The sequence below is a fragment of the Equus asinus genome, chromosome 6 (assembly GCF_041296235.1).
Source record: "Equus asinus isolate D_3611 breed Donkey chromosome 6, EquAss-T2T_v2, whole genome shotgun sequence".
NCBI lineage: Eukaryota > Metazoa > Chordata > Mammalia > Perissodactyla > Equidae > Equus > Equus asinus.
Window position 1 is genome coordinate 12,663,154 of NC_091795.1, and position 288,358 is coordinate 12,951,511.

Here is a 288,358-nt window from a genome sequence, read left to right on the forward strand (position 1 = left end):
ACATTCTCACCGGAATCTGGGATTGCCATTAGTTTGTATTTTAGTTCTAAATAGGTGTCTAGTGTAAGCTCCCTGTAGTTTTAATTTGTGTTTCCTACTGGCTAATAATGTTGAATATCATTTCATGCAGTTATTTGCCAGCCATATATCCTCTTTGGTGAAATGTCTCTTTAAGTCTCGTGCCCATTTTCCAATTGGATGGTATGTGTTTTTATTGTCGAGTGTTCTTTATGTATTCTAGATGTGAGCTCTCTATAAAATATATGGTTTGCAAACATTATCTCCCATTCTGAAGCTTGTATTTTCATCCTCTTAAGAGGTTTTTTTGCAGACAAAAGTTTGTAATATTGATGGAGTTCAACTTATCACTTTTTCTTTCATGAATGGCACTAAGAACTCTTCAGGCAGCCCTAAGTCCCAAAGACTGTCTCCCGTGTTTTTCTTCCAAAAGCGCTGTTTTTTATGTTTTACATGGAAGTTCATGGTACATTTTAAGTTAAATTTTGTATAAGTAGTGTGGTTGAGATCAAAAATCTTTTTTTACCTATGGATGTCGTGTTTCCTCAGCACTATTTGTCGAAAAGCCAATCCTTTCTTCATTGCATTGATTTTGCATCTTTGTAAAAAATCAGCTGGGCGTCATTCTGTGAATCAGTTCCTGGGTTCTCCACTCTGTTCCACTGATCTAGTTGTCTATTTCTCTGCCAATATTACACTGTCTTGATGATCTATATAGAAAGTCTTAAAATCAGGTAGAGCTACTTTTCCCACATTATACATCTTTTTCCCTAAAATTATTTTTGCTGTTCTAGCTCATTATCTTTCCATATACATTTTAGAATAAGCTTGTCTATATCCACAAAAACATTTTCCTGGGATTTTTATGCAATTGCATTAAACCTGTAAATAAATTTGGGGAGAGTTGTCATCTTTACTATGTTGATGGCTTCCAATCCATGAATATGGCACATCTATTTATTTAGATCTTTGATTTCTTTCATTAGTACTTTGCAGTTTTCAGCATACAATTTCTCCACATGACTTGTTAGATTTGCATCTAAGTATTTCTATTTGTTTTGAGAGATTGTAGATGGTATTGTTTTTAATTTTGTTTCTACGTGGTCATTGCTAGTATATAGAAATACGATTGATTTTTGTATGTTGATCTTGTATCCTGTGACCTTGCTGATCTCACTTATTAGTTCTAGTAGTTTTTAAACTGGAAATCCAATATCTTTAATAGTTATAAGGCTATTCAAATGATCTACTTTCTATTGAGTGAGTTTTTGGTAATTTATGCTGTTCAAGGAATTGGTTCGTTTCATCTAAGATGTTGAATTAATGTGTGTAGAGTTTTCTTAGTAGTCCCGTATTATCCTGTTACTCACTACTAAATCTGTATTGATGTTTCATTTATGATATTGGTAATGACCATCTCTTTTTTTTCTTGTTAAAGATTGCCTATTTCATAGATCTTTTCAGAGAAACAGCTGTTTGTTTCATGGACTGTTTTCTATTGTTTTTGTTTTCAATTTCATTGACTTCCTGCCTTATCTTTAGTATTTCCTCTTGTCTGCTTGCTTTGGGTTTACTTTGCTCTTCTACTTCTAGCTTCTCAAGTTAGCAATTTAGATCATTGATTTGAAAATCTTTTCTTTAAACCAACTATTTAGTGCTATAGATTTCTTTCCCAGCACTGCTTTAACTGTCACACATATTTTGTTTTCATTTTTGTTAAAATGTATTTTCTAAAATTTCTGAAACTGTCTCTGACACTAGATTATTTAGAAGTGTGTTAAATTCTAAATGTTTTGAGATTTTTCTGTTATCTTCTGTTACTGAGTTCTAGTTTGATTTTATTATGGTCAGAAAACATACTCTTTCTGATTTCAATTCTTTTCGATCTGTTGAAGTTTAGTTTATGGCCCATGATAGGACCTATCTTGGGAAATCTTCCATGGGCACTTGAAAAGATTGTGTGTTCTGCTGTTACTGGCTGGAATGTTCTATACATATTGATCAACCTGATGGTTGATAGTGTTTAGTTATTCTATATCCTTCTTGAATTTCTGTGTATTAGTTATATCTATTTCTGGTGGAAGAAGGTGTTGAAATCCACAACTTATATATAAACTGTGGGTTTGTCTGTTTATCTTTTCAGCTCTATCAAATTTTGCTTCAAGTATTTTGAGGCTCTGGTTTTTCAGTGAATACACATTTAGAATCCTCTTGTCTTCCAGGTGCATTGATCCTTTTATCGTTCTGTAATGTGCCTACATCTTTGTCCCTAGTTACTTTCTTTGCTCTGAAGCCTATTATATCTGATACTAACATAGCTACTCTTTCTTTAATTCTTGCATGATACATCATTTTCCATTATTTTACTTTCACCTTTTTTTTTTTTTTTGTATTTTAAGTTTCTTTTAAATAGCATATGGTTGGGCCATGATTTTTTATCCACTCTGTCAATTCCTATCTTACAACTGATATAATTAGACCGTTTACACTTAAGGCAGTCATTGATGTTAGGGCTTTTGTCTGCCATTTTATTGCTTATTGTTTGGGTCCTCTGTTTCTCTTTTCTTCCCTTCCCATGGGTTAAAGATATTTTTAAGGATTCTATCCTGACTTATTTGTAGTGATTTTGAGAGTATTATTTTGTATAGTTTTCTTGGTGGTTGTTCTGGTTTGTGGGAAAACTTTTAACTACAAATTCAGTCTCTTTAGTAGATATAGGACTACTCAGGTTGTTCTGTTTCTTCCTGAGTTTTGGTAGTTTTTGTCTCTCAAAAAACCGTTGCATTTCATCTAAGTTGTCAAATTTATGGTCATCGAGTTAGTCATAGGACATTTTCATTATGCTTCTAACGTTGGCAAGGTCCTTAGTGATATCTTCTATTTATTGATATTAATAGTTTGTATCTCATTCTTTTTCTTGGCCAGTGTAGCTAGAGGTCTATCAATTTTACTGATTTTTTGTTATTCTATATCTTTCTTGAATTTCTGTGTATTAATTATATCTATTTCGGGGTGGGGAGAAGTGTTGAAATCCTCAACTTATACATAGTTGTCGCTTTGTCTGTTTCTCTTTTCAGCTCCATCAAATTTTGCTTCCGTTATTTTGAGGCTCTGGTTTTTCAGTGCATACACATTTAGAATGAGCTTGCCTTCCAGTTTTTTTTGTTTCATTGATTATTTTTCTACTCTTTTCCTGTTCTTAATTTTACTGATTTCTGCTTCTATCCTTATTATTTCCTTCCTTTTGCACGCTATGGGTTTAATTTGCTCTTATTTTTCTAGTTCATTAGGGTGGAAGACACTATTCTAATGTAAGCATTACTACTATACATTTTTTTCTCTAAACATTGCTTTAGCAAAACCCATTCATGATTTAAAACACTCAACAAGTGGGAATAAAGGGAAACTCGTCCAACTTGATGATGAACTCTACAAATTCACAGACACCATACTTAATGGTAAAAAGGCCGAACACGTTCCCCCTAAGATCAGGGACGAGGCGAGGATGTTCGCTCTCACCTCTTATTTGACAGAGTACTGGAAGCTCTAACCACTGCAATAAGACTGTAAAAAGAAAGAGAAGACATACAGATTCCAAAGGAAGAAATAAACCTGTCTCTATTTGCAGAGAACATGGTTGTCCACATAGAAACCTCAGGGAATCTACGCTATCACCTTCTAGAAGTAGTGAGTTGAGAGAGGATGCAGGATACAAGACAAACACACAAACATCAATCACACTTCTACGTACAAAAAGTAAGTCTGCAGAACCCAAACTTAAAAATACAACATCGTTAACAATGAGACACTACTATGCACCTGTTAGAACGGCTAATATTCAAGACCAAATGCTGACAAAAATGTGGAGCAAGAGGAACTCTAATTCATTGCTGGTGGGAATGCAAAACGGTACAATCACTCTAGCAAACAGTCTGGCAGTTTTCTACAAGCTAAATATACCCTGCACATACAATCCAGCCATCACTCTCTCTGGCGTTTACCTAAACGAGCTGAAAACTTATCTTCACACAAAAATTTGCACACAAAGGTTTATAGCAACTTTATTCATAATTGCCAAAAGTTGGAAGCAACTCAAATGTCCTTCAATAGGGGAATGGATAAACAAACGGTGGTACGTCCACTCAATGGAATAAAAAGAAATGAGTTATCAAGCCGTAAAAAGACATCGAGGAATCTTAAATTGCTAAGTGAAAGAAGCTAGCCTTAAAAGGCTATATACCATATGATTCCAACTCTAAGAGTCTGGAAAAAGCAAAACTATAGCAACCGTAAAAAGATCAGTGGTTGCAAGAAGTTCAGGGGCGTCAAGGAAACTCAAATTTTTCCCTGCTCTGTGCATGTCTGTGAAGGCACCAGAGGTATTGATTTTAAGGTCACTAATAAATTTTAGCATGTGGACAACTTCACAAATATGGAAACTGAAAATAATGACGATGGACTGTAATTTATCCTCTTCTTCAGGTTGCTTTTAAGATTTCCTCTTTATCTGGTTTTCAATAGGTTCATAAAGATATGTCTAGTTGTGTTTCTCTTCCTGCTCCCAGCTTACAGAACTTCTTCAATTTGTCACTTAAAGTCTGTATCAATTTGGAAACATCATTGTCTGCAATCTCTTCAAATACTGCTTCTGCCCCATTTTCACTTTCCATTTCTTCTGGGACTCCAGTCTCCACGTTAGACTTTTACACTACGTCCCATATGTCTCTTATGCTCTTTTTTGTATTTTCCATGCCTTCTCTCTCTCATTCATTCTAGGTCTTTTTCTATTGACCTAACTTCCAGATTACTAATCCTCTATTTTGCTGTCTCTAACCTGCCGTTAGAGGCTTAACTCATCTGTGGAATTATTTTTTGGTTGTGGTGAAGTTTTTTAGTATTTTTAAAAAACTATTTTATTTTAAAAAATAACAAAATTTACCATCTTAGCCCTTTAAGTGTACCATTCAATAGTGTTAAGTACATTCACATTGTTGCGCAACCAATCTCCAGAACTCTCTTCATCTTGCAAAACTGAAACTCTGTACCCATTGGACAACAACTTCCCACTTCCTTCTCCCCCCAGCTCCTGGCAACCACTGCCTCTATGAACTTGTCTACTCTGGGTACCTCATCTAAGTGAAACCATACAGTGTATGTCTTTTTGTAACTGGCTTATTTCACTTAGAGTAATGTCCTTAAGGATCATCCATATTACAACACATTTCAGAATCTCCTTCCTTTTTAATGCTAGGTAATATTCCATTGTATGTACACACCACATTTACTTATCCTTTCATCCATCAGTGGACACTGGGTTGCTTCCACCTTTTGGCTGTTGTAAATAATGCTGCTATGAACATGTGTGTACAAATATCTCTTTGAGACCTTGCTTTCAATTCTTTTGGGTGTATACTCAGAAGTGGAATTGCTGGATCAAGATAATTCAATTTTTAATTTTGGAGGGGAACTGTCATATTGTTTTCCACAGCAGCTGCATCATTTTACATTCACACCAACAATGCACAAGTGTTCCAGTTTCTCCACATCCTTGTCATCTTACTATTTTGTAATAGCAGGCATCCTGATGGGTGTGAAGTGGTATCACATTGTGGTTTGATTTCATATCCCAGTATCAAACACCATTGTTTGATCTGTTCTAATCACAGTTGTACTTCTACTTTGAGTGTTTCCCTGATGAATAGTGACGTTGAGCATCTTTTCATGTGCTTATTGACCATTTGTGCATATTCTTTGGAGAAATATCAAGTCTTCTGCCCACTTTTTAACTGGAGTTTTTTGCTTTTGTTCCGTTATAGGAGTTCTTTATATATTCTGGATATATACTCCTCACCAGATATATGATTTACAAATATTTCCTCACATTCTGTAGGTTGTCTTTTCACACCCATGGAGTTCTTAACAGTGGTTTCTGTTATCGCATTTCCATTTGATTCTATTTTATTGATTCCAGTTCTCTGCAGAAATTTTCAATCTTCTCATCTATTTTATTGAACATGATCATTAAACGCTCCAATGTAACTCCAATATATGCATTACCTGTAGGTTCTTTCTAAAATTAATATTTTTTTCCTGGTTTGGTTTCTATTTTGCTATTTCTTAGAATGTCTGATAATTTACTGCATGCTGGACACTGTATATAAAAACTTGTAGACAAAATTTGAGGTTCACTAATGTTATCTTCCTCCATGGGGAATATATTTTGTTTTCTGCGGTTAGAGCAGTTAGAGTAGAGGCAAATCGCCTTAATCGGTATGGGACTGGACTGATTCAAATTTGAGTTTCACTCTTTGGGGAAGGCTGGTCTTTTCCTGGTTTGCTCTTAATCCTAGAGTGCAGCCTTTCCATGGAACCAATAGGAAGGCCGAGGTGTTCACCAGGGCTTTTCCTGCTTAGGGCGCCACTACCTGAAATTTTTGCCTCCCCAGACTCATGAGACTGCCAAAAGCTCTGCTTAGTTCCCCAGCTTCTTAGCTTGTTGGACCCCTGCTGCTTATGAATCAGCAAATGTCTGAGGAGAAAATTGGTTGCAATTTTCTCTCTTCTTTACTATTTTTAGCATCTTTATACATTAGGGATAGTTTTTGTGTTATAAGTTGCAAACATTTTTCTCAATTTTACTTTTCTAAATTATTTTTTTACACTGGATAGGCATTTTCTTTTAATGTATTTAACAATCAATCTTTCCCCTTATTTCACATGGATTTTGAGTCAGGTAAAGCTTCGTCAATCCTGGTTACAGAGTAATTTGCTTATATTTACTTGTAGTATTGGTATAGCTTTTTTTTTTTTTACCATTTCATTTTCTTATTTCACTGGATTTATTCTGATGTGCAGTGTGACGAACAAACCTGATTTTATCTTTTTTTTCTTAAAGATTTATTTTCCTTTTTCTCCCCAAAGCCCCCCAGTACATAGCTGTGCATTTTCAGTTGTGGGTCCTTCTAGTTGTGGCATGTGAGATGCCACCTCAGCATGGCTTGATGAGCAGTGCCATGTCCCGCGCCCAGGATTCCAACCGGCGAAACCCTGGGCCACCAAAGTGGAGCACACGAACTTTACCACTGGGCCACGGGGCCGGTGCCCGGCTTTTATCTTTTTCTGTATGGTTATCTTGATTCCTCATAACACTTTTAAAACCTCAGCTTATCCTCATGATTTGAGATGATGTCTTTATCATATACTAAATTTGTGTATGTAATTGGCACTATGGATTTTGTTTTATTTCATTAGTCTGTTTATTCATGCACAAATGCCACACTGTTTTAATGATAGAGACTTCATAATTTTTTTAAATGCTTTTTTATTTATCTACTTAAATATTTATTAACTCCTTGTTAAGAAAAACAAGGCTTTGGGACTGGCCCGGTGGCACAGCAGTTAAGTTCATATCTTCTGCTTCGGTGGCCCGGGATTTGCTGGTTCAGATCCCAGGTGTGGACATGGCACCGCTTGGCAAAGCCATGCTGTGCTAGGCGTCCCACATATAAAAAAAAGTAGAGAAAGATGGACACAGATGTTAGCTCAGGGCCAGTCTTCCTCAGCAAAAACAGGAGAATTGGCAGCAGTTGGCTCAGGGCTAATCTTTCTCAAAAACAAAAAAGAAAGAAAAAGAAAAACAATGCTTTGCCTAATTTACCCCTCATTTCTGATTCCTCTCCCCAGATCTTCAGAAGTGTAGATTTTTATTCTTCTATTGGTTGCATTTTAAATTTAATGATTAATTTTTAAAAATCAAATTTAGTGAGGTATAATTTACATACAATAAAAAGTAACATTTTAAATGTACATTTTGATGAGTTTTGACAAAATTATATACCCATGTAACTACCAGCACAAGAGAAATAAACAACATGTAAACATCAATATTTTGGTTGCATCAAATTTAGTCAGTGTGTTAATTCCTCCTGGAGTATGATGACTGCCCTTTACCACTCTTTTCCATCTTCTACCTCTCAAATTCTGCCTCTGTAATTTTTCTTTTTCACAATTTCACACCTAATAATGTCTGAATTCTGTTCTGTTACTATAGTTGTCTTCCATGCATTGTCTATGGGTTGATTCTGAAATTTGAAAAAATACAGTGTTTACATTATGCCAACTCAAGTGTTATCCTCTGCTAGTCCAACATGGCAAGAACTACTTCTCCTCCTTTACAGTCAAATGTTATGAGCTCTTTACCACTGAAAGGAGGGTATTTCTGGTATCTGGGTCAAACAGACTCTTTTTCTGTGCTCTTATTGCTGAAACCATGGTTCATATTTTAACCATGGTTTTCCCAAGTAGAATATTTTTCCTAGAACCCTGAAGTCCCTTTAAAGAAAGATGTCTTCATCTTACCTTCCAAGTCACCCAGGCTTTCCCTGACAGTACCTATATGACACAGTCCACTTTTCTTAGACACACCCCTTGTGGGCCATCACAACTTCCTGCTCTGGCCTGGACTGGTTGCTATCTAGGACTGCCAGCCAGTTCTCATTCTGGGACTTCTCTTCACTGGTCACTGCCCTTCTCCTGTGTGGGTTATACTAATTGCTCTCTGTATTTCATTTCCTTCTCTTTCTTGTTTTCCTTCCTTATTTTCTTGAAGCATACCCTTGAGTAATTTCCTCAGAAAGGGTACGTGAGCAGAAAAAGTTTAGGTCTCTGTCTTTCTGAAGATGTCTCTTATTTGTTCCATCTCTCATATTTGATTGACAGTTTGCCTAGGAATAAAACTACATATTAACATAAATTTCCCAGAATTGTGAAGGTATTGTTCCATTGTCTTATGTCATTTGATTGTTGCTAATGTGAGGATCTCTATCAATATGATTCGCATTCTTTGGTACTTGAAGGTTTCCCCCTCTGGAAGCATCTAGGATTTTGCCTTTATCTTTGGTGTTCTGAATACTCGTAAGTCCTTTTTCATTTATTGCATTTTTTTTCAATTATCCATGTAGTAGTCTCTTTCAGTCTGAAGTCTGGTGACTTTATTTGACTCTGGGACATTTTTTCCTATTGTTTTGTTCCCCACTTTCACTAACTCTGACATCACAGGAATTCCTGTTAGGTGAGTGTTCTACCTGGGGGATTGACTGTCTCATTTTTTCTGTCTTTTTAATGAAAGTGTTTGACATTGTCTTTCTTCTTACTTCCTAATTTTTCTTGCCTTTGACTTTCAGTGTGTGTACTGATTTGTTTTTTCATTTTAGCAATCACACTTGTTTCTTTTTTATGTGCAGGCAAAGGACCAGGTAATGATAGAACAGCATGTTACAGACCACTGAGAACATCTAGAAATGCTATAAAAAACAGAAATCAAATCAGTTTGAAAGCATTAGAGAGCGGTTAACGCAGGCAGGCCTTAAAGGGGCATGATGCTATAGAGAAGGAATTGCAGACAGGTGAGCCCAGTATTCCGTAGTGCTTCTACCCTTGAGGGATTTGCTCATCTGAAAGTGGTGTAGGTCCAAGAGCAGGAAATAGCAGCTAAGAGGCTGGGAAGTTGAGTTGAGCTTTCGCGAGTGTCTTAGTAACTGGAGAGACAAAATGTAGATGTCGGGGCTACGAAAGCAGCCAAGATTTGGGAGTCTAAGATCCCAGAGAAACAAGGAACATTGAGATGAACTCAACAGGAGCAGACATCTCATAGAAAGAGAAACACAAAGGGCTCTGAAACTCGTGACAACATGCTCAACCTTCTTTACAGTAAGAGGAACGCAAGTGAAACTATGTTGAGAGACAATGTCTAAGTTTAACAATCTACTCTGTTGGTGAAGCCATGGGGAAATCAACAGTCTCATACAGCACTGGTGGGAACGCAAAATGGTACAACTCCTCCAGAGGGGGAACTTGGTATTATTTAGAGAAATTACATATTCATTGACCATTTGACTCAGAAATCCTTCTAGGAATCTATTCCAAAGATACACTGGTGAAAATTCAAACAAGACATGTGCACAAGGTTATTCACTGAAGGATTTTAGGGGCTGGTGGAATGAGCGATGGCCCATGCACACAATGGGACACTATGCAGCTGTCAATAGCAATATGGAAAGAGAGATCAGCTGCTGGGACCAGGGCGGATTGGCAGCAAGGGGACAGGAGGTGGCTTTCTGGGGAAATGGACGTGGATTTCTGGGGAAACTGGATTGTGGCGATGGTTGCATTACTGTATAAATATACTAAAACTCGCCGAATTGTAACTTTCAGATGGGTGAAATTTTTGGTATGTAAATTACACCTCAAGAAAGTATTCTAAAAAATGAAAAATATCTTTATACGTGGCTGTGGAGGGATCTTTGGGATAACTAAATGAAAAAAGCACGGTGGAGAAAAGTGAGGTGGACAAGAGGTGAATACCAATACACAAACACACTTGCTTTTATAATATATATATATATATATTTTTTCTTTAATGGAAGGATAAACCAAAAACTAATAAAAATAGTAACATAAAAGGAAAGGGGGAACTTGGGTGAAGGAGGGAGGGAAGCTTGAATGCTCTGAATAGATTTTATTTTGTAGATTTGACTTAGAACAAGGTAATAATCTACACAATTATAAAACAAAGTTAAATTTTAAAAGCAATCCCTAAAAATCCAAAGCAAAATGAAAAACCAAGCTGGTGGCACGACCACTCTGAGGGAAAACAACAAAAATGAAACCTACCTACAAACCTTAAATAGTTTTTACGTCATTGGTGACAGTGTTGACATTCTTCTGAGCCTTTGGTGTACACACTGTAGCAAATGAATGACATTGTTGGTGCCATCTAGAAGGAGGACTTTCAGGATGGGGCAAAGGAGATAAAGATGATGAGAACAAAGAGTTTAAAGAAAAATTCTATCGTCCTGAATTTCAGTATAGATTCATGATGCATTTTCTCTCATTAAAAAAAAAAAATTCTTTTCATTGAAAAGACTTAGAAAACTCAGATCTCTTGGAGAAATGGGGAGATTCCAGGGTTTGGGTAGAAAATGAACAAAATGAGTCTGGAACTTGTAATACCAGAAAGCACAACTATCAGAGACCACTACAGACGTGTTTAAAATACTCAATTGGAACCAACTCAAATAGGCACCTATTGACCAAAGCTGGAACCGTTTGAGCATCAATAATCCTGACTTTAAGAAAAAATGATATATCAACCATTTATGTGTTAAATTTACAGAGATTCTGATTCGAAGATACTGTTAAAAATCATTGAGACAATCAGAGAAATTTGAATACTGAATGATAGTTGAAGAAATTAAGGAATTTTTGTTGGCTTTTTAGGTGTGATAATGACTTAGCAGATTTGGAACTGGATACTGAAACATTCATGGATCAAATGATATGACATCTGTGACTGCTTCAACATAATCTATGATGAAAGCAGAGTGGAAGAATAAAGAGATGGCCTTATATGGATTACAGGTGGAGCAGAGTGGTGGATACATAGGGGTACATCTTTCTACTATTTTTGTATAAATATAACTTTTTCATAATAAAGTTTTAAAAATGTTTTAAGCCTAGCTTATTATTTATTTAGACATTGCACAGTAGATATGAATTTAATCCACAACATTCAGGGCAAAGAATGACATTTTTTGTTGCTGTTTTGTTTTGTTTGGTGAGGAAGATTCACCGAGCTAACATCCATTGCCAATCTTCCTCTATTTTGTATGTGGGACACCTCCACAGCATGGCTGATGAGTGGAGTAGGTCCTCATGCCTGGGATCCAAACCTGCAAACCCTGGGCTGCTGAAGTGCAGCCTGCAGAATTTTAACCACTGGGCCACGGGGCCAGCCCCTGACATATTATTTTTAAAGTCAGATCCAATCCTCTCTAAGACCCCAGTGGTTAAAATGTTGGGAAATTCAAGCTAAATCATGTCTGGGGGATGGCTTCTCAGTAGGATTGTATGAGAATCTTTGAAGCTTATGTGTCATCTGATAACAGGAGATGCGTCTCGAGTCTTTGGCCCAAGGAGACATTCACTGTTCAAGCCTATGGAGTCTCAGTCACCCGGGAATCTTTGTCTCTACCTCCTTCACCCTCGGTTTCTGGCACTCACTTCTCGTGACACTTCCCCTTTTCAGAGGTGCCCTCACCTGAAGGGCCTGAACAGATCTCCACTCGCAGACCCCTTTTCACCCCTCTGCTTCCCCGGCTTCCAGAAGCTCACCTTCTCACCTTGGTTGCACCCTGTATTACTTGCTCAGGCTGCCACAACAAACAACCACAGACGGTGGGGCTTCCACGGCAGAAATTTATTTTCTCACAGGTCTGGAGGCTGAAGTCCAAGATGAAAGTACTGGCAGATATGATTGCTCCTGAGGTCTCTCCTTGGCTTGCAGACGGTCACCTTCTCACTGTGACCTCACATGGCCTTTTGTTGGTGTGGGCACTCAATGTCTCTTCCTCTTCTTAGAAGGACACTCATCCCATTGGATTAGGGCTCGGCCCTGACGACTTCCTTTAACCGTAATTACCCCTAAAAAGGCCTTGTGTCCAAGTACAGTCACATTGGGGGTTAGGGGTTCAACAGATGATTTTTGGGGGACACAATTCAGTCCACACAGAACCCTCTTGTGTCCCTCTCCACCAAACTTCCGCAGTGGGCCTGGACTCTTAAACAGAATCTTGGCAGTGCGGTTGTCTTCCAGGTGCCCGGCAACTTATATTGGCCCTGAAATGCTAACCCATCACTGACCCGGAGGGAAGGGGGCGGCCCAGGCCTGGCTGCCCTGGGTGAGAAGATCCATTGGAGCCCTTTTCGTATTTCTCACACTGCAAGAGCAAAACAGACATTCCGTCAATGAAAGCACAGAGGGAAAATAAGCCACAGGATGGTGACAGATTCAGGCGTCCATCTCTGATGCCTTTTCATTAAGGGACTTTCTAATGAGGCTTAAGAGGTGTGGGCAAGAGACAGCCTCTCTCCCCTCTGGTCTGAACCATCTCCTCTGGGAGTTCTCTGAGCTTCTCTATGTGATGTTGGAACTTGGCTCAGATTACTGTGCTGATCTTATGCATTTTCCAGAGTTCTTAATCTTCCTATTTTTACCATCAATTTCTATAGAACAGTGGTTCTCCAAGCGTGGCCCCAGACCAAGAGCATCAGCACCACTTGGACATTGGTTGGAAATGCAGATTCTCTGGCCCCACCTCCGACTCTTGGATCAGAAACTCCGGCAATAAGGCTAAGCAGTCTGCGTTTGACAAGCCCTCTAGGTGAACCGACCCATGTCCAAGGCTTGGAACCACTCATCTACACGACTCTTGCCATTCCTCTCTGAGGCCGGCCGCCCTCTCCTTGGCATCCCCCAGGGTTCTCCCCACGCTGTGGGGAAGCCGCTGTCTTTTTACTTCCTTATAATGAACTTCCTTTTGGAATCTGAGCTACAATTAGATCCTCTTCTTTCACTTTTTGCAATAATCCCGGCATGTAACACAGTGACTCGAAGCACAGTACTTCATAAATATGTACTGAATGGGTGAATTATTTAGTGCATACAACTATAAAACTTATTTTGATGCAGACGCTTCATGTTCAGTTTTATGTAAAACTGTTTTTATGTAGAACATATTTTTAGGTTAAAAGTATGCTAAACTTGTATAGTTGATGTTGGGGGAACGTTGTCTTAAGAGTTTGGTCCTACACGATGAGCCCTTACTTCTGGCAGATTCCAGGATGAGCACTCTTATGTTACACCCAGTTCACAAGAACAAGGGCTTCAACAGAAATAAGGCAGCAGAAGCACCTGCAGCTCGTTCTCGAGAACTGTGCCAGAGCAATAAGAGCATACATTCTAAAAAAGGGGCTGTGGTTCAACACAAGGGAAATTCTGGCCTGGACTGTTAGGAGACATTTGCCTATACTGCATTTTCTCGACAGCATGGATGATTCAAGGACGGAACACTCTTAAAATCTTGTCAGTGACTAGGTTATGAGTACGCCATGAGTGCATCAAGTTACAAAGCTGCCATTCCGTTTCTCGGTTTCTCCCACATGGGTCCCACTCTTTCATGGATCACACAAGGGCAGCGAAAACTGTGTGGATGTGAGGAGGAATGGGTTTTCCCAACTGCACGTCTCTGACAAACTCATTTCTCAGCAGAATGAGGTACTAGTTGCTCTTGTCACCCGACTCAAGAGTTTCCTGACTGAACACGTTCCCAGGCACTGGACAGGACATTCTGTCTAAAACGCTGACCTGTCCTGGGAACAGCAGCCACCCAGCTGCACAGATCCTACAGCACGCGACTTCCTGTGGGGTGTGTGAAAACCCTCAGCTGACAGCATTCTTCCTCGAGGCCTTAGGAAATGAAGGCAACACCGAGGCTGGAAGACTCAATGTCGGAGCATGCCCTGTCAGTCTCACAGGGAAGAATGTGGTTTTCCTATGCATCAGGCATTGCCACATTGGTCCCTTGATATTTGCCAATTATGTGGTCTGCCTTTCTTGGACTCTCTCACATTTACTTCAATAGAACCAGCGAACAAAAGCTTTGTAAATGAAAAAAAAATCAATTTTCTATAATCCAGGATTGTTGATGAAAATAAGAATGAATAAATCAGAATCCCACCCACCTACCCCCATCCCAGTTAACATAACAGTGGAAATTTGCCTTAAAAAATTAAAGCGATTTTCAAACTATTTTTTAAAAAATCAATCAAAATAATGCCCACTGAGGTATAGAAAAACCAAATTTGTAGACCAACAGACTAGGTCCTAACCCTCCCTTGTTCCTTTCATACTTTCTAGGATGACCCCTAGCAGGTCACTGAACTTTTAGGAGCTTTAGTATAATGTAGCAACAATATTTACCTCACAAGATTCTACAGTGGATTAACGGTGCTCAGGTATATAAAGCCTCTAGCACTGCGCCATTCAAAATGGCAGCCACTAGCCATATGTGGCTAAAGAGAACTCAAAATACTGCTAGTCAGAACTGAGATGTGCTATGTGAAATACATACCAGATTTCAAAGTCTTAGTATGAAAAAAAGAACGCAAACTACTCTATTGTTTAAAATAAATTATCCGTTGAAATTATATTTTGGAATATACCGAGTTAAATAAAACATATTATGAAAATGTGCACAATTAGGTGCATATCTTACACTAGAGACCAACAAAACAGTAGTTTGTGTTGCCAAGTTTAACTTATTTTTGTGCATATCTTAAAACCTTCTGCTTTTACCCAAGTCATTAAAAAGTATCCCCGAATTGCTGGCTTCATACACTTGTTAGGTTCATTTCTTGCAAGGTTAGCTGTTTAAAAATTGCAATCATATACTTGTCGGGAATTATGTCTATATTAGAGAACTAAAAATGAAAAATAAATTTGAGACTGACGTTGACAGAAGTTATCCAAAAACTCCAATAGCAAGGCAGTATCAGTTCTCATTGTTTGATCCTTGAAGAATACTCTAAATTCAAACTTAATATCTACACCAATACTTCTTTTCTCTGCTTTACAGATTAGCATCCCATTGTTTAAATAAGGGTGGAAATCTGAGGCAGACTTGGATCTGGGAACATGCAATCATTTGTCTTTCGTAATACAGAAAGCTCTCAGGACCAAACGGAGCAATTTCCCCTGGTCTCAGATGCAGCAGACCTGCCCATTTCCTGTGGTGGGAAAGTCTGCAGGCGTCCTACTTAGTGGCTGTAGGGTTCACTGCGGACCCAGCCACGTTACTGGGAAAGAGGAATCAAATACAGTGAGCCTTCCAGAGGCCCGGAAGGGGAGCTCTGTGGAGCAGTGAACACATCAATGTGTCCTGGAGGAAGTTCCCAGCTATGCCATTGCCTATTCCATTTCTGCTGCAGACACAGTAACTCCTCAGATTACTGCCGAAATATCTATTTGCTCAAAAATTCAGCTTAAATTTAAAAATTCATCCACTTTGTATGTGGATTCATAAATGCTCTCAAATGGCTCATATTTACCAGCCTTGTTTACATCTAGTCCCAACAAACCTCAAGGGACCCCCTCTACGTCCCAACATGGACAGCCTCAAGGACATAGACCTGGCCAATCATGTAAGTTGCCCATTTCATTCTCCTGGACAATTTCAAATGCGCCCTTCATACTCGAGGCAGATTCCGCCTATGGGTACAAACCACTTGTCCTAGCTCTACCACCTGGCGTCTTACAGAGCAGCCCCTCCTGCATTTGATCTCTCTCCAAATAAAGTCAGCAAGTGGGTACCACAAGTCCTCTCTTCTATAGGCTGAGAGGCTATGTGTAACAGCTCTTACTACACGCCTGGCGCATGGCAAATACACACCAAGTATTTGCTATTACCATCATTAATAACCACAAACTATGATGGATTAGTTGAACAATCTTTAGAAGTTTACATAATTACTTCTCCTAATATTTTTGGTACTATCTGGAGCCCTTCCCAGTGGAGAACCTCCTTTGCCATGGCTGCAGATGGTCTACGTCCCAGGACGAGTGTGGCCAACCGAGTGTGACCTCACTAGAATGCAGGTACCATCTTCTCTCACTTCACAGTTTTATCCAATCAGTGCAAACTCACAGCAGCTCTTTACCGAGTGGGACCTCACTAGAATGCAGGTACCATCTTCTCTCACTTCACAGTTTTATCCAATCAGTGCAAACTCACAGCAGCTCTTTCGGCAGCCAACTGCTGTTTTAGCTAACAGGTGTAGATCTTTGTCACCTGCATCGTTACTAAAGGCTCTGCTTTAACATCTGGAACACACTAAGCACCACGTTCAAAGCTGCCCCTGTAGACAGCTCCTCTGCATTTCCCGAGGAGGACCATACCTCAAGACTGCTCAGCACCCAGTGGTTGCTCAATTTGTTAGACCAAAATGCCACCAATTTCCCAGAAGTTTACTAGCGTCCACACTTACTCAACCATGTACCCTGCAAAGGAAGACTGAGGGACAATTAGAAGGCCTTCCAGGAGGCAGTAATGAGGAAATGTCCTTGATGCCAGTAAGATACGCATGGGGTCCCAACAGGACAAGGCCCTTCAGAAATGTGACAGTTGTACGTATTTGCCCAGGATGAGAAAAGGATCTGGCTCAACAAGACCAGCTTTTATGGTCCTTAAGTTACAGGGACAACCTGAGCACCAATTTAGGCCTTGGATACAAGCGAGTACGCCGACCAGTCCCAACCTTCCCTGGGGTTGGAGGCTTGCTCTCCACTGGCAGGCAGAGCCTGTGCCTGCAGACATGGCAGCTGTGCTTCTGGAGCAGTTTCCCATTCCAAAACTTGACCATCCTGCACCTGACCTGTGATGCACCTGATGTTTAGCATCAAGATCTCCTTTAGGGAGGGGATCACTGGGTTCCCAAGAACTCAAACTAAAAACACATCTCAGGAGGAATCCATTTCTGGGGTTGCTTGTCAGGCTGTTTCCTCTGTGGGGTGGAAGGTTAATTCTGCAGCTTTCATTTGAGCCTGGGACCTAGCTGGCCATCAGTGAGGTGCTTGGTCCTAAAGCTGGAGGAAGGCACCAGGGACAAAGATTAAGAACCAAGGATGCCAATAAAAAGGAACAAAGTACTGATAACAAGCTACAACATGGATGAACCCCAAAACACTCAGCTAAATCAAAGACACCAGTCGTGAACGACACACATTTTATGATTCCATTTTATATAAAATGCCAGAAGAGGGAAATAGATATGGAGAGAAAGTAGATAGGCATTTGCCTAAAGCTTAGGGGGATGGGGAGGTGCGGGACTAAGAGGCTAACAGCAAAGGGGTGTGGGCTATCTTCTTGGGGTAGTAAAAATGTTTAAACATTGATTGTGGTGCTGAGGCACGTCTCTGAAGAGACTCAAGGTCACTGAGCTGTCTACTTTAAATGAGAGAATTGTATAGCATGTAAATTCTACCTCAATAAAGCTGCTTGAAGAGGAATCAAGTAAGTATTTAATATTTACTGTGGGAAAGTTGTTTCATCTTGGTTTCTAAGGTTTATGGTTATGTCCAACTTGCAAACAGTTTAAGGAAGGAGCAGAATTAGCTTGCTCAAGCTCTGCCTACATCTCTCCGCAGAACTCCTGAGGCATGCTGCCAGAATTTTACAACTGAGACCAAAATAGAAGTAAGACTTTATCATTCCATGCTGCACCATCAAATTCAAATTTCCTATAACCAAGCAAACTAGGAGACAGGACTTAGGCATCAAGGGTCCTGCACTGTCATTACAGCAAGCCACGCTGCAGCCGCGGGGACCGCTGCTACCAGGGCCTGTTCCTGGCCCAGCCCGAGCGAAGTTCCACACCCCTCCTGGGGCCCAGTGCACGTCCTCACAAGCCCCACCCAGCATGGAGTGCTGGTTTTCCCCTGGATGAACATCAGGGTTTTAATTTCATGCTACTTAAGCAAACAACCGGGAATTTCTGAGAGCTGCTCAGTGCCAGCAACATGTTTGGTCGTTTCTGAGGAGCGGAGAGGTTAGGATTTAATAAACGGTTGAACATGAGAACCAACTTCAGCTCATGTGCAGGCTCTGTATTCAGATGGAAGCAAAGAATGGACAAAACCATACCACGTCCAGTCAGGGGGGAACAGGAGAGAATAAAAGAGGCTGTACCTGTACGCACAGGGAAGTTAGGCAAGGCAGAGGCAAACATGGAAGATTCTGAAACACGGAGAGAATATGATTAACCCTAAGATGAAGAGAGAGGGAGACCAGCTATAAGAACCTAGTGTTTGAGCACCTGATACTTCTCCTTTAAGAAAATCCAACAAATACTTTTCCCAACTTTTAATTCCTTAACCATTTTACTTTATAAAATACAACATCTACTATAAAATACAACACCTACTTCTTAAATGAAGCATGGACATTATATATTTTTTAAAGTCACAGACGGCAGAGAAAGCAGTAATTTCACTGCCCCCTTGAACATGACACCAAAACACAGAGCTGGTGTCAGTTACTGGGCTGATCTTATTCTGGTTGTTTCCTGTAAGTGGAATCTCACCCAACGGAGGGAAGGTTGGAACAGGAGGAATGAACGACGGTCCCAAGACAGTTAACTAGCACTTGCCCAGATTTTTATTCCTAATCATCTACCAGCTGCAACAAACATCAAGTAGGAAGAGAAAAAACTTACTCATTTTGGTGGCCTAGATATTTAGGATTTTATTTTCACCTTTAAGTAAATAACATCTTTCTATTTGAAGCACAGGGAGCTAGTTTATTAACATACTTAACGGATGAGAACGTAGCGTGTCCACCCGTCTGCAACCCCGGAGGCTTGGGCAAGGTGCTGAGCGGAGGACACAGCCCCAGATCTGTCCAATGGGAGTCATTCCTGCCGGGCCTATGGGGACTCAAGGGGGCCCACCCCAAGGACTTAGCGACAATGACCTTACACTGAAGGAGCTCCAACAATTAGGCCTAAGTTAGTAATTATGTGCCGATTTGAAAAAGGGCTACTTTCATTATCCTATTAGGTACAGATATCCTGCTGTTTTATGTTTTGATCCAATTCAGACTTGAAAAGTAAAACCTTATTTCTTCCTGAAGGATCAACTTACTCTGTTTCTGGCTTCAGGAACATGGTGATCAAGAGCTCACCACCAATTTCCTTCTGAGATCTTGGTGATCCCCGTCACAGGAGATGGCGGGACAGGGGAGCCGCCCACTCGAGCCGGGGCTGCACTGCAGAGGGAGGTACACACGAAATACGGATCCTCATGGGAAGGAAACATTCTGAAGGATCAGAATATATTTGAAACTCATGCCACATAAGATAGGTGTCATTTTTACTTTATTTAAGGAAAAAAGGGGGAGGAGGAGGGACAACAGTAATTTTCATAATACACAGAAGACAAATTAGCACTGAAAAAAAGAAGGCTGTGTACTTGCCACCAGTCTGCTTTGCAGCTCTATGATTAGTAAATTTAATGCAGTTTGTCGTTTTTATTACTGTTTAGCAAATTTATAATTGGCAAAATTAGGGATTATGAATCACCATAAGTGGACTACAACTAAGACAAAAACCTAAAAAACCCATAAAAAAATCACTTAAAAATAAACCATAAATATGTGATGCACATTAGTGTAACAAAACCATTTTTGTAAACATTTTCTCCAACATAACATGTGCATGAGAAAAAAGTAAAAACACTGCACTCAATACAGAGTTACTCTGACTTAAATACAGAAAGGTATTACTTATTAAAGCTTTGACTAAACCTAGAGACACATCTGTGTTTTGAAGAGCACTGCTATACTAGTTTCCAATGTTCCATATTTAATGGTATCATCGTAATACTGTTTTCCTCTGTAATTCTGCCATCTTGGCACTTCTGTGAAGTCACTACCCTGTTAAAAGAATCATCCCTTCTGTGGAAGAATGAAATCTCAACAAGTCACAATCTTGTACAAAGAAACCTAATTGGGCGCCTGCTTCAAGCTGCAGCACACAGTCTGGCTAACAAGGGTGAGGCGAGGAAGGAAGGACACCACAGCCAGGGACAGCACACGCCAGGAGCCTGCGCCAGGACAAACGGTGCTCCGACCTCAGTACATGATGCCCAGCAATGGACTCGATTCCGTTCAACTCAAACACCCAGAGATACCAGGTGGGGCCTGGTACTGTGCACGTGGGACAGGACCATTCTGACCTGAGCACAGACTCCATCACTTCATAAGGGAAAGCCAGTCTTTGTCAAGTTCTAAATACTCAGTAACTTCAATGACATACCACTTGCATTATTTGTGAAACACATCTTGACTTAGAGACACTGAGCTTCAAGTCTGTGGATAATTAAGATCATGATACCTCGTTCTTTTTTATTTTTTCCACTCTGGTATCAGAAGTTCAGTATTTTTCCAAAGAAACCTGCCCAACTTTTACCTCTCTCTAAAGCCGTGGAGGGGCTACAATCGATCAAGCCATCCAATTCTTTCTCCTCTTGGCATGCACACGTGTTCACTGGCACATGCCATCTCACTTGCAAAGCCAAACATGTTAGGAAATCGCCAGCAGAAATCTGATTTTTGATTGAAGTCCTACGGTGATGGAATCTGGCCTATCTCAGAAGTCCCTTCTCCAAAGGTGGCATTAACTCTTCAATCTTCTTTATGTTAACTACAAATTTGTAGGAAAAATCTAGTTCTTTCTGCTTTGGACATGAGCACTACTCTAAAGTCACACACATGGGAAAACCATTTCCACGGCCTTGTCCTTCCAAAAGAGAGGAAAGCTTTCTCAGCTTATCTTGTCTTTGTGGGTATGCACAACCAGCTGTCATTTATGCATTTCTGAGGGTATGTATTTTTCACTAGATTTTTGTAATTCAAAAGAGAGCCTTTGGCAAAAATGCTGAACCAGGAGGAAGAGAATGACAGCATTTAAAACGGATGCTAAGAGGGATGACAATGCTGGGCAAAGCCTTGGCAAATAGGTGCAAATTACTACATTTTTGGGCGGAAAATTCCCCACTTTCATGTTATAAAAGAAAATTAACTACAAAGGAGGATTAAACCTATGAAACACCAAGCTTCTGTCTGGTGAACAAAGTTTAAAGTAGCCATCACACAACATTCCCAACTCAGAACTCAACAAGAGGAAAGCAAGACAGGAGAACCAGGACACTGGGCATTGCTCCTGTACCAAGAGATTAACGTCCTCAGAGGAATTGAGTGACCATGAAGCCATGAAACAAATTATTACCCAAGACATTTATTACAAATGTCATGAACATATTCATAAAGTAAAACTGGTTTAAAAAACAGAGAGAGAACAAGAGAGCAAGTGAGCAAACAAGAAAAGCCAGGGCTTTGATATTATACCTAAAACACAGGAAGATGCTGTCTTATGAATAAGCAGTATTAACTACATTCTTAAAATAGTTTTAGTGCATTGCATTTTTAAAAAAGGGAAATATCCCCACCCCCAAGAAAAGGTTCCTGCAACACTGAACAGTTTGTGTGACTATTCTAATATGACCACCTGTCTGCTACCAAACCCCCAACGGAGAACAATGAGGCCCCTTGTGTTGTAGGCTACGCTGCCCATCAGCCACTAATGGTGAATATGGTGAAAACAAAGCATTCTGCTCTCTCAACTTAGAAAGCAGGCTGCATTAATCAGCATGATAAAGCCATATGGCTATTTCTTGTCTTCAGGGACAATTTCTCTTGTGCCTACTGAGACCTGTGACAAAAGAACAGTTACACTTCAATCTGATAGTTTTGGTATTAAGATTAAATTAAACATTAATGTCTTTCTCCAAAAACATATAAACTAAACCACCTCTTAATGCATTAAAAACAATGAGGTAGGCAAAAAAATAAATGTGGTTGAAAAAAAATTTTTTTCCTCTGTTAAGTGCAGACTATGGTGAAACTGGTGTCGCACTTCCAGGTTTAAACAAAAATTAAACCTTTAACTGAGGCAGTGCTAATACTGTCACACAACAAAGTTCTGGCCATTAGACAAATGCACACATTTTCTTTTTCCTTTTTTTTTTTAAGAACCCTCTGCACATGATTTAGGCAAAACCTGGTACACAGAAAAATGACTGAGTTCTTGACCAAGCCAAAAAAAAAAAAAACTCCAAAGAAACAAAATGGGGCGCCCTTAACCCACCCCACCCCACCTCCCAAGCCCCACCCACAAAAAAGTTCTCCTAGTGACTGTGTCTTTCACATTTTATAAATAGTAACTTCTTAAACCTGCACCTTCTTCTTTGTCCACATATTGTCACATTACAAAAAAGAAATGTCAATTAAATACATTGTTAATGTTACTATATTAAATCTGCTCTCTGCTTCAGCACACTGCTTGTTAGACCACCACTTCACACCTCCTTGTGCCCACTTCCAACACCAGCGGCATGGTCATAGTCTCCGCCTTCAGACACCCATGTGACAGAGTCGTTCAGAGACAAGGAATTCTGGAGCTGAAGGAAAGGTGTTTGCTTTCTGGTCTGATGCTCAATCTCAAACACTGATAGCACCTGAGGGTAGAATCTGAACAGCACCAGCTGCATTGCAGCCTTGATTTATTTTTGAGTAAGGAAAAGAAGAGAATGGGGATAAACTGGTAAGAAAGAAGCAGGAAGGAAAGGAGAAAAAGAACCCCACACGTGGTGTCTGCATCCACAGCTGTCCTGGACTGCACCGGTGCAGCTCCGAGCTCCAGTTGCAAGGAATTCCAAGTTCTCAGGATCTTGAAGACTCTGGGGGCCGGCAATCCTCATCACACTGCTTCTACCAGCTCAGAAGAGAAGTCCTGCCTAACGTCATGAAATAAACCTGACTGCTGCCACCAGACCGAACAGAGGCGAAGAATACCTACAAAGGCAAAAGAGAGAGGGAGCGGTCAGGAAACACAGCACAGCCAGCGGAGCAACGCTTCCTGCGGGTCCTGGGCGGGCAGCCCAGAGCCCCCAACAACCTGGACGCCTCCAAATGCAGGACGCTTAAAAGCCCAAAGGCCCTTTTCAAAAGAAAATCTGGGATGATGTCATTTTATCATTTACAAGGAGTGATCACCTGTAGCCAATTTTTATTATAAATGAGAAGGCTAAGTAGGTGAGTAACTCCTTGTACACACTGCCATATTGTGAGAACGCAAAGAAAAAAAGTGACGTTTCTGAAACTGGGTTATTTCTTTTTATCTCACTGCTAATACCTGCTACACAATAAATGTGTTTGGAAAACTCAATGAGGAACGGGGAGGACCTCAGCAACCCAATTTTCCTCTTAAAAAATTAAGCTAAATATATCATTTATTTGATATGACTTTATAGCCAAAGTAACATAAGTTACTTTTGTACCTGCTGTTAATAAACCTTAAGGGATATGAGATCATGGATGATAAAAATATTTAAATGCCTAAAGTTCAAAGAATATTACAGTTATGGCTACAATACATACTTAGGAAAAGATAAGCCAAAAGGCTGGCAAAATCCTGGATTAGCTCTAAGGTTGTATGGGTTTTCAAGGTAAAAGATTTGGGAGATACTATGTAGCAAAAAAAAAAAAGTCAACTCTAACAGTAAATGAGCTATAGGATTGCAGAAGAAAGTGGGTCAGTGGTGACCCGGCTTTTGTGTTGAGTACGTAGGTGGGCAGGCAAGAGGACCAGCTGCAAGAAAAGATGCAAAGCTTTTCTTTGTCACGATGAATTTTTAAATTTAATCTGAGAAGTCGACCTGCAGGCAGGTTACTAGGATGTTTAACATATTTTATCATGAAGCAAGAGGTGGAAATATTCTTAAGAGGCAAGTTTCTAAGGTTGTAGTGGGCTGCGTCAGGTAGTTAGACATGTTTTTATCCAAGTGGACAGAAGAGAGAGAAAAAGCTGGGCTTCGCAATGATCTGTTCCACCCCTGACGTCCTTTTCAAAGCAGGCCGGGATGGACAACACCCCTGGTCATCGATCTGCTCTGTCCAAGGCCAGTTTTGGGGAGGGACTCCTGGGGAGCGAGTAGGCCCTGGAGAACACAAGGACGTGGCCAGATTGAAAAACAAAGGCTTCAACTGGGGCTTTGCTGCCCTGAGGTCTCAGCTGCAGGAGGTGCTCAAGCTTCTGCATAAAATGATTTATACTGTTAGGCATTTCTGACCTGCAACTATGAAGTTATTTCACTACTCAAAAGGCAGACTAACAAGTGGTATGTTTCTGATACCCATCAGGGCAAAGGAAACTTACTGCACTCAAACTTGCAGGGGTGCTTCCTTCTAATCACAAGAGATCCCATCTATCTAAATTGGCAGTTTTAACCCTCCCTAGCCCTAAATCAAACATAGCCTAGACAGGTCACCAAATGGGGTTAAAAAAGAAAAACCCAAGATAGGACGATTTCTGTAGAGATAAGTATCTCCACCCCCTCACAGCAAAATCAAAATAAAACATACCTCAACCCTCATTAAACAGGCCTAAAAAGAAGTTCCTTGATGAATTTACTTTGGAATCTATCAAAATCCCAAAGAAAAGTTTCACTAAACTCCATGGAAAATAAACCATTGTTCAAAGATGATAGCACGTAAAAAGAATCTATAAGGAACCATTACCTTGTCATTGCGTTCACACAAGAATTTTAGTCTTTGAGCCCTTTTGTGCATAAACACACCATCCAAGTGACCAGTTTCCACAGATCGGATCTCTATGGCCTTTTCTCCCCAGCCCATCGTCTGATTGGATCGAATATATGCTTTTAGAGAGGGGAAAAACACATAGTGTTAGATACGGAAACTGCTATGAAAAGATGCTGCTTATGTGCCCCCCCCGCCCCCCGCCAAACATCTAACATTTAAGGATTTTTGTTTTGAACTTCACCTTTGCAACCTTTTGCTCTATCCTGGGAAGTGGCAGTTTGTGTCAACGGGTGACTCTATTAACTCCCAAGGTACATCACGCTTATCTTGAGCAACGAACCACTGAATCTACAGTTAAGAGCTCTGATTTTCATCACACCAGTCACGAAGGAAGGTAGGAACAAGTAAAGAAAGTGGACGAGACAGTGACCTAACAGCAATAAAATCAGAATAGGCTGGGGATACCAACATAAAGCCACGGACGCTTCAGATGCCAGCCTTCATTGCTGACGCACGCCTCAAGATTAAGAGGCTGTTTCCAGCTGTGGCTCTGCCACTCACAAGAGCAAATCACTTACCTTTCTCTGCGTCCCTTGACTTTCCACAAGTGAGTTAACAACACCACCTGTCCTATTTTCCCTGGACGTCTTAAGGATTAAATGAAGGATTGTGAACGACAGGGTTTTAAGAGATATTAAATAAATACTTGGATTTTGTTGTGAAATAGACTATGGTCAGTCCCATAGTCTACAATCTAACTTTTCACAATCTAGTGCCAACCACTCTGGTAAATCGCCAAAAGGTCTGAAGAGCACAGAAAATTAGTGTGATGAATATATGCCGTTTCAGAGGCGGCTCCACTCTTCTAAGTGCTCCCTCTTCCTGTGAGTGGTGCGTACCTACAGATGTTGGCATCTCTCCCCACTGCAGAACCACATCCTTGGTGATTCTTCCATAGGTGTTCACATAAACCCCTTCATCTTCATAGCACACCAAGAGCTCCATTCCATCTGTGTTGGGGAGGATGATGATTGCATGGGGTTTGATGCTACATTGGATCTAGAGAAGAGGAACAAAGTGCAGGGAAGCATGTTTGTGGCTATTGCTATCCCCACAAAAGTGCTCAATCAGACTGTCTTGGTGAAAGCTCTGGTTCATATTCCTGGTGACATATACAGCAATTCGACAACATTTTGGAAAATACATGAGCTATACATTCCAAAGTCTACCTTGTAAGGTCACAAACTCCACTAGTTCACATTTTGTGAGGCCCTTGGAACATAATTGAATTGTGGGCTCCAAGTAAGAAATTATGTTCCTTAAACCACTCCCAACCCAGGGATGTTCTGATCTGCCAGCAATTGCCCCAAATCCATCCCGTGTTAGTCAAAGCCAGGGCTAAGAGGTTCTCAGGAAGGCTTCACAGAGCCAGGAGAGTGGATTTCCACTTGTTTCAGAGCATGGAACTATTGAAAATGACACATCATTTAAATACTCACCCCCACACCATGGGGAAGTAAGAAATCCCTGCTTGTGTTAGTTCACTAAGCAGAGTAAAGAAAAAAGTCAAAACAAAATGAAGCCAGTCAACCAACCATAGAGTGTGGGTTCTTTCTTACGTGTGTTGGTAGATAAATGTCATAGACTGATCCTGAATCCACATCAACAGCATGGAATCCAGCACAGGATCCATAGATCACTTTCAATCTCTGGCCTTCCTCAACAGTGAGATCCACCAGTAACGGCTTATGTACCAATTCTCCAAATGACTACAAAGAAGTAACCAAGAGAGAAGCAGTAAGATGAAGTAGAACTTATTTCTAATACTAGATCAAACTAGAGAAGCCAGACCCTAGGTACTCAGTTATTCAATTACTAAGCCTCCCTGGCAACAACTATAAGCAAAAATACCCTATAAAACAAGTCTGTAATACAGTAAGATTTGTCTCTTAACCAGTATCTGGAAGACTATCCTTCCAGAAGCATGTCCCAAACTCCCCCTACCTAGCCCAGGAATTCTGCTCTGTCACTTACAGTTCTGTTGTCTTGGTGAGAAAAACATCTAACGTGAAATAATGAGGACTTTCTGTAGCATTGAGTCAACTATTCAAATGCAGATGACGGAAAGAGAGCCTCGAGGAGCTGTAGGAGTCACATACTGAGAACTGGATCAGTATGATCAGCAGTCACTACTCGAGCTGTATAGACTGGTACTTTAATTTTCTGACTAGAATGATATGGTGACGAAAGGCTGTAACGTATTGTAAGAGCCTGGATGGCCTATTAGCATACTGGAGGGCCTCAGTTCTTCACTAATATCAACACCTACAGCTCACAAGACAGATTGAAATAAGATATTTATAAAAGCAAACAGAACAGTACCTGGTACATAAAGGATATTAAGACCAGAACTCAGAGGATAATTGTAATTTTACAACCAATTATTTTTAGTCAATAATATGTGGGCTTATTTTTTAAGCAAATATTGTAACCCCATCTATCCTGTTTTACTGGGGAACCGGCAATAAGCAATCTAAATATGTCAATTTTCCAACTAATTGAAGTTTACCCTTATAAAATAGATCAAAACTATTTTAAAAAATTAGTAAATAGAATCATTTCGGATGAAAAATTCTTAATTTCTTGCCCTGCACTAAAACATCCCCAGGGGCTATGCTTAAGGTTTTGTGTCTAATATTAGAAGTGATGTTAAGTTATTTATAATACCTAATGTCATGGTAATATCACTTTTAATTAAAAATTTAATTATAAATTTAATTATAAATTTGTATCTAGTGTGAACTCTAGAATTATAAAAAGAAAAATAACTTCTAATATTTTTCTAAAACAATAATGGTATATTATACACACTGTTAACTTACTTTTTTTTTTTTTTAAAGATTTTATTTTTTTCCTTTTTCTCCCCAGTGCCCCCTGGTACATAGTTGCATATCTTCATTGTGGGTCCTTCTAGCTGTGGCATGTGGGACGCTGCCTCAGCGTGGTCTGATGAGCAGTGCCATGTCCGCGCCCAGGATTCAAACCAACGAAACACTGGGCCGCCTGCAGCGGAGCGCACGAACTTAACCACTCGGCCACGGGGCCAGCCCCTGTTAACTTACTTTTTTAATGTGTAATACACATTCCTTGTGTCATGAAGAATTTCTGTAGTTTAGTTTTTAATTAGTACTCTATTGAACAGATATACCATAAAGCTGCCTATTACTGGATAATTTCTGGTTATCAAAAATATCCCTAAATCTTTACACACATCTGTGATTTTAAGTAGAAGGTCAAGGTCTGCTTTTTAAGTGGAGGCAGTGTTATTTTGTCTTTTCCTCTGTTACCACATTGCCACATCCATCAAAGCGCCTGCCCAACATTCAGCTCTCTCGTTCCTATGCTGGGAGAGTGCAGAAAGCAGACAGCTTAGGCTTATTACATTAGAAATGGCCTCTCTTACGATAAGGCTCTACACTATGTTAGTACATAGCTTGTAAAGGATCAGGTGTAACTGTGCAGAGTTTTTAACCTTCTTCGCTGGCTCTTGGTCACAGCATGCGCAGCTGATGCTACTTTTAAGTGCACTTGATACTGTTACCTTAAAGGCCATAAATTTATGATATGGCTTGGGTGCCCACGCATAGACTTCCACAGAACTCTTCAAAGCAATTACCAGAAATTTGATTCTTTCATATTTTACTGAAAAAACAAACATAAAACAAGAGAAGCACAGGTCAGTACCAACATGGAACTCTATGTTCTTCTACGGGTCTTCTGCAAACTTAATAAATACGCCTTCTATTATTTCACCCAAACCAACAGGAGAAAAATGTTGAGAGAGATCATGCCTCACAGTTTCCTTTTCCAATTCTCTCATGTATAATCCAGGCTGTCCCCATCTTTCTTGATGTTCCGTTGGACTCAACTCCAATACGCTGGTTCCCATCAATGAGTACTTTCACCAATGTTCCTAACCTTCTCAGCTTGCAAGTATTTAATAATCAAGACCGTGCCAGTGACACCACCCTAAAGTCTCAAGGGCACAGTACTATAGTACTTCAGAAGGACGTGATTCATCAGCCAATAGGCTCAAGTCACAGCAAGAGGTCCAATCTCCCACGTGGCTTTTCTTGAGTCCTGCACAGGGCTACAGACTGAGGAACACAGAAGGCTATACCACAATACTCACTGACTGAGTGTGACCTCTATCTGTTTCTGTGGACAAGACCAAGCCCAACTTCAAACCACTTCCTGATCTAGAGGTAGTGACTGTGAGAACTCCACCTGAAGTTCTGTATGAAAAGAGCAGTAGCAAAGGAAATCTCTCTTCAACTATATATACATTTTAAAAGATGTCCCCTTACACAGCTGTTTTGACTGTCTTATAGCCAGGCCACTCTGCTTGAAAACATGCTCTGTGGGACCCTGACCACACAGGACTTACTGGTCTGGTGCAAACCCACTGGTTTCTTTCTAAGCTATCTAATAGCACACTACTACTTGATTCTTCCTTTGTACACGAGAGATGGCTTGTTAACTTGATAATTCTCGTTAAATTCCATATATTGTCACTCTTCAAATAAACCATTGACATTAAGATTAAGACACAAAGGATTATAAGAGGTTGTCCAAACAAGGACTGTTTAATAGAATTTTCTGTGATAATGGAAAGGTTTTATATCTGTGCTGCTAATATGATGACCACTAGTAGTTGCATGTGGCTAGAGGACACTTGGAACATACTGGTGCTATTGAGGAACTAAATTTTAAAGTTTATTTCATGTTAATTAATTTAAACGTAAATTTAAATAGCCCCCTGTTCTTGATAGCAACCACACTGTACAGCACAGGTCTTGATAAACTTCAAATAGTTTTCTAAAAGCATAACGATAACAAAGAATGGCATTACACACTCGTCTCTGTAAGAATGACAGGCCTGAGGACCACTGTTTCCTTTGGATGAAAAGCCCAAGATGGTCTAAGACATCTGCCTCTAGCTCCCCCTGTAGTATAATCTACTCATGACCATTTCAGATCTTATGAACTCTTTGATTAAAGTCAGCCTTAGATGATTTTAGTTACACTTCAACAGATAAAAATATTTCACATAAACACAACACAGAAAATCCTAACCCCCAAATCTACACCAAGGAGACAGTACTACTTTCCAGTATCACTCAGAATCATTCCAATACTGTGGTGGCTCCTGCAGTCATCATTAACCAATGAGCTGAGGGTTACGAACAGATCAGATAAACAAGGAGACAACGTCAAGGACTGTAATAGCCCTGGGAGCAGAGGAACTGACTCTAGTATATGCTACGTACCTTCATAAACATAGAAAAAAGAAAACATATTAGCAGAAATCAACTTTCAATAGGCCCCTTATGTTCATCAGTCTTAAGTACACACAGACCATTTGGTATTGTTCTCAACTACCCATTTCAAATTCCATTAGAATATACCATCTCTCCCATAAAACTTTAATTTGGCTAAGCTCCATTATTTCTTCTTTATTTCTAACATTAGTATCAGAATTTTGGGGTTTTCTCATACACAAAGAAATCTGTTTTGGGCACTGGCCCTGTGGCCTATTGGTTCAGTGTGGCATGCTCTGCTTTGGCAGCCCAGGTTCAGTTCCCGAGCATGGACCTACACCACTTGTCAGCAGCCATGCTGTAGAAGCGACCCACATAAAAAATAGAAAAAGACTGTGGCACAGATGTTAGCTCAGGGCAAATCTTCCTCAGCAAAAAAAAAAAAAGTTTTGGTTTTATTCTTTCAACATCTTATTTCACAAGAACTACAGCATGCATGCCAAAAAGAAAACAACAGCACAGTTGCCATGAAACACTCACTAGCCAGCTAGATACATTCACTAGTAAAGAGCACAGGAGCTTTGCACAGTGCAGTTAATTTAAAACAACACGCAACAGCTCTTTAGGCAAACTCTCAAACATTCTATCAGTGACTGGCAAGGACCCAGAGGCCTCATCCTCAAAATGGAGAATAAACCTGGAGCACAAAGTAGGAATCCACCAGCCAACTTTCCTCTGGCAAGACGTCTTTAACAAGGTTATTCAAACAACACCTTAGAGAAGAATGCGGACTGTCAAAGAGAGACTCTCACAGGACAAACTATGAGGACGAGACAGAGGGAGGACCGAGTGCGCAGCAGGATGAACTCTGTTATGCCTAAAGGTGCACCATGAGTCTAGACGAGACTTCAGGATTAGCAGAAGACGCCTTAGAAACATCACAACAGAAATGAGCTACATGTATCAGACACAAGTTTATTATTAAAAGCTTCAAAGAATATGTAAATTTTAAATGGAAACTAATTAAACCCTGGAGGGAAAAAAACCCTTATGAGCCTCCTGGAACTTACCAACTTTATAGTGCACACACCCTTCCAAGTCCCCCACGGTTGTCCATCCCTGCTTCTTCTCGACTTCTGGATCGTTGTGAAGTATTTTATTTCTTAACCAGGACAAATAGTAGACACGTAATTTATCCTTTTTGCCTAGCAAAACAAATACAAATACTTCACATACATATTCAAAAGCACCTATCATCAGTAATAACAATAGTAACCAAAAGAAACTTCAATAAATAAATATAATGCCCCTAAGGGAACCATTTTGTATCAGAGTTTTACCAGAAACTCAATTCAAGCTATTCAGATGGACTTTGAAAACCCCTATAGACTTATCACCAAGTGTAGGCCTGAGCTAGAAGGGAAGATTTTAGAAGAATAAGGAACTCATATAGATGTACAGTATCAGTAAGACACACAACACACGTGCACAACAATACAACCAACAGAGTTTCTAAGATACTTTCACAATATTATGTCATCTGATTCTCAAAAACCCTCCAGTGTAGCTATTATTTCCCATTTGATAGCACAGAAGGGTTGAACAAATCACCCAATGCAGGGACTCAAATCGAGCAAAAGGCAAGCCACAAACTGGAGATGTATGCAGTTGACAGAGCTGACGGACTCACATCCAGAATAGGTAAAGAACGCCTATAAATCAATTAGAAGAGGGACAATCCAATGGAAAACTAGGCAAGCAACTAGAACAGGTAAAAGAAGTTATACATAAGATACATAAAAAGGTACTTGCTCTCAATAGTCAACAGTAAATGCATATTAAAACCATAAGGAGATACAATTTTATACACCTATCAGAGTGCCTAGAATTAAAGAGTGATGATACCCAAAACTAGAAGAGGTATGGCACAATTAGAAACTCCAGAGACTAGTGTTGTAACTGTTAGAACCACTTTGAAAAGCCTGGCACTATTAAAGTAGGATATCCGTATACTCTACTTATGATCCAGTAATTTCTCTCCTAATAAGAATGTGTGTGTATGAGCCCCAAATACATGAACAGGAATGCTCATAGCAGCAATGTTCATATTAGCCCCAAACTGAAAACAACGCAAATGTTTATCAACAGTGGAATAAGTAAAGAAATTGTAGTGTAGTCACACATAGGAATGAAAAACAAACTACAGCTACAAGCAACAAAAAAATGATGTTGAGCAAAAGAAATCAGACACATCAACAAGCTGAAGAAGAAAAGTCCTATGATCACATCAGTAGACGCAGAAAAAGTATCTGACAAAACCCAACACCCATTTCATGATAAAATCTCTCAGCAAACAGGAATAGAGGAGAATTGCCTCAATGTGATAAAGAACAACTACAGAAAACTTAGAACTAACATCATACTTAATGATGAGAAACTAGATACTTCCCCCCGAAGATGGGGAACAAAGGGAGGATGTCCCCTCTCATTACTCCCATTACAATGCAATAAGATAAGAAAAAAAAAAAGAAAAGGTATACAGATTGAGAAGGAATAAATAAAACTATCTTTGTTTGCACAAGACATGATTGTCAAGGTAGAAAATGCTGAAGAACTGGCAAAAAATCCCTGGAACTAATAAGTGATTATAGCAAGGTTGCAAGATACAAAGATAACAGACAAAAGTCCATTGCTTTCCTATATACTAACAACAAGAAATTAGAAATTAAAAACAGTACAATTTGCAGTAGCACTAAAAGAAAAAAGTGAAATACTTAGTTATAAATCTAACAAAATAGCCCTGTGCAACATCCCGACAAGGAAAACTACAAAGCTATGAAGAAATCAAAGGTGATGTAATAAACGGAGAGATATTCAACGATCATGAATAAGACGACTCAGTATTGTTAAGACGTCAGGTCTACCCAACTTGATCTATAGATTCAACGTAATCCCAAACAAAACCGTAGCAAGTTATTTTATGCATATTGATAAACTGATTCTAAAGTTTATATGGAAAGGCAAGAGCCAGACAAGCCAATACAACATTGAAACAGATGAACAAATTTGGAGGACTGACGCTATCTGACTTCAAGATTTACTGGAAAGCTATAGCAATCAAGATAGCATCGTATTAGCAAAAGACAAATAGATGAATGAAACAAAATAGAGAGCCCAGACATAGACCCACACAACTGTAATGAACTAATCTTTGACAAAGGAACAACAGCAATTCAATGGAGAAAGAACAGTCTTTTCAATGAATGTTGCTCGAACTGGACATCCACAGGCAAAAGAAAGTGAATTTATACACAGACTTGGAACCTTTCACAAAAATCAACTCAAAATGGATCATAGACCTAAACATAAAATGCAAAGCTGTAAAGCTTCTAGAAGGTAACATAGGAGAAAATCTAGGTACAATCTCCTTGGATTTGGCAATGACTTTTTAGATGTAACACCAAAAGCACGATAAATGAAAGAAAAGATTGGTGTCAGACCTCATTAAAATTAAAAACTTCTGTTCTGCAGAAGACACTGTTAAGAGAATGAACAGATAAGCAACAGACTGGGAGAAAATATTTGCAGAACACCTATCCGATAAAGGACTTGTATCCAAAATATACAAAGAACTCTTACAACACAACAAAAGGGAAACAAACCACCCAATTATAAAACAGGCAAAAGACCTTAACAGATACGTCATAAAGAAGACATGCAGATGGCAAACAAGCATATGAAAAGATGCTCAACATCGTATGTCATCAGGGAATTTCAAATTAAAGGAATAATGAGATACCACCACACTAACCCAAAACACTGACACCACCAAATGGTGATGAGGACGTGCAGCACAAGGACTCTCATTCACTGCTTGTAGGAAGGCAAAATGATACAGCCACTTCGGAAGACTGGTCGGCAATTTCTTACAAAACTAAATGTAGTCTTACTTTACGTTCCAGCAATTACACTCCCAGGTATTTACAAATATATGAGTTGAAAACTTATGACTACACAAAAAGCTGAACACAAATGTTTGTAGCAGCTTTATTCATAACTGCTAAAACCTGGAAGCAAACAAGAAGTCTTTCAACAAGTGAATGGATAAACAAACTGGTACGCCCATACAATGGAACACTATTCAAGCAATAACAAGAAGTGAGCTATCAAGTCATGAAAAGACATGGAGGAAGCTTAAATGCATACTGCTAAGGAAAGAAGCCAGTGTGAAAAGGCGACATACTACGTAATTCCAACTATGACATTCTGAAAAAGGCAACATACAGACAGTAAGAAAGCTCAGTTGTTGACAGGGCCTTTGGGGGAAGGATGAGCAGGTGGAGCACAGTGGATTTTTAGGGCAGTGAAATTAGTCCCTGTGATTCTGTAATGGTGGATAACTACACGATTGGCAGAACCGTGCAACAGAAAGAGTGAATGTCAATGTAAACTATGGACTTTAATTAACAATAGTTTATTAATACTGATTCATCAATTGTAACAATGTACTACACTAAGGAAAGCTAACAGGGGAAACTGGGGGAGAGGGGTAACATGGGCATTGCCTATACGTTCTGCTCACTTTTTCTCTAAACCTAAAACTACTGTAGAAAGAAGGCAGCCAGATACAAAAGAACACTTTCCATTTCACCATTTATATGAATTCAGTTCAATGAAGGCAAAGCCAGCCTAAGGTGTTCCAAGTGAGGACAGTGCTTCCCTCTGGGGAGGAGGGGACAGTGACCGGGAGGCAGTGGGCAGGCAGCCCGGGGTGGCTTCTGCGGTGCTGGGACTGCTCCACTTCTTCACCAGGACGGGGGCTACATAGGGGACGGATTCTAACTGTGACAGTTCACTGAGCATCTCTGGACTTTCTGTATTACATTTTATACTTCAATCATTTTAAGTTCTTAAGAATTTTTGAGTGTGGGAAAATACTCAAGATAATACGTTAAGTAGAACAAAGACCACATAGTTTTATGTATAGTGTTTTATTCTCGTAACGTGAGATACATTTATAGAAAAGAGGAGAAGGAAATATAAGAAAATGTTAACAAGAGTTATCTCTGAGATGGGGGTAACACTTTGTTTTATTCTTCCTAAATTTTTTCTATTTTTGAAGCTTCCTACAGTTGACATGTGTTACTTTTATGATTGTGAAAACCAATAAAAGCTACTAAAGGGAAAAGAATACAGAAAAGAGACCAATACATTGTCACTGGTATCAGCTGATTATTGATACCCAGGAATCATCTTGCTCACTGGATCACAAAATGAAATTTAAACCATTTTTAGCTGCAGATTTATTTTTCCTCCAATTTTAAACCCTACTCCCATCAACACTCAAGTTTTAAATGGTTTTCTCATTTAAGTATGAGACGGTGAAATTTCTGCATTTCAACAAATGTCTTTACTTACAACCAAAAGCCTATTTGAAGACCAAAATAACTGCAAGAAATCTGTTACATATAAACTAAGAAGCTTGACTTAGCAAATAATTAAATCAAAATTGCTGCTGGTAATTATAAGACCTATTTAAAATCTTACAATTTTGCATAATCTTTGACCCTAGCAATACAAATTATTAGTAAATTGTGATCTATGCAACATGTTCAGTAAGCTACAAAGATAATTTGTGAAAAATGTTTATGTGAGAGGGATAAAAGAGGGTAAACTGAAAGACTTACAACAGAAGATGAGTAAGTAAATTTTAGTACATTTATACAAAGACACATCCTGTAGGCACATATAATGGGTATCATGGTGGAATGCTCAATGACATGGCAAGAGCAGGCTACATGGTCTAGACAAACAGGACTGGACAGGATCCACCCTAATTGCAGGACAGTGGTTACCACAGGCGGGTGGATAGGGAGGGGATGCTAACTGTATGTATGACAGTGTATTTAACTAAAGACATGTGCTAAAACCAGCTAGTCAGTATGTGGGTATCATATTATTCTCTCATTATTATTCTATGTTTGAAATACTGCAGAACCATTTTTATGCAGATTTCCCCCCAAGTGTGTATTTTAAGTGTGCATACGTTTAAAAGATTAGAAGTTAAAAACTGGAAAGTAATAGATGTTGTCTCTGAATGATTTCCTTTTATTTCTCCTACTTGCTTTTCTGCAGTAGTTTCTTACTTTCTATAATGAACATACACTATAAAATTTATACTAAAAAAATGCTCTTTCTAAAAAGAAACTTTAAGTGTTAACTGACGTAAGGAGAAAACAGAACACAATACTTCTGCCACCATGGCAAAGAATCATCCCTTTTGCATGAAAGAGTCCTGTGGGAGGAAGTGGACAACACAAACCTACACACTGGATGAGCGAAAGTAAACCCACCAGCAACAGAGGGGAGCGTGTGGGTCATGTGGGAGATCTGTCAATCACAAAGTGCACGGTCCTATGCTTTTCAAGTCTTTTTTTTGGGTCAGGAAGATTGTCTCTGAGCTAACATCTGTGCCAACCTTCCTCTCTTTTTTATGTGGGATGCCGCCACAGCATGGCTTGATGAGCGTGTGTAGGTCTGCGCCCAGGATCTGAACCCATGAACCCTGGGCTGGCGAAGGAGACCGTGTGAACTTAACCACTCTGCCACCGGGCCAGCCCCAAGACTGCTCTTTAGAGGAGCCATTGGTTACGTGTGCATGTGTGGATCACATCCGAATACATTTTTCTATTGTACTATTTTATTTTATTTATTTATTTTTTTTTTGAGGAAGATTAGCCCTGAGCTAACTACTGCCAGTCCTCCTCTTTTTTGCTGAGGAAGCCTGGCCCTGAGCTAACATCCGTGCCCAACTTCCTCTACTTTATATGTGGGACGCCTACCACAGCATGACGTGCCAAGTGGTGCCATGTCCGCACCCAGGATCCGAACCGGCGAACCCTGGGCCGCTGAGAAGCGGAACATGCGCACTTAACCGCTGTGCCACCGGGCCGGCCCCATCTATTGCATTATTTTAAAATCACGCTACGGCTGTATCTCATTCAGCCACTACGTTAGAAAACGAGCTAACTGAAGTTTAGTGCTGGGAAGTACGATGTTTTTAAACAGTGCTATAATCCTGCTTTACTAAACAAATACTTACCAGATATTGTCACCAAGACATTCAAGCCTTCAAGGACATCCATTTGTTGAAATCGTCTTCGGTTGATCAGAGGATATACCTTCCCTTGGCCACTTCTGTCCAGCAGCATCAGGCCACTCTCTGTCCCCACCAACAAATTCACTCCTGTTTCAAGAACACAGACAAGCCTAAATTTTACTCTGTGCTTGGAAAACAGCCTCGCTATATGGAAAGGACAACACCTTTCTGGACAAGAGTGGTTTCCTTAACTCACCCACAAAAAGAAATCCTTAGTACCGTCAGAGGTTGAAGTAACCGAACTGCAGCAATCACCACAGAGGAGTAACGGTGAACTAGTTACTTAGATATAAAAAAGGATGTAAGGGGGAAAACGAGCAAGTCTCATCCCCTCCATGTCCTCCCTGATCCCCCAGTTTCCAGTTCTTCCTCAGTTTCCCCCACAACGTGTTGAGCTCGCCATCTCCTTGGTATTACAGATTCTACATCTCATTAGCCACATGAGACACCAGCACAAACCTTCATCTGACACCATGATCTCTTTATCTTATCCCTTATCATCTCTGTCTTTATCTTCACCAGCAAACTTCCGGAATGAGCTATATATAGCCCACTTAAATCCTTAACAGTTTATGACTGATCTGGCTTTATCACTCAGTTTAAAGTTCTCTTAAAGACCATTCTCCATCATCAAGAAAGAAACAACTGCACTCTGCCCTCTGTCCCTCAGTTTTTCAGGAATATTAAAATATTGTAACCCCCCCCCAGGACGCATCCTGGCTGCTATGTGCCGCCACGATCTTCCCACTCTCTCCAGCTGCGTTTGGTCTCCTTCCTTGTTCCCACGCACCCTCTCTGCTTCTTAACTACAGACCTCTCCCTTGCTGTCTGTCTGCTGGAGGACTACCTCAGAACCATCACTCCTAATTCCATACCCCATCCTCCCTGCTTTTCTACCTGCTATAAATTTCTACTTCACCTCTGTCATTTCTATCAACAGCAGCCCCTCTCCCACAACTGCTCTGTAAGACTAGCTACACTAACCAGCAAACCCTGAGGAGACCTCCGTCCTTTCCCTTTCCTCTGCTCTCACCCTCCTTCAGACCCTGGCCACCTTGTAATTGATGGATAGAGACCTTAACTGAGGTTGTTCCAACAGTCTCCTTCCACTTTCTTATGACTGCACACCAAAACAAGCCTCATCTTCCTACAATATATACTGAGTCATACTGTATCTTCAAAAACTACACACTCTATATAGAGGAGCATAAAAATGCCTCGTTAACATTCAAAACTCTCTGCCCCTTGAGCCAACTTACTTCTCCCTCCCTATCATTCACTTACTGCCCCAAATGCATAATTCCTTGAAAAAATGTAAAACGTGTAAGGAAATCCTCATGAATTCTACGGATACACAACTACAGTTTCTAATAGTGTGACCTGACAAAAGTCCCCCATGGAACATCCATTAGGCATACAATGCAAGTTTGTGTCTGGCCCTTGTAGAAACAGCGTACGTGCTACAGGAGCAGCCCAGGGCATGCTGCCCCACAGATGCCACCACCAAATCACAGGTGCATTCTGGAGACGTTCTCTTAGAGCCTGATATGCCACAAAATAACTTAAGAAAATGTGAGGGAAACCTCTGGAATTTTGGGGAAAAGGAGAAAACCTGAACATTCCCTACTCATCTAGAGTGATACTTAAACAAAACCCGCAAAATATGATCATTTGTACAATATAAGGAAAAAGACTTATAAATGCATATGGCTTCCTCTATCATCTGTAATTAAGATCTAGACCAGCCTTATCCAATAGAACTTTCTACTGTGATGTTCAATAGCCAATGGACTACATATGGCGACGGAGCACTTGAAATGTAGCTAGTGCAACGGAGGAACTGAATTTTCTATTATAATTCATTTAAATTTAAATAGTCACATGAAGCCAATGGCTACCATAACAGCCAGTGCAGCCATGGATGATCCTGGTATTTTATTAATCAGGCAACATCACTGCTTTGAATTAGCACTCATGGCCTTACACTTTGTAAGGCTTCAACAAGCCATTATGCTCTTACAAAAAAGAAGTTCTTCTTTAATAAATATATCACACCCATCAAATAATGACAATGCTAAGGGAAAAAAATCACTGTCCAGTTTAAAAACAGATGATCAGTGTAAAAGAAATAAATGGTTATGCAATGCTCCACTCATTTTCATATAATTTTACTTCTGAGTTGGCCATTTTGCCATGACTACCTCCCTATCAAGGTAGAATTTATTTGGACATTATTCTTAGTGTTTTCTCTCCATATACTTAGGTGAGAATTCTAAATAGCTTTAAAGTTGCTTGCAGCAGAAAAAAACAAAACATTAACTGATCCAGCTGCTGCCAGACAAAGAGTCCGTTCCAAAGGTTTCATTTCATAAAAATATTTCAATATTTTCCTGGTCAATCTTCAAGATCAAGTAACTAAAAAAATCTAAGTCAAGAAGCTGGTAAGAACTATGCAAAATATGAGCCTTGTGAAATCTTTCTATTATGTGGCTTCCAAAAATAAATAGCATTCAAACATCAATCAAGATTTAACAGTAAGAAAGAATGAAAGAATAAAAGACAAAGCTTAAAAAAATCTCTTCATATACATAAAAACTGCAGATATTTTGGCACTTACACCCTACCTTCTAATTCTCCATCATATGTTTTCAAGCACTGTGTAATTTTGTAAAGTACTGAGAACTAGCAGTCGAAGGAATGTAGACAGTCACTGGAAAATAACCACCTTGGAAATTACAGGCCCATGAACAAAATTAAGTTGCACGTTGCAATCATTTTTTATAAATATACTTTTAAACCTTTCAATTGTTAGACATAATTAACATTTATAACGCTAATTGTTCAAACGTAAGCTGTCCTAGGAATTGGAATTGTACTCACAGGAATCCGGTGTAGGCTGGTGGGAAAATGGCTAAGCCCTCTCTAACACGTGATGTAAGATTTCCTTTAAATCCTATGATCAATTCTGATAGTACAGGAAAAGCTCTGCGCTAAGTGCAGACAATTCATTATGAACACAAGAATGGAAACAACCATGTTCAAAGGATGTGTTAAAATAATCCTGGCTGCAAACAGGGGGAACTGCCTTATTAAAAAAATTTAATAATTACGTAGCAATTTACAGAACAAAAATCAGATATATGAGGTGATTTAAAAAAATGCTTGCTGCAAGCGTTTTCTAGGAAGGCACACAAAAAACTAACCTACCTAACGTTGGTCAGCAGAACATAAATGCGCCAATTTTTGTCATCTCAAAACACTATAGTGTCCTCTGAATTTTCTCCTCTTGTTGAGTTATCGATCTAAAAGTACATGTTTTAACTTTTCTGGGTCTAAGTCTTTAAGAGGCTTATTTTTAAACTTAACTTAAAAGATAACTCATGATAGCTATCACAAGCAATGTAAGGAAATCCACCACCGATGTGCCCCTAGCCGAGGAGCGACTCAAATACATGGATTTATAGAGATGTATTTCAACTTTAAGTCATCTTCTTATCTCTTCTGTAACATAATGATAAAATGGAAGCTGCACTGCATTTTCAAAAACATAGGCTCAAGATACGCTGTTTTTCTCAGAGGTATTGGAGAGGTTAACTAGGAAAAATAAGGCTTTTAATTTTCAAAAAATCAGTTAATGTCACCTAGAATGGGACCAGAACTTTGCAGGACATTAGAGGATACAAAATAAGTGTAAGACTGCTACCAAGTGCAAACATTCTGGATAAAAATTACTCGACCAGATTCCAAAGAAGTCACATATTTAACACATTCCTACACTGAATACCACCATTTTTGATGATGTAAACACCTCCAAGAAAGGCCTTTAATATGAATGAAAATGATGGAACTCAGCTCCCTGAAATGACCACAACTGACATGCACTGAGCACGGGAGCATGTCATGACCACATTGTGACCCCAGCAATCCCCCAAACGACTCTGGCTGCCTCCACCTTGGAGGTTAAAAAAGCAACGGCCTCGACTCATGACGGGGTTTAAACTCCTCAGTAGTGAGAAGGACAGAAATCCCAATCTTAGGAAATAAAAGAGAAAGCAGGTGTGTGTGCCATGGTAGAGAGAACTCCTCCAAAACCCTGGGAGAGAGGCTGAGCAGGAGCTTACGAGAGGGGCAAGAGAGAAGTCAATGGACAGATGCACGTCCAAAGGGTGGACGAGGAGGAAATTCTATCATGTAACAGGCTCCTCCTTCAATGACAAGGAATATTTGGAGGTTCGGAAGACGAATGCCAAAGCCCTCCCGCCAGCCTCAGCTGCTTTGGGCAATGTCAGTGGCTGAGAATGAGGGGGCTGAAGTGGGTGAGGAGAGGAAAGCTAATGCAGTCCCTGTGGGGAATACAGAGGCTGTCGTTGACATTCACGGAATAATCATGTTGAGGAGGATGTGCCATGGACTCAAACCAATGAGTGGACTCCATGTCTCCATTTATACTTGCAATGTCAAGGGATAAAGAAACTTTTCTGAGCAGAAACAGGATCCCTGTTAAAAATAGCCAATTTCAGGGTTCAGGGAGGAGGAGAACAAAAACAAAGTGTGGGACTGGAAGACAAGGTAAGGCCAAGAGAGCATCTACCTGTGGGAATGAGGAAGGTGATGGACCAGGGATGAAGCAGCATCTACCTACGGGAGTGAGGAAAGTGATGGACCAGGGTTGATAGAAAGGCAAGTCTCAGAAGGTAAGATGGCAAGGCTCTGTGTATGACACACTCTCCATGAATATCCTCACATGGTGAATTAAGTTCCGAAGATGCTACACCAACACTGCAGGTATTCAATAGGTAAAGTCACCTCAACAGGCACCTTGTGCAGACTCTTGGCCAGTGGGAGATTGCTTTTAAAAGCTTCATTTAGATGTTAGACCCAAGTGACAAAGATCAAAGAAAAAAATGTTAAACTGAAACATTTCAAGAAAAGCAATTCAACACATTTCTTCTTTCTCCCTATAAAAATGGATCAAATCAAATGTCTTTCTCATCTTATTTTTCTCCTTTACATGAAGAAATGGAGATTAGTCATTGTTTCCAATACCTGATGGCTGAAACAAGGGCAGGCATGCATGTGTACCTGCATGATTCTATAGGACAAGGTACAAGGATGGGCATCATAGACGCCTTCCATCTTATCCGTCAACAACTTTTCAAAAAATCCCCACACTATCCAAAATAGTAGTTCTCTAAGAGACCAGTCCACTCTTCAGAATAAAAATAAAAGGGTCAGAGTAGCCATTAAGATACCTACCCCATAAGGCAGCACACAGAATCTCAGAGTTAAATCTCTTCTTATATTTACGAATCTCTGGGGTGTCACTCTGTGGCCTAGTGTTGGTGGGATTCACATTGACCACTGAGCCCTTCCGGGTAGGATCTTGCCTTATGGCCTCCGGTCTCATTCCATCACACGAGAATCCCACTAAAACACAGTAGACTTGAAATTATTTTCTGTATACACAAACACTGCGCCTCTCTCCCTCCCCCACTACACCTCAAGTAAATATTCACATGTCATAACCACCTCTTTGTCAAGGAATAGAAATTTGTAAGAAATGTATATGGAAAAGGAAATCAACTGTGCAGCTCATTGCAAATAAGGCGATGCAAGCAGGATGGACGTTCCTGTATCAAGTTTGTGCCTGCAACAACCGCCATGCCATGCCTAAGCCACCAGAAAGAGCAGCGCAAAGTGACCCAGTCCTGTCTGTCAGCTGCTTTCTTGCTGCTGCTTTACTTACCCACAGAAGTCACTGTTGTCCCACTAGATGGAGAAATCTGTAGTAATCTGGGGTCTATAAAAGGTGTAAAGGAGGAGGAAGATTTGTGTTTCTGGAGTGTGCTACTAGCGGACTGAGTCTGCAATGTAAATTTCAATTTTATTAATACAAACGACATTAAAAAGATGAACATCAAACATTTCAATCCACTGCTATACTGCACTGTTTCCCAAGACAAAGCCCTGCATCTCCTGCATTATTCCCCAAAATGCTCTCGAGGGTGCCTCTGCGTGTGCACAACACACCCCAACAACGAGCTGTTTCACCTGGAACCAATGAAAGAGCTACATCTCTTTTCGGAAATATTGCTCATCTAAGACAGGAATGCTGCAAACTACCAATCAAGTCTACACTTCACGCTCTTAGCTTTTTATTTTTACTAATTATAATGAAGACTCCTAAAAGAGGTTTGACATTTCTTGATCTCAATTCATTAATTGCTGAATTTACTCTCCCGCACAAAAAAGTCCAATTAATCTATGTTAGAATATTGGCAAATCTTAATTTTATATTATTTATTTCAAAGCGAGCCTCTTGCCAGAAAGCTACAGAAGCTTTGGCTACATCGTTTCAGGTGCATCATCATTAAAACCATATCAAACAGGGGCTCATTAGTGAAAGGTGCAAACGACAAAATAAGGCACATCCTTTTGCTCTTTTAGGAGCACTAGTGTTTTGGTTAATAATGTAATTTAAGATAAAAAAACACAAAGAAAGTGAAACAAATTGTTAAGTGGAAATGTAATGACAATTAAAAACAAAACAAACAGAAAAATAAACTTGCCAGTTTAGTGAGTTAAGGGTTATAGTAAATACTGTACATCAGAGCAAAATGGAGCAAGGTTTAAATATAAATATAAGGAGGAATGTGAGTGGAGGTGGGATATATCACTGGAGGAAAAAGAACATGTCTGATCAAGCGCTTTCGTCCTGCCCCATTTCACCTGGGGCAGGTGAGAGTCACCACATCCTGGGGCCCGTGCCCTCTGAAGCGAAGGCTCTCTCCTCCCACCCGACTTGGCTGCCTGATGGCAGGCTTCCTGCCCTGCCTCGATCCAGCCGATGGCCAATCTGATGCGAAGCCTGCCTTGGAAGCAGAAGCCTGCCTTGGAAGCAGTCGCCTTGCCCCTGCTCCTCATGGGGAGAGGATTATCCTGATTCGTTCTAGCGAGGGAACCAAAACAAGAGCAGGGGGCGGGCGAGCAGTTAAATGTTTACACTGAGAAGGTGCCATTTTCCACCTCCTTCAACTGTCAGACAAATGCATTTAGACTAAACCTCCCATGAAATCAAACCACTTGTTTAATTAAGTATAGGGTGCTCACGGGGGCCTCTGTCACTGCACTGGGGGCATAACCCTGTTCCAAAGAGCAAAGAATCATCCAACTGCACCCAGACTGAGCACTGCACCACGCCTTCGGACCAGCACACGATTTCCCATTCCAAATTTTAAATTACAAGCATGTTCAGACATTTGCCTTTCCTGCTTAACATCCTAATTTTCTAGGCTTCCCCGAAAAGCATTTGGCTTCTTCTTAAATTGACTGACTGTGAATCTCAAGGAAAGAAACCCTTTTAACAGGGTTGGCAAAAACAAGTAAGAGTAACCAACCAACACTACTCCCACACCCCAAAAAACAAAAACCAATGCAATAAACGATCCAGGGGATTCCTGTACAGGGTAACAGATTTGTCCAGACAAGGCCATGTCTGCTTAACCAAATTTTTCTCTATTTTATTTATTGGATGAAAAGAACGAAAAAGGTAGATTCCACAAATGACTACAAAAATTTCATGCCAGATACATAATGGATCTGAGAACACAGCAATCATTTTATTTAGACTTTCAAAAAATAAACTGAATAAAGAAAGCCATGCAACTACACTTATCTAGAGAAAAGTAAATAGTGAACTGGCAAGTTTGAAGGGAAATTGACCTAGGGTTAAGGGATTTGTATGCAGATCTGGAACATGTTACTTGGGGGTTGGGGAGAAAGGTAGGTGACAGAAGAAAGCAGGTGGGCAGGGAAGGGGTGACGGGTGGTGAAAAGGTCTCCTCTGCAAACTAGCTACTAGGCAGTGCTGGTCTAACCCTAGGAAAGCAGCCAGCTGTGGTGCGAGACATACCTCATTAGTAGTGAGCTTGTCCTGGGGTGTCTGTGGGGACATGGTGGGTGTCGGCTGGCTGGAGGATGGGGAGGAAGAGGTGGAGGAAGTGGAGGAGGAATGGCTTTGCTGTAAGAGATCTGGCAAGAGGTGAATGCGACCGGCAAAGCCATTGCTCTCATGATGGCTGGCACGCTTTTGGTCAACTGCACTCTGCAGAAAAAACAGGCACACTGGTCTTGCTCAAGCGCTGCTGAAATTGCCTATGACCCTACTGACAACTGACTTTGTTCAAGGTGCTGTGTTGACTTTTCAAACTGTTAATTATCCAGGAAAGACCGGAGGAAATTAGCCTGAACTGCTCACACTTCCTTGCCAAATGCTTAAGTTGAGCTAACAGGTTTCAAAGTACCTCATCTGGTGGCTGCAGGACTCAAGCAGTGTTTCACCTGCTACACTAGCCGCTGTTGTCAAAACCACCATTCGTGTTTTTCTTTTTAAATTTTTCTGTCTAAAGCTTTAGAAAGTACCCTGTCGCTTCTTTGAATCGTGGTCTTTTCCATGTTCTTCCCACATTCCATCTGAATGCATTGCCAGGGCATGAAACACACTCATGAAGAAGTCCAAAATACTAGATAGATGCCCTGTTCTATTTAAATGAAAACATAACTTTTCTTATATCTAAGCTAAGAAATGAACAGAGCTGTAAAACTTAGTAATCCAAACTGAGCACATCCAGGTGGTACACATTTAATCTTCAACATGTGAGAAACTAACATGTTGGAACACACACGGGCGCTCCCAACCCTCTGCTCCAAGAGGCCCTCCCTGCCACTGCAGCGAGGCTCGCCCGCTCTTCGGCAGTCCTGCCTGACTCGTCGCTCCCCCTGCAGGACTGCGGACTCTCAGAGTGGAGAGCTTCTCTGCTACGGCCTGGGACCGGCCTCCCTGCTCTGTGAGCCTGCTGAAGGACTCCCTGTGACTCTTCTACTGCTCAGACAGACTGTGAGACTCAGCGTGGTGCTTGAATGAGGGCTGCCGCAAAACATGCAGAGGAGCAGCAATGTGGGGTGGAGACTGCTGGCTACCTTCTTGGCATGCAGCGCAGACCTGCCTCCCTAGCCCCACTCTACCCTCGGGGTCTTGTTAACATGAAAACAGATGATGATGTAGAAACAGCATGAGTGAGTGAATGAGCAAGTGGGTTAATGACTACAGGAGAAGCTCAGCCTCTAACAGAGAGAAGACACAGGTACCTGGCGGACGATTAGAGTGCCCTCCTTGGATGGGGTCATGGCTGGTTCACTCTCTACATCCTCATGGACAATCATGGTTTTCACAGATTCCGTTTCACCATTGCTCAAATTCAGAGATGACCTATTCAGACAAAATGCCAAAGTGAAGCGTCATAATCCCAGGTGTCAAGGACATCCTGCTTAGATTTCTCACCTTCTCACAGTCCTAAAACGAGATTAGGCTACAGGCATAAAGTTTCCTCAAGGAAAGCAAATGCTTAGCTTTTACCCTTCAACAAAGAATTCTCTGCCAGTGCGGTTCTTTTCTGAGCAAAAATATGAGGATGGACGCTTATGCTTAATTAAAGTAGTAAAACTGAACTTTCCCTTCTATCATGTTACCAAATTTAAAAAAATAATAAAATACACATTAGGGTACTGGGGAGGAGCACTGACACGCATGCACACAAACGAAGAGGAGGAGGAGAAACATAAAGGCTGCCTGCTGCTGAATCCACGGTAACCAAACGTTCAAGACAACCAAGTAAACTGGTAGACTGGATGAACTCAACGGTAAATCTGTTCACAGAATCATGACCGGTTGAGAAAAAACTGTCTGGTTCCAAGTGGAAAGAAGGCCCAGTGGGGACACTCTCATCCTCTAAAATACACCCGGGACTGACGCGGCTCTGGTGTCCTCCGGTCCAGAGCTGGGCTCCTCGGCGCCCTCCTGCTCCACGTCATCGTCCTCCTCGTCTGTCGTCCCCGACTCCTCACTGGAGGAGGAGTAGTCGGTCACTTTGTGCGGTGGGCGCACATCTTCCACTGCTCGGAGCTCTTTGGCCAGTGCGGTCAAATCCTAATCCACGGGACAGAAAAGAGAGTCAGGCACAGGGGAAAGAGGGCAGAAACAGCAGACAACAACAAGTTCTTCGTCTAACTCCTGACAGACAGCCACGACGGCAGCTCTGTCAACTGTTTTGTAGAGTATTTGCCAGCATCCTATGAAGGTGAGCTCTTAAAGCTCTTGACAGAAAAGACTCAAAGAAAAGCAAAAATATAGACAAAAAATAGAAAACACCAAAAAAACCCATCAAAGATGTTGTATACAGTTCAAATCTCACAATAAAAACATAATAATCTGCTTATGATAGGCTGATAGTGGGTTTTTTCCAACTAAAAGATAAAAGTCCAGATCGACACGTGTGCAGATAGATCCTTGGAGTTTATCACAGAGATAAAGGCCTGTACGACAAAGTCTTCTTTTAAGGAGATTATCCGGAAAGCAAGATTCTAGTTAAATAGGGCTGATTAAAGTACTTATTTGGTGAAGTTTTTATTTTTAACTCCAACTTTTATTTTTAAAAATTTCAAATCTACAGAAAAGTGAAAGAGTGAAGTGAGCACCAGTACACCATTCATATCTTGCTTCACTGCTTGCTAACAACTTGCCAGATTCATTTTAAAAAGTTCATGACATCTGAAGAAAGGGGTAACAGCACGTGCTGTTGTGGGCAGGCGGCCAGGCAGCCCTCCATCGCTGCCTCGTCACACTGCCAACAAATGCGAACAACAGAGAGAAAAGAAATCCACAAAGCGATTATTCAAAAAGGGCTTCATTTCCTTTCACTCTTCTACACTGAGATATTTTAAAACTCAATCAATTATCCAAATGTAATTGCAAGCGTGATTATTATTTACATTCTACATTTTCATATAGAAGTCCAAAGTATATCTTTCTCTACTTGGCAATTGTATTTAGAAGTAAGGACTCTTTAAAAAGCAGGCTATGTAGCCATTTTTCCTTTTCCTTTGTACTACTTCCAATAGAGCTTTCCTCTCCACAGTTAAGAAAGCTGTTTTCTTTGAGCTTCAATCTCTGAAATACCAAGTGCTAGACCTTGAGCCTTGCTAACAATATCACGATTACAGTGGTGGTTTTTTAAAGAAGTTATTTTAAAAAGTTGTATTTAATAATGATTAAGAAACACATGCAGAAATTTTGTGTTTTAACAAAGATGAAGCTAAAGTTTAGGGTTTTTTAATTCTAGAAAAGAAGCAAAAGGCAAGCTGAGGAAGGAAAAGGAATGTAGATGGAACACGAGCTACGTTTCAAAGGCAGTTAGAATGCTGCTCTGACACGGAATTTTCAAGAGATGGGGCTTACCACTTCACCCTTCGGTCCAGCAGCAGTTTGATCGAGTCAGAGAGGTCATCGATGATGAAGAGCGCACAGCACAAGGGAGAAAGAAGGGGAGACAGGGAAGTACAGAAATCAATCCAAGCAGGAAATCAAAATTCCAACAGGCTTGAAACCCGACAATGTATACAGTTCCATGGTCAGTTAAGGCAACATGGATTAAAGAAGAAGGAGAAACAGTCACAACTGCTACCCCAGGTATCAAAAAGCAGAATTTAAGTAACAGGTGAGTTTAGGAAAGTGATGTAAAAAACTTATTCTAAAAGCCAGTATTGTGCATGCCCAACTCATCAAGAATACATAAAGGTTATTGTTAAGCAAAGAGATAAAAAGGCTTTTCTTTCTCTTGTATTTTTTTTAAATGACAAGGTTGGGGCACAAATGTGTCTGATGTTTATAGCACTCCTTCTAATTCCTCACAACTGTGAGGGGCCCCACAGAAAGGACTGCAGGCTCTCAACCACACGTTTTTATAGAAAGATCTGACTCGAGCTTGAAATAGGTAAAACTGATTTTGTGCAATTCTTACAGCAGGCTTAAGAGGTCTAAAAACTTCTTTTTTATCTTCAGGTTTTTTTGCTGCATTTTCAAGGCGCTGAGATGGAGAGCCTTCAGATTTGGACGATGCTGTTCAAAAGAGACAGAAAGGCAGACACATATAAACATAAAGATGTGTGAGAGACAGAGATAGATAAAGCTGGTCGAGCCCATCTGGCCTTCTGTTCCCCCTCACCCTTGCCCACTTGTGTTAGCCTCACTCATGGCCAGGTCTCCATACGCAGGTCTGAACTCCAGGGTTTCTGACTCCTTACTTGGAATCTCCAGCAGCGTTTCTGACTCCTCTCTTTTAGAATGCTCCCTCATCACACACTCTATTTAACATGTGTTCACAATACCTTGTTATGGTATGTCAGTAAGACAGTAGAGGGAATTTTCACTAATCTGTTTTTATAAGTAGGATAAAATAACCAACATTGATGGCAATATTGATGGAGTCTATACTGAAAGAAGTGGGTTCAAATCTCAGCTCAGACATTTAGCTAACGATCTTGGATGAGTTACTTAATCTCACTAAATTGCAGTTACTTTAATCTGAAAATGGAGACACAATGTATCTATCTATTTCATGGGTTATTATAAGGATTAAATGAGACAATGTATGTAAAGTGCTCACAATGCTAGGCATGTGCAAGCTCTCAAAAGTTAGCTCTTTATTATTAAAATTATGAGGATGATTAGTGTCATGAGCAACCTATACTCAAACATTGTTTTGTGATTATGCAGCTGTGTAAAAACCACAGGTCTTTTTACAGGACTGAAAAGGATTTCCAATATCCTAATCATAGCCTAATATCGTTTACAGGGAAAGAGAAAAAAAGAAAGGCATCCTACATCTCACTCTGAAGCGCTCCCCGGAACCACTCTGAGACCCAGGGTGGGACCCAGGCTGGGATCCTGAGTTGCTGGACCCCGAGGAGCTGCCACTGCCAGGCCTGGGCACCAGCTTCTCCACTCTCTCCCACAGCAGCCTGGGCTCAATACTGCTGTTAGGAAAGAAGAGGAGAGAACAGCTAATGCATTATTCCAAGGTGTAGTATCAAATAATAAACACACGCATGGTGTGTGCATCAATGTCTCTGAAACGTAGGTATGATGAGAAAAACAACCCACAAACAGCATTTAACATAAAATTCTCCAAAAGTTATAATGACATTATTCATGAATTTTATCTAAGATACCTTAACAAACCAAAAATGCTAAATGATGTTCTACCATTAGTAGACCCAAAATCTTTATGAGGTGTGAGAGGAAATGCTACTGTTTGGTCTAGAAGTGTCGTTATTTCTGTCACAGCTACAAAATCAGTTTCTTACTATCAAAAATTCCCCTTATATAATTACACACAAAATTATACTGTTTCCAGGCTGCTGCTCTCACCCATCCGTCACTGCTCTCAAGAATTGACACTTATGCATATACTCCTTTGCATGAGCTGTTAGAAATACGACAGGGAACATGGGCTCAATGCATCCCCACATGGACACACCCAGGTAAGAATTAATGCGCAGACTCAGTTACAGAACATCCACAGTCCGCCCTGATCATCTGAGGACTGAGAAGGCGCTCTGCCGCTCCCGAGCTCTCATTTACCTCACTGCTTCAAGTTACACCAAGGTTCCATGTGCAAAAGGCTAACTTCAGACGTTTAGTGACGATCAAGACACAAAACATTCAACATAATGATCTTTGTGTCCTCTAGAATGGTGCTAGTCAACGGAACTTAGTGAGATGATGGAAATGTCCTAGAGCTGAGCTGTATATGGCAGCCACCAGCTACATGTGGCTACTGAGCACCTGAAATGTGGCTACGACAGTTAAGGACATTTTTCATTTCGTTTAATTTCAATTCCATTAAATTCAAGTTTAAGTAGCATCATGTGGCTAACAGCTACTGTATAGGACAGAATCGCTCTAGACCCTAAAATTTTCTTTGGTTAATTCACTGTTTACTGCAGACTCTAAGTCAACCACTGACTCTCTCCTTAGTAGCCTGGTGGTGATTTCCACACCACTCCCAAGGCCCCGGCACCTCCTGCAGATAGTAAGCTCCCTTAGGTTACAACTCTCTGAGGACCTCTCTCCCGCTCCCTGCTGCTCCTTCCACTTACTCTTACAGACAGGGAGTTTTCACTTTAAAACTGCCACAATACACAATCAGATTTACACTCTCCTTTCACTACACATCAATTTCATGTTATTCATGTTAACGGAATTTATGGCAGTTTTTCTTTTATAAACTGATAATCTCTTTGACCCAGAACTCCCACGTTTACGAAAACAGACGACAAAGGGCTGCAGGAGACCATGCAGGAAGCCTGCTCTTTAGCTGCGCTCTTCTTTTACCTGGTGGAGTTTCTCTGACCCGCTTGGCTGTTTTGCTGCCCACTGCCCTGCAGTGGGGAATCCCGACGGGATAGAACAGGGGATCGAGACGTTGTTCTCACAGGGACCTTGGGGTAGAAAACATAGAAATTAAACTACTGAACATATGAGAAGGAGAAAAAAGATTTCCCTACCAAAATATATTTTCAAAGCAGTCCTAATCACGTCACTGGCCTTACTACTACCGACCTACCCCCGTCCCTGATCCTCCTCCGCCCTTCCACCAATACAACAGAAAGAGAAAATTCAGTCTAAGGCATCAAAGGCCAGGATGGACAGCCCTCCTACGCTTCTGTAACATTTAAACGATGTTTGCACTGAAGCCTGGTGGCAGGGGACATACAAAGCATTGTGCTGAGATAATGTGAGAATCAGGAAAATAAGCTCAAAGAAACCAAACAATGGTCTACAAATGAATCAGCAGGAAACAAAGACTGATAAGAAGCAAGAAAATATTTAGAGGAAGTAAATTCCAAGTGGAGGAAAAAAAAACTAAAATGCACCTTTTTGTTTAATTTCATCATTAAGTAATTACCAAAAACAAACAAAAAAAACCCAAATTTTTAAAAATCCAAATAAAAACAAAAATCCCTCAATTTAAAAAGAAAAAGTAATTTCGTTTGACATTTTTATGCTAATTTTTTTCCTTATAAAAATAATTCGTAGCTTCTGTATAAACTTACAAGACAACAGCTAAAATACATTTTAATTCTGTTTGTCCTAAAAGCACATTCTTTACAGACTTACTCTCACATCATTTTGTTACCTCGTGTTTAAGTACAGAGTTAACACCAACAATGACAAGCTAACTGGCCAATGGCTGACGGTAACTGCCTTACTACGGAACTCTCTCCCCGCTGTAAAAAGTTCCTTAGAAATTCATTGCCCCTTAATTCTGGTGAAGTCACCATACCCTTAATTAAGATAAATAATTTTTTAAAAAATAACAAAAAGGAAAAAGAAGCACACGTCTGTCTTTCTGCTTCTTACCCTTGGAGGCACCTCGTCACTGTCTGATCTAGACCAAGCCTTTTGGGTGGGGTCAGGTACCTCCGACTTAGAGTCAGAACTCTGACTTAGCACCTCACTGCGGGAAGGTGGACATGGGTCCTGAGAGCGAAGATGGTGGTGTGCAAATTTGGGAGGAGAAGGGTCACTGAAGGAATGGGATCGCGAGACAGGGGAAACATTGTTCTTGAGAGATGCCAGGTGGGACCACTGTACCTTACAAGAAAACAAAACACAAAACATTCAATGCGTTCTGCATAAAATGCTTTTCTGGTCAATACCAAATCCAAAGCAGGAACTGGGGGAATGCAAACTGGGGAGGTACAGTATTAGGTAAGCCAAGCAGTAAAACAGTTAGACTTTTAAGTGAAGAAATGGCCTGGGGAAAACAATATGTAGAAAAGAACAAATGTACATTTACAAGGAAAACTCTTTTAATATCCAGACAAACATTACAGATAGCAGTAAACATGAAGATTAAAAACAACAGAAGAAGCCTTATAGCCTTCCTATCCTGAAAGGGGGGACAACGTGCCACATGCACATCCATGTCAAAGCAGAGACTGGACAGGCAGAGAGGGAGAAAAACCACAAGGCAGACATAGCCATACATGCAAACCTCTGTCTCCATCCTCACGTTACCTGGCAGTGTAAGATTTCAGACCAAGTAACAACAAAACAACACATTTAATGAGCAAAGACAAACCCCTCATGTTTTGACAGACTGCAACAGTACAACTTAAAAGCAATCAACTTTTCAAACACACCAACAATTTTCCTTCTTTCTTCTGCCAAGTCTTAAAACACTCAAACCCTACATGTCTCCAGAAGTCTTCATACTAGATATGAAAAAAAGCACTTTGAATTTCTTAGAAATATTCAGTACTACGATTCCCTAAATTGACTGCTGCTGGGGTATTCCTTCTACTGACAATTATAGAAATACGACAATTACTTGTCAACTGAGTTTATCTGGTTGCTCTAAAACTGGGAAAACAATCTCTGAAATAATCTGGATTTTCTTTAAATTAATTTTATCTTTCAAAAATAACTGTCCAATACTGCAATTTCCATAATTCTAGCTATATACTTATTACATCAACGTATTGAATGAAAAATGGAAGTACCAAATCATAATGGGTTCAACCTTTCCAAATGCAAGATTCAGAATTAGTGCCAGGTCTATGATTTCTAGGTCAGGGTTATTATTCCAGTTATTGGTATATGCCCGGACCTCTAAAATGTTTAAAATTTTCAGAGGGAAAAGCATGTAATAACTGAAAGTATTATCTGTAACTGCAACGAAAAGTGGGCTTTAAAATAGATTCCTACATGAAAAAAAGAATGTTGTCATACCTCTATTTTTCAGCCAAAACTCAGTTTAGATAGAAAGAGGAGGAGGGAGACTATTTCCAGGCACTACGTTAATTAACTAATATAAAAAGTAGGCTACCTAATTCAGGAATTCCTATTTTCTAAACTGCTGTGGCCAAATAGATAAAGATTTTCTGTTTATGGTTGTTTAACTTTCAGAATAAAAACTTTAATCCTGGACTCTTCGTACAAGTGTCACCGAACCTATTCCTGGGCCCTCTTCCCGCCCCTCCCCCGTACCCTGCTCTCCTCTGCTTCCTTGTCTTTCCATTCCCCACTCTCTAGAATTGCCGGTTTGCTTGTGGGCCAGCTCTTCTGCGAATCAAGCCGCTGCCGACGCCATGTAAATACTCTCTCCTCCCACACCCTTTGTTTAGGTCCTGGTTTTGTTTTTTTTTTTTAATTCCTCCATACTGGGATTATTTATTGTAAAGTACATTCAAATCCTCATTTGAATTTGTTTTTTAGAACACCACAGGTACTTCTATCACAAGAATATGAACTTTTGTCCCCCAACACAAGCAAACATCAGTGACAAGTAACCTCCAGCTTAATAACTTGCTCCCAATATTCTGGATTAACAACTGCAAGGAGCAAAACATCTAAAAGTCAATTACTTTCAGTGAGAGAGTGGGAATTAGTGTCTTAAGGACCTGTAAGATCTTTGATATGGGTAATCTCTGCTATCTAGTTTCTTCTCCAGAGAGCAGACGGTTCTCTCTTAACCACACAGCACTCAGCCCAGAGGTGCTCCCTCACCTAGACAGGGCAGAATGCTGTGGCCAACCCAATAAGAGGCCATGATCTTTACCCTGACCTACTTCAGGGAAATCCACACCTAACCCATTGAATCACAACCTTTTTTGGATCTTGAACTTGTTGAGAATCTGGTAAAAGGCCCTTTTCCCAGAAAAATATGTACATTTTGACAAACTAAAAAATTCCACATGGAATTTCAGGGCAGTCCCTGGCTCTCTAAGGCCCACACATGGAACTGGCCAGGAGCCAAGGACCACAGGCTAAGAAAAGGTTCTGGTTCTCCCTCTATACACTTGTGATACTAACTTCCTGAAAACTAAACTGAAAAATCTTTGTACGAGAGTAAGCAGGCACTTGTTTGGAACATCTGAGTTAGGAAGGGCAAAAAGTTAGACTAAAAGGAGAAATCACTGCATCTAGACATTCTTACTAAGTATAACAAAAATCTTCACCAAAAAAATCCTATTCTTCCCTATCAACTCAGCGTACGTTCTCTTTAAGTTGGTCTAAAATCACTCCTGCTAGTCTCTTCTCTTCCTAAATGCGGTAACCAACCAAACTGAGTATCACAAGCAGGCCCGTGGCTCAGCGAGCTCTTGCGTGAGTCTCAACCCGCGGCCAGCTGGCTGTTGCTACCTGTGGCTCGGCTGGTCTCTGCAGGGCAGGATGCACAGACTCGGAGTTGCCATTGGAAAAGGACTCTGATCTGGAAGGCACTGGTGGCTCCAATACTCTGCCTGTCTGCTTAGACTGGGCTTCAGGGGAGCTGTGATTAGTTTTCCTAAATCTATCTTCCACCTGCATCAGAGAATTGAAGATACAACTCAGTGTTAGTAGGGGAAAAGCGGAGATACTGAAGAAAGCCTGAAAGTGGAAGGACTCCAAAGAGAATTCTCTGCTTTCTTCAACTACAAGAAAAGAGAGGAGTAGATTAAAAAGGGAGGAGGCAAATAAAGCAGGACTAGGATTCGATTCAGGATAAAGAAACACTTATGGAGACAAAAATTAAGAGTCAGCCTTTAAAATCTCCTCCTGGCAAGAATTCTAGGATTGTACATGAAGATAAACAAGGAAAAAAAAATTAACCTGTCACAACCAACTACACCAACAGATTAAAAGATCATCGGAAATCCAAAACACATTTTATTCCACCAAAAATAAAGACATTCCAGAACAAGTAGAACACTTGTTCTGAGAATCTGCTCAGTGTGAGGGCCGAACACAGTGGAAGGGTGCCACCTAGAGGCCAGGATTCAACATCCTCTGGAGGCCAACCAGCTCGCTCGCTATCTTCCTGGTGAATTCCCGAACGTTACTGCTTCGCCACATCCTTACTAAGGCTCTGGGTAGCCCAAATGCACTAATTCAGTAACAAATCATGATCAGTGAAAAGCCAGTAAATCGGGCCATAGGCACACTTCATCCTCATGGCAGTTTTGGAAAATTAGTTACCCAGGCCGCCATCCCCCTCATTTACATTTTAAACAACGATTCCACCATCTCCCTTTCTATTTATCTTAGTGTTCAACCGATCTGAGATTTGTTAACACAGGCACACTGGTCCTTTATAGAAAAGACACTAAGTAGATAAGAGACCATGGGCCAGCCCCTTAACGTCTCTCAAGCTCCATTTCTCAGCTAGGAAACCAAGAGGGCGGCTCATCAGGTGACCTCCAGGCCCCCCTCTAGCATTAACATCATACAGTTCTTAAGAGTCCTGAAACCACTTTCCAGGGAACAGTCCACAGGATGGATGTCTAGGCAACACAGGGAAGGAGATACCTCTCGAGCTCTGTCAGCGGGTTCGTAGTGGGGCTTGGGCTCTGGAGCGTGATAGCTGGGCTTGCTCCTTTCCTGCTGCGGTGGTGGCGGCTGCTGCGGGTGCGGCCTCCTGTGGTCATGCTGTAGAGACAGGAGATATGCTTGTTCTTGTTGCAACTGCCTCTGGAGCCTCTCTGCCTGCCGGTGCTCCTCCATCTCCCGCCATCGGCACTCCTTGGAGAGGGAGAGAACACTAAATCTACGGGACACTGGAGAGCTCGCCCCCTCTCTGGATTCATTCTCAACTTCTTTTAAAGACAATGTTTCTTCCCCCCTTGTTTTATAACAAAGCAAAATGGCTGGGATTTTAAATAGCATATTACCTGTGGAAAAATCTGACAGCTTGTTGCTAACCATAATATCACTGGACAGGGTAAGAGAGAATTCCATTACATGTTGGTTTCGGTGGTTTCAAAAGATACTTAGAGTATCCCAGGTAAAAATCCCATGGCGTGTGCTTTGAACCTCAGCCCTTAGCATTCTAGTTGGTTCAGTGAATGCCAAGTTCTGTTCAAAACCTTGTCTATCTACCAAATGAGAACAGTGAACTCATTAATGGGAAATAAATAAAAGCCACCTCGAAATGTGCCCAAAGCAGTCTGACCACAGAGGACGTCTCGATTTGAGCCTGTCGGCCCACGACACTAACCAAAATGGTCTGGTGATCACCACAGCTATGCCCAACTCAGGGGAGGGACAGATGAACGAGTGCTGACACTACAGAACAAGACAGACGCGGGGCGTTACCAGTAACATGGCCTGCTCCTGGAGCAGCTGCTGCTGAAGGATTTCCAAGTGCCGCTGCTCCTCTTCTAGCTGTCGCCTGATATACTCCTGTCACACAGAAATCACCCAGCAATCAATTTATCCCAAAGGAGAGCATCAGAAGCACCTGAATGGAGCACCGAGAACCACCTGCCCCATCATCTTTAGTGGTAATTCACTCAGTGATGAATATCTAAAAAATCTATGCTAAGGTTTTTCCCAAGGACTTCAAATTGGCCACTAAGATCTAAAGAGTCTCATAAACAATGACATGCACTCTAATGATATACTTAAAGGTATTCAGAGCTTTTCTGTTAGAACACAGCTGTTATATACAAATGCAGCGTTTTAATGGACCATGATATTCCTCTTAAGCATGGTAGATGCCAGGGAAATCAAGAGTTTAATCAGATAGGTAACCAGAGGGCTCTCATTAATAAATGTCTGGTTATTAGTCATTATTTATAACAAGCATGGATTGCCAATTTTTTAACCCAAAACCTGTTTAATATTAAAATAAAACAAACATGACTTGTGTTTCCTCTGATGATACAGAAGGGACTTAGAATGATTACTTTCTGAAAGCCATGGTCTGGGAACACCAGACTCAGGCCACTTCTCACAAATGAACAGGCCCAGACTCTTCATGATGAGGCTGTGTGTGTGTGTGTCAGAGAGAGAGAAAGAAGAGGGGGTGAGGATGATTTGTTCTCAGTGAGAAGAGGATAAACCTCTGTAACAATGAAAACAGGTAAACACATCCAAAATATGTAAAGAGGAAAAATCCAACCTTCAAGTTACATGCATATTTCATGGGCTAGGAAATCAAGAAACCTTATCTATGACCTCTAGCAGGCCCTCAATTTCTCATTTTCCAGTCTCCTCGTTTGAGAAATGAGTATCAGGAATATTTTCTCCCAACACTCAGGACGTTTTGTGAGGCTCAAATATGAGAAAGATAGATATAAGATAACTTCAAAAAGTACGAACATCTGACAAACAAAAAGAAGTTTCCTTGCTTTTCAGCAGAGGAAAAAGCCAACTACTCTAGAAGGGGAACAGACTAAGGAGTCTATGAGAAATTTGCTTCTGAAATTCAGATTATTCCTTTACGGTGTCTACTGCTGACCATCCACTTGAACCATAGCACACACCTTAAAATAAAAACAGCCATATATCCAGGCTGAGCAGTTTTAACCAATAATTCTGGTTGAGAGAATGCTGAATAAGAGAAATCATGACATACAAATTTCCTTGGAAACCTTTATCTTACAGAGCAAATTTTGCCAAAAAAAGTCAGTCTGGGGAAAAGCATATCCATAAGGCCATTGGCAAAGGTACCCTGATTCCAACCTGGGCTCAAGTCCCATGTATTTAGGTCTAACCCTCCAGGACACAAGTTGTGCCAAGAGCTGCCCTAGCATGGTGTGTGGTCTTCCCCAGCAATGGCAGAGAAAGGAATCTGACTCCCAACTCATCTCTTCTTTGAACTACACAGAATTAAACCATAATTTGAAAGATCAAGTTAGTACACTCATTTATTTTCTGCCTTCAAAACACGGGGACAACCAGAAAATTCACATTTATCCAAATCACAGAAGTCCCAACATACAGTCACTGAACACACAGAACACAAATATACATGTACACAAACAGGTACACTTCTGCAGAAATGACATGTTTCTTACAACACTGTTTTAACACAGGGAACAATTACTTTAAGGAATAGGGAAAGTAGAATAAAACTGATTTTTGATGCTATTTTCTTTAAAAGAAGAGGTGAAGAATACTTGCTATACACAAAAGCTAATAACTGCCATCAGAACATTAAAAATTAAGTATTACTTTCACACCCTCCTCTTGCAATCAAACAGTGAGAATTATCCCTGGATGATTTCATTTTTAAAAGCTTACAGGCTTTCTCCTCTTCGCAGTCCCAAAGCAGAAATTAGAACATAAACAAAACAAAACAAAACACATCATAGTTAACTGGTCAATAATGTCAAAAAGGTATAAAGAGTATCACTTAAATTTCTAGGAAAAACTGGTAAGTATGCAGACCCAAGTCTCAGAAAACCCAAGGCATATGATTAGTATCAAGCGTAGTAGATTAACTAACCATATTTGGAAGTTAATACCATTGTTTATAAATATTTTAAGTATGAATTTCAAGTATCATTTAAATTGGTCCCCATGCATATCTTTCTTCTTTATTCAGAGTTCATAATGAAGAATGATCAATTCAAAGACACGAAAGGCGAAGAAGCTAGTGATGGCATTCGCACTGACAATACAGACAACAAAAAACAGTCGGTTTTCATTTGGTGGTTCAGGAAAAAAAGAGATTTCTAAAGACAACTCTATCTGGCATTAATAAAATGCTATGAATATTACTAAAACCTGATCCTTTTTTGGCAAAACAAAACAGTGTTACTCATTTTTCTAATGTCACACATGTATATACTGAATTATATGCAAATATATATTATAATATTCATTTAGCCACTGGATACTTCAAACATTTCTCATAAGTAATTTCTTATGGCTGGTTTTTAATTTCATTAAAAAAGGGTTACCTATCATCCAGATATTTGGGGTTAGAAGCATGTAAGCCAAACCCGAGAAGCCACATTCAGAGATCTTCTAGGTGTCCTACTGTTTGGAGATCACTTAGCTTGTTTCTGATTTATATATCCCTTTGTAAAGCCAAGAGACTGGATCTACCGGCGTGCTTCCAACTGTGTTTCAGCATTTTTAAACCTCTAAAGTCCTGAATACATATGTGCACGCAAATGGGCATATACTTTTTGCTCCCAACCTCCCAACTCTACAAAGTACCAAACTTCACAAATTCAGGGTTGGAAGACTGTTTGTGAACTAACCTGTTCTCTTTCAACTCTTCTTTTTTCTTCTTCTGCCCGTCTCCTCTCTTCTTCTTCTTTACGCCTTCTCTCCAATTCCTCTAGACGCCTCTTCTCTTCTTGTTCTCGCCTTCGCTGTTCACGTTCCTGCTGCCGTCTAGCTTCACGCTCTCTCCTTTGTTGCTGCATAAGTACAGACATACAATCAGCAGGCATCTTCTGGCTACAGCTCTCACGACAGTCTGCCCACCAGTTTCAGGTAGATGCAAAGGAGGCAGAGTTCATGGACCCATCTCTACTGGCCAATTATTTCCACGGGGCCCCCGAGGCCCATAAAGACTAGCTTCCTCAAAAGTACTGGTCAAAGGTGCTGCATTTCTGTGACTCCTTACCAAGTTTAGTTTCATTCTGAGGTCAGTTATTCCCCATTCTTCATTGTACCACAGCAATTAGCAGACAGGGAATTCTTTATCCTTGGGTATCACTAACAGAGTTACCCAAGGCCCTTAAGACAGAAGAGAAAGGAATAAAGGAGAACAGAAATAGGGCAAAGAAAAGAGAGGGATAATTATCAACAGGAAAAAAAAGAAGCACACACCAAGAAAAGAGGAATTAACATCAACAAAAATAAAACATGCCATTATTATTACTATGAATATAAAAATCTGCCATTGAGCACATACTTATTATGTGTCTAGCACTGTGCTAAGTATTTGATATTCTTCATTCCATTTACTTTACCTAATATAATTCTCATAACAAGCCTAGGAAGTAGGTATTTCATTCCCACCCTACAGATGAAAAAACAGGTTCAGAAAAGTTAAATGACTTGCCAAGCGTCACTCAGCTGGCAAGCCCCCAGCTGGAAGGGCCCCTCTACCTCTAAAGCCTATACTATTAATCAGACACCATCCTGTATCCCAGCAACAGGTGCAAAAGATGATACTGAATCAGGAGACCTGCTCTGACAGCCTTTCCTAATCCAGGCTGCTTGATGTAACTCCACAACATAAAGCCGTGCGACACACTGGACACTCATCTGGCTGCTTGTCTCATCCAGTCCCAGACATCCGTCTGTCAATAAAGCACTCATGCAGTGCAGGGCATAAAATTAACCAGTTCTTCCCATGAATATGAAAAACACAGGCCTCTGAGACTGGCGCTGTCCAACGGAGCTCGCCCGCATGATAAAATGTTCCATCTCAGCACTGTTCAGAACAGTAGCCGTTAGACACATACTGCTGCTGAGCACCTGAGATGTGACCAGTATGACCGAGGCACTGAGTTTTTAATTTTATTTCATTGACGTTCATTTAAATTTAAATAGTCACACGTGGCTAGCGGGTCCTGTATTGGATGGCACAGCTCTGGGGAATACAACAGTCATCAAATTTCTCAAGATACAGGAAGCCGATACTATTACCGCAAAGTTTAATGTGACACTGAGATTATTAAACAAACAAGAAAGTTTGGGGTAAAGCTATTGGGATATTAGACACAAATATTTATAATGGGTATACAAAGTAGGTTATTTATTACAGTTTAAGTATTCCTTCTGGGCCTTCCCCCCACTCTTGACTAACATTCAATCTGAAGGTAGACACTTAAAAACGGCTTCCTGGGAAACGTAAAGAAATGTCTCACATGCGGAATAACTGAGAGAAACGACTACTTGGTATCTGGTCTCTCTCAGCTGAGTGCTACATCACCATTATGCTCAATGACATTTTGAGCCAGTTTTGGATCCCACCTCCTGTCTTACTCCGTTTTTGTGTTTTCCCATTGTCTACCTTTAGAATTCAGTGCACAGTACTCATAAGTTTCCCACGGGATGGGGTCATAAAAAGAGCTGAGTTCCTGTCCTGATGTTTAGAAACTACAACTTAAACGGCCGAGGTCTCTTTATTAAATCCCAACACCAACACTGTCCCCATATGATGCACGTGCTGCCTGTCGCTTGCTGGCCTAATGTCTTTACACTTCTTTTTTTAAGTTTTAAGAAAAGAGAAAAATAAGACACTAGAGTCTGTTCAAAACCAAATCTAGGGAGAACAACTGAGAGCAACTGTCTGTGCACCAAAGGCCTGGAAAGCTGGGGCTTTCTGCGCTGATGCCACCATCTTCCACCATGGGTGGTGTGCGCCCAGGGCCAGGAGGGAGCGTGCACAGGCACCTGCCCTCCACCCTCGGAGGAAGGCGGCTTTTCCGTATAAAAACTAGCTACCGGGAAAGAAAACAAAGAAAACCACCTTCCCCACCCCCCCGGGCCTCCGTAACAACCTTACACAGAAACCTGAGAATCACACCCAAGCAGTGTTACTGGAGCCTTTCCTCTTCAAAGCAAAGTAAGCTCAGATCTTTTAGTTTGTATCTTTTGTTTTTTCTATACAGGAGCAAAAAGAACAGACTGGATTTCCCCCGTACATCACTTACAATAAGTGTACAATAGCTAAGAACATGACCATTTCTCTAACACTGGTAATAAAATCATTACATTTTGCAATTGGGAAACATAGGTTTCTTTGCTTTAAGTAGAAATTATTTAATTCCTTCAGCTATTCCTGACTAGCCACGTTTTCCAAAGGAAAACATCTTTTGAACTTTTTTGTTGAGTAAAAATACATTAAAAATAAGATAAAACAAAAAGCCTTCTGATACACCTGAAGCTGAAATGCCAAGTAGAGTCTCTCAGTCAATCAGTTTTAAAGCTTAAACCACAGGAGCGTTCTCCCTGAAGAGGTGACCACGGAAGCTTCTGTCCTGAGGGGCGAGCGTCGCTTCCTATTCCACCATTTTTACTGAGACACTCAGCGCCGCCTAACTTCTAAGGAACCACCACCAGTATCTCCAGAGAGGACTCTTTGCAATACCCTGGGAATCCTCCCAATACCCTGCCTGGGCTGAGGAGAGGGTGTAGGAAGAGGAGGTGGTGTTTGTAATGAGCGTGGCTGCCGGCCCTGTGGGGCCTAGTGAGGCGAGCACGCCCGCAGTCCCACGGACTGGTGTGCGGATTTCCACTTCACGCCCCTGTCTTCAGTACCTCTCCCTCCACACACTCAGTTGCGCCTGATCTCTCCACGTCTCCGTCTCTGCCTTAGCTTTGTCTAGGCCTCCACGTCGGCGCCTGCCGAGGAGGGGGCACAGCAGCCTGGCCGCACAGGAGGGGGGCTGAGTGCTGCACAGACACACCTTAGCCCCACTTGTTACCTCCCATTCCTGCCTCCCTTCCAGGACGGGCAGTACAGTCTTCACCCTTCATGCACTACCGAACTTCCACAAGTTGGTTTCCTTTCCTGTTCTCCCTGGTCTTGTTGTTTACACCATTTTTGTTTCTTCAGGCATTTCACTGGGATTTCTCAATGAAAGTGAGGTAAGCATCAAGTTGTTTGTGTTCAACTGTTTTCCAAAGTCAAAATAATTAAATTATTATGTAATTATTTAATTACAATAATTAAAAATTATTATAGTAAGTCATAAAATAACATGATTAAATAACATTAAGCAAACATCTCACTAACAGGCACCGGCTACCACTGAGGCCTCTGAAAGACGACTTCTCCGTTTCCTGTGTAAGTACACGCTCCTGGTTACTTGATTGACACACAAAAAAGGACCATAAGCTCCTTGAGAGTAGGAATCATGCTTCACTCATCTTTTCCCCCCTGTAGTAAATATCACAATAAATCCCTTTTTTAGTTACATCTAAGCCTCACACCCAGCACATGACGTCCAAGCCAAAAGTGCTGTGATCTGATCTGATCTCCAAACAGCATTTAGAGTAACGAAAGGCTAAAGAATCCACTCATGTCTCCAGGGCCTACACGGTCCAACCACATCACAGAGTCATCTCATCTCTGCAAGGTTACCTAGTAAGTACGGAAAGGCTCAACAGGAAGTCTTCCACTTGGATAGTGCCTCACACTTTACACAACACACTCTCTATGCTTCAGGACACAAGGCCCTTTACAGTCCTTTACGGTGGCACTGGAACTCAAATGAGAGATCTCGGGCCAAAGGTCCACTTAAGAATGGCATAAATCTCAAGAACAAGCCCTTTCTTCCTCGAGATACACCTAGGACTACAAATGTCTGATTCATCTACTTGAGAAATATCTATTAGGCACCATGGGCACACAAAGATGAGTTAGACACAGCCCCTCTCCCCCTATTCTTGTAGGTAAGATAAGTCATGTACTTTTATTTTTTTGAGGAAGATTAGCTCTGAGCTAACATTCGCTGCCAATGCTCCTCCCTTTTTTAATTTTTGCTGAGGAAGATTGGCCCTGAGCTAACATCCATGCCCATCTTCCTCTATTTTATATGTGGGACGCCTGCCACAGCATGGCTTAATGAGCGGTGTGTGGGTCCGCACCCAGGATCTGAACCTGTGAACCCCAGGCCACTGAAGGGGAGCACGCGAACTTAACCACTGCACCACCAGGCTGGACCCCCAGTCATATACTTTTAAAAACTCCACAAGACAATGTGGAAAGTAGTAAGTTTACTAGAACTAGTCAACTAAGCAAGTCCTGGTTGGGAGACCAACAGCCAAGGCAAGAGCAAGGCAGTTACCAATCCCTCCTCCACATTATGCTCTAATACTTGAAATTGTAAACTGGACCAAGAGCAAGAACTTAAGCTACCAACCATCAAAACCGCTACGGTCAGAACAGGCCCTCAATTGCGGGGGTGAGCTGGAGGAGTTAAAGAAAGCTCTTAGTAAACACATCTTAATAGATGATGAATGTGAAAAGCTGGCCTCCTGCAAGAGAACCTCAAAAGAAAATGGACAAAAATAAAACACATAGACCATCACCCATCAACTACGTCCCATCAGTCCCTACTGGATTAACCTCATGCCTGTGATTTCAAATCACGAAACCCAAGAGACTCTAACGAGTGTGCCTTTCCAGGCTCACCCTGCTAAGAATATAAACATGATATAATCCTTTGAAATGTTTGCAAACTAATGTCATCGTTATTTCCTTAAATCATTCTTTCTTTAAAAACAAAGTCAAACAAATTGAAAACTGCATGATGCTGTAAAGTGATTTCCAAACCTGTCAAATTAAAAAGAGATTTCCTTATTACCTACATTTCTCCAAGCACGCCTGAGTAAACATGCACTTTTCCAACTACGCTTTAATTACCGTTAAGTTCCCTTTCTAGTTTGGTACTTAAAAGCAGTGCTTTCATCTCACAATTCTAGAAACCTTTCTAAGCAGGTCATACTGATAATAGTGAGGTCCATTTAAACACACTCCACTGGGCTTACTGGTTTTAGTAGAAACTGACTTTAATAAACCAGTCTATTCTTCAGATTCAGCTCTTTCCAAGAACTTCTGAGGTCACGTTACTGCACACACACCACTGACTCAAGTGTTTTAAGTGCAAGTTCAGATGAAGCCTTAGTAGAGAAACTGTTTGCTTCTCCCCAAAGACAGCTCTTCCTCATCTTTAGGTAAGAAATAACGTTGAATAAAATTCTTACAAAATCTTAACTATAAGTACAACCAGATACTACACTGGGATGCCAAAAGAACGTTTAAGACCTTAGGAGTTCCGCAAGACAAGACAGCTACCCTCTGCAAAGCAATGGAGCTGCCGACTTCACAGAAGCCAGGCCCGGCCGCAGGGGTCCTCGCCACCCTGACGCCATCATCACCGCATGCACTAAGTTGCAACTATAAGAAGGCAGCACTGTGCTAACATGTACTCTTGATGATAGATACTAGTATCTGCCAAACAAAGGCCTTTGTGTAGGCAAAGAAGTGTGAGGAAACGGTTCCCATTTCTTTAAAATGCATGGGAACATGCTGGGGTGAAGGAGTTCACTGTGTCTTCCTTCTAAGATCTCAGAGCCAAGAAATCCACAACAAACACATGTACGGTTTACTAATTTTTTTCTTAGAAACTTCTGTTTTCCTAGTGTTACAATTTAGCTTCAGTACCAATCCAGGTTCACACAGAAAATAGTTCTTCTCTTGCTTTCCTTTGTTTGCAATTTCTTCCACTCACCTCTCTAAACTTTTAGTCACTATGGAATTTGTAGAAATGAAAGAAATGAATGTAGCCATGTGCCTTCTTGGTGAGAAAAGGCAAAGAAAAGACACCACTGGGGAGCACACTAACAAGAGTGGGGACACACTCACTCAAAGGAAGCAGAAGCCCAAACCACAAAGTGGCAAGTGCAACTCCAGGGCTAAAAACTCTGAAAGGAGAGATGGTAAAGTAGGAGATTATTTTTAAAAACCTTCAGGAAGATTCTGAGATGGGGATGCCTTGAACATCCTATCAGAAGTCTCCAAGAACAGAGAGGGAGAGCCAGGGACTAGCCTGGAAGTGACGTCCGTGACTGGATCTGAGGGCAAGTGTCTAAGTCTACTGAGCACCAGCACCACAGCCATCTTTGCAAAAGGGGAGACTGGGAGGAGAGGGGAAGGGTTCTTCCTTTTCCTTTTTTAAGAAAAGGTTAAGTTCTAACCTTAAAAGAAAAGTTTAATTTTGACTCCTATCTATAGTAAAAAGATCATTTTCGCATGGTTTAAAAAACAAGAATGTGAGGGGCTGGCCCACGGCGTAGCAGTTAAATTCATGCGCTCTGCTTTGGCAGCCCAGAGTTTGCAGGTTCAGATCCCGGGCATAGACCTACTGCTCATCAAGCCATGCTGCAGTGGCATCCCACATAAAGTAGAGGAAGTTTGGCACAGATGTTATCTCAGTGACAATCTTCCTTAAGCAAAAAGAGGAGGACTGGCAACAGACGTTATCTCAGGACCAATCTTCCTCACCAAAAAAAGAAGAAGAAGAATGTGCTGTTGTTATGATGGCACTTTAGGCTTGCCAAAAACAAATCTTCACTAAGAAATTCTCTCTTCTTTTGAAGTTTACTAAAGTAGCACACCAAACCACAGACAAATATATCTTGTTTTTACCAATAATTTGACAGTACCCATGAGGTCAAAATGAAGAAGTACCGACTAGGAGACAGGAAACTTAGTTAAATATGTAACACGTCCAAAAACATATCCAGAGTACACCAACTAACATAGTAATCAACTTAGATTACATGTCATTCAATATTTTTATTAAACTTAGATGAAGAACGAGAAGACACGCTAATCAAATACGTGGATGTCACGGGAGCAGGGAAAACAGTTAATAGGTACCAAATCAAGATTCAATGAAAACAGAACACAAAACCAGGAGGATAAAGTGACAACACAATTAAATTTGGGGGGTGGGGGGGCAGAAAAAATGGAGAATGAGTAAGAACAGAATGGGTGAAAAAGCTGTCTTGTGTACAATTTCATTGAAAAAAATTAGTGAGAGGCAAAGTTCTACACGAGCCCAAGGTGTGAGGAGGCATCTATAATACAGTGACGGTCAAACTTCCGACGCGGGGAGATCGCTATCCTACACGGTTCTGAACCTGGATGCCTCCCTCAGAGCAAGCTGAGAAAACGTGGAGCGAGTCGAGGAGAGAGAGACTGAGGGGCACACTCAGACGTCTGAAGAGCCATGAGGGCAGGCGGAGGAGATGAAATGACCAGTAAGAACCTGGGCTGCATGGGCTCAGCATTCTTCCCTTTTTGTCCTGGGAGCGTCCAGAAGAAACAAGGAAAATGGAAAAAACAAACATAAACCTCATTTTCAGCAAAACTGGGAGAAAGATTCGAAAATACCTTCAAGGACTTTCAAGATCTCCATTTCACACAGAAGACAAGGAGGAGGAAGCAGAGAAAAACAAAGGAGAGAGATCCGAGCAGCAGCAAATTCCAAAGAGCACGAAAGGCAGGGGGGAGTGTCCACACACAGACTGCTCTTAAAGACAAGGACCTTCAGGAACAGCGTTCAGAAACAGGAGCGGGGTGGCAGGAGGAGTCCCGAGCCCCCGGGCCTGGTGGTGGCAGTTGCAAAGAAAGGAATATCTGCACCGTGTCTCCCACAACCTTGACTTTTGGACTATTTTTTTTGCCAATTGTTATCTCCTTTCAGCTTTAACTGTCATTCATCTTAGGAGCGAGGCTGACCATCTTTATCTACTTCGTCTGTTAATAACAAAAGGAATGCTGTTCCCCGAACAGTTCTGACTGAATCTGTAATGGCAATAGAGGGTACAAACCACTCATGGCTCAAATACTCCCCAGCGACCTTCTGGGAGCCAGAGTGCAAACAACGCCCAATTACCCAGGCTAGTAAAAAGGAGATCATGAAGAATCCAGATCAGTGGATTCTACTCATGCAAACGTTCCCCGTTTCAGTACCCAGCTCCATCTTTCCTGATGAAGAGGTTCAAAGAAGTGACTCTGGGTTTGAACTTTTACTGAGAAGCTGAAATTAAAAGGCTAATTGAATCAAGGGAAGTGAAAGTTCTCATTTAGCAGGCATCCCTAATTCTCTTGCCTCTACTTAGCTAATGAAACAAAATGGCTTTAAAACTTCAGTTCCTCACCTAGAGCCATTCACTTTGCAATTCTCACTCCCTACCGGGTACAGACAGGAAAATGGACGCTCACCTCACTGCCACTTGGCCTGAAAGCAGTTTCCATGGCCTGTGTTACAAATGAGCTCTAGCTGACCTGGTCCTTGGCACTTCCAAGTTATAAACCACCAAACCAACCTGTACTACATGCTTAAGGAAAGTAGAACCCAGGGCTAGAAGGACAATGGAGAATACTGCATAAAGAAACAACCAGAAACAGCCAAAGCCTCAGAACTTAAGCATTCTCATTAAGTCCAAATGGCCAACATGCAACTGGAACAAACCTCAGTACCCACTCGGGGTTCCAGTCATGTTCAAAGAGCACTGAGAACAGTCTTAAAAACAGCACAAAAAGAGTTTGCAAATAAACCGCAAAAAGAGTTCCATGAACAGCAGTGCTGTCCCTACAGAGGAGGGTGATGCTTTCCTCCACGAGTCCTGGCTGAATGTTTCTAGTCTCCTTAGTTAGACAGGGACTGGTTTTCTAAACTAGGGGCAAACTAGAGTTTTTAAAATTTAGACTACAAACACACAAAACGACACAAAGATTCCCCCCATGATGTGCTCTTAAGTAACTTGGGTGCCAGCGCGTGTTGTTGTTTAAATTAAACTCTACTGTACAGTATCAGTCCAGGGCTTTGTGAGTGCTCTGGGTTCCTTTTCTGGCCAGAAAGACAAAGGTGAAACGATAAGGTGCATGAATTAAGTGAAATGGAAACTATTATAAATGAAAAATTTGGAGCTGTGAAATACATAGCAAAAGGCAACCAGAAAAGACAATTAGCAGACTCTTTTGAATCCCAAGTAAAATACAGGGAGATAATGTTTCTGTGAAGTAAAAATGAAAAGCTGTGCGTTTGCACAGTATCAACATTGACATTATTGATGAGGTCAATGAGCAGGCAGCACAAAACCCATTTCCCCCCCACAGGACCTAACTAAGCCCACACCAACAACTAGATTCCAGAACAGCATTTGTTCTACGCCCAAGATACTTCTTTTCTTCATCCCTTACTCTTAAGTGTACCTAAAGTTAAGGCATTTATAAAAAATATCTGAAGTTAAGGCACTTGTAGAAAAACGTTTTTCCTGTGAAAATTTTGAAGTTTCAGAAAAATAGGTACACATCAACTTGAACCTACAGGCCACGAGTGGAAAAGCAATCAGGCCAAGTCTGCACCGGCCAACCAGACCCACAGTGGGACCGGCCCTCGCAGGCCAGGAGGAGGCCGTCTTTGGGGCCCTGCCGCTCCTCAGCTAACACAACGTGAGGACGAGGAACTGGGGGGCAGGTCCTTAAAGTTTTTACAAGCAAAGAAAACCTTTCTAAGACCTCCAGGAAGGTGAAGGCTTGCCAGTCCGAGAGCACCCGCTTTCCCTCAGAAGCTACTTGAAGAGCTGCGCCGGGGGAGGGTGTTACCTCAGGAGGATACTGAGAATGTTCCTCTGAGGGTCCAGCCACCAATGGGAATAAAGACAGAGAAAACCAACTTGGACATGGTCCTTTTTACCTCTTCTAGCCGCCGCCTCTGTTCCTTCTGCTGCTCGATCCGTTTCTGCCTCTCGGCCAGCAGCTGCCTTTTGTATTCTTCCTGCTCGCGGAGCTGCTGCTCCTGCAGGAGCTGTTGTCTCCGAAGAGCCTCCGAACGTTCCTTGTTCTCCTGCTGCAGTCTCAAGAAATCCCGCCGCAGAGTCGATTCACCAGGCACGTTGACAATGGAACTGTGGGAGAAAGGGGGCTTTCAGGGCGCGTCAGGTCCCCTAACTGAGATGGCAGCCCCAGCTCGCCACTCCATGTCCACAGTCACTCTCCTACCGAGTGCGCCCACTCGGGGATTCAGCTAATAATCCGCGGGAATAACTACATTTACAAATTAACAGTACTGTATCTTCTTTTATCCACTTCATAAATATCTTCAAAGTCTGTCCTGGATGTCTGCTGGACAAGACATCTCTACTTAGGATTCGCACATCAACTCAAACTGTCAAACGAGAAGCTGAAATCACCGTCTCCCACGTCATTAGTCCCTCTCTGATCACCGATTTCCTATCAGTAAAAGCACCATCATGTTCCCGGCCTGCCAGGACAGAAAGCTCAGAGCAATCTTCAGGACTCACCGTTCCTTCCTCTTCATCTGGTCCGCCAGTCTTGTCATGTATTCCCTCCTACTTTACTTTCAGGGTCAGCAGCTGAGCCCACGTGGGCCCCACGCATTAGCCACTGCACGCTCGTTAAACAGCATCATTCCTAGCTGCTCCCCCTGCTGAGTCACTTCTCCACTTCCAAGAACACCCAGAGTAAGGTGGGAAATAAATCTCCTTAAATCGCCTCTGTCATTATACCACGCTCCTACCCAAAAACAACTACATGGCTCATGAAACCAGTTCAAATTACTCTAAAATTTTTAGTCTCAAAGGGATTCAAATTTTCTCCTATGCAAGAAGAAACAGGTATTATAGTTTTTTCAATAAATTCTCATCTCTTGACATGCTGTCTTCAAACTCCCATTCTCTGCACATGGGTCCCCACAGGCCTTTCCCTACTCCCCTCCCTCTCCTGTTCAGTCAGTTACGTGGAGCTGCAGCATGAACGACGGCAGGCAAGGCCGTCAGCAAAATTTTAAATTCCTGACTAATTAGTTACCATGAGGTTCACACTACCAAATCTTCAACCTTCCACTTCACTGTACCTCGGGGAGCCAGAGATAACCAAAACATAGACTACAAAATGGGGCTGGCCCCGTGGCCGATTGGTTAAGTTCGCATGCTCTGCTTCAGCGGCCCAGGGTTTGGCGGGCCCGGACCCTGGGGACGGACATGGCACCGCTCATCACACCACACTGAGGCGGCGTCCCACATGGCACAACCAGAGGCACTCATAACTAGAATATACAACTATGTACTGGGGGGCTTTGGGGAGAAGAAAAGAAGAAGAAAAAGATTGGCAATAGTTGTTAGCTCAGGTGCCAATCTTAAAAAAAAAAAAAAAAAAGACTATAAAATGGATCAGGACAGAATATACCCTAATAGAGGAAATGAAAGGCTGGAAACCACACTTGTGGGAAAACCAAAACAAACAAACACGTTTTGGGTAGCACTGAAATGTTTTTCAATGGAGGCCCCACTGGCCGATGAGCAGGCCTGTTCTATATACCACAAGACATTAACCATCCATGCTTCCTGGAGCAACAAATGCCAGCGGCAAGCTCCCCATCCCCAGGACCCAACCAAACAACTGTGGGAGGGGAAACAATGCAATCCTGGTAAAGAACCGCTGGGAAAGGGGATCCACAGGGGGAAAATGTTTATAGGAATCTTTCAAAGAAAAAAAGAATGCAAGATATTAAGGCACTTTCGAAATAATTTAAGCTTCCTTCATACTACACAAGGATCTTCTGAAACCCTGGCATCAACAGGAAACTTCATAAAGAGGGAGCTGACCAGTGGCTTTCCCATTACCTTGGCTCTCCCTCCTGTTCAGGCACTTCCTCCTCTTCTTCCTCACTCCCACTGTACTCATATTCCGTTTCATCTATAAAGAAAAGGACAAGATGAATGGGACAGCTCACAAATCATGACACGTGCATGTACAGGCAAGCATCTCCAAGCGCATTACAGCAGAAACTAAACAATACGTTCCTTGTGAAAATAACACACGTACAGAGGACTTGGGGGAAGGAGGAGTGTGACAGCAAATTCCCACAGTAAATGGTGGCAATGTCCTGGGCTGGGCTCACTCTCCATGGAAGAGCAGATTCCACTGCATTCAAGACAATTCCTTACGGGATGAACTGCTAACGGGGTGCAGGGCTGTGAGAGGGGCTCCAGAGTCCTTGACACACAAAAGCGGCCCAAGGGCGTAAGCAAATTCAGAAAGTCACCTCGGTGCCAAAATTCAAAAGAAAGAGATTTAACTGCCCCAACTAGCTAAGGCAACGGAAAGAATTTTTTTTTCTGCTTTATCTCCCCAACCACCCCCTGTACACAGATGTATATCTTAGTTGCAGGTCCTTCTAGTTGTGGGATCAACTGAAATAATTTATTTGGTTATTTTTAGCACTCGGGGATCCACAGAGTGGAGTAGAGAGAAAAGTCCGCTGGACTGACAAAAAGTGAAACATTAGGTAGGTACTTAGAGCAGAAAAAACAAAATCAAATGTTCCCACAAATTATAAAGGTGAAGCCGGGAAAAACTGATGAAACCACACAGCAAGAGACAAAAGTTGCTCTACTTAGACCAGACTAAGCAAAAGTCTCAACATGAATAACTTTTCTTCACTTCAACAGGTTTTATACCATTTTCCCAAAAGTAACAGTCCATTTTGTTAAGCCCGGCACTTTAACGTCAGCACCTGACTTTCAGTAAGCAATTTCACTCCAGAGCAATCAAAAGTAGAAAGTTTGAAGAAGACATTTCTAAAACAAAGTCTATTCACAAATAAAAATACATTTCTAACATTTTGCAGAGATATATAAATTGAAAACCAGTTTACCAGTAAGAAAAACAGGTCTGAGAACTTAAAATATGGTTCAGGACAAATTCATCACAACCTCTCTCCCCCTCCCCCATATATATACACATATATATGTGACTTTAGTTCTTTTCTAGGCTAGACAATCAAAACTCTAATTTTAAAGATCATATAGATACATGCTGGCTTCCAAGGGAAACTGCAAACTGAATAATCTTTGGAATCTTTTAAACAGGTACTCTGCTACATTTAAAATATCGTACTGTGAACTACTAGCTATTGACGAGAGGCTGAAGGTATGGGGAAAGTGGATGTAAGGAGGAAAAAAAGACAGCACTGTGACTTGTAGATAAGAGAAACGAAGGTCAAGTGCTCCACTGTTATCATCTGTACAAGGTGGAGGATGAGGAATATGTGAGGCGCTCCAGGTTAACCACCGAGGAAACGCCTGGCGCAGTGCAGATGTCCCATGACTGCTGGCTACTATTAGCAAAGTAATGCGGAAATGATCCAATGTACAAATAGCTTTTTTTAAAAAAATAAAAAAGGTCTCATTTCACTTTCAAACTTTAGCGCACTTCGTTACAACTGCATAGCTTAACATACAAAACTTAATTACTTTGATGACGGAATATATCAGAGGGCAAAGGATTTATTGTAAACACCAGCGATGATTTAACTCAGAGTACCAAAGTCGTGTTAAGACTCAAATAAACATGTGAAAAGCTCAGTATAGGTCTCCAAAGATGACTGACTTTTACTGCCTTGAACTTACTTCTTAGCTGCTTCTTTGTCTCTGAAATTTCATTGTCAAAAAAATTCACTAATGGGATGGCAGTTAGCCAAATCTTGTTCTGTAAAGTTACTGTAAGAAGTCACAAAACAGAAAGATCAATGTGAGCTGGAGAAGCAGCTTTAGCGAGGACAGTGATGAACCTTGCTGGACAGAAGGAAACAGAGGGCACTCCAGGCAGGCGAATGCGGAACATGTAAAGACATGAAACCAATACTGGGAACAGAAAGGAACCCGAAGTGACTCTCCTCAGAGCACATCCATGTGGAGCAGTCGGCTCACGCGCGTGGCCCAGGCCGGACCACAGCACCTGCAGCAGCAGTGAGTGCTAAGAAAGCCTGGGGCTCTGGAGCAGGAGAGTAACACGACGCACATGCTAATGACAACGTTCACAGCTGGTGCTCGATAAACCCAGAGTGACACATACAAACACAACGTCCACCATGAAGTAAAAAGCGTAGCGACAAAGATGTCTCCAGAAGAGGACAGGAAAAACGTCCCGCCACGCTGACCGGCCGTGGTGCCTGTCTAACAGCGTCAGCTTGATGACATACCACACAGCTCAGGTGAGCTCCGCCCGGAGCCAGGCTGGAGCCTGTGCACAGCAGACACACTACTCCAGCACTGGCCAGACGGGCACAAGCCCATGGCTGGGAAAGGAGTAACCTATTCCACTTGGCAAAAACCTAAAAAAAATATTATTTGAAGATGAAAATAAAAACCGGTTTAATACCTTTCTCTCCTCTCTTCTTTCTGGTCCGGTCTATATGGTCCTTAAGCTGGATTCTAACTTGCCTTTCGTTTGGCTGATCCCTTATAAAAGGATGTTTCAAAAGCTGCTCTGTGGAGGGCCGCTGCATGTAATTCTTCACCAGGCACCCTTCTATAAAACTAAAAAATTTCTTTGACCTATAAGAGGAAGCAAAAAAAGATCATCAAATTTCTACCACAAAGAGCAAAGCTCTAGAATATCAGTAACTTATAAGCCTACAAACAAAGAAGAGCTTCAGAATTCACTGTGAACATTCTAAAAGGCATAGGAATATGCTAAGGAACATAAATAGGAACTCAGGGCCACTGGGGATCAGAAGCATTACTTAAACACGGTTTACGAGTCATACCACATCGCTGACAACATACCACAAATAGAGAGCTAGGAAGGGACGAGATCTAAATGAATTGGGTTTAAATCTAATATTGCTTATTAATCATTTAATCATGAGGTGGAGGAAGCAAGAGGATTGAGGGAGGTTTCTCCTGAAACAAGGGCAGACAGAGGATAGATGACTGGAACCTAGGAGACAAGGACAGACAAAGAGATAAGGAGCCAGTCAGTGACCAAACGCCAGGGGCTCTTGACCTGTTAACATGACATTTCAATCAGAGATCACACTGGTTTAGCTATCAGTTCTCCAGGCTTAATGTACAGGGGTAGAAATTACAGTTTGGAGAGGGGCATGACTCGGTCACCAACATTTACCCTGCGAGGCTCTTTCACTCTCGCCTGTTCCTCCATGCCCGGTCCATGACGATCGATCTCTAGCTTTAGCCGAGACACTCTTACCCACTCAATACGGTAGTATCTTGAGTCTCGGCTCAGGAATCGTCTCTTTTGCTAAGCCTTTCCTGGCAACACTCCACCACCACGTGCCCCCAACTAGGAGCCCTTCTTCTGGGGTTGTCTGCATTTAGCAGACTGTACACTCCATGTTTCTGTCCCCCCTGCTCGTTTGAAATGGTACAGGTTCCTACTTTTCAATTTGTCAGCAATGCCCAACACTAAGCATGGCAGACAACAATAGGAATGTAATAAATTTTTGTTGAATGAATGAGTTATTCAGTCTTTAAAGATGTGATGTAGAAAATTAGTTCAGTTTTTTCCAATTACTTCACTGCTTTTAAGAACGATTTCTATAGTCGTCTATTTCCATTCAAACTTACTATTTTTTCAATTCAACAAATATTTATGTATCAATGATTTACATTCGTTTATGCTAGGCTCTATAAGAAACAGACATAGGAAATAAAGTGGAGGAAATTTATGTACACACAATAGCAGATGTATAATCAAACTCAGGAAGGAAAAAGAACAACTGTTAACAGTAGGTGAGACAGCAAGAAAAAGTAGGTTGATGGGAGAGAGAAGACATCATTCCAGAGTGAAAGGACAAACATGAACAAAGGTAGGAAAGTATCAGGGAAGGATGAATTGTTTACTAATGCTAGCACGACAAGTAGAAAAGAATGGAAGACTCAGTCAGGGTCAGCTCTGAGAAGGGCATCAGAGTCACTCAAAGAAGCTGTTCCTGTATTCTGTGGTTAGTGAGGAACGTGGCGGACTCTACACACAGCTGTAGTTGAATGCTCTAACACACAGATTCCCAAACCCCACTGCCCACAAGGATCATTTTGGGAGCTTATTAAAAATACAAATACCTGGATCACTCTTCAGACCTAACAAGCCAGAAACTGAGGTTGGGGCCCTAAATTAAAAGATTCCAAAGGGATTCTCATGTACCATGACTACAGATGAACATTTGGGAATTAATGATCTACATATATTCTTTTAAAAAGTTCTGCTGGAAGAGAGTTCACTGATCATCTTTTGAAAGCCACTTCTCCAAAAACAGTAGTAGAAATTTACACCTGGTGGACAGGAAGACAGCAATCACAAAGGAAGAAGAACTATGCATTCATCTTGTTCCTTGAGAATACTTTGGTAAAACGGGAATAATGCTGTAAACAGATGAAAATGCATCTAATCAAGTTTAGTGAGACAAAGTTTGGTGTATTGTCATCTGCATCTGTCTCTCTGCATCACTGTGCTATGCACAGAGTGCTTAATCCAAAACCTCGAGTAGTGGACAGAATAATTGGAGTGGGCCAGTTGTAAATTCTGAGGTACCCTGAAGAATAAAGCATAAACCCCCTTTAATAAACTCCAACCGGAATAATGGAGTATTGTTCAGCATAATTCAAAGTGTTACCCAAGGCCCACAGTTACTCCTTGGTGATGTCCATTATATGCATTTGGTTCCCTAGGGTTGGCCACCCATGGATGCCCAGAGTTTTATGTGTTAATACAGAAGACCAACTGGGGCTAAAAGCTTAGCAACTGTACAGCTTTATAGAACCTCTCCAAGAAATGCTAAGTGGTATTAGACAACCTCAGTTCTCTAGAGTTGAATGTGGTTAAAGACACTATAAAAAAGAATGAGAAAAATCTTACCAGCGGACAAAGGTGGAGAAAGGACGGTGAAACGTGTTAGGGGAAAGGGAGAGGGAGAAACAGGGAAGAGTATGAAAGAAACTCTAGTGAAAATTTGTGTGAGCATGTATATACCCGTAGACGGGGGAAGAAAACTGAAGAACATCAGAAGATGAGCAACCAAGAAGAAAAGAGTAGATACAACAGCTAAAACACGAAATCCAGATAGAAGGCTTAAAATTGAGATCTTCTGCGTATTTCAAAATTAGAGCCAAGAACCTAAAAGGAGACAACATTAATCGGAAAACTAGTGAGAATAGTTTCAGAACGGGAAAAAAAACCCACAGTACGTAGACATTAATAAGACAGATGAGCCCAGGGAAATAGGAACAGAAAAAGGAGCAAGGGCCCCCATCCATGAGGAGACTGGGTGCAAACAAGAACAGATAGAAAAGGACTCAGAAAAAAGTTCAAGAGGGAACAAGTGGGCAAAATTCTCAGGCAAAAAACAAAGCACTGCCCTCTAAAGATTTTAAAACTAAACCACACCAGCATTTCCCACACTGCTGCAATGCTTGAGGCTTTGGACAGTGACGGTTATCATCATCTCCCTCTTTGGACAGTGACGGTTATCATCATCTCCCTCCATGGATATTATTTTTTTTAATTTTTTTTTAGGAAGATTAGCCCTGAGCTAACATCCACCGCCAATCCTCCTCTTTTGCTGAGGAAGACTGGTCCTGAGCTAACATCCATGCCCATCTTCCTCTACTTTATATGTGGGACGGCTGCAACAGAATGGCTTGCCAAGTGGTGCCATGTCCGCACCCGGGATCCAAACCAGTGAACCCCGGGCCGCCAAAGCGGAACGTGTACACTTAACCGCTGTGCCACCAGGCTGGCCCCCGTGAATGTCAGTTTTTGTTTAGCAAATCTATGAGGGCTGCAGGAAGAAGGGAAGGTGGCAGCCCAGAGAGGACCATTCCTTTAATGTGTTCTTCTGGAATGAAAAGGGGTAAGTCTGACTTCAATATTTTGCAGTAATTACAGTAAATGCCTCCATTAATTTTAAAATCCTATTTCACCTGAGGAACTGGAAGTAAATACAGCTTTGCTTTTTTAAGGTGAAAATGTTTAGAAATACATTACACATAAAAGTGTGTTTAGATATTCAAATGGAACTTTTTTCTTTAACCATGTTATGGTGTTTCATATGGTCACCTGTCACTATTTTGTAATTCAAAGAGAATTATCAAGAAAAAAACATTAAAAAAAATCAATACACTTTTTCACTGGTGTTTTGGGGCACTGGCTCTTGTGTTCTTCTGGAGTTAGAATGGCCAGAATTTTGTCTCAGAGTAAAACTAAAAGGAAACAATTAAAAAAAAAAAGGAAAACAACAACAACAAAAAAAACCATACATGCTTACCATTTTTTTGACTTCAGCCGGGGAGGAGGGTTTCTGGGAATGAGAAACAGTGCTCTCATTGGATGCATGTCACAGAGAGCTGGGGAGAGGAGACGGGCAGATCAGTATGGCACTTATGTTACTCATGCTCCATTTCTAGGGCTCACTCATAATATCCAACGCTCTGCCCAGCATCTGACTGCTGTGCCGTATCATGTCAAGCAGTTTAGACATCTAGTTACGAATCCTAGGGCATACTTTGAATTTCCCATTTAGCAAAATATAAGGAGGATGAGAGCAACAAGAAGAATACACAATTTCAAATAGACATTGAAAAGTTCTCATAAATCAAAGATAAATACTGATTCAAAGCCTTTAAAGGAGTTAACAGCTTAAGTTTCTAAACCATCGATAAGATTACAATGAAGATCATTTTATTTTCAGAGGGTTGTAGTGGGGATTATATTAGACCCGACCTGTAACGGCCTTCCCACTATGCCTGGAACACTGTGCACGCACAGGCTGGCCCTCCAGCAATGTTAATTGTTCACTGTTATAGCTAGTACTACTAGGAAAGAGCAACAATGTGAGAGTAAAGTGGAACTGTTTAACTCTGTGCAATTACTGTTTATATTCCTATCACTTGCCCAATAAAGACATGTTGGGTGCACACGTACACATTAGTATGTCACAACAGGCAATGTGCATTTTCATGTGTTTGTTTACCTTCTCGAGAATCTTACAAGGCAGCTGGGAAATGGGGGCCCAAGAAGACAATGCTATTCCCATTGTGAAAGAAAGCTGAGACAAAGTATCAGGCAGTACTTCCCTGTCTCAGTTCCTCAGGGGAAACACGCGGGAACATAGGTGTTCAAGACAGACATCCATTTCTGCATTTCAAACTAATTTTTAGCTGTTGGTAATTTTTTTCATTCATTCAACAAATATTTATTGAGCAGTAACTATGCACCAGACAGTTATACATTCTTTGTGGGTTTTTTTTAGGAGGACCAGCAGAAAACGCTGCTTTTTTCCTTTGTTCTCTGCAATTCTACCCCTGTCCCTGATCAAAAATCGACTGTATGAAGTTGTCATTGATTTAATCCAAAGAAGTGAAATTTCATAGGTAACACACACAAAAATTATTATACAAATAAAAAGTTACACCTCTATATGTGAAGTCAAACACAGGTAAAATTAAAATTTCAAAGTTGAGGACCACTTTCACTGAATATTAAGTTTAAATTGTAAAAGTAAAAATTACTGCCTCTTACGTGATGTCAGCCTAATTTCAGGACACATATCTGAACACAACTTAAATAAAAGATAATGTGCCTATTGACCTCATTGAGAGCTCTAAAAGGAATAGTGGATGCCAAGAATTCCTTTTATATCTAAAATGTCACTGTATTTATGATTCCTTCATCTAAATGCCCCACCAGGAATGGCTGTATGTATGAAACTGTTCTTTTTGAAGCCTTGAAACTAGGCATAAGGTACATATAATAACTGGGCTAAAAAGGAAAAAATGCTACTTACGGGGAGCACCTTCTGCCATCTCAATGGCCGTAATGCCACAAGACCAAAGGTCACTCTGCAAAAATAAAACAGTATGTTACGAGTACTGTATTAGCTATAAAACCACTAACTTACCATTGCTGGTTATTCATGCAAATGATATAAAAGTGTTCTTTGTTGTATAAACTGAAAGGAAGTTTGCAGGATATTAAAAGCACAAACACATTTCTAAGAATGCATTCCAAACGAATGAATGCATAATAAAATAAAGATAAAATTGATTTGTTCACTAGAACCTTTCACTCATCTATGAACGAACTGGAAACGGTCCATGTAAAAGCTTCTCTCTGTCTACCACATGCTCCGCTCTTCAATGTGCTTCTCCATTTCTTTACAAATAGTCAACAATTTAGACGCCTGGCTCAGATTTATATTCATTTATATGTTCACTTCTCCAATTTAATTGTTAAAAGTTGAAAGGCTTAGAAAGTACCCTTTATAGAAGGTCCACAAGTGAACTGCTCCAACCTAGCCTAGTCCACAACTCTGAATCACGCTGCTGAGCCTCCGCACTCTCCCCTGGAACTTAATCAGGGGCGAGCAATACAAGAAGGGCAAGGGATAAGCAAAGTGCACGGACTCTTTCCTTTCTGATTCCCCTGAAATATGAATTTTAAAATTTGAATTTTAACTTACAGCCCACTCAAATATAAGTTCCACAAGGGCAGGCATTTTTGTCTCTTTTATTCACCTTTGAATCTCTGGAATTGTGATTAGCATGTGGTAGGCACTCAATAAACATTGGCTGATGAACGAATAAATACTTATCACCCATTTCTTAAAATCCAAACAAGATTTTTTTGAAAGCAGATAATGGATGGTTATTGTCATTAGCATTCTTTTGTTTATATGCTATCCTAATGAAGGAATTAAAATTGCTCAGTTTAAGGGTTTTCTAAATAACCTATAAGTATTTTACAGAGTTCAAACGCATGTTTGATTATTAGAATAAGGATAAGCCCATGAGTTTCTCCCTTACTCTTAAGGAGTTTTCTATGCTGTAGGAGCACAAAGGAGGGGTTCACCACCTTAACCCAGTGACAAATCTTAGCAGCATCAGTGGTGAGAAAAGCAGATGTTCTGTGCCCCCACAGGTGATACAACATGAACCACATCCATCTCCTCTGAGGTGACCTTGCTAAGAAGGTTTTTCTTGGTACTGAGCCTCTCCAGTTTATAGGGAACAAGCTAAATGACGTTACAAAGATCGTAAAGTTAAATTCAGAAATGGTAAGATAAATCTGGAGGGTACACCAATGCCTCTTCAGCAAGTCAGTGTCATGAAAAAAAAAAAGGGGAGAGGGGATATTTTCAATTAAAAGATACTCGGGGCTGGCCCCGTGGCCGAGTGGTTAAGTTCGCGCACTCCGCTGCAGCCGGCCCAATGTTTCGTTGGTTCGAATCCTGGGCGCGGACATGGCACTGCTCATTCAGACCACGCTGAGGCGGTGTCCCACATGCCACAGCTAGAAGGACCCACAACGAAGAATATACAACTATGTACTGGGGGGCTTTGGGGACAAAAAAGGAAAAAAATAAAATCTTTAAAAAAAAAAAAAAAAATTAAAAGATACTCAATGGCCAAACAACAAAATACAATGTTTTATCCTATACAGAATACTAATTTGGACAAATCAAGTGTAAACTAGCTGAGTCTAATTACAGACTTTGCATTAAGGAAATATTTTTAATTTACTTAGGTATGATAATATTTTGGGTATGCTGGAAAACGCTTTCAAATTTTGGAGATATGTAATGATGTATTAAAGAGTGAAAAGTCAAAGTCTATAATCTATTTTAAAATACTTAAGTATATAAAAAAATAAAATTCCTCTGCACCATAGGCTTAAATTGAGTTTCACTAATTTGGTATTTGCAATAAATACTGAAATACACTAGAGAGTGTTAAGATATGTACTCAATTTGGAATATCATTAAGGTACATTAACCACTTTGAATCATTTAATTAAGGCAAGGGAATTTTTTTTAAAGATAGTTTTTGTAAACATATTCAACCTGAATTCAACTTGATCAAACATGGATTTTACATTGAGACCAAAAGAGCGCATTATTGATACAAGTCCCTAGAGGTCACTCTAATAACTTACATATATTTGTGTACCAAATTATAGCTGCAAAGCCCTTTACCAACACTTTACAGCTTCACATAGATGAAGCTATGATTCTGACAATATTTTCAGAAGAATAAATATCTAATTATAATACATTCTTCAAGTTAAATGGGAGAGCAAGCAGGGCAAAAGCATTTAATTTCCCCCATGCACAATGAAGTGAGCTGCACCACCCTGAAAGCAGTATACTGCTTAGTAAGGGGAACAGAGGTGGTACAGAGTGGACCAAAAAAAGACAGCATCTAAATACTATCCTGGCAAATTTGTACCTGCAACAGGGTGCATGTCATCCTCACTGAAAAAGCGAGAAGGGATAAGTGGTGTGTGGTTTGTAATCAAAGCCCCCATCCCTCAGGAATGTCAGGAACCCGGTCAAGGCCCAGCCAGCAGGCGCCTCTTACTCTGTAATCATAGGTGGCATCTGGGTTCTCGTCACAGGCGATGACCTCAGGAGCCATCCAGTAGGGGGTGCCTATGAAGGTATTTCTCCTCCCAACCGTCCTGTCCAGCTGAGCACTCACACCAAAATCAACTGTGGGAGGAAGAGAAAGGAAGGAAAAGGGAAACAAAATTAACAGACACACACACACGACAAAGAAACGTGAGGAGGCCGTGTCTTCAGAGCAAACTGAAACAGCGACCCTCCATGGACACAACCTCCTCCAGGCCACCACCGTTGATAAGGAGTACCCCTTCCAGAGCAAGGCCACCAAGACAGCAAGATCCTCCACCAGTCTGGAAGCTCCTGGGAAGCCTGGCCCTGGCCACGCGCCTGAGCTTCCCCGACAGCACCACCAGAGGGACTTCTGGACAAGCAGGGATCGTCAGTGCTTTCAGGAACATGTCTGCCACAAACAAGATCATGTCAGAGAAAGCCCCAAGTTCAAGAGAACTGACTGAGACCCATGTGACTCAGCTTCCAAAGCAGCACTAACCACAGAAAGAGAAGAAACCACAAAGGTTTTCTGGCAAGAACACAGCACTGAATTAAATAAAGAGAATCAAGCTAAATCACAAAGACACTAAGAAACACCCCCAAAGTACCTGAGACACCTACTGACATTTCAAAGGGACTCCTCCATCCCACCCCATTGATGATGGTGGTGGTCTCAGCAAAGTCCAAGGACGGGAGGCAGAGCTGGCAAGAAGACCACCATTTCTAATGAGTGCTTGCCACACCATCACTACACGCACGGCCATCACCCCCAGCAGGGGCGCACAACTGTGGAGGAGCTCATGCGCAAGAGCTTACAGAGGGCTGAGATCACCCGCAGGGTCAGAGGTTCAATGTGTGTATGCAGAACATGCTCTGAAAACCACCTGGCCTGGAAGTGGGCCACGTGTGAATGCTCCTGAGACAAAGACACACAGGCCAGGCAGTCAGGGCGGTTCACGGCAACTTGGACAGCAGCAGGACCGATCACCAGGGGATTCCCGAGGGTCTACCCTAGGCTAGCACCATGGGGGTCAATGCAGGGAACACACAAGCTTGCTGAGTCGTTAGGGATGAGAACAATTTGAGTGCCTCCTATCTGAGCTTTGAGGGGATTTTCCAGCTGGGCAGACTACTCCTCCACAGACACCAACAACTGCGGGCAGGACGCCAGAAAGCAATGATGAAGATTGTATTTTTAAAGCGTAACTACTGCGCCTAAGATTTTTGAGAGGTGGACTAGGTTCTTATAAGCATAAAGAACTTTGTGTGTGTGTGATACCTTAGTAGAAGAAAACTCACTGCTAATTCTGTTTAAACATTTGACAGAACCATTATATGAAAATGGGGTGGGAATATGATCAGATCCAGGTAAGGGAAACAAGAAATATAAAAGAACCAGTGTAAAATCATCTCCAGGAAGATCCCATGGGTTCCATCTACCCATCCATGCGTAAGTTTACTGGGTACCTACTACCTTCAAGGTACTCTGCTAGGCACAGGGTAAGAACACTTTGGTAAGTAAAACAATCCTACTAGCTGCATTCCCAGAACTTATACTCTGATAAAGGAGTCAGAAATATAAGTAAACAAACAGCTATATAATTATAAATTGTGATCAGTATTTTGGAGGAAACAAGCAGTGGGACACCCAATACAGATCAGAGGGTCAGAGAAGACCTCTGAGGATGAGGAAAAAATTGAAACTTTGAAACTGGGGGCAAGTGTTCCTAATGGAGAAGAGGAGGTACAAAGGCCCTGAGGCAATTATCAACAAAGTTAAAAATGAGTGACTGAGAAAGAAGGGAGAAGTGAGGAGGGTCACAAAATGAGGCTGGAAAGTAGCAGGGGCCACGGCTTTTTATGGGCCATGCTAAGAAATGTGGATTTATTCAAAGTGAAATAGGAAGCCATTAATGGTCTTTAAGCAGGAAAGTGACAAGATCTGATTTAAACATCATTCTGTCTACTATATGGAGAACAGAGCAGAGGGGAGGAGCAAGGGCTAAGGGAGATGGGAGCCAGGCTAAGCAATAAGCCCAGCTCCCACTTCTTAAATAGAACAGAAACAGAAAACATGGGTAAGAGACTGAACTTTTAGCTAAATGCAAATGGGGCAGGGGCACTGCTGGTCTGCACAGGGCAAGTATTGGATTCCGTGGCACATTCATCACATACCCAGTTTCACCTCTGCATTCTCGGTCAGCAGTACATTCTGGCCCTTGATGTCCCGGTGAATCACGTGATGGATGTGAAGATGTGCCAGTCCCTGAATAGGAAAGACACATCCGAATTTTAGGTCTTTGTCACTGTAAGTAAATAGCCACAAACACACCTTGTATAACTAAGTGCACACGCATGCCAAAAGTTTTTGTGAACGATTTTTAGAATATATAATTTAATCTTAGTGCATTTCCAGCAAGACATCACCAATAATACCACACAGGCAGGAAAGAGCACTCACGCCCCCATTCCAGCGGGTTAGGTCCCCCACGTGAGCAACTTTACCACTTTCTAGCTGCTCCCCGAAGACACACTTCAGATTACCATCTGCAGTTTCTCCGCTGTAATTTGTGCTATTTGTGTACAGGGTGGTTCCTTTCCCACGCTACACGTCTGTCTTTCAGTGGGTGACCCCGAGGGTATATTTGAACTAGACACATCCCAGAGGAAAAGCGAAGGGCTAGAGCAGGGTTTCAAGTTCGGCTTTGGAACACCGCCTAGTTGCCCCCCCCACCCCGCACAGAGACAAAGTGCTGACTGCTGATCAACCCCACTCCACCCCAAGTGTAAAACACTTCTGCCATCCAAAGAGCTTTATGGTCAAATAAAACACCCTTCTTTCCTAAGGAAATAAACCCGACTGGGCATATAGCACTTTTGATGACCTTCTATCTGGAATGAAGCCCAAGAAAGTGCGTGTCTCTTATGAGAGGTGCTAGAAGAACAAAAACACATTTTGCATCCAAATACAGTCTGACGACAAAAATGCACCATTCTCACAACTTATTAACTTGTTCCATCTTCAGCTAGAGAAGCCAGATCTATAGCCTGCCTCCTTAAAAGCAACCTACTTACTGTGAAATGCCTCAACTCAAAAAAAGCAGATTAGAAATAAGGGGATTGTTTGATTTTTGTAGGATTTTATTGTTATTAGTTTGTAGGATATGAGTTGAATATAACAGTTGGTCTAGAACACCAATTTTTCTAACACAGGGGGTTTCTAAACAATCATCTACTGGTCTGCCTGTGAAACAGAACAGAGCTGATGTGATGACTGTTTATTCTTCCACCGCACAGGATGTGCAGGGTTATGCCACAAAGCACTGACTAGGGGAAAAAGTACCAAAAATATACGGTATCTTAGGGCTATAGTTAGGAAGAAAAGTCCCTCCTTTCAGCATGGTATAACTTTGAAAAGCAAAAGAAGAGACCAGAACATGTAGCTTCCCTAATTCTTCCATAATGCCTACTTTCACTACCTCAGTTCATTGTTTACTCTCTAGCTTTCACAAACCCCCTTCTCACACTTGACAGGATTATCTTAGCAAATATGCATATCCACATCTTCTCCAATGTGACCCGCAGGCTCCCTTGTTCCTGAGGAGCAGTAAACAGTAATGTCCACCCCGTCCCACTGCCCTAGGACTGCTGCTTCTGCACGAGAACCTGCGGAAGGGGCGGCGAACAGCTCCTGAACCACGGTAACCTGAGGTGCGCCTGTCCTCAACAATGACTACATTTTCCCTAGATGAAGTACCTAGGAGGGAGGGAGGAGATGTGTGTGTGCATTACTACTCCCACGCCAAAAGTTAAGCCACAATTACTCCTGATTAGCAGAGACGAGTCCAAATACACAGTAAATACCCATCCTAGAGCAATGAATCTACGTTTCAAACCTGGGAAATACTGTTCCTATAACTCTGTCTCATTCACAACAAAGGAGCAAAGGCTGTCCTTCAGTACTGGTTATAAAAGGCTCTGAGTGCCCATACTGAATATGAAATATGGGTTTCTACCAAAATGCATAAACTGCAACATACTCTGAACATGCAAGGGGGCTGGAATGAACATGCTGGCTTTGTTGGTAAACCTTTCGGTCTCAAGGGTTTCACTGGGCCGGCCCAAGAGGGCTTTTCTACTGGTGTCTGAGGCCTACATGCTCAAGACTCTCAACCTTTTGAGGATCTTAACATAGCAGCATCTGAACCTAACATCTACCAAAAAGTCAGGACAAGTCTTCCCACTACAGAAATGAGCTGCGCCCAGCCATGTCTTGGAGAACCGAGGTTATCGGCTGGGGGCGGCTGCCTCCCTTTCCCAGGAGAGCTCATCTCCTTCCCACTGCTTTCTCTTTACCAAAACTGACCCTTAGTAACTCCCATGATAAACACACACTAGCATATAATACACTGACTCTTCCAGACCATTCTAGATGAAACGTAAATAAAGGAAACTCTCATTTCAGGTACCCACTCAGATGGAAAATATCTGCTACATCTCAAAAAGATGTCCATTAAGCTACTATATTTAAGTCAATCAGGCGCTTTAAACAACCTGGGCTTCTTTTAAACGTTGCCTGAGACCAGTGGTGGTAAAACAGCTAAATATACTTATTGCATACGACAGGTAAACAACGCTGCCTGTGTACATAAAAACATGTATAATTGCCTTTGATGGCTGAAATACATTTGACACCTAGGACATTTATAGTCATGCACTGCACAATGATGTTTTGGTCAACAACAGACCACATATGTGATGGTGGTCTCATAAGATGAGCACCATATAGCCTAGGTGTGTAGCAGCCTATACCTTCTAGGTTTGTCTAAGTGCACACGATGATGTTCGCACAATGACAAAATCGCCTAACAATGCATTTCTCAGAACGCATCCCGTCGTTAAACGATGCATGACTGTATACTGAAACTTAGTTCTTTGCTTGAGAACTAAGCTACAATTCCCTACACTGGAATTATATATAGGAAAGGCATGTGTCAGTGTACGTTTAGAAGAGAGAATGACAATTAACATTTACTGAGAATTAGTCATGTACTCACTCGTTACATTAAATGATTCATATACAATAACTCACTTAATTCTCATAATAACGGTGGTGATTCCTTCATAGGATTGGTACCTAAATTTTGCAGATAAAGAAAATAAGTTCTGAAAGTTGACTTTGCCAGGGATGTGTAGGAGAGAAGTAGCAGAGGCAGGCCTCAAAACCAAGTCTGACCAACTCCAGCGTCCACACTCTTAGCCACTTCTCTCTCCTGCCTGCCACGCTAACAGTCTTAAGTTATGAATATAACAAATACATCTTTCCATTAATTCACCTCTATCACAGCAGTGTAGGCCAAGATACCTAGTTTCCCATTGTTAGGGTCTGTTTCCTATAACAATCATAAAAAGATAGGATCCTGATATTTCAATAATGAAATTTGAGTATGACCATAAAAAGACGGTTCTACACCTCACCTCCTACAACTAGCTGCCTTAAGGGAATTGCCTATTTTCAAGGGCTTCATAAAATAATAAAAAAGAAATTAAAACCTATCTCTATGAATTCTACATGGCATTTTTCAAACCTACAGTTGTCTATGAAACTTAAATATAAAACTTGGGGCAAATTTACCCATAAATGAAAAATAAAGTAACAATATATTTTTTCATTAGTGAGGGAAGCATAAGAATTAAACTCCAGTTTAACTCCATAGTCTTTATTTTTAAAATATGTTGTGTAAATGAAATCCAACCAAATAATTTAAGTGCGTAATTTGGCAGTAGAGAGAAAAACCGTGATGGTTGACCAAAGGACAGAGGCCCCCTGGCCACTCACACGCACTTCTCAAATAGTAAATATTAAAACCCTCTGCCCGTGCTGTCAGGATGGCTCTACTACTAGAAGGAATTATTTAGAAGCTGCTAAAACAGTAGTTCAGAAACTTACTCTTAAGATCATAAGCCAGCTTTCCAACTGGCTGGAAATAACATTAAACATTAGAACTTTTCCTCAAAAATATTACAACAGATTTTAACAGTTAACGCCAAAGTCCACAAAACGATTTTGAAAGCCAGCATTCAGCACCATCAATATTGATTTAAAAGCTTAGACACAGGATTCCTATAAAAGCAATAGTTAGAGATTATTTCTTTTCGCCTCCACTCTGATTTTCTTTTTAATGCCTGGAGGATGAATTCAGGGAAATACAGAAAAACCATTTTTTGTTTAAGTCTACTTTCTTTAGGTGCTTGCCAGAGTCAAAACTGTGATGCAGCTTAAACTATCAAAGCTAACTAGCCATACAGAGCCCCTGGATGCCACAAAAAGAATAATCTGTACAGTTACAACTAATGCCGAGAAACACCTGTGACTAGGGTGAAAACAGAAACACAAGACTACGTGTGGGGCACCAAAGCGGCGCCCTCTCCTTACCCTCAGTATCTCTCTGGAGATGTAAGCTATCCAGTCTTCCTTCAGCGTGTTCCCTTTGGTGTTCTTCACGAGGTCTGTAATGGACCCAGCCCCACAGAACTCCATCACAAGCTATAGGGCAGACAAGACACTGTGACTAACACATCCCGGCAGCTAGTGAGAGCATACAGATTCAGTACACACCCCAGAGAAGTCGGGAGAGCAGCCCAAGCCCTTCCACCTTTCCTAAAGACACGAGCACATGATCATTCTGGAGGCATCCAAATTACTGAGCGCTCATTTCACCATCCAGCTTGTCCACTATGTCTATTCACTCCCGGAGACTGAGAGTCTGAGATTTTACAGCACATCACCCACGTGGAGGCTCTGAAGTGCTCCTTCTCCCTCATAAACACACGCCTATGGGAGGACCATTTTGTTCTTAATTAATGCCCAACTATCAGAAATCTGATAGAAATACTCTCTAACATTCTTCTTCATTTGCCAGTCAAAGATGTCCTATTTTTCACACACTGTCATTCTCAAATTATTTTATGTTAACTAAGTTTAGTACAAAAGAGAAATGCTATTTTTAAGCAGTACATAATTTTTAAAAATATTATCATTTATAATATCTAAATGAACAATATGAACACAAGTATATTTTTTAAAGTGCCTAGAAGACAAATTGAACTTTCTAAAATTTTAACTACGCTTGGATTTGGGCAATGAAGATAAAGGTAATTGTTTCCCTTTTACCTTCTTAATTTTGCAGATTTTCTACAATGGCTTTTAAAAAAATTTTAAGTACTAATCTATCTTCCAGCTTTATAAGTTCAGCACCTTTGGCACAACTGATGTGATAACCACAGATCTGACAGTATCTCAGTGTCATCATCTTGAATAGAAACGTGTTCAACAGAGATGAAGCTGAATGTTTCAATTCTAGAAATTTCTCTAGAATTTACGGTTTTTAATTAACCATTATCATTAATATTATTAACAAATTACTGACGTAAGTTGGCATCCTTGTGATTTGTCCCTCACTTCCAAGTGGTAGCTGAGCTTCCATGTTTTCCATAAATAAAAGCTTTTATTCTATTGCTTTTATTTTCAAGCTTCTAATTTCCTTGCTGTTTGGTTATACTCCTTTTAAAACATGACATTTGACTCCTGAAACACAAAGTTAACTCTTTCCATACAATGTGAAATCAACATGAAAATAAACACTCAGTACACCTTCAACCAAGAGGGCCAAGGAAGGTCCCTAACACTAACTCCTTTTTCTTTGCCTTTCTCTCCCCTCCCTCTGGAAGGTCCTGAATGCTCTTTTAATATAACCAGAGAAAACCCCCAAAACACTCAGGAAACATTTGCCTACCCAGAGTTGGTCATCATGTCCTGGAGGGCTCTTTTTAATAAAAGCACCGTAGTATGTTGCAATATTTCTATGATGAGAATATTTCTTCAGCATATTTATCTCCAGTTTGATTTCCTCCTCTTCATCCTTAAGAAAAAATAAAAATAAAAATAAAATGTGTGGCTTTTGAATGACATACATCATTTTATTTTCCCCACACAGGCAATAATAGAAATGTCCAGTCCCTCCAGTAAGGTAGAGAGAGACATTCATTTCATCCTTATGCCAAGAACTGGGAACTTTAACGCGACTCATTGTTGGAAAGGTGATTACAAGCTATGCAAGAAATGCATGAAGTATAAAAGGTAAAGACGAATAGAGGAAGCAGCAGGAAGCACAGAGCATTTGGGATCCCAGCTATTCCACTATGTGACCTCAGGGAATTTGCTCCACTTCTCTGGGCCTCAATTTGCTCACCTGTAAAAATGGGGGGAGAAGACTTACTGTTACTATTTCAACTAATTACCAGGAAAGGTGGTTTCTTGTCTGGAAAACATCTGTCAACAGAAATCCTCTGGGAGACCCGAGGCAGAGAAGGCTCACCTCTAACAGCCTCACACAAGAGCAGCGCCCTCTGGCGAGGCCTGGGCAGGGGAATGGACCACAGACCGGCCGGTGGGCCCTGGATGGCGGCGTGCTCCACGAGAAGCTGCTACCCGAAGAGACTCAGGTGAGTCCAGCAAGCCCCAGTAACAAAACATCACTCGGTGACAGCGGGCTGCTTCAGACTTGGCTCATCCCCCAGCCTCCTGCTTTATTAAAATAAGATAAGCAGAGGAAGAAACACAGAGTTTGTGTGAGAAGATCAGAAGGGGAATGAAGGAAACAGATGGTGACACAGGTCTGGAAAACAAAAATAAGCTGCCCTCGTGAAGGCTGAAGGCTGCCAGTCTGTGGCTTTCTCGCTCCCACACCCCTGGGAGAAGCAGCACCCGCACGGGCATCCTGTCCCTTGCTGCATAAACACAGCACAAAGAGAGGATGCTGCCAAACTACCTGTAAAGAGTGATGCTGAGGAAGACTTAGAGGCAGCATGAGAATGAGGGAAAAGCAGAATTAAAGGGAGAAAAAAGAGAAAATGTGCAGGAAAAGAGACTGTCAGGCTTGGTTAGGAAAGCAGTGTTCGAGGCAAGACAAAGAGCATCTTTGAGAAAAATGTGATAAGCAGATCTCTAGAATTCCCTTTACTACATACATTTTCAAAAGGAAACGATGACTGGCTCCTAACACTTCCTGACTTCCCTACAGTGACATCCTCATTCCACATCTGACTGCTCTTCCCTCTCCAGGAAAGGCTGAGGGCTTCTGAGCAGTCTAGGCGCGCATGTGTACACACACAGGAAAAAGAGACTGCGCTGTCAGTGTGCAGGTGTGCGGGCACACACACCATGGGAGGGGAATAAGGAAGACGTTAACAGAGAAGAGAAGGTGAAGCGAGCGCACAGGACACACGCACACACACGCACACTGAAGAAACCTGCTGTTGCAGCCTAGCATCTTCAAAACCTGCGCATAAGGCCTCACAGGCCTAAAGTAAGTTTGGTTTACAAACACTGTTCTTTAAGACAAAGGCAGCAACACCATTCACTATGTTAATATTAATGATGAGACCAAATAAAACAAGAAATCGTCTTTTAAAATACAAGCCTTAGTTGTACATTACTGCTTTAGAAACCAAACAGATAACAAAAAATGTAATCATCTTAGAACAGTGATTCTCCAGGTGGTGGTGCCCAGCCTGGCCCCGAGACGTAAGTATTAGAACGTCAGCCCACATTCTGCAGGCACAGTTGTCATGGGACTTTGGCAGAGGATGACCGCAAACAGAGCACAGTCACATGGCCAAGTACAGTCTATACAATGGTCTGTGTAATAATTCTCATTCAAACCCTGTATATACGAAAATCACACCAAATGAGTATCATTTCAATCTGTGATTTAAACATGGGCGTGTTTAAAGTAGTAATAAAAAATGAGATATAGGATAACTATCTTAATTCTAAACAAAGTGAGTGATTAGCCTGGCTAGTATTACAGGATAACACACTTCTACTTGGAACCTTTCTTCACAGGAACTTTAAAATACTAAAATGTAAAACAGAAGGCACAAGGAGGCATGCCCCAAAGAGAACTGGAAAGCCCAGTTCATCAAAAGCTTTATCTTATGCTGTTTCCACACGATCACATTCGTGCTCATCGTGTGTAGTGACCACAACGTGCTGGGACAGGGCACACGGAGCCTGCTCTTTCTTGAGTCGGTCCCGACAGTTATCTGCGGGTCCTGAGCAGCCCGGGACAGGCCTAATGAGGCTTGTCAAGACTTACAGGTTCCTAACAAAAACCGACACGTGCCTATGGTCATAAACATGCTGCTGTTAGAAAGGCACGTGGTGTTACTCCTGGGACGAGGCCCACAGTTTAACATATTGGGCCCCGAAAAGTCAAACAGACCACTTTCCATACACTGGACTGCAACCAGGTGTTTACAGAGTGAACTAAAGGTTTGATTTTTTCCTTTTGTCCCAAATCAGTAAACCAACAAGGACCTGGGGTATAAGGACTACACAGAAACACAAAGAACAATGTTGAACTAAATAGGGAAAAATGAAAATATTGATTTTAATTTTGTTTTTTGCTAAGAGCAGCGAATCACTTTGCGTCCTATTGGATGGCACAGACTCCGCTGTATGGATTGGTCCCGAACTCCAGCCCTCGCCCTCCTCAGATTCGCTACATTCCTCCAAGGGTCATTATTCCCTATGATCCTGCCAGTACTTCTCACTTCTTGACAGAAAGCAAATGCTACCTACAATTCTCCCGTGAGAAGTTTCTTGAGGTAGAGTTAAGGATCATGACATATTTTGACTAGTTTCAATATTTTTTTTCTTTTAGTGACACAAACCAATGTCTTCTAGAACCTAACTTGTTCACCACTCTTTATAAAAAGAATCAAGAGCTTCCACAGGCACTTGATGTTTTTAGAGCCCATTGAGTTAAAATCCTTATGCATGTTATACATTTAAAAATTCTTATAGGCTTAAATTCAGTACTGTACACTGGTGTGAAGAACACTTACTCTGCATATTGGTAAACACTGCTGGCTGATTATCATGGCACAATGTACTTCCCTGAAATCTAAGATGTGCTAGATAGAGACACACAATTACTTTACATAATGAAATTATGATTCACCATCAACCATAAGACACACATCGTTACATCCTTGAAATTGGGCTGCATATTAGAATCAACGAAATATTATAATAACTTAAATACAATCAAGTTTGGCAATACCTTTTCTAATATGACTGAACCATCCAAATAGCTTCCAGAAATACAGTAATCAGATCAATGCTGCTTACCAGAATTATTTCCGAGGTCTTAAGTAGCCAAATCCTGGAAGCGTATGAAACTGAACTACAAAAGATACTGAGAGGAAAGCATACTGTCCTCTCAAATTACTTTTTAGGATAAAATTCATATATACTTGAACATTCCTCTCCTGCTTCTATGATTTTAAAATAGGTAACTATTACACGTCTTATAAAATAAAAAGGGATTTAGCAGCACTAATTGTCCTTTATTGTCTAATTAAGAGTGCCCACCTTGGAGAAAAAGCATCAGAAGTGCAGAATCTGCCAACGGCTTTGGGCCAACTACAACTGGAACTCCAATTATGACTGATGTTTATAATACAGTGTTTTATGTTGTCTTTAGGGTACAGTAATAATGAACCAACTTCTGAGTTCAAATCTCCCTTTGGTCATTAAAAAACAAGTTTGGTGGTCTCCCTCTAACATTTAAATACATACACATCACACCCACCACCACCACCAAAAACAAATACCTCCTCTAACCTGAGAAGATACAGCAGAAACAGACCTGGCAGCAGGCTATAACTGAAATTTAAAAACAACGATAAATCCCACATATGAAAAGAAAGTGGAATTGGCAAAACCACATCACACAAGTTTTTATATCCCATGTGTCTAGGCCAAGTTCAAATGACTTTGCCCTTCACTCTCCTCTTTAGGAGGCCACAATCATATACAAATAAAAAAAAATTAAGGGTAACAACAGAGGAGAGAGGACCTTTTGCTAAGAAAGGGAAGGCTCCCTCCTGGTTTTCTCCAAAGATGAGGCAGCTGCTAGCCTCTACTTAGTGATTTAATGCAGCTGATGCCAATTAGCATTTTGGATTCCAACCAGTGGGAGCGAACTCCCATAGAAAAGGTCTTTGTCTCAGGCTGGGATATGACTGGGCCAGGAGTCTTCTGTTGCCTTCCTTGGCTGCTAGGGGATGGGGGAGGGGAGAACATCTGAATAGTAATTTTCAAAAGCAGCTATGGGTTTGTAAATGAGTCATATGACAAGCCCTGCTCACTCTACCACCTGAACATACAATATTATTAGTGGGGGTTTTTTTGTAATGACTCCTTAAAATGTTGTTTAAACTCTTGTTACCTAAATTCTCTATCCTTCAACTGATGGCAGTAACTACGTAAGGAGACAGGCCAACCTTAAGTAAGCTACCTGGGAGGATCCAAGAGGATTGGGAAATGTTCTGAACTACATCATCTTTGTTCCCAGCATACTCTTTACAGAATCAAGTCTAATCACTCAGAGTTGAACAAAAAAGGAAGGGCGATTCATTACTCACTCTATCTTTGTTAGTTGAAGAGAGGACTGACAAAATGAGATATGCAAATATCTCTGGCACATTTCACCACTAAAATGTATAGATGAATATACACTTAGAATGAAAATACAGTCATGTGTCACTTAGCAATGGGATATGTTTTGCCTTAAGTTGCCTTGACAGTTGCCTTGTCAAGCTCCAATCTACAGGACACAATACCATGGGAACGAGTGGCTTCGATATTGTAACTGGAAATAGTTCATGTTACTACTCAATTTTAGAATCCACCCATCTTCCTCCTCCATTAGGAAATTAGTTACACACACAGAGTACTTGCTACTGGGGACCCTAAATAAAGCAAGGACCTGAAACCTAGATCCTGACTGAAATGAAAAGCAGATCTACCAGGTAAGGGCCAGTGTGACCAAAATCAAATCCTCCACCAAAACACTTGATTGTAATTGAAGGAAACTAGAATATGTCACCCCAAAATATGCTTCTTTGACATGAGGATTATTTTGAACTAAAAGCACCTGAAAAACAGCAGGTGCAAGAAGGGTGCTCTGACCTCCCCTTTTTTTCCTGAAAGCAAGAGATAAAACTCCCCTGTGAAAGATGTTCTTCCTGTATCAGTTGGAAAAAACATTCTTATCAGAGACTGGGAGTCAAGGCCAAGAGAATTCTGCACAAGCAAACCTTGTTAAAATAACTCTTAGCTCCCTTTAGCCTCCGCATATATTTTATTTGCTCTTCCACAATTGCCTCTCTTTGTCCAACCTACTGTAAAAGCATTTGGGTTTGCCACTTCTTTGGCTCAACCATTTTTCTTGTGAAGGCTCCTGCGTATATATGAAATATACACATTAACAAACTTCTGTTTGTTTTCCTATCTAATTTGTCTTGTTACAGAGCCCCTGGTCAAGAACTAGAAGGGTAGAAAGATTTCCTCCCTACATAATCAAACTTGAAATCATATTATGAGACCAAAAGAAGATCAGTAATCCAAAATATTTAGAAGGGAACAAAATAATATGTTCTTGACATCAACATTTTGCCATTCAAACACAAGCATGCAAGAATATTTAGATAACTACATACATGTTTTAATGAGTATACAGAAAGAAAAAAGAAGAAGATATGTTACCAAAGATTATCTCTGAGTTATAGATACTTTCTTCTTTACCTTAACTCATTTTCTACAATTGATATGTACTATTTTTCTAATTAGGAAAAAAAACTTAAGAGTTTAGGATAAAGGAGTTAGCTCCATAAGAATTCAAAATGAGTTTCTTTCTGGCAACTCATATGGTCCAGCTCCCTGTCTCCCTGGACTGAGGGTCCTCAGCCCGTCCTTGCCATTCTCGAGTCACTGCCCATCTCCCTGCTTTCCACCAACGGTTAGCTGTGCAGGGAGGTTGAAGAACTAGAAGCTTACTGGCTAATCTGCCTTCTGCTGAGCCAGTGGCACCACAGAGCTCTGGCTTTCATGGTCATTTCTTCCTGTTTGCTAAATGGTACCCATCCAGACCCATAACTTCTTGAGATTGGAAATTTCCAAGCTACAGTTTTTCCTGGAGCAAAGGAGAAGGTAAATGGAGCCCAGGATCACCCATCATGCTGTCTTCACTTCCCGCCCTGCCAGAGGATCCCTTAAAGAGAATCTTGCCTCAGTCCACTCCTATCCTGCCCTAAGCCAGTGGCAAACCCCATGAAGTTTCCCATAGTGCAAGCAGGGAAAGAATACTTGCACAGTGAATAGTCTTGCTTAAAACCTTAAAATCAGGCCCAAGTGAGGAATGGCAACAAGGGACAGGGCTCTGAAGAAGGTATGAATGTGGTAAACAGCATATGTTTGTGCGTTTCTTCTGAATCCATTTGTGTGCTCACATGCACAAGAGCTCCTGCTTACAAATCTGACATGGCAAGTCAGACAAAGCTGAGCTCCGGAAAAAGTCTTCAATTAAAAAGAATGAAGTGGGGGCCGGCCGGGTGGCGCAGCAGTTAAGTTCACACATTCCGTTTCAGTGGCCCGGAGTTCGCCGGTTAAGATCCCCCGTGTGGACCTATGCACTGCTTGTCAAGCCATGCTGTGGCAGGCATCACATAAAATAGAGGAAGATGGGCACAGGTGTTAGCTCAGGACCAGTCTTCCTCAGCAAAAAGAGGAGGATTGGCGGCAGATATTAGCTCAGGGCTAATCTTCCTCAAAAAAAAAGACCAGATTTACTCTCCCATGTGAACTAAAATTAAACAAATGAAAAACTTTTAAGACACTGGCCATCAAGGAATGAAGGAGAGTGACGCCTGAGATGGGAACTGTGAGGAAAGCCCTACAATTGCCCAAGCATACTGCCTTGAGAGATTTTCCCAGCTGCAGCAAAGGGAGAGGAAACCCAATCAGAGCCCAGAAGAGTCTGAGAGTTGGGGATACAGAGCTGAGAAGCTGGGGAGTCCAGGGCAGCTAGAAGCTTGCAGGACAGAAGACCAGAGATGAGAGAGCTGCAGAGAAAGGACGAGTGAGCTCTGGAGATGAGATGCCCCTTGAATACTCTGCAGGCACGGCTCCACACATCCTCATTAGGAAACTACCTGAGGTCAGGGAGAGAACCCCCAAAAGGAGCAGGGGGAGCCACACCCCGTGCTCACAAGGACAGGGAATAGTGCCTGCTGCACTGGCCAAACTGGAAAATCTCACCACTCACGGGAATTTGGGTACAGCCTTCAGGAGGCTCCTGCCTCAACAGTGGGGCAGAATCAGCCCTAGATTAAATTCTGATCTGATCCCAACAAACAAATCTTACAAGGATGAAACCGTTTCCAAGTAACTAACTGCATCCCAGAGCAAGGCTCAAGAAAATTATAAGAATATAAAATATCCAATACCCAATAAGTAAAACTCACACATCTGGCATCCAATTAAAAATTACCAGGCCTGCAAGGAGCAGGACAGCAGAAACAAATACGGGGCAGGGAGATCAACCAGAACTGACACAGATGACAAACGTAGCGGACAACTCTAGACCCCCTATCCCTGTGCCTGCGCCTCAGGAGGCAGTCCCCACCACACGCTTCGGGCACTGGCCTCTGAAGCAAGGTGACACTCGGTGTGTTTCATGTGGTCCACTAAATGAGAACCCAGAGCATTTAGAAAGCAACAAAGTGGATTTACAAATGTTCCAATTCCTCAACCAGGGTGGCAAAGTAAAAACGCCACACATCACACAGACCATCTGCTCCACTTTCTCATCACTAAAAGAATATAATCATAATTTTTTTAAAAAACTTAAATCACTCATAGGAAAAAACCTGAACGAAGCTAATGTGCAAAATCACCCTACTTTTGATGAGATCGTTAAAACAATTTTTGTTTGATCTCAACTGCTATCAGGAAGCTATTAGAGCTTATGCCTGAATCAGAATCAAAAGTACAGAAGCTGCCAGAGTGAAGCAAGCAACTACTCTTTAGAGCACACGTGGAGAAGTGCTCACCGCCAGGTTAGCGGCACACAGTGTCTAACGGTCAGTATTTACCTAGCTCAGTGAGTTTCTAATTCTGACCTTGAGGATATTTAGCGGCCATGCAAAGATTCTTGGAATGTCTCATAGTTTTACCATACTCTTTCTCTCACTCTTCCTGTCTGCCCCACTTCCCCCTAATTCATAAACTACCCTAATTTCTGCTTATATTACCCTGACATGTTTCATGATACACCACAGCAAGCAAGTGAAAAAAGGAAAAAGAAGAAATCAACCAATGATCACCTAGAGAAAGGCAATAAAATCTTCCCTCGGCAAACTCTCTTTCAAATGTCATAGTGTTACACCAAAAACTTCCACCCTGGCTCTTGGTGCTTGCCGCATAACTGGAATTTGCTATGGTGTGCCAATTATGGCAACAAGGAGATAAGCTGTAGTTTAAATGTATGCACACTGCCATTTTGTTACTCTCAAATAATTCTCTTCATTCTGGATAATTGGCATTTCTGGAGAGAAATCCCCCTCTTTGTTCTGAAATGGACGTCTCCACTCAAATACAACTGAGTGACCTCTGAACATATTTCACATGCCTGGAGAAGTCTCTGGAAGATTCTCATGGAAACCACAAATGAAGAACCATTCCCTCAGCTCTGAGTATTCAAAGATGCTTTCCACAGAAGTCATTCAAGAAGACATGACTAAGTTTCACATATCTTTGCATAAAACAGAAAACAGAATCAAGATATTCCAACTCCTGACAGACACGCACATTTAAGAGATTTTAGGTGACAAACTCACGTAAGAGCCTTCATTTGGCAGTGTCACGTGGCGTCTACTCGATATTCTGGGGAGGGGATTTAGCACGCAAGTGTAGACCACTCCAACACTTCTTTTCTCACTACTGTGGCGCAGAGGAAAGCTATAGGATGGCACCAGCAATAGTGACTGCAGTAATTAAACCTCACCTGCTTATTTTTCAATTCCAAGTAGGAAAATAACTTAAAATCTTTCCCTCCCAATTTTCTCTACTTTTTAGAAACATCAATCATGTGAAGAGAGAAAATGAGAGGACTACAGAATCAGAAGCTTCAACGTCCCAACAGGAAACCTACCCCACGGAATCCGCCTATGAGGGATCTGGTTCTACAGGGCACCATCTGCACTAGACCAGATATGTAAACTGACCTCCTATCACTTAAAAAAACCCAGAAGAGAAGTTTTGTTCTGAAACCAAACCAGTATATTCGGCTACAGCCCACTGGGTCATTGGGCCTTCTTGGGAAAAGTCCTGTTGGATGGTTTACACTCTGCCACAGAAATTCATCAAGATGTGTCCCCTGCCCCCAAGCTGGAGAAACCCTCTCCTCTCCAAAAGCCTCCCTCCACCTCTGCACCACAGCCATGCCAACCGCACATCTCAAGCTCCAGAAGAACCCAGAAAGGCAAACAGAAACATTCAGTAGCATAAAGTCACATGCTCTGCAGACAGACAGGTACTGTCTTTCACAGCACACATCGTCCTACAATGATTAGTTCAAAATCTATCTTCTCTATGAGAACATAAGCCCCAGGAAGGCAGGGACTTCTATCTTGTTCATCTCCGTACCCCTGACAGTGCCCACCACACTAGATGTGTACAACTGTTTACAGCTGGATGCTGGTAAGATAGGTGATCTTCAAGAAAAGAAAAAGAAAGTAAATCCTTGAGCCTCAGTTTCCTTACAGGCAAGACGAGGAAGCTCTAATCCATTCTCGGCCCATGAGTCACAATCTAGAGAGGGTGAATGAAAAACTTAGGTAACATGCAAAGACCCTCATAGTACCAAGCACATAGTAGGTACTCAAATATGATGTTTGGAAAATGAACTATAATTATCTTTAGCTTTATAAACTGAGCCTTTAATACAATTCTGAACACAAAGAATTCCTGAAGCAGCCCTGGTAAACTCGGACCACGTGACTCTGGCGTCACTTGCCCTCTGGGAGCAAGGACGTGGACAGGCAATCAGCACACATTATGCCAGGCTTATCAACTCACTGCTGTGATGGGCTAAGAAGACCAAAGCAAGGATGCCAGCCATCCATTAAACCAACAGCCAGCCACCAAAACCGTCAACACCACCGTAACCTATTCCTTCCTGGCTGCTATAGTGAGGTTAGCTGTGTCGCTGAAGAATAACTAGCAATTGCGTCCTGAACTATATATGCTGTTACCGCTGCTCACACAAAGACTTAGTGATAAACTGCGGGCGCTCCTCTTGGAAAAATGTGAAAAGATGCCAAAAATTCAGATGCCAAAAAGATTGGAGGGGACAGACAACCAATTATCTTCAATACGTGAATCAATTAGAAATAGGAAGATTCGTTGCTGAGAGTGATGTTAATGAACTGTATTCTGAAGCCTTAAGGAATGTTATCGCTCCCACGGGCTCCTACTCACTCTGCTGCTACAGCTTCATTTCTAGTGTCTTCATTCTGAGACGTGCTCTGAACACAATACATATTGCTGCTGATAGTACTATTTGTCTTTTATCAGAAAATAATTTTTCTTTTGAATATGATTTTAAAAGATACACAAGGGTTATTGTTTAAAATGTGAATTTTATTGCATGCAGGAATTAAAAACTATTTTCCAGAAAATAAATCTTTAATTTTAGAGTGGAAGGCAATAATATAGGATTAAAGTAACCCAATTTAAACAGGCAAACAAAAATAAAGTTTCCACGCATTTTGCAGACACCAGTCCATATCCTGTCTTAACCTTGCCCCTTTTACCTCCTGCAGTCCCCCATTGCCCAATCAGCAGCCAGCCAGCTGCAGAGCAATTATGGAAAGAAAGGAAAGGTGTAAATTTCTTTTTTTACATCACCAAAAAGATAAGTGATTAGCAAACTTTTTGTTATTAATCACTTTATATAAAACTTCAGGGCAGTCTACTACCTACTACATTTCACAAAATTGTAAGAACCCATATTGGCATAAAAACAGCTCATTAACTTGAGATCATATCCCTTAATCCATTTTTCCTCCTTCTATACACACACACACACACACAGAGCAAGACAATAAACTGCAGGCTCGAGTCCCTGGAAGAGAGATCTGAAAGGCAGGCCTGGGGACACTACAGATGCCATCCGTCTGGCAACAGTCAAACAATGCCACTCCCTCAAGAACAACGCTACCCTCCCTTACAGTCCTCCCTGCATTCTGAATGACTACGAAGCAAAACACATGGAGAGAGCTTGTGTGGTGCCTCCTGAGTCAGGCTGGCCAAGTCGCAGTAATTGTTTTAAAAGTGGAATTCGCACAGAGGGCAAGAAAAAGGAACACAAACTACCCCAAGCCTACAGTCAAGGTAACAGGGGGCTGGATTTCTGCACAAAAGGAAAGGAAAAAGGAAGGAAGGAAAGTAAACCATCACTATCGCGAACACACATACCATGGTATCTCCTTCTCTGAGAGTACATTCTGATTTATAGAGGCCAAAATGCAAACCTCTTAGTTACACGTTCAAACAAATTCCTCCAGAGAAGACCTGAAAGGTCACTCACCAACCCAAACTCATAAACCCAAAGCAGGATATTATCATGTTGGAACCTGTCCAACTCATCCACCTCCAACCAGCAACACAATCCACCAAATTTACCATCTGCCATGACCCGAAAAATGAAGGCTGAGAAGCTGCTATGTCACTTTTCTTGACAGCCTTTTAGCAAGAATCCCGTCGCTGCAGATGCCCATCCACTGATGCACGTGCATTCAACCAGCATTCTGAGAGCCCTCTTCTTAACAGACACTGTGCAGGTGCTGGAAAGAGCGAACGCAGGAACAGGACTCGGAGATGGATGGCTGGTGACAGAGTCAGGAAAGGGCAACTAACTAGCTGCCCTGGAGAGCGAGGAAAGACCTCCTGAGGTGCATGTGGGCAGATCTTACAGAGTAAGGGGGCTGGGAAGAGCCAGAATAAAAGAAATCCAGACGAGAGGAATCAGGCAGTATACAGGATGAAGCAAGAACACTCAGAGGCCAGCACAACTACTTTCACACTCCTAGAGCCTAGACTAAGTTATCAATAAAACAAAACAAGTCTGTAAGAGAAATCAAGAAAATTCCCTTTTCCTGACAGGCTCAGCACAAACTGGCAACCTCACGAGTCCATCAACAGTGCTCGTTCACTGTGCATGGATGTTTACACACTTGTGTAAATGCAATGGGTAGTCTTTCTATTGAGTACTAAGCTTCGTGCCAAAGACCGGCACACAAGAGTACTGCATCCTGTGTGTGCAGAATTAATCAGGTTGATCCATCTATCTAACTAGAGCACAGATACAGAACAGGGAGAAAGACTGAGTTTAAAATTGAAGGTTGGGGCCGGCCCGGTAGTGCAGCAGTTAAGTGCACACGTTCTGCTTTGGTGGCTTGGGGTTCGCAGGTTTGGATCCCGGGTGCGGACATGGCATCGCTTGGCAAGCCATGCTGTGGTAGGTGTCCTACATATAAAGTAGGGGAAGATGGGCACGGATGTTAGCTCAGGGCCAGTGTTCCTCAGCAAAAAGAGGAGGAATGGTAGATGTTAGCTCAAGGCTGACCTTCCTCAAAAAAAATTAAATAAATAAAATCTAAGGTTCTCTAAGGCTTACAATTTTAAAAAGAAAACCTCAAAATCAAAGGAAAGAAAAAGAAATGTCTCTTAAGAGTCCAGAGTAAATAAAAGTTAACTTGGGGCTTGCTATTCAGAGCTAAGATCCCCTCAATGGTTAATTTTAACTGACAACAATGATATCCTTAATTACTTAGGGGAAAAAAATCATAAAATCTTAGGAATATAATAAATAAATTCTGGAGACCTTTGGGTTTTTTTGTTTGTGGTTTTTTTGAAGAAGAAGAAGAAGAAGAAGATTAGCCCTGAGCTAACTACTGCCAATCCTCTTCTTTTTGCTGAGGAAGACTGGCCCTGAGCTAACATCTATGCCCATCTTCCCCTACTTTATATGTAGGACGCCTACCACAGCATGGCTTTTGCCAAGTTGTGCCATGTCCGCACCCGGGATCCGAACTGGCGAACCCTGGGCCACCAACATGGAACATGCACACTTAAATGCTGAGCCACCGGGCCGGCCTGACCTTTGAGTTTTTAAATGGTATTGTGAACTTTTTCAGATATTATAAATACAAGTGTCAATCCAGATAAAGCACTTCCCTACAAGTGCCAGTGCAAGAGCTATGGAGGTTAATTACATATTAATTATGTGTATAAATTATCATATGTATAAATTCATAATATATAATATAAATATAATAAATTAATGTACACATTAAATATCTATATAAAGAGAAAACCCCACAGTGGTACTATGGAATCTTCCCTAAACAGTCCTTCTAAAAATGTACAGGAGCTGCTAAGAAATGCATCTCAGACACAGGAATTCTTGTGAGCTTTGAATCAAACTAAATTCACTGATTGATTGGCCAATGTCTTCACTGATGTTTTTGCTACCTGTTATACCAAAATGGCCATTTCTTAAACTTAGAATGAAGAAAATTAGCATGCATTCATTGGCACTGGACTAAGTGATTTATAGGTACACGATAAGACAATGATACTTTCAAATCACTGAAATCTTCAAGTCTGCACAGAAAACCATTTGGGCTCGTGAGTCACTTGTGTCTTCTATATCTATATATATTGGCATTATTCCATTATGCACCAAATAATTTTCATATAGTTGCAAGACAAGAGAACTGCATTCTTAGACCAGATGTTTTTGGGTGTTGGTGCCGCCAAGTATACATGGAAACCCCACAGCTGTGTCCATCGATCACAGACATGATGTCACAGTCCAGCTTACAGACAGGCTGGCAGCCGGCTATCTTCCCTTCCACACAAATGCAGCAACAGATGCTGAAGATGATATGTAAACAAATACTGAGACTGAACCAACTCAATTAAGCAACTGATGGAAGATTTAAGTTGAGTATCAGTAGAAATACACAAAATCTATCAAAGAGGTTTCAAACAGTATATCAGTTTCAAACAGTCACAGACTTTTTGTAAGTCATATACTACTTCCATTCCCTAACTTCAGTTTTCTCTATATTCAGATGAGTTGAAATAATAAAGGTAATGACAAATATCTTGTCATTTAAGGAGCATGTGTCAAGGAAAATATTAAGTAACAACTAATTATGTACAGTGTCAATTAGTGTCCACCTTTCAAGATCTTGTAGGCCAACTGGAAAAACAATAAAAACAAAAAGTGCTTCTAGTTACACAGTATTATGAAGTGACTTCAACTGGCCTGTTGTGCAGCAGTTTACCAATCTGAAGGCCACACTGCCCAAACAAAGCATACGGACAGAAGAAGTAACCACTACAGCAACAGAAAGAGTGTGAACACACTATTAACAAGCTTAAAGGCGGGAGAGTATTGTGAGGCGGTTATCAGTTATACAAAGTCTACGTTTGAGACTAGACAAGGCTACAGTAATTAAGCCAACATAACAGAATTATGAAAGGCGTTTTTAACTTTTTATTTCTCTATATTTTCTCCCTAGAATATCTACATTTCATTAATTAAAAAAACAAAAACAATACTCCAGAAGTCATTTAAACTTTTTGTTTCAACAGCTATAATTTATATACCATAAAACTCACCATTATAAGTGTACTAAACTTTTCTTGGGAGAAGGAGGAGATAAATTTTAATTTTCTTACCATCGAGATAAGCAGAAATAACCAGTAAGATTCAAAGGCCCCAAAGACCTCGTACTTCTAAGCTATCATGACAAGAGCAGTTAAGAAAACATTCACCATCTGTGATGACCTCAGCGTTACCCGAAGCAGCACCAGCTATGAATTTTGCTGTTATCAGGACCAAGGGTAGGGCCCAGCCACGGGCTCCACGGGTTAAGAGAAGATGCAGAGTCCTCGCATCTGCACGAGGCCAGCAATCGCTCGCGACGAGCTCCCTGGCCACAACCCCCACACATAACATACCCACACTATACAGTACTCATCTCTAGTTATCCCCAACCCCACCAGCAAAGTAAGGGGAAATGAGTATCTGCTTCCCATCCTCCTAGCAAGGAAAACAAAAACACACAGAGGAAAATAACTAGAACTGGTGGTCACTAGTAAGGCAGTGGGCTTATCTTGAGGAAAATAACAACTCACTTTGTGGAATTCATTATGAAGAAGCATCTCTGGTCATCAGTGTCACCACTTTCTTGTTCCTTTTGTCTCTGGAATCACTAAACGAAATTGGCAGTTACCCTAACATTCTCCCTACACACAGATATCCTGAAACCACGGTATATTAGAAAGCACTTAGACAAACATAGCAAGACATGACGTTAGTCAATCTACTCAAACTATCATAAGGAAGCGCCATGTCTGGTTAAAAGAAAGGCGAGGGGAGAAGATGAGAAAAGGCTGCCGGCGCGGTGTGAGCAGCGCCGCTCCGCGTGTGCCGAATCACACACATCCATCAGGTCAGTCAGCGCACCGTCCTCACAGACTCAGACGGACGCCGCTGCTTCACCCTGCAGCTCCAAACAGTAACCTCTTCTTCCTCAACAGCCTTCTCTTCCTTTCCCTTTTTGAACAAAAACATCTGTGCGGTCATTTTCCAAGTATATTGTTTTAAGGAGGAACAAATAATCAGGGAGTCTTCTGTAGTTGAAGCCTCAGTGGAAAAAATCCAGCATCTTCAGTAATGAACAACAGTGAGAGGAGACGCCAAGCTGCCGAGTCCCGCAGGCACACTGAAAGTGGAACAGCGACAAAGAAGGTGTCCACCCTTCCCTTGTACAAACACCTTCTCTCACTCCTTCACAAGAAGTGTTCACCAAGGGGCCTCATGGGAAGGTGATTCATCATCAGGAAATACCAGAAAATGACAGATTCCCTCAACCTAACAGTTACGACTGTTACTGTGGCTCTCCTAGTTAAGACAAAATGTCAGACCAAAGACTTGGTTGTTCTAAAACATCCCTGTCATTGGAAACAAGAAAGCAGACCCTGCGAGAGGTCTCAGGGAAGGTCTGTGAGGTACCACGGTGAGAGGGGAGCACGGGCCGGTGAGTGGCGCAGGGTGGGGCAAGAACACAGGCTTGCTTGGAATTTTATTTGTTTGGTTCCATTTCTCCCTCCGTAGTTCACTCCAAACCTCTAACACCTTAAGGGAGGAGGGGGAGGACACGCTGCCCGTGCAGCAGGCTCAGCAGGAAAGCTAACTAGTGGCACAAACAGGATGAAAACTCAACAGCAGTGTGACATCACTGCTAAGATGCGTGCCACACAAGAATCCCCCAGGGCGCTGCGTAAAAACTCTTTGCTGAAGGCCAGTAACAGTGGGAAAAGCTCTGAAGCCAACGAAGATGGGAGTTCTGAAAGAAGTTCCTAAGTAATACTTTAATCGTCAAAAGTTAGCAACATTACCTACTCTTTCTCATGACTCTGGCAGTTAAGCAAATAAAATTAAATCAGCAAAGAAATATTTAATCATGCCCAAAACACGAGAAATAAAGGGAAGGTTTTCCCTAAAACATGCACCTCAGTACCTCTTATCCATTAAATGAGAAGTTCCTACACTCAGCACATTTCCTTCTACTTCTGCAGCAATTCAGCTCAGCACCTAGCAGACAGTGCTAGGCTGCATGGCCAGCTCTGCACTCTACAGGAGAGAGGCACTCACCTGGAAGCTAGTAGGACACGAGAGGATACTAAAAGCAATGAGAATAAATAAACTCTCTCTATATGCAGCAATATGAATGGATCTCACAAACCCAATGTTAAGTGAAAGAAGCCAGGCATAAGAGTACCATATGGTTCCATTTACATCAAGTATAAACGAAGCGAAAATAATCTATCAGGTTAGAAGTTAGGATGGTGGTTACTCTTGGCAGGAGGAGTTAGTGACTGGAAGGTGGCACCAAGGGCACTCCTAGGGTGCTGGCGATGCTCTGTTTCTTGATCTAGGTGCTGGTTCACTTGTAGGGTGTGTTAAGTTTTTGGCAATTTACTGAACTTATAATTTGTGCACTTTTCTATATACATGTTAAACTTCACATACAGACAAAGCTAAGTAGACACAGATACCCTTGAGAAGTGGTTTCTTCCAAACCTGTCGGCTCTGTTGCTACACCACAGATATGTTTAGGAGAGACAAAAAAAGTGCCTGAGAACGTCTAGACATAAGCGAGGGTAAAGGAGAACTGGCACAGGGTCCCCAGGCCAGGAGAAAAGCCCCCGGGACTCCAGGGCCCCATCAGATCAGAGCAGCAGTCTGGGCTCGGAGGAAGTTTCCATCTAGTCAGGGCCTGCCCTGTGCATCAGAGTGGGAGACCAATTCGGAGCCAGGAGATCGATTCCTTTCACCTCACCATGGTTTTAAATAAAAGAGAAATAATTTAATGATTCTAAAGATCATTTGAAACCTCTAACACATACTGCACTACATACAATGGCCAAGGTTCCCAGAGCCAAGTGTGAACCCGTAAAAGTTAACAATTAAACAAACAGGAGCTTTGGGGCAGGATGACGGTCAAAATATAACTCGGGCTTCGTCGTGCCGTGTTAGTGTGCAGAGTTAAAATCTACGGGATAGAGTCTAGGCCATGGCACAGCCGAGCCGTCATGGGGCACTAACGGGGAATGACGGGAAGAGAGAGCCCAGCTGCCTGCACTGCATAAGGGCCATCTCTGGATTCACAGTGCACCCACAACGTTGCAGATGTGCAAGCTGACAGCTGAGCCCATCAACCAGCTGGCTCTCTAAACCTGTTTTAGAGCAATCTCACTAAAGTCAACCCTCTTGTCTATAGGGTTAGTACAAAAATCAGAATAATTAGAAGATAGGGATTCTGTCACTACAGATTTCTCACTTTCCTTCTCTCAGAATGCGACGCTGATGCGAGACGGAGGGGTAAGGTTTCTCCAATTAAACAATCAAAGCTCTTATTCTAAAAGCTCTTTCATTGTCGTATAAACTTAAGATACTGTGTATGTTCTTACGATAGATTTTCACTGGACATCAAGAGACTAATAAAGTGAGCAATTCCAGTAAGTTTTATCATATGGGCAGTTTAGTTTAGGCTATGAATTTATACTCAGGTCCCATAATTACTGGAAGTTACTGGAATTATATTTAGAAAAACATGGGTAGGAGTACTAATGAAATCCTTTAAAAGGCTTTCCCATTTAAAAAGGTGAAGTGTTTCAATGGAATGGGCATAGGATATTTGAAACCTTTTCTTTCCAACTGGACCGCTTCACCATTTACCACATTTCAAAGGGTATCTCATCGTACCTAATTTAAAGATTACTAAAAATTTAATTTTCAAATTGTTTCATGAACAAAAACACCTGTGCATATACACACATGATCACACAAACCATCAACCAACCATTATAACTTCTTTGAGCTTTGGGTTCTTCACATATACAAAGAAAGAAGGAGCACTCTAGCAGACTTCCAATATGCCTTCCAGCACTCATAGTACACATTCATTCAGCAAATATTCATGAAATGCCTTCTATGCACCAGATACTGCATTGGTGCTTGGGACGATGCATCGCAAAAAACAGACAAAGATCCCTGTCATCATGGAGCATTCCTGGGGAAAAGGGGATGAGTGGAACAACGGTAGAGGCAGGTGATACACACTAAGTATAATAAATAAGCCAGTTACATACTGTGGTATAGAAATGAAAAGTGGAGAACAAGGTAAGAACATTAGGAGTAAGAAGTTACCATTCATCGTGTCAAGGCATGAAGGTGGTGAGGGAGCAAGCCACACAGTCATGAGGGAGTAGCATTCCAGAGGAGGGCACAAACAAGGGAGAGATCTTCAGGCAGGAGACCCTGGCAGGCCGGAGGAACAGTGAGCAGGCCTGTGTGGTGAGAATGAGGGTGGGGGGAGTAGGGGAGGAGGTCTGAGAAACAACAGAGTGGGAAGCCAGTCAAGTAGGGTGCTGTAAGAACCTGGGCTTTTACTCTAAGTAGGGAACAAGGAAAGGTTCTGATCTGACTTTGTTTCAAAAGGATCACTGAGCTGCTGTTCTGAGAAAAGACTAGAGAACAAGCAAGGAAGCAGGAAGAAGCGTCAGGAGCTCCTGTAGACATCTAGGCAAGAGAAGATGGCAGTTGAAACCAGAGTGGTAGGTATGAGCAGTAGAGATTGTGGTGAGATGCGGTCAGATTCATGTGTGTGATATTTTCTTACAGATTCACAGACTATTACAACTTGCTGTGAATTTCAAATAACAAAAGCAGAGAAAGGAGTATAACTCACTTGCACCTATAATCCAGACTGTCAACTGCTAACTGGTGGCCTACTCCCCTCACTGGCCAAGATTATTTTGACACAAATTGGATACTGTGTGAAGGTAGCACTAACAGGATTTCCTAACAGACGAGATGAGTGGCATCCGATAGAAAGAAGAGTAGTCACAGAGAACTCCAAGGCTTTTCTGACCTGAGCAAATAGCAGGTTGGAGTTGCCACCAAGTGAGAAAGGGCAAGGCTGCAGGTGGAACAGGTTTATGGGGGAAGACTAGCAACTCACATGAGATATGCTCACTTTGGGTTATCAGACATCCAACTAGGGATGCTGAACAGGCAGATGATAAACAAATGCAGGGTTCAGGAGAAGAGTCTGGTCCCAAGGCCTGAGACTGCGATCCCTAGAAAGGCCTGCCTGTAAGGTTGGCCCTCGGCTTGCACCTAGAACTCGGATTTTGGGAGGGTTTCCAACACTCCAAGACCTGATCAGAGCGACTCTCTGCTCCTAGACTGTTTGGACAACCAATGTGGTTTATGCTGCACACCTACTTTCTTGGTGGGAGTCTGAAATTTTGGGAACATCAGAGTACTTATGTGACCAGCTCCAAATAAAAACTCCGGGCACTGAGTTTCTAATGAGCTTCCCTGGTCAACAACATTTCACATGTGTGGTGACAACTCACTGCTGGAGGAATTAAGCATGTCCTATATGACCCCACTGGGATAGGACTCCTGGGAGTTTGTGCCAGAGTTCCTTCGGACTTCATCCCTGTGCCTTCTCCCTTTGCTGATTTTGCCTGTGTCCTTCCACTGTCTTACAAATCACAGCTAAGGGTACAACTACATGCTAAGTCTTCTGAGTCCTCCTGGTGAATCAGTGAACCCGAGTATGGCCTTGAGAACCTGCAATGCACATCCTTTTCAATAAATTTGCTGGGAATGGAAGCAAGAAAGGCGGTGTCAGGATGACAAACAAAATTTTGCATTTATAGCCCAAAAAAAAAAGAACCACCTGGGAGGGAGAGGGGATGAGACTGTTACAGAACAGTGTCCATATTTGAAAAAAATAGCAGTTTAGGTTAGACAAAATTTTTTTTATTCAACTATTTATTTTACTTAGAAAAATGCTTTGATTCATGAAGGGATGGAATGAAACTAAGAAATTGTGGAAGCTTTGCCTGGAGAGTGCTCATTAACAATTACAACGAGCATCCTTTCACAGCAAGTTTTATTTTACCAAGAGATCAAGAATAGCTCCTTCTAGAGCAGAACTAATCTTTTTATTCCACCCCAGATCTTAGAACAGTATGTATTAAAAACAGTAAGTGTTCAGTAATTGTTTAAATGAATGAATTAGTGCAACTTAATGAATAGCATTTTTTTTAAAAAACCTGCAAACCATGGTTGACATTTGCCATTTCTAGCTCCAATGAACCAAAACTGCATCTGCAAAGCAATTAGAACTTGGTTATATTTTCAGTATGAATGAATGATACTATTTTTCTCTATTCCTTTTTAATTAAAACTATTGCACAAAGCAATAGAGAAAATGTATGATTATAAAGTAATATAATAAAAAATATACTAACATATACATAATAAAATAAGGGTGGACTAATTTTATCAAGGGGATCTATATATATATTTTTTACCAATGCTCCAAACACTTTTGGAAATCCTCCTTTAAAATTGTCAGGACCTGCTTTAGAAACAATATATACAAGGAGAGCACCACCCACGTGCAGGGCTGTCACCAGCCTGGAAGGGCTAGGAGGACCCTGAAGAGTTCCTCCCCACAGAGTTTATGATCTAGTACAGAATAACACAAGCATGAAATGAACATGTGGACTTATCCTCTAGCTAGTCATTAAAACAGCTCACAGGGCAGGAGAAAAGTAGTTGCCAAGGACCAGACAGTGATGGCCACAACCAGAGGAGACAAAGAAGTGACCCGATGCAGAAGCCTGGAGGGATGAAAGACAGAGGAGCGGCGCCCGGGAGAGGTCATGAGAACAGCTGTTAGGGAGGGCACGGCACCCGGGGGTGCTAAAAAGTCTTTAGGAAAAGCGTTATTTTATTCTAATATCTTTAATGAGGAGAAAGGAACAAAGAAACCCTCATTTACCATGTAAAAATTAATGTGCTGGACACTTCACATTCATTATATAATTTTAATTTTGACAAAAGCGTATGAGGTAGGAATTATTATTCCATGTTACAGATGAGGAAACTGAAGCTTTATTAAATTTAATTCTAGGTCGTGGTCTAACAAAGAGTATTAATACTGTCTTGGGGTAAAAGCCAGGACACAACTATTAAATAATGAAGCCAACTTTCTATGAGACTCATAAACTATAAATTCACCTTAAAAATATTTATAGGCCTCAAATTTATGTTCACAGGAAAGAGGAAAAAAAAAGATAAATCATTTTTATTATTTCAGTGACAATTCTAAAAACAAAACCCAGAAATGTACTCTCTTTCTAACCACTAATAATTTTAAAGGGCTCCTTTATTTTCTTTCCTAGAGGGATGAAATTTAAGTATGAAGAGCAGATCTTACTATTATTTACTTATGATTAACGTATAACATCTACGATTATTTTTAATATTTTTTATTACAAAAAGTTGAGAAAGCTATAAAACACGATCATATCATCAACAGTCCTCAATTGCAATAATATATTATAGTTTTCTTAGACAATGAAACCAATAATGTCTATCTGTTACATGTTTCTCCAAATATCCACCAAAAATAGTACAACTTGCTGAATTCATACAAGATTTGAGTACCCACAATTCACAGGGCGGTGCAACTTGTTACGTGCCACAACATTACAACCCAACTACAGAATACCACTGCTCTGCTCCTAGAATGAACTAGAAGACATCACGGTGCAATGAAAACACTGGGATGCTAGTCTCGCAACGCACTACAGAACTTTGGGCAGGTCAATCACCTTTCGGAACATTAACTGCTGTCATCCATAAATAAAATGAAGGCTTTCAACAAGAAAAACATAAAATGTCTGAGGTATACAGCTAACTTAGTCTTAACTTTCCTCTGCTTACTTATTAAATAGACAAGAATAAACCAGGAGAATTTTATTTTGTAAATTCCCAGTTGCACTCTTAAATTAGAATGAATTAATTCAAAATAGAAACACATTCTATTCCTGCCAAAAACAAAAAAACTAACCCTTTAAAAAATGTCACTGTCACATCATCCCCAGCATACTTATTTTTAAAACCCTTCAACAGGTGCCTCTTTGTTGAGCAGTTTAACCTTACCCTGATTTAACTTTCCATTACTTTGGAGAAAAGAAGGAGAAATGGATCAGAGAAAGAGAAGCAAGCTTTACAATCAGAAAAGCTTGGGTCTGAGCCCCAGCCTGTGTCCTCTCATCTAGAGAGAGGGGATGACCACAGCTGTCTCAAAGGCGGCTGCACGAACTCAAGCCACTGCCTGTACCCTACCCAGCGCCATGCCTGGCACAGTCCTTAAAAACACAGAAGTGTTGGGGCTGGCCCCGTGGCCGAGTGGTTAAGTTCGCGCGCTCTGCTGCAGGCGGCCCAGTGTTTCGTCGGTTCGAATCCTGGGCGCGGACATGGCACTGCTCGTCAGACCACGCTGAGGCAGCGTCCCACATGCCACAACTAGAGGAACCCACAACGAAGAATACACAACTATGTACCGGGGGGCTTTGGGGAGAAAAAGGAAAAAATAAAATCTTTAAAAAAAAAAAAAAAAAAAAACACAGAAGTGCACTCCAGCCACGCTACACTTTCCCAGCTAGCAGGGCTTCTTCATCACTGAAGACTAATTCTAATATCTAGTGAACTTTTTAAAAAAGGAAAATATTAGAAATAGGACAAAGCTTACTCCTATAAAAAGTCGTTTATCTGACTCTATACCAGGTGTTCTCAATGGGGGTGATATCACCACCACCCCCACAGGGATGAAAAGTGGTTCCTGGAGGTGGGGGTGGGGGGGAATTACCACTTTTATGTATAAAGCATAAAGATATACACACAGTACCTGAACATATATATATATACACACACAGATTATAAAATTTCATAGGGGTGATGAGGAAAAAAGATCTTAAAAGGCTTCTTAGGAAGGTGATAACGAAAATAAGGTAGAGAAACACTGCTGTATGCCATGAGGATTCAGTGGAACTATTCCAAAAATCATTGCCATACTTTTTCATTAAAATAAATCAAAATTTAATCAATTTCTAACTGATTTTAAGAGCTTTTCTTCAAGGACTTCTCTTGTATCAATATTTTTTAAAAATACAGAGGTACAACTTGTCACCTTTACTCTACAGAAAGGGAGAAAGAAAACAATCCAAATTAGGAATCTGAAATCTAAGATCAAGACCATTTAAATGAAGTTAGACACTATCTCAGGTAAGAAGACGTCAGATAAGGAGAGGTAGCATCCAGCAGCCTTGGCTCACCAGTTTCTCTCTCAGTCGCTAAGAGAGAGAAGGCAGTTTGTTAAGAAGGGTAAAAAGCAGAAGAAGATAAGGCGAGAAAGAATATTTGGGGGCAGGGAGGACAGAGGACGGTTGTCAAACACAGACAGCTGAGCGTGGTCTCCTGTTCTCCCCGACAACCCTGCCTGAGCCTGCACTGAGGCAGCCAGAGCCATGGAAGGGCGGGGACAAAGTGCCACCAGCTGCCTGAAATGGAAGAAGCCTGTACCAAGCTGTAAGGCCTGCAGCATTTAAGTGGCCTCTGAGGAACAAGAGGATGGAACAACAGGTCACAGACCACAAAGATCTCTCCCTCCCTTCCTTTTGTTCTTATTTTCAGTCTAGACAAGAACAGCACATTCATTACATTGTGCCGCCCTCCAAGTGAAAAGTGGTGAAATGGTTCAGCCTCACAGGGCCTTGCTTTGTCACTGGAGTAAGCCTGTTTTGTCCCCTCTCGTCAGAGCATGAACTCCCAGAGAGGAAGAAATTTGTCCCCCTCTTTCGTGGACCTAGCTCAGCTGGCTCAAACACCTGCCCCCAGATGTGATACACACTGCTTAGCAAGGGATCGTCTCTTCTGTCGTTCTTGTCTCTCCAATTTGATGATAGACAGAGGACAGGTTTTTACTGCCTGTTCTAGGCAAGGCCAAGTTTCTACACTGCTTTTATTCTCACATAACTAGAAGCACAGTGCAAAGAATATGGAGGGTAATCAATAAAATCTGCTAACTGGCTTCCTACACCCCAATGGGCATCAGGGCCAGCATCCTCTTGCCCTCCAAGGAATAGGCCACAATTACCAATCACAAACATTTTGATTGTAAGACTAAAAGAAAGTCTGCTCTGGCTAATCTGCTAAAAACAAACTTCAGAATGAAGAAAAAGAGTCAAGATCCATCCATTCTCTAAGGTCCAAATCAAATCAGCTCTCTCAGGAAGCCTACTTAGAACCTGATGTTCGAAACTGTTAATTCTTTCAAAGGTTCAGTAAGCTGAGAATCAAAGATCTGGGTTCTAATCTCTGAGATCTAACTAGCAATGTAGTCCTGAGGAGGAAGTGTCAGTGTCTCTGAACTGGAATTCTTCACTCGTCGACATGAGGGGGCAGCTTCTTTCCTAAGGTTCCATTAAAGACAGGGTTTTCAAACTTGAGAGTACAGCAGAGTCCCCTGGAGGGCTTGTTAAAACCCAGACTGCTGGGCCCCAGCCCAGGATTTCTAATGCAGTCGTCTGGGATGGAACCTGAGACACTGTACTTCCAGCAAGCTCCCAAGTGCCACTGTGGGTCCAGAGACCACATTTTGAGAACCTACTACTTTATCTCCATCCTATGCCAGAAGGCCGAGCGGAGGAAAGACCATGGACCAGCCAGAGATGGCTGGACTGAACGCAGCTCCTCCACTCTGTGGTGATGAACCGCAGTTTAACAGCATTCCACAGAGCACCATTTCATCTCTGTTCAACAACAACCACCGCATGCTAAGTTTGCCTCTATTCTCTCTGCATTCATCAAAGAAATATTTAGGTCCACTCTGCCCAAAGCACTAACAAACACAACTAAGGGCACTGAGACTGCACGGCAACATTCGGGCACCAGGTGGCCCATCATCCAGATGATCTAGCCTAAGCTTTTTAAAATTCCTCATCAAAATGTACACCTATTTATATAGTTTTGACTTGTGAACCAGGTAAATGATTTACACATCCAAAAATTAAATTTAATCAGGATAAAAAGAAACCCTATTAAATGAATTAAAATAGAAACTGAATCTAGCTACATATCAAATTAATAAACCATACGGAGAAAAGGATTACTTCAAGTAACTTCTGAACCCAGCACACTGACTGTAGATCCCTAACAGATATATTCTACGACAAAAGAACTTCAGAGAAATCTTAAACCTCCCTCCATGTCTCCTGTTAAATGATAACATTGTTACTGTAGTCGAGATGACTTTATGTTCACTGAAAGGAAATAAGTAAATTTAAAAAAAGTTTAAAAAGCAAGTAAATAAATGTATTATTTTACTAGGAAGAAGATTCTTCAGTCTAGGAGAAAAGAGAAGGAAATATAAAATATACTAGATAAAAGAAATTAAGGAAAAACTGATTGTTGAAAGATACATTTCCATGCTCTGGCTGCTGAAAGGGTCTGGAAGCAACAAGACCTCAGCGGCAACGAGCACACTCGGCACCCAGGTACTGGTTTCCAAATACATCTCCCACTGAAAGGAACCAAGGCTCCCCAGAGGAATGGACTCCACACTCACGCAGGTGAGCTCCAAATATCCACTTGTGCTAAAAAGTAATGGAGTCACGTCAAAGGGCTACAGAAGCCAGTCTGAAAGAGCTCCCATGGCCAAATTTGGCACAATTTGTTTATATTATTATAATAATAATAATAACGACAGCAGCTTTAACTGAGGGAAAGACATTGACTACATAAAATTACCCATGTCTATAGCAATAGCCAGAAAAAGAGAGAAGACAAAGAAGGGTGGGAGCAGGTAAGAAAGCAAATTCTTCTTTGTAGACTAACGCTAACTAATAAATATAGAAGGTAAAATCTGAAACTCATCATTTCACAGTAATAAGTAACTCAGCCAAGGATCATCAAATGAATGCCAAAACCATTGGTTAAAAAAGTGTTGGTGAGGGGCTGGCCCGGTGGCACAGTAGTTAAGTTTGCACATTCCGCCTCAGCAGCCCAGGGTCCACTGGTCCAGATCCCCAGGTGTGGACCTACGCGCCTCCTGTCAAGCCATGCTGTGGCAGGCATCTCACATATAAAATAGGAAGATGGGCACAGATGTTAGCTCAGGGCTAGTCTTCCTCAAAAAAAACAAAAAAGTGTTGGTGAACAGAATATTCACAGTGCCAAAGTACCACCCTCGAGATTATTTACAAAGTGCAAAGCTAACAGTGCATCTTTATAGCAGAGAACTCTAGCAGTCACCTCTTTAATCAAAAGACCAAATTTGGCTTCACTAATAGTGGGACAACTGGAATGAATGTGGCCCTTGCTGTGATGCAATATGAAGTACCTAATACCACCAATGAGGTGGTCTTTCTTGCCAAAAACTATTTAATCTGCGTCTAATTAAGCCTCTCAACCTAATTTCCAGTTATAGGAAATATAGCAGGGAGGAATAAATTAAAGCACAACACGAGGAAACTATCAGACAAATCCAGAACGTGGGATATTTTATAAAACAATTGGCTAGATTCTTCCAAAAGTCAATTTCTTAAGGAAAAAAAACAAAAACAGTCGGGGCGCAAAGAGGGTGCAGAGGAAATGATCTAGATGAAAAGTGAGTTAAAAGATAATCAAACGTACTGCAAAAACCTCGACTGGACTATGACTTGAAAAAATGGTTATAAAAATATTCTTGGCACAACTGAGGATATCGGAATATAGATGAACATTAGGTAAAATTCTGGAATTATTAATTAATTCTCCTGGGTGGGATCATCATTATGCAGAAGACTGTCTTTATTTTAAGAGGAGCATACTCAGGTATTTACCAGTGAAGTGTCATGGGGTGCCAACAATACACATGCACAAAATGTTACCAACTAGTGAATCTCAGCGAAGGGCAGAGAGTGTTCATTCTTTCAACAGTTCTGCAATTATGAACATTTTCATAATAAAAAGTTTGGGGGAAATTATTAAAGTTAAAGCATAAAATTTAATTCTGAGACAAATCTTACTCATAGAGTTTATGGACCCCAAGTTGAGAATTACTTCCTGATTTCACTTATTTACCTTTTTACCTTCCAAAGTGTTAACTCAGAATAATGGGACACCCCAAAACTGCAGAAACAAACTATCAGTTCCTCATGTATAACAGCAATAATGCAAGTTTGACATTAAGACACAAAGAGTGAAATGAAGGGGCTATCAAGAATTCAAACTACCAATTCAGGTATCCTTCAAAACACACCACACACACACACACACACACACACACACACACACAAATGAGTGTATGTCACACTGGGAAATCTGAATAAGCTCTGCGGACTGTATCAATCACAGTTTCCAGGGGCCTGCCTTGGTGCTAAGCCATGCAAGCAGACACAGTGTAACGGTGCAGTCTCATCTGCTATAATCTAACACGGAGGTGCACGTCAAATCCTTAGCTTGTGAAAGCAATCACTGCCTTGCTTTGTTTTATGCATGGACTTTAGTTTAATACTGTACTACACTAATACAAGATGTCACCACTACAGAAAACTGGGTGCAGGGTATATGGGACTACCATATATGCTTTTCTGAAAATTCATTTGAATCTGTAATTATTTCAAAAACAAGAACAACACATTATAGATCTCATGTGATGGTCTCGTCCAGTGTGAACCTATTCTTAACCTGCTCCTTAAACTCTTCCTACAACCAATCAGATAAATGACAAGCTTTTTTTAAAAAGAACCCTGCAGGAGATGGTCCTGTAGCACAGTGGTTAAGTTTCATGTGTTTCACTTTGGTGGCCCAGGTTTGTGGGTTCAGATCCGAGGCGTGGACCTATACCACTCATCAGCCATGCTGTGGTGGTGACCCACATATAAAGTGGAGGAAGACTAGCTCAGGGCTAATCTTCCTCAAGCAAAAAAAAAAAAAAAGAGGATTGGCAACAGATGTTAGCTCAGCGCTAATCTTCCTCAGGGGGGAACAAAAAAGCCCTGCAAAACTGTAAAGATTGGTTAAAGTCCAAGAAGAAATATACAGACCTGTACATCTCTTGCAAATAAATGCCTCCCTTCCAGACCCCTTAGCTTCCTACATAGTCCCTGCCACCTCATCCTAGGGTGAAATCTGAATTCTCAGTTGGCTTTATTTTCCGGGGTCACATAATCAAATAAAAGTAGGTGAAGTGGACTTAGTGCAGCCAGCCTAGAGCAATTCATTCAGGGCTGCCCATAATTGACGTCTGGGGGGAAGAGCAGCCACACCATTTATCTTCCCACACCTGCTGCTCTTCTGGCCTTCTGAGCCTGAGGAAGACCTAGCAGCCTGGTAACTGCCCCTCAACTTCACCTAAAGAATAGGCTCGAGAGTTAAGACGAGTCTGTGATTTTCCCAAGAATAAGCATTCACACCTTTTTGCTCCTAAGACGAAATTGAGCAGAAGTCAAAAACCAGGCAGAATCCTGCTCTCCTCAACAGAATCCTCTCTCCAACAGACCTTCCTGCTGGAGTTGAAACCAGAAACATCAGTTCCAAATTCTCCCTCATGCCAGCATGGTCCCTCCTGCTCCCGGGTCCCACCCAGGCCAATGCCTACAACTTTACAAGAGCTGAGACGCCCTTGATGTGAGGGGTAGGCAAGCACATGTTTTCCGGGGTGGCAGCTGCAAAACGCCCTCTATTCCTAATCGACCCCTGCTCTCGTCCTGACTATGCCCCCAGCTACAGCACAGAGGTCACACAATGTTGAGGACACTGTATGAAAAGAGCACACAAGAAACATTACTGAGAGGCCAACACGGTCAATGGTTGATTGGGTTTGTATTTGTTCTGAAGACTCACCATATGGTTTTCATTTTACTTGAACACATGGGTTTTGCATAATTATTTTTAAAGGAGTCCTGAAAATGCATTTGTCCAACATTGCCTGATTTTTCCAGCAAGGAAATACCTTTGGTATACAACTCAACAAAAGTGGAATACAAAAGCACCTATTATACAAATAGATATCCATTTTATAGCTATGCTCATAGAGAGATGATTGAAAGGAAATACACCAAAGCACCAACAACGGTTATTTTAAGGTGGTGGAAGTGGAAGGATTTAACTTTTTAAAGTATTTTTCCATATTTTACACTTTTTTAAAACAGTGATCATATATTGCACACTTATAATCAGAGCCAGGTTTAGATGAAGACGACCTCTATAGAGAAGACAAACGTCATTTAGATTCCATTTGAGATGTGAAAGGGAACAGTCTGGCTAGCCACAACAGCTGTGTCAGCCAGGGCAGCACAGGCTGAAGTGAGGAGAGAAACTCAACTCTCAGGACTTCCAAATGCTTCACAAAATTCCAAAAGATTACATTTAAAATGGCATCCACAAGTCTGCCAGTAAATAAGTCAGGAAGTGTGCTAATAAATGTCAAAGAATGCAGGCTCTAGCTGTATCATTTCCCAATGCAGCACCAGCAAAATGCAGAGCAGCATTAACGGGGACTCGGTAGGAAGGTGCCGCTGATCATTCCATTCACAGGAGGCACTTCAAAAATAACTCGACTATTGTATTTAAATTACAGCAAGTTAGAATTCGCTGCTCCTTAACTACTCTTTAAAAGAACCCTAAAAATAATATTTAACTGAAGCATCTAGTTTCCCACTGAGTTGGACACCAAGAGAGGATCACTACAACACAACAGAATAGTCCATATCACAGTATGTTACAAGAATCTTTTGGCCATTCAACCAAGCAATGGTACTTTTTCATTAGAAAGTCTCCATTATCTCATTGACAGAGAAAAGAGAGCAGTCATCTCATAAAATGTCACATCTTCGAATGCTTGCATAAAGCTCTATCAGTTGTCCTGTGGTCCAGAGACAACAATGGTTGGTAATTCTTACTGACAAAAGTGCACAGTGGAGATGAGCGGGTTCTCAGAGACCAAGGAGAGGACAGGGCAGCAGAGACATCTCTCCATTACTCAACTGTAGACCTGAGATCAGTTTAGCCATCATCTCCCTCGACAGACCCCAGATTTGGGGAGATTACGGCTTGACTTAAAGATATCCCAAATCTCCGAGGCTGCTGCTTAACCCTCTCTAGGATCTGTTGATATATGATGGTAAGTCTTATTCGTCATTAGGCAAGTTAGAAGCAACTATGAAAGTACAAAGTAAAATTTCAGATGAAAATAATTTAAAATTAGATGGATTTAGTTCATTATAATCTATGGCTATTTTTTTTTAAAGATTTTATTTTTTTTCCTTTTTCTCCCCAAAGCCCCCCAGTACATAGTTGTATATTCTTCGTTGTGGGTCCTTCTAGTTGTGGCATGTGGGATGCTGCCTCAGCGTGGTTTGATGAGCAGTGCCATGTCCACGCCCAGGATTTGAACCAATGAAACACTGGGCCGCCTGCAGCGGAGCGCGAGAACTTAACCACTCGGCCACCAGGCCAGCCCCTCTATGGCTATTTTTTAAATATTAAATATGGATTCACACATATATGTTCATGCACGCACACAGGCACACATACACTTTTTGTCTGAGTTCATCTCTCCTGTTTCCCAACTAAAGCTACACAGTAAATCCTCATGTGACCATTTCGAGAACTATTTTTTGCTACTAAATTTGCCAACAATCTGCTCAGCATTCTAGCAGATGTTTCTGCTTTCAAACCTCTGGGAACTTGGCTGGATCTGCTTTCTTTCCTCATGTTAAAAATAAAAGAAATGGCCCAAATGTGGCCTAATACCCTAGAGAAGCTTTTCCCCACCCCACACCCCTCAGTCTCCCTGCTCATGTGACCTCCATGATCCCTTCTCAAATCTTTTCTTTCCCATTAGAGAAGATGTTTCCAATTATGGTCCATTATGTTGCCAAGGATGACATCACTCAGATGTGCTTTTTTTTTTTAAAGAAAATGCTACTGATTCTTAGTTACTTGGGGACCATCTGCAACAATTTAAGCCAACTAGTTGACTGGACCTTATGAACCTACAATGTCACAGGAGGGCAATTTGTTCAAGATCGATTCTCCAAACAGAATAATACTCTTACATTGGGGGTTAGAGGGACAGGGGGATCCTTGTCTCTTATCTAATGATTTCTTTAAAAACATCTGTGGTCCAACCTTACCTCAGTGACATCCATAACTTTGATGGCCGCCAGCTGACCTGTTTTAACATGTCGACCCTGAAAAACAGAGAAAAGAACAATAATCAGCACCACTGTTTCACACAATCACTGAAACGGAACGGCTCAAGTTTCAAACCATCATCTCTTCTATACTTCTTCCCAAAAGTGATGATAAAATAGAATATGGTTTGTAATACCATGAACCACACTTAATAAACAAAACTATTAGCAGAACAAATGAATTTTGATAAAGCATCAATTCTCTCTTTCTTTCCCAAGTTTAACTGATGCATCACTACCCCTTTAAGCAACTTAAATGTTTTCTTCTACACATCAGGTTGACCACTCTTTCTTAAACATTCCACCTAAAGGAAATGACCCCAAAAAAACTCTAGATATTTATTGTCAAAAATGGATAATAGTCATTTTTCCCTGGTGTACTCTCAATATCCATTACTTGACTTTAAAAGAGTTACACTGAGAGTATTCTCCGACGCTTTCTTGAAGTCCCAATGAAGGGAAGAGGGAGAATAATTAGCCAGAATAAAGGGAGTGTACAGAGACTGGGGTGACAGAGCGCCTGCACGTGGTAACAGAGGGCACGCACGTGCATACTTTCTCACAGTCACATTGTAACTCCTGACCTAGGATCTAAAGATCTGTTATCCATTTATATCCCTAGGTATTTCAAACAAATTTGATGTCATTTCTCTTCTCATCCAGATGAGGAGTATTGGATTTAATTCTTGTCAGTCTAGTTCCTCTCTATCCACTCTTTGCAATGCTCTGCTGGTCATTTCTCATGCAAGTAACAAAGAGCTACCCAGATACCCTAAGCATGATCTACTACTTAAGGACCATGAAAAATGGTCCTTCTGCAACCCATTAAAACAGAAAGAACGTTCCCATAGTTTCCAAGAGCCTGCATCCCTTGCGGTCTCATGATGAAAAGAGTTATGAACTTTAGAACATGAAACCTGAGGAAAGCTCTCCACATACTCCGGAAAGGTTATGCAGGAACTCAAGTTACAACTTGGACTAAACAGCTCCATGAAAATGACACTGTATTACAATTACGTCTCAATTATGTGTGGTTGTAGTGAGATGGAGTATAGCAATGGGCCAGCAGTTCACAAGCAGGAACCGTGCACCAACTTACCCTACAGGAAACTAAGACAAATAAAATCCACAGGACAAGCAGCTAAAGAGACCTTTCTACAACTCTCTACAGACACCACCACCTCCCTCCACTGTCTCCAACGTGAACTACCTTCCTAGTCTTCAAAAGTGCTGCCATGTGAGTGTGGGCATAACTCTCACATCACATATATCACAGTTCAAACAGTCTAAGCCTCCGCGTCTGAGGCAGGTAGGGCTATCCCACATTGGTCCGTGTGCCAAGGAACTCTGCCCTCCTGCCCTGTCAGTTATTTCCCAGCTACCATTCCACAAGTATGCTTTTCTAGAATGCCCAGCCTCAACAGACCTCAACTGCCACCTCAGTGCACCATCATCACCCCGTCTAACATCTCCACGGAGCCCTGGTGAACAGTTTGGCACTCTTTCTGCATTCACAGCTGGGTAACCCACAATCCTGAAAGAGTTGTCCACTCTATATGTTACCACACAGCACGCTAAACAAGCTAAGAAGCCATGTGAAATCTATACGCGCTCCATCGCGGGGATGCATAGAGTAGAATACAACTCTTGTGTCAGGAAAATAGTAATTTGTGAACACTCTAAGGGCTCCCATATTTCTGTTTCTTACTGCCATTTTTTACTACTTGTCTGTCCAAAATTCAGTATCCTTTGATGGTGTCCACCTCTGAACTGCTCATTTAAAATTTCTACCTGTGTGTATTATAGGCCCTGTAACCTCAGCTTTCTTTTAGCTTTGTAACCCACAGCTCTGTGCTAAGCATTAATAGACGGGAAACGGAGCTATCCTTCATGTCTTGGGCGTTGGCAGGATCCTACAGCTACAGATAGTGATCCAGAGCATGGACTCTGGTGTAAGACTTGTATTCATACTTCACCTCTTCCACTCGGTAACTGAGACCTGGGCACACAACAGTGTCTCAGTCTCCCGCCTGTCAAAGACAGGGTAATAGCAGTGCCCACTTCAAAAGTTTATTATGAAGAATAACCGAGGTGCAAAGAACAGTGCATGGCACATGGTCAGGCACAACTCTGGTAATAAAATACACTGGATCTTGTTCCCCTCAACTGATGACAGAAAATTAATTTATTAGCACAGTATCAAGCAATCCCCATGACTATGACTGGTAACACAATCATGAAGCCAAATTATGATTTACCCGAATCCAAGAACAAAGAGTAGAATTTAAGAGGACAGAGTATTAAGTAATCCTTCAATACCTTCCACGTAAGGGACACAAAGATCATCCCCCTTTGTACCCTGTCAGCCCTCAAATATGGAAACACATACCTATTACTCTTCCTGCAGTGAAGTTACTTCCAAATTACTAAAGCAAATTTCTTGGTGACAGAACCAAGTGATGCGAGAAAGTCACGAGATTTCTCTCTTTTCAAGAGATAAGCAGTATTGTGTTGGGAATGTGTTAGGTGAGATGGGGGGGGGTCTTCTGAGTATCTGATATGGTAACACTTAAGATTCCTATATATCAAGAAAAATCCATGAGTCTATGAAAAAACTCTCCAGATGGCTATATAACAGCAGCATCTTCCTTTGTTCCCTCTATGCCTGAACTCAAGACCACAAGTGTATTCTCAAGACTTTGCAGTTTGGCAGTGGCATAAAAGCTGAGGGTTGTGAATTCACTCAGTATTTGTTTTATATAGAAGATAATTTTCTCTTACTCAGGGGTTATAGAATCAGGACCTAACAACTAATCAATTATTTTTGTGTCAGAGGACAGACCACGCAAAGGCATTAGTCTTCATTCACACATATTAGGTCTTCCAAAATTATGTCCATTTTAGATTTAAATCAGGAAACGGTCTAAGAATTCTGCCTCCCTCCTTTCCGAGAAACAAGACAACATACTGGAAGAAATGATCTGGTATTCAGGCAGCCTTGGGCTCTGATTCCGCCGCTGCCACCTCATTACTGTACTTCCTTGAGAAAGTTGCTTAACTTCTACGAGCTTCTCAAGATCGCTGTAGGATCCACTGTGTTAAGGCACCTCAAGTCTTTCTAGAACGAGACAGGTGATAAACAAAGTGCAGAGTACATAAAGCCCTGGCCATCATACCTGGCGTATGGGGGGCCCTCGGATGAGAGTCTTCTCTCTCCACTCCCATGAGAAGCCAATGCATTCCCAAGCCTTTCTCCCTAATTCAGCTTGCAACTACCTCAAACTCAGTCGATTTCCGCCCGTTCGCATTTTCAAAAGGCATGGCCAATATGGGGTGGGGGTGAAGTAATGTACTTCTCTAATTATTTAAAAAGAATGAAAATCTCTAAATTTGAAACGTACAAAAGTAATTATCTGCTGAGATGGGCCATCTTTGTGTAAAGGAACCAAAATTGCCAGCGAAACAGCCTGAGGGAAGAAACCTAAAGCTGGGACTGAATGTACTGAATGTTAATATGCGTGTAATCTTGTGCTAAAGCAGTTACATGGAGAGTTTTTTGACAGGATAGAAATTTGTCTGTGATTTACTCAACACTACCCAAGAGACACTATATTAATGACTCACCTCTCAAAGTGAGTTCGAGCTTAAGTCTGTGAAAGCCAGGTGCCCCAACCCATGAGGGAGGCTCCATCTATGCTCCCTTGGCATCGCTTCAGCTGGAACAAACAGCCCTCCTTCATATGGCCTCAGTAGTTAAGTGAAGAGAAAATACACACAATTGTAACCAACTGCACTGTGCTAGGGACCCAAGGACCCAGGAAAGGCATCGTTTACTGCGGTCTGAGATCTCTACTGTATCGTTCCATTTTGACCTCTGCGCTTGTCTCTTAAAGGCTGCTTCATGCAGTCTGCTCACAATAGATGAACAAGATGACACCCTCCTTCACCTGACTCTGGACCCAGCATGCCGGATCACTGAAATGCCTGACCTGCACATGGAGAGACGTGAAACTTAATATTAATAGGACCTTTCTTTCCACTGGATCATCCACTCTTAAAACACCTCAGTAAATGACTTGGTCAGTATTAAATATACATACCTAACATCCAGTTACGAACTTGACTCTCTTGTCCCACTGCCTACATTTTGGATTTGGCGTCCCATACAGGCTTATAAACTGCCAGAAGGCAGAGATGAAAGGCCTATGGCTTGCTTTATTTATGAAGCACCACGTAAACATTACTGCACTTATGAGACATCCAATGATGAAAAGCACCCAAATACTATTCCCAGCTATTTTCTCGATAGATCCCGAAAAATCCTGTGAGGGCAGCAAAGCAGGTCCTCATCCTATTCCACAGACAAAGAACTTTGATGGAAATTTATTATTCAGTTATCACCCACGGCAGCAGGATCCGCTTGCCACAATGATTTCTTTCCACATGCAAGAGATGGACTCCCACTGTTCCCACCAACTTGACAAATTCCTGCTACTGAAGTCTCTTGTTTTTAAGGAAACAGCTTAAATTATTTCCCCTCAATGCTCTCAAAATGTTAGCAGACAGAGCATGATTTAGAATTAAAATGGTTACTGCAATTGATATTACTTCACGCAAAGTTAGACGGGCTCACACTACCCAGAACTGTCCCGCTCAGCACAGTAACCGTCATGGCACTTGATTCATGCTTAGTCTTTAAATGAGGAAAATGCGTTTCTTCTTTTAAAAGGAAAACTTAAACAATTCTTGGCAGATGTCCAAGCTAAGGAAAATACCCTAATTTTCAACTCTCCTTCACATTTCTTACAGAGTCAAAATTGCCACCCTGTATTTGTAAATATGAATTACCTTTGACACACATTCCAAGAAAAAAAAATCGCACCACATGGTTGTAAAATGCAGGGCAGTGTGGTAGCCTGTCTACCTGTCTCTGATGAAGTCTGTCCCTGACGCCCAGAGAGGAGCCCAGCAGGAGAAGGAACAGCATTTAAGGGAAGCTTTTAAATCCCAAGAGAAAAAGATGGCAATGTTCCTATCTTCCTAAATTTTCTACTATCACCAAGTTCTAGCTCACTAACTCAGGTTGCACAATCTTTACCTAGAACCCCAATAACTCCATTAAAATAAAAGTGATGAATAAGTATGTTCATTGAGAGGCAAGTTCTGGTGGTCTCATTCACAAGAAGAAACTTAGACAGGGTGCGAATGAATCAAAGAAATGAAAGATAGAGCCCTTAACTTAGGACTCCAATCCTAAGGGACAGTCCTGTCCCTGTTCAACACCAATTACTCAATCAAAAGGTTTGACCACTCCTCCTCCAACCTTCCCTCGCATATCCTCACTATTACAGGGTACCACCAGCTCATCCCTTAACGAGGAAGGGCAGTGCAACTTGACAGTACCTCTTCTGCTCATAGTACTTTCTATTGAAATCTCCCCTTTCTTCACCAAATCATAAAGCTTTTGTGCTCACTCAGCCTGAGAGAGAGTGGACAGAATATTAGAGAAGAAATTCCATTAACTTTATAACACTATGTAAGGTGAGTAATCACAATTTAGGAATGACAAATATTTTCTTCCCTCAACAACCCAGGAGTGCACACTGAGAGCCTGAACTCCAGCAAGCACAGCCCTTGTGACACCTGGGGAGCATTCCAGTCCTGGAGATAAGGCAGTGAGAGGAGGACACAGGCACCATGATGTCCTCACTCCTGGGACATTAAGCGAACAAAGCGCTTTGTATGCATTATCATTTACTCCTCACACAACCCAACACATCTTTCATTATGCCCTTTTACAGACGGAGAAATTGAAGCTTTGAGAAGGTTAAGATAACCAGCTCAAGATTCACACCCAGACTTGTTCCCTACACCAAATTGTGGACTTTAAAATAGAAACGACCAAAAATGTCCTTTTTAATCAACTTACATAGGGACTGCCAAGTATACTATTCTACAACATAAATCAACATGGCAATACAGTAACCAATAATAAGAACTTATTTCCAGTCCTTGGGCTTTTCTCTCCTATGATAAATCAGAAAAAGTCAAGGAAAGAACATCTCAAAGAAGTTCTTTAGGGTATCTGAAGACATGTGTGAGCACATTCAGAGGCCCTCATCCATGACTTTCTGAAACCGATAATGTGCTTTTGTTTCTTCCTTCCTTTATCTCATCATAAATTTTCTTTCAATAAATGTTGGAGATCAGAATGCTTTTCCTTTCTGCTGAGTTTAATCTAAAACAAAAACTTTAGAGATTAACTGCCTGCAATTGGCTTTCTATTTGCTTAAGCAAAGCCCATCAATGCAAATCTCAGCAAGCTGAAGACACTACATTTAACCAGTGCCCAGGACACACCATGCACTGCCTAGGGGATAAAACACCACACCTGCCTTCAGGGAGCTTATACTTTAGAGGAGTCTAAAATAAAATTCACAAGAAGGAGCATTACATGGTGGCAGAGAAACAGCGTACTCTCTAGCAGAAACACTTAGGAAACAGGACAGGGTGAAACCAATTGCTCTGCTTTGGCATGAAATGCTGAAGGCGCTGTTAAAGCGAACATCACTGTGGGGCTAGCAGTGTAGACCCACCAAGGAGGCTGCGGCAGGGCCTTCAAAGATTGTCTTGATAGCCTTGAAGATTATCAAAGGACAGGATGTGGATCCCTTCAGATCTGAGCTGCAAATAATCCCTACCAAACCACAGAAAGGACAGGTATGCAGGTATGAACAGGCCAGGAGAAAAGGGGAGAACTCAATGATTCACCCAGGACTAGAAGCTGTGTCACAAAACTGCCGTCACCTCTCTCCAGACATGTAAGGACAACAGGAGCTCATCATACACTGCACCTGCCCAAGAAGATGCCAGTCTGCCACTAAGTAGGAAGAGGGCATTCCATCGTGACATGGTGTGTGTGTTTGCTGCAGAAGGGGCAATGATCTGGCTGTTCCTCATTCCCATCCAACTTGAAAGTTTTGTCCCTTTATCTTAACGATTTTCTTAGTGGTGTTTTGCTGTTTTGGAGATGTGATATTTTGGATGTGGCGGGGGTGGGGGGGCGTGGTTAAGTTTTTCTATTACGCAAGTTCAGTTACTGACTTTCACCCATGATCTGCAGACTTCCAGGCTTTACCCCATCCAAACAGGAGAATTCCTTAAGTGAGCTACAGAAATCCATGACTTTTTAATTCAGTTTCTGGTGATTCTTATGCATTCTCAAGTTTGGAAACCACTTCTCCAAGGTTTTATTAAAAAGCCCAAATTCGATCCTTCACATGCCTTTTGGACTATATAGTATTTATTACAATCATATATGCACTCATTGTCTTAGCTGGGGCTTTTGGTATATGAAGGTTAGATTTGTAACAAGTAAATTCTAACAAATGTCAATTATGTCAATTATGTTTATCATAAAGACATGTAACTTATGTTCTGAAATGTTCAAGAGTTGAAAGGACCGGCAAGCCCAGTTTAACACAACAGGTGATTTTACAGATGAGAAAGTAAACCCAGAGAGCTATAAGGACACATATTCAGTGGCTATGCCAAACCTGGTGTGTCAACTCTCTCCCCAGGATAGCTCATTCATGTCACTCATCATTTAACTTAAAAATTCCAACAGGGGAAAGGAAATGAACAGCCAGAGCACAGAGGATTTTTAGGGCAGGGAAAATACTTTGCACCATACTATAATGATAGATACACATCATTATACATTTGTCCAGACTCTTGGAACGCATAACACCAAGAGTGAACCCTAAATGTAAAATTCCAACTTTGAGTGATTATGATGTGTCAATGCAGGTTTATCAATTTTAACAAATGTACCACACTCCGGTGGGGTATGCTGATAATGGGGGAGGTTATGCATATATGGGAGGCAAGGCGTATATGGGAAATCTCTGTACCTTCCTCTCAATTTTGCTATGAATCTAAAACTACTCTGAAAAAATTGTCTTCAAACAAAATGTTTTTAATTACAATCCACTCCCCTGTAAATTTCCTTATTTTTAAGAGCAAATATGGAACCTACAGGACCATGTGGGAAAAGGCACGGGCTAGGCCCTGGGCAATCCACTGACCACTCTTTCTAAGGTTCTACATCCATCTACCCCAAAGGCAAAGGCCAGCTTAAGTGATCCTGCACTGTAATCCCCAAAACCACAGGCCCCACTTGTGAGTGAGTGCTCTCTTCCAGGAAGCGTCTGCGAAAAAACCAGAATTCAAGCAAAGCGGGAGGGCATATTACCCAGACAGCACTCCGGGAGCCATCTAAGATAAGGAACCACATAATTACCTTGGGAGAGAGACGGCTCAGAGCACTTCAGGAAACACCGCCGCCTCCTCAACAGCTCCTCACAACAGAGCAGGAATAACGGCAACGCGACCCGGCTGACACACTCCTCTAAAGCCCAAACCAAGGTGAGGGGAGCAGGCTCATATTTCTGCACATTTTACTTCTGCAACTACTATTTCTTACTATAATCAACATCTGTTTGTCTACCTCCTCCTCTCTCCCATGCTCAGGGCTGTGGATGAGCAGGAAGAGAGAAGCAGCACAGGAACATGTAAGTGTTATGAGATCAGTCACGACTTGCAATTTAATAAGACAGTGCTTGTATTCCCTGAAGTTTAAAATTAAAGGCCTCAATATAGAATTATGCCGTTCTCAGGTTGGAGCTACCTTATTTGGAACAACACTCCCTTTAAGGAAAATTATGCTTCAATAGCAAAGAATGTGTACACTTAACTTCTCTTAAGAATAAAACAGTCAAAACAGACAGCATGGTAAAGACTAACTACCTACTGCCCAAACTTCTCTTAAGAATAAAAAAACAGTCAAAACAGCATGGTAAAGACTAACTACCTAGTGCCCAGCGCCCAATAAATGAGTCATTTTGCATAGTTGAGTTAGCAGACAGCTAAAAGTAAAGTAATTTATGCACTACATCTTTTTTCTTTAAGAGACCAATCTGGATGGAAATCTTTCTAAACCCTGAAACCTTGAGTACATTAAAGGTGCTTTTCTTAATGTCTCAGGGAAATCATTATGAACATCAATTACTATCCTGTCCTTGCAATTAGGTGACAGCCTCAGGGAACATTACATCAGGCAGTAATATTCTGACTCCTACAAGAAAGGGCCCAGTCATCTGGGCTCTGCACACTGGTTGCATCACTTTCAGCTGTGTTCTAGAACAGACCCCGGGGGGGGGGGGGGGGGGGTGGTGAGGAGACGGCCAGACAGCAAGCTAAGTTCCAGTTAGGTGAGCTATCACTGTAGCAAAAACCACCTTTATGTTGAGAAGTGGAGAAAAAGTGGATGAACACGTAAGTGAAAGGTGCAAGGGAAGAAATGCTGCCATGGGATGGTGCCCCTTTCAAGGGAGGCAGCAGCCCTGCTGTATGGTAACCATGTGAGCCGGTGTCTGGACTACAGTATCAAGCATGAGGAATTACATTTTAGGAAGGAGACAGGCAAATTAAAAAGCACCAACAGTAAAGGATCTGGAAAATACAAGGAAGGGAAAATATTAGCATATCTATTCTTATATTAATAGTAAAAGAAAAGGCACTGGCAAGTCTTCATATCACCTTCATGTCACCCGAAACAACGGAGAATTCAGATTCTGCAAGCAGCTATCACTCATTTGCAATTGCCTTTTCCTCTACTCACTTGAAAAACCCAACTGACTCTGATTCTGCAATTTTTGTTTAAAATAACAAAAGAACGTTTAATAGCACGTAAAACTCCAAATCCTTTACTACAGGCAAACATACGTATAAAGTTATTCTTCTACCTTAGCCACTACAAGATAAGGCTATGCGGGATCAGAATGTGTCTCCCACCCCAAAGTGTGTCTCTTTAGATTGATTTTTAAGAACAAAGATTCTGAAAGAAACTTTGACCTTCCTCCAAACTGCCTAAAAGAACGCAGGATAGAAGCCCTGTTCCAGGATAGGCCATCACCATAGATAACTCTGGGTATTGGGAAAACAGGAGAGTCCTTGCTACGCCCATTTTTATCAGAGTTCTCTCTCTCAGGTCACATTGTCCATAGATGGCCCAGCAAACACATCTGCATTTCCATCTCCCTGTGAATTGCCTTCCTCGCCTCTGAGGTCCCAAACCACTACCCCCAACATCCTCCTCTGTCTTTAGCTAAGATGGTATTTAAGGTGGTGGCTCCAGCCATTCTGGTGAGTTGCTCAGTTTTCCTGAGTTTCTCCCATGTATACATGTTATAAAGCTCTGTTTGATTTTCTCCTGTTACTCTGTCTCATGTCAATTTAATTCTTAGATCAGCCAGAAGGACCTAGAGGGCAGAGGAAATTGTCTTTCTCCCCTACAAGGCATACCACATTCAAAGGCTGAAGTAATCTGGTAATACTAGACTTGAAATTCAATCATATGCCTCTGTCAAGATACATTAAAATACTATACACCTGAAGGTAATTTAAGTCAGCACTGGATAAAAGACAACTGACCAATGGAGATACACACACAACTCATAAAACACACATTCCCCACTTCACTGCGCTCACAGCAAGAACTGCACATAAAATATATTTTTTCATATTTATATATTGACTGTCTGAAGCTCCTAAAGATAGTGAGTTGACCTTTCTCCGCTTTTCTCTATTATATTTCCATGATTAAAATTTCTGTTAAGATTTTTAAAGTAGAAAACTAAAAAACTACTTTTTCATTAGTTCTTTTACTTCACATATTAAGATACTTAAATACTGCACAATGGTGCCCACAGGGGCCGCCACGGGACTCAGGAGCCCTGGATCAGGAGCTCAGTTCCACCATACACTAGGAGAGCTCCCTCAGGCCAGTTACTTCACCAGATTGTCTAGACATCATTTTCTTACTCTGTACAATGGTGACAAAACAACCCTCTGCAGTAGGTCCTGTTAACCATAAAAAACACACACCAAGGTAGCAGACCTGGCCCTAGCAGACAGCATCATGACTGGGAGTGCAGGGAGTGCAACAGAGGCACCAACAGGGAAGGACGGGCACAACTTACCACAGGTCTGCTATCCGAGAGACCAGCTTTAAAAGCAGTAGAGAGAGAGTCCTCCCCGGTCAAACCTGCCTAAGTTCAAAACTACCCTGAGTGGCTCCGTGATTCCCTCCAATGTGAGATATCACCAAGGGGGGAGGGAGGAGATAAACCTAGTTATACAAACACAATCACAAAATAATAGATGTCTATTCATTCAGATTTCAAACAAAATATATAACCAGAATTTTTCTCGAGACCTCATACAAATTAAAACCACCTGTAACTACTAATAGACATGTTTTCTTATTCACTTAAAACCAATTCATATACCACGTTACATTGTTTTTTACTATTGTAAGATTAATGATCCATGTAAATCTATAATATAATTCTCACTCTGAACTCCTCACTTCAGCCTTCACTTATAAATATGTAAGGTAACCACAGGCCCCTACTGCAAAGCAGGGAAACCTCTCTTTATTTTTTTTATATATAGTTTTAACTTTTGAGTTTCTCCATGAAGAGGTAAGAAAGAATCAAGGAAGGGAGCCAGGGCCTCGTGACTGCCCAGCTGGGGAACCCAGTGTTAGAACCCAACATAATCCACAGGGTAAACTACACCACCCACTGTGAAGCCAGAGCAGACACAGAACTGGAACCAAGAGTCCTACGATCCTCTGATTCCACCTATGAATACAAAACACAGTGAATTTTAATAAAAAGTTTGTTTATTCTAACGGCTAAACATTTGCCCAGAGCAAAAGATGAAACACACAATTCCGAGGGTTCCCTTCGTCCTCCTCTCAGCACTCACTAACCCCTCTCCCACCAAGAAGTTTTCCTACCTTTCTCCCTCGGGACTTCACAGTACACTCTATTTTTAGAATTATACCCACGGTGTAATTTCAATATTGAAATATCATTTAAAGTATCACTAAAGCACTCAAACTGAACTCTTCTCACTGGCTTAGAGAAAAACGTGAGAAGTTCAGAGACAAATCAAAAGGCAAGAGACCAGGTGATGCAAAGGATGAGATTCCCCTCTGGATGCACCCAGGGGCCTTCCTACTCATCACCAACCCGACCTTCAATTAAGGTTTTCAAATTGTTCTTTCCTTTTTCTCAGCACCTTAAGAAGTTGACCCTAAAATAACACTGCCTTGAACATGGATATATTTACAGTATTTATATAAAGTCAAACTGTAAGCAAGTTGGTGTCTCCCTGAACAATTTCTAAATGCAAGTATAATCTGGTTTTTGAACCTAACCTACTTCTGCTGTTGTGTCCTCGGCACTGGCACCGTTTAAGGGTATAATTCTTCCCTGGCATGTGGTCTTGAAGGGCAGTACTTGTTTTCCTTCTGGTTTTCAAAGTCTGTACACAACTCTTAATTTGCCTGTGCTGAATATTCATAAGATATTTCATTCATTATTTATAATTCCACTATTTTTCCTTTAAAAGGAGGTGAAAGAGTTGTTCTGTATACAACTCTTAATTTGCCTGTGCTGAACCATAAGACATCTCATTCATTACTCATAATTCCCCTATTCCTACTAAAAAAGAGGTGAAAGAGAAAACCCGCCTGTAGAGTTTCCCTTTGCGGCTCCATCTGATAGTACTCTCACCGGAAATGATGCGTCCACGCCATCGAGTGAAGTTTTCAAAGTCAAAGCATCCTCATGCAAACTAATATCAAGTCCATATAAAAGTTAACTTGGTCAAAATAAAAAAAGATAATCGATGTCTTAAAAGGTATTTCCATTAAAAAAAATCTGAAAAAGAAAATTCTCTCCCCAAAGCATCCCTTGTTAAAAATCATGATCTACTACAAAGAACTACATTATAAAAACAGAAGAGTTTCCCTCAGTGTTACATAACATTTCTTCTTGAGTTGTACACACTCATTACAGCTTTCTCACAGTAAGAATCACAATGAAAGACTTTGTGAATAAGTAAATAAAATAAAAGAACAGTTTTATAACTGTACTAAGGCTTAAATAAACCTAGTGGAGCCAATAAAGTCAGTGTTCTAACCACCTTCCCGGACCACTCTGTAAGATGAGGCCGTGCAGGGATCACATTACATAACTGAATGAAGTGACAGTGTGATGAAATGCATGCTTCCCTCTACTTTTGTCTCCTCTTTTGCTCCTCCTTCCTGCCAACAAATAAACCCCTCTCCCACCCTACAAAGAAAAGAGGATAAAGAAGCACCCACTGGGTGTCCATTCTTTCAACAACTATTTTTAATATTTACTTAGTTTTGTGCCTTGCACACACAAGCGCACTACTACTTTAATATGTAAACCAGCAAGTTCTCACAACAACCTTACAGAGAAGACAAGCATCCCTACTTTACAGAGAGGAAGTGAAGGTTCCATGAGATTAAAAAACTAGCCTCAAGTCACAGAGCTAGAAAGAGGGAAGATGGAATTCTAGCTCAGATGAGTCTGCCTTCAAAGCTCCAGGTACCTGAATCCCTGATGTGGATTTGTACATTTCCTTACAGGCCCCAGGGACTGAAAGCTAAAGATGTGCATTCCAGAACCTGTCCCAGCCCACTCAGCAACTGACGACAGCGGGCCGGTGGGAGTCAGGTTGCAAAACCTTTGAGTAAGAAGCACTTCGGGTCGGTCGGGATGGTAGGTCTCTTCATACAAGTTCATCTGCTTCCCTGCCTGCCCCTCGGGCAAGGGGATACTTCAGTGGGCTGTTTTATGAAAGGCCTCTCCTCTTAACCCTACCTCCACCTTTCAGTCAACCCCTGACTTGTTCCACAGCCTCAGCTGTCGCAACCAAGGCACCTTAAGAAACCTGAGAGCTCCCAAGAAACCACCCCTAAGCGCTGGTGCTACCCCCACAAACACTTCCTATCCAGCGCCCACCCTGCAGAACTCCTAAGGACGGTTATTGGGGTCTAGGCAAAGCTGGGGCTCTTAGTACAAAAGAGCACCACTCAGAAAATGATACAACAGAGAAAGAACTAAGAGTTTGCAACTGCCTGGGGGAGCAGAAGCCGTGGCCCCACACAGTGTGCTGGCCAAGCAAATCAGGGAGAAGCCATCGAGAGCACTTACAAATCTCAGTAATTGCCTAATTAGCTCTGGCTTTCAACAGACTTAACTGGGATGGCAGGAAAAAGGCCCAGTGTCACTCTTTCTTCCCAGGAACAGAAAGTCTGCCTTGCGGATCAGCCCAATCCCACCAGGTCCCTTTCATCAAACCCCTGATGAGAAAAAGTCTGTCAATGGGCTTGCTGCTCCAGGGAAGTCACCCTCTTCAACCTACAACCACAAGCATCCGAAATTACCAGACGGAACGGTAGGTAGAAAGAGAACACAGAATTCAAACTCTTGAAGCCACAAATACACCAAAATTTAACCTCCTAAAATAAACTCATGACATTAAAAGTAAAAAGAGGGGCCGGCCCAGTGGCAGAGCAGTTAAGTTCACGTGCTCTGCTTCGGCGGCCGGGGTTCACTGGGTCAGATCCCAGGTGCAGACCTACATGCTATTTATCAAGACAAGCTGTGGAGGCATCCCACATATAAAATAGAGGAAGATGGGCACAGATATTAGCTCAGGGCCAATCTTCCTCAGCAAAAGAGGATTGGTAGCAGATGTTAGCTCAGGGCTAATCTTCCTCAAAAAAAAGGTAAAAAGAAATTTTGATCATCTGAGTCAACCGCTCACTCTGCCATTAAACATTTTTATGACCTTGAATGAACTGCTCAACTTCTCAGGAGTGTGGCCATCTCACTATAAAACGTTCCCAGCTCTGAGGTCTACCACCAGGCCAGCACTTTGATTCACCAGGTGCTGCTTTACACACCAGGTGCTTTGTACACACCTGCACAAAGCAGATGAAGTCTGTGCTCTCATTCTACAAGAGGAACACAGCAATAAACAGGTGAAGACACTTGCTGCTGTTGTGAATACATCCTGATGGTCTGGGGGAAAAAACAAAAGCTACAGGGAAAAACCTAGTAGAGCAAAGAGGAGAGGGAGTGCCAGGCTGGGAGAGGCTGCTATTTTATACTGGGTGGTCAGGGAGCCCTCTCTGGTACCCTATCATTTGGGCAGAAAGCTGAAGGAGGCGGTGAATGACTTGCCCTGCAGGGCCTCGCGAGCCAGAATTCATCTACACAAAAGCTCACAGGCGCCACGGGGTGCGCTGCACTCCCACCGCCTTGGCCAGGGCATCATCCTCTGCAGCTTGGTTCTAGTCAGCCTCAACAATGGTGACTTGCTCCGCTCCCTCTTGTCACAGCAGACACAGCGCCCCAGCGTGTCTCTGTGAAAACAGGCACGGCCCAGCACACATCAAGAGCAGGACTCCTCTGGGCAAGCCAAGCCACTCTCAACACTGACCACTGCCTCATGCAAAGCTCAAGCTTGGGTTATAGAGAGGGGGCTGCAAGAGGAAAACCAGAGGCTCTGGCCAAAAAAAGCTACAAGATTTCTTCAAGATTCACCACCTGACGACATGGCTTCTCTTCAGCAAAATTCCTCCTCTAGGTTGAAGTCTGAGGCCTCTATTGACAGAGCCAGGCTACAATGTTCGAACCAAGCATTGAAACAAAGTCTCCCTTTCTTCTGTAAAGACAACAGTCAGAGGGGAAAAAATGTATTTAATTGACAAATAAATCCCTAAATTTCTGGTGCACATCGCTGCATATTAATATTTGGTGAGCAGCACCTTGGCCTGTGAGCTCACAAAACTCAGTGAATAATGACAAAAGCCTATGAATGGACCACATTAAAAATAGCCTCTGTGTGTTGTCTTGTCATGGCTGCACTGCACCCATTTCGGATTACCCTGGCATCTTATTAAGGCAATTCTGGTGAGTTCAAAGGCCAGTAACCATGCTAACAGCGAGGTTCTTCTCCCTGGCAATTCCTTGACTAAACTGGACATCACCTTTCCTACAGTGGTTTGTATGTGTGTGACGAGGGGCAGAGGGTGTTGCTTTTTGTCTCTTTTTTAATTGAACATTTCAAAAATTAAGAGACCGCCCGTTGTTTCTCTTGAAAAACAGATTTGTTAAAGCTGGGTCCCTACGCCCAAGGAAACAATGTGTGAAGCTGAGCTGAGCAGAGGCTGCCGCCCTTGGACCGGCAGGAGCCCTCCAGCAATCCCCACGCCTCTCGCCTCTAGGAATACTCACATAGTATTGTATACGGCCCACTGGCACGGGCCAAGTGTCCTGGATCAGGGGCTATAGCTGACAATTAGTTACGGGAAGAGATTTTTGTTATCCGTGCTGGTTGTTTTTCCTTTTGTGTATAAGTACACATGCTTGGGCCTCACCCAGATCTACTGGATCAAAATCCCTAGCAGCGGGGCCTGAGCATCCGTATTTTGTCATCTGCCCTAAATAATTCAGAATAGCTGCAACTATGGCCCCATGAGGAATAATGTCAGAAAGACTCCAGTATGCACCACCAAAACCCACGTTCTCAATAAGAAATGAAAAATCCCCCAAAACACCATCACCCTGGATCGCACGTTATAATAAGTGAAGGCCCATACTGTAGCTGATAAATGCATGGCTGTTATCTCCTGGACATGTAAAACAAACCAGTGCAGCCCGATGGCGTGGAGAAGCCCAGGAGCAGACGCCACCTAACACTCCAACAGAAATACCAACTGGTAACCGACCAGCCGAGCACCCCGCCTCCTTCCCCTGCACTGAGGTGACCACAGCCATTTATCATCCAAACAGGACAGTTGAGAATGAACGAGGCATGGTAATAACTATGCCAGGACAGCAGGTGTGAACCAGGACTGCCTCGGGCAAACAGAAGGATGGTCACCCTCCCTTCACTGCGCTTCAAGAATTTTTGTTTTAAGGAGAGGAAAAAAAACACTACCCAGATGGCGAATCATTAATTATTAGATTCTAAGTTAGAGGCAAGGAAACTAACACCCCCAGCACCTAGGCTACTGCCTGCACAGAGCAGGTCCTCAGTAAATCGGCTTTTCTTCTTTTAAGGAAGATTAGCCCTGAGCTAACATCCACCACCAATATTTTTTTTGAGGAAGGCTGGCCCTGAGCTAACATCCGTGCCCATCTTCCTCTACTTTATATGTGAGACACCTGCCACAGCATGGTTTGACAAGTCGTGCCTAGGTCCGCAGCCGGGATCCAAACCGGCAAATCCCAGGCCACGGAAGCAGACCACGCAAACTTAACCCGGACTGGCCCCAGTAAACGGTTTTCCAATGAATAATCAGGAGGCCAATGAAGACCAAGTTATGAGTGTAGGTGCAGACACTCGCAGGATGAATCTATTCAGTGATTTGTAAACACAACCTTTACAAACAGTCTCTAACAGAAGGCACAACCTTCAAATCTCTCGGGTGAGCTCTCCTCAGAGGCTTCCTGGCAAGTCCACCAGAGGACTCTCCCACTTCAACAGACCATCCAGGAGCAAACTCGGTGATACACAAATTCTTCACAAGAAATACAATCAAATGGAGGAGGCCAATGACCCAAGAGCTGACGCACTTCTGAGGGGCAGAGTTCTCCCCGACCTGCCTCTTGGGTAGACAAGGCTCGCCCTTTTCTGGGGCCAGGTGCCCCACGTTGTTCTTTACAGATAAACCAGTTGCCCCCAGGAGCTTACCCTCCAAAGCTGTACCTGACAACAGCCCTGGAAAGCCATGCAACAACAACATGCAGGAAGCCTGAAGAGTTAAGACTGATGAAGGAAGTCCTGAAATACGACCACAAAACCCATGAATGCCAACAACCATCGTCCAGACCTTTTTTTAAAAAAAGAAAAGAAAAGAGGAAACCCTAGTTCATTAGAACTAAGCAAAATCGAAATATGATAAAACGAGCAACGAGACGTAGGATGGCCACACACCATCGCTGACTCCCGGGGGAGGCCTGGAGCCTGCTGACAGTAAACTCCAGGCCCCTGGAGAAGCCCTGGGGGCTGCCCAGACTCCGCCGCACCTGTGTCCCTCCACAGCCCTTCCTGGGTCCCACCAAGGAGTGCTGCCTAGGAAGAGTGTGAGTCTCTTCAGCACACAGACTGAACTCAAAATCTGAACTGAAAGGCACAGCACGAGGGGGTTCTGGGGGATGACGGACTGTTCCACGTCTGACTGTGGTTACACGAACCTATACATGTGTTAAAATTCACAGACATGGGGGCTGGCCCCGTGGCCGAGTGGTTAAGTTCGCGCACTCCACTGCAGGCAGCCCAGTGTTTCGTTGGTTCCAATCCTGAGCGCAGACATGGCACTGCTCATCAAACCACGCTGAGGCAGCGTCCCACATGCCACAACTAGAAGGACCCACAACGAAGAATATACAACTATGTACCGGGGGGGCTTTGGGGAGAAAAAGGAAAAAAAAAAATACAATCTTAAAAAAAAAATTCACAGACGTGTACACCAGTACAAAAGTCAACTTTACTTCATGATGGTTTTTAAAATAAAATTAAAAAACTGAAGGGAAGCAGGAATGATTCAAAACCCAGGACACCTCTGGGCCCTTTGGCCTCTCTTCCTGTTTGCTCAGTGAGGGGCCTTTCACACAGACACATCCGCTGAGGGATTTTGCTTTGTTGGCACTGTCTTTGCTCCCTCCCCCTCCTGGCCCTCACTTTTCCTATTCTTATGACATTGTCATGCAACAAAGTTGTGATTCAGCGTCTGGGTGTGGGCAAATATCAAAGCCAGGACAGGTATAATTCCTACCCCAGGTCACCAAGGGCCCATTAGGACAGAGGATCACAAAAAAAGGAGTCTCAGATTCTGCAGCATTGACAAAGCACTACTCTGCCCCAAAGTGAAGGTGTACTCAGTTTCTGAAAACCCAGTGCAAAAAAACTGAACCTTGCCGACCCAGATACAGCAAAGCAGAGTAAACACACAAAGCAGTGAGCAGTGTTAGCAACCTGGGGAGCCCAACCCCCTCCTCAGCACCTACAGCTCAGAGTGAAGACAAGGACAGAGAAAGGATGTGTGTGGGAAGCCCCGCACAGGGCCAGGCACATGCCAAGATAAAGAAACATTAATTATCACGATTGCCCGAGCAATTCTCTGCATTATATGAAACCGATGAAACACTGTGCCACATGAATGCCAACAGGACTTCATTCACTAGTTTTGTTTCATACACTTTTTTGTTTTGTGTATTTCATCACACATTTTTGTTTCATACACTTTTCCCATCTAGCGCTGAAAGTTCGAGACTAGGGGCCAACTGAGAAAACTTTTCTTTCTCGTCCTTTCTTGGATGGAGACACACAAAACAATCTCATCCCGATCTTTGGAAGGGGAGTCACAACAGTCCACAATTCAAAAGGAACAAAATTCATTTAGAGACAAATATTTCTATAGCTATGCCTCTTCTCAGTCAGTAGGTGTGTTCCTAAAGCTGGTACTTAGAGTAAAGAATTTTTTGCGACATTCACTACAGTTCAAAGAAATTTTATTAGGTATCCTTTTTTTGAGGAAGATTAGCCCTGAGCTAACTGCTGGCAATCCTCCTCTTTTTGCTGAGGAAGACTGGCCCTGAGCCAACCTCCATGCCCATCTTCCTCTACTTTATATGTGGGATGCCTGACACAGCATGGCTTGCCAAGCGGTGCCATGTCCACACCCGGGATCCAAACCGGCAAACCCCGGGCCGCCAAAGCAGAATGGGTGCACTTAACTGCTGAGCCACCAGGCCGGCCCCTGGGTGTCCTGTTTTATGCATGTGAACTACAACTTCAGATACAGAGTATGTTTAAAATGGGGGACACCTGACTCTAAGCCCAGGGGAGACAATTTGCACTCTCAGGGAATAAAAAAACATGGAATTTGTTTCCAAATGATTTTCAGGGGTTTGAGATGCTGAGTACAAATGTGTGGGCCTCTCCCCCAGTCCTCTCCATCAGGGGTCACACCAAAGCAGAGGCCAAACGCCACACTGCTTATTTGGGCAATGTCCTTGAACACACACTTGGCCAACAGAACTATGAACCCCAGCAGAGCAATCACACAGCACAGGGACGGCAGGTCTCGCCGGAGGCCTCGCCTTACCAGGCTGAGGGAAACATGAAAGGCCCACAGAAAAGCCCTGCTGACCCACATGGACCACAGTGTCAGGACCACCAGCAATCAGCTTTCCAAACCATCAATCATGCAGCAACATACTGCGTTTCACTCTTAGAACTCTAGTAAATTACGTAGAGATTTTGCTTCTACTTAAAGAATGACAGTGAGTGGGGTCAGTCAGGCATCTTCTCATTATAGTTTCCAATTCTTCAAATGATCGTGTCCATCCTGAAATACTGTGCCTCTCAAATCACCATGTGAATGAGGGAACAGAAATGGTGGGTCTGGCCTCATTAACCGGAGCCACAGCACAGCTAAACTACTCGTCTGCCATCTGCACAGCCTCCGTGCAGTTTCAAATACAGAGGGAGGAATGAAATTCAGGCAAAGAGGTCAAGGGCTAGGAACAATGGTAGGTGGAAAAATGCTCCCCCTTCTTTCCAGCAGGAACATGAAACTAAGTGAAGATTGAGCAGCTGGCTCAGAGGAAAACATGGCTTACACAACTCAACAGCACGAAAGGGATGGTTCAGGGATGTTTAAATAAGACCTGGGCCTAAGTGTAAGTGATACAGCAAAGGGATGTAACTTACCAAAACGGCCACGCCATCTCCTCATCTCACTGCAGATCCTAGGGCTCCAGAAAAAGTTCTCCCCACTAAGTTAATCATGACTCCAGGAAGGAGCAAGGTTTGCTTTTGCTCCCTTCCCCATTTTGCTCACCCAATTCAGTATCAGCATCTCCTCCTTAGTGTAGATCAAAGACTTTCCAGATATTAGGAATGACTCCTCCACCATGCTCCAGCCTGGGGATAGGTTCAGAGCTTCGGGTCTTAAACACGCCAAAGAGAAAACCAGCTTGGAAAGCTCAGTGTGATAACATTAAGACCTCCTATTTATGTGAATATGGTGACATAGCCAACTACTATTTAATCACTTTTTAAAGATATTTTTTCTAGTTGTTTAACAATAGTAAACCCCTGCCACAATGCTGTAAGTGGGGCTCAAATATTCAATCTTGAAAGATGCAGTTACAAAAATAAGAATGAACAAAATATAACGTTTTGTGAAATTTAGACCTAAAACATATTTTTTAACCGTCACCTTTGAGGGCTTCCAACTACATACATGTTAACACCTTGTTAATATGAAATAAACAGCCAGCACCTTTCTAAAGGACAAAACTTATCTGTTGAAGGAGAACAAGTGATATGATACACCAACAGTCACTAAGAGATGTGAATGAAGCTAGTTCATCCTCCTGGTAAATTAGTTTACGGAATATAATTTTGCTGATAAATTAATAAAAGCCAGAAAACTTTATCTCACTGATACCAATCAGTTGTTAGAGTTGTCAGTCATCCCCTATTTCCTTCCAGACACTCCTTTAAATATACAATCCCCAAATGGCTCAAAATCATGACGCAAAATCTCAACACATTTCTTGATGAGTATAATACCACAATCACACTATATTACTAATATTCAAGCATGAAAACTCCATTCCTTTCAATATAATGTAGAAGCACAGAGCACAAAATCTTGATTTTCCCACCCTACCCCACTCCCATTAACTTATCCTTATTTCTTCTCAAAATTCTATCCGCCGCGACCATCCTCCCCTTCAGTTAAGAACAGACTCAAGCGTCTGTAAGCACCGGAGGGCAGGGACCTTACCTTGCTGAATTTTCACTATACAACTCCAGCACCCAGCGCATACTCAGTAAATATTTGCTAAAAGAAGCTGAAACTCACTCTACTTTTTGTTTAAAAGATAACACAAGAACAAACAAGACTTTAAATATACTAACATTCTCTGTATCTCAAGCCCACTGGTCAATTTTAGAGGAAACAGATCAAAATCTTACTGAAAAGGACAAAGGATACCCCTCAATTGGATGCGGAAATGCAAACAGAAAGTCACTTTAGGATATTAAAATATCACTATGATCATGATGCAAGATAATCACATACTTAGAGAGGCAGCTTAAGTAATTGCAATAATAAGCCACGTGTGAAGAAGCACACACATAACAACTAAGAAAAAAATAAAGAAAACCTGTTTCAATTAGCTACTCCAAAAAAGTCTGAAATCCAGTCTTTTATTGGAACCATACTGCTTTATAGTAAGCTGCCAAATCAAAAAGGTGGTTTTGTGGGAAAGTAAGAAAAAGGAAAAAAAGTAAATCTGAGTGCAAGCAACAGAATATTACAGCTCGTTCCAACCTAGTCATTGGCCAGCCAAGCTATCCCAGTGATTACTAAAACCAATTTCCCACCTGATTAAAGGCCAAGGTGACCTGCCATGCAGCGCATGGTGAGGACAGCGCCACCCGGCAGGGAGCACCTCTGTCTGCGAGACCAGGCTGGAGCCAGCAGCCCAGGAACTCTGCCTGGGGATAAAAACACCTTTGGAGATGCTTCTTCACGCGAAATGCTTAGTTCTGGCATTCCTCCCCGAGCTCTGAGGGTTCAAAGACAAGGTCACTGTGGAGACAACCCATTACAGTACAAGTGAAAGCCAAAGACAGGCCAAAGCAAGCTGCCCAAGGAGAACCTCAGCATCCAAAACAGAGCCACCTCCTTCTGAATTCCAAACTGAAGAGCTTCTGAAAAACCAGACTTGGGGGAGAAGTCATCACTATTTTAAATTTTAAAAATTTCTATAAAAACCAGGTTAAATTATAGGAGCTCTCCACCCAACTCCCAGGGAGTCACTTGTTTGCAGAGTAGCATGGTTCTTGGTTGAGTCTTCCTACAGGAGTCTCCCAGATCTGTCCCTGTGGCCTTGTCTCACCAGACTGGCTCACTTCCCCATTGTTCCACCCAGCCATCCCCTTTTATCATCAACAAACCTCTCCAGTGGAAAGAAGTTGCCTCAACCTATGCAACCGGAGAGAGTTTGAAAGAATTATTTCCTAACACAGGAAACAAAGGGAAATGAGCTTAGAGATCCTGAAGCCGGAAACAAGTTAGGAAAAAACATGAAATGCTTAAATTTTTTTTTTAAGAAAACTTTGAAATGAAAAAGAAAAAAACACCCAGTTCTTAGACAATAAGGCTCTAAACCTGATTATGGCTAGAAATTGGAGGCTTAAGGTTAATCTCCTTCAAAGCTACTCAATCAATTCAAATTGCATGTAGATTTATACTGCTGAGAAGTAAGTAACTTTAAAGAGACTGGAGCCACAACCCAAAGACTATGTGAGCCAGGCGCTGCTCCAGGCCTCCAGGGCCTTCCCGCAGTCCAACTTTAAGACATTTATGATAATTCTTATCATTATGCAAAAATCACAACAACTTTCCTAATTTACAAACCTCACATGTGACTTCCTTCCCACTAAGCCTGTGTGACCACAACCAGCTTCCCTCCTGTCCAGCCCCTACTCACTCAAAAGGGGAGGAACGACCAGTCCAGTAACTTCACTTTTCTGTAATTTCAAAGACTCTTAGAGCATAAGGGCCGGGTGCTCACCTTAGTTTAATGTATTGGGTAAGGGAGAAAGTTTTCCCAGAAGAAGTGGAGGGTAAAAAGGGCCCACTGCCCTTGGTGACAGCAAAGATGGGTCTGGGAGGCAGCCTGCAGGGCCAGTGCCAGAGCCAAGAGCTATCAAGAGCATTTACCAGCACTTCCCCAGCCTCCACAGCCTCCCCATGCCTTGGAGTAGGGCGTGCAATCTTTCATTACCAAAGATTAAACAAGGGGCCGGCCCAGGAGCGCAGTGGTCAAGTGCGCACGTTCCACTTTGGCGGCTTGGGGTTCGCCAGTTTGGATCCCGGGTGCACGCATGGCACAACTTGGCAAGCCATGCTGTGGTAGGCGTCCCACATATAAAGTAGAGGAAAATGGGCACGGATGTTAGCTCAGGGCCAGTCTTCCTCAGCAAAAAAGAGGAGGATCGGCAGCAGATGTCAGCTCATGGCTAATCTTCCTCAAAAAGAAAAAATTAAATTAAAAATTAAGCCAAAAAGAAGCAAAAAGTTGCTATGGAAAAGAAAAACCTTTAGAAGAATTCACGTGAGTCTACATTTTAAAATAGAGCCTGTAGAGTAACTGCCTCAAAAATGAAAATACTCTTTTTTAACTTTTAATTGTGAAATTTCTAAACATATAGAAAAGTGGAAGGAATGGTCCTAAATATAATGAATATCTAATTGTCTAATACCTAGCGTCAACATTTGTTAACATTTTCACATATTTATCTGTTCTCTTAATAAGACAGATTTCCCCACTGAACCATTTCAAAATAAGTTGTAGATGTCAGAAGACCTCATTTCTAAATACAGGTAAGGGGGCCGGCCCAGCAGCCAAGTGGTTAGGTTCATGTGCTCCACTATGGCGGCCCAGAGTTTGCCGGTTCATATCCTGGGTGCAGACCTACACACCACTCATCAAGCCACACTGTGGCAGCATCCTACATAAAAGAACTAGAATGACCTACAAATAGGATAAACAACTATGTACTGGGGTTTGGGGAGAAGAAAAAAGAAGGAAGATTGGCAACAGATGTTAGCTCAGGGCCAATCTTCCTTGCCCCCCTTCCCCCCCCAAAAAAGCATACAAGAGATTACTTAAAAATAAATGAAGTAAGTATAGGTAAGAGTATCCTCTCGCCCTTATCATACGCCATTATCATACACCATTATCATAGAACCTAGAAAAACAACAATCCCCATATTATCCAATACCCAGTCCACATTCAAATATTCCTAATGCCCTCTCCCCATTTTTTAGCTCATTTCTACAATCCCTCCGCTCACCCCTTTGATAGCCATGGCATTGACCTTTTGAAGAAACTAGGCCAGCTGCCTCCTAGAAGGTTCTCATTTTAGATTTATCTGATTATTCTTTTATATTACTCGTGTTGTTAACTTGTTCCTCTATCCCCATTCTACCTTACTTAGATTCTGATTAACATTTTTTTGGAACAATAGCTCATGGATAACACTTTACACTTCTACAGAATTGCAAGGGATTACACAATGTCAGCTTGTCCAACTATTTGTAATCCTAAATTTGATCACTTAAGTAGTGAAATAAATATTTTAATCTGAAATTACTTCACTTAAAAGCATTTAGGATCTCTACAGACATTATCAGTAAGGGAGAATGCAGGAGAAAGAAAAGGAGAATAATTAACAAAAATAAGGCAAATAGATAAGCCAAAATACGGAAGAGGTCAGGGTCTTGATTTACTTCAACTAAATTAGCCTCAGTTACGAGTGACAAACGTGACCAGAAAGTGAAGGGTTTGTAGTATTCAGGTACAATCTGCTTTAGAAAAACCTAAGAGCTTTAAAGCAGACACAATTATTAGGTGATTACTAACAGTGCAAAACTACCCACATAACTAATTCCTCAGGGACCATTAAAATATGTTTTAAAATGCATTTTGTATGGCATACCATGTTCCAAGTCAACACATACTTTCCAAACCCGCCTGTCCATATATATTTTCACACAATGGGTCATTATAACATCCCCAGGGAGGTAAGCAGGGCAGGAATGTTCTCATGCTCATTTTACCAATGGGAATCTGAGCTCCAAGACAAAGATTCAGCGGATCACAGTGTCAAACTAAGTGTTAAAACTCAGGTTAAATTCCAAGTCATCTGACACTCAGTATAATGACCTTTCTAATAAAATGAGTTATGATTTAACGCAAGGTTCAATTTGGGTGCAATTTTTCAGAAACTCCTTTATGTGTGTGTTTCTGAAAAATACTACAGTGCAATGCTATCCAGGCACAACGTTCGTGGTTTATCTATGTAAGGTACAGTTTTATCCATATACACATACACATGTACAATATACGGTTCTTCTAGTCTTGGTGTTCCTTTACTTGAGTAAACAGTATTTATAAAATGTTAAATCCTCTTTACGGAACACAGAGCTCCCACATAAGTAAATTTGTATCACTATAGCCCCAAAGAATAAAAGATGTGACAGTGCTGCTGTAATCAATTCCTATTTGCTCAGGCAAAACAGCCCAGCCTCTCTGCGTCCAGCTCTCTCCAGCCCTCTCTCCACCTACAACCTGATGCTGGCACACTCTGCCTGGCACTGATTTTTTTTAAGCCAGATTATGTGTTAAATATAGCAAGAGTTCTTTTTAAGTTAAGGGAGTTCCCAAAATCAGAAAATAACCCTATTTTATACAGAAATATAAGAATTCTATTAATTCCTCTCCTTTGCTTCTCATAGAAATTTTGATAAGACATTTCTCAAGTTAGTTCGCCTCACTAGCTGCTGGAGTCCACCCACTCCAAGGCCTCCTCTGCCAAAACTACTGGTGGATTTAAACTCTTCTCAAAATGGTTACTTTACCCACATCTTCTTTAGCTAGAGGATGCAAAGACGGACTTGTACATTTCACATTCTTCTAACAACTATGGTCATTTTTTCAATCTAAAAGAAATTAATTGAAAATTTACAAGCCCACCAATTTGGCCACCAAAACCTACTGCTCCCTACACTGCCAGGCAACCCACCCAGGTTACACAACTAGTAAGTTCCAACCCAGCCGTCTGAGGCTACAGTCTGGGCCCTTAGCCACTATACTACTCTGGCTTCACATTCACATCCCCAGGAGATGGACAGACAGGCTGCCATGAGAAACTCATCTCGCTACCTATCAATTGTTGATTAGATCTCACGTTTCCACAAATGGCAGCCACTCAAATTCTCCACAACACCCCAGCCCCCACCAGCCCAAAACAGCTGCTGGAAACTAGCAGAAAGCAGACTATTGCTTTCCATAATCCTTTCTTCTCTCAGTTCCAGTGACACCCACAAAGGGAGGGCCAACCACTGAAAAGCCAAGGAGGAGGGGATTTTTACCAAGTCAGAGGGAGCCTCACAGCCCTCTGCTAGCCCCAGTGAGACAACAGTAAAGCTTTGTGCAACACACGCTTGGGGGGTTTCTTCACAGCAATTTAGAATGAGGAAATCCCGTTTGCTGCCAGACTTTTGTTAAAGAGCTCCCATTTAGAAGGCCATGCCCTTAATAATCTTCCCCTGTGCCACTTTAGCTGTTTTACCTCCACAAGAGCTGACAACTCAGCAGATGGTATCAAAAGTACTTCTGTACTCAGGCCTGAATGGGAGTATGAGGGCCTGGGCCGGACAGAGGTTCTATTCAGAAGGACCTCCTTTGAAAACTCCTCTGACATTCTAAAGCCCAGGAATTCAAGTCACTGCGAGGGAAAACCTCCACATCCCAAAGGGTACGGGGGCAGGGGACACGACCAACTGTGCTACCTGTGCCAGTCGTGGATCTGTCACCACGTGAAGCCAGGCTAGACTTAGCATTTTATCAAGGTGTGGCAATTTGCCAGACTCCATATTCTCTCAGTGAGGAGGATCTCTTCCAGGCGCATAAAATGAGGCACCTCTCGGTACGGGCTACACGATTCCTGATGCAAGGGTCATCACCTGAATCCTAACACCATTTACTGATTGCTTAACTGAAAGTCAATCCATTCTCCATACCCTTTCTAGTCCTGAAAACAACCTTACTTGGCAGGCACTCCTGGCCCAATTTTTTCAGCCAAGGAAACAGGTTGAGAGGGGTTAATTACCCTGCCCAGGCATACAGACCCACTGAGCTGCTGACCTGAGGGTCAACCCAGGTCTCTGCATCACAGTCTGTCTCCTTGCTGCTCTCCAGCCACGCTTCCTCCGTCACCTACCTTTCCCTAGGACGATGGCATGCGCAGGCCCTGGCTCTGTGCAGGTGCTGCACGCAACCTGGTGACGGAGGGGGGATCAGAGCTGAACAGAGGATTAAAGCGCTGCTTCCTCCTCAGAGCTCTGATGCTCACTGTAATTTATCTGTCTACAAAACAGGAGGATCTCGAGCAAAAAGGCTGACTCTCTTGCTCATTTCTATACCCCCAGCACCCAGCATGATGCCAGACACACAAAGCACACTGGATCTACGTTTGCTGGGTGCTGGGCCCAGGCAAAATCTCAGGCAAGTCACTGGAAAAGGTCCAGCATCATCACTGTCTACATAATCTACACAGCCATAAAAGAAAGAAAGAGGAGGAAAAAATGTCTAATACTAGCAAACTTCAAAACCTTATTTTATATAATCTTAAATATGAAATAACACCTGATTTATACCAAAACCAAGTGAAAAGTACCTTTAACTTCTACAGCAAGTTCATCAAACACAAACGCTTCACTTTAAAACTCTAGTGATTATTGCTTAAACACTACTTTGTTCCCAGAGAACTTACAATCCCAAAGACAAAAAGTCCACTGGTTGGATTCAAGCCAGTCTTTATTATGCAACTGCCAACAAGTTAAAAGACCCAGTTTTGAGCTTAAAAAAAGAGAAATTTTGTATTATTCTAACAAAGAGTATTTTACATCTGCCTCTCCACCGCTTTTATTTTTTCAGTAGAACATCTTCTCTAGTTCATGTACAGATGTCTCGGCATGCCCAGGAGCCAGCTTAAGAACCCAGATAGTATGAAAACCCAGAAATTTCTTAAAGGCCTAAGTGAAAGAGTCTAATTTTTTTTAACAAAGGAATTAAAGAAAAAGCTCAGTTAATTTTCACTTATATTCCAGCTCCCCTTCACAAACAAACCCTTCCTCCTAGTTGGAGAATTCAGGACAGCAAACTCAAAGGAAATGCCAAAGAGATGGTGTCATACCAAACTCCTTAAGGAAAAGGGAAATAGATAAGACCTCTTTCTAGAAGAAAAATGCCCAAGGAAACAAACTTTATTCAAATAGAGAGAAGCCTAACCTAATTTTATAAGCCGTTACGATCTACTAAACACTAAAACAAGAACTCTAAAATCTCTAAAGTGAAAACGGCAATCCTTTTTCACAGTGTCAAACTCCCAAGAGAGATCAATTTAACTGCAAGACAAAATGTCCCGTGAAGTGTTGTGTGATTATTTCCAATGCTTATATTTCTGACCTCTGCCAAACTTCTCAAGGGTTTTCTCTCCTTTCTTCAGGCCACATTTTTCCTCTTAAGAGGATGAGCATCTACAGCAAAACTGGGAGAATTTTAGTAAATAATGAACTTTGTCCTTGATCACTGACCTGATCTCAGCCATAAACAAACGCAGAATAAGATGTCCCTGACAATGTTCAATATGTCCCTCTGCAGCACCCCTTTTCAAACAAAGGATATAAAATAGTTAGTTACTACAATTTTGACACACAAATATATCTCTGATTTATCATCCTCCAAGAATAGAGGGCTCCATGACTATATTCATTACTATAAAAACTTATGTTTAAAGTTTTGCTTTCCCATGAAGCCTGTATTATATGATCTATGAATACTACTATACATCTGATGTACTGAAAAAAATTTTTGGACTGGGTCCAAGTCTTGATTTCTACCATCTGCAAGCTAAAGATTATTTTTCTGTAGATCCAATCTATTCACTTACTCTTATTTACTTATTATTTACCAGTAAGGCATTGTCACATTTTATAGAGAGACAAAGACAGAGACATAAACAAAGATTATATGTAGTATTTTTAAAAACTTGTACAAAGTATTCTGCAGTTACCAACAGAGGGTGATCTAAAAATAATAAGGTTAATATATCATTATTTCAAAAGGCATTTGTAATTATTTCAATGCATTTTTAATGGCACTGTAATCATATAAAACAAAGTCCCGGGGCTCTTCATGCTGTAAGTTTTCCAAAGGAAAGAAGTTCCCCTCCTGTTTATCCCTTACCCCAAAGGGAGACACACATACTTCTGAAGAGGTCTCAAGAGTTGAATGAGATCTTAAAAGTTCAACAAACCCTGTGCCGCTGCACTCTAAATGAGGTAAAATGGGAGAAGAAATAGCAGCGGCATCAAGGACCTTACCCAAACACAACCCACCAAATAAATACCTGGGTGGACATTTTTCAGAGCAGAGCAGGATAATTCATTTGTAAGGGATGCAGGCCATTTGATAATAAAATGCACCTGGGGTAAAGATGAACTGGGACCCAGAAAATACAAACTAGATTCTGATCCTGTCAATAACCACCTCTTTATCCCTGACTTTCCACAGTATTTTTCAACTGCCATGAGGCAAGTGCTGTTATTCCCAGCTGCAAAATAGGAGCAGTTTGGACTAGATAGCATCTACTCAGCTCCCGGATTCCCTCCTGGCTTGATTAGATTTTTACTAAGGCTCACATTGAAATCTTACAGGACTAAGCAGCAGCACTTGAGGTGCCATGGTTTCATTAAAATCAAGGTGTCTCCATGACTTCCTGAAACACCGCTGACTCAGAAATAGGTAAAGGTGGTGTGCATTCCTCTGCTTATAACTTAGGCTGAACCTGCGCATCCCTTTCTCCTCAAAACTGTTCACTCTAGCAAGCCTACTTTAAACCTCATCAACACAACGACACTACCTTTCCTCACCCCACCCCAACCAAAAACAAACTAAACAAAATCTCCAAGGCAAGCAAAACCCAGGAAATTACTTTTATGTGCCCCAAAAGCCTAGGCACATAATCCAACTCAGCACAGTAAAAAGAAAGCGAATCCACACCCCACTCCCACCCCCTCACCATGTGTAATTCTAGCCCTGGCACCAAGAAGGCACACTACCAAATCCACCTCACAGCACAGCGAGGAGAAAAGCAATGCCAGGTGGAATTGCTTCATGTCTGCCTCAGTCAACGAACTAAGGAAGAGCGCCAAGAATTGTTACTTCATGCATGCACTTACGGTTCAAAGCTCCAAGGTGTCCGTAAGGACAAATATTTTTCCTTCCAACAAAAAATGCTGAGTTGTATTTTAATACCTCTTTCCTACTATAGAAAAGGGGTCTAAGTTAAGAACGTGCTAAAATCAAATCCTTCTCAAAGATTAGTGACAAAGCTCACAGATTTAAGGGACACAATTAAGTTTTACGTGCTTTCATATCACTCTCCTGATAAATTTAAAGAATCTGCCTCAAAAAAAGCAAATTGATCTATAAGAAGGTCTAAATTAAAAATAAACACTTTATTTCTTATTTAGAAATAAACACTTTATCTAAAACTGTTGAAAAGGAAAACTAGAAGGGTGATGCAAAGAAAATGTGTCTGGAAAACTCATTAGCTGAAAGTCTAGTCCTAGAGCCACAGACTCTGCTAACATACAACTTGGATAAAGTGAGCAGAAGACTGGCCCACAAAAAAAGGAAAATAATTCAGAGAACGGGTAACGCAAGATTTCACGCTACGAATAGTTTCCCTGCAATACACAGAAATATGACAAAAGCTTCTACAGACAGATATTCACTTACTAAAGTCATCTAGTAAAAGAAAAGGCAGTAAACACAGGCACTTGTTCGTACAAACCGCAAAAGAGCCTGAGACACAGGCCCAGATCAGCTCTCAATTTCAAGGACAGAAACGGTCTACCCTGTTTAATGGAGAAATTTAAGAGGCAGATGAGGAGGAACTGAGGAAGAAGAGATTAATGAAAAAAAAGAAAACAAAAAGTGGGTAGCTGGGAGAGAAAGAGACAGAGAGACCAAAAACTTTTAATTTGTACACACAGAGAAGATACTCAAAGCATCATCTTTTGGAGTTTCTGTTCCTTCAACAGTTGTCTCTGGCCGCCTACTAATAATATGAGTAAAGTTTTCCTTCCACAAGAGTCTGACTTGGGGACGGGGATAATTGGAGATGTGCACAGGGCAAGGAATGGAGAATAAACAAGTATGAAAGGAGCGGGAAGCTGGGCCAGCCTTTCCCTTCGCTCTGTCTAAGCAGTTATTTATGCCCCAGCACCCGTCATGTGAATTCAGCGTCTGCAGAACACACAAAGGGCCTTTACCAGGAAGTTCACAAGAAAACCTTTAAGAATTTCAGCCTAGAATACAAGAAGTTTTCACTCTGCCTAGAAAAAAAGAGGAAAAGATATCAAAACAGCAAATAAAATTTAAAAAAGCATTCACAAACCGTGACACTCTCTTACTCATTAGTGACTCCCAATCCAGAAAAGGAGGTCAATTGCTCATTAAGTTTTCTTAGCTAACACAATACTCCAAAGGGAGCAGCTGCTCATATCCATAAGCGTTTCACTACCTCAACAGGTTCACCTGAGTAGTAAACAGTCACCTTAAATTCTTCCTGGAGCAAGGCATAAATAAATGAAAACTTACCCACGCCACCTTAGTTCTCTATCTTGAGACTCACTGGGTTTTGCAGCCATTATAAACAGTATCCCGGACCTCTCCCCTCATCCTCACGTTCTCCTCCTTCCATCTCCGTACCTTTCCCTCATAAGACTTCAGAAACCAAAAAAATCATCAGGCTTTCCCTTTCCAGCAAGGAGCTCTTGAGGACTGAGAAGTTGTGACACTTTTAGTACAAGCCAATATGCCACCATACACTCTTCTGGGCTTTGTTTTAATTCACTCCGCTCAGTGAAAACTTCACTAAGCACCAACAATGCTTTCTCCCAACTCAGAGCCTCCAATGTACTGTGACTAGAACCATGTCTTAACCTACACTAGAAAGGGATTTCCCACACAACAGGGCAGCAACCAGATCCTGACTCTGGTCAGAGACATGAAAACTCATTTAGCGCTAGAGATGCCCTGCAGATTCTCTCTCCCCGTGAAAGCATTTCACATTCACACAAACAGAAGATGCCAACAGTGTCAGATGTTAACATCTGAAAAACAAACACAATTAATTCTTTGATTGAGCCTTCCCAACTAACAGAAAGAAAACAAAGTGCCATATACCCTTGGCTGGTCAATTATCCCCTCCTCTTGGTTTCACTGGAAATAGGAACTAATAATAAAGACACCCCCCACCCAAGGGCTGCAGTCCACCCTTCTGGGGGCTGTGCTTCAACGGCTCCTGCAAGGCCCAGAGAAAAATCCCCAAGCAGCAGGAGCTAAGATGCCCACAGTAACATTTTGCCTCAAGCTTCTGTGGTTTAAAGAGTTAAACCATCTTGGTATGAATGGTCCTTAACTCTTTAAACCACAAAAGGTTGACGTAACTGTTTAAAAGGTGCAGAAATGATTAAATCCAAAGGAATCACCAAAATCCCATAGCGTGTTAGTAATTTCTATAATTGAGTATTGCTTGAAACAAACGGATAATCTTTCAGACTGGAGCTTGGAAATGTTTTCACTGGGTGTCTAGAGTCATGCATTTGGATTAAACAAAACTCAGTGGATCCTTGCAGACAAAACTGTTTGGAAGGATAATACAGAGAAGTGCCAAAAGCGGTGCACAAACTTGCTAAAATCCATATCACTGTTTCATAAATCAGAGCTAGATGGGACCTTAGGATACCAGTGCCTTGATTTCCCAGACTCCAGGACCTCAATAAAAAGATGAATATCTACCCCATTTTTCTAAGTCCTCCAGGGAATGCATTTTCCAGTCTCCTGTAAGCAGCACAATGAGAATGTTTATGTTCAAAATGCCAAAGGCACATTTCAAAAACTTTTATTTCAAACAAAGACTGTCTTTGAAAAATCGTTTGGGGGGGTGCACTGTAGAAAGTGATTTAACTGTTTTAATCAAAGGCAAATTTGAGAAGGCTTTTAAGCTCAGGAAGGAAGTCAAATCATAGGTCAGCCACACTGACTACCTCTATACAATCTCGGGCAAATAGTAAAAGCATCTCTAAACTTCAATTTCATCATCTAAAAAGTGGAAACAATGGTACTTGTCTCATGGCAGTCATCTGAAGGGTTAGAGAGAGTGTGAGTACAAGTACACTGCACTCCCAGAGCTAGGTGAAGTAACCCCTGGCATGCATGAAACACACAATAAGCACTGGCTATGGTATCATCATCATTCACTTTGCAGCAAGCACAGAGCTGGCACTGTCCTACGGTCTGCTGCTACCCTCGAATGCCATGACTCTGGAAGGCTGCCGACACTCCCTGCAGTTGGAGCCTGGCACCAGTAAAGAACAGGACTGGGTGTCCTGAGACCGACGTGGTTTCCTAAGTGAATGTGGGGCAGTGGCCGGCAGTGATAATGATGTGGACACGGCTGGTGAAACACTTAGTGCAGTTCAGTGGGATGAGCTTGAATTCCAACTCAGCACACCTTCAAGCTGTACGACTACAGACAGCTAACTAACCTTGCTAAGCCTCCAGTTTGCTCTTCAGCTAAATGGGTATATTACATTATCTGAATTAGTCCTTGCAGGTGAAAGGACTAGCACAGTGCCTGGCTCAGTGCACCATAAATATCATCCTTTCTTTCCTTCCTCTTTTATCTTGTAACTTCCTAAGTGCCTTCTGGCATAAGGCGTAAACTTGTCAACTGTGATAATCAGAAAATGGGCTGGGTTTTATATGAATAAGGACATGAGAAAATGTAGGTTGACATAGGGAGTGGCATTCTCTCCAGAGCCAAAAATCAAACAACACACAGTTGGACTAATGAGATAGAGATAATGCCAGCTTCCAGATAAGAACATGAATCCCTGAGAAACTAACTGTTCAATAAAAGACAAGCTAGTGCACGGTGAACACAGCCTAAGAAATTTCAACCTGTGTGGCTGTGGGATTCCTAAGCATTTTATTTTTACTGACTTTAGAGCAACCTTTCATTCACAGATCAAGGTTTCAATACCTTGGAGCGACTTCATTTACCCTCGGACATATCATAAAATTTCCAACTTCAATGTAAAATTAATTTTAATCCACTTTACAACCCTGGAAGGAAGGGAGGCTCAGAAGAAAAAGATAATGAAATCAAACGGAAGGGAACACCATAAAAGTTGGAAAGTGCTGTTCTCCAGCACCCTCAGGGAACATCCCCATGGCTCACTCTCCAGACCCTGAGGTCACCTGTCCTGTGAGGAGGCAGTAAACAGCCCTGAGAAGGAAACACTGACTAAGCGCTGACACCTCCCCCTGTGCTAGCTCCTTTGTGACCAGACTGAGGTAGCACCCAGTACAAATGGACAGCAACCCAAGGGTATAAGCACCTGTGATACACACCGGCCACACCACTGTCAAGATTCATACATCTGAGGGTGTTAAACGTTCAGTGTATGAAAAGGCAATTTAAAGGGCACTTCTTAAATAAGTTATAAATGTGCCCCCCCTGCTCTATTCTACCCCTTCATTGCCCAAATTTCACCCAACTCCAGCCTAACCCAGTTTGGAGAAGCTAGGTAAGAAAATACATTTTTAAAAAACAACAAAAGACGCTGGGAAAAAAAAAAGGATGACTTGCCTATTCCATTGACCATTTCTCCCATGTTCTCCAAGCAGGGACACGAAAAAGAAAGGAACACGCTTTGAGAAGTGCGCATCACAGAAGTACCAGGCCAGGGAGCCCATGCTTAAAGGACAAGAGTCAGAAGAACAGACGCTTTGGGTGATGTCCTGACCACAGTCCACTCAAGCCAGACAAATGGTACCCTCCCCCAACTCCACCAAACCACAGGTTATTCCTCAGAAATATGCTTTGTACCTGTGCTACTTAAAGACTTAAAAACACAACACATGAACACAACCCATACATATAACTGCTGATACTGCCAGGCCCGGACCCAGAGGGAATCACTGTGCTTTTGTGACAATGAAGAGAACTACCAGACCACCACTACCACAAACCCCAGGATAGGCAAGAGGCTGGCTACAGATAACAATGATCACTTTCACACATCGATGCTCCTTACACAGCTCCTCCACTTGATGTCCCTTGCATCCCTTGGTCATCCTTGAGAGGCACACAAGTCAAGTGTTTTCATCTTCACCGTGTCCAATGTACAAACTGAGACTTATGAGGTTGTCATTTACCCCAAGACTCCCAAGACAAGAACCTGGCCCACAGATGCCTGGCCCAGTCCTGTCACACTGGTGGGGCCTTCCCACAGGCTACCAGCACAGCCCTCCATCTATGCAGATACTTCACAAACAACTGTCTGCAGACTTCTGACAAGAAAACCCTTTTACAGAAGCGGATTTAGCTCTACAGATTGCAGCATTTTCACTTCAAAGCACAACTTTTATGACCTCAACACAACTCTCCCAGGCTAGAACTCTCCTTGAAGCTGTGAATATTTTTTCCCCAAGTTGTACATCAAGTCTCAAACCAACAACAACAAAAGTCTACAAAAAGAAGTCCGTCCAACAGCTAAAACTAACTGGCCTGCCATTTAGGAAAAGAGGAACCTTCCAAAGTGACCCAGACAGAAGTAAGAGACTGACTAGGACTGAGCAACCTTGAGAACTCCAGCAACACCTCCATTTTAACAGCAGCTTACACAGAAACTTCAGATGCATGCCAACACTGGGCACCCGACCAGGATAACACACACACATTCCACGGGTGCTGATACTCATCAAAGCTTCCAGATTCTGCTTCTAGTCATTTTTATCTAGAGCTGCCTGTAGTCAGGCCCCTAACTAAGGGCAATTCACCTGTCTTTTAATAAAAGTCAGTCCCAGTTTCAGTTTCAGCCCCTCCTACCAGACTCTCGACCTACATGTCATGTAATCATTGAGTTTGAAGTTGTCTAACGTCCGTTTTCCGTACCAAACTATCTGTTCCAATTGTTAACTTAGATTTGAATAGCTGGAGACAGAGTGCCTTGCACTCAGCGGTCCTCAATAAGTATCTGCTGAATGACACCCCCTCTGGGCTTTGGTCTGAGCCCCATCTTGCAGATGAGCCATGTCAGACTCCAGGAGTTCAGCTCTACGTTTTCTCTTATCACCAAGCTGGGACTTGGAAGCAGCACTGGGAAGCCGGAGAAAATCTGTCTTGTCCAACTATTCTGCCTCTCAGTTGTACAAAAATAAAAGGGGAAGAGCATTTCTACAAAGTTGGTAGCCTTTTATTATATTCTACTTAAACTTTACCAATTTCTGAAGTCTGTTTTCTCGTTTCCTTTTTTAGATGACTTCATGCCCCTTTACCTGATAAGAACGTTTACGTGTACAACTGCAGAACACTGAATTCTTTGCAGAAATGCTAATTCACCACTGAAACACTGTTATTAAAACTCTGTCATACTTTCCAACACACCGACAGGGAGGTGCAAGTGGCAGACAAACCCAACGGGAAGAGCTACCTCCCGCGGCAGCAGGCATCAGCGTCAGCCCAGAGCCGCTCCCAGGCTGCGGGCCTGGAGGAAGCGAAAGGAAAAGATCAAAGGGCAGAGGGCTTACAGCAGAAGAGACCAGCCCTGGACCCCTCCGCTCACTGAGACCATCCTGCTGACACTTGCTTCTCTTCATTCCCTACTTCTAAAACCAGTCTCATGTATTCCAAGTTCAGAGTCAAGAAACAGTAAAAAAAAATTAAGTGAACACATGAAACCTCTTCAATAAATTCATCATCTGATAGTAAATAACTCTGATTTCAAACCCAAAGCAGAACAGTGGGAACTGTTCCACATACAGTACCCACCAACTTTCTCTGGAAAACCCCATAAAATACTAAGATACTGTTTTACACCAAAGACTCGGGTGTGGCTGCTCCTTTGAACTATGTGATCTGGAAAACACACTATAATATACCCAAGATATCAACGTACTAAAAAGACATTAAAAGTCCTCATGCTTCTCTGAAGGAAATCACTCTACCCTCAGCTTTGATAGGACTATTAATCACCGCTCCAGTTTCTTGAGTGCATCCAAAGCATCTTCCCACTAGAATAACAAATGCAAGCAATTCACCTCCTTAGTGTTTCCAGTCACTTTCAAAGGCTGCTGTGAAATTCACCAAGCCCACTTCTTGTACCTGAGTGAACACAACCAGTACTGAAACGACATTTTGGGAATTTTGTGTTTGTTGGTTTGTTTGTTCATTTCCTCAGACAACTTTCCTAATCCCTTATTGAAGGCTGAGAAGGAAAACAACTCCCTTGGAAGGAAGAAGAGACAAATAAGGCTGTTGGAACATGGCATCGAATCTTCTATCCCAACTGAGCTGCTTTAATTTGCGCTCACCTGCAGTGCAGACCTTCTCTAATTAGAAGGTGGGAAATCTGTTCCTTTAAAGAAGTCTTTAATTACTCCACCCTTGGAATGCCCCCCCCCCCTGCTATGGGAACCAGGGTCATATCCCTTCCCTCCCCTTCTCAAACCTGGCACAAACAAACTCCAACCTCGTCCCAGGTGTGTACACAAAAGCAGCCCCAGGACAAGCCTTACGACTTCTCCCCTAGTCTCATCCTAACCTCTCACAGTTAACTCTATCTTTGGATGCCAACCTCAAAAAGGGTTTGAGGAAAAAAGGGTGGGCACATAAGGGTATTATGTTTTGTTTACCTAAGGTAGTTGCTAATAACCCTTTGAGTAAAACCTGTATTCCTCAATATTGCCTATGTTAGCAACAATACACTCTATGCTAGAAATCTCAGGTTCTATAAAGAACTGGAGAAAGAAAAAAAACAAGATGAGATGGATCTAAAAATAGAAATTCCCAGAGAAAAAGGGTAAAAATACTTAAGGAAACAGGTCCTCATTTGGCCTAAAAATTTTTTCCCCAAAGGTCTGCACTGCTCTCAGATGTGAAATGTAATTCAGTTTTAATATGATTTTAAGTCTCCTTAAATAAATATTTATAGTTAAAGGCACAGTCCAAAATGTACAAGATCCCCAAAACAGCATTTTTATAGCAAGCTCTCATCCTGCAATGAGAAACGTAATCCCACAAAATTAAAATTCCAGAGGACAGGATGTAGAAATCAGCTCCCTGGGTGTGATTCAGGTGTGAGCAGCATGAATATAACATACATTACTGTGGCAGATCAACCAATTAAGCCACAATAAAAGCCACTTCTTAGACTTAGAAAATAGGAAGTTTCTCACAAGTGCTCTAAAACAATAAAAAAATTTGAAGTACATTTCTCACAAGTGCTCTAAAGCAATGAAAACTGTATTCATTCATCACAACTAGAGTAAACATATCAGCATACACTTTTATTTAAAAAGAAAAAAAAAATCAAAGGACACATGAAAATGGGATTTCAAATACTCTAGTATGAGTGTAGGTGACCGGCAGCAACAAAGGCAAAGAAACCAGGTGGGGGCCAATACAAGTAAGACTATGAGGAGCAGACCCACTTAAAAGGAAAAAAAGGGGCCAGCCGGGTGGCACGGTGGTTAAGTTTGTACATTCTGCTTCGGTGGCCCCGGGTTCTCCGGTTCAGATCCTGGGTGCAGACATGTGGCACCACTTGGCAAGCCATGCTGTGGTAGATGTCCCACATATAAAGTAGAGGAAGATTGGCACAGATGTTACCTAAAGCCAGTCTTCCTCAACAAAAAGAGGAGGATTGGCAGCAGATGTTAGCTCAGGGCTAATCTTCCTCAAAAAAAAAAAGTAGGCAACAAAATAAAAGTGGGCAGAGGGTTTATTTACACTCTAGGGCTGTTTCCCAAGCTATTGGCTCCAGAAATCAATTTAAAAGGTAGTTTTAACCAGACTTTAGCACACAGGTGTTCAGCTGGGCACTTAGCTATGGATGGCTAAGTGTCTGCACACATTCTATGCTCATGTCTGGAATGCGCTTCAGACCCAGTACTCTAAAAAGCCTGGTGTGCATGTGTATATGTGTGTGTGCACGCACGTGTGTTTGGCATTTCAAATGTAGACACATCAGAGAGTTACATATGCAGTGAGAAAAAGCTCAGAACTCACGGCCCAAAGATAGCTATGCAATATAGCAGAAATTCAGGATTCATAGTCAGAAGACGTGGGTTCTATTACTTTTGTTTTTTACCTGGGGGCAAATGATACTATGCACTGTGTGTGTGAAACAACCACAGAGCAACCACTCTGCTTAAGTAGTACTATTTGGGGGGAAAGAAGGCAGTAGTATTGGGGTGGGGGGATATTTTCACTTTTTTCTATCTTTTAATATTTCTCTGATTCAATCTATTTAATAATATGAAATCTTATTATAGAAGAAATATTGTGATACCTAATCTAGAAACACAGGCTGCATATGCTGTATTTCATCTTTGAAAAAGATGCAAATAACCAAAAGAACATATCATCAAATGCTTTTTCAACAAATCAAGTCCCAATGCCACTATTATATCTAGGTTCAACTCTTGGTTTCACACTATTTAAACCTGCTATAGTGGCTACTCATCCAGTGAAATAGTAAAATATTAAAAAGGTACTACTGCACTATCAATAAAGTGAAATTAAAATTTTCTACCCCCGTATAGATGACGAAAGTACCTAGAAGTCTTCCCACCATAAAAGCTACTAAATAAACCTCTGGTGCTCAAAGAATTGCTCTCTGGGAAACTGACTACTCAGAATAACTCATTTCTTGCCTTTTTCAAATGCTTACGGAGGTTCAGAACCACATGCTAAGAACTGCACTCAAGTTTTAAACCACCCAACTTTATTCTCAGGAAGAGATCAGCAAAGAGCAGATGACCAGAAATGCCCCTGTGCCCCTGGTCTTCAAAGTGAGGCAAGAGGCAGCAGGCCTCTGCGAGGGGAGGGGAGGCCCACCGGCCAAGGCTCTGCCACGAGGTGCACTAGCACCCACTCCCCGTGCACCCCCAGCCCAAGGAGGGGGCCACGGCCCAGCTCAGGCCTCCTCACTCCTCACAGAAAGCTACACCTCCCAGGGGCGGGAGACATCAGCACCCTCTGGTGTTGGTCAAAAGACAGGCTCTGCAAATCTAACATCTACAGTTCAGTAACACAAAGAAAACTAAACTAAATTTCATTGAGTGATAAAAAGATGAAATGCTCTGAATCTGCTCTGGCAATTTCAGGAGCCACTTCAAGACCTCTATGTTCTTTTGTTCCAATATGCTAAGACAAATTCCACTGACAAATTTTACACAGTCTAACAGCCAGATTCTTCATAGGTCTTAGCAGAGTGGCAAAGAAAAAAAGAGCCAGAAACACCTTAAGAAACACAGGCAGTCCCTTCCCCTTCCTCGAGGTTTTCTTCTTTCAAGTATTATCCATTTCTGAGAGTGGTTTAAAATGGGGGGTGTTGTTATCCCTGGTAGAAACGGTTATCCTGTCCAGTGGCAGGGTAGAGTAGAAAGAAAGGGTCAGAGCATCTTGTCAGGCAAATGCCAAGTCCCCAGGAAGAGCTCAACATGCAGTCCTGTCACATGGCAGGGAACAGACACACAGTTGTTGGAAAGGATCACTGCTGCTGAGAGCTGGGGCCTTAACAAACACTAGATCCAAAAACAACCCAATCAACACTATTCCTTACTACAAGTCACTGACTGAGACAAAGTCCACAGTTCTCCTACAAAGAACTCTTTGTTTTGTCGCTTTCACCATCTTAGGAATACTGCTGACCAAATGAAAACCCTAAAAGAGCCTCTCAGATCAGTATACACATTTTGGAGGCACGTGACCTTACAGCCCTAAAAATTAAGGCAGCCTTCCCTTTACAACTGTCCCTAAGATACGCTAACAGCAGGTTACTACAGATCACCACCACGCATCCCTAAGACTCGTCGAATTTGACAAAGATGGAGTTTACCTTGCTCTAGTCTTACCAGCCCACTCAGGCAGAACACTTGAGGCCAAGTTAAAACTGAATGTAAACAGATTTCTATTTTTAAGAATCTATCTAAGTGAGTAAAAACTCCTTTAAAAAAATGGGAGCGGGATGCTGGGCTGGAGGAAAGCCTCTCGTTTCACTTTAGATTTAAAATCTGGCTTCTAAAATATAACTTACATACTACGGGGGTAAAGGTGGAAGCTAGTTCTCACCACCCCACTCATGGAGACTAATAATTCCTAAGACTTCCTTCACCCATTTCAGAAGATACAATTCGCAGCGGCACATCTGTGTGCCCTAAGAAGTCAGTAAGTGTCCCCTCTCTTTTACCTGCCTAACCCTAACGTCTCCCCATCAGTCAGAATCTCTTACAATGAAACCACTGCAGGAAGAAGGCTGGTGAGCAAGGCCGCTGAGCACGCCCAGCGCCAGCTGCTCAAAGACAACCAGGGCCAGGACATCTCCCCGAAAAGAAGGCAGGGGCGGAGGAAACGGGGAAGGAGTACTCAACTGCTTTAGCTCTCACTCACTTTATTCAGGCCAAACTTAGCACTAAATTAAAGGGGGTTTCACTCTCTTTGGCACACACTTATTTATCATAAACATCCTTGAGGGAGGGCGAAGACAGAGACAGAGAGAAGAAAGCAAAGGGCCGGCGAGGGTGGGCAGGTGGAACCCAGGACTAGGAAAGAAACAATTATTGTAAAGGCTTAAGGAAACAGCAGCAGTCCGAAGAGGTCCCTGAAGAGAAGAGGCACTCCCTAGGTCACCTGTCAGCTTCCAGTCCACAGCTCCACGGGCTTGGGCTGCGGCCTCCTCAGTCTGCCAAAAATAATCAAGGCCAGAACCTGTCCGTACCGGCCTGCAAGGCGTCCAAACGAAATCCCACATGCCCAGAAGTGAGGGCTGAGACTCACCGCTGGGCGGCACCTCAAGAGTCAGGCTGAGCCCAGCCCAAGAGTGCAGGACTTGGAAGGATACTTAATAACCTTCCTACTGCCCAGATGGCAAACCCACTGGGGCAAGAGAGGCCCTGAGCCATTTCAGCAACTCCCCTATGCATTTGGTAACATTCTTTTCCAAGCCAAAGATCAATACAAACAGCACGCTTTTCACTTCGAGCCCTGGCTGCACCACCCACACGTTTACTCATCTGTTTACACGTCTGTCTCCCTCCAAACAAAGACTGTAAACTCCTTAAAGACCGGCAGACCGACGCTCATCTCCGTATCCCTACCACCAGCACAGCAGTGGCAGCACTTACTAAGGCCCCTAAGACAAACATCTGGCACGCAGTATTATTTTATGCAATCCGCACAACCCTATTAGTTACTACCACCGGCCCCATTTTTCAACTAAGGACACTGAGATTCAGAAAAATAACTTTCACAATGGCCCATAGCTAGTAAAGGCTAGAAGAGGAACAGCCGACCCAAAGCCAACACTGGTAACCACTAGGCCAGGCGTTCTCAAACTTTTTAGTCTCAGGATCTCTCTACACTCATAAAAAGTAAAAACTCCAAAGAGCTTTTGTTTAGGTGACTTACATCAATATTTACCACATTAGAAATTAAAACTGAGTAATTAAAGTAGGGGAGGAGGGAGAGAAACAGTCAAACTCCCTTGACCTAACTTAGCAAACAGGCAAGGGATCCCTCATTAACATGGAATCTGTGATACACGTGCTCAAGGCAGGAAAAGATCCACGGCCCTCCACACTTCCCCTTATAAAATGAAGGAGAATCAAAATTACAAAGTTTATAATAGAATAGTGTCGAGTCCTCAAGCCACAAAGTTGGATTTGACTCTCAGATCCTTCTTTTTTTAAAATGCTCTTGATGATCTTAGATGGGAGAAATAACCTCAAGGCCTCAGTCTCAACATGTGTGGCTATGGGAATAACAACTAACGTGGGTATTTTCAGGGTAGAACACTCAGTACGGGGCCCGGCTCAAAAACCCTCAAATGCTGACGGTAATCGCTGCTGTTATTATTAGCTAGAGAAAAGGAGAGAAGGACTAAGGAGAGAATTTTCCACTTCCACAAAACTTAGCAAGGTTTTCTGAACAGACATGTTTCCTTCCTTTACTCTAAAAATAAGGTTCTTTTCAAAGCAAATAAGAGAAGGGGCTTTGCTTATGCTGACAATGCAAACCGAGAAGACGAAAACCCATCTTCAAATATTTCTTTTCCCATTTGAATGTCAACATCCCTTTCTGTCTTCACAGCAAGCTTGGAGAGAACAGTTACTGCAGACAGCAAGGCCAAAAGGCACGGCTTCAAGTCTGGATTCTGCTAGAGATAGTAAATGACCTTAATTGTGTGGAGCTTCGATTCATACAATAAATTAGAGGCACAAGACAATAAAGGAGGCCTTAGATTATGATGGTTAGGGGAAAGTAAATTAAGGTGATACAAATCACCTCTGAAGCCAAAGACCTAGGCAGGTGCTCCACAGAAGGCTCAGAAGTGTTTTCCATCCTCCCAGGATGTCCGTGGCCTGGGGCCCACAATCCACACACAGCAAAGGAAGGCCGGAGCCTCAGTCGAAAGGAGGGAGGAGAGGAGTGCCCCTGCTAACAGGAGAGTCAGAGGCCACTCTCCACCGACAGGTTAAGAAGCAGAAGGCACTGGGACAGTGCCAAGGCTGTTCTCGCAATACTTCCACCCTTGACTTCTCCAATAAAGCTGGCCAAACAAGGAACTGACAAGTCTCATCTACCTGAGTAAATTCTGAACTCGCTTCTGGAGTTTAGAGAGTCACTGGAAGTTCTCCTACCCGCATGTTGTAAAGGAAACAAGTTTTCAGAGTCAGCTTTCTTTACTTATTTTTTTAACCTTTCTCTAGTCAACAGAGTTTAGGAAAAGTACATCTATACAATAAACTCTAATTCAGTAACGCATAGAGTGCTCAGCTGAGAAGGGAGGGAGCAAACTCCAGGGAACTGAAATTACAACCACTAAGGACGGCAAAGCACAGCACAGCAACTATTACAGAAGCATCCTCTGCTTTATATTTCTTAAGTTGTACTGAACTATTACAAAAGTAAACGGGGAGAAAACCTGCAAAATCAAACGACAGTTCAGGGGAAAAACACTTTAGCACTCCTGTCCATGGAGAAGATAACGTTTTCATTTATATCCTATATGAAATGTCTTCATAAATGTTTTCCCTTTTGGGTCATCCATGCTGTAACTTAAGGCAAAAGGAATGACACCCGGCCAACAGAAGCAACAGCACTGATAAGTACAGGGAGAGTCCTGGGGGCTGGATTTGGTGCCACACAGAAATCTATACCCCTCACTGACATTTTTAAAAGGCACTACCATCCTCATTGAATGTGTCTGTTTATTTACAGAACATCAACTATGTGCAAGGAAGAAGAGTACTATGTTGAACGCCAGCGTTACTCGAGCAGTCAACTGCAGATACAGGTGAAACCTGTCACGGGCCTACTAGAGTGGCTTCAGCGCCTTCCCTGCCGACAGACCCTGCACCATCTCTAAGCCACGATCCTGCCACCCAGGAACGACAACGTAACCGGAGACAACATGATAACAAGAACAAGAAGGCAACTGCCCTCCCAGAGGTTCCGAGGAATATGACAGCCAGCAGCAATCACCTACATGTGTCACTTCATGAATACACTCTTACTTAATCCTGACAAAGATTCTCTTCTTGACTAAACTCCAGCCAGGTTCCTCTGAGCCCTCTTCTCAACTAGGCCTTAAACCTTGGCCTAGAAAGACTTGAACACACACACAGTTTCTAACAGCCCAAGGCCACATCCCTACCATGACCCTAGCCCCCTTAAAGCTTGAGAAAACTCAAACTGCCAAAAGAATTGACTGTTCCAGCCAATGCTTGAATGAAGACAGGCCCCGTCTCCCAGGGTCGTGGGAGGGCAGGAGCTTAACTCCAATAAGTACTAGTTAGCAAGCCCAGACGGGTTTCACGTGGACCAACCCCTACTTCCCTGCCTCACTGAGGCCTCGCTCACCCCACTCCCTTCCTCATTCTCCCTTTAAAATGCTCAGTCACTTCTGCACAAATCGAGGTTGAGTTCAGTTCATGCCTCACTCTTTTCCCTACTTCACCAGTTATTACAGATTAAAATCCATCCTTACCACTTCAGTGTCCGGCTTTGTTGAAACAGGCACTATTGTGATTAGCCCTAATTTACAGCTGAAAACATGGGTTGTTAGGTTCAGTCACTTTCCCAAGGTCATCACCCATTTGGTGGCAGCCCAGGCAGACAGTGATCTTTCCACCACTGGTACTTCCCTTTAAACCACATCGGCCCAAGGACAGGAGAACCTGGAAACAAGGCAGAGCAACAGGGCCAAGAAAGAAAAGGGAGGTCAAAGACACTGCAATAAGACAGTGCCTCAGTCTAGGTCCCCAGGGCCCTTCAAAAGCACAGAAGACTCGTGGGGGAATAAGACAGATTCAAGATGTCTACAAAAAAAAAAAAATCACTGAACCGAAAAAGCCTTCTGCAGATCATTATCCTATTTCTTTCACTCCACAAATCTCAAAGCACTAAATAGCCTCCCAGAGGCAACTACTATCAATTTCCTTCAGCTGAAACTGACTTTAATTGCCCTGTATAAAAAAAGACATCCTACTGCTTTTTAAAAGAAATCTGCATGTAAGTTACTTCTAGTATTGAATGAAGGCATCTCCTTCTCAGTATACTGAGCATAACACACTTTTATCCCTCAGGTTCCTGTGTTCATTAAGAGTCCAAGTGAGTTTCTGGTCAGGAGCTGTTTTTCTAATTTCTTTTGTTCAACGGATTAAGAGAGGATCCAAGTTTAAGTAGATACTCCTTGGTGTTTGAAGTATCCCAGTCTTTATCTGGGAATGTATTTTAGTAACTTCAAGGAAGAAAAAGTTAAAAAGGGCTTTCTCATTTTTTAAAAATTTATTTATGGGGGGGTGGGGGCGCGCCAAGGTGGCTGTCACTGTTGGCTTCTAGGCCCACCTCCCCTAGTAGGGAGAAGGCAGTAGAGACAACATGGCCCAGAAGTGAGGTCTGAGTCAAACCCTGGTTCAGGCACAGTTCTGCCACCTATGAGGCACGCGACGTTGGCATGGAAGGTAACCTCCCTGAATTTCCTATCTCCAGAGCCTGACACAGAGCAGGAGATCAAAAATATCAATTCATGGCATTCCTTTCCATTTCCATTCATTCCTAGCAAACTTGAAAAAAAGGGTAGAGAAGGTTAACAAGACAGAAATATAAATGGGGGCTGGCCCCGTGGTGTAGCGATCAAGTTCGCATGCTCCACTTCAGTGGCCCGGGTTCACAGGTTCAGGTCTCGGGCATGGAGCTACTCTACTCATCGGCCTTGCTGTGGCAGCGACCCACAGACAAAGCAGAGGAATTCTGGCACAGATGTTAGCTCAGGGCTAATCTTCCTCAAGCAAAAAAAGAAGAAGATTGGCAATGAATGTCAGCTTGTGGCAAATCTTCCTCACCAAAAACAAACAAAAAAAGAAATCTAAATGAAGGAGCAAGAAGGGAGGAGAGAGGAGAGAGAAAACGCATAATTTGGGCCTGAATGATAGTGAGTAACCAGAAAATGACAGCTTTTCTCCTTTTTAAACTTTCTTTCATCTGAGTCACCTGTTCCAGACACAGGCTCCTGGCCTTGAGCAATTCAAAAGGAGTGGCAGAGAAAGGAAAAGAAACGCCCATTATCTGTAATGTGTGCACTCATCAGCGTGTTTAATAAAACATGAAGCTGCCCGACATCCAGACTACTCCAGACCTGTCTTTTTTCCACATATTACCACTGAACATTTCCCAATCTTATACTCAGATCCATCAGAGAGACAACAATAAGTAGTAGGGAAAAAAACCTCACCTTAGGTAAGTCCTAACTAACTTAAGTAATCTGGAACAACAATATACATTCCTAAGTTCTTTGGAACCATGTAACCAACCTAATTTAATCCAAGAATTAAAAAGAGGGCACAACCCTCATTACCAAATAAGGGTGACAACTTCTCACTGCAGAGTAAATCAACAGCCTGGGCCCCACTTTCCCATCACCCAGAAACTAAATACCATTCAGTGTCTGACCAACAGAAATACACACACCCCAGAGAAGAGAAAAAGCACTAATGTCAGAAGGGCAGCCCTTCCAGGTGACAGATAATTTTACAAGACTACATTTTATTAGCAGCTTTATCATCTGTGTTTCACGGATTTGTCATAATGACTAACTTTTCATAATCAAAACTCCAAATTGCCAAATAGCCCCTTTTTCCTGTGTGTGGACAGCTCATGATAGCGCAGCAAGCACGTACTACTGTGAAAGTAAAAATGAGCTGTCACAAGAGGAGGGAGGGCAAAAGAGGGAGAGGAAAGGAAGAGAGGAATTGGTTAGCCTTCTGATACCAGAGCTTTCATTACTTTTAATGGATATGTTTCTAAAGTGTTTTTTCAGTCAACAAACCTTCATTCACCAAGTACCTACCAGGTGCCAAGTACTGTCAGTGTCAGAGCCCTAACTGTGCAGCCCTCACAGAGTGTACATCCTAGCAGGAGGGACCAACAATTCATCAGAGTAAATGTGAGGAGGCTGACAAAGCTAGAACAGGGTCCGAAGGGACACACTGCAAAGGGGTTTATCTTATATAGGACAATCAGAAAAAACACACTGAATATGACTTTTCTGAATGATGGAGGGTCTACAACAGAATGAGTTACTACAATGCACCAGAGCTGAATTCAAAACACATCAAGAGCAGTCGTGAGCCAGGCACACACTGGTGATCCTTCTCTAGCACTCATCAAAGATTATACAAACCAATGTAAAAATCAACTGTGCCAAGTGCTATGACAGCAAGAGACAGTGCTAAAAGTGCCTATTATTTGTGACAAGACATCAGCTGGTTACATCAGGGAGGGACTTCCAGAAGCCTTACGTGCCTGGCAGGTGGGAGTGGGACAAGAAGCAGCAGCTGACAGAAGGCCAGTATGATGGCAACACAAAGATGAAGGGGTATCATGGCACCTTGGTGGGGCCTGGACCAGACCTAGACCAAGTTAGGGAGTGGACCAGCCTGGACCTAAAGTCATATTAAAGAGTTTGGCCTTTATCCTATGAGCACTGGGCAACCACTGAAGGAGGGTGACATGATCAGGTTCTCATTTTGAACAGGTCATTTGAACTATAACGAAGAGATCAGATGTAGAGAGACCGGTTAGGATGAAGGCTATTGCCAGGGACTATGTGAAAACAAGTTAGAAAGAATTCTGACTGCAGCAGCAGCAGCTCTAGAATTTTCAGCTTTAAAAGTATTTGATGGCAACTTGCTTTTGGTGGAATAAAACACCTGTAAATGGTAGACTTCTGAGAAGTGTAACAGGGAGAACATCATTAGTAAATAGAAGGTTGAAAAAGTGGACTGCAGAAGCAGCATCACTCATCCCAAGAGATCTGTCAGCGACCATTCAAAGCTGCTCAGAGACTTTAGTGTCACTATCACAACTTGACCTGTCCAGCCAGAACTCACTGATCATATTCAGGCAACTCTCAAATTTACACCCTTCTATCTACCTCCATTTCTACTTCCACTTCTGGCTCCTATTCCAACAGCATCCCTCTCCTGCTTCAAACTCTCCTTGTAGCTTCAGGATGAAGCCTGAATTCCCTGGCTTGACGCACAGGTCCTCCTATGGGCCAGCTGGCCCCTGGCTGCCTGCCTTTTTGCCTTGGTCCTGTCCCTCCCCCAGCAGATGACAGAGAAGAGTAATTAATTTAGTGTATTCTAGGAAATGTTTACTCCAAAACCTAGAGACTTTTCATTTCATCTCAGCAGGAAACCCTGGCACAAAAATAAAGCAGGTAGTGCCGAGCTGCTGCCCTGGCTGGGCTGTTCAAGAAGCCTTTTGCTCAGACACTGTCCGAGAAATAAAATAAAGCAGGTAGGGCCGAGCTGCTGCCCTGGCTGGGCTGTTCAAGAAGCCTTTTGCTCAGACACTGTCCGAGAAATAAAGACCTTCGCCCTCTGACAAGTACAGAGATGAAAATAAACAAGGCTGGCCCTGGCAAAAATTATTACTCTGAAATGTTTGCCACGGGTGACCCTATGCGTCCCTGCAAAACTGTCCCCCACGTCCCTCTCGACTCCCCCTTTCTGCCCTAGAACCTTCCCGCTTTGCAGCCTAACCCCTCCTTGCCATCTTAACAGGGTCTCATTCATACAGCAACTGGAATTCACTACACTGGACAATCTGCATCTTAAGCCTTTACCTTATATAAAAGGAAAACAAAGGGCTTTGGTGCCGAAGGAAAAAATCTTAAGTTCTAGCCAGTGAGAGGGGAGGTGGTATAATTTCGTCTTCTCTCTTTTTCTGAACAACACCCTGCCCACAAACACAAGTCAAAACATAAGCTAACTGGGCTGAGCCCCTTCTGGCTCCCACCACCCTCTTTCCTCCAGGTCCAGAGATGCTGAAGTCATCTCATCGGCAGTATCTGTTCTAAGAATCTTGAATGCGAAGGAACTCTGAGCCCATGTTCTCAGGAGCCTTCTCTTCTCCATAACCACCCCAGCTTCAGCTCCAGCCAGACCACAGTGTGGAGACCATGCTGCTCCCTGGACAGCACGACCAGTGCACAGACCCAGAACCTCTCCCTAGGAAGCAGGACGAGAGGGCAGGCAGGGAAGAAGAGTTGGCCGCACAGAGTCACAGCAGCCAGCCCTCCAGCTGCAAGGCCATGGGAGCATGGGGAAGGCAAGCCAGTCCTCAGAAAGCAACACCCAGGTCCTTGAGTTGGCCAGTGTTGCACAGGTGAAGGTATAACAACCAAACACTGTCCACCTGGCAAACTAATGATGGATGAACTGGTGCATGATTACACAAAAGAATGGAAATGAAAAAATATATATATATATAAATCTTGGCTTGCCATTATAAATAAGGCTAATTGCAATCTTTTAAGTAAACTACCTGATATTTGTACTAAATTACCACTCAGCATAATAGCCATCATATAGATACTTAACGTGACTCAGATTTATCTTGTAAATTTTTTGATAGGTTTTTTTAATACAATAGTAAACTTTGTACATGTAACAATCAGCTGCTACGATGTAAAAGAAAAAACAAGGAAGTGGAGGTGGGCATAACATTTTACGAGCTCATTTTTTTCATTTTGCACAGATTTTCAGGCTAGTAATTTCAATATTTCAATCTTCTCTCTTATTAAAGAAACTATAGCATGATTCCCTATATAATGGATAACGAATCTCCTCACTCACAGGATCTCTCTTCTACCAACAGTCTCAATAATAACAAAGGAAAAAAGATAAAGAAATTCTTACCAGACACCTTTGAGGGCAAGAGGTCTTTCAGAACTCCTTTTAAGTTCTTAAAAGTCCTTTTGGCATCCCAGTCTAGTGTCTGGTTAAACTTGCAGTTAGATTTTGTAAGAAGTTTCTTCAGTAAACATTATTTATCGCCTAAAGATGGGGAAGAGCTGTCTTTGGGGAGAAGCAAGTTTCTCTAAGGCTTCATCTGAACTTGCACTTAAAGAGCCCAAGAGTCAGTGGTGTGTGTGCAGTAACGTGACCTCGGAAGTTCTTGGAAAGAGCTGAATGTGAGGAACAGACTGGGCAAATTTATGAAACGCCGCCACATGCCACACGCTGTGCCAGGTCCGTCCTTTAGTCTGCAGCCCTCTGAGGCCAGTATTACCATTCCCAGGCTGCAGTTCAGGAATAAAGCTCCAGGAGGCTAGTGACGTTTTTAAGGTCACATAGTGGGTTTGTGAAAGAAATGGAAGTGGCTTAGAAACATCGCTCCAAATCTTTGCTCTTTCTATAGCAGAGCTCATCACTTGTCCAGGGGACTGGCCATCCTAGAGCTGGTGAGCCCTGAACAGACTACTAAGTACTGATCACTACCACAGGCTGGCATCGTGCAAGGGCACCTGCCTGTGCGCCTTTCATCTCCAAAGTAAAGCCTGATGGGCAGGGCATTATTATCTCTATTTTTAACGGAAGAAAAATGAAAGTTCAAGGAATGTCTATGGAACTTGTCCAAGGTTTCCAAGCTAGTACGGTGGAAAGGATAGTCAAATCTCGGTCTGTCTGGCTCCAGAACTCCTGTTCTTCCCACTGCCCCATGAGCTCTCCGTACATTTGCCCTTTGGCCTGATAAGGTGAGAGCCACAGGGCTGACAGGCCAACCACCTACACCTCCCCGACTCCTCTCTTCTCCCTCAACATCAGAGTACCTGCTCCTGCTCCTACAACAACCGTCAACACCTAATGCCTAGTCCTCATCCCTCTACTGCCAGCCTTCAAAGAGACCCAAGTCCTAATTCAAGACTTGACACCAACTTGCTGGGTGACCTCATGAAAGCAGTTTAACCCCCCATGAGGCTAATGGACCAGATGGCCATGAGTGTCTTCTACAAGCCTTAGGCTCAGTGGTTTCCTGACATCCCTTTCCTTTCATCATTCCTCTAAAGAGTAAGGCCTTTCCTGACCATCCCTGACTGTCACCAGCAAGAGTCACTTCCTCCCTCAATCAAAGAGGGTCAGGTACAACCGTGCAGATGCCGAATACGCCGGGGCAGGGGCACGCTGAAAGCCTGTGAGGACAGAGCTGGCTTTCAGATCCCTGGGGCTCACTGAGTGGGGTATTTCACCACACAAGCATCCATCAGTTCCGATCCACAGTCCCGAAAGAAAGTCACCCGAAAGGCTTCTCTGGGATGCTGTACGGCTGACTCAGAGGTCACAAGACACAAGGCCCCGGGCAGGGAAGACCGATGGCTGCTAAATCCTAAACAAACCAAGGATGATGGCTCTAAGAGACTGCACTTTCGCCTTTCCCCACCCAGCAGCGTGTAAGGGGTGGGGGTGGGGGGGGAGACAACTAAGGGCTGATGGCAATCACTCTACAACACCCAGGAAGGACAGACCACCCTCTGCTTTGTTTCAACACAGCCAGAGAAGGGGGAAATGCAGTTGCATGGGGTTGGGAGGGGACAGGAGACTAGGCAGAGGAAAACTCCCCCTGAATTGTATAACATCCCACTTCTGAGTAGCTAAACTTTAAACATTACTAATCTCAAGACGGTAAAACCACTTTTTCTGAGATGGTTGGCCTGCCATTTTCCCTTCAGCCCCACCCAACACAAGCCCATCCTGATTACACTCCTGAGGGGTAATCAGCTCTCAAAGGAATAAAATCAACATAAAACAAATAAATCCTGGAAAGTTTATGAAGGAAGGGTGTGTGGGTTACTTCAGCCCCAGGGCCACAGTAAATTACACACCAGCTACTTACGTGGGCTTTCCGACCCCATTTCATCTCCCACTGAGTTGAAAATTAATAATAAATTATATTAAAGTCGACACCTACTCCGGCAATGCCGGTTTTACCATACATGTTACCACAGAAACTAGCAGAACCAGCTTCCCCTCCCCAATTCTGAAGCGTATTCAAAATGAAGGGGAGGAGTCACTACATTCTTAAGTCACAGAAGATTACGGGACTTGGAATAATTTTCCAGTCATTTCTGGAGGAAGGGAAGAAAGGTGAAATCCACCAAAAGGAACCAAAACTTACTGCATTTCAAAGGAATCTCGAGTGAAAAAAAAAAAACAGGAACAAGGTGCAACGTCAGGTTCATGTTCAAAATCCTTTCCTTTCCCCCAGCCTCCATACGTCATTTCATTTGTAAAAGAGGTTATTTTCTGTTCTATGCTTTATAATTTTAAAAAACTTACTGTCCCATTCAAATCAATGTAAATGTACTCTTCAACATATTTCTGAGTTGAAGTGAATCGACAGGAATTAAGTTCTAATAAGTTATGATATCTTTCAGGGGAAAAAAAGTAACTTCAACCATACTAGAACCATTTCAATTCATTCTGAATATTACTGGAACAGCCCCTACTGAAGCCATGTCCAGTGCTCATGGGCACTTGTCCCACCAGAATCCTGGAGTCAGCGATCAGGAGTCTGTGACACGCAACAGTGACCCCCTGGGACCACAAAGGATAAGCCAGCAGGACCAGCTCCTTCCCCCACCTAATCTTCTTAAACAAGGACTTCTCTGCAGTTGTACTGACCAGCCATGAGTTTTACTCCTGCTCTCTTATGCTATAAACCAACATATGGTCTAAAAGACTGTTCCCCCCATCATTAAAAAGTGGAGGAAAGAGAAGGGTGGGCCCTTCAGTCATGGACAGCTGGCCTACTATTCAACTTTGCACACCCCTCTACCCCAGACTCAATATTATATCATCACAAAATCTCTCACAAACAGAGGAAAAACAAGAAAAGTAGTTTTAAACTATGACCCTAATCCCCAAATAAACCATCTACCAAACTGTTCTATAATATCACACCAGTGGAAATCTGCAGAATGCCATGCAACCACTTCAAATGATAAGGAAGACTAACAAGAACCATGAAAAAATGTTGCAGATGCAAAGTACATGAAGAAAGCACAATCCAAACCAAATAAGCCTTTCCTCTTTTGCCTACCCTAGGTCCACACACACTTTAAAGGGCGAGTCCCCTGGATCCAGTCCAGCTCCCAGTCTGTGTCTCCCCAGGGAAGACGTGCCAGGACATCCACAAAGGCCTGTGGAGCTGTGGGAGGAGAAACAAGGACAGGTTCCGGACACCTCTGTCAGTCATCTTCTGCATACCATCTAAGGCTGAGGCATGCAGGAAATGTCCTCAACACTAGTTAAGATAACCCTCAAGCCAGGAAACACCATGAGTACCAAAAGAGAGTAAGGCAATGGAGGAGACAGGAGCTGGGACTTCATGAAAGACACCTGTGACTTGGAGTGACAGGGAACACTAGTGGAGGAGGTGGTGTTGGGTTTTCAGTGGGGCTGCGGAGCAGCCAAACAAAGGTGGGTAAGAGAAAGTCATCTTGATAGGTGTAGGCACAGTGCAGCCCTGGGCCAGGGTAGAACAGAACAAAATGCGGATCGCAGCACAAAGAACAATGTGTGGCAACGTGGCTGGATTTCATTTCCATAGAAACGTCTATCCAGTCATTAAAAAGTTTTTTTTTAACCATTTCCCACTTTTGCTAAAAGGAACCTAGCATCTCCCAGTTCATTAGCTTTCAAACCATCTTGACTGCAACCTATCACAAAAAATACATTTAAAACCACCACTCAATACATACATAACACACATTTTTAATCAAAATAAAGGGTTCTAAACGTTCCACGAAACACTCACCCTGAGAATATGTGATGCACTCTTTTCTATTCAACTAAAAGAAAGATAACAGTCTTAACCAACTAAATTGGTTGCACCACCCACTAATGGGCTGTACCCCATAACTAGAGAAACATAGTTGTACTTTGCCATTTTATGGGAAGCAAGCAGAAACTGAGGACAAGACATTATAAGCCTTTATACTAAACAAATACTAAACAAAAATATTTTCTGAATGCAATGTCTCCTATGTCAAACAGAGTATTTTCAGAGAAAATCCTGAAGAAAAAAGGGGTAGAGAGAGAGGGATACAAACGTAAAATCAACAAATCATTTTTTGAGCCATAACGCTTGAGTTGCTTCTGCTTTCATCTGTTGCTTCATTTTTAGTACCTTCACAGATTCCTAAGAGCATTTGTGCAACACTCATCAGTTTTCTTCATGTCACAGATTGATTTATTTCTTAATTTTGCCAGATTTTCAAATATGAATCACTTTTTTCACATACAAGATACAGAAGAATGCAGAGCAGTGGTCTCCAAACATGGCTGCACGTTAAAATCAACAGGTGGATTTGTTTTTAAAAATATCGTGCCTGGGCCCCACTCCAGATTAATCAACAGGGCCGTGGAAACAGCTGAGTTTTTAAAAACTCCCAGGTATGATGGTGATGTTCTATACTTTGATAGAGGGTTTGAGTTAAACAGGTGTTTGCACTGTCTTCTACTACAAACTCAAAACTCATTAAGATTTGTGCATTTCATTACATGTAAATTTTCCCTAAAAGGAAAAAAAAAACTGTAAGCAAACACTGCACTCCCTTTAATGATATGCAAGCTAAAATCTTTCACTGATTTCAGCAACTTATTTTGAAATGCCTTAAAAATAAAACAGCTACATACTATATAATTCCAATATACGACATTCTGGAAAAGGTAAAACTTTAAAAAAGTGAAAAGAGTGCCAGCTCTGACAGCCTAGCAGTAAAGTTTAGCGAACTCCGCTTTGGCAGCCCAGGTCCAGTTTCCAGGTGGAGAACCACACCACTCATCTGTCAGCAGCCATGCTGTGGTGGTGGCTCACGCAGAAGAACTAGAAGGACTTACAACCAGAATATACAACTATGTACTGGGGCTTTGGGGAGGGGAAAAAAAAAAAAGAGAGAGCAAAGAAGACTGGAAACAGCTGTTAGCTCAGAGAGAATCTTTCCCAGCAAAAGATAAAAAAGAAGTGAAAAGATCAGTGCTTGCCAGGGGCTGCAGGCAGGAGGAAAGAACAGGCAGAGCACAGAGGATTTAAGGGCAGTGAAAACTCTCCGTATGATCCTATAATGGTGGATACATGTCATTATACTTTGTCCAAACCCACAGAACGTACACCAAGAGTGAACCCCAATTTAAATAATGGACTCTGGGTGATAAGGACGTGTCCATACAGGTTCATCAACTGTAACAAATGAACCACTTTGGGGGGATGTTGACAACAAGGGAGGCTATGGATGTGTGGGGGCAGCAGGTATGGTACATATCTGTATCTTCTTTTAATTTTGTTGTGAGCATAAAACTGAGCAAAAAAAATAAGAAAATAAAGTCTTTAAAAAATATGATGTACTGATGGATGGACAGGTAGATAATTATGTCAGAAAGTAAATATAATAAAATGTTCATTAAAAAATCTAGGAGGTGGATATACATGGGTATACATTTTTATAGTTTTAACTTTTCTGTAAGTTTTAAATTTTTCATAATAAATATTGGGAGGAAAGCTCCCCAGGTGATAATATAGAGACATCACCTCAAAGTGTGGACCCTGAATCAGCAGCTTCCACAGAGGCCATTAGCTGGTTAGAAACGCAGACTCTCAGTCCCACTACTCCAGACCTACTCGACCAGACGCTGGGGGTAGAGCCCAGCAATCTGGGCCTAACAAGCGCTCCACGGGAGGAGAACCACTGATCATGACCTTGCTACCTGCTGCCACAGTCAGTTCTTCTGAATCAAAAGCCCAACAGTGTTCTAGACTGGGAAATCAGGAGATTATCTGGGCAGTAATCTTAAAGTTACCAACTCTGAGTGTTTCCTCAGTTATTAAATGAGAGCAAGTGGAACCTGACAATCTTCTCGCTCTTTGGTTCCACACATTTTCGACATGGAGTCCGAAACGTGCTCTTTATTTGGTCTCACCGTTGTCTTTTCATTTTACAATTTTTAGCACAAGAGCTAACTGCCAAATCAACAAACAATTAAGTGCTTCCTATTTCTTTCATTTTTATATCAATCTATGCCTGCAAAAAAAAATTTAGAATCTAAAACCCAGGCCATTTATTTTGCAAGCTGTCTGACAAAAATATTTACTTCAATAAAATAAATAAAATTGGCTTTATCTTTAAGGAGCTCCACAATTATAATCAAAAGACAACCTTACTGACTATACAAGGTTCTTTATACTTCTGGGTATTTTGAGATAACAATATTTGTTGAAACAATATTTTTTTGTCAACTCTCACAGGACCTTTAAAATACACGCCACTGAGTTATACAGAAATAAATCCTTTTCTTTTTGAAAATGGTAGCTATTCTGTTTGTGCTTCTATAGATCATTTGCAGACTATTCGAACATATATTATTAGAACGTCATGAGAGGATGGGACTGAATTCCTCTTCTGTCTCACGTAAAACAACCAGGCCACACCAATCACAGGAACGTTCTGCTCTTCCCCATGTAGTTTAAGGAACACGTTCCATAACTCTGTCCACTAAGCCCCTTTAACTCCAAAATAAACTTATTTGTGTTCTAAGTAAACCTGAAGGCTTGATGATGGCACTGAAAGCATCAGCTGGGCCAACTGCAGAGCGGAAAAGTGGACAGAAGACGCTAACAACCACTAAAGGCCCACAACTCACTCAAAAATGATTAGCTAACTAAATATTTCAGATATTTAACTAAAACCAAGGGAGCTTTTTTTGAGGAAGATTAGCCCTGAGTTAACATCTGCCACCAACCCTCCTCTTTTTGCTGAGGAAGACCGCCCCTGAGCTAACATCCGTGCCCATCTTCCTCTACTTTATATGTGGGATGCCTGCCACAGCATGGCGTGCCAAGCGTTGCCACGTCCGCACCCGGGATCTGAACCGGTGACCCCTGGGCCGCAGAGAAGCGGAACGTGCGCACTTAACCGCTGCGCCACCGGGCCGGCCCCACTAATGGGTTTTTAGTCAACAATAAAATCAAAATTTAAAAACTAAAGAGGAAAGGCTCATAAAGTAGCTAATTGCTGGTAGTTCTCTGTGGCAAAGCACCCCTAACCACCTGTCTACCCACAACAGACCACGTAATCTGTGACAGTGAAGCGATGGTTACAGCAGGGTTTAAACCCCACACTAATTCAAGAGTTTTCATAATTCCTTCAAAGTCCTTGAATCACCAGACATAAACGCAATCCCCAAAGACCCTTTATAATTCCGAATCCTCAAACATAATAAAGAGGTTTCAAAACTCTTAAATTTGCAACTCTGGAACATATAAATGGATGTGATTGGTTTATCTTCATAGTCAAAGTGTAAGAGATGAAATGGCCAAATGAGTTATCTCAAGCCAGAGTCCCAGTTAATTCTAACAGCAACACCCAAAGCTGAGGAAGGTGTGAAGTTAAAAAAGGACAGGTCAAAGATTCCCTACACAGGTCACTGGACAGTCAGTGGACTCATCAAGACACTTCACTTTTATCCAGACTTCCACAAGAAGAAATATGAGGTGGGCACCAAGAAGCAAGTTATAAGGAGAAGCCAAGATTGAAAAAGATGAAATCCACAACATAAACTACAAGTCCTGCAGAATGCCGAATGCCATCCGCGAATGCACACGACCACAGGTGTCCTGGCTCCACCCCAAATCATCAACCGCAAGTGCCACCCACCAGAGTTTTCCTTTCACACCCAACAGTGTTGAGACGCTGATTTTGGCATAGGAGCACTATGTGAGAGAATGTCTCTTTCCACGTTATGTTGTCTTCGAAGCAAAATGGCAATGAGTAGTTTTTTCTCCAACCTTACACTGGGTAACACACCCAACAGCTCTCGTGTGCTTGCAGAGGCTGAGGCACAGGCTGAGGAAAAAGTCCGATTACCCGAGAAATCTAATTCAAGTAAGTCTTGGATGAGATGAGCATGGCACATACCTCGCCATTTACCTTTTGTGACTACAGAACAAACACAACAGGCAAGAGTAAACCGTTTCAAAAACTAAAACTTTTTTTTTTGCTTACCTTTTTAGTCTGGAAAACTTCAAACACACCACCAAAGTGGAGAGTGTAGTGGAATGAAGCCCTGTGCATCTATCACCAGCTTTAATAATTATCAACGCATGGGCAACCTTATTGCATCTTTAATCCTACCGCCTCCCTTCTTGCGCTGGGCTATTTTGAAGTAAATCCCAGACACGTGTCATTTCATATGCAAATACTTCACTGTGTATAAGAAGCAAATGCCCTTGAAACTAGTATTTCCCAAACCTGGCTGTGGAGAGTCATTTGCAGAGCTTTAAAAAAAATAGCATTTCTGGGCCTCAGCCATAGGCCTGGGTAGGATACTGGAATCAGTGTGTTAACTGTCATCTCTTAGGTTAAATCTTGCACAGTTGGGAGAAAACTATTCCATAAATTCTAGACTTGAAGCTGACTTTGTTTCATTCTCTACCAAAGGAGAATCTTCTGAATGTGGAAAACGTGGCAGAAATACCAAACCAAGAAACCGATTTAGACAGAAAACACTGTCTGGGGACATCCTGTGAGTGGAACCTACAAATCTCAATCACCTTCTAATGAATCCTGGTACTAGAGGTTTCAAAGGGCTGCCTTTTGAAAGCACTCAAAATTTGAGATGAATGGGCTCACACTGGCCCACCCCTTCCTTTTGTGGAAAAGCAATCTGAGGCCCAAAGAGATGAAATGACCAGCTCAAGATAACTGAGCCTATCGCTGCAGCACTGAAGGAAATCCCTCCTGGTCCCTCAAGGCTCTGTCACTCACTGAGCCTGGTCATGGCTTTGTCGTTTTCCTAGTCCCCTAAGACCGTTCCAGTGTCCAGAGCCTGGCAAGCAAGTGTAACGCTACACTGCACACCGGTTGGACAGCACCAACACTGGGTCGATTCCTAAGCACCGCTGTTTTTAAATAGGTCGTTATCAAACCGGAACACACCCATAGGTATCACGTCAAACACAAAGAGATGTGTCAAACATGAAAACAACACTGAAAGGACCAAGGATGCTCAGTCTAAAGCTAAGAAGCCTGAGGGAAAATGAGTGAGGTCTTCATTATCTGGCTGGTCATCACTCACTAGGGCAGAAACTGTAGGGAAGAAAATGCCAGCCAACATTTCTAACTGTGAGTGATGTAAATAATGGTAGCCCTGAGCTCCTGTCCCCAGGAGTTTGCAAGGGACAAGGACAAAGGACTGGCCAGAGATGCTGTGCTGTGGGAATCAGGGAGATTCCTGAATGTGGGCAGGAGGAAGCACAGACTAGTTAACCTACAGCTCCTTCTCCAAGTCCATGATCAAGAGCTCACTTAATTCTGCCAGGCCAGCTTATGGTTTCTTCTCAATTTCTCTTAACAAAGGTAAGAGAACAAAACGAGGCTGGCGACAAAGAATTTAAAAATCAGTAGTTACACCTTTGAACCTTCAAAAGACCATTTCCAAGCTCCTTAAGGGGAAATCTACAGCCTCTGTTTACCAGGTGACTGACCCAGGGTCTCAGCTACACAAGGGGAGAGGGCTTTCTTAAGCCTAACCTCAGAGAACAGCAACAGTGACTCTAAGAGTTTTCCGGCGGTTGTGCAAAAAGCACATTATAATCTGCTCTATCCACATTCTGTACTTATCCAAAGCCTATTCTTACTTTTACTATATACAATTAAACATCTTCAGCAACTCTCTCTTATATTTACTACACGTATTTACAAAACACATTACTAGTGTATTAGTTTATACAAGATGTTTGTATTATATGCAAAAAAAATTAGGGGAAACATCCTCAGACAAGATGCTGTACACACCAACTACAGTGTCAATGTTTGATATATGCAGGATCAACTCAACCATGTGTGATTCTGCAGAACATGGAGACGTGGGTAAGAAACACAGATGATCCTGAAACCCTTGTAGGCCTTACCTCAACAGCCTTCCTCCAAAAACAGTGCAGGCATCCCCTAGGGAACTTCCTCTAGTAAAGTCACATCTGTGAGAAAAAGTCTTTACAAACCATGAAAATTAAAGACAAACTCCCAAAGGAAGAAGCTCCAACATAATACCTAGTTGAAAATTTTTAGCCAGTCCAAAAAATCAATAGTAATTCACGACCTTTCCATTCTGGAGATGGAAGTGAAAATAAAAAAAAAGAATTTGATTTACCTTTTTCTCTCAAATATAAAACTAGCTAAAGAGCAAATTTCCACAAGCAAGTGAACCTGTGTTCCGCAAAACAGGGTTACCGTAAACGAAGATAAAAGGAACAAAAGCAAGGAGAGGTAAAGATGCACATGGACTTCCAAACTCATCTTCCCGCAGAGCCTCAGGGCAGAAACTGAGCAATTCCAGCAGATGGATTCTGACCAAGCTCAGCGGTTTAGAAGCACAAATGCACATCACAATAATCTGGGGAAATTTTGAAACTCCCACTGCCTAGGTGGCACCCCCAGACAATCAAGTCTGAGTCTCTGGGGTTTCAGCACGGTGACCAACTCCTTCTTAGCTCCTCAGGTGACATCGATGCAGACAAGGATACTGGTTTAGGGTGAGGCTTTAAAGCTCCCCAAGGAGATTCCCAGCTGCACAAGGGTTGAGAACCTCAGCTCCTGGCTTCTCCTTCAGATTCCTATGACTGCTATCTCTCTCTTGCTGGAAACAGTAGTCAGGTGCTTCAGGGCCACAAGGAGGTCTCAGCAGGACCTCTGTTTACCGGGTGCAGCAAGAGTTAAGGAACAAAACGAGCCAAAGAAGCTGCCATCAGCTAAAGGCAGACCTACTACTGTCTTGCTGACTTCTACTGGTTTTTGAGGGAAAAGGAGAAGGCGAGAAGGGCTCTGCCTGCTGGGCGATTGCCAGGGAAAGCTGAAGGAAGCATCACCCCAGCTTTATGACGACTCTTGTATTTTATACAAATTACCACGAAAAACAAAAGATGAAAAACAACACAACACCCCCATTCTTCACGCCCAGCTCAAAGACAATGCGCATCCAGATTACTTCCTGGGGCCTTTCTTCCCTACTTCACGAAGTCGAAGTCCGGCAGCCTCCTCTCAGGAACCAGTTTTTCACTGGCCTAGAGGGAAACAGCGCCCTTCGCCAAAGCCGTTCAGACGTGGATGCTGGATTCTCAAGGCTGTTTTAGGGATTACTTGTATATCAATGTCTCCCCTGACGTATTGAAACCTTCCGGGTTTTATTTATTTTTTTTTTACCTCAGAGCCTACTAACATATTCTAGAATGGAAATTAAATTTCAAAGGCATATTTACAAAACAGGAATGTTATTTCTGCACTTTTTAGATGACCGAGAGATCTGAGTTAACACTAGTAAAACTCCTAGGAGCAGTGCTAAAGGCAATTCAGCTAGAGTAGTGCTTTTAAAGGACAAATTTTTAAATGTGGTTTAATTTATTAATGTGACGCATAGAAAACTCGAGCATTAAAAATGTTCTCTAAAGATCAACCTGATGCAAGAAACTGCAAAAATATATCAATTCTCCAAAAGCCAGAAATTCAGCAATAATTTCACTTGCTTTCCACATTAAATTAAAGCCTAATACAGATAAGTCTAGTAACTATTCCCATATTAGGAAAAGAGTAACAGAAGATTACTGAATTGATTAGCTTAAATATCTGAATTTTCAGAAAGCACAATCTAAAACTCAAAGGAAAATGATAAAAAGAGTAATGTTTATTACAGTGCCTGCACAGTAAAATGCGCTCAGTAAAAGCGTATTTTTAAAAAATGAGTAAGAGGAGAGAAAGCCAGAGTGTCAACAAGTCATTTCAGGCAAAAATGTAAAGGTCCATTTGGCAGTCTACTACAGAGCTGACAAATATCTTAAGCCGTTGGGTCCCTCCATCTCTCTGGGTCCTTGGGGCTTTTTCTAGGCAAAATGCGGGCAGGTGAAGCACAGGTTCTCTGAAGTTCTTTCCAAAACTACCATTCTACGATTCCAAGACTTCAACAGAGAAACCACTGGCCTCACCCACTATCCCCTCAAAAGACCGCACACAAGTACAACTGTGATATACAAATCCCTCCCCAGACCAATTTTGTTCCTTACTCCTTTCTCAACAGTACTTTAAATCTTCAAGCTCTTTCTACTTTCCATCCTTTGATGCCCCTTTTGGAACTTCCTTATTCTCACAATCAGGCTTTTGAATTTTCTATTCCAACAATGACTAGTCCTCTGCCTGTTTTCCTAGGAACAAGAGAAAGCATGTAATCAAGAAGCAAAAAGCATGCCTAAAAGTCCTTCTTGAGTTATCCACTTGATTATATTTACACCTGCCCATTTTCTCCCTCTCTCAACTCCCAACAGAACTGTCGTCTGAAAGGCCTGCCACTGTTTTGGTCTGCAACCTTCTCCACAACACCACAATGGCATCATCTATTTTCACTAGAAACTTACTGCCATGGCTTGCATACCATCCCTGGCCCCTGACCTACACCATGATGGCCTCACCCAGAAACCTTGGCGTCCATGTGCTCATTCCTTTATTCACTCACTCTCTCACTTACTTTTGAGCCAGGAAGTGCGCTACAAACACAAACAGAATATGAGAATCATAATCAGTTTCTTATTCTAACTTTTGTCATGTCACCAAATCATCAAATATGGTGGGAGGGGTAGCACTCCACTGCACTGCCTTCAACCCAGACAGACAGAAAGCTCTCGAGGCTGAGGCAGGGGAACCCCCAGACCTCTGTGACCCTGGACCTGACCAGGCCACATCTGTAACCTAAGCAGCCAGATGCATAGTCTCTAACAGCCTTCCCTACATAAACATCCTGTGGTTCTCAGAGATTAGAATCCCAACTGAAAGTGACAGCGCATTCACAAAATCAATTTTGACACATACCCAAGACACTTTACACCACACAGATAAAACATAATCCTTGCCCAAATAAGCCACCCTAACAGACACGCTCCAATGAAATGTCTAAATCAGCTGCTAACTACCCACACTTCTTGCTCTAACTTCTTTGCCCACCTGGGTCCTCAGTATTCAAAGTGTAAAATTGATTTACATCACCTGGGAGCATATGAGAAATGCATGATCTCAGGCCCCACCGCAGAGCTGCTGAATCAGAACCGGCATGTTAAAAAGTGCCCCAGCTGATCCAGGTGTACATTCAAGTCTGAGAAGCACTGAACTAGGCACAGAAAACTAGGCAAAAAGGAAAACTTGCGGGCTGCCCTCATTTGCCTCTCAACCCCACCTATAATTGCCACCTGCTCCCGCTTCCCATTGTCATCCAGGGCCCCAAGCCCTCCTAGCTTCTCTCTTCCTAGTCACATCTTGTCTGTGAACTCGACTGTTGGCCAGACTGCGACCCAGGGTATTGACAGGTTAAGTGCTAAACTGGAAAGTCAAGACTGAAAGTCCTCAAGATCTGGTTTCTCCACTGCTTACCAGCTACGTGACTTTAGGCAAATTACTTAACCTCTCTATGCATACGTAAAATAAGGATAAAAGTGAGGAAATGTATATAAAAGATCTCATGGAGTCAGTACTCAGGTTGGCGATCATGTTTTCAACGTATCCTAGAGAGGATCCTAGGATCCTACCCGAGAGCGCTCTACTAATTCAAACAAAGCATGTTGGTTCCAAAACTCCCACAAATCAGTCCAGCCCTCAACGTCAGCATTTTTTCCTCTTCTGAGTCTTCACCTCTCCATTTCCATTAATTTATATAATCACATTATCAAAGGCTAATGAGTTCTCACTGAGCTTAGCACATCTTGATTCTTTTCTAAACCCACCATAATCACTGTGTGTGGAATACCCTCAACTGTCAAACAAATGGCTTGTGCGCTGTAGACAGATACCCCAGACATTCCCCATGTACCCAACCCAGTGAAGCTAAAAATCACCTGGTAATGGAGCCCATGTCAACTTTTCCTCTAACGAGAAGAGGCTACCAATTTTAAAAATAACTGATTAATTCAAGCTGAGAGTTTGTTCTTTTCCCTACATATAAAGAAATTAACAGTTACCGTATGAGAGCCTTAACCTCAGGCACTTAACCCTCAAATCTCACCATCTGTTTTCTTCTGCCTAAGAACGGAAACTCATCTTCAAACTTCATCTTTTGACACATAAGCAGCAGATACAATCTGGTGAGTTTACCTGGAGACAATCTCATTTCTCCTTCTAACCAACACTTTAGGGAAGGAAACAAAGTTCGCTTACTCTCCTAAACAACCAACGAGGAGCCTGCAGACTGAAAGCTTCCTCTGGCCCGTGCCCCACTCTCATTTCCTGCTGAGCCAAGAAAAGCAGTTCTAGTGCTGCCATCAGGGAATCCAGGCACTCGAACGCCTAAACCAAAGCAACTGACGACATACGTATATTTTACTATTATCACCCTATCCAAATAGATAGATTAAAAAATCCTACTTGTAAAACAGGACATGTGGTAACACCACAACTAATGATGATTAGACTTTTTTTGTAAAATGAAGATACTAAAAAAGATCAGCATTATATCTCCACCTCAATCCCCAAAAACAGAATCTTGCACAATATCCAAAACCTTTTTAATATTCCTTAATGAAGAACAAAAGGAAGAGAAAGAAAGAAGTGAGATGTGACAAAGAAAACAGTGGTCAAAGGAAAGGACAGGGTGTTTGAAGTCTGCCAGCCCGTCTCACAGCGCGCGGCTCCCGGGGAGCGGGCAGGTGACTGCAGCTGCCTGAAGGTCCCGGGGGGAAACCAGCAACCACCACGCAGAACCTGCGCCAGGCCAAACTGCTCACCCACAGAACTGCCAGCAAGCAAAACGACGGCTGCTTTAAGCCATTACAGTCTTGGGGGCGGTGTGTCACCCAGAAAAGGCCAACTGATATGTTTATTTTCCGTCTTCTTAAACTCCATGAAAGCACGAGCTGTGTCTCTTTGCCAATTCTGTATCTCCACCACCTACAATCGAGTCTGTAGAATTTTTGCGTTGAATAAAATATGCTATCTGAACAGACGACCACATATATTTCATTTTAAACAATGAAATTCTTAATTTATCAGTTAATAAATCTTCAGTACTTAAGAACACAGTTATTTTTTGTCTCTACTGTGAAGAAAATTTCATAGTATTGTCATGGATTGAACTGTGTCCCCTCTCCCCAAAAAATGTGTATGTCGAAGCCCTAGCCCCCCATACCTCAGAATGTGACTGTATTTGGAGACAGGACCTTTTAAAGAGTTGATTAAGGGGACCAGCCCAGTGACGCAGTGGTTAAACATGCACGTTCCACTTTGGCCGCCTGGGGTTCACCAGTTCAGATCCCGAGTGCAGACATGGCACAGCTGGGCAAGCCATGCTGTGGCAGGCGCCCCACATATAAAGTAGAGGAAGATGGGCAGGGATGTTAGCTCAGGGCCAGTCTTCCTCAGCAAAAGGAGGAGGACTGGCAGCAGATGTTAGCTCAGGGCTAATCTTCCTCAAAAAAAAAAAAAAAAAGAGTTGATTAAGTTAAACTGAGGTTGTTCGGATTGACTGGTATCCTTACAGGAGGAGAAAATTTGGACACATCAAGTCACCAGGGATGCACCTGCAGGGAGGAAAGACCACTCGAGGGCATAGCAAGGCAGCAGCAATCTATCTGCAAGCCAAGGAGAGAGGCCTCAGGAGGACCCAAACCTGCCAACACCTTGATGTTGGACTTCCAGCCACTAGTACGGTGAGAAATCAATTTCTGTGGTTTAAGGCCCCCGGTCTGTGGCATTCTGGTAGAGGAGCTCAAGCAAAGCAACACAGGTGTGGAGTTCACACACATTTGTTCTCGTGGTCCCATATTTTTACCACAATCTCTGAAAAATGAAAAATTATTGAGGGATTCACAGAAGAAATGTTGGATGGCAAGTAATCTTTTGAACTGATTTTTAAGTAGGAGGAGGTCGGTTTCGGGCCCACGTCTGTGACTGATGAGCTCTGTGATTTTGGAAGGGGCCTGCAGCCTCTGCAGAACAGACCTCAGATCTACTCTTTCATCGGAGTCTGAACCAGATAATCGTCAAGCCTCCTCCCAGCCCTAAGGTTTAATGAGCACACGTGGAAATAACGATCGGGATGTGCAGAGGAGTTCTGCAAATGACTGAAGGAGGAGTTTTACTTGCCATTTTCATCCAGCATTGGTTGATGCCAGTGTTGAACTGCACAGAAAGAACCGTTTTCCCATAGTTTGTTTATGAAACAGAAGACAGAGTTCTTATGATTAGTTATCTAAGACAGTCGTAGAATATATTTTTTATACTCTTTTTTGGAGGAGAGGAGCTTTCTTCAAAGAAGCTCTTTTGAAATAAAAGACGATTATGTCTCTCAAGTATAAATATGTTGCATAGAGATGGCATAATTTTCTCAGAGTTAAAGTTCATTTCTCAACAGAAATTTCTTCATACATAGAGAAAACGCATTTTAGCAAAATCTTCCTTTCCTGTAATTCAGAACAAGTTGCCTGAATGAAATCTGTGTTCTGGGTAGTTCCTCTTTTGCTTATAAACAAGCAGTTGAAAAAGTTAAATGAAAACTATGTTTTGAGTATGAGAATAATCAAAGTTAAACTCCACCTGACAAGACTTGATTATCTAGCATTTATGTGGTACCGTCAGGCTTCCAAAGTGCATTCAAGTCCCCTTGTTTCTTGAACGCTCTGGATTAGATCAAGATTTATCTGTATCGTGTGAGCGAGCTTCTTAAAGATAGTGAACAACCTGCTCTTGTCACAAGGCCAGCTGAGTTTCCAGACTGTAATTGGAATGGAAAGCTCCCTGGGTATTTGTTACTCTTCCTGAGGTCAGGGTGATGGGAGATTAGGAACTTTGTCATTTATCATTGTCAAACTGGAATACTGTGTGAGCAAAGCACATTTTTCCTCTTAGATGAAGTATTTTAAGCATAGCAAAGATTTTGGTTTAACAGAAATTTTTGATTAATCAACTCTTGAAGTTCAAGGCAAACTATTTCTTAGTGGTTCAGGGCCAGAGTCTTTGATCCCCCTAGACTTTTTACAGTGAAATTTTTATAAGAAATGGCAAAACAATCTAGTAAAGCTATTCTGCATCTAGATATCGTGACTTGGTTCCCTGTCCTTAGATCTTTTATTTGTTCCTCTTCTGTGCTACCTGGTACTTAACTTATAGGGATATTAGATTCTGAAAGAATCAGAGACATTATTAAATTATTCTCTAATGCATTTGCAGGGGGAAGAGGATTCAGGAATATCTCTAGACACTGTCTCACAAATATGGGGGAGTGTGTCTACTGTCATATGTACATATGTATGAACAGATATTAGTCTGCAAAATAGTAGGGCTTTTAATCATGAGAGGAGTAAGTTCCAATTCACAAAACTTTTGGCAACTGCAAAAAAAGCTTCTCCGGAAGTACATGCTAGAGTCAGTCATTAGTAAAAAGATTAGTAACGTCAATAGGTTCTTCTGAAGAACGAAGTTGGAGGAGTCACACGTCCCAATTTCAAAACTTACTACAAACCTACAGCAATCAAGATAGCATGGTATGGGACACAGGATAAACACAGAGATCAGTGGAATAGGGTTAAGAGTCCAGAAGTTTCAAAAAGAATAAAAAGTTCAGAAGCTCTCATATTTAAGATCAATTGGTTTTCAACAAGTGCCCCAAGGCAACTGAATGGGAAAAGAATAGTGCTTTCAACAAATGGTGCTAGGAGTCCTGGATAGCCCCCATGCAAATGAAGGAAGCTGCACTCCTACTCAACATCATCTATAAAAATTAATTCAACATGGGTCAAAGAACTAAATAAGAGCTAAAACCATAAAACTTAGAAGAGAACACAGGAATAAATCTTTATAACCTTGGCTTAGGCAGGGGTTTCTTAGAAAAGCACAAGTAACAAAAGAAACAGATAAGTTGGACTTCATCAAAACTAAAAGCTTTTGTGCTTCAAAGTACACCATCAAGAAAGTGAAAAGTCATGAGCCAGCCCTGCTGGCCCAGTGGTTAAAGTTCAGCGTGCTCCCATTTGGCAGCCCAGGTTCGGTTCCTAGGTGCAGAACCACACCACTCGTCTGTCAGTAGCCATGCTGTGGCAGCAGCTCACACAGAAAAACTAGAAAGACTCACAACTAGAATATACAACTATATACTGGGGTTGGGCTTTGGGGAGGGGGAAAAAGAAAAACAAAAGAGGAAGGAAGGTTGGCAACAGATGTCAGCTGGGGGCAAATCTTTCCCAGCAAAACAGAAAGTGAAAAGTCAACCCACAGAATGGGACAAAAATTTTGCAAGACATATATATATTTGGCAAAAGACTTGAATCTAGAATACATAAAGATCTCTTACAACTCAAAAATTATTAAAAAACAAACATAATTTAAAAATGGGCAAAGGCTCTGGATAACATTTCTCCAAAGAAGATATTCAAATGGCCAACGAGCATATGAAAAGATGCTCGACATCATTAGTCATCAGAGAAATGCAAATCAAAACCACTAAAATAAAATATCACTATGATGGTTATAATCAAAAAGACACATAACTACAGGTATTGGCAAAGACGTGGAGAAAATGAAATCTTCATACACTGCTGGTAGGAATGTAAAATGGTAGAGCTGCTTTGGAAAACAGTCTAGCAGGTATACCAAAGGTGAGACACAGAGTTACCCTACGGCCAGGCAGTTCTACTCCTACATACATACTCAAGAGAATGGGAGCACAGTCCACACAAAAACTTGGACACAAATGTTCAGAGCAGGGCTATTCCCAATAGCCCAAAAGTAGAAACAACCCACATGCCCATCAACTGATTAACACACAAAATGTGGTATATCCATAGAATGGAATATTACTCTGCAACAGAAAGAAATGAAGTACCAACACACACAACATGGATGAACCTTGAAAACATGCTAAGTGAAATGAGCCAGTCATAAAACACGTATTGTTTGATTCCTTTTACATGAAGAGGCAAATCCGGAGACACAGAAAGCAGATGAGTGGTAGCCCACCGCTGAGGTGAGGGAAGCGAGAGAGGCAGTGACAGGAAGACTGGGGTATGGGGTTTCTTTTCTGGAGTGATGAGTATGTTCTAAAATGTGACTATGACTGCAGAACTCTAGGAATATACTAAAAGCCACTGAACTGTAGACTGTAAATGGGTGAATGCTATGGTGTTTGAATTACTTCTCAATAAACTATTTTTAAAAAACGGTGTTTTTACAATCCAAGGTTTTTCTCCTCCTATTCCCCACCACGCTCATCAAAAAGGGAGGAGGGTTGTTTTCAGTTTGCCGTGTTGCTGATGTCTCATAACGAATGAATGGTGAATAAAGAAGAAAGACTGGATATACTATTAGACTTCTACTTCTTGCCAAGACGGAGTAAACAGGGCTGGATTTACCCTCCCACTTGAAACAACCAAAACAAATCCATACAAAATTTACGAAACAAAGGTTTTCAAGAAAATAGAGATCAAGTAGTCAAGTAGTGAGGGATCTCTGAGAGATAGGACACAAATGAGGTGAGCCACACAACTGCCTGGACTTACTCCCTTTTCAAAATTTTTGGGCATGACACAGGGAGAGAAAACCCAGAGTCTGGCATACTCCCTTACTTGAGGAGAAGGAGCTGAGAGTCCAGATATACCAAAGTAGCTGGAGTTCCAGGTGAGAGAGTACCAGAGAAGAGAGGTGCACAAAGAGAAGAACTCCCAAGCTCTGCAGAGGGACCTCTGTGTATTCAGCCAAGTAACGATCACCACAGGCATGTGAGGAAACTACCCAAGGCTGGGGGAAATTCAAATCCAAAATGATTGGAAGGAACAGTAGAGGTGCTGACACAGGGATGGGAAGAGTGCCTGTTCCCACCACACAAACGAAAAACTCAGAAATCACGGGGAATTGAGTACCCAGAATGGTCTTGCCTGAGCAGTAGGGCATAATCAGCACTAGACTGACCAGTCCTCCAGACCTCCTTAACAAAACTCATAAAAGCAAGACACAAAAGGATCCATGTAACTTAACTGTACCCCAGAACAAAGCTCAAGGGTACTTATAGGAGCACAAAGGCACTCAGCACCCAAGAAGGCAACACTCATAATGTCTGGCATCCACTCAAAGACTACCAGACAGGAAACAACCAGCGATGAAAATAATCTACCAAAACCAACCCAGTACTGACAGAGATATCAGAATTACAGACAAAACAGCTATTTTAACTGTATTCCATAAGTTCAAAAAGTTAAGTAGAGACCCAGAAAATATTTTAAAAGACCTAAATCTTCTAGAAATTAAAAAATACAATGTCTGAGATGAAAAGTACACTGGATGGATTAAGGGCAGAATTAATGCTGAAGAAGAAAAGATAAGTTAACATGAAGGCACAGCAAAAGAAACTAGCCAAAGTGAAGCCCAAAAGGAAAATTAAAGATGCATCACTGAGCTGTGAGACAACTTCATGTGGCCTAACAAACACGCAATGGGAGTCTCCAAGCCTAAGAAGGGGAAAGGGAGGTGAGGGAAAAAAAATTGAAGAAATAGTGGCCAAAACTTTTCCAAATTTGAGGCAACCTCCAAAGGCAAAGATCCAAGAAGCTCACAAACCCCAAGTACAAGAAACATGAAGAAAAGTACACCAAGACACATCATAATCGAACTGCTCCAAACTAGGGACAAAGGCAAAAATCTTAAAAGCAGTCAGAAAAAAATGACATATACAGATACAAAGGAACAAAATAAAGACAGCTTTCTCAGTGGAAACAATGCAAGTAAGAAGAGAGTGGAATAACATCTTTAAAATATCGAAAGAAAAAAACCTAGCAACCTAGAATTCTATACTCAGCAAAAGTATCATTCAAAAATGAAAGCACAAAAAGTTTTCACACATACAAAAGCTGAAAGAAATCATCACCAGCAGACCTATCCTACAAAAAAATGATAAAATTCTTCAGGAAAAAGGAAAATGGTTCCAGAGAGAAATACGGATCTTTACAAGGAGTGAAGAGCACCAGAGGTGCTCTAAACACATGGGTAGATGTATTAGGTTTTTATTCCTTACTATTTACATCTTTTTAAAAGATAGTTGACTGTTTAAACAAAAATAACACCAATACATTTCAATATTTGTAACACATATAAAAGTAAAATGTATAACAAAAATATTATAAGGCCAAGTAAGAAGAAATGGAAGTAATACTATTATCTAATGTTCATATACATATATATATATATACATGAAGTATCTATCACCTGAAGGTAAACTGTAACAGGTTAAGTGTGTACTATAAACCCTAAAGCAACCTATAAAATATAAGTAGACATTATAGCTAATAAGGCAGAAAATTGAATCATAAAAACAATTAATGTAAAACAAAGCAGAAAAAAAGGGAAAAAGACAAACTACCAATGATACCAAGTCCTCGGCAGAGCGCCAGAAAGAAACGAAACACAGAATAAAGGTCAAGAGAAAAAAAATCAACATCCCCTGTAAAATTTAGCATTTCAAATCACTTTTTTCATATAAGTAAAAAGGAGAATATATATTTTCAGCCAACTGAGTAGCAAACTGGGGATGATGAATGACAGAGGCCTTGTTTAAACAAAATTAAAACACAAAGAATTTCACACTTTGATGGCTAGCACTGGTAATTAAAAAGGCCTTCTTTCCAGTACAATTAGAGAAAAGGTAGAAATATTTCACTCAATACCAAATTTTTTCAAAAAAGCCCACAAAACCATTTCACTCAATAGGGTCAAGAAAACAAAACTATCTTTTGTCTGCATTATCAAAAGGCAAACACAGCGCCTGAAAAGAAACGCAAAACTTCATCTTTTAAGTCATTTCCTTGTACAATCTGAACTCCAGAAAGTGATTAAGAACTATCTGACTACCACAAAGCTGTACACCACTGTTCCCATTTTACAGAGGTCTCTTCCAGCCCTAAGGTCAAGGGGGCAAGAAGCTGAATAAAGAGGTCTCTCCTAAGTGCAGGGCAGCCTGTGGCCTACTTTGGACCATCTATTCACCAAAACACTCCAGACGTTGCTCACAGGACACTCTGAGAGGGGCTACCTCTCTAAGAGGATGCTGAGGGTTCTAAATGGATAAGCTGATAACTCCCAACTGATGCAAGAGATTCAAAACAGTAACGAACACCAAAACAGCACCAGATGTCAAACGCAAGGCCTCCCAAGAGATGGACGGCTCAAGGCAACTGAAAGAGGCCAGCAATTACCATAATCAATGGAACACACCCCTCCTATCTTTATTCAAAGTTCTATTAACCAAGGCGACTAGTCGTCAGCTCAGTGGCTTGTATTAACTACAGGCCGGCTCTTCACTGATCCACACCTATCTATGCCTCATCCAGAGAATCTGAATTCAAATCATAAAGCTTCACTGTACATACCACCATATCTACTTTATCAGATCCAGCTTAGTTCTACTCTCCCATAGACCCTGCTCTTCCCATCTGCAGTATCATCCTCTTAAAATTGCTCGCTGTGTGCTCCACAAAGGCACAAGCTAACTGTTCTTCTTGGTCATCGTTAGCAGTGAGCAAGCCCCGCATGGTGCCTGGCACATATCATGTATGCATTAAGTAGCTGAGTAATAAATGACCTTGCCCAGCAGAGCAGGCTCAAAACATCTACTACAAACAGTGAAAACACAAAACAGATACTAAGCCCTCAAACCACTAAAGAGTAGAGTTGAACATCCACAAATTTTCCCTGGGAACTAAGGGAAGGAGCAACAAGAACAGATGAGAGAACATATGTACACAGAGAGAAGAGAGATACCCTAAAAAGCCAAGTCAAACAGGAAAGGCCCTAGGATTTAAGGCATGGCCCAGCAGGTGAGTGAATACACCAGTGAATCACCTGAGCACACATCCTCAACTTCAGGCAACGCTCGGTGCCCAACTTGGGCTCCCCAATAAATCCTATGGCCACTGGATGTACAGCCCTAACTCAGGGAATATTTCGTCTCTGACTTGAGATCTCCAAACTAAATAGTCATAAAACTACACAGCAATTACATAAAGAGGGTCTCAGACAAACTGATGGGGGGACGGTTCTGGTCATCAACAGAATTCTCTTACTATCAGAAGCAGGCAAGAATGAAAGCTCTAAGAATGAGAATTTTTAAAAAGTATACTATTATTAAATTTAACTAGTAAATTATTAAATTGATCTGAATGCAATAAATCCCTAATAAAATTATGACATCATAAAAGTAGTTCAGAATAAAAAAATGAGAAAAATACTCTAAAAGGCACACTTGAAGCAAATCAAATGAGTAATCATATTCCCTCTTATAACAAATCATGTATTTAACTTGGTATATATCCTTCTGACCAAATACAATAGATTTTGTTTTGTTTCTTAAATCCTGGCGAGTCAATAGCTTCTGCCTGGGATAAAGCAAAACTCCAGTCTTTAGCATCACATGGCGAATGAGTGGCTATTACACAGTGGAATCCCCCAAAAAAACAGTGAGAAGGAAAAACAGGTTTGGCCTAGTTCCTGATAGCTGTGACCTCACAGATAGCGAACCATTTGCCGTTACAGCGATAAGAAACCGTATTCATGTTTAAAGAAATGACTTAAAGTCACAGCGATGACTAATAATGAGAGTGGGGAAGGTAAAGGCTTCAGGGAAGCAGACACGCAAGCAGGGTCATCAGAACTGGGAGGTGTTTGGTCATACTGCCGAGAAATGGGAAGACCCAGGCAGGTAAATCCCCACTCTTTTCTCCTGCCTCTGTAAGACTCCAAGTGCAGTTCCATCAGGCAGCTCTTCTGAATACGTCCAGGATACCAGCCCAAAACACCTGCTGAAAGCAGTATTCACAAGAGCCAAACACTAGAAACAAATACCCCATCCACCAACTGGTGAACAGAGAGACAGACGCAGCACATCCACACACTGGAAAGCTACTCGGCACCAAAAAGGAAGTAACTACCACACCTACAGTGCAGATGAACCCCAAAAACAGCATGCAAAGTGAAAGAAACCAGACACCAGAGACCACGCGCTGTATGATTCTATTTACGTGAACTGTTCAAAAAAGGCAAATTTAGAGAGACAGAAAATAGATCAGTGGTTGTCTGGGGCTCTGGGCTGGAACAGGGATTAACTGTAAAGGGGTGTATGAGGGATCTTGCTAGGGTGATTAAAGCGTTCTAGCACTGATTTGCGGTGATGGTTACACCACTCACTAAATTTACTAAAAATCATTGAAATGTAGGCTTGAAATGGGTGAACTGCATGATACACAAAATTTACCTCAATAAACCTGTTAAAAAAAAAACACCTGTTGAACAAATCTCTCTCTCCTGAAGGCTTGTTTAGAGCAGCTAGCCTGCTAACACAGAACATCGCACTGCGAGGCATCCCGTCTCACTCTTCCTTCTCCTCGTCCTCATCTCTCTGGGCTCCTATCTCCCAAATGAAGGATCAGCCCAGAGGTCACGCACTAAGGCACTGCTTTATTCCTGTTTTCATCTTTTGTGTTGCTGTTATTTTTGTTATTGTTACTGATCTGTATGAAAAGTAACAAACACCTGAGCAAAACCATAAGTTTAAAATCAAAGATACAACTTCTAGTCTGGTGAAGGGATAGCATGAGTCACAAGGGTTAATTCTCATAACAAATGATCTAAGGTAAACAGAATAATAAAGAGACAAAGGGGAAGTGAGGACAGCAGAGATCATTTCTATCAGGTTTTGACAGCCAAAAAAGGATAGAGCGGTAATTCACTTAGTAAAGAGGAAAATGGTACAACCTAAGTGCCTACTGAGAAGGACACCAAATGTCAGGCAATTTGCCACATAGAATCCTGAGAAGATTATCATTTGGAAGCAACTAATACCTAAAATCAGGAGAATTGGTATTTAGTGACTGAATGCCCCAGGTCCCCGTTCTCTAGCTCACACAGTCTGGTGACTATCCTACATCACTCCACACCCATAAGAAACCAGAGGTTTAGTGCCTGAAGAAACTGAAGGAGAAATGCTCCAGATGAAGGGACATGAGGCAAAGCAGTGGGACACTTTGGTGGGTTGAAAAGTTAAGATATTAAGACTGTAGGATCACAGCCTCCTTCTTTCACCCTGAACCCCAGAACTCCAATAAAGAGACATACTATAGGCCCTACATAGAAAAAGCCTGAGCCTTCTTCTTAGTGAAACTGACCCCAAAGAAAAGACCTACAGCTATTTAGAAGTGGGGTTCCCCATCCACGAGAACATACTGATGGCCGCCTGTCCTCCTTACACTGAAGTAACCTCCAGTCAACAACCTCCTGACCATATACACTCAGCCTCCAATTCATTTCCAGTTCCTTACTCGTAAATATGAGCAGAGCCACAAATCTCCAGGCATTTAAGGAAAATTTTCAGCATTAGAGATAAAGGCCAAAATACACAAACAGGAAAAATGAAATCTGGAGGAAACAGGGAAAAAATGCAGGAGCACAAGAAAGCCAACCAAACAGAAAAATCTACACTCAATATCCTTAGAGAGATAAGAGATATATCCATGAAAGAATAGATGATAAATGCAGGGGCGGGCCCCGTGGCTGAGTGGTTAAGTTTGCACGCTCCACTATGGTGGCCCAAGGTTTCACCAATTTGGATCCTGGCATGGACCTAGCACCACTCATCAAGCCATGCTGAGGTGGCGTCCCACATAGCAGAACTAAAAGGATCTACAACTAGAATATACAACTATGTACCAGGGGGCTTTGGGGAGAAAAAGGGAAAATAAAAAAAGCTTTAAAAACAAAAAAAAACAGTGTGTAAGAGAACTGCTCTTATAAATTAAAAAATATGATAAACTTAAAAATTCAATAGAAATAGTGAAATATAAAGTCAAAGACATCTCATAATAGAGCAAAAAGACAAAAAAAAAAAAAACCTAATAGTAGAAGAAAAGAAATTGAAGAGGTGACTAATGAGACTTCAAGAAATAGAAAGCCGAAAAGTTGGAGGGGAGAATAAAAAAATCTCCCAGGAAAAAAAGGGCATCTCCAGATAAAAAGAAATAAGTACTTAGAACAGTGAATGACAACAAAAGACACTCAGAAAATCTAAGAACATCAGGAATAAAGAGAATATCCTAAAAGCTTCCCCAAAGAAGTTTAAAACAGGTCACACTCAAACAAATGAGCAATGTCTTCAAAATTCCAAGGGAAAAATGAATATTCAACCTAGAATATTTTCCACCAGCTAACATAAATCTCATGTGAAGGAAGAATAAAGACATTTTCAGCCATCCTAGGAAACCTTTACACTTACACCCTTTCTTATAAAGCTACTGAAGGATGTGCTTCAGGAAAATAAGGTAGTAAACTAAAAAAGAAGACTGCGACATCCAGGAAACAGAGACGTTCCAGGACAACAGCAATGCACCAGGTCTAGGCGGTGACCGTACCTGGCCAGCTCTGAGCTACCTCCCGAGGAGAAAAAAAGTGGAATCAATAGGTTATCTGAAACAATAAATTATCTGACGTACTTAAGCATTTGGAAAACTGCTGATAAAGGCTTACCTTTGCCAGACGTTTGAGGGGAGAAGTATGACAGGTACACAGAAAACCACTCAAATGAAAAAGTAAGACAATGCAAAGGGGAAGGAGTGTTTAAAAAAGGAAATGCAATCTTTTTAGACTGCTTGCCTCAGAGACCAATGGCATTTACATAGTCACAATAATATAAAAAATTAACACTTTAACCCAAAATTATGATATACTCATTTAAGGGAGCGGGCGAGTATAAGAGCTAAGTATTCAACTGCTGTAGAGCTACACTAGTAATTCAACAACTGGAACTACTTTTAACTACTGCTACAAGAAGTCAATAAATGCAGAAAACTGATAAGAAATAGCGACATAAGCAGATAATTTAAAAATATGGCAGTAAATTTCAGACGCAGAAACTAAACACACTGAAAATTGATGCCTCTTGGGACAAGGATAACTCCAAGTTTGATATAAGAATTTCAGTATCACTTGATTGTTACTATGTGCATTTATAACTTTGATAAGTGTTTTAAGGCCCTATTTATCATATAATACAATAAAGTTTTTAAGACATTATCATAAAAGTAGGGGTTTTTTCTCTTAATTATTTAAATTTGATAGGCTAATTCGTCAATACTTGGCCATACTTAAGACAGTTACAACGCCCCAGGGATCAAAAGCAAATTAAGCACAAAGCTTTAAGCAGCACGTGCCCTGGCTCCCTACTTCCCCAGGTGGGAGAAGTGCTGGGCGGGGTCAGCGGCCCCCAGCTCCGCAGCTTGCTAACACAACACATGAAGAGCCCTGCACAGGATCCACTCAAGCCAGTTCAGTGCTCCTCCAAGTGCCCCGCTCGCTGGGGTCCTCAACAAGATCATTGCAGCCCCTGAGAATAACTGTCTAAAAACTTCCATAGTAAATTCAGGTTAACACTCTGTCCTTTGACTCTATTAATAAAAAGATCTGGGCTGGTTCTTTATACGTCTGCCTTTTCACTTTACTTTTCCAGTCATCTGTCTGTACTCTACTTCACAGCACAGAGAAGCGCTGCCGAGGCTGAGAAAGCACCGGGGCGCCACGCACACGCTGTGTCTGCAGCAAGTGCGCTGGTGGAGCACATGGGGAGGCTGACATCACAGGACTGATAGTTGTTACACAGTTGGCATTTCGTGCCCATGCATCAGGCTTTCCTGAGTTCCTAGAGGGTAAAAGTATTGCCTGCTTCCTTCACTTCTGTCTGTCTACCTAACACACAGAACGGGGCCAGTGCCAGCTGGGTACTAGCACAGTGAGCAGTTAAGTGGCAGGAGACCGCCCGTGTGGTTCATCATTTTGCAGCTTGTCTCCCCAACTGAGTTCTAAGTTCCTCATAATGCTACATAGATGTGAGAATGTCTAAGATCCCAGTTTTTAAAACTTGGGAAGTCCTAAAACTTTTTCTGCCCTTCTTTTTGAAATTCTTATGGAAAAAAAGTGCCTCCCAACTCATTACCTCCGACACATCACTTCTCTTCTGAATGACGCCAGCAGACTTTCATTACTGACCCGGCCTCCTAACAGTGTCAGATTCTGTCTGGCGAACAGTTGTACGACATTATAAAACCTAAGAGCACACAGCTGCCCCACTGCTCACTGGTAACACTACCCTGGCCTTCTCTGTTCTCTTCCGAGCCATCCCTCCAAATATCCAAAAAATTTATCCCGATTCAATTCTCGTGTTATCACATTATCAGACAAAATAACTGTCAACCAAACCTTCCAAAAGTTAAATAAGTACTTGGGAGTCTCTAATGCCTGATAATCTAGTAATTGGCCCTAAATTAAATATTAAATATATCTTAATATTTTAACACTGGTAATTCAGACTAGTATTACAGAAACCAACTTGAATTCATGAAAAACATCTGTAGTAAATATTCAAAGCAATTACTTGCAAGTTCTTCACAGGATGACCTGTGATCCACTAACTATATATCTATCTACTTGTGAGAGAAACAAAGTTTTTAAAACACCAATTTTAAAAGGTAAGGTAGTGACCTAAAATTGTTTCAACCCTTAAAATTCTAAATAAGCGGTGTTTGATTGTGAGACCTTACTGTGGAATAAGCCCTTGCCTCTAATGTCAACTGTCAGACAGTCTGCACTTTTGTACGTTTCACCTCCGTGCTGGTAACAGACCTGTACTTACGCTGGGGAGCGAGCCTCCCCGGCTGTCTCATATTAGTGCTGCCCTCTAGTCAACAGCTGGCTTCAGCACCCAGACCAACAGTGGCTGGAACTTCTGTAAGGTTTTTTATTTTCCCGACTTTGTTCAGTTTCAAAACAGTTTTTGGAAGGTTGGGGTTGATATTTTTTAAGAGAGCTACACGCCAACATGTGTTCCAGAAGGCTGGCCTCCTCCCACATCACCCAAGGCCAGAATGCCTCGAGCATGAAGGAACTCCATCTGAGAACAAGTCTGTACATGCCCCTCGGCAGCAGATCGACCCTCTTCAGAATGAAAACATCTAGCCCTACAGAATTCATTGTGCCCCACGGGACGTCTTTACCTCCAGTTAAGAATAAGAGATGCTACTCTTAGACGATAACATTTAGAGAAGCCCTCACAGAAGTTTAAGTGCTTACTCCAAAATGTTAGACTAACGATTTTTAAAAGGTACACGATTTATATGGCACTTGATTGCTGAGCAATCAAAGGTAATTTTAGCACTTTCACAAATCCCCAGGCTCCTCCTAAGCCAGTGGGCAAACAGTGTACCCATTTAAAGGGCCACACCAAAGCTGCAGGGAACAAGTGAATTCAGTACATCAAACTTAGCAAGGAGGAATGCCCAAGAATCCAGCCCACCCCTCTTCCTCTCTACCATCACCACCTCTACCCTGCCTCGCTCACCCTTCACCCCCTCTCTTCAGGACCACTGTCCTGGGCCAGTCATCTCACCTGCTCCTCCGTAAACATCTTCCGAGGAAGAGCAACATCTTCCAGCACATCTCCTACCCCCAGGGATTGCCAATCCCAACAAAACTTTCACCGGCTCCTCAATGTTCAAAGAATGAGGTCCCTCCTCAACTCGTGTGCAAATAAGCTCTCCCAGAGATGCCCACTACTCCCTAAACCCCCTGCCATTCCCAAAGGTCACCCTCAGCCTTCTTCAATGAATGAGGGGGACAGCATAGCACAGTGCCCAACGGGTGGCAAACTCTCAGTGTCGGTTCTGCCTGCCATCTTTGGGCCTAGAGTACTCTCCTCCTCAGCCTCCCAGGTCTACAGCCTACCCTTCCTCCAAGAACAGGGTCAGATAGGGTCAAGGCGCTCAGTCCTCAGGGAGGCTGCATCCCTCCCGTCAGTAAGCCCTGACTCCAGACACTGCACCTCCTGGATTCTAACCCCTCTCACTCCTCACTGGGCCCTTCCAGACGCAGGATCTCCCTCCTCCTAGGGAAGAGGTTTTCCAACGCCAGCCACTGCATGCTCACAAAACACAAAATAACAGCAGTTGCCCCAAGAAAAAAACAAAAACGGTCAAATCTTAAAAATAATAAAGTCCAATAACACAAAAACAAACTTTTATTCTTTCTGGTTTTGATTTTTCACACTAACACTGTCCCCCTTTGATGAAAATAATTCAAATTCACTATATTTATTCAACACGCACAAGATTAGCCCATAGACACTTCTTTTCTTATAAATACTCTAAGGTAATCTGAAGGCAACCTCGTGAACAGAAATTCACAATGTTTTTAAGTTTTAATTTATGAGTATCCTTCCCGTAAGATCTCTCAAAAACCTGAGGCAAAAAACAGATTTCTCTAAATAGAATATACCCTGTGTTTCAAACTCCCTTTTTTTAAGACAAAGCTATATACCGTTCAACAATACCCAGACTATTTACCATTTTTGTCAGAGATATAGAAAAATCATAAACTATCCCTTAAAAAAGCCATTTTCATAGAAGATATCAAAACTCAGAAAACTCCCTCTTTCTACTCATCCACTTCACAGAAATATAGTCTCCTCAAAATAAGCAACCACTATCACTAAAAAATGAAAAGTTCATAGAAAAAATATATAACAATGAAGTAAATTAGGACTACAGGCTGTTCAGCTTACAGCTGTTTTACCTGAAATTATGTTTTTAAAAAAAATTCTTTATAAATAACAAATTAGTCACAAATATTTACAAACCCTGATGCTGTTCACACTAATGGATGTTTAGCAGCAATAAACAAATACTAGAGTGTTAATAATCTAATCCCCAAATCGGTATATGCAAATCATGCCAACAAAACTCCTAAGCATAATGCAAATGGTTCTAGAAATTACATGTTTAAAGGGAGAAGAAAATGCAGAGGTTAACTGCCCCTACTATTTCCATCATCTCTAAGACTAAAGTTCCCAGCATCGGTTCACAAATCTTAAAGAATCTCGTGCAACAGTAAGGAAACATGTAAGAAACAATCAGGAAAATGTTAACACCGACTATGTGATACTAAGGAATTAATTTTTAGGTGTGAGAATGGCATTGTGATTATCTAAAAAACAAAAAAGAGACGCAGTCAAGTATTTACGGGGGAGATGGTTGTCCAGGCTTTCCAGTAAGCTAATGGAGGAGCGGGAGACTGCAGATGAAGGCAGATCAGTCATGTGCTGCTAACTGTTAAGCTGGGTGATCTAGTCTCCCTCCTTGTGTATGTCTGACATTTTCCATAATAACAAAATGGAACAGCTGGCGAGCAACATCTCAGGCACTATTTTGTTCATGATCATATGCCATCTTTGCACAGATTTCTTAATTCCTTAGGTTTGCATAATTTGAGAATTTCTCCTCAACTGTACAGACTTTGTAGTCAGAGAGTTGTGTCGCTGCCAGTCTCCCGAAGGCTGCCCAATTGTAGTGCTCAGCACATCTAGTTCAAAAGCTTGGGGGAAGGAGAGGATGGAACCCGAGAGGAAACGAGGAGGGGAACACTTAACAACCAATCTGCCCAAAGTGTTACCATCAAGAGCTCCCACCTCTCAAACCAACTAATATACATTCAGGTTTCATTCTTTCTTTTCTCCTACAGTTTAAAAACAGCCTGTTGGCTTCCAGTTTACTTCACTGCCCTTCACATCCATGCAGACTGAAGAAGGTACAAACAATCCAACTACTGTGTAACCAGGTCAAAAACAAGCTTTGGCTAACTCACTTGGAAGACCACACTTGCCACTTAGATTTGGCCAGAAAAACTGGGTTACAAAAAACCCACTGGTGCTTAAACAAACACTGGGGCCGAGGAGAATGCCTTTAAGCCAGTTACCAGGCCACTCAAGAGAGTTGCAACACAATCTTTTCCAAAATTTTCCAAAGCCTTCCAAATTCAGTTGAGCCCAGCAGGCTGAGTTAACAGGGCTCCCTTTCAAATTCAAAAATCTGGCCCCGGCCCCAACAGTTAACCAACAAAACACAGGCTAATTCACTTGAGATCACCTAAGAATACTGACTCAAGTTCAGACCACAGGCCAGTACACAGCCCAGGCCAGGGGAAGCTGGGGCAGGGCACAGGCGTTCAAGTGACAGATAAACGCTAGTCACAAAGTAGAAAAGAGACAATAGGATCCACACTTAATTTAGCCTAAGAAAATATCTACAGTCAGCTTCCAACCCCCTCCCCTCCATTTTTTAATGAGACAATGACAGTTCTTCATGGGAAACCACAAAGCCCTGCTTCATAAGCTCTTTTCTTCCATCCCAACCTTGTACCGACTCTAACAACCAGAAAACACCCCCAGCGCAGATAACTTTTAGAAAACGTTCAGTAATAAGAAACAAATCAAGACAAGGAGAATTTAATATTCTGTTTCAAATTTTCAAGGCCTGCGCCTCCACTGCCTACAGCTCTTTCATAATCCCCAGAATGTGCACTGGATAAAATGAACAGCAGTCACATCAGATGTCCGCTACTCAGGGCGGACTCCTAAGTCTCCAGATTTGTTAGGTTCATTTACGGGGGGGAGGGGCGAGGGGGAGGCGGGGGGGGGGGGAGCGGGGGGTAAAAGAAGAGAGAAAGACCCGGGGTGGATGTGCAATCTGGACATCCTCTTTACTCCCAGCTCTCCTCCATTTCTGTTTCAATTACACACCTGTCAAACAGGTTATTCCTGGAATTCAGACTTTATAATCCTCACACTGTAATTCTTCCTGCTCCTGTTGCCCAAACACATACCCCTCCCTGCTTCCCCAAAATACGTATCCATGCCTAGAATGTATGATCGAGTTATAAAGGAGTCCCAGGTAACACCAAACTCCGCACCGTGAGCACTTGGCAAGCATTCAAACGAGGAAACACGATGACAATTTTCAAGACGGCCAAGGCAGAGCTTTAGGATCATCATAAGCAAGGCCTGCCTCTACTGAACTATAATTAACACTCAAACTCAGAGGTCAGATTTGGGGGAAAAGACAAAATTAAGGTTGTCTTATGAAAAAATGCTCTCCCATCTTACTGAAAAAAGTGCATGCCTAAGAGCGTAGCTTATTTCCTTATCTCAAAGCCAGGAAACAAGGTCTCCTAAGGCCAGTCTGAACATAAACTGTTGAAAAACACAGGGACTGCAAGGCGAGACCCCCATCCCAACTCCGGCCCAGCGGCGTGGCCTCCAGTCAGCAGCGCGTTCATCACCCCGTCCTAGTCCCCCCGCAAGAAGTTTCAGCAGGCCCCGGGAAACAAAGACGGCGCCCCGCACCGACCTTATAGACTTGTCCATAGGTGCCATTTCCCACCACTTCCACCAGCTCGAAAATCCCAGCAGGATCCTGGAGAAGAAGGAGGGAGGGTTAGAATCGAAAGGCAGCACAACAATGAATCCAGCCAGCGGGGCGGTTACAAAGGAGGGGCGCTCTGCCGCGCGGTCCCCAGCGCCCGAGGGCCGCGCCGCGCTCGGGGCTCCGGGGCTCGGCACTCGGGGCTCGGGAGGGGGCGCGGCGGAGGGTCGCCCCGCGTCCCCCACACGCCGCCACCGGCAGACAAAGGGGCCCCCGCGGCGGCGCCCGAGCGCCCGGCGGCCAGGGCGCGGCCCCGCTGCCCGCTGCCCGCGCCGGGCCCGCCGCGGCCACTCACCCGCAGGGAGGAGAGGTCGATGTCCACCAGACTTTTTGCAGGGGAGTCGTTCGCCATTTTCCCTTTTTCCACCAAAAGAAAAGAGTCACAATAAATCTCTCTCTCTCTCTCTCTCAGTCCCAGGCCAGGCCGCCGGCGGCGCCGCCTCGCAGGGAGCCAGGCGGCCCGACTCCGCCTCGCGAGGCCGGGGGCGGCGGGCGGCGGGCTGCGGGCTCGGCGGCCCGGGCGGCGCGGGGGCGCGCGGGGCGTGCGCGGGACGGCGCGCTCACACCATGGCGCGGGCGGCCGGCAGGCCCCCGGGCGTCGCCCGCCGCCTCGGCCCCGGCGCCCGCGCCGCGCCTCGAGGACGGCCCGGAGCGAGGGGCCGCGGCGGCGCCGAGAGCTGAGCGCCGAGCGCGAGGCTGCGAGACAAAGATAACCCGGGCGGCGGGGGCGGGGCGCGGGCGCGGGCGGGGGCGCGGCGCGGGGAGGAGAAACGGGACACCCCAACCGACGCCGAGGAGGGCGAACAGCTCCCCCTCGCCTTCCCGGGCAGGAAAAGCGGGCGGAAACGCGCTCCCCGCCGAAGCCCGGGGGAGGTCAGCGGGCGGCGGGCGGCGCGCGGCGTGAATATTCATCAGGGGTGGGGCCCGAACAATGGCCGGGCCGCGGGCGCGGCCGCGCGGCGCTCGCCGAGACGGCCCGGTGAGAGGGGACGCGCAGGGGCTGTCCCCGGCCAGGTGCCGAGGGACGGACACGCCCCGCCTCGCGCTGACAATAAAGGAAGGAAAATTGACCTGGCCCCCAGCGCACGGAGGCCGGCGGCCCGCCCCGCGGGGAGAGGCTGTGTCCCTCCCCGGCGGCCCGCCGCGCCCCGCTCCGAGGGGACGCTTCCGAAGAGGCTGTATCCTCGCAGAGGAGGGTCCGCCCTTTCTTCTCGCCCCGCTTCGTCTCATTCCCATCCCCCACCACCAGATTCTGCACCCTTAAGACCCTCATTTCCGGTTTCTCTCCCGGCTCTTCTTTTCCTTTCTCTTCTTTTCCGAGCTAAATTTGTGGCACGGTTGTCGTTGCGGGATTTGCTGAGCATCACTTGGCTGCCCGGTCCACTTGCAGTGGAAACAGAATCCAAAACAGCTTCTCTGATTGCCTTGTGCTGAGTTCCTTACCTCGCTCAGTAGGTGAGCCCTGTGTTTGGGGCCACAAGTGGTAACCCAAGTTTTGTGCCTAGAGATCACTAAGAATTGGTAAACAACAGGTCCAGCAACTTTGGAAGCTAGTCAGTAGTTAGGCAGATTAATCCTATTGAACAAGAATATGCCGTCTGTGCACAACAATCGTTTTTATCACATCACTCACTGGACAAAAACTTTGAATGGCTCGCTATTGCCTCACAGCAGGTTCTCAAACCTGAGTGCATGGGAATTACCAGGAGGGACTGTAAAAGCACTGACTGCCCATCCGGGCTGCTGAGTTTCCGATTCCTCAGGCCTCGGATAGGCCTGAGAATCTGCATTTCTAACAAATTCTCGGATGGTGCTAACACTGCTGATAAAGGGATCGCACTTTGAGAACAGGAGCCTCCCAGGAAGAAAATCCAGTTCCTTCACAATTAGGCTCCACACACATCACCGTCATCATTACCTACCGATTCTTGCTTTAATACAGTATTCAGTCTAATCCCTCCGGTAGCCCTGGAGTGATGCTGTCCTCATTTTAGGGATGAGGAAACCAAAGGACTGGAAGATGAGGACTGTGACTAAGTTCCTTAAAGCACAGCCTGGAGGTGGAACAGGGACTCTCACCAGGTCAGCCTATTCCCAAAATCCCAGTCTCTGATGCCCCAAGTTAGTCTTCTACCCGAACATGTTAGCACTCGCCTGCCTCCCAACAGTTTGGTTTCCAAGATTTTCGACTCTGAGAATCTTTTGTGAGGCTAAATATATTCAGGGACTCCTGGAATCCATTGATTAGGAAAATCACAGTAACCAAAGTGTTCCTATGAATTTAGCAGTGTTTTTAAATGCTTTTGTTTTTTAATTTATCAACAGCAATGGCATTATCTATGAGTGTAAATTAAACAATTTACTCAGAGCTAGATTGGTACACATGTGAACTTCAGACCATAATGCTACCAGTAATATTTTAGTAGTGGTTTATTTTTTTTTTAATTTTTTAAAAAATTTTTCTTTCTTCTCCGCAAAGCCCCCCAGTACATACTTGTATATTTTGGCTGTGGGTCCTTCTAGTTGTGGCATGTGGGACACCACTTCAGCACGGCTTGATGAGCGGTGCTAGGTCCACACCCAGGATCTGAACTGGCAAAACCCTGGGCCACTGAAGCAGAGTGCATGAACTTAACCACTCCGCCTCGTGGCTGGCCCTAGTAGCGGTTTATTATTAACAATAGATAACATGTGTTGGGTCCAGACAACACACTGAGTTCTTTACATATATGATCTCATTGTTCTTCACATTAACCTCGAATCATAGGTACTCCTATTTTTCCCACTTTGTGCATTAGGAAACCAACATCTAAAGAAGTTAAGTGACTTCACAGCTTAAGGTGTGCACAGCTTAACTCAACGCAGGAATGCCAAGGCCCCTCAAGTCAGCGTCCCTCCACAGGCTTGTAACCTCAGCTCTAAACTCATGACATTGAGGCCGAGCTCAGACCACCCTTCTCCTCTGCCTAGCCAAATTCTCTCCATCACCTCCAGCTCAACTCAGAAACCGTCTCTTCCTTCTCCTCCAAGCTTTCTCTAAATCTCCCTCCTAAGCTGCTGTTTCCCGTATCACCCTCGTGACTGTCATTTCCCACTGTCAGTTCAGTACCATTTCTTGAAGTGCCTACCCAGTGCAAGGCACTGGCTTAGCCGTCGCCCAGGATATAAGGAAGATTCTGACAGCCTCCCCTCAAAGAGCTTACAGTCTGACAATAGGTGGACGAGTTTCCTAAATAGCCATAGTTAAAGGGAGAGCATTGTAAATTCTAGCTGGATGGAAAGAGCACTAAACAGTTCTAGTGGAGAGTATCCTGGATTGGGGGCAAAGCTGAACTGAGTTTGAACCCAGTTCTAGAACTTATTAGTTGTGCAACCTTGCATATGTTGCTTAACTTCTGAGCCTCTGTTTCCTCTTCTATATACTAGATGAAGACTAGAGGTAAAGAGAACAGTTAAGAGTCAGTCTCAAGAGCACAGGCCCGGGTAACAAGGCCTGGAGAAAGGAGATGCAAGAGGTCTTGGGCCAGTAGACTCTCTTAAGGCTTAGCATTTGATGGGATACCAGAGGCAGTGTAGACAAGGAGATAAAAGATGTGCTTGTGGTTCAAAGCCTTGTTCACAATTAGGGGACTGCTGTCATGAACAGAGGAAAGGAAAGGAGTTGCCTGAGTGGTGTCGGAGGGAGGTTTGGTTTTGGCCTCTGTGCAAAGTTGGTTAACTTGTCATGCAGAAGCAGTGTACACCTGCCCAGCTTGCAACTCTGCTTGAGCTCCAAGGGTAGGGGCCATGTTCTCAATCAACACGCGTGTGTTAGCTCAGGCTCCATAACAAAATACCATAGATTGGGTGGCTTAAGTAACAGAAATGTATTTTCTCACAGTTCTGGAGGCTAGAAGTCCGAGATCAAGATTCCAGCTGATTTGGTTTCTGGTGAGAGCTCTCTTCCTGGCTTGCAGACAGCCACTTTCTTACTGTGTGCTCAACATGGGCTTTCCCCAGTGCTAGTACAGAGAGAAAGAACAAGCTCTCCAGTGTCTCTTCTTATAAAGACACCTATCCTATCGCATCAGGGCCCCTCTATTATGACCTTATGAACTTAACCTTAATTATTTCCTTAGAGGCCCCATCTCTGGGGGCATACAGCCACACTGGGGGTTAGGATTTCCACATATCAGGGGACACAAACATTCAGTCCATTACAAGCCCTATGCAATACGTGATGTCAGGAAGCAGACCGAAGTCATGGCCATTGTCCTCCAAAATCTATTTGAAAATACAAAATAGGGCCAGCCCCGTGGCCAAGTGGTTAAGTTCGTGCACTCTGCTGCAGCAGCCCAGGGTTTCACCGGTCCGGATCCTGGGTGGACATGGCACCACTCATCAAGACATGCTGAGGCAGCGTCCCATATGCCACAACTAGAAGGACCCACAACTAAGAATATACAACTATGTCCCGGGGGGGCTTGGGGAGAAAAAGGAAAAAAATTAAAAATCTAAAAAAAAAAGCAAATACAAAATAAACCCACCCAAAAAGATAATCAAGATAACAATTTGGAAAATAAATACTAATTTGGCATTTTAGGCTGGAGGAAAAAATAGCTCTCTGGGGCAAAGAAGGAGAAGTTAAAATAATGAGGAAACTGGCCACACTGGGTCAGAGGACTCAGTTCGGAGGACCCTGAGAGATAAAGCTAGATAGGTTAAGTGGGACAAGAACACAAAATTGAGCATGGGCAATATGGGGGTTAAAAACAGAACCCAGATTATCAATTAAGTCAAGGGAGAAACAGCCTAGCCGTGGCTTTCAAAAGCTTGGATGGGAGGTAAGATGCCATGAGTTCAGCAGGCCATGGGCTACATATATGTGCGTCCTCCCAGGGTAGGATGGGCCAGACTGGCACTCATCTCACACCCAGCTGTGGAAATTTTATGTCCTAGTCACAGAAATTCCAGGGGGAGCTTAATTGTGCAAGAAGCCAATAATGACAACTCCCTGTACATCATTTTACTTATTTCCTAGTTGTTTCTTTGTTGCAAAAATATTGATGGAAACTGATTTCAGCCTCAGAATGAGGCAGGGCAAGGAGGGCCACAGAGCTGTGAAACTGGACTACATCCATATAATTTAAAGGCTCAGGGTCACTGAGGACTTAGGTCAACCAGAAATAAATGATGGAAGTAGTGACGAGCAAGGGGAGTTGAGTCAAACAAAGGAAACAGTGGTGAGATGTGTTCAGATAAAGCTCAGAAAGGGAAAAGCATAGGCTTAGGGGTCAGAGATCTCAGTCCTTCTTCTCTCAAGGACAAGGTGTTGAGCAAATGCTTACCCTCTCTGCCCCTCAGTGTTCTAACACGTAAGCTTAGGGGATTGGATGGAAATGATCAAAGGGCCTCTTAGGGCCTTAGAGACTCTAATTTATATAACCTTGGCCTCAGCCCTAAACTCATGACATTGAGGCCGAGCTCAGACCACCCTTCTCCTCTGCCTAGCCAAATTCTCTCCATCACCTCCAGCTCAACTCAGAAACCGTCTCTTCCTTCTCCTCCAAGCTTTCTCTAAATCTCCCTCCTAGGCTGCTGTTTCCCGTATCACCCTCGTGACTGTCATTTCCCACTGTCAGTTCAGTACCATTTCTTGAAGTGCCTACCCAGTGCAACTGTTCAGACCTCTTAGCAAGAGTGGAAGAGGGTTGACAAAAGCAATGGAATTTAATGGAACATGAGGAGTGCTGTAGATTCAGTAGCAAAGCTTAGCCCTTTGAAGGCCATCTTTGAGCACTGGTAGAGAGATTCAGAACCTTTCTTAACTAGTGTATCAGTTGAATTAAAAGGAAGCAACTACATATTCTAGTGCACAACAGGATGGAAGGTGTGGGGTGCAGAAGCATATCAAAGGGCAACAAAAGAAGAAGCAGACCAAAGGCAAGACAGACATCCTGCCCTAGCTACCAGGGCTGTGGATGTTGTCACTTCTGTGATGAGGAAGTTGTCTTTAGTTCGGGTCTCCCCAGATCAGATCCTGAGACAAGGATTTGGGAGCTGATCCCAGGAAGCACAAGTGAAGGAGAAGAGGAAGTGAAACCTGCAGTGGAGAGGAACCCGTGAGGAGTGTGTTCATGAGCAGGTCATCACTGTGGGCCCCTGGGCTCGATGTACCTCTCTAGCGAGAAAACATAAATTTACCTTACTGTATGTGTACCTGTGTTCACAGAAGAGGTTTCTGTAAACATTTTTTTAAAAAAAAAGAATAGTATTTTAAATGTAGAGGAACTTGCTATTTATAAAAGACCTATTTGAAATCTTTTGTAAAGGGAATTACTGGCCATTAACTTATCCTTTTTGTAAATTTATATTTCATACATCAGGATTGCTTACATTGAATTCAGCTATGAAAAGTCCTTTATCTGCAAAATCCTCAAGAGGCCTCAGAAATGAGATCAGAGATAGCCCTAGCTTTGGAAATCAAGATGAGAGCCATAGGAAGTGGTTGGGAGAAGCTGTTTGGGGACCTTGAATTGTTGTTGTGTGTGTCTGGTTTTTATAGGTTGTTGGACAAGGGAATCAGGATCTCTGCCAAGGGAAGGCCACTCTGGGCCTGTTAGATAAAGAGATAACAGACTTCTTTATTTACACTTTATCACATACTTGTGTCCTAAGCCTGTGTAGCTAAATCTCAGGAAGTGACCAGACCAGTGGGCCCCTCTTATGCTCAGCCGTTTAATATGTCGCAAGTGAAATAGAATTATGAGTTTGAATACAATGCATCAGATACTGGCCAATATGCATGAGGACCCCTATTGAAGAGGAGTTCAATCATAATCAAGTTTATCCCTTTAAAAATGAATGAACCACAGGCTTCCATTAGTGATACTGCAAGCTGGCCAGTCCTATTGATTTGCTGTTCTCTGTTAATTATAGTGATTCCAGTCTCAAAATCTTCTAAAATATGCCCTGTAATAAGAGATTAAGTGATGACATACCAACAATAAACTGTGAACTGAAAAAGCCGTATTTATGAATTATAAAATGTGAGGCCTTTCCTTTCTTTTGAACAAAGATAATTATCTCCATTTTCTTCTCTGTATCTGTAGTCTATATTCTGTGGCCAACTAGTTTAGAAAATATAGTCAGGACCAGGTCGAGAGGCCAGCTGTGACTGACATGGATCACCTGGATTTGTCCTAATACTTAGCTACAGACAGCTCTTGGAGGTTAATTGGGAATTGCAGAGTGGGGAGGTGTCGGGGGAGAGGAAGAGTTGGACAAGAAAGTGAGTCTGGATCAGCACAAGTCTTTACCGCTCCTGGAAATGCAACTCAGAGTCACAAAAAGGAAGGACCGCTTATTCTCACAGAATTACGTTTCATTGCATTATAACTTAGCACTATTAGCTGCTTTGCTTGTAAAAAATGTATTAAGATTTAAAATAGTACTTGTGGAGAAGTGCTACACAAAAATGGTCTTTAGAATCACAGCTTAGCTCTTCAGTTATAGAGAGAGGAGAAAAAGCAGAGGAAGTGGGATGCCAGTAGATGGCAAGAGGAACTGGAGAGGGAATGCTCTGGATATGGACTCAGCGTACACCAGCTTGTAAATGTCACCATCTATTTTGAAATTTCCAGGAACTGGGAACAAAGCAGTCACTCAGAAGAGAGAACCAGTGGCCTAGGAAAAATTGAAAAGCTATTTTTCATAACTATTGATTCTTTGCACGCATCAGACCTTAAGAAAGTCCCTTTCTGCACAGCCATTCTATGCAGAGGGGTTGAAGAACTAGGATATATGTTCTGTTTTACAAACTGTGTTCCTCAGAGCCCTAGGGTTCCCTGGAGTCGTTCAGGGGCTTCCTGGATTTCCCAAGGGAGATCTAGGGAGTTAGTAACACAACTGCTGAGCTCGCTGCCTGGCCTCTCTCCTTCCAGCACACAAGTTCTGCTTTTATATGTTTTTTTAAAGTGGGAATATGAGTAATAGTTTATTAGGAAAGATTTCCACTGCAAAGAAAAGTTTGCAAGTCACAAGCTCTTAGAACCAAGATTTCTGTGATCATATGACAGAGATATCTATTACACATATTTGTGCTGAGTTCAAAACTAAGGAGCATTTTAGGCATTTTTTTAATCCTTGCCATGACCTGAGTAAAGAAGTAGAAATGATGCAGGAGTGGGAATCAGGAAACCTGGCCTCTGGATTCAGTTCTAGCAGAACCTACACTGTTGCAATGTTAGATCACCCAGCCTGGTGTCACCGGACCAAGTATTCACTAACTGCTGGTTCGTTAACTATCAAATGCTCCACTCTCATGCTAGACCCCATCCATAGCTCTGAGGATGAGCTGTGTCCCCGTTCCTGTCTATTTAAGCGTGACCATAGTATATTAGAGTCTATTTGATGGCCTGTTTTTCACTAGATAACCTACCTAGTATTTCTCACAGCACATTTTAGAGAGAATTGCTGAGATAATCAAAAACATTTTTAATTCCTCAGAGTTTGATCCAAAAGACTGATTGAAATAATGAAAATAGTAGAATTATAAAACAGAATTGCCCAATAATAATCTGGACAGCATCGCTTACATTAAAAAATTTAAAAGCTGTTATAAAAAGTTTGTAATAATATAGAAATGTAATATCTATACAAAATGGGTATGAGATTATAGTCAAAGCTACATAAACTTTAAAAACTATTCATAGTGCCACACCTAGAAGGACCCGCAACTAGGATATACAACTATGTACTGGGGGGATTTGGAGAGAAAAAGCAGGGGAAAAAAAAAAAGATTGGCCACAGTTGTTAGCTCAGGTGCCAATCTCTAAAAAAAGAAAACTATTCATAGGAAAAATTGGGAAGAAATACATCAAATTTTAGTGGTTTTCGACGATGAAACTGTGAGTGATTTTTTTCCTTCTTTCAAGACGTGTGGCTCTATAAATTTCCTCTGTAGCGTCTTATTTTATAATATAAACTCAAATATTAAAATAAAATGAATAAAGTAATTGTATTCGTTTCCGAAGGTTGCCCTAACAGAGTACTCCAAACCCGGTGGCTTGAAACAACAGGGATGTATTGTCTCACAGTTCTGCAGGCCCGAAGTCTGAAATCAAGGTGCGGGCGGGCGGGCCATGCCCCCTCTGAAGCCTGTGCGGGAGTCAGTCCTCCCTCGCCTCTGCCGGCTTCCGGGGGTTGCCACTGCCTTTGACGTACTTTTACAGGCAGCTGCATAGCTCCAATCGCAAGTTGTTCTTCTGGCTTGGCTGTCTTCACATGGCCGTCTTCTGATGAGGACTCCAGTCATATCAGATTAAGGGCCCATCCTGCTCCGGTATGACCTTACCTTAACTACTTACATCTGCAATGACCCTATTTTCAAATAAGAACACATTGTGAGGTACTGAGGGTTAGAAATTTAACATATCTTTTTTTTTGGAGGGGGGGGGATGGGGCAGACACAATTCAACCCATAACAGTAATTTAACCATTTTGATGTTTCTTACAGAAGTTGAAGACCATTATTCTTTCTTACCCTAATGTAGTGGTTTCCACGTTTTAGCACAGGGACAGTTTAGGAAAGTGGTGGTTTGATAGTTTTTGCTATGACTTCTTCACCTTCTCTCTTGCCACCCCTCTGGTTATCTAACATGTATTTATTAGGACATACTGAGTTTGTAGCACTGTGTTAATCTATCAAAATTTTTTTTAAAAATCACACAAAACTCTTCTAACCATTAGCTACAAGTTGCTTTCTTTCATTTACATTGTAATTTTTGAGTAGACTGACTATAATGAATAACTTCAGTTTGCAAATCACTATGAAGAATTATCTTTAAGTTAAATTGTAAAAAAATTTCTTAGACCTTTTTACAAACATATAACAGATGATAGGAAAAAAAGGGGGAAAAAACTGAAGTAGAAATAGATCCAAATAGAAATTAATTTTGCTTATTGTAAAGACAAAAGGAATATTTTTTCAGCATTGAGTAATCTGCAGTTTGGTTGGGATATTTGTAAATTAGCTAAATGTTTTAAAATAGCGTCTTACTGGCTTTGAACCATTCTTTGTGACTTTTTCTCACTGTGTTGCTGGAAATAGTTTCATTTTTTTAATTGAAATTTAAGGGTTTTTATTTAATTTTTCGAAAGAATACTGTCTTTTGCTAAGTTTGACAGAATTGGTTGACATAAGAATATAAATAAGGGAATATAATGTGGCATGGATAAGAGAAGCATGACTTTATATTCTCTAAATATGCTTATATTGCTGCTGCAAGCTTTTGGAAGCAAAAATATTTATTTCAGTTGTTACACGCATGCTTCTATTTTAATGAGTAATTATGAGACCCTCAGTGACATCTTCAAATCAGCATGTCTGTTCCATTGTGTAGCTATTCCCTTTTATTTCCATTTTCTTATTAAGAATGCTTTGTGTCTAAAAAGCTAAGGAAATTAAATACAAAGCTATGTCAGTACAGTGAAACTTTACTACATACAAGTCAGGAAATCAGAATTTGTTGTTTTTCTCAGCAGCTGATATTCGGCTACTCTGAACATTATATGTCAGAAAAGTCAAAGTAGGACAGTTTGTCCTCATAGGAATTTTGTTGGGCTACAAAAGAATACACTTCTCCCCACTCTGCACAGCACCGTGGGCAGGGCTGACCTGACCGGATGGGCAGAGGGCACCCACCAGCTCTGGATCTGCTAGGTGCTCACCCTCTTCCACTCCCGTCCCCTCTACTCTACAAGATGGCGGCCACAAATTGATCTGATGAACTGCCTGTGCTGATGTGACATGGGTAGTTTGCAGCCGAATTGGTAGCCTCTCAGCACGCGTGCTACTAGTAGTAGTAGCCACCATTAACTGGGTATTAACCATGTGCCAGGCACTCTATTCAGCATCCTACCTGCCTTATTTCAGTTAATCGTCACACAACCCTGTGCTATCCTTATTTCACAGATGAGAAAACCAAGACAAGACGTTAAATAATTTGGCCATAATTTCACCTTTAGAAAGGAGCAAATCCAGGATTAAAAACCAGATTCATGTGGACAACCCATGCTTTTGACCAGTAAGTTTTAGGTAACTTGTGAATTTTAACCAAGTCTTGGAAGATCCAATTCCCTAACACAAAAGAGGGACTTTAAAAAAAAAATACAGTCTTCTGATAATTAAAATAATACATATTAATTGAAGAAAATACAGAGAAGTGTAAAATAAAAAATAAAATTCACCTAATCCTTACCAACAATCATTAACACAATATATTTCCTTTGTCTTTTTTCCTAAGCATGCGTGTGTGTGTGTGTGTGTGTGTGTGTGTTTTAATGTAATCAGAGTTGTGCTGTTTGGTGACCTGCTTCTTTTCACTTCATATATTGTGAACAGTTTCACATCATTTAATACCCTGTTACAACCTAATTTTTAATGGCTATGTTGACTGTAATATAATTTATTTAACCAATCCTATGGTGTTGGGTAGCTAGATTGTTTCTAATCAGTCACTGTTTTAAATACCACATATGCTAGTAATTTCATTAAAATAAATTTCTAGTCATGAAACTGCAAAATCAAAGACTTTGAACATTTGTAAATTTCTTGGTATATTTTGTCAAACTCCCTCCAAAGAGGCTCTGGCAAGTTCTCAGAGGGCGAGGTTCAAAGGTGGATATTTCAAGTTCTAATGCAAGCTCTCAAGGGACATATCATGGGGAATGTAGATTATCCATCACTTCTCAAGACATACCTTATGGGTAGCCACCTGACGTCTCCCATGGGATCCAAGAAGAACCCTTTGTCCATCAGAGAAGGGCTGAAGTACAGGATGTTACATCAGGGCTCTGCACTACCTACCCAGCTCAAGGCTATGAGTTCACTGGTCTTTCAGAAGCATGAGACTACCGCCTCTGAGTAAGCAAAGAGTAGTAAAGATGGCGGGACATTAACTAGTTTACAGAGGGTTTTCCTGCCCACTGTTTCCTCCGATCCTCATCACAGCCCTGGAATGATGCGGCTTTATGACCATCAGCATTTTGCACAGAATCATGGTCAGATTTAGGCAAGGTAAGTGACTTACGATCATACCACTCTATGCAGAGAAGCCCAGACCACATCTGTCTTGTCCTACTTTCCTACATCAACCTGCTGCTTCTCAAGAAAAAGGCCTCTATGTCAAAGATTCCATCACTTGACAAGTGGAAATACTTGGCATTATGTTAAAGGACCCTCGAACTTGCTCTACAAGTAACTATTGTTATTTTTCAACATTTGCTGAATTCTAGCCACATAATAGGTGCTGTCCTAGACACAGATGGTCCTGAGCCTTTGGGCTTGCAATCCTGAGAAACCAACAAGCCTGGCAAATGTGAGAAATGAGGGGAATGCGCTTAGTTAAAATGGGGTCTGTAAAAGGGCACTTTGGGTAATTACATGTCTGGTTATACATTCTTGACAACTATTTAGAGCTTTGACTGACTGTGCAAAGACAATGCCCAGTTTGTTGGTTTGAACAAAGACAAACAGGCTCAACCCCAACTGTGATTCTGTGCGCCATTTTGGAATGCTGAAACAAGAAAGCCACGGATCGTTATGTGTGATGTGAACTTAAATTCACTAAAGACAAAGAAAAATGAAACGTTAGAGAGTACTCTCAGATTTGCCTATTCATTTCAGATGTATTTAATGTGTTATACACACAGAGGCACGATTTAAACTTTACCAAATACCTACTTCTCTTACACAGTGTTAAAGTGGGGCTGGAATGGGAAGCATGAGACGATTTGTGAAAGGAGTGAGTGTAGCTGTAGCTCTGCAGAGACCTGGCTGCTATTTGGGTTTTGGTGCCTCTGCATCTTGGAAGTCACCGTGACCAGCACCCGGGAGAGGAGAATAGCATGTTGAACCCTGAAACTGACTCTGATGGGGGGATGAGTAATAAAATGTGGCTGACACAGGGGCTTTAATATTTTATATTTTAATTTGCATATAATAAAACGTGTTTAATTAACATTAAAAATGTTTTTTTGTCACAATGTTCCTACATAGATGGTTCTGGAAAGATCATGCAAAAATAGTAATATTAGAACAAATCTGTTATCTTGATCTTTCTGATTCCAAATTGTACTGGAATTCCAAAGCTTTCTTTCATTTTATATTATGTCACACTACAGTGGTACGCCTACTCATTCTCAACTTAATAAAGTAAAACCATTAGGTTACCCAGTCATGGCTAGTGTGTTCCATAACTTAATCTGGTTGTGTACGAATGTAAAACTTCATCATGGTGTACACTTTAAGATTAGAGCATGTTACTGTGTGTTATACCTCAATTAAAAACAAACAAACACTGCTGTGTTTGACAGGAATCAAAATGGTAAAGTGGAAAGAACCTCAAATTAGAGGACGGTAGATTGGAGGTCTCTAGTCTAAGCTTATCAAAGTAATTAAATGAAAATGAAGTGAGTTGTTAAAAACCGAAAAGTAGCAGGAGAGGTATGGAATCTGGCCACCCAATGTAAGAGGAATCCAATGATTGGGGGGAATTATCAGAAATGATTAACCTGTTTCATGTGCATACCCCCGTGAGTATTTGGGAGGCACAAACATTCAGTCCATAGCAACCTCTTAAGGTGAGCATTGCTTGCCTTCATCATTTTCAAAGTATATACACATATTACTGGTAGGGAAAATATATTAAATTCCTAACTTTTTAATGCAAATTAGTGTCTTAGATGATTTTCTATATAGGAGAAAGTAGACTACTTGACAACTCTGAATATTCAAGTTAAATGAAATGAAGTAGAGAGAACTGAATCAAGTTGCTAACTGAAGAACTGAAGACATGTTTTATCCCTCTCTCCATTAAAGAAATAACTAAAGCAGAATAGCAACAATACAAAAAATATGAAAGAAATCTTCATGGTCCAGAAATTTTAGGAATTCCTAGAAGACAAAGAGTGAATAGGACTGCATTGGTGCCAAAATGAGAACAGCAAAAGTCCTGTTTAAAATTCAGGGCCATAGAAGCAGTTCTAAAATTCCCCCACACTCAGTGTAACTGATTACAAAGCACAGGCCTGGACTTTCAAGCAAATGTCAGGGCAGTTATTTAAACTACTGTATTTGGAGCAGTCTTTCCCCTTCCCCTTCTTTCACTGTGCACCAGTGGTGACAGCAGCATGTCCCCAGGTTAAAACCCTTAGAACTGCTTTCAAAAGAGAAATATTCACTAGTTTGGGGTTAAAGACAGATACAGGAGGACTCTGAAGTGTCTCGAGACCTTCACAGAGACATTGGAGGACAGAAGATAGAGGTGGAAAGAGCTGACTCAGTATTTTCTTCCAAAGCACAAGAATGTTCCTCCCAAGTGGGAAATTGGCAGAGGAGACCCACAGAATAGGTAGTGAGGCTGGGCCTCCAGAGAACTATCAAACTATAGGGGAGAGGCAGACCCAGAAGACAAGCTTCCCACACCAACATAATCCCAAATCCTCATCTTTCTCCACAATCAGAAGGAGACAGACTATTCTAATCAAAACATTCAATGACAGGTGAAGAGGAAATCTCAAATGTGAACACAGAAAGCCAAGATTAACCTAGTATTTATGGAAAAGCAACACTGAGAAAAGAAAGGCATCAAAAATTATCAAATTGAAAAAATAAACCCTGAGTAAATAGCCTTAATAAAGGAAAGGAAAAAAATACGTTGTAAGTGATATCATCAGAGAAATTTTTAAAGTTTTCATGTCCTTAAATCAAGGTGGTAAGAGTACATTCATACATACCAATTTTCCCAATAAATGTACATGGGTTAAAAATTCTTTATTAAAGTACAAAGACTCTAATTGGGTTAAAGAAAAAAGTCTTTATACCATTTACTGGTAGTGTAGTAGTTAATAGCACAGACCCTGGATTTGAATCCTGGCTCCAACACCTAATGATTTATGCAATAAAAACTAAAATAACTGGGCTAGATAGAAGAATGGATTCAGCTGAAAATGTAAGATTGACCCAAGAAATTCTCCCTCAATATAGTGCTAAAGAATAAAGTAATGACAGTTATCAGTTATAAGACAGAAAGTACAAGACATGGAAGACATGGAAATTAACATTTTTCCTAAGTAACAGAGACAAAATAAGGGAAGAAATAGTCAAATCAATAATTGAAGAAAATTTCCCAGAACTGATGGAAAATATGAATTTTCAAAATTAAGAGTCCACTGTATGTTGAGCAAAAAAAAGGAAAAATAATTCCAAAATGTCATCTTAAGTTTAAACCTCCATCACCTCACACCCGTTAGAATGGCTATTATCAAAAAGACAAGAAATAGCAGGCATTGATGAGGATGTGGAGAAAAGGGAACCCTCGTGCACTGTTGGTGGGAATGTAAATTAGTGAAGCAACTATGAAAAATAGTATGAAAGTTGCTCCAAAAATTAAAAATAGAAATACCATATGATCTAGCAATTCCACTTCTGGGTATTTACCTTAAGAAAATGAAAACACTAACTTGTAAAGATATCTGCACCCCCATGTTCATCACTGCATTATTTACAATAGCCAAGACATGGAAACCACCTAAGTGTCTGTTGATGGATAAATGGATAGACAATGTGGTGTATATATATATATATATATATACAATGGGCTATTATTCAGCCATAAAAAAAGAGAAAATCTTGCCATTTGTGACAACATGGAGAGACCTTGAGGGCATTATTCTAAGTAAAATAAGTCGGACACAGAAAGACAAATACTGTATGATCTCATTTACATGTGGAATCTAAAAAACAATAACAAAGAACCAAAACACTAAGCTCATAGATACAGAGAAAAGATTGGTGGTTGCCCAAAGCAAAGTGGGGGGTGGGGGGAAGGGGTAAAGGGGTTCAAAAGGTACAAACTTCCAGTTGTAAAATAAATGTTATGGAGATATAATGTACAATATGGTGACTATAGTTAATAACACTGTATTACATATATGAAAGTTGCTAAAAGAGTAAATCTTAAGTTTTCATCACAAAAAATTTTTTTGTAACTATAAGGATATTAACTAGACTTACTGTTGTGATCATTTCACAATGTATACAAATATCAAATCATTATGTTGTTCGCCTGAAATTAATATAATGTTATATGTCAATTACACCTTAGTAAAAAAAAAAAAGTGAAAGAGGTCACCATTGCAACTGTATATACAATGTGAAAAAAAAAATTTAGGGCCAGACCTGATTGCCTAGTGGTTAAAGTTCGGCACACTCCACTTCAGTGGCCCAGGTTCAGTTCCCAGGCATGGAATCATAACACTCGTTGGTTAGTGGCCATGCTGTGGTGGCGGCTCACATAAAAAAAGAAAAAAAGAGGAAGGTAGGCAACGGATGTTAGCTCAGGGTGAATCTTCCTCGGGAAAAAAATATTTAAAGCTCCAAGGATAAAGACAAATTCCAAAAACTTCCAAAAGACTAAAACAGGTTATCTAGAAAGGAATGATTAGAAAGCAAAGACAGGAGAAGGGAAAAAAAGAAAGAAAAAACTTCAAAATTCCAAGTGAGAATTACTTCAAACCTCAAATTTTATACTCAGCCAAACTAACATTCAAGTGGGAGGTCAAAATAAAGACAGTCTTAGACATTCAAAGATTAAGAAGTTTATATCCCATAGGGTTTCTGAGAGAGATAATATTCAAGAATGGACTTCAGCAAAAGAAAACAAGTTTTTGTAGAAATTAGAAGATAAAGGACGCTGTATCAAACAATTGAAAAATTTCAGTAGCTTGTGACAGTAAACATTTATTTCCAGCTCCTATTACACGAGGTCATGGGTTTGCTATGTCTCTACTCTAGGCTGAGGGTCTCTTCCATGCGTTTTCTCATTCTGAGACTTGGAATGAAGGAGTACCCTTAACTGAGAGATACTTGTGTTCATGGCAGAGGAGAAAGGAGAGAGAAGCCGTCTACATTCAATTGGCGAAAACAAAGCACGTGTCTAAACCCATTGTCAAAGGGGCACTGAAATAGAACCATCGTGCAGATGGAAAAGAGAGTGAATATTCACTAGTAATAATACAATTTACCGCAGATAGTAAGAATACAATCATACGTATCATTTATCCCAATAAATGTGATGAGTTGAAATTCCCCTATTAAAAAACAAAAACTCTAATGGATTAGAGAAAAAATCTAGATGTCGTTAGTAGTACTACAGTGATTAGTACAGCAGTACAGGCTCTGGATTTCCGTTTGGGGCACACTGCTCACTAGGTACGTGTAAAGTGAACGTGAGAACTTCATCGTGTTGTCATGAGTAATAACTGAGACAATGCGTGCACAGTACCCGTTCTCCAAGACGTGTACAGTCCACGTAAAGTGCCTAGCAATTAGTGCCCAATAGATGTTAGCTCTTATTATTACTACAGGAGACGGCTGAAACAAAACGACAAGTTTAAAGTTTAAAAACACAAAAACAAGCAAAGATAGAGCCACCAAATACTAATAAAAATAAACGGAGAATTGAGTTAAATATGATGGAGTGAAGTTGCTCCCATTCCCATTCAAAAGCCCACTAACGATACAGTGAGGGGAATTCTTTTTTAATATATGGAGGCATAGACTCATAAGGACAAAGAGATGCAACAGTATCTTGAGAAAAGGAAAAGTAGTAAGACATCTAATTAGTAAATGATTAAAGAAAAACAACAGAAAAAGCTGATAACTGTTTGGCAGTAGGGGAAAACCGGAAGTAGGCAGCTTTGTGCCACAAACAGCCAGAAAGGCTCAAAAGCAGGGGGCACCGCTCTGAGTATGGAAAGTGGGGTGTATGTGAGGCTAAAAATGAGGTGATTGATTCAAGTCTGTATATGATGTGTTAGTTCTCCAGTTGTGCTTCCGACCTCCACAGAAGACTAGAGAGAGAATGAACTAGAGTGACACAACTCAGCGCTCATGCAAGGAATGAGGGACCATACTGAACAAAGCAGGGTTAAGGGAAATGCCACGTGGTGTGAAGAGTGAGACCGCTGGTCTCCTTCCTCCGTTTGGCCCCAGGAATGCTGGTGGTCTACACTATTACTGCCAGGCTTTGGACACAACGTCCCTCAGGAAACTGAGAGAAAAGACCTTCAAATATTGATGGTTGGGATTCTCCAACTGTGCTGCCCAGCCAGATCTCCTCATAGCGTACCCACCAGGAAAGAAGCCACAGCCACTCAAAGAGACCTTCCAGTAAACTTTTAAGTGACTCCTGACTGTGAAAGATCATCTAAGGATCACCAGATATTTGAAGAAAGCTTCCAAAGGAAAGCAGAAAACAAAACAAAAAACCAACAAAAGAGAAAAACGAAATTTGGGGGAGATAGAAACAATGCAGAAGTACAAAAAACTCAGAAAGCAAAATAAAGCAATATTTTCAGACAAGTAAAAGAAGCTACTTGTATCTCCAAAAGGAGACCAGTAGACTATGAGCAAAGGAACATTCAAAAATTGTCTTGGAAATTAAAAACAATAGCACATATGAAAAATTTGATGAAAGGATAAGAAGATAAATTTGAGAAAGTCTCCCAGGAAGTAGAAGAAATAAAGAGCATGAGTAAGAAGGAGGATGAAAATGGACTAGAAATGATAGAAGATCAGGGTATCAGTTTAGCAGGCTCATTATCCTGAGAAATTGGCACTCCAGACAGAAAACGAAGAAGAAATTATCAAGTCATCAACTCAGGCGATCCGCCAGAAATAAAAGATGTGAGTTTCTAGATGGAAAGCTAATGCGCAGCACAGAGGATGAAAAGAGATCCATACCAAGGCAACTCCTTGTGAAATTTCAGAGCGCTCAGGACAAAGGGAAGATCCTAAATGCTTCCAGGAAACAAAACAGACCGCAGACAAAGGAGCGAGAATCAGACTGGCATCATGTCTCAAGAGCAAGGCTGGAAACTAGCAATTTGGAAAGTTTGGAAACCCAAACTGTCAATCAAATGGAAGAGTAGAATAAGGACATTTCACACAGGCCACCCTTATGTACACTGTCCTAAGAAGCTTTGGGTATACCAAAACAAGGGAGTAAACCAAAAAAAAAAAGAAAAAAAGACAGGGGATTAAGATAGCGAATAAAAACACAGGAGAACAATCAAGGGAATGGCCAGGATGAGGATGCCAAGAAGTCCGAGGAGGACTCTCATGCAGGAAGTCTTGAGATCCAGCGGTGGCACAAGGGGGCAGAGAGAAGCCTGGATGTGGCTGGGAGATTTAGACTGCTGGTGAAGAGTTAGGGACGAATTAGTGATGGGTATCTAAACAACCAGGCAAAGGGGAAAATGTATTAACTCCAGGGAAAATAGAAAGTTACACCTCAAAGGATGTATAATCATAACATACTAAGGAACTCGGCTGACAACCATATTTTCATAGACATAATAATGAATATTGAATATTGATTTAACCAAAAATTGTAACTATTTTGGGAGGATGTGGGGAATGAAAATGGGAATATGGTGGAGTCATGGAAAGGAGCTAAATAATAATTTTGCACAAAAGGAAATAGATAAAAACTGAAACCTCAAGAGATAACAGTGGGAAGGTTATTACTTGGAAATGTGGAAGCAATTATCAGAAGAAACAATAAAAAGAGTAGTTAGTGGTTGTCTCTAGGGAGAGAAAATCAAGTGGGAGAGAGGAAGCAAGGAATTCATTTTGTTGTAAGTCTTGTAAAATTATTTTATTTTTAAAACCATATACCCATATAAATTAAAATGTATGCAGATTAGAAAATAGTTTAAAGATAGTAAGTATGCCAATATTAATATGAGACAAAATAGGATTTAAGGCTAACATATTAGATAGAATGAGAAAAGATATTTCATAATGATTAAAAGTACTATCTGCCAAGAAAACATATTGTCATGAACCTTTGCCCTCTTAATAATGTAGCTTTAATATATATACAAATATGCAAAAATATTGACAATCAAAAATCTAGTGGGACATTTTAACATACTTTCTCAGAAACTGAAAGGTTAGACAGACAAAAACTTAATTCTGTATGTATGTGGAAGCTTTGAGTAATAAAATTAACTACTGAATAACATACCCCCACATATATGTATATACATTTGCACATACATACGTATATATTCACATACATTCTTTTCAGCTGACCTCAGAACACTCACAAAAGCCACCATGAATTAGGGCACATAGAAAATCTCAACATAGTTCAACAAGTACCAATCACACATGCGGAAGACATTGTCCGGTCTCAAGGCAGTCAATTCAGAAATGAGCAACAACAAAAGGGTAGCAGAGAACAAATTTTTTAAAATGTTTAATCCCTAGGATAAAAATCTTTTCAAATTAAAATTGTGAGTTATTTTGAAATAAAGGACAGTGAGGAAAAACAAACAAAACAAAACAGAAAGCTGAAAAAGACATTGAAATAACTCCTGAAAAAGAAATTTATCAAGATAATAGGAGGAATTAATAGAAAAGAAAAAAACTAACGTATTTCATCAATAAAACAAAAGCCTATTTCTTGAGGTGGAGAGGAGGACAATAAAATAGATGAGTTTTTGGCAAGCCTGAACAACAAAAAAGGAAAGACATAGGAATAAATAAAATTAAGAAAAGGATGAAACTGTAAATTCACTATAAATTTAAACATCTAGAGTAAATGGAAGACATTCTAGGAAAACATAAATTACCAAAAGTGACTATTTTTTAAAACAAAAAGCACCCTGTGTGGGTCAAAATTTTTTTATTGTGATGAAATATTGTAACTAAAATATGTCATTTTAACCATTTTAAGTGCACAACTCAGTGACATGATTACATGCACACTGCTGTGCAACCCTCACCACTATCTGTTTCCCAAACTCTTCCATCACCCCACACAGAAGCTAAGAAATAACTCCCCATTTCCCCTCTTCTCCCAGCCCCTGGTAAGCTCTAATCTACTTTCTGTCTCTGATTTGCCTATTCTAGATACTTCATAAAAGTAGAATCATACAATGTTTGTCTTTTTGTAACTGGTTTATTTCACTTAACATGTTTTCAAGGTTTATCCATGTGGTAGCATGTATCACAACTTCATTCCTTTTTATGGGTGAATAATATCGCATTGTACGTAAATGCCATATTTTGTTTATCCATTCATCTGTTGATGGACACTTGGTTTGTCTCCACATTTTGGTTACTGTGAAGAATGCTGCAACGAACATGGGAGCCAAAGTGACTTTTAAAGAAGTAGAAACACAGAATAGACCAATCACTATAGAAGAAATGAAAGGTAGTGAAAGGTCTATCTCACACAGTTACAGCAACGTTCTCACAGACCTGTAGGACATATGAGCATTCCAGAAGCTAGAAAAAGATGGAAAGTTTCCCAAATCATCTACAAGGCTAACAGAAACCTGACTGGACAAAACTCAAATAATAAATAATAAACAAACAAACTGTAAAAGAACTTTGTTTGAAAATATAGATGCAAAAATCCTAAAATGGGAGTACAAATAAAACACCAGCAAATGAAATGGGTCAGTGTATTTAAAGGCTAACTCTAATGTGACTGGCCAAGTAGGGTTTATTCCAGGTGTATAAGGCTAGTTCAACATTAAGAAATCTGGTATGGTAATTCAATATTTACAATTTAAAGAAGAAAAAACGATATAATCATCTCAAATGTAAAACAATATTTTGGTTAAATTTTGACATCTCTTTCTGAGTAAATGAGAAAAAGAAATTTCCTTCAGTAAACATCACACTTAATGGTGAGATAATAGTGGTAGTCCCATTAAAAAGTCAGGAAGATAGGCGAGACTAGCTGTTACCACACTATTCACCATCATGCTGGATATCCCAATGAGTTAAGCCCAGAAAAGAAGTGAGGGACACAGAGACCAAGAACAAAAGAGGAAAAACTGTCTTGGTTTGTAGATGGTATGATTATCTAAAAAATCCCAGAGACTCAATAGAAAAACTACTAAAATAGAAAGAAGATTCATTCAGAAAGCCATACACAAAAATCAGCGGTTTTCTATATACTAATATTAAGTAATTTAAAAAATCCATGGGGAAAAGAATTGACTTGCAATGAAATGAAGACAAGTATAAAACTTTAAAAAAAAAAAAAAAGCGCCTAAGGGGCCAGCCGTATGGCCGAGTGGTTGGGTTTGCGTGCTCCGCTTTGGCGGCCAAGGGTTCTCCAGTTCGGATCCTGGGCGCGGACATGGCACCACTCGTCAGGCCACGCTGAGGTGGTGTCCCACATGCCACAACTAGAAGGACCCACAACTAAAAAAAATATGCAACTATGTCCCGGGGGGCTTTGGGGAGAAAAAGGAAAAATAAAATCTTAAAAAAAAAAAAAGCACCGAAGTAAATGGAACAGCAAATCTTGTTCTTAAATTGACAGACTTGATGTTTTCAAGATGTCATTGTTGTCATTAGTCTAAATTCAAAATAATTTCAAAAAAAATTCAAACCGGATATTTTAGTGAAACTTGGCAAACTGATTCTGAAGCGCATCAGGAAGAGAAAATGACAAGATTAAGCAAAATATTGAAAAATAAGGACAATGAGAGGGTAATTGCCCTACTTGACAGCAAAATGAACTGCAAAGCTATAGCAGTTAAAGTAGGATGATAGTCATCCAGGGAGAGAGAAATAGGAAAACACTGTGGGTACGTGGGAATTTATTACATGACCAAAGTGGCATTTCAAATTAGTCGGGGGAAAAAATGATAGGACATTTGCTATCCATTGGGGAAAAGAAACTTAGACCACTACCTCACATCATACACAAAAATAAATTTCAGATGAATTAAAGAAACTTAAAGACCCAGCACTGGGGGTTGTTCTGGAAGGACCTCCCTGGCTTTATTCAAGGCCCCCACATCCACCCCCACTCCCTGGAACTGGGAGCGTTCCAGGATGCACACTCGCCCACGTGTGCTCACTTCCTTCACTTCTAAGCCCTGTGTCCCCAGCCTGGAAGGTCCCCAAGGAAGTTATATCGTCTACCCCATAGCCCACGGGGAAAGGTAAAACCAGATTCAGTCAAGGGCTCAGTGGCTTATGAAAACGAGTGTTGCATAGCATGTCATTATAACCAGCACTGTCCAGTAGAACTTCCTGTGATGATGGTGTTATTCTGTATCTTCTATCCAGGGTGGTAGTCATCAGCCACATGTGGCTACTGAACACTTGAAACATAGCTAGAGTAACAGAAGAACTGCATGTTTTATTTTATTTTAATGAAGTTAAGTTTGAGTATAATAGCCACATGTGACTAGTGGTTAATATATTGGACAGTGCAGGTTTTAACCTATGTCAATCTCAGCCTAAACCTGCTGGGACCTGACTCGGGGCCAACGGAGAGACAAGAGCTAGCCAGGATGATCAGGGCTGGAACCAGGAGAGCCTGCACAGGGGCTGTATTAGTTTCCCACTGATGCCAGAACAAATTACCACACTTTTAGTGGCTGAAAAGAACACACATTTGTTATCTCACGGATCTGGAGGTCGAAAGTCCAACCCAGTCTTATTAAGGTAAAGTTAAGGCGTGGGCAGGACTTCGCATTTCTTCTGGAGGATCTGGGTGAGAATCCATCCCCTGCCTTTCCCGTCTTCCGGAGGCCGCCTCCATTCTTTGGTCCCCGGTCTCTTCCCTCTAGCCTCAAAGCCAACAGTTTAGCCTCTTCAAAATTTCTGTTTCTGTCTGACCTCTGCTTCTTCCATCATACCCCCTTCTCTGACCCCGACCGTCCTGCCTCCCTCTTGTAAGGACCCTTGTGATCCCACTGGGCCCACTGAGATAATCTCCTCATCTCATATTCCTTTATTTAAACACATCTGCCAAGTCCCTTTTGCCACATTCACTGGAATTGGAACATAGACATCTTTGGGGGTCGTTATTGAGACTACCACTGAGGGTGACATTTCCCATCACATAAGATTTGGGCTAATGGCATCACCCCTGGAAGCTGACTCAGAGTTGGGCTCAGCCACAGAAGCCTCTACTGGAGCAATTCCCACCTTCAAGCTGGAAGTAGCATGTTGGATTTAGTATGTGGTGGAGGGAGTAGTGTCCATATTCCTTGGGGAGAAGGCTATTAGGCCCAGCAGGGAGAATCAGGGGCCCTGCCAGATGCAATGAGGCTGGGGACAGAGCTCCAGTTCTTGGGGACGATAGCCTGGCTGCAGCCTGGGGAGACGGGCAGGATTCACAAGCAGGGGGCAAGGTGGGGAAGTGGGGGGTGTTGGTGAGCAGAAGCCTACACATTATCTGGACATTGGAGAGGTATTGACTGTTTTTTTGAGCCGGGAAGTTATGTAAACAGAGCAATGTTTAAAGAAGATTAAGCTGGCAGTTGTGTGCAAGTGGGGCCAGGATGGGGGTGGGGGGGCGAAGGGAGGGGCTGGGAAATTGGTGAATAAATACAGGCATGTAATGATTAGTTTCAGAGGGAGCAGTGGGAACGGGCAGAGGAGAAAATATGTGCAAGAAACATCTTATCAAAGAGAAAACGGACTAAAAATATCACTGCTGAACTGAATCAAAAATGGCAGCAACGTCTTAAATCATTTTGAAAAATATTGTTTCAGTTTTTATTCGTTTATACTCTCAAAGAATTTGTGTAATTGTCGAGTCTGTTAAATGGTTTTATTAATGCCTACAGCTGTCACCATACAAGACACATTTAGCAGGTATACGTTGAAACCTTACTATATTCACTAAGTGTTTTTTGAAAGTAGTTAATCGTTCAGGTATTTGAAAGAGCGTAGTGTTACACTTATTTAAATTAGCACGTATAGGATGTGCGACTCGGGAGGATGTGCGACTCGGGATTGCTTCTCCAGTAGTAGCAACAGATAGATACAGTTTCCCCATAAGAAGTTTTGACATTTACTACCTTTCACCTTTTAAAAAATGGGCCCTGTTTTAACCTACCAGATGGCCCCTCTTTCTCTGGCTTGCCTGCCATCTGGAATTTGTTTTGATAAATCCAAACATTAGGGATATGTTATCTTCCCAGCTAAATATAACATTTAGTTCATTCGCCTGGCAACCTATGCATTTCTTTCACATGCTAAAAAAGACGATACTGGGGCTATAGCATGCATTCTGGTCACTGGGTGTAAACCACCAAAGAGAAGTCAATCTGCCTTTAGTGACCTGTAAAACAACTTTGAAGGAGGAACCAGAGGCAGGTCAGAGTCCTTGAATAGGTTTAGACACCACCCTGGGGACTCGTGGGTGGCTGCGTCCGGCTGGATGGGGGTTTTTGACATGCGTCAGATCCTGCATTACTCAATGTGCTCATGTCTCTAGGCACCTAAAGATGTCCAGAAGCCTACCATTTTTCTTTTCTTTAGAAAATTGTAATTTTTTTGGTTATGTACAAACATAAAAAGTGAAGCTGTTTTACAAGCTTGTAACAAGCGCAGCAGCCCTATGCCTGCCTCCCCACTCTTGGCGGCCACTTTAAGAGGTTCCCAGTTCCAATTAGTTTAGCTGTTTATTTTTAATTTTCCTCCATATTTTTAAAATAACCTGCTTAGGCTGTTCTTTCTTTTTCTGCTTTGATGTTACGCTCTGTCTTCCTTCTGTGGGAGAGAAGAATTAGCTCTCACACGTTACCCTTTCCCTCCCAATATAAATGTATTCCACTCCTGTGTCCAGTAGAAATCAGTAGCCAGTTTTTATATTAGTACGACTATGGGAATATTACTTAAAGTTTAGCCATGTCAAGTACTGTAATTAACTATGTTTTATTTCTTGTTCAATCTTTTTTTTTCTTTGCTTTCCTAAGGGAACAGCAACTGTCTTAATTTTTCTATTTAGATTTTTATGTGCCCATCACTAATTAATCTCCTAAAATGTAAATTACCTCTCAATATATTCAAATATAGTAGCTAATTTATCAGTTTCATTTTTTTATTTTCCCCTTGGGGCCACCCCTCCTGTAACTCTCTGTCTTCCTGTTTCTACTTGAACCGGTAGCACTCCAGGCCTGTAGTCATGGAAGGACACCCTGGCCTTCATCGGGGGGTGCCCTTCCTCTCCCCTGAGTTGGAGTACCCATTCCCGGACCCTGTGTTTGCCTCTGTTTGGATCACTTTCTCATTTTGGTAGAGCACAGCTTTCCTTTAAAAAAAAAAAAAAAATGGGGAGGTGGAAAGTAAGGCTAAGTTTCAGAAATTTTTTTCTTCCCCCACCCTCCACTGATGTTTGGTAGAATTTTGGTTTTGAAATAATTTCCCCTAGAATTTTGAAGGCGTATAATCACTGATTTCTAGTTTCCAATGTCACGTATGAGGAGTCTGATCTACTCTGATTCCCAGTCTTTTCCTAAGGCTTTGACTGTCTTTTTTTCTCAGTCATCAGAAATCTTTAAGATGTTCTGTTTGTCCTCGCTGTTTGAAATTTCGTGTGTCCTGTGCATTGCTGTTCCTTCCTTGCTCTGGGTACTTGGTGAACTCTTAATTTCCTGGGATGGAAGGATGTATGTTTGTAGATGGAAAGAGTTCACCATCTACAAACGTACATCCTTCCATCCCAGGAAATTGTTTGCTTCATTTCTTCTCCTTGCTCTTCTCTGTTCATTCATGCTTTTTAAAAAAAAATTTTTTTAAAGATTGGCCCCTGAGCTAACATCTGCTGCCAATCTTCTTTTTTTTTTCTTCTTCTTCTCTCCAAAGCCCCCCAGTACATAGTTGTATACTCTAGTCGTAGGTCCTTCTGGCTCTGCTGTGTGGGACGCCATCTCAGCATGGCTTGATGAGCAGTGCTAGGTCGGTGCCCAGGATCTGAATTGGCGAAACCCTGGGCCACCAAAGCAGAGTGTGTGAACTTAAACACTCAGACACCAGGCCGGCGATGTTTGTTCATTCTTGAGTTCCTTTCCGGATTAGACCATCTCCATTTATTCACTATTTAACATTTTTTTCCAGCTTTTTTTTCTTTCTCCTTCTGTTCTGTGCCTGGGATACTTTCTAACTTTATTTTCTAACCCTTTTATTGAATATCTGCTCTCATATCTTTAATTCCTAAGAGCCTTCTTCTTAAAACTTTCTTTTTTAACCTCGTGTTGTTGTCTCTTGGATGCAATATCTTTACATATCTCTTTAAGGATATTAATTATATATGTTTTCTTCTTTTCTTTACCTATTTATCTCCACCTCCCACCCCATGTTCCTTTTGTTTCCACCCTTGTGGTTCGTGTTAGAGGCCTTCTTCAAATGTCTCGTGATCCACTCACAACTAAGAGTGGAAATTCTGTGTGGGTATGTGACGCTTATTGATTGGCGGACCTCATTGTTGGGTGATCTGGCTGAGATGTTTTGTTGGGTGATCTGGCTGAGATGTTTTGTTGGGAAATCCCCAGCTGTAAATAGTAGGTGTTTTCTCTCGGGCGAGTTATTTCTGCAAGGAAGGAAGTCCCCCTTCTCCTGGGAGACATAAGCATGGCTGTCTGTGTCCTTGGAGTCAAGTTGGAGACAGGATGAGAGATGTCACTCTCCCAAGTGTTGACCTTTACCTAATACCCTCTTTTCAGTATGATAACCCCATTCTCCACCATTCCTGCTGTCCTTGGGGCCAGAGTCTCTCTAGCTCCTCCTCTCCAGAGAGTAAACCTCTGGTCTTATCCCAGGGGGGCTGGAACAGTTGCCTGGTTGTTTAGGGTAGAGTGGAAATTCAGGTGTAACTGGTTCTTTAAACGACTTTCAGCCATATATACCTGTTTTTAGTCTCACTTGTCTTCTCACTTTTAAAGTGGGAATCCTTGAGTCTTTCCGACTTTCTGCTGCACAAGTCAGCCTACTTCTGAGTTTCGTCTCCCGCTAGTTTAGATTTCAGCTTTCTCAAGGGTGCTGAGTCTGTTAGCACAAGCCCATATGATTTCCAGGCTCCAAAATTTTGTTGCTGTCGTTTCCTTTCTTGTTCTGTGTCCTTGTGGGTTTCTTTTTCGTTTTTAAAATTATCATGCCTATTATTTTATTGAGGGTTTTGGAGGGAGTGGAAGCAAATACATGACTCAGTCTACCGTATTTGACTAGCTATCCCTCTAGAGGCCTTCCTAAATGAATCAGAAATTCTAGTAATGAGAAAGGTCTTCAAACATGGATGTTTATTGACAGAAAAAGTCACCTTGGATGTGAGTGGCTGAGGGGTGGGATGATGGCCACATCACAAAGGTGGTCAGTCTTCAGCATTTATGGAGCACTCCCAATCTGCAGGGTACCAGTGGCTTGAGTAGAGGGGGATGGAGAAGGAAGACTGAAGTGGTATATGGACAGAGTAGTGATTCTGGGGCAAATTTCTTCTTGTTACTTAACTAGTTTATTGACCTCAGTGACTCTTAATTTGTTGCAAATGGAGGAAAGAGAAAGAGAAATGTAAGTACCATCTGCTTTTTTACCTCCTTCATCCTTAACAGCATGGGTTCATAGATGGGGGTGGGGGTGGGACATCCTTCTATAAATATAGGGGAAATTGTTACTACAACATTGCTCAGGAAGAAGCAGAGTAGTTAAAATGTGGGGCAGCTAAAAACTTCCATGGATTGTGAGCTGTAAAACATTTCCAAAGTTTCTTGCAAATAATTTCATCTGAGTTCATCAAAACTCTTTATAAGTACAACAAAGTGAACATAAATTATTGACTTTTCCTATGTGGTGTGGGTACATGTGAACAGAAGGCACGTGTGTGTGATTGTGCTAACAGGCAAGGCACTTTGGCTCTAGGACTTTTGGTGTCTATAGCAGGATGTCGTCTGAATTCTCAGAAAATAAACAAAGGAGAGAAAAAGAAGAGACTAGAAAATGGATTTTAATACACTATTGGGGTAAACAACCATGTTCACAGCAACTTTGTTCACAGAAGCCCAAAACTGGAAATAACCCAAATGTCCATCAACGGAAGAACACTGAATAAACAAAACATCCACACGTGGACTAATACTCAGAAATAAAGGAAATAAACTACTAACACATGCAACAACATGAGCTAATCTCAAGAGCATTATGCAGCACAAAAGGAGTCCGATGCAAAATAATGCACGCTATACAATTCTCTTCACAAGAAGTTCTAATCTCTGGATATAGAAATCAGAACGATGGTCGCCAGTAGGGACGGGGCGTGGAGACTGACTGAGAAGGGGCATGAAGGAATTTTCTGGAGTAACATAAATGTTTTATACTTTGATTGGAGTGGTGATCACGTAAGTGTTCATATTTATCATATTTATCAGACTTTCAAAATGCCTCCAGAATGCTCACATTGTTTCTCCCCTAAACTTCAGAAGCACCAAGAGTTTTGTCCTTCCTTTCTCCGGAGCAGGGACGTTTACTGTGGAAAGTCTTCCCTGCCTCTCTTCCTGTCTAATTTCTACTCACTCCTCCGAGACCAACTCAGGGACAACCTGCACAGCTCCCTCTTTGCCGAGGGTAACGCTCTCCATCTGTAAGCCACCAGCCCCTCTTTTCATACGTTTATCTCTTTGTTGTCCTGTTGTAGTGTGAGTTATCTTCTCACGAGAATCTGTTTCCACTTCTAGATTTCAAGCTCCCTGCTCTCCAAAAGTATGTTTTTTGCTTTCTTCAATTCCTCCCTGATAGTTTCTGACTATTCAGAGTGAAGGTTCAGTAAATGTTGGTTGGCTTGAAGAGAGGAAGGTTGTATGAGATGGAGGGAAATGCTTGGGTCCTGGAATTAGAAAAGCAGATGTGACAATTTCTGGATGTGTAAACTTGGGCGAGTTCACCTCACCGAGTTTCTGTTTTCTTCATTTCCCAAAATCAGGTATTAAAACCTACTTTACAAGATAGTAGGTAAAAAGAAAAATAGCATCTGTAGACATTGCTGCAGTCCTGGCTCTTAGTAGGTATTTAATAAATGTTATTGTTTTTATTAATGGATACTTTTAGAGGGGAGGTTCCTGAAATAGGGTCAGTCACCCCTTAGACTCAGTACTACCCTCACCAGAATGTTTCCAGTTTGGCTTGCCTACCATCTTTCTTCCCAGCTTCCTGACATTCGTGAAGGGATAACAGGAGTGCCCTTGGAGACACAAGGGGTGCAGGCGGCCGCCATCCATGGCAGTGCTCCAGCCACCCCCACAGCAGCATCAGGGAGGCACTGTTACTAGCGCTCTGCTTGGGTCACTACATTTCCCTTCAACTTGCCTAAGACACCGATTCACGCCTCCAAACTTAGCACTTGAATTTAATTCTTTCTTCATTTCTCTTCTAGCCTCTAAACCATGTTATAAAAAGAGAGCCTCTTTTAATCATTTCTCTAACGTGGCCCAGCTGGATGAAATTATTGACTCAGCTAATAGAGATTATCTTTAAAAAGAGTCCCAAGACACTTAATAGGTATTAGTCAAATATAATGATGTTGTCTTCTTACATGTCACCTGTAGGTCTTATGAAGAAACCACTCCTTCCCAGGTACACAGGATTTAGTAAGTGTCGATGCTCAAAAAGTGCCTGTTGAATTGACTCAGCTGTTGTTACCCGAGAATAAATATTTTCCTGTGGTGTGCTCAACGCCCCACAAACGTGGGTCCTCATCTTCTTTGAGATCCTATGTGAATGGGACTACCTGCAACCGTGGCATACTTGCTCTCTATACCAAACCTGGAAAGCGGTGTCTTGACCTAAATGGAACAGTGGTTAAGTACAGTGTGGAAATGATGATTTCTATTGCCGACCGAAGTTTCAATTTTTGACTGGTTTAATGATTTTGATTCAGGGACTGTCCAGAGTTTGGGATCTGCAATTGCTTCTCTGCCTAGAGCTGTGGCCCAGAGCAACATGCACTGGTGGGGAGAACATTGGCTGGCCTCTGGAACCGGACATAACTGGGTTTAAACCTTGGCTCTGCCATTTACCAGCTGTGTGACCTCAGGCAAATTACCTAACTTTCCTGAACATCAGTTTACTCATCTGCCAGTGTCTAAGTGACTGGGTCATTGTGCAGATTGGCGGTTATACAGATAATAGCACAGCATGGGACACAGGGAAAGCCCTGAGTAAATAATAGCCACAATAATATAACAAAATAATAATTTCCACCATTTTAATGGGGGGGATGACAACAACGAACCAGTTGTTAGTGGCTCATTTGCGTATCCTATGTCCAAGGAAGCCACGTAGAATACAAAGTTACTTCATGATAACATGAAGAATCTACTCGTACTGCATAGAGGTAAGTAATGTATAAACTTACATTTTATCATTGAAGCTGGCTTGACACAGCTTAAGATACATATCTGTGCCCTGTTGGTTCTGGCCTGCCTCTCACACAAGAGGTTGACTCTTAACTCCAATCTTTTTTTTTTGAGGAAGATTAGCCCTGAGCTAACATCTGCTGCCAATCCTCCTCTTTTTGCTGAGGAAGACTGGCCCTGAGCTAACATCCATGCCCATCTTCCTCTCTATGTGGGACTCCTGCCACAGCATGGCTTGAGAAGCAGAGCGTAGGTCTGCACCCAGGATCCAAACCGGTGAGCCCTGGGCCGCCAAAGCAGAACATGCGAACTTAACTGCTACGCCACTGGGCAGGCCCCCTCTTAACTCCAATCTTTGAGGTTAAAATCCTTTCCTGGTGGGATCCTTTCCAACCCTTTAGAATCCTTTAGAATCCAGCTGAGATCCAGCTCAGGAGATGATTGCCCCCCTCACTTTCTGATGGAGAGTCCTTTTAATTTGCTTCCACTCCTGTGACCTCAGGTAAAACATCTCACCTTCCCTGGTCTGTTTCCTCATCCTTAAATGCCATGGTTGGGGCAGCCAGATGATCCCAAGGTGAGCAATCTGAGAAGCAACGTGAACTCCAGCCCTCTCCGACCCAGGTGCTTGGTTTCCCGTGGGAGGAGATACATTTACATAAAGGAGAACCACCTAATGGATTTCTATCCTTCCTCTGAAGTACTCCGTATGCTCACAATAGCTCTCTGCCTTCTCCCAGCTGAAATCAAATCACCTTTTTCCCGATTCTCATTTCGTCAACAAGCTATTTTCTCTGCTTTATGGGCCCTGATCCGTAGTTGCCAAAATTCACCCATAATACATTTCCTCTTGTCTTTTGCCTGCCAGCCAAATCTTGGATCATTAGGAATTTAATACTGGAAATTCTATTCCTAACATACATTTGTCTGGTTTCTTATCTTTCCAAAAACTCTTTTATATCCATCATCTTATTTGATCCTTGCAACAGCTCTGCACTTTAAGATGCTTTCCTACAAGTGGCAGGTATAGAAATTGGGGTTTGGGCAGAGTGAATCTAAAGCTCAGTAGCCAAAAGGTGATAGAACCTAGATGAAAACCTGCGTTCTCTGACAACAGCTGCTTTTAGACTCTTCAAAACCCACCTTTCCATATTCTGTCAATATGCTTAGACTTAGGATACTTCCTTTCACGTGTAAAGTTTGATTACTGCAGTAAAAACATCTCATCAAATAGAGATGGAGAGGTGTGAGACTTCATCTTACTTCTCAAAATGCTGACTTGGGCTTGTGGATGTTGAGAGCAGGGAGGGACCTTGCAAACCATCAAGTCCAACCCTGCACATTATACTAATGATTCAACAAGCATCTACAGGAAGTGTGTCTTGCCCAACGTCACAGATCAAGTTTGACTACTACCAGCAGAGCTTTGGGGAAATGGGGGAAAAGGTAAATAAATCTCTGGGACCAGTGCAAATTCGACTAGCCCGTGGGCCCACTCCCTCCCACTGGGGTATTTGGTCTGTGGCAGACACCCAATGCACTCCGCTTGATGTGAGGTGATTCTGCCAAGTCACTCCCAGTGGAGCATCACCCTTCCAGGAAAGTAGATTAGCAATGCTCCTTTTACATCTCTCTTATGTTTGTCCTCCTGAATCTCCAAGATGGCTGACTGAGGTACAGCTGGCTACCGAGGGGAAGGGAGTTGCTGAAAGAAAGAAGACACAGCTCAAGCCATCTCTGCTCTGGAAGCAGAGCCCCTGCATGTTTCCTGGTCACAAGCACTGCCATCTCTGTCTCTCCAAGCTTCATGGATTTGGGACTATCCTTGTAGACCTCTCTGGTATCAGGGCTGCTTGCCTACCTCTTCTGGTCCTTTATGCTTCATCAGAACTCCCAGCCTCTGTGCACTCGCTTGCTCCTCACTGTGGTCCTTGTGCGCACTTCCAGCTCATCTGTGGGACAGTTCCTATCCCAACCTCTACCTGGGCTCTCCTGAGCTCTGGGCTCCCTGAGGCCTCTGCTTCTTTGTCTGTGGAAAGAAACTAACGACACCTATTTTGCAGGATTGCAGAGTATGATTGAAACCATACTGGCATGGCGCCTGACCCAGAGGAGGCCCCAAATAATGGTAGCTGTTAATATGATTTGTAGCACTGTCTCTTCCACGGGACTGCAGGTGCCTAGAGGTTAAGGACCAGGTCATTCATTTTTGCATCCCCTGTGCCTGGGACAAATTCACTGCTTAATAAATGTCAATAGAACAGAATGGAAGAGAAACACCCTGGTTAACTGTGTCTATAAACATCTGTGGCTCACAGTCTCAGTGATTCTCAAAATGTTTGCTAGAATAATGTTTTACTCAACCAAAGCCACTAGCCATATGACTGGCTCCACTTGGTTACCAGGACTCAACACTGTTACTAGAGGATGGGGTGACCTTCATGCAAGCTTTCCTTAAACTGCCATGAGAACAAAGAAAGAAAGAAGAAAACGAGTGTTTTCATGGAGGGACATTCTAGAATGTTGAAATAAGGATTTCGGAGGAAATAATTAGAATTGCTGTCTCACAGAGGAGCATTTTGCTCAAGGGTGTGGTTCCATGGAGCGTGGCAGTGACTGGCTCCACACACCAGTCACACTGGTTGTGTGTCAGGGCCCCGGTGAACATGAGCTGCCTCCTGATATGCAGAAGGTGGAGTGTGGGTTGCACACAGACGTGGCTTTTGACTCAGTTCAGAGATCAGGTTTGCTGAGAGGTTTCCAATTACGAGAAAGATCTATCCAAGAGCTGCTTTTATGGGGTGAGGGGTGGTAACCCTGAACCAGCATAGCCAAAACTCAGCCAAAGCTCCAAAGGCCCGTCCCCGGGTCATGCTCCTGCCAGGAGGGAGAGTGGTAGACCATCAGTGGGCACCAAGTCCGTGTACTCCCCCTTTGTTTGAATAACACAAAGGAGCGGGGTGTGGCGAGAGGGTTGGTTTACTCATTGGAAATACAAATGACAGAATAAGCTTTAACACTTGCTTTAGCTACTATACATTTCTCACTTCATTTCTAAATTTGGAAAGTGGTATTCACTTTTCTAAATCCCACCACTCCTCCACAGCCCAGGTCCAGCACTCTTCTCACAAATCCTTCGACGTCCTCTTGCCTGTTCCATTCCCTGGGGCGTGATCCCTGAGGCCCCAGAACCCTTTGTCTAGTTCATCTCTTTGGGCACTTATCGTCATTTTCTCCCTCGCATCATTACTCTTTTATGTACAAATCTCTTGTGTTTCCCATCAGATTGCCAACTCCCCAAGGTCAGATGGAGAAATCCTCTGGTTCCTCCATTGCACACAGCACAGTGCCTTGGCTGTGGGGTGTATCATAAATATTTCTTGAATGAACAAAGGAAAAAGTGAAGTAAAGTATATACCGAGACTTCAAAAGCTACAAAAAACTTAAAAAATAGTGGAAGGAAGGTCTCACATAATCACATAAAAATAAAAATTTACAAAGTGATTTGGAAAACTGAAATGATTTGGAGAGTAACATGGTGCTCTTTTCTTTAAACACGCCTGGGCAATTTATGAATCCCTCAGGGAAATGGGACCACATTTTAAAATCATTTCAAATCCCCACTGCCTAGCACATTTTTGTCACAATTTTTTCTTTCATTGTTTTTTAAGATGGAAACATCTTTACTGCTCTTGCTTATCAAAAAGTGACATAGGTTCAATGTAAAGTTTAAACAATATAGAAACAAAAAGTAAAAAGTGAAAGGTCTACCTAGGTCCGTCTCCTAAGAGGTTATTTACTGATGTTTTCCATAGTTTTAATGCAATATGAACAATATATTTATGCTACATTTTATACATTTCATCTGCTTTTATAAACTATCAACACCTTAGGGCCTTATTTGCATAGATACACACAGGTCTCCTCTGCCTCCTGTGGCTGGAACTTCCGGCAGGTTTCGATTTTTAGTGTTGCAAACAATGCTGCAGTGAACTCCTTGTGCATACGTCTTCGACAGGTGAGTATTTCTCTGGTTACTCTTAGACGTGGGATTTACGGTTCCAAGGGTATGAATATTTAACGTTTTGATTGCTACGGCCAAATTTCCCTCCAAAATGTTTTTTTCCAATTTGTATCTCCAACAAGAACCAAGAAAGCCTGCTGGGCTTCCCTACCTTTTCAGTGTTTCCTGGGCATATGTTGGAAGACTTGCAGCCAGTGATTTAAAAATGATACTTAGTTGCATAAAGTACAGTCATGCACCACAAAATGATGTTTCAGTCAACGATGGACCACACACACGACAGTGGTCCCATAAGGTTGGTACCATATCGCCTAGTGGTGTAGCCTACTATACCATCTAAGTTTGCGTAAGTACGCTCTATGATGTTTGCATGATGACAAATCACCACCTAGGGACTCATTTCTCAGAACGTATCCCCACCATTAAGCAACGCCTCACCGTAGTCTGTGGTATAAGTAGGAAAGAGCTTCTTATCCCATTTTAGAAGCTCAGCCAAAAAGACTTGCCCCAGGTTTCACTGCAACTCAGTGGCAATAGAAGCAGAGCCCTTAAGCTGCTTTTCTGAGTTTCTCCTTCCGCAAGCTGGAAGGACCAGCCTCGAGAGGCAAAGAGGGTGCATCCACGTGGTGAGGAGCCTCCCCAGGTTCTGCAAGTCTTGAATTTATGCCAAAGTGCAAAGAACCACCTGATTGGGGTGTCCAATTTCTTTAGCTGAAATAAGTCCGCCTTGTGACCAATCCAAGTGAGGGAGAGGAGACAGGTGGCCTGGCATGCTGGCCTCAGGCCTGTCCGAAGCTCTGGAGGGTGGAGGGTGGGAGTTCAAGCTTAATGAGAATGTTGCCGGGAGCTGTCCTTCCATTCCACTCTCAGAAACACCCAATTCAGAGACTGGGGAGAGAAGAGACCCGGGGAATTCTCACCGCTTTCTTGCTCGGGCCCTCTGAGATCTAGTGCTGTGAATTCATTTGCAAACTACCCTATGCTTCCGTTACAAAAGACTTGAATATTTTTTGAAGTATAATTTACTGATCCTTGACCAAGAGAGAAAACAGCATGATTAGTGCTATTGTTAAATAAAAATTTTTGTGGGCTGTGGGGGGAGGGTGTGCTTTGACAGTCCAAGGCCACCTTACTTCTACATAGACGTTTAGGCAGGAAAGTTGCTTTATACTGAGATCAGAATGGAAAGTTCCACATCCTAACATAGGCCAGCACACAAGTCAAGGTGGAATAGTCTGGAAAGGGCAGTTCCTTGCTGCATGAATATCTATCTGGACTAGGACTACACTGTCCAGTCCCACAGCCTCCAGCCACATGTGGATATCGAGCGTTTACAATGTGCCCAAAAAACTGAGTTTCTACCTTTATTTAATTTTAATATTTAAATTTAAAAATGGACAACTCAGTTATTAGAGAATTTTTCAGTAAGTTTAAAACAACTTGAGTATGTGAAAATACTTTTCAACAGTAAATTTTATGAAATCTAATAACCAATCAAATGTTTCTGATGAAAATTTGGCACCTGAATGGAGACAGGCTTCAAGTGTGAAATACACACTGGCTTTCTAAGGCTTAGTATGGAAAGAAGACTGTAAAATATCTCAGTTTTTTTTATATTGAGTATATGTTGAAGTAATAATATGTTGGATATAGTGAATTAAATAAATATTAAAATTAATTTTACTGGTTTTGTGTCTTTACATTTTTTAATGTAGCTACTAGAAAATAGGAAATTTCTTGCCTTCACTCATCCGCTCACTCATTATACAGAGTAAGCAAAACAGCCACAGCAACAAAAAAAGAGGACTTATAGATTTGCCTCGCAATGGATGAAAAAAATATAGATATATATTTACATACATGTCATCTCATTGAAACGTAGCACTCTTTAAGATAAAAATTAAATTCACTGTTGTTTTTTCCTAGTTTCATGAATTTAACTCCAAGCTCATTATTTTATCATCTTTTTTGTTTTCTAGTATACCTATTTAAGGCTTTAATTTCCCCTCTAAGTACATCTTTAGCTGCATTCCAAAAGAGTTGATATGTTGAGTTTTCATAGCTATTAGTTTTAAATATTTTATAATTTCCCTTGAATTTCATTGTTAAATTATGAACTATTTAGAAATATGCCATTTAGTTTCAAAGTACATGTGAGAAGCCGTTTAGAGATCTTTTTGCTGGTGATTTCTAACCGTCACTAATATCACCTTGCTTTCAGAGAATGTGGCCTTTATGATATTGATTCATTGAAATTTGTTGAGACTTCCTTTGCGGCCTAGTGTGATCAAGGTGTGAAAATGTTCCGTTTGTGCTTGAAAAAAATGTGTGTTATTTATTTGACAGGCGCGGGAGTCTGTGTGTTATCTACCGGAGTTAGCGTGTTTTAAATATTTTGTTCATACTTGGAGGATCTTAATTTTCTATAATTTTTGGTCTGCTTTATCTGTCAGTTTCTGAGATATATGCTTTAAAATCTCCTGCTGTGATTGTAGATTTGTCAATTTCCTCATGTAAATCCATCAGTTTTGGCGTTGTGTATTTTAAGATTATATTACTAAGTAGGTATGATTTCATGATTTTTATGTCTTCGTGGTGTATTGGTTTCTTTATTTACATCAAAACTTTTCACCTTAAATTATATCATATTTGAGATTAGAGAAGGCTGCCTTTGGTTAGTATTTACATGGTATATCTTTTTCTATTTATTTTCTACCTATCATTATATTTATGCTCAAGATCTGTCTCCTTTAAATGAAAATTGTGATAATTTATCTTTTTACTTTTCATTCTGAGATTCTCTTTAACCTATTTATCTTTATTGTGATTACCAAAATATTTGAATTTATTTCAAGCATTTATTTTTTGTTGTTATTCTTATTTATGATAATTTCTCTTGACTTCTCTTTCTCCTTTCCTATCATGCTGGATACTCTTAACTTGCCTTTCAGGTCCACTGTCCACCGACTTTGTGCCCAAGGGCTCACCTCAATAGACTACCAATATAGCCCCCTCCCCTTTGGCTTTTCATTGGGTTGAGCCAATGGAAGCCCCAGCAGGATACTGAAGGACCGCTGGAGAGGGAAGTCAGGCTGTTGGTTCCAGCAGCTCGCTCTCTGCAGGTCTGCGTTCCTCTAGTGGAGACCGCAGCCTATGTCAAGTGGCCTTTCTCTGACAGGTACAGCTCTTGCTGCTTACCAGTAACTCCTGCTTCCTTTGATCCTTCAGGTCTAGCAGAGCTAAAGCTCCCCATTGTTGCTAACCCAGAGTATTTCTCCTTTCCTTATCGGTCTCCTCCAACCCTTTGTAAATAAAAAGCCCCTTTAACAAACTCTTTCACTTACTCCTTTTGAGAATGTCATCTGTCTCTGACCAGATCCCTGAGCCATACACCTACTTTCTGTTGGATAGATCACGTTTTCTTAAATCTCTCTTTTGGAAGACATTACCAATCGCTCATATAAGTCCTCCATTTGGATTGGTAGGCACAGACTTTTTCTCCAACACGTTATTTTCTTGTTATTTTTCTCTGGGTATAGGAAGCCTATGGCATAAAAAATATTTAGACTACTTTATAGATAGATTGTTACAGAAAAATCAGTAATATTTATCTCTAATTTCTTGTGGCTGTCCAGGTATACATTGAAACCCTCCCGTAACACATTCTTAAGGGCCAACTCTCTGAGATACACGGATGAGATTTGGGGCGGAATGGAGTGTAACTCACTGTCTGTCAATCAATCAACAAACATTTGTTGAACAGCTACTACATGAAAGGCCCTTCGCAGACGATGTGAAGGATGGCCAGATGTTCAATGTCGGGGAAATAAGGAAATCACCAGAACTCTTGCATACATTGTCTCGTTTCATCATTCCGCCAGTCCTGTGAGGTAGAGATTATTGTTGCCTGATTGACAGATGAGAGAATGAAGCCTCAAAGCAGTTCAAGCAACTCATAACCACCAAGGAACTGAGCCCGGCATTTTGCCCAGGTCTCAGTCCAAGACCAATGCACTTTGCTGTGGCCAGGAATGTGGTTTCAGTCCTCAAAGAGCTTGGTGTCTGAGAGGAGCTAAGATATAAACAATTGAACAGTGAAATTATAATGCCAGCTCTGTCACAAACAGCTTTTGTGGGCTGAAATGGGCTGAGAAGGCTTTGGAAAGAAGGCTAGGCTAGAGGAAGCGGGAGGGAGAGCATCCACGTCAGACAAGTGGAAGAGCATGGACCCAGGCAGGTCTCAGTTCTGATGGTGCTGTCAGGAGCAAACAGGACTCAGTGTCCAACTCTCGGCTTGTTTTCATTGTGTTCATGCTTTTTCTCTCCCATTCTTCTTCTCTGAAGCTGGGGAATGAGGTGGGGGAATGTGGTGTTCTTTGACATGATATCCTTTCTGTTCCCTTAGGCTGGATTTCCATCATGGGATGGAAGAGGGCTGGAGTTATTAAGAGGTCTCTCTGTAAGCAGAGCTGTGAGGGGCAAAGTGGAACCAGGGTGGAGTGCGGAGAGTGTGAAGATCTGGCTGCTCAACCAGCACTTCTGGAATGCCAACAATGTGCCAGCTTGCGGTGGGAGACTGCAGTGGGCTGAGAAGAGGTCAGGAGCAGAGCAGGTGATAGATTTTTGAAGGAGAGGGGCACGAAGGAGAGAGAGGGGACATTGGCTGGTGGGGTGGAAGGACCCCCCCTGAGCCGTCATTCTCTGCCCCTATCTCACATGGTCCCAGAAAGAAAACCACCAATGAGTTCTAGGCCAACATTGTCCCCAAGTGTGGCAAAAAGCAACCCCAGGAAGTGGAGCACTGTGGTGAAAACACAAGACGGTGAATCAGGAGCGCTCTGCTCAATTCCCTTTTCCTCTGGGCTTGTTACACCCTCTTAGGTCAAATCGCATCACCATTTTGGCCCTGGAATTCCCGCCTGAAGGGGAAGTGGTATGCTCCTGACCAAGCTGCTGCCCAGCAAGGCACTCACACGCCTGCAGACCGAGGGCAAAGGACCTTTGGTGACACCTAGTTCCTCCTGCTTCTCCCGATAGCGTCCAGGGTGGGAACTGTGCAAGGTGAGGAGATGGACGCCAGAGGAGTGGTGCCTAAATGTCACACGCAGCTTTGCTTCTAAGGTTCCAACTCAATGCAAAACACACACGTCCCAGAGTAATACACCTTAACTGTAGAAAAAATTTTAAAATAAGTTTTAAAAAAGTAAGACAATTTCACCCAAAATTTGCCACCCAGATACAACCACTGAAAATACTTTGGCAAATATCTTTGGAAAGTATATCTTCCTTTTTACAATACATATTTTCTCAAATGTCTATGGGTAAAGTATAATAGACACACATTTGTTTAAATATAAAAATATAAGAATGTGATCCTGTTACGCATATTGCTTTGTAATCTGTTTTCCCCTCAGTAATATATGATGAACATTTTCCATGTCATTAACTATTATTTTACGATGTATTTAATGGTTGCACGTTCTCTAACTTTTCGTTGACCACGAGCCTCTCTCTCTGAAACCTCCCTCAGTTTTTGCTCTGAAGCACTGGTTCTTGGGCAGGAAAGGGACTGAGAAGAAGAGAAGAGAACCATTTACATTTGGCCCCACGGACGTTCTGGAAGAAGTTGGCTCCCAGCGCCAGCGGGAAGAAAAGAAATATTGGGAGACTGAGGAATATGGCTTCCTCCTTTCCCCTTTGATAGCCTAGCCTGGGGGAGCAGGGAGTTTGAGGTGGAGACAGAAGTTAACACAAAACCAAACAAAAGTGTAAGTGTGGGGGAGCTGGGCTGCCACCCTCCAGTCAAAGATCCCCTGGGGACGGCTCTCAGTCGGAAGGAAGGAGGGAAGCCAACACGGGGCTGAATCTCCCAATTCATAAAAGTGTGACTGACAAACACACATTCCCTAAATGGCCCCCAAAGTACATTGCTTTTGAAAGGGGTTGTTGTCACTCCAAAGAATCCTTAATTGGTGGCGTTTTCGGAAATGTAAGGTAATATATTTGATCACTGCATCTTCCTGGGCTAACCCAGTGTTTCAAAACTTCCTGCTCCATCACACAAGCAATATGGGCTGAATGTGGAGACAAAGAAAGTGCCTCAAGGAAAAAGTAAGATGAAAAAGATCTATTTTCTTCAAAGGGCCCATTGTCTAGCGTGGGATAGGAGAAATGCACAAATATCAGCCATACAAGCACAAGACAGGCACAGACTCTTTGCCAGACTGTTGGGTTTGAACCCTGGTCTACCAGTTGCCAATGCAAGTGACCTTGTGTAACACAGCCAGCCCCTCTAAGCCCCTAAGGGGATAATGATAGAACCTGCTTCTGGGGGTGTTGAAGATTTAAAGGATGAAGTACACAAGCCCTTGGCAAGGAGCAGCATGCAGTGCGTGCTTATCTGGGTTCGTGAATGTGTGGGGCTGACTGGAAAGAAGTGATCAGACCTGGGTTAGAGGCCGGAAAACACTTCTTGGAAGAGGTATGCCTTGATCTTTGGAGAGGTTCCGATGACACAGATGGAGAGGGTAGGATTTCAGAAAGACAAGGCTCGGAAGTCAAGCTGTTTGAAGAAGAGTCAGGGGAAAGTGACTAGAACATCTGCCTCGAGCTTTGTGTCCGGTTGAGGCATGAGTAGGAGTCAAGTCAGGAAATGAGGGCCTGAAATGCTGGCCTAAAGAGTCTGTGCCCAGTTTGGTAGGAAATGAGGAAATTCCAAAGGCTTTGAGCAGAGGATGCCAGGTGCAGACGCTATAGAGTAGGAGCTACCAGGGAGATGGGATGGGATGGGGGAGGAGAGACAGATGTGGGGTCACAGGAGGCCACTGTGGAAATCCAGGGCATCAGTGGGGATGGAGTGAAGGGTGATGTGGGAGCGATAACGGAGAGGGGGCCCGGCCAGCTTCAAGGGCTTGTGACCTTCACAGTACCATAGGGCCCATGTTCTGAAGGGCCCTCTGCTTGGTTTGATCCTCTTCTGTCACTGCCTTGAAATTCTTAACATTTTGAACAAAGAGCTCCCAGATTTTGAACTGGGTCTCCCAAATTGTGTAGCCAGTCTTGAAAGGGGGACCTATAAGCCCAACAAAATGTTTGGCTTGGAGTTCAGCAGAGGAGAGAAGGAACTGAGGGAGTTGTGGGGAATTTAGGTGAACAGATGAGGAGTGAGAGGTAAGATGGTGTTTGTGGAGAGAACATGCTGTGTGTGATACATCAGCCATCCTGGGGAGGTATTCCAAAACACGTGGGGAATTTGGTCTTAGAGCTCAGGAAAGAACTTGGAAATATAGTTATTTATTTGGCAAGTGTATCCTGCTATTAACCTTTTCTTCAAACACTAAAGGATGATGCACTTTGTTTTAATGAGATACATTACTTTTGTAGTTTCGAAACAACGAAATTGACAAAATCATTTACTCAGTAATAATATGTGAAGCTTTAGAAGTGGGTGTAGGAAAGAAATTTTAAAAAAGGTCAAGAACTGAATCTGGAAGATCACGTTATGGGCTAAATTGTGACCTCTCCCCTCCCCCCCCCCCCCAACTCGTATGTTGAAGTCTTAACGCTCAGTACCTCAGACTGTGACTGTGTTTGGAGTTAGGGACAGTACAGAGGTAATTACGCTAAAATGAGGTCATCAGGGTGGGACCTAATCCAATACAACTGAGTCCTTATAAGAAGAAGAGATCAGGGCACAGACACATGCAGAGGGAAGACCACGTGAAGACACAGGGAGAAGACGGCCGGCGACAAGCCGAGGAGAGAGGCCTCGGGAGAACCAACCCTGCCCACACCTTGATCTTGGACTTCCAGCCTCCAAGACCGTGAGACAACAAATTTCTGTTGTTTAAGCAGCCAGCCTGTGGTACCTTGTTACAACAGCTCTAGCAAGCGAACACGACCATCTTCCTCGAGAAGAACAAGAAGAGGGAGAAAAGCCCTTGGAGACAGGCTAGACGGTCAGGGAGGCGGAGGGAGAAGCAGGAGGTGAAGGCTCGGAAGCGAAGAGAATCTCAGGGAGGAAGGGCGCTTGCCCGTTGTCGGTGAGGATGCAGGGCTTACAGAAAGCTGCTGGATTTTAACATCAGGAAGTCAGTGGTGACCTTTGAGAGAAGGATGTCATTGGCGCCACAGGGGAAAACCAGATGCAGTTAAGCTGCAGGGATGTGACGTGATGATCTAGGGCAGAGAATCCTCATTATTCAGAAGTTTAAGTCTGAAGGGTAGGGATGACACAGGACAGCAGCTTGAGGAGAAACCAGAATCAAAGGCAGGAAGGATTTTTTTTAGGATGAGATTTAGGAAGCCCCAGGTAAGCGTGGCTGGAGAAATCCCAGACAGGGGGCCCAGTCTCCATCTGTTACATGAGCAGGAAGGAACCTCACAGGCACCAGGAGGAAGGGCACAAAGCCCAGGTGGACAGCTAATGCACAGCACTGGCCTGCCATGATGTCCGGGGGGAGAAAGAAGGGGCGTTTGAGCTGCCCTCTAATTCCAGCAGCCCCTGGACTGCCCCTCTCTGTTTAGCTCCACCAGGTTCCTGTAAAGAGCCGAGGCCTGGCTTCCCTTCACCTCTGTCCCACCAGAATTCCCCTTGCAGATTCGGAGGCAGAGGGACTATCCTCCCCAGGGTTGGCACACAGGCGCGTGCGCATCTGTTCCTCCAGGGCTTCCCCACCAGCAGAGCAGAGACGCCGCTGTGAAGTAGGCAAGGAGACCGGCCTACAGCCCTTTGAGATTAGGGGTCCTGGATGTGCAGAGGGTACCCACAGCTGCTGCCTGCGCTTCCCCATTCCTCGGCAGAACTCTGAAATGTTCTTCCCAGCTCCTGCAGCTCTTCCACGGCCCTCCTGGGCCCGGGCCCTGGGAGGTTGCCTTGTTTTCTTGGGAACTGGGTGCTGAATCTCTGGGCAGCCCCAGCCCCAGGGCTCTGCTTCCCCTTGGCCAGCAGTTTTCAAACTTTTAAAGAAATGGCTAAGCCCATCTTTCAAACATCTTAGAGAAATTGCTAAAATATCAAATGGCGAAAGGTACATTTTATTAGCATACATTTCCATTATAACTTCAAACTTATTATACTCTTGCATTGTAAAGCCAAACAATGAGAACTACAAGTTGTTTTAATAAATGGAAAAAATAGAAACTGGGGTTATGGGAAACCACTACAAGCCGATGCCAGCCTCAGCGTTTAGTCTATTTCTGCCATTTGCTTTGGTCACATTGTAATAAGAAAGTTCCTAATTCACAGATAAATGGTTGTAAACTGTAACAGTTTTTTTTAACTAAGCAGCCTTCTAACTTTGGCATATTCTTTAAAGGAACCAGCAAATGATATGCTGCAGTCTTTATAAAATGATTTATCTTTGCAACACACTTGGCTTGCTGATCTGCACTGTCATATGTTTGTAAATAAAATATTTGAATCTATTATACTACAATGTGCAAAATAATTTAACAATCTTCTTCTTCTTCTTCTTCTTCTTTTTTTTTTTTTTTGCTGAGGAAGATTAGCCCTGAGCTAACATCTGTGCCAGTCTTTCTCCACTTTATATATGTGTCACCACCACAGCATGGTTGGGGAGTGGTATAGTTCTGTTCCTAGGATCCGAACCCATGAACCCGGGCCCCTGAAGCATAGTGTGCCAAACTTAACCACTACACCACAGGGCCAGCCCCAAACAATCTTTTAAAAATGAAATTTGAATCAAATATTTGTGGAAACCTATATGGAGCTTTCTCTGGGATATAGATGGAAGTCCAGTATCCTAACAACTGCCTTGAGCCCCAACCCCATCATCAACAAACATTTACTGAATATCTGCTTTGTGATGGATTCTGTACTGGGCTGGAGAAGCAGAAGAGAACACAGCTGGCCCTCAGCCACAAGGACTTTGGCCTGGAAGATGAGGTAGACGCAGAGGGAAATTCCATCACACGTAGAGTGTTCAGGTTGCTCAGGAGACAGCCACTTGGGGGCCCGGCGGAGTGAATGGGGATGGGCTGCGGTGCAGGGCAAGGGTGCAGAGCAGGTTTCCAGCGGTCTGTGCTGGGGATCGTCAGAAATCAGGTGAAGAGGGGCAGAAAGAAGTCCCTCAGAAGTAACGCCAAGAGACACGACATGGAACTGTGGACTAACACATTGTGTGGGTCTCAAGCTGTGAGAGGTGGCTGGAAGTGACAGTGGGAGTGTCACCCAGGGAAGTCCCTAAAACATTTTCCTTGTCTCGTGCTTTGTTTTTAAGTTGTGCTCACTTATAGGTACCAAGGCAGAAGCATGCTGGGTGGCCAAATGGCAGAACCAATCCAAACCAGAAAAATAGAAGATGGCGATGGGGTGCCATCGCAGGAGGTGCCGCACGCTAGGAGGGAAGATCTGCGCCTGCCCCCAAGCCCCCACCCGGAGCAATGATGCAGAGAAGCCTCCACCTCCACATCCTATAAGACGCCTGCTCGCCTTCCCTTGGGGAGAAGGTGTTGAGAACACGAGCTCTGCCTCCTCCGTTCGTTGATCAATGAATAACGTTTCTGCTCTGCTGTTCCGATCCTGCTCTGGTTCTACTGGCGCGGGCAGCTCCCGGCAAAAGGACCCACTTGCGGGTCACCAGTCCCTTAGGGCTCGGTAACAGGAGTGTGGGAGACTAGCGGGGGGAGGCCGGCAGTGCCAGGTCATGTCTTGGAGGAGGGCTTCGAGGTAAGAAAGAGGTGCCTCGTCTCTAATCCAGAGGTGATAAATGGTGGGCAGTCGAGGTGTTTTAAGCAGGAGGGTGCTGCAGTCGAATTCGCGTTTTTACAAGACCCTCTATATGGATGAACCCCATGTATGGGGGCAGGGGGACCACTTCCGGGACTATTACGAGGCTAAGGCGATGGAGGCTGAGCCAGGGCGCAGCAGTGGAGATGCGAGAGGAAAGCGATATCGAGTGATATTGAAGAGGCAGAAGTGACAGGACTTGGTGATGGGCTGGGTCTGGCGGGACAAAGGAGAGGGAGAAGTCAAGGAAGCCCCTGCACAGAAGTTTCTGGCTCAGATGGCGGGCTTTTAGCAAGAATTTGAGCCCGGGTCTCTCTGCTTCCATAGCCCTTCAGACTGGCACTAAGAGAGGAAGAGCCAACAAATCAGACCTGTGGTCGAGAACCGTCATCATGCATATAGATCCGAGGAAGGATCTGAAGCCAGGCAGAGCCCAGGTGAGAGTGGGCCACCCTTCGTGGAAGTGTTGCTTACAGCTGGTTGCTGGGAATGAACGAGCAGGGTCATCAGTGTGAGATTAACGGGTTGATGAGATTTGTCAGCCAAGCCAAAGGTCGGATTTCTATGAAGAATGCAGTTGCAGAATCGAGTTGCTTTTTTTTTTTTCTTTTGAGGAAGATTAGCCCTGAGCTAACATCTGCCACCAATCGTCCTCTTTTTGCTGAGGAAGACTGGCCCTAAGCTAACATCCATGTCCATCTGCCTCCAGTTTATATGTGGGACGCCTACCACAGCATGGCTTGCCAAGCGGTGCCATGTCCGCACCCGGGATCTGAACCAGCAAACCCTGGGCTACCAAAGCGGAACGTGCACACTTAACCGCTGCACCACCAGGCCAGCCCCAAGTTGCTTTGTTTTTAAACTACAAAATCCACATAATGTCACATCACTGCAAAGGCAGGCGTGTTCCCTCTGGGTTCTGGTCGTGGGGCAATACTATATTTTCCCGATAGCTCCTGATTGCAATGAGCCAAATTGGGGACCAAATACTGAATATATGACCTTGAAAGCAAGAACAGTAACCAAAGTGACTCTGCCTTCGTGCGCCTGCAGTCCCAGCGTTCCTCCGAGCTCGGCAACGTTTGACGTAAAGCATCAGCCGCAGTGGGAAAACAAAAATGCAACCTAATCGGGTTGCTGAAGGGCTAGAAGGGAAACGGGTGGGGGAGTTTATGTGGTTTTTAAAATAGGAAGTTCTACCCCAAAGTGTGTCATTTCTGAAGTGAGGGAAGTTCCCACAGGCTACTCAAAGAGCCTGCACAATAGCAATTTGATGTTTTCAACACATTTATGGTTCATGATAGTAAACACACGGCTTTTCTCCAGATCATACGGTGTTCTTGGGATACGAAGTGACTAAAATATACCCCAAGCTTGGCTGCTCTGGGATCTTATGAAGCCAAAGAGAAACTCCTGCTTAGTCTTGTGAAAGATTAGTTGCTTATCAAGAAAATGCAGTTTTTCGAACGTTTAAAGAGACTCATTTGTGAGGAGAATGGCGGTAAAGAAGGGGTGGTCGTCACCATTACAGGAAAGGAAGCCTGGCTGAGTGATGCTGAGGGCAGCTTGTGAAGAAGAGGAACTCTCACACAAGCCAGCGAGGTCCTCCGTAACTTAGGGCATCTGATTCAGGTCATAACTGAAAGAGACCCAAATTAGACTCCAGTCAGGAAGCCCAGCTGCCATGGGAGAGACGCCCTGTGCAGATTTCTGAGGCGGGCGGGCTAGCCAGCGGCCCCTCTCACTGTGAATGGCCCCAGTGTGCTCTGGCTCTGGTGTTCCAGCCACCCCCAGGGGGAGGGGAAGGCCTGAATGACCCAGTGTCCCTGTGCAGGGGTCCTGACCTCAGAGGCTTTTCTGAAGCCTCCCAGAGCTCAGGAACTCCTCCAGACTGTGACAAAGCAATTCTTCAGGGAGATAGAGGAAGGGAAAAAAAAAAGAAAGACTCGAGAATCAAGATTGCCTCATCTTAACCAAATGCTTAAGAAGAGATTGGCTCATACCTTGTGTTTGCATTCAAAGCTAGTGTTTTCATTACTAAAGTTGAAGTTTGGCAATTGCAAATCGTCTGATAATGTATCAGTGGTGTCAAAAGGGGAGGCTGAAAAAAATGGAGGAATGTGTTAGCATGTGTGGTAATACAGACCGGGGACTCTGGGGTCAAATCCTGAGACCGCTACTTGCGGGCTGTGTGACTTGGGTGAGTCATTTACCCTCCGTATGTCTTGGTTTCCTCTGAAGAATGGAGGAAAGTAATGGGTAGGATCCTTGTAAGGCCTAGGTGATTTAGTACTTGGAAACGCTGTGTAACGGTCACTTGGAGAGACTGAACGTCCAGTGCAACACACATGTATGTGTCAGGCACTGGCTGTCTGGGAGTCCAGCCTGGGAGCCGAGCACGTCCATCCACCCCTCCACATACTCTTCTATCTTCGGCTCCTGTGACCCGGTTTTCTTTCTCCACCCCTCTGATTCCTTTCCAAGCTCACCCCTGTTTGCTCAGCTCTTCCCTGTGAAGCTCCTCAAGGGTTGCTGCAAGGCCCTCTCCTGTTTCCCTCTTCTCTTCTCACTAGGTGATCTCATCCACACCCACCGTGTCCACTGCCAGCGACACACAAACGGCGCACAAAATCACATCTCCAGCTCAGACCTCTGGGCTGAGCTCCAGACCCAGGCATCAACTGCACTCTTGACAGGTCCTCCTGGATGGCTCAGAGGCACCGCAGACTCAGCAAGCGAAAAGCCCAACTCATGCCTATACACCCACAGCTGACCCCCTTCCGGGGCAACCTGGTTCAGCGACTGGCACGATGCTCCATGCAGACCTAGGAGGTGTCTTCACATTCCTCTTTCCCATCCATTTTACCCACAAGCCCTGTCAGCTTTGCCTCCTAGGCACCTTTCAAACGCGTTTGCTCGTGTCTCTCCATCTCCGCCAGGATGACCCCAGGCTGATTCTCCTGCTTGGCCGTTGTCTTCTAACTTCTAACACAAAATGCGATGGGGGAAATGGTTAACAAACACACTGACAAACCAATTAGGTAGTTTCTCATAATGTTAACTGCTGTGAAGAAAAAATACCAGGGAAGTAGGCTAGAGAGTGACCCGGGGTGGTTGGGAGCGGCTTCTGAGGAGGCGATGTTCGAGGATCTTGAGGAAGAGGACTCCAGGCCTGCTTCAGATTCACAGGTCCTGAGATGAGAGTAAGCTTGAAGGGTTTAAGCGTTGGAGGCGATCACAGGCTGGAGGTAAGAGAAAGAATGGGGAGATGAGGTGGGCAGGTCCACACAGGTCAGCTCTTGTGTGGTTTTAGAGACCTCGGGAAGGAGTTTGAATTTTATTCTAAATGCAACAGGAGGCCATGGATGGCTTTTAAGCAGATCCATCAGCTCCCAGGGGAATTGATTACTCATACCAATTCCTCCAGCCCCACGTGATTCTGCAACCAACAGTGTGCTTGGCACATAGAGGCACTCGATTAACACATGTTGCTGCAGTAAATGAGTGACAATTCTTGAAATCCAGTTTGTTATTCTCTCTAATCAAGGGTGACCACCAGGGTCGCTGGCCCAGTGAGTGTGTCTCCATCCATGCAGATCCACAGACCAGATATCTAGGGGTATTGTCCTTTCCTCTTCCTCAGCAGTTTGTCACCAAATCCTGTCCGCTCCACCACCTAAACATCTCTCCAGTCTGTTCCCTCGCATTCTTACATAGGAAGTAGCAAGCTAAACCTCTCCACACTGGCATCGGAGTCACTACTGTCTGTGACTCCTGAATCCAGGGTCTGGTCATTCAGAACGTGAAAGGGGTTCATTTCTGCCTGTGTCAGAGGCTCACATTCATCCTTCTGGAGGGTGTGGTCTGGGAGCATGCCTAGGAAAACTGGACCCATGGCCTATGGCTCTTCATACACTGGCCAATCGTTTACTATCTCTGGGTTTGTTTGAGCTGATTTGTAAAACAAGTGTAGTGATATTTGCCTTATCTCTTTCATGTTGGGATAAAATAAGTAGCTTTGAGGACCACAGAGCATCGCATCCATGAGTAAGTGTGAAGTATTGTCAGGACAGGGGCTGGTATTCCAACAGGCAAAGGGAGCCTCTGGCTCATGTTAAGGTGGGGAAACGAACAGAGCTGGAGCTGGAGTTGGAGTCAGCCGGCCTGACTCGAGGGCACTCGCTCTTTCTGTTTGCTGCAGCCACTGTTCTGTGGGGAAAGCTTGGTGAGGCATCTCCAAGCCTGGTGGAAACCTGCGCACAGCCTCAGCCAGGCGCCAGGACCTCAAAGCATCATTGTGTTGCCTGCCATTTATTTCCAAAGATAATATTGTCTTTTGTCCAAGTTTGGATTTCACCAAACTTGTCATTACCACTGGCAGTGGAAATGAAGGGCTGTCTTGGAGCCACCAACTTGAGGCCCACACAGAGAAGGTCTGGGAAGCGGCCGCCTGGAGCTGCCCTGAATCCTGAGACTTCAGGCCCCACTTTGCTAACCTGGCCAAATGGTTGAGTGCGGAAGAAGATGGATTTGTCTGGACAGGAGAGAATATTCCAAGATTCAAATAACTCTAGAGGCCTTTCTTTTGGTAACCAGTCTGATACACATAGAGTCAAGCCAAGCAGAATAAAAAGGCAGGCAGCCTGGTCACACCCTCTCCCCTTGACCCTGCCTCTCGGCCACCACTCGCCCTCCTCAGAGAGCCCTGGTCTCCTCCTCACTCTCCTGCTCTGGCCTGGCACCGCCATGGTCTTCTCGCTGATTTTCTTTCACATTTTCAAAAGGAGCAAACTGCCGATCTTTTGATTTTCCTCCAACTGACCACATTCTAGCCCATTTAAGTGTGCGAGCTCTTGGTTGTGCCCCATAAGTCTTGTCTAAACCATAGCACTTGGGGGCCAAGAGGGAACAGGGCATTTGATCAGCACTTCTTGGACGTTCCCAGGACTTTCACCTGATGTCTCGTGGCCCCAGAGCCCCGTGAGGGTGCTGCCTTGACCCCTGTTTACAGATGGAGGAGGAACTCTACAGAGAGCTTGGGCAGCATCCCCTGGGTGGCCCAGGGCCAAGATGCAAGCCCTGCTTTCTCAGGGAAGAGCTAAGCTAGCGATTTTGTTTATGAAGACTCTTGGCTTTTTGCCCTTGTTTTAAACTCATAACCCGTTGAGATGAGATGGTTCAGTTAAGTTTTCTTGGCAGCATTTCACTCTCAGCTTATACTATCTTCTGGGCATGCTCTATTCCCTGTTCAAGAATTGTTAGGCTGTATCCTGTTTCAATAAGATAAGTCACCTTATTATCTCCGATCCAAATTCCCTGTGGCCAGCTGCTCAAGTCTCTATGATAATGCAAACAATACTTACTTCTGTTCTCAGTTGCTGATCTTTTTTTAAAACTTTTTTCAAGAAAACAAGAGTCAGTTTTCACAGGTGGGGAGCTGTGGCCTTTCTCTTCTGAGGTCTGCATCTGCCAGTGGGAGGACAAGACTGACAATGCCGTCAGGAGCTCTGAAGCCGGTGCTGTTCCAAACAGCTCCACAAAGTGTTCATGCAAATTAGGAGGAGTCCTGGGTGCCAGCATACTGCCACCGATGTAAAAACCCGTGCAGCTGGCTCTTTAGAACAGCCCCCAGTGGAAGCTACCCAAATGTCCATCAACTGTAGAATAGACAAATAAATCGTGGTGTATTCACACAATGGAATATCCACCAACAAAGAGAGTGAACCATCTCTAGGCACATGTGGCAATATGGGCAAATCTCGTAGACATGACCTTATGTGAAAGAAGCCAGACACAAAAGAGAACACACAGTAGGACTCCATTTATACAAAGCACAAGAACAGGCAAAACTAATCTACGGTGTTAGAATGAGGACACTGGTTACCCTAGGGGTGAGAGAAGGAGGGGGTGTCTGGGGTGCTGGTTATATACTGTTTTTTTAATCTGAGTGCTGGCTAAACAGGTGTGTTCAGTTTGTGAAAATTCATTCAGCCAAACACCTATGATATGTGCATTTTTCTGTATATATATTACCTTCACTGAAAATTTTTTTAAAAAGCCACAACTGATGGAGCTGGCTTTGTCCAAGTGCGTTCTGATGCCTCCATTTCTCAGCTGTATTTAACTTGTGAAGATGCACAGCTATTTCTTCTAACACAGAGTGGTGCCTGCAGAAACAACAGGTAACAACCTAAGATTTATTTTATCTTGTTTAAAAAAATTTTTTTAAATATTAGACGCATGTAGGAATCACGCCTTAATCACACCTTAAGTATCCTGTGGATGTTACACGACAGTTTTATTCTTTAACTGAGCCAAGCTTAGAAACTCAAGACAGCATTGTGTCTATTTGCCTGATTGCTGGCACAGCACGCTCTATCTTAGGTCCTTTTTCCTTGTGACTAGATCTTGAATTCTAGAACTGCGTTTTTCACTCGGGAAAATGGGAGAAAAAGAGATGGAGATGCTGCAGTAAAGCCTCCTTCCAATAATCATAATAGTTCTTGATAAAACATGTTAGTTCTTTTAAAAACAGAAAAGCATCTTTCAGTCTCCTCTAGCAGTAGCTTATTGGCAGCAGCTTTGAGCAAAGAACAAATCAGGAGGTAGTGACACCCCCCCACCCCTCTAACCCATGCTAACAATATCACGTTAGGTCTCTGAAGTGCAATGTTATTATTCCTGGATAGTGTTGATGTACTTTTTAGGTGACTGAATGAAAAAGCAAGCCCTTGATTCTGTGGTTTTAAAATATACAGTTTTACTGAAATATAACTTTTATTCAAGAAAATAGGATGAGTCATTGCTATTGTTGCTACTGGCAAGGAATTTGAATTTCATTTTAACTCTAGTATTCACGTTATTATATTTAATTGATATATTCTAAGAATGTGCCTGCACAATTTTCCCCAACACAGCTCAAAGTCACGGTAAAGAGATGTTGTCTCTTCAGAATCCACCCTTTAAGGCCGCCAGGACACAGCTCACATCTACAGGAGGGGGCTTTCAAATGGCTCCTGCAAAGAGCCAAGCTTGGTTGCCTTTTGTTGTGTTCAAGTCTCCAAGCTGGTGGGCCTGAGGTAAGACCTGCCCTTGAAATAAACTGTCTCTCTCTTTGGTACGAAATTAACCTTGCAAAACGTACTCCTGTCAGAGCCATCACATGCTCACCTGAAAAGGCCCGTGTCCTTGGCCTTTGTCAAGCTCTCCTGTCAATTGCAGGCTGTCTTTCAGAAGCAAGGATTTGAGAAGCTGGCTGCTAAAGTGTTCCTCATTAACTGCAGAGCCTTCTGATGAAAAAGGAAATAAGGACTCCAAACTCAGACCGCCACATGCCTCGGTGACACTTCTGGAGCCGTGACCAACCTGGAAATCTGATGATCAGCATCAGGCCCAGAGGGGAAGAGAAACACGAGTGTGGGAGAAGACAACAACAGACCCTCCCAGAGCGGCAGCCGCGGCGTGCTTGTTTGCATCCAGAGGTGCGCCAGCTCTGCTCACTCCTTTCTAACAGACAGTACACACTTGGGCCCATGTGTCCTCCATGGGCCTGCATGTCGTCTGTGTCTTGTTTCAAGGTTTGCCTTCTCTCAGAAAGGGCAATATAAATTCCTAGGTAAGTCTCAGTGTCTTAGCAGAGGTTTGCCACCAGTTTGAGAGGAAACAACAAGTGGTATCCAGAAAAAGTCCTCTGAAAAGAAGGGTAAAACCATCCAGAGTGGGCGTGCAATGAGCTGACGGGTCAGTGTTGCTGAGCGCGCAGACTTGAGAAGATCTGGTTTCTGTTTTTTCCGAGTTACTCTGTTAGGAGTAGACATATTGCTAATTTCTGTGGAAGCTGGGCCTGTGGGTAATGTTGGCTGTGTGGACACTGGGACAGCATACGTGGAGATCTGAGAGTGAAAATTTGGGACCTGTGACAGATGGGACCCATGCCACACCCAGGGGCTTGAGGCCCTTGCAATGACGACCATCAATGAGGCCTGCCCACAGACCACGATCTGCCATTTACATAGGCAAATGGCCACAGAATGAGAGGCTAGTTCTTCACCCTGGCCGCACACTAGAGTTAACTGGTATTCGAGTTAATATTACTGTGCATAATAAATCCACCCAGACTTAGTGGTGTAAAACAGCCACCATTTTGCTACACCCGTGGAGTCTGCGGATCGGAATCCGAGTAGAGCTCAGCTGGTGGCTCTTTGGCTCCAGTGGCAGTTCCTCAGTGATATCAGGTGCTGGATGGGCTGGTCTGCAGGGTCCTAGATGGCTTCACCGCTTGTGTAGTGTCTTGGAGGGGAGGACCTGGGCCTGACGACCTGAGTGCCTACATGTGGCCTTTCCAGCACAGCAGTCTCACGGTTGTTGGACTGCATCAGAGTCCAGAGCAAAGCTGGTGGACATGCATGGCCTTTATGATGCAGCCTGGGAAGTCAGTCACATGGCCTTCCCTTTGCCACGCTCTGTTGGTTGAAGCACACAAGCCCACTCAGTGAAAGGGGATGGGAATCAGCCTCCGCCTTTAAAGGAAGGCATTGTCAAGGTCACATTGTGGACGAGCGTGAGGGCCAGGAGGTGCTGCTGCACCATCTTTAGAAATGTGGTCAGCTGTACCTGGGAAGTTTTTAAACAGCGTCTACCTTCATTCTGTTTCATTTGGTCCAGGGCAGTGGTTCCCATCCTCACGGGACATGAGGTCACTTGGGAGCTTTTAAAAATACCTGTGTCTAGGTCACACCTCTGAACAAGCAAACCAGAGTCTGTGGGAGTGTGTTTAGCCATCTGTAGGGCAGCCAGCCAAGTTCCAAAACCTCTGGAGAATGAGGCCCAGGAGACAGGTATCTCACACACACACACACACACACACACACCCCTCTCTAGGTGCTTCTAATGTGCTTCCAGGGTAGAGAACAGTTGGGGTAAACCTTATGAGCCTGGTCCATGAGTAACTTTGCAGTAGGACTGGAAGTGGTCCTCTCTAAGCTTGGATGGTTTTGTACTTCTTGTATTTTCTTTATCTATTTACGTCTTAGTCTTTCTTACTAGTTAGTGTGTGAAGTGGTTCTTAAAGAGTTTGCCAGTGTCGGTAATCTCGGGGCCACAGAGGGACACAAACGACGGCACTGGTGCTGGGGCTGGAGGCACGGCTGGGCTCAGGCGCCGGGCGTAGTGACAACAGTGGGACGGGCCTGGGGCAGACTTGAGGAGCAGTCCTGGTCTGCTGTCCCTCCGTGTCTGAGAGGCTCCTTGCTGTGCTCCCTAGAGAAAGCCTGGACGGGAGCCGGTTCAGTGTGGAATATGGGAGGCTGTCTTGCTTACTCGGTTTGGCTCCAGGGCAAACTAGTGAGGCGCATGGATCTGTGTGTTAAAGAATGTAATAGACGGCTAAAGGGTCGTGAGGGCTGAAGGCAGGCTCAAGACTCGTCATTTATGCCTGCAATTTGAGGAGCCAGCTGTAAGGTCCCCATGCTGAATGTGTCTGGGGAAGGCCCTTTCAAAGAACGGCAGGGCACCTTCACAGCTTTGAGTATGAATTCTGGTGGTTCAGTTACTGATGCCCGCCAGGAATCGTCAAGATGAACAGGATGGTTTTTGATTATGGATTCTTTTATTATTTACTCGAGAAGGCTTGTATTTTCAACAGCTACGTAAAACAATTATCTATCTTTGCTGCAAAACCTGGAATCTTGCACAATAATAGGTGCTAAAGAAATGCTTGGTGAGCAAATAGGTCAACGAAAACAGAAAATAATTCCACTTTCTTCCTGACACCTGTTTTTTCCCCGGTATCTCTTTAAGTATGCAATGAAATTAGTTTTTTAAAAGAGAGAAATAAGGAGAAAACTTAGAAAGACGATATTATTGGTTCTGAAAATGAAGAAGGAAGATAAGAGCTACTGCAGGGCCTGCCCGGCTTAACTGATGTGCTGAGCAAAGGAACTGGAGGGACTGGAGTTGGAAGGGCTCGCGGTACCACTGGGTTTGTTGTTGCTGTGTTTGTTCTTAATGCATGACCATAAGCTGTGCTCTTGACATCTCAAGTGGGGAGATGTGAATCTGGGATTCTCTCCCAGCCACTCTTGGCTCCCTGTGAGTAATACCCTTCACATCTCATTAGACCCACCTGCCGCCATCTGGACCCTGTCAACCTTGATCCTGAGCAGGCAGGAGGGAGCAGGTGAGCGGAGGGAGGTGTAGGACTCTGCTCTGGAAAGAAGCGGGCCTGCCTGCACCCCAAGAGCGAAGGGGCTCAGAGCTTGGGCTTCAATTACAATTGGCCTAGATTCAGGGCCCAGCCTCACTCCTTACTGTGTCACTGTTGGCAAGTTACTCCACCTCTTTGTACCCTAGTTTCCTTATTCATTAAATGGGGGTCCCTAAAACTTATTTCGAGACTTGCTGTGAGGGCTAAATGGGGCAAGGGGCGCAAGGACTTACCCAGTGCCTGGCACACAGAAAGGCCTCGGGAATGTCACCTTCAAACCCCCAAACCTCAGTGCTGCCCGCCCTGCTTCCCTCTGGGCTGCCCCTTCTTTGCTGCTCCGGTGTTTTCTACGGTGGAAACTGGTTGGGGAATCATCGGAGTCTGAGCTTGGCAGAGGTCTTTGAGATCGGTCTGTCCCCGAGCCCACCTGACTCAGAGCCCCCTCTTCTGCACCACGGCGGACGGCCATTCGTCCCCACTAGGGGCGTCTAGGAAAGGGGTTCGCCGCTTCGAGAAGCACCCCTTCTTGTCCTCGCTTCTCCAGGGGTTTTTCCTTGCATTGAACTGAACTCTGCCTCTTTTATAACTTCTCTGTGTAACCTTGAGCTTCATCCTCTTTCCAGTCCATGTGACAATCTTCCAAACTTTTGAAAAGGCACTTTTCCCTTTTTTATTAATTTGTCATTTAAGTACTTTATGTAAGCCAGCCAGTGTAGACGCTTTTTTTTTTTTAAAGATTGGCACCTGAGCTAACAACTGTTGCCAATTTTTTTTTTTTCTGCTTTATCTCCCCAAATCCCCCCCATACATAGTTGTATATCTTAGCTGCAGGTCCTTCCAGCTGCGGCATGTGGGACGCCGCCTCAATGTGGCCTGACAAGCAGTGCCATGTCCATGCCCAGGATTTGCACCGGCGAAACCCTGGGCCACCGCAGCGGAGTGAGTGAACTTAACCACTTGGTCACAGGGCCAGCCCCAGTGCGGACATTTTTATAAGCCAGCCTAATGTAGTACTAGATTAATGTTTTATGTGTTTACTTTTTTCTTCAGGCACCTCACTGAGGAATCAACCCTCTGACTCCTCAGCAGTTTGGATGGGGCCAACCACCTCCACCCCACTTCTCAATCCCAGAGGTGGGCAAGTAGCCCAGAGTGCTCTATCATCCTGGCTACAATGATAGCTTTAGATATTAGCAGGCAACCCAAACTGGACCATTCAGGGGCCTACCCTAGAATTTTGCTATAACTCTGGGAAAAGAGACATGTTCTTTTCTTTGGGATCATTGTCTCTTTGGCTGATAAATCTGTGGCCATCTTTGCCAACACACTAGGTGTTCTTGTCTTAGAATAGACCCAGACACAGGGAAGCAGAGTCTCCAGTTAGAGAGAGGCAGACAGCATCCTGATGACAGACTCTGCAGCCAGGATCAAACTGTACCTGAAACCTTCATATCTTAAACATCCCAGTTATATTGACTTAAATCCATCCCTCCCTTTTTCTGTTTTAAGCTATACTGAGTTGGTTTTCTTTTCTTTTTTTTTTTGAGGAAGACTAGCCCTGAGCTAACTACTGCCAATCCTCCTCTTTTTGCTGAGGAAGCCTGGCCCTGAGCTAACATCCGTGCCCATCTTCCTCTACTTTATACCTGGGACGCCTACCACAGCATGGCTTTTGCCAAGCGGTGCCATGTCTGCACCCGGGATCCGAACTGGCAAACCCCAGGCCACCAAGAAGCGGAACGTGTGAGCTTAACTGCTGCATCACCGGGCCAGCCCCTAAGTTGGTTGTCTGTCACCTGCAACCAAAAGCATCCTGACTCATCCAGGGAGGAAGTTCCCCCAAAGGACTCATGGGACTAACTTTGGTGTTCCCTCCACACCCTGGCTGCCCTCTGGTGGGTGCCCAGCGCTGCGTTGTTGTTGGCATATAGAAGGCCTGTTGCCTCTCAGCACTCCTCAGAACCTGAATGAACTACTCTGGGTCGGGGTGTATTTCAACCAAATATGAAATACAAAGTAGAAGCAACAACCTGGAAATGCCCTGTCAGCTGACCAGGGCGGAGTCAGTAAACAGAAGTCAAGCGATAGTGCTGTCTTAGGGCTGGAGAGGCAGGCACTCAAGTTGTGGCGGAGGGCGAGGGGCGGCCAGGCCCCCGGGAGGGAGGCCCGTGAGTTCCAGCTCCTCCCTCTGCCTCTGGCCCACAGGCTTCCTGCTGAACAGAAACCTTAAAATGTGCCCAGAGGAGGGACATGATTTTCTTAACTTACAGTTTATAAAAGGAATAAAAAATTTTAAAGCATGGAATGAAAAATATAGCACAATTTTTTTAAGAATCTGAGACACAAATACTCACTCTATTCTTTTGCTCAGGCTGCCATAACAAAGGACCGCAGACTGGGCGGTTTAAACAACAGAGATTTATTTCCTCACGGTTCTGGAGGCCAGAAGTCCAAGATCAAGGTGTCAGTAGGGTTGGTTTCTTCTGAGGCCATTCTCCTTGGCTTGTAATGGCCGCCTCGCTGTGCCTTCACATGGTCTTACCTCTGGGTGTAACTGTGTCCTCATCTCCTCTTCCTTAGGATCCCCAGTCCCTGGATCAGGGCCCACCCCACTGACCTCATTTAATCTTAGTTGCATCTGTAAAGACCCTATCTCTGAGGCACCAAGGGCTAGGACTTCGACATATGAATTCTGAAAGGACATGATTCAGTCCACAACGCTCACCCACAATAAATTTCTGGATATTCCAGCCCACTATCGATTGTGCAATGTTTAGGAGATTCAGAATGCTCGATGGCCCCCATTTCTTTTGAGAATGAGGTGAACAGGCTCTCTTCATCAATCATGCAGAACATCATTGCTTCATCAGAGCAGATCAAAGCAGAGGAAGACAATAACCACCTTGCTGCAGAAGCAGCCTCAGCTGTGTTTGCTGAGAGCAAGAGAGGAGCCGATCATCCTGCGCAGATGAGGCTCACCTTGGTGGAGAACCCAATGGAAGCCTAGACCTTATCCTCTCCTGGCTTGGCACTCCTGCCCCTCAGGGGCCAGGGCTGGACAAGGGGCTCTGGCAGGCACAAGAGTTTCGCCCAGATCACTCTTCCTTTAAACGGAGCCTGTGAAGTGAGTTCAGTTCTAGGCACATTCGTAATTGGAAAGCACTAAGGCAGAAGGAGGAAAGAAAAGGTATGAAATCTGATCTTTTGTAACAACTTGCAGATCTGACAAATTGCCCAGATAAAAACATATATAATTAAAGGATATACAACACCAGTGTACGTTGCATATAACACAACAGATAATTTTTACTCGAAAAAATACAGTTGAAAATGGCATTGGAGTGAAGGGCAGCTGGAATCATTTTTTAAACATGTCATAGGAGGTACTCATTTAAAGTGATCTTGTATTAGATCTTTATTTTTATTTTATTTTTGCTGAGGAAGATTCACCCTAACATCCATGCTAATCTTCTTCTATTCTGTATGTGGGTCACCACCACACCATGGCCACCTACGAGTGGTATAGGTCTGTGCCCAGGAACCAAACCTGGGCTGGTGAAGCGGAGCTCGCTGAACTTAAACTCTAAGCCACAGGGCCAGCCCTAGGTCTTTATTTTTTAAATCAACTAACTGCCACTATTTTGTTGGTTAAAGACATTCTGATTTTCATGTTAAAACAACACAGCCCAGTGGAGCAGGAGGAAAAGAAAGAACTGAGCTGAGTTGGGTCTAAACTGGCCCTCACCTGTCTCTCTTCTTCCCCTCATTCAACACCCAGTGGGGCTTTGTTTTGTCCTTCCAATACCCACAGCTCATGTCAACCTTGAGGACTTTGCACTTTCTGTATGCTCCGCTTGGAATCCTTTTTCCTCATATCTTCTAGTGGCTTACTCATTTTCATCACTCAGGTCTCAACTCAAATGCCACACATCCTCAGAGAGGTTCCCCCATTCTGCTTCCATCCCCGTCACTCCCCTTCCCAGTGGTTCTCCCAGTGTGGTCCCAGACCAGCAACATCAGCCTCACCTGGGAGCTTGTTAGAAATGCAAATTCCCAAGCCCCACCCCAGACCTACTGGACCAGGAACTCCAAGAATGTGGCCCAGCAATTTGTGATTCAACAAGGCCCCCAGGTGAGCTCATGCATGCTCAAGTTTGAAGACCACTGCTCAGTCCCCATCCTTGAAGTATTTTCTCCCCAGCTCCTCTTACACAGAAGTTATCTGACTTATTTGCTCATTTCTTATCTACGCCCCATTACTAGAATCAAAGAACAATGAAGGCGGAAGCTTCTTTTGCCTTGATCATTGCTATAATCCCTCAACAGTGCCTGGCACATAGCAAGCCTCCATAAACCTTGACTGGATAAGTGAGTGAAGGATTAGATGGAGAGACAGTACGAGTGGAGCTGTCGGAGTTGGACACTCTGCCACTTGCCAACTGTGTGACGAGGTCATTCATGCTTCCTGAGACTGTTTCCTCCTCTGTAAAATGAGGGTAGAAATAGAACCTAGCTTAACGTTGCTGGAAGATAAAATGCGAGAATCCATGTGAAGTGCTTCATAGATGCTCAATGAATGTCTATTGTTATTATTAGCTAGTCCCTGCCTTCCTTAAGGTGAACAGAGCAAAGGAGGCTCCCCGGGGATGAGGGATGCGAGGAGAAATTTAGAGCAGGAGAGGGAGAAGTTGGACAGATGGGCAAAAAGAAGTTATTTGTAGGCAATGGGAAAAGGTGGACCATGTTCTTGGGAGTTCCAGGACCGATAGTCACGAAGAACCAGAATATTTGGTAAAGGAAGCCTGATGAACATGGAAAGAGAACCAGTTCTCAGAAGCCAGTAGCTCTGAGGATCAGAAACTGGATTCTAGGGGCTGGCTCGGTGGCATAGTGGTTATGTTTGTGTGGTCTGCTTTGGCAACCTGGGTTTCGCAGGGTTGGATCCCAGGCGTGGACCTACACACCACTCATCAAGCCACGCTGCGGTGGCATCCCACATACAAAATAGAGGAAGATTGGCAAAGACATTGGCTCAGCGACAATCTTCCTCAAGGAAAAAGAGGAAGATCGGCTAACAGATGTTAGCTCGGGGCCAATCTTTCTCATCAAAAAAAGAAACGGGATTCTGAGTGTGACAAAGAGGCCCTGGAAAGTTCTGACGGGTACACTGCCCCAGAACGACTCATCGTCTCCCGCATGAATTTCTCTTCTGAATAAGTGCAAGGCTCAGTTGCGTCTTCCTCAGATTGTCCCCCACCCCCTTAGTGTTCTTTCTACTCCAGAGGAGAGGTTTCAGCTCAGGTCTGACTGTATTTAAAGATGCCTTTAGAACTGTTGTTCTCCATGGCAACGAGAGGAATAGATTAGTGCAGAGCTTCGCCCAAATCCCCAGGTTTCTCTGTATCTTCACATTTGTTTCAATTATGGAAGAAAAGTGGCACGGCATAAACAACTCAGTTTTCTTTCTAAATTCCAAGGCCTGATGCAATATATTTTCAGCAAGTACCGTGGTAATATATTCTAACTTAATAAAACTCTGCCGAACATAAAAATATGGACATCCAAAGAGAGAATTTAGGGAGTTACATTATTAAAAATTACGCTACTAGAGATGTTTTTTCCCTAAAAGGATTTGGAGCAGTATGCCCTTATATGGTTAGGTTTCCCTGGCCTGTGCATTTAAAATGCATTTTACAAAAATTCAACTTAGAATTGTTGGGAACATGTTGCCTACAAAGCAAGGCTGGCCAGAGGGAGGTTCAAGAGAAACAGCTTTAATCCTGGGCTTGATGGAAGCGGGGGCGGGTCTGCGTGTCCCCATGGCAACAGGGGGGGGGGCTCCCTTCTGCCCTCTCCGAGTTCCTCTCCAATCCCAGCTCTCTCTGGGGTTGGGACTTTTGGGTGATGAGGTCAGTCAGGACCAGTATCCCTGAATCCCGTGAGGTTTGATGTAGGGAGAGCTCTGCTAACATATAGAATAAACTGTTCCTTTGATCGTCTTTGAAGTTGTTCTGGATGCTGCTTAAGTCTGTGGGTTAGTAGCGTGGTTACCATAAGGGCGCAGCCTGTTCCAGAATGCAGGCAACAGATTGCCCCAGAGAAGATCCACGGAGATAGACTTTGCTGTTAGAAGGACAGAGACTGACCGGATGCTGTCCTTCCTGCTGCAGCCAGCCGAGTCTGGGACAGCCACCTTTACCTGCCTTCTGTATTCCAGCCGCTAAACCTGTGCTCACAACCTGGTGCTGGAGGCTGGGTGGTGCAGCAGCCAGACCATGGCTCTTTCTGCCACAAGGCATTCTTGGCTTGGTGCTCTGGGCCTGTGACCTCTCAAGGACCCACGACAATATTTCAGATCTGAGAAAAATGTATGGGCTCCCAAACATGAAAATAAACCGTTGAAATTGAAATAAATATTTAATTAAGCGTCTGTGAGATGTAACATGATATCAATGAGCCAGTTGCTACTCAACTCAAACCCGTATGATTGCATAAAAATGTAACAGTTTGAGTCACGGGAAAACATTTATAAGTTATATGAAAACTCCAAATTGTAATTATAAAAATTATACAGCGAAAATTTATATATTCTGTGGAATGTGACTATGTTGTAACGTGTTTGCTCTGAAGGGGGACAGAGTTGGACGCAGAAGTCCTAGACTGGGGCCTGACTTCGTTACTTAGCAACTTTGCAATCTCAGGCAATCAATAAAACTCACGGAACAATGTTTGCTCGTTTGCAAAATGAGTTTAAATGAGATCACGGTCATTAAGTGAATTTGTAGATGCAGAAGCGCCAATGAAATGTTGTTCTATTTTTATTTGTAAAGAATCTAGGGCAAATACGTAGAAGTAAAAAGAAAGATTTTTCGCATGTGATGACACCTTCCTGCCTGTATTTGATTCTCATTAGTGATGGGCAGGCAGCTGGGGGCAAGGGGCCTCTCTCACCCCCCTCAAGGAAGTTATGAGGGGTCTGGGGTCTTCTGCGGAATAGGGGAGAGCTTTTCTTTGTTAGACATCTGTTGAAAGTAATATTGATATATTCCTTGTGTTCCTATCATTCTCCTAGAAGAAAGGTGACAAAAGGAGCAAAGATTAAACAGGACAGGAGGTACCATTCAGACAGTGGAGCCTAGCTCTCCTAACCCGTTCAGTCTGGTTTGCAGAGACATCCCTTCAGGATCACATATGTGCCCCCAGTGGCACATATTTTCCAGGCCACCCAAGAAGAGATCACGTAGCACTTCACCCACAACCCCCTCAAGAAATATCCCGTTCGTATGGCCAGTGGCCCCTTTCTTGGCTGGAGCCTGCAAGTGGCACAACTGTTTGTACCACGACGGTGTAAAGCTTGGAGAGGAGCTCGATCTTCGCTTGGCTGGGCATCACCTGGGCACCGGGTGGGCTCTGATTGACAGCAATAACTCAGACTGCCTGGCTGCACAGAAAATGCAGTAAAACTTCTGCACGCTGATAACGATTTATGTAAAACAGTGCCTAATTCAGAGCAGTTCCAACCTTACAGTTAATTGTGTACCATATTATCCAATAAAAAGTCTAAAGAATTTTAAATCTGATTAAATTGGAGTCTGTCTTTCTTTTTTCCAGGTCTCTTGTACTTCGCAGCGTCCCGGTTTTCCAGATTTACTCAAGGAGCAGCACCGTTCGAGGGCGCCTGGGGGAGGTACTGCATCTGTGCAGGGAGTTGGAGATGCTGGCCTCTGATCCCTGATTGCTTCGCCTGCAGCCTCTGCTGCGGTGGGTTTGGTTTAGAGACTGACCTTAGAGACACCCTGTGCATCGGAGTCTCCAGAATGTGCACATTCTTTCCCTCCTCGGTCACGCCTTGAGCATCCTCAGCAGTGCATTTTTGCTCATTCCTTAAGGTCTAGCCAAGGGCTACCCCTTTCAGAAGGCTTCCCCAGGTTATCTCAGACTGCAGGGGCCTCTCTTTTTCTTTTTTTTTTTTTAAAGATTGGCACCTGCGCTAACATCTGTTGCCAATTTCGTTTGTTTTTTTTCCTTCTCCCCAAAGCTCCCCAGTACACAGTTGTGTATTCTAGCAGTGAGTGCCTGTGGTTGTGCTGTGTGGGACACCACCTCAGCATGGCCTGACAAGCGGTGCCATGTCTGCGCCCAGGATCCGAACTGGAGAAACCCTGGGCCGCCGAAGCAGAGCGCGCTCACTTAACCACTCGGCCACGGGCCGGCCCCCTCTCTTCTAATTAATGACTCTCAATATTGCCACCACTTATTTAGGATTTACATTCTTCTCAGGATCCAATTCAACATTGTCTGTGATCTCACATGTGGCAGATTCAGGAGAAGATATATAACAAACAAGTCAAAGTTCCTGCCCTCGAGGACATCCAGGGACTTGCTAGAAGTTAGGAGAGTCCCATGAAAGATGAGGACGTCGGGGAGGAAGGTAGAGCCTGACCCGGAGGAGGTGGCCGTGGAAGGCTGCACGGAGAAGGCGGCCTTCGAGCTGGTTTGGGAGATGAATACGGTAGATTTCTCTCTGTGAAGAAGCCGACAAAGAGCAAATCCAGAGGCACAGAGAGATGGAAGGGTTTGAACCTGTTAGGGAACAGGGAAGGATGGCTCTGGCCCACTTGTAGTTGTTAAGAGCGTATCCACTGGAGCCAGACTCCCAGGGTTGGAATCCTGGCCCCAGCACCTACCAGCTGGTTAAACATGAACGAGTTACTAAACCTCTCTGGGCCTGTTACCTCACCTGGACAGTGTGGATGTTTTGCAGGTACTTGTATCAGTCTGCATCTAATCAGACCCAATCAGTAAGCACATAGTAATTTAAACAGAGAAAATTCAGTGTAAAGAATTATTGAACCATGACCAGAGGGAAACTGTAAAGATGTAGAGAGAATGTTAAAGGACACCGCAGGGCTGAAGGAGAGTCTCCAATGTGGACGTGGAGCTCCCTTCCCAAGGCTGGGGAGGAGCCCTCCTTGTAGTGATGTGGTCGCACCCCACTCTTGTTGGTGGAGAAGTTTGCCGGTTGCTCAGGTCAGCGTGGGCCATAGCTGCCGGGCAAGCAGGCAACAACCCGTTAGGACTCAGGCTATCCAAGGCTGGTGGGTGGGTGGGTAGAAGGAGTGCCACTGTGGCACTGAGGCTGCCACTGTGTGTGAGGCCAGGGTCTTGGAAGGGTCATGGGAAGGTGGTTACCGGGTGGAGTACTGAGGCTGCGAGACTACGTGCCCTAGGCACACAGCTGGAGCAGAGCACCCCTAGGGTAGCCACACACTCACACCTCTGACCCCCTGCACAGCAGGGGCAAGAGAAAGCAAAGCTCTGTGCGTTGGAGCCAGGAGGAGAAGCCATCTTTCTCTGGCAGCATTGCTCCAGCACCCTGTTTAGCAAAGTTCCGTGTACTCGCTGTAAGGGAAAAATGCTTAAAGAATCCAGTCCGTCACAGAGCAGGTATTGGAGGGGGAATTCGGAGCTGAGAGGCAAAAAATCAACAACTGGCACAGGCCACTTTATCAGATTGAGGAAGTTCTCTTCTATTTCTAGGTTGCTAAAAGTAATTTTCATGAACAGATTTTGAATTTTATCAAATGAGTTTTCTCCATCTATTGAAACAACCATGTAGTTTTTCCCTGCTGTTAATGTGGTCATGTTCATCAATTTTTTTTTATTGTGGTAAAATATATATACAATAAAATTTGCCATGTCTTTTGTGCATTTTGTAATTTTTCAGTGTACCAGTTCAGTATCATTACTTACATATACAGCATCACCACTATCTAGCTCCAAATCTTCTTCATCACCCAGACAGAAACTCTGTATCCATTAAGCAATAACTCCCCACTCTCCCTCTGCCTGGCATCTGATAACCTGTCATCTATTTTCTGTCTATGAATTTGCCTATTCTAGATATTTCATATAAATAGAATCATACAGTATTTGTCCTTTTGTGTCTGGCTTATTTCACTTAGCTTAATGTTTTCAAGGTTCATCTATGTTGTAGCATGATTCAGAGCTTTATTCTTTTTGTGGCTGAAAAATATCCGTTGTATGTATATACCACTGTGTTTTGGTTATCCGTTGTGATGGTTAGTTATACGTATCAACTTGGCTGAGCCATGGATGAGGCCGAGATACCTGATTAAACATCATTTCTGGGTGTGTCTGTGAGGGTGTTTCTTGAAGAGATTAGCATTTGAATTGGTGGACTGAGGAGAGCAGATGGTCCCCTCCAGTGTAGGTGGGCACCATCCAACCTGCTGAGGGCCAGAAGAGAACGAAAAGGTGGAGGAAGATTGAATTCACTCTCTGCTTCACTGACTAAGCTGAGACACAGGCCTTCTCCTTCCCTCTGGGCTCCTGGCTCTCAGGGCTTCCGACTTGCACTGGAATCTACACCATCGGCTCTCCAGCTCTCAGGTCTTTGAACTACACCGCCAACTTTCCTGGATCTTCAGCTTTGCAGACAGCAGATTGTGGGACTTCTCAGATTCCATAATCGTGGGAACCAATTCCTTATAATAAATCTCTTTCTATCTATGTATCTCTATATCCATCTATCTACCTACTTATCTACCTGCTTATCTATCTATCTATGTATCTATCTATGTATGTATCTATCTATGTATCTATCTATCTATCTATCTACCTACCTATCTATCTATCTATCTACCTACCTACCTACCTATCCATCCATCCACCCACCCATCTATCTATCTATCTATCTGTCTGTCTGTCTACCTACCTACCTATCCATCCACCCACCTATCTATCTATCTATCTATCTATCTATCTATCTATCTATCTCCTGTTGGTTCTCTGGAAAACCCTGACCTAATACATCCATTTATCTGTTGAAGGACGTTTGGGTTGTTCCCTCTCTTTGGCTAATATGAATAATGCTGCTATGAACATTCATGAACAAGTATCTGTTTGAGTCCCTGTTTTCAACTCTTTTGGGTATGACTAGGAGTGGAATCATATGATAATTCTATGTTTAACTTTTTGAGGAACCAGCAAACTGTTTTGCAGAGCTGCTTCACCATTTTACATTCCCACCAGCAATGTGTAAGGGTTCCAACTCCTCCACAACTTTGCCAACACTTGTTATTTTCTGTTTTTGTTTGTTTGGTTTTTATTACAGCCATCCTAGTAGGTGTGAAGAGGTATCTCATTGTGGTTTTGATTTGCATTTCCCTAATGCAAAAGTTGAGCATTTTTTCATGTGCTTATTGGCCATTTGTATGTCTTCTTTGGAGAAATGTCTGCTCAAATCCTTTGCCCATTTTTTTAGTTGGGTTGTTTTTGAGTTCTTTATATAATCTTGATAGTAAGCCCTTATCACATATGTGCTTTACAAATATTCACTATCATTCTGTTGTTTGTCTTTCATTCTTGACAGTGTTCTTTGATGCACAAAAGTTTTTAATTTTTATGATGTTCAATTTATCTATTTTTTCTTTTGTTGCCTGTACTTTTAGTGTCATACTTAAGAAACCACTGCCAAATTCACTGAAGATTTACTCCCATGTTTTCTTTTAAGAGTTTTATAGTTTCAGCTCTTAAATTTATGTCTTTGATCCATTTTGAGTTAATTTTTGTATATGATCTCAAGGAAGGTTCCAGTTCCTTCTTTTGTATGTGGATATCCAGGCTTCCTGGCACCATTCGTTGAAAAAACTGCATTTTCCCCCACTGAATGGTCTTGGCATCCCTGTTGAATATCAAATGACCATAAATATGAGGTTTTGTTTCTAGATTCTCAATTCTAGTCCGTTGGTCTATGTCTAGCCTTATGCCGGTACCATATTCTTTGGATTACTGCAGCTTTGTGGTATATTTTGACATCAGGAAGTGTGAGTCCCCCAACTTTATTGTACTTTTTCAACACTGTTTCGGCTATTTGGAGCTCTTGAAATTCCATATGAATTTTAGAATTGGCTTTTCCATTTCTGCAAAAAAGGCCTTTGTGGTTTTGATAGAGATTGCATTGAAATTGTGTATTGTTTGGGGTAGTGTTGTCATTTTAATAATATTAAGTGTCCAAATTCATGAACGAGAGATGTCTTTTCTCTATTTAGGTCTCTTTTAATTTCTTTCAGCCATGTTTTATAGTTTTCAGAGTACAAGTCTTTCATCTCTTTGGTTAAACTTATTGCTAAGTGTTTGATTCTTTTTGGTGCTATTGTAAATGGAATTGTTTCCTTAATTTCCTTTTTAATTGTTCATGACCAGTATATAGAAATAAAACTGATTTTTGAGTGTCGATTGTGTATCCTGCAACTTTGCAGAATTTATGAGCTTTAAAAGTTTTTGTGGAATCCTTAGTGTTTTCTACATATATGTCATCTAAGAACAAAGGTAATTTTATTTCTTCTTTCCCAATTTAAATAAGTTTATTTCTTTTTCCTGCCTAATTATTCTGTCCAGGGCTTCCAGTACAATATTGAATAGTAGCGGTGAAAGTTCTTGTCATGTTCCTGACCTGAGGGGAAGAGCTTTCACTCTTTCACCATTGGGTGTGACAGTTGTGGGTTTTTTGTATGTGGTCTATATCATGTTGAGGAAGTTCCCTGCTATTCTTAGTTTATTGAGTGTTTTTATTATGAAAGGGTGTTGGATTATGCAAATGACTTTCTACATTGATTGAGATTATCATGTGGGTTTTTTCTCTTCATTCTATTAATGTGGTATATCACATTGATGAATTTTCAAATATTGAATCATCCTTGCATTCCTGGGGTAAATTCTACTTGCTCATGGTTTCTAATCCTTTAACTATAATGCTGAATTCAGTTGGCTAGTATTTTGTTGAGGATTTTTGCATCTCTGTTCCTAATGCACATTGGTCTACAGTTTTCTTTTCTTATAGTACCTTTGTCACTCTTTGGTAATCTTGGCCTCATAAAATGTGTTACTAAGTGTTCCCTCCTCTTTAATTTTTTGGAAGAGTTTAAGAAGGATTGGTGTTAATTCTTCTTTAAACGTTTGGTAGAATTCATCAGTGAAGACATCTGGTCCTGGGCTTTTCTTTGTTGGGAGGTTTTTGGTTTCTGATTCAGTCTTCTTACTTGCTATAGGTCTATTCAGATTTTCTGTTTCTTCTTGAGTCAGTTTTGGTAGTTGTGCATTTCTAAGACTTTGTCCTTTTCTTCTAGGTTGTCCAATTTGTTGGTGTACATTTGTTCACAGCATTTTCTTAATCTTTTTTATTTCTGTAAAGTTTTTTATATCCCCTCTTTCATTTCTGACTTTAATTATTAGAGATTTGTCTCTTTTTTTCTTAGTCAATTTAACTAAAGTTTGTCAATTTTTTTATCTTTTCAAAGAACCAACTTTTGATTTCCTTGATTCTGTTGCTTTTTAATTCTCTATGTTGTTTATCTCTGCTCTAATCCTTATTATTTCCTCCTTTTTGTTAGCTTGAGTTTATTTTTCTCTTCTTTTTCTAGTTCCTTAAGGTGCAGAGTAATGCCATTGGTTTGAGATCTTTCTCTGTTTTTTTAATGTTGGCATTTAGTGCTATAAATTTCTCTCTGAGCACTGGTTTTGCTGTATCCCATAAGTTTTGGTATGTTTTATTTTCATTTACATTTGTCACTAAATATTTTCTAATTTCCCTTGTGATTTCTTCTTTGACTCATTGGTTGGTTGTATTGTTTAGTTTCTAAATATTTGTGAATTTTCCAGTTTTATTTCTGTTATTGATTTCTGACTTCCTTCCATTGTGGCAGAAGAAAATACTTTGTATGATACCTATTTTTTAAAATCTATTAAGGCTTGTTTTGTAGCTTAACATATGGTTTATCCTAGGGAATATCTCATGTGTTCTTGAGAAGAAGATCTATCCTGCTCTTGTTGGGTGGAGTGTTCTGTATATGTTTCTTAGGTCTAGACGGTTTATGGTGTTGTCCAAGTCCTCTATATCCTTACTTATCCTCTCTCTGGTTGTTCAATCCATTATTGAAAGTGGAGTATTGAAGTCTCTAACTGCTATTATAGAACTGTCCTTAAATTCTGTTAATTTTTGCTTCATATATTTTGAACGTCTGATATTAGTTGCATAAATGTTTATAATTGTTGTATCTTCTTGCTGTGTTGGACATTTTCTTAACACATAATGTCCTTCTTTGTCTTTTATAACCTTTTGGATTTAAAAATCTATTTTGCCTGTTATTACTGTGGCCACCCCAGCTCTCTTTTGGTTACTATTTGCATGGAATATCTTTTTCCATCCTTTCACTTTCAACCTACTTGTGTCTTTGGATCTAAAGTGAATATCTTGTAGACAGTATATAGCTGAATCATTTTTTTAATCCATTCTTCCAATCTCTATCTTGTAATTGGAGAGTTTAATCCATTTACATTTAAAGTAATTACAGATAAGGAGGGACTTAGTTCGCCATTTTGCTGTTTTCTATGTGCCTTACAGCTTTTTTGTCCTTTCTCCATTACTGCCTCTTTTGTGTGCTTATTTGATTTTTTGTAGTGAAACATTTTGATTCTCTTCTCATTTCCCTCATTTTTTTTTTTTTTAGGAAGATTAGCCCTGAGCTAACATCAGTGCCCATCTTCCTCTATTTTATGTAGGACGCCTGCCACAGTGTGGTTGCACCTGGGATCTGAACTGGTGAACCCCAAGCCACCAAAGCAAAATGCACAAACCCAACCGCTGTACCAGTAGGCTGGCCCCCTCTTTCTCCTTTCCTTATGTGTATACTACATAGCTATTTTCTTGTGGTTACCATGGGGATTACATTTAACATGCTAAAGTTATAACACTCTGATCTGAGTTTATACCGATTTACCTTCAACATGAAAACTTGCCCGATACAGCTCCCTCTTTTTTTCTCTTTTATTGACGTCACAGATCACGTCTGTGTCCAATACTATGTTTTTTTATGCACATCTTTTAAATCATGTAAAAAAGTAAAAAGTGGAGTTGTAAACCGAAATTATAATAATACTAGATTTTATAATTATCCATGTATTTATCTTCACTGGAGATCTTTATTTCTTCTTACAGTTTCAAGTAACTGTCTAGTTTCCTTTCATTTCAACTAGAAAGACACCCTTTAGCATTTCTTGCAGGCCGAGCCTACTGGTAACAAACTCCCTCTGCTTTTGATTATCTGGGAATGTCTTAATTTCACCCTCATTTTTTTTTTTTTTGATTTACGCATTCCTATATTTTCCTAATTTTTTTTTATTGTGGTGAAACACACTAACATAAAATTTCCTATGGTAACCATTTTTAAGTGTACAGTCAGTGGTATTACGTACATTCATGTTGTTGTCCAACTATCACCGCCATCCGTTCCAAAACTCTTTTCATCTTGCAAGTTTATACCAATTAAACACTACCTCCCTGTTCCCCTCCTCCTCCTAGCCCCTAGCAACTGCCATTCTGCTTTCTGTCTCTATGAATTTGACTGCTCTAGGTACCTCATATAAGTCGAATCATACAGTATTAGTCTTTTTGTGATTGGCTTATTTCACTTAGAATAATGTTCTCAATGTTCATCCATGTTCTAGCGTGTGTCAGAATTTCCCTTCTTTTTAAGGCTGAATAATATTCCAAAACAGTAAACATTTTTTTATCCATTCATTCTTCGATGGATACTTGGTATTGTCGGTGTCGCAATCCAATGTACACATCAGGATAGATGCGGAGAGGGCTGATGGCCACTCTGAGTTTATTATAACCAGCGTTTCAATATATACATAGCTTACATCTGTTAAACATACACAGGTGTTCTGGATGAAGTAATTAGCGAATGCCAGGAATTCTTAGTGATTTCTTAAGGAGCCCTCCCTTGGCCTCTGTTTTGATATTATCATGTTATTGCTGTGCTCATATATTTTTATCGCAGAGCAGGCAAGGTCTCTTAGGCAACGGTCCCTCCTGCTCCCGATATCGATATCGTGTCTCCATCTGTGCCCCCGGGTGGCTGATGCCTGTCTTAGGTTTCCACCCCAGGGGGTCTTACCCGTCATTGGCTAACCGGCCTTCTCACCTCCAGGTCACAGTTTGTTGGCAAGCCTTTTCCAGTGATTATTAACCCTTCCTGCATCAGGGGCGGCTACATTTCCCCCTTTTTTGTTTTTTAAAGCAAGGAAGGCGTCATGTTGTTCTGAGGCCAGAAGGCCCATTATAACCAATGCTTGCTCTTGTTGACTTTGTTGTTTTTTCAGGGAGCACAGCAGATATAAAACATAAACTATTAACATGGATAATATCAAAATCACACCAGCATTAACAAATATGCATAAATTGAGGCCCAAGAACCAATTGGAGGGCTCTAGCCAGTGTAACCCATTTTCAATGTCTTGAAATATTTTTTGAGAGAACACCTTATGTACTTCTTGTAACTGCCTCTCTAACCGAGCTTGTAGCCCAGTGATGTCATTGGCCAGGGAGGTATTAAATGCCCCCTGTAAATGTTTTTCTTTTTTATTTCTTGCCAAGATATCAGCCAGCTATTATACGTTAGGGGGGGTAACGCATTGCATGGTAAATTGCCAATCACATTTTAGTTTCATACGCATATATAATGCATTTTGCTGCTCTCCCAGCCACTCTACTGCTGCCTCTACTGCCTGCAATCCTGACATTAGCCCTTTATCAATATCTACCTGTGTCTCTAATTCTTGAGTGACATTTACCAAGACGGACTCCACCTTATGGGCTGTTTGAACACTGTTAACCAAGGCAGTAGTAGCCGTAGCGGCTGATGCAATGATAATCACTGCGGACACAATGAACGCGATTAGCGTAGCCAAAAACCGATTAGGGCGTAATTTTCTCATGGACTCAAGGAGGATATGTAGAGCATGCTCTTCAGACCATGTCCAATTTAGAGAAACAGGTAACCAAATATGTGCTCTTCTTTTAACACCATTACATAGGTCACATTCAATGAGGTTACATTACAATGTGTTAAACAATCAGAATACCAATATGGGGGAGAAATATTAACCACATACATACCAGAAGATTCTTGGACAGCAGGGACACTGTTTCCCCATAATAACACATAAGGATGGGTGGTACAAATCATAGCGGTATCAGAAACATTTTTGACCAATGTTAGTAAATAATTGCCAGTTTCATTCCCATACTTGCCATGGGACAATTGTCGTGATATAAAAGGCAACCCGACCCTCCATATTCCTTTGTGAGGGGGCTGCACACTGTCTCATTGTGAGATAGTTGTAAAAGGGGTCCAGATGGGCTGTGTTTGCTCCATGTTATAGGTTTCTGACTTGATCTGTTGAAGGCCCAAGTATAAGTGTCACTCAAAAGATGTCCATGAGGTCCCTAATCCAGCATGTTGGCCCCAAAGATGTTGTCCTGCCTTGGATATGCTGTACGGCAAGGGGACCACTGTACTGAGTAATGTTTGTAACGCCAATCAGTTTTTGGATGGCAAATTGGGATGGAAGGAACTTGTGTGACATTACTTTTGTCTTCGTAAGATGTTGATATAGCAGTAACGTATGTCAGATTGGCTGCCTGTCGTCCTTTCTTAGGTTGGTAATAAAAATACATTTGTTCCTGAAAGGTGACACATGTTGTGCTTTTGTTTTAATAAACCATACAAAAAGGTGAATTGTTAGCATACATCACCAGAGGTTCTTCTTCCTTTTGGTGCAGGCCTGTATGTTGTGGGGGTACCCTGGTTCCTCTTGGCCAATCAGAATCGTTAGAGGACAAAAGGGGATTGGCATGCCACCAAGTAACCAGAGTAGAGAGAGGAGGATTAGGAATAAAGGCCCAATATGTGAGATTCTCATGCTCTGAAATCACCTCAACATGCATTAGAGAGGAAAAGAGGAAAAAGAAAAAAACTGATTTACTTATCCGTTTGTCCATTTTCCAGTTATTCCAGAGCAGGCCGTACGCGTTTTGATGGAATGCACTCAATGCCTTCATCTGTCAAAACACAAAGAGCTCCTCTCTTCCCACATTTAACCATAAAAAGGTCCTCCCAGATATCCGTATAAGGACGTATTAACCCACACTTTGCCAAGATATTGTGTCAAAACAGATGTGTGTAATGCTGGCCTTTCTTGGGCCATATGGTTCTGAGTTTGACCCATATATCTTTCTGCAGCTGATGTGCCATCCTCCTCTAGATTGAAAAAACTTAAAGTAAATAAGGCGTGATTGAGAATACCTTGCGGATCATTCTTATAATACTCATTTCCCCCTTTCATTTTTTGTAAAACAGCCTTTAGCGTTCTATGACATCGCTCAATAATAGCTTGTCCCGTAGAATTATAAGGGATACCAGTTTTATGGATAATATCCCAATTTGCACAAAATTGGCGGATAATTTGCGCTGAGAACTCGAGACCATTATCAGTTTTAATTCATGTAGGAGACCCCACGAAAGCAAACATAGCAAGCCAATGACGAATGACTTGTTTAGTGGTATTTTTTGTATGTGCCGATGCGAAAAGAAATCGAGAGTGAGGGTCAACAGAAGCGATAATATACTTGAAACCTCCAAAAGGCGGAAATATTGTTGTGTCTGTTTGCCAAAGATCATTGCTGTATAGTCCACGAGGGTTAACCCCATCAGCAGCGAAGGGAAAGGTGGCTAGGGAAGATTGTTGACAGGCTGGGCAACCAGCAATTATTTGTGCAGCCTGTCAATTTGTTAAGTGAAAGCGCAAGCGCAGGGCTGGAGCATTGCAATGATGTAAGGCGTGAATCGAACGTGCTGCTGTAAACGCAGGACAGTCAAGTGAAACCTTGACTACAACAGAATCAACGATAGCATTCCCTTGAGATAAAGGACCAGGAAGAGGAGTGTGAGAGCGTATGTGTGCAATAAAGCAGGAGTGAGTACGCTGGGACAATAATTGCTTGATTTTCAGAAAATGAGTGAAAATATCTTGTGTGGTTTGATCAAAGTTTAAAACAGAGGGCAAAAGCGGGACAGCACTAGCTACATAAGCAGAATCCGTAAGAATATTCAAAGGAACAGAAGGAAAGGTGCACAGCTGCCAATTCTGCAATTTAAGTAGCTGAATGTCCGTGAGAGAATTTGGTCTGCCAGTCACTATTAGCAAACCAAGCTATACCGGCTTTTCTGGGTTTTCCGGAGCCGTCAGTGAACAAGGTTAAGGCATCAGGAATAGGTTGGGAAGAGATAACAGAGATGACCAAATTGAGAAGATGTGCAAGGTAAAAAAATGGTCTGAGGGTCAGTGCCTCGCAATTGTAAACACCGTATAGGTCCCCTTTGAATAACCTCTGCTATTCCATCAAAATGTGTATAGAGTACCTTAGCTGGTGTGTGGGGCAAGTATATCCACTCCAAGCATTTTATAACCTTGCCCGCTTTTTGAAAGACGATAACAGTAGGACTCTTAGGTGTGTTTATCACATGAAGGCATAAGGGAATTTCTGGATCAAAGCGATTTAAAAATTGGGAGGTCAGAGCCTTGTTTACTAGGCTTAGTTCTTGTTTTGTCTCAGGGATAAGAGTGCATGTAGAAGAGGGGGAAGAGTCACCATGTATCAAGGAAACAAGTGACTCGGAGAATGTGTCGGGATGCCAAGAAAAGGACGCATTCAATTGATATTTCCTAAAAGCTGTTGCCATGTAACTAATGTTAAAGTATTGGGTATGGAAATAGAGGGAATGCATGGCTTTACCAGGTGTCTATCAATCATTAATCCTAGAAATTTCTAGGGGGAGGTAAACTGTACCTTATCTTGAGCCATAAGCAGGCCTTTGCCTTTTAGCAATTCAATTAATTGTTGGTATGCTGTTAATGAAAAATTTTTAGTTGGCGCTGCTAATAAAATATCATCCATTTAATGGTAAAGTTGTATAGTAGGGTATTTGCTTCAAAACTTAATAACACATCTCCTACTAATTGTTGGCATATGGTAGGACTGTTTTTCATGCCCTGAGGCAAGACCTTTCACTGATATCTCTGGGGGACCTCTTGATTGTTATAAAGTGGGACAGTGAATGTGAGCTTTTCCCTATCAGCGGCGCACAAAGGTAGAGAAAAGAAACAGTCTCTAATGTCAATAACAACAATTTGTCAATTCTCAGGTAGTAAAGAAGGGTTTGGCACTCCCTTCTGTGAAGCCCCCATCGGTTGCATGACAGAATTAACTGCCCTTAAGTCCTGGAGTAATCTCCGTTTTTCAGATTTCTTTTTTTATCACAAATACTGGGGTGGTTGAGGGTACAATATGGCCTAATTTTAGTTGCTCCTGTACTAGCATCTTTAAAGCCTGTAATTTTTCTTTTGGAAGGGGCCACTGATCTATCCATACTGGCGTGGTAGTTTTCCATTGAATAGGTATAGGAGGAATGTTAATAACATCAGCGGCCCCTAGGAAAAAGGCTTAACGTTTAGAGATAGTTTCCATTGAGAAAGCAAATCTCACCCCTGTCGAGGAAAATAATCCATAACCAATCTACAAATGAAAATTTGGGTGAGTTTATTCTGAGCTTAAATCTGAGGATTATAACCTGGGAAAGTCTTTCCACAAAGGAACAGAGCACTCCAAAGAAGTGGGTGTATACAGGGTGGTGATATACCCTCAAAGAGCATGTTTCACATACGATTGAAATGTCCCTTTTACAATAGTTAGGAGGCTGCTCTGTCGGCACAGCCATTGATGGAAATGGCAGATAGGTCTGCTGTCTCCGTGAACCCCGCAGGCTGGCAGGTCTGTTGCCTCGAGCTGGACGGTCACAGGTGAGCGCTGCAATCAGTTCCGAGCCTAAAGAAAGATGCTTAATCTTTAAGGAGATGCCAACGTTGGGAGGGGGAGGGAAGCTGCATCTTTATCTCAAAATGTCTAAGCAGATATACAATGCATGCTCAATGGCCACAGTCAGGCCCTTTTGGAAAAACAAAGTCAGGCTGAATTAGGTTTATACCAATGGCTTCCTCATATACTCCAATATATCTATTGCTTGCCATTTTTATTTGTCACCCCCATAGGGAGTATGGAGTTGGAAGAACATAGGGTGTTATTAAGGCAATTCTGTTTTCAGGTCCTCTGACTTTGAGTACGTGATCACTTCCCTCAGGCGTCATAAGCCCCCCTACACCTTGTACAGATGCAGAGGTTTGCTTTTTAGGCCAGTGGGGAGGCCAAGTGGGCGAGGCTATAAAGCACCGTCGCCAGTGTGGCCGAAGCCACTGGCCCCCCTCTTGGCAGTGGAGCTCCCCAAACTTCGTTTTTTGGGGCACTGGGGAGTGTGCCCTGTTTCAAGTTTCCCGATGCCAAATCACGGTTGATTAGATTACAGTCTACATTAATTTTAGAGCAACATTGATTCGCCCAATGGAATCCCCTTCAGCACCAAGGACATGGTTTAGAAGGCGGCTTTTTAACATCAGCCGGCCCTCCTTTACCAGGGATATCTTTTGGACCGGACTTGCATTGTTTTGCACAGTGTCCAGGTCTTCCGCACTTAAAACAGGCATTATCAAAAAGCACCTTTGGGCAGCTGCGAAAACGCCGCTGCCATTACTTTGGCCACATGACTATGAGTTCCTACTTCCTGACACGCTCGCTCCAGCATATCCACTAAGGTGTGAGTTCGCCCTTTAAGGTGAGACATAGCAGACTGGCAATCAGCATTAGCATTTTCAAAGGCTATTTTCAACAGGATAATTTGAGCTGCTTCAGGATGAGCTATTTGTCTCTCAATTGCCTGCTGGAGACGGTCAATAAATTCTATGTATGGCTCGTTTGGCCCTTGTAGGACATTCACAAAGGAATTGGTGGCTTTGTCTTCCCCTGAAGGGGGAGTTGCTTCCAGGCTGCTAACGCCACCTCTGAACATTGTCTATGCAACATTCCATTTGCCTCAGCCTGTGCTTGAGGCGTCGCATATTGGCCGACCCCCTGTAACATGTCGGCACTGATTGGGAGAGGGGGGTTTAAAGATAGATTATCCATAGATCGGGATACAGATATCTCGTTATACTCAGACCTGAAAAGAGTATATTCAGCATGCGACAAAAGAGTCTTTGCGAGCAAAAGCCAATCACAGGGTAGCATACGATAACTGGCTCCCAGTGCCTCTATCATCAGACAGTGAAAGGTGACCGCACTCCATTCTCTCTAATGCTCTTTTTCAGCTACTTAAACACCCCAAAAAGAAGGGATTCATGTTCTCTTCACCCATGATTGACCATTACGGGGAAGGCACAGGAAAGGACATCAGGATCTCCACGATTTAATCCTTCCCGAAGGCAGTTATGAACCACACTATACGGCCTGGAATCAACATACAGGGCGGGTAGCACTAGGCAAGACAGAAGGGTTCTTGAAGGCGAAACGCCTCTCTAAAGGAGGGGGGAATGATAAATCGTCATCGTCTGAGGACGTTTGTTCAAAATTTGTCTGAGACTTACTAACAGCCTTTTTAAAAGAGCCTCTTGGCGGCGAGCAAGGCGGAGGAGGCAGTGGCGGCGCCTCCTCAGCTTTGCCTGAAGGGCGCTCAGGTGAAGAGGCCGAGTTTTCCTCATCTGATAGATCCCACAAAGTGAACAGCGCAGTACGTCCTGTTCCCCAAGTTGTTAAGATATGTACATCCTTTAAAAGACCATGCTCAAAGCGAGACTTTAGTGCCTTGCCAGCCGTTTCCCACAACTCAATGTCCAAGGTGCCATCCTCAGGGACCAGGGGCAATGTGTAGATATTGCAATATCCGCTGTAACTCGGTAGGAGAAACCGAAACTGAAATCGAGGCATGAGCAGGGGACAAGTAAGGTATTAATATCAACTGAGCTATCCTCGTAAAAGCTTCTATCACATAATAACTAGATAAACGGACCATGATTTTTATTTCACCTTGATAGTCAGCATCAATTACCCCGGGAATGAGGTTTAAGCCCTTCAAAGCTGAACTGGAGCGTCCCATTAACAACCCAAAATATCCTGATTGTAAAGGTCCTCATATATCGGTAGGAACAAGAAAGGTTTCGTCAGCACAATCTATGACGACTGTCTCTGAGCCATGAGATCCACTCCGGCACTTCCTGACGAGGCCGCCACTAAATCATTCACATAGAGTCAGCCTGCTGATTGAGAGCTCCCCAAATTTGGTTTTTCGGGGCACTGGGGAGTGTGCCCCGTTTCGAGTTTCCCGACGCCAAGTCACCGTTGATTAAAGACATTGCCAGCAATATCCTCTGTGACTTGGCGGGAGAAACCGAAACTGAAATCGCCTTCAGCAGCCGCTGAAGTGTCTTAAAGTATAATTTCTGCTGAGTCGCCAATTGTTGGCCCATCATTCTCACGGCGGACCGCCAAAAGGCGGTTGAAATTCCCCCATATCGTTACTCACCAATAATGCCGCTGATCTTGGATCACGTCGGGGTCACCATATGTCGGTGTCACAATCCAATGTACACATCGGGTTAGATGCGGAGAGGGCTGATGGCCACTCTGAGTTTATTATAACCAGCATTTCAATATATACATAGCTTACAGCTGTTAAACATACACAGGTGTTCTGGATGAAGTAATTAGCGAATGCCAGGAATTCTTAGTGATTTCTCAAGGAGCCCTCCCTTGGCCTCTGTTTTGATATTATCGTGTTATTGCTGTGCTCCTATATTTTTATCTCGGAGCAGGCAATGGTCCCTCCTGCTCCCGAATCGATATCGTGTCTTCATCTATGCCCCCAGGTGGCCGAGGCCTGTCTTAGGTTGCCTCCCCCCGGAGGTCTTACCCATCATTGGCTAACCGGCCTTCTCACCTCCGGGTCACAGTTCGTTGGCAAGCCTTTTCCAGTGATTATTAACCCTTCCTGCATCAGGCGCGGCTACAGGTATGCCTGGTTATTTTGATTGTGCTAGACATAATATCTGAATATTTGTTTGTAGAAAAATTTGAGTCCTAGAATAACATTATTTTTCTCCATGGAAGATTTACACTTGCTTCTGGCAGGTTCCTGGAAAAATCCAACAATCCAGGACCACATTAATGCCCTTTCAGGGCTTGAGATAATTTGAAGCTGGGCTGCAGTTTTTGCTGGTAATAGCTTGCTTCTGGTTTTCCCAGTTTATGGTCCTGTAGAGACTCAACTCAAAGCACAGGAAATTTATTAGGTATCCCCCACCCTCCCGTTCTTCACAAACTCTGGGATCGTACTTTTATCCTTCTAACCCCGTAAGGCTGCCGAAAGCACTTCTGGAATGCCTCTGCAGGAATTAGCAAACACCCAAGAGGAAAGGAATCCAAATGCCAGGCTTACCTCTCCAGATTGTCTCCTAATCTAGCTGGGTAATTCTTATTGCCTTTTATCACCATCAAGTAGTTGCTTTTTATATTTTGTTAGCTTTTATCTTTCTACTCATTGCAATTGTTGGTCTAAATTATCTGGAAAGGAAGCCTGGTATTTTCTTGTATTCCACTCTTTTTGTTGCTACCTCTCAAGTTCCACACAGGAGCCACTGAGTCCTTGGAACCTTTAAGCTTCCAAGCCAACTTCCGTTCTGCAGCCTCAACAGATGATTTGGCTCTTTGCTCAGTTAAGGAAGCAAATCTTTCCCAGAGCCCTGCTCTCTGCCTCGGTATTGGTTTTTTAATTATTTGATTGTTTATCTGTTTTTGTACCTTCCCACATTTTTGTCTACTCCCTCCCTTTCTCAAAATAAAATGGGTCAACTCTTAACATGGCTCCAGCTTTCTACCTCCTATCTCTCCCAATTCCTATCTGACCTTGCTTCATCAACTAGAGACAATCTGTCTTTAATCTCTGCTACCCATCTGCTTACAACCACTTCACCTAAATAAGACCTTAGCGCAAGTCTCTGACCACCTTAAGCTGTCATCTCCTCTTTTCCCTTCTTTACATTGATATCCCTTCCTGAAGAGAAAACCACTGTGGTTTCTATTCCACCTCTACCCCAGTCTATGACACTCCTTTGTAGATGGTCACAATTGACATGTAGGTTAGCAATGACTTTTTGTCATTTTCTTCTATGTTGATTTCTTTGGAGCATATGAAACTGTGGTCTACTTTTCCCTAAATCCCTTTTCCCTTGGCCTAAATTATAATTCTATTTTCCTTATTCTTCTCCTTTCTGACCATTATGTCTCTGCCACTGTAGCTGGCTGCTTTTCCCACATTCCTTATAAGACGACTATAATTTCAGAGTTTGTGCAGGGTCTTTGGGGCAGATGGATGGTTCTGTCATTGGAAAACCAAATGTCTCACAAGTGGGCTCCACGCACGTCCTAGAGCAGGGGAATAAAAAAGGGGAAAAAACTGTTCTGCCCAACAATGTGAAAAACTATTTCAG

General features: G+C 42.4%; 1 protein-coding gene across 50 annotated transcripts; it reads right to left on the minus strand.

The window, feature by feature from the left end:
- Positions 1-21,689: 21,689 nt before the first annotated feature.
- On the minus strand, positions 21,690-207,385 carry MAP4K4 (mitogen-activated protein kinase kinase kinase kinase 4). Of its 50 annotated transcripts, none has more exons than XM_044773001.2 (32): positions 207,159-207,385; positions 206,789-206,854; positions 122,467-122,523; positions 90,716-90,841; positions 89,356-89,466; positions 85,095-85,185; positions 82,885-83,015; positions 80,313-80,367; positions 78,795-78,873; positions 74,891-75,066; positions 72,352-72,424; positions 70,404-70,614; positions 60,429-60,590; positions 57,529-57,615; positions 56,743-56,955; positions 55,597-55,758; positions 52,810-53,043; positions 51,781-51,887; positions 50,269-50,420; positions 49,406-49,503; positions 47,360-47,535; positions 46,698-46,818; positions 45,463-45,654; positions 43,297-43,414; positions 42,807-42,977; positions 37,494-37,637; positions 31,462-31,596; positions 28,672-28,772; positions 26,666-26,839; positions 25,970-26,129; positions 25,047-25,186; positions 21,690-23,321 (listed from the first exon to the last, which is right to left on the minus strand). In XM_044773001.2, the coding sequence occupies exons 1-32, from the start codon at positions 207,213-207,215 to the stop codon at positions 23,238-23,240; spliced, it is 4,164 nt and encodes a 1,387-aa protein (XP_044628936.1). In that variant the 5' UTR covers positions 207,216-207,385; the 3' UTR covers positions 21,690-23,237. The 50 variants fall into 50 exon arrangements, with proteins under 50 accessions (XP_044628936.1, XP_070367688.1, XP_070367671.1 ...); XM_070511587.1 differs by having other exon boundaries at positions 26,690-26,839; positions 50,269-50,417; positions 56,743-56,862; positions 207,159-207,384; XM_070511570.1 differs by having other exon boundaries at positions 50,269-50,417; positions 56,743-56,862; positions 207,159-207,384.
- Positions 207,386-288,358: the final 80,973 nt, after the last annotated feature.

Bases quoted from the DNA above. Each gene is read 5' to 3' on its own strand.
- MAP4K4 (XM_044773001.2), bottom strand. From the start codon at position 207,215: ATGGCGAACGACTCCCCTGCAAAAAGTCTGGTGGACATCGACCTCTCC. The intron at 75,067-78,794 runs GTAAGCATGTAT...TTCCTCTTATAG, and splicing joins CGGCTGAAGTCAAAAAAATG to GTCAAAGAAATTTTTTAGTT. The intron at 25,187-25,969 runs GTACGCACCACT...CCTCTCTAAAAG, and splicing joins AGAGATGCCAACATCTGTAG to CATATATTCGATCCAATCAG.